At 38.8% G+C, this 214,149-nt stretch overlaps 4 protein-coding genes across 4 annotated transcripts; 1 reads left to right on the top strand and 3 right to left on the bottom strand.

The window, feature by feature from the left end:
- Positions 1-7,089: 7,089 nt before the first annotated feature.
- Positions 7,090-27,135, bottom strand: CHGA (chromogranin A). The gene is made up of 8 exons (XM_070931513.1): positions 27,090-27,135; positions 26,093-26,139; positions 19,239-19,332; positions 18,945-19,013; positions 17,101-17,199; positions 13,687-14,205; positions 10,663-11,102; positions 7,090-7,228 (listed from the first exon to the last, which is right to left on the bottom strand). The coding sequence occupies exons 1-8, from the start codon at positions 27,133-27,135 to the stop codon at positions 7,145-7,147; spliced, it is 1,398 nt and encodes a 465-aa protein (XP_070787614.1). The 3' UTR covers positions 7,090-7,144.
- Positions 27,136-54,149: 27,014 nt separating this feature from the next.
- Positions 54,150-74,922, bottom strand: GOLGA5 (golgin A5). The gene is made up of 12 exons (XM_070941445.1): positions 74,781-74,922; positions 71,544-72,151; positions 69,573-69,791; positions 68,021-68,240; positions 66,935-67,058; positions 64,718-64,921; positions 63,478-63,777; positions 59,662-59,760; positions 58,135-58,360; positions 57,016-57,121; positions 56,683-56,746; positions 54,150-55,005 (listed from the first exon to the last, which is right to left on the bottom strand). Exons 2-12 carry the CDS (start codon positions 72,103-72,105, stop codon positions 54,925-54,927), a joined length of 2,205 nt encoding a protein of 734 aa, XP_070797546.1. The 5' UTR covers positions 72,106-72,151; positions 74,781-74,922; the 3' UTR covers positions 54,150-54,924.
- A 2,650-nt stretch (positions 74,923-77,572) lies between these two features.
- Positions 77,573-106,046, top strand: LGMN (legumain). Its single transcript, XM_070931512.1, has 14 exons — positions 77,573-77,830; positions 83,732-83,899; positions 88,708-88,805; positions 91,132-91,213; positions 91,703-91,788; positions 91,894-91,969; positions 92,560-92,622; positions 93,760-93,826; positions 96,579-96,697; positions 99,039-99,128; positions 100,517-100,717; positions 102,836-103,006; positions 104,561-104,628; positions 105,189-106,046. Exons 2-14 carry the CDS (start codon positions 83,762-83,764, stop codon positions 105,223-105,225), a joined length of 1,296 nt encoding a protein of 431 aa, XP_070787613.1. The 5' UTR covers positions 77,573-77,830; positions 83,732-83,761; the 3' UTR covers positions 105,226-106,046.
- A 9,837-nt stretch (positions 106,047-115,883) lies between these two features.
- On the bottom strand, positions 115,884-166,164 carry RIN3 (Ras and Rab interactor 3). Its single transcript, XM_070936085.1, has 9 exons — positions 166,081-166,164; positions 165,121-165,226; positions 162,321-162,393; positions 155,979-156,070; positions 144,429-145,961; positions 141,148-141,456; positions 126,279-126,410; positions 120,661-120,824; positions 115,884-116,897 (listed from the first exon to the last, which is right to left on the bottom strand). Exons 1-9 carry the CDS (start codon positions 166,162-166,164, stop codon positions 116,589-116,591), a joined length of 2,802 nt encoding a protein of 933 aa, XP_070792186.1. The 3' UTR covers positions 115,884-116,588.
- Positions 166,165-214,149: the final 47,985 nt, after the last annotated feature.

Here is a 214,149-nt window from a genome sequence, read left to right as displayed (position 1 = left end):
CCCCAAATACTATCTCCTTGACTGCTGCTTGCATGGATCAAGAAACTAACAATTTGCAACAGGGTTCAAACCATCTTGTTCTTCAGCTTGTGGGAGAGCCAAGGGAAGAGGCATAATAAGTTAGTTCTTCTTCAGGGAACAAGCAATATTATCTGATTCAGAGGGTTATTATGACAATATTTTTAATTTTAAGAAAAAAAACCTCCCCCACATCATCATCATTTATATAATAAATTTCAGTTCTTAGGTGAGCAAGCTGGAAAAAAGAATGTTCCATCTGGTTTAGTTAGAAGACATTTCAAAATTGTTGATCAGCCTGGACTATTTGATCCAGTTTAAATATATTTCTGCTATTTCCTATTTTTAATAATGAGTAAGAATTTCTTTTAATGGCTGCCTTCTAAATTTTGGTTAGCCTATTTTGCACTGTTTTATTTCTCCAAAATAAACTACTGATACATAATTGTACATTTTATATTTATTTACAAATGATATATTTCATAAATTCTCCAAAGTCTTAATACAAAGTATATCTGATAAAAGTGCAGTTCATATCTTGACTTTAGCTAGAATCTAATTTAATTCTGTAGCCAAATAGGTTGTCGGCTTCGTTCACCCCTTGATGTAACTGCTGCTTATTTAAACAATGATAAAGTTGTTCATACCTTGCATTTAGTTTAATAAGAATGTATTGCAAGAGGGCTGGCCGGCAGACAGTTTGTAATCCTTTCTGTGGTTTTTTCGTATCAGACTATTTTGTGTGGGATAAAATATGAATAATATTGTCAGGTTCCAGAGAGAGCACAGTGTGCTATTACATTACAGAGCGCTGAGCATATGGTACTAAAAAAATGAGTGCAAAATCAATTATTTCATCTCTGTTTGGTTGCAGCAAATTTCTTGAACTCTTTTTCAATCTAAAAACACTGCCATGTGTTCCTCCCCAAGGGCGATTTTATGTGAGAACTGAAATGTGCTTTACAGCCTCCCGTTTGTCATAGAGATTGAAGATAAATGTGTCTTTTTTTTCCCTTCTGGAAAGCCCTGGGAGAGGAGGGTTGTAGTTTGGTTGTATGATTCCAATTTTTTTTCAACCTGAAAGGCCAAGCTCTACTTTTGAGGGTCTGTTGAGTAATAGCAAAAATGTTGCCAATGCATGTAGGTCCCAAAAGAAGCATTACTGGTGTTGTTAAATATTGAAGGACAATTAAAGTAGACAGACTTAAATGTACACAAATAGCATCCATGTTTGATTTGTTTAAGGAAGTGTAACTATCCATAACTGCATCTCTACTCGTGGCAGGAAAATAAGAAGTAACTTTGTAAACATTTTTTTTCACTTTTCAGTATATATACATTACAAATAATCTTTTGTGCCTCTCATTAGAATGTTTCTTTGTATAAAGCTAATTTTCAGTACTATACTTTAAATCTCTACCAGAAAATCAGTCCATGTTCCTTATTAGAGAAATAAGTGTTTGGATGTAAAATTCCAGAAAAATCTTAATGTGATTAAAAACAGCTAAAAATGTAAAACCTCAGTAGACCTGACTTATCACATTCTGTTCAAAATCTGAGGAAGATTACATGTTAGATTTATGTGAGTGAATAATATCTGCTCCATGGCTAGATTACCCAAACTAATAAATGAGAACTAGTTGGTACTAAAAATGGTTAAAACTTAAAATTTTTACTCTACAACAAATATACTTTTTATATCATAAATAAGCTAAAGATCATATTAAGAAAGTTTAAATCTTTTCAGGTTAATTTCAAAATATGGTAATTGATTACATTTTATATAGGCTGTTGTTCCTTTGCTTTATATAATCAGTTATAAATGGTAATTCATTTAATAAATACTGGAAATCTACTTTTTAAAAAAATGAATTTAAGCTAAGAAATGATTAACTAGAATTATTAATTACATAACATCAGAACAAAACATGTGCTCTGTTTGAGTAACATAATTATTTTTTAGACACAGTATAAAATTCTCCACTCTTAGACAAATATATCTTGGGCTTTTTCTTCCATCTGCATTTGGATAAGCAGATCAAGATTTTTTTGAATCAGCAAACCTCTTATCAGCAAGGGCTCTCCTAGTTGGCAGCTTCCTTTCCATGCCTGATAACTCAAAAGTGCAGATAACTGTAGGTTGTTCTGAGCATTTTATAAGATATTTTCCCAGAATGTTTATATCATGCTCAGTTCTACTGCTAGCCTGTTCTTGATTGACACCATTGTGTGAGCTGGCAAGAGCAAACAGGTACGTGACGTGGCAGACACCTGTGGATCGAATTTGGTCTCCCAAACATTATTAAAGAATAAAGTAATGCTGTTTTCAGAAACGCCAGGTTGGTGTTTTGACATCAGTTTTTAAATCCCCTTTTTTTGTAGAAAAGGGTCTTGAGCCATTTTTATTGGGAATGTAATGCAGTAACTATTGGTGTCCCAGTGGTATTCAAAGGGAATAGACATTCCTTACTTTTTATTCTCAAAATATGCTATGGTAGCCTGTCTTAAGAAAATTATTCATGGCACTGAGCTATACATATGAAGAAAGAATGTTGGACATACCTACAATACCAAGATACTGATTTTTTTTTTTTTTTGCTGTCTTCATATAACTGTTTACTCCCTTCTATTCTTAGTTTCTCCCTCCTGTTTCCATCTATATAAATATGAATGAGTTACTTGATTTGTTGTCTGCAGAATGTTTCCTTTTTGAACCCATCATATGTAAAGTTGGTGGTGTTCAAGAAGAAATACACTTCCTTTATAAAAGCACTTCCTCTTTTGAGACAGTGTAATCTTCCATTTTTATAAGTACTTGATACACTTTTTTAAGTGTATCAAAATTAAATTTTTCCTGATGTAATTTGCGAATAATATTTAAGTCTGTCAGAATATGTAATTGACCACTGATTCAGTTCAATCTTAGTAATATAAAAAAATCAAATTTCCTGATAAATGTGGTCCTCATGAGGGCAAGAATTACCTATGATTGTGTCAAAGAAACTGAGTGCTAACTTTTTCAGAGGCTCTTTACATTTCTTTACTAAATATTGTCTTCTTTAATGTTTGAATTGTGTTTCAAAATGGCAAATCAGTACAAACCAATCCAGTTTTCAATAACAGAGCATTCCTTCCTCAGTATCTCAATAAAGTTAGCTAACACATTTTATTTAAGAATGGCTTTATAAAAATATTACTCTGTATGCAGTTGGGACTAAGAATATATAAGAAGAGGAAAAAGTTGTTCCTGGATTATGGAATACTGAATTCAGTTTCCATTCAATTCAAGTTTTCAGAATTAAAATTGCTGTGTGATAGTGAAGAATTCAATTAGTACAACCTCACCTGCAGTCTGAATTAGTATGGTCAAGAAACATATTTATTTGCTAGGTTCAAAGAACCAACAGGTGTTTTGTAACAAGTTTCCTTTAGTCAAACCCACTTTTGTAAATTGCATCTATTTTCCTTGTGATCTATTGTTTTGTTTAATCTTATTTTCACAGGACATAATGCAACAATTTGCTTATAATGAAAAATTGAGACATAAATTCTCAATGCGCTGTTAGATTTTACTTTAGAAGACACTGCCAAAATATTATATGTTGTAATGATAAGGATATTGGGTGGAGAAGGAGACTTGTTTGCAAGTAGTTTATGGCCCATTGGCACTTGTATCTTTCACCATTTACACAGCAACATCTTAGTGTATTGTTTAGTATGTGAAAGGACTCATATTTATAAAATGCAAATATGTAAGTATAAAAATAGTGACATCTATATTTCAGTTTGTGTGCACCCTTAAATAATAGGGATTCTTTCATGAAAAAAAAGTGCAGTAAAAATATGGGATGTATTTTTTTTCCAGTTCTTTAGAATTCTTCCTTGGTGTTTTCGTATAGTTCATATGTCTTCTTCTGTGTTCAATTCCAGTCAATGTCCCAGTGAATTGGACTCATCTCTATGCTAATATGGATTGTACATCTCTTTTTCTTTTTACCCCTTCACCTCTTCCCATCTCCTTTTTATTTTTTGGATGGGACAGAATTTGTGGAAAGTTTTACAAAAACTTAAGGCATGCTTAAGCATTTTATCAGTTCAAAGTTGAAGTTATCTTGGACCATTTCTTTATTATGTCACGTTTGAATTAAGGATATCAATGCTGTCTTCTGCTATTTTAGATAGTGTTAAAGCAAGTGTGAGTGTTGTGATTCGCTTTGGCCCTGTTCACAAAATTACTTTCATAAAATTAAATTTTTTCGTATTTAGAGTGTCTGTGTGTACACAACGATACACACATGCATATAAATATATATGATTTCATTTTTTAAAAAATAGCCCTATATAAAACCAAAAATATTAGTACCTTGGCTGTTTACTTGTAGTGCATGACTGACGTCCTTCTCAATAATCACATGGTGCTTCTCTTGCTTAAATCATTGATTTCCATAATCTTTTTTCTTCATTTCATCCTTATTTGCCAAACACTTGTGACAAATATTTTACTATTTTAACCATAGAGTTAAAATGCACTTAAATCTCCTCTGTTGTTTCAATGTCTGCTTCAGGGAGAAAACTCCATTTTCCAAAAACATGATTAAAATAAATGCCTTATACAAAACCTCATTCTGTGTTCTGGTTAATGACTGAAATATTGTATATCTGAATTTGTTGATACACCTTTGTATACCTAAATTATGTATATTCTGAGAGATTGTAACATGGCATGAATTTGTTCAACTTTGGCACCAAGCACTTATTTCCATTTCAGTGAGATCAGGCTTTCTAACCCTATAGTCTCCACTTTATGCATTTCAGAAATCTTACACCAGAAAAGTTGTCTTCCTCCTCTGCTAGTTTATTTTTACCAGGGATACCAGGAATGCAGTCTCCAACTTCTTTGCATGACAATATAATTTATTAGATTTGTAGGGAGACCCAATTCAAATCAGTTCTGGGCAATGTACCATATTAACAATGAATGAAAATGATCAAAAATGGCTTGGGGTACCTCCACAACTACATGAATACACTTGAAGACCCCACCCATAAAGCTAATTAAAATCCTGGGAGAAAACCCAAGTTTTGAGAGGTTTTTGAGGGTGGCATCAGTGCCAGAGAAAGCAGAGTTCCAGGGTCCCATTGGTTGACATTTTATCAACAGGACTTGGGCATGCCAATTCCATCAAATCAGATGGAAAGGATTAACACTGGGAGATAATCCTTCAAGTAGTTAATAGCTAGGCCTAATGCTGTGGGGGGGGGGGTTAAAAGTAATAACCGGCTCCTTGAATTACACTTGAAAGCCTTTTGTTAGCCCCAGTGCATCTCCTAAATCAAAAGATGTTAGCTGGATATACTGAAGCATACAGGTAACTGCCCAGGTTGCTGCATTCCAGATCAGCTGCAATGTCTGAGGTATTCAAGATCTGAGGTATAAAAATATGTTACAAGTCCATATGTGAAGTGACCAAAGGACTTGTGGCCAAAAAGAGTACAATTAGAATAAAGGTGGATCTATGTAAATACCTTTTTAACCAGAGCTATTGCCTGTTTTTCAAACAGAAGTTGCAGGTTCAAAGAACCCTTAAATTGCTCACTAACCCTAAGTGAGGTAATACAACCCTCCCTAGGTGGTGGTTATGTTTGCAACTGTATTTTGGATGTTATGAGCTGCCTCAGAATCTATCTGAAGGGGAAACTTAAGAAATCTAAATCCCCATTCACCAATTCTAGGAGACCCAAATATCCATAGCCATTTAGTGTTACTACCCCATCCAGACCCTCGGCCTCCAGACACTGGGACAGCTGATTTACAGTACTATCAAAATGACCTATCCAGCTGATGAATACTGTGACCTTATCGGAGTGAAATCCAGCAGGTTCTGGAGAACCAGTAGCAGAAACTTTGAGCAGTTCGAAGAACCAGTAGCGGAAATTTTGAGTAGTTCCAAGAACCAGCAAATACCACCTCTGGCTGGCCCCAGAGTGGGATGGGAATGAGGATTTTGAAGTATCCTTCCCCTGGAGTGGGGTGGGAATGGAGATTTTGCAGTATCCTTCCCCTGCCACGCCCACCAAGCCATGCCCACAGAACCGGTAGTAAAAAATTTTGGATTTCACCACTGGGCCTTATACTCCTTTACTTAGCTGGCATAGTTGATCTGCGGAGGGCAAAAATAGTTCATTAAAAATAGTTACATTTTAGGAATAGGCATGGGATTTTATTTTTGTCTTTCTGTTTCTTCCTCTCAATTCAGGACTGCTAAAAGAAAAGCTTCACTTTGTATAGCATTCAAAGAGGCTATTTGAAAAGTTATTGGTGCTTATTGAAGTTAAGCCAATGGCTGCAAATTGCCCATCCTGCTTTAGAAAGTACAACTTTCCTTTACCCTGTATATAGGCCAGGTTTATTCACTGAGCTACTTTTAAAAAACTTACCTTACAAAAATATTAGATTTATTCAACAAACCAGGGGAATTGTGTGTGAATCTATATCTATACACAGAATCCAGAATCAGCACTTTAATCACTGCACTATCTTGGGCCTTTGCAAAAATGTTACGCAAAAGTATATTAGATTGCAGCTGAAATAGGCAAAGAAGGGAGACAAGATTGTGTCATTATTTTTCTCCTTAGTTTTTATATAGAATATATTGCAGTCAAGAGTGCTATCTTTAAATCAGAAGGTTAACAAGTTATTGCAAGTAATTTTATCCAGGAAATCTAATGGGAGAAATAATTCTAGAAATCTGATAATGAAGGAAAAAGAGGAGGGGAAAAGAAATAACAGGAGAGGAAATTATAAATTAATCCCGCCCCTTTTTTTTGCGCAATAGAGAATACATGAGTTAAGTCATACTGCTTGTTATACAGTAATCCAAACATTTCAAAATAAAATGATTACTAAAGCAAGCAGAAAGCAAATAAGCAAATAATGACAAAAAGCAAGAAAGCATCGCAACTAGAAAAAAAGAGAAATGGTTGATTTTTTGTTGCAATACAGGCTTCTGCAAAAAAAATAAAAAAAATCACCTCCTCCATTATTACTTTATTGTTTTAAAATAAAATGCAGTGTTTAAAACAGGGATTCAACATTTCTGGTGTCTTGCTCCCATGTTGTTGTGCATTAACCTCTTCTCAGGGCGTGGAGCTTGCGAGCAACTTTCTCCAGTTCCGCTTCAATTGCAGCCAAGCTTTCCAGTTCTTGGTCCTAAAAGAGAAAAAAAAAGTTTAATGATGCAAATCATTAAAGCAAAATGATGTATTCACTTTACTGTCCATCTCTATCCATGTACTAACCAATGGATTCAAAAGTGTTTAACTTTTAGGAATTCAGCCAGTGTTGGCTAGGTGCATTTATAAAGTTTGATTTCTATCAAGTTGGACTAAGGATCTATCTTCCTCCAATTTAGTACTCCAGATGTTTTGGAATGTAATTTTCATAACTCAACAGTCAAATTCACTTCCTATATCCATTAGCCTGTATCAAATGCCAGGAGAGGGGTTATATCTGATACAGGTTCTAGTTTATGGAAGAGTGATCTGTACTATTTGGCAATAGTTCTACAAATTCCCATCTATCAGCCTAACCTAAAATAGCTAAAGACCAAACCTCAACTTTCAGTGTCTACTATGATTCTTCTCTGGCTTCATTCTTAGGATATTATACCATTCTGGATATTGGAAAGGCACAGCCTGCAGCACAAAATGATTCCATGGAGCCAAGCACAAGAATATTCACAAGATCCTGTTTGCTGAATTCAGTCCATAAGATAAAACTATAAGAAAAAGCCAATTTAGATTTTCCTGATGCCAAAAAGAATTCATGCTTGTGAAATACAGTAGTTCATGAATAATTACAATTGATGGTTACTATCTTTAGTAGCCCAACTATTGTTCTTGCATGAATGGATGTACATGTCTGAATGGATGCACCCCTGTCATATTTCTTTTTCCTCCCATGGGTATCCAAACAAGTATGGAGCAATGAGACAAAAAGAAAAAAATATTTCCCTCTTCCTTTTTCTCCTTGTACTCAGCTGATGGCAAAGAGTTTTCTTCTCCTACAAGTACCTGAGCAACTGTTGCCAAGGTTCTCTTGTTGATTCCCTGATGCATTGTTATTGCAATTCCATGAAAACCTAGGCTAGAACGGTGAAAACAAGCCAAAATAGTTAGAATAGAAGAAAAGAAATAATCACCTGTTTTTGTGATTCATTCAGTGGGCTTATTTTGTTTTGGATACAAAGCTTTGCAGCTACCGAGCACCAAAGGAGAAAAGAGGCGTGTCTGTGGAGTAGTCCTTTATATATCACCTTGAGTAAAATTAACTCCATTGTGTGGCCAAATGAAATAACTGCCTTGGGCTGTCACCTGTTTCCTTTCCACCTCTAAGTAACAGCATCCTAGTGATGGTGAGGCTACTTTGTTACTGACTAGAGCAAGCTGGATATCTTACTTAATAATTTTCACTAAATTATATAACAGGTGGAATCACTTGAAGATTCTCTTCATCAAGAGATAGGGATCCAAGATGGTGATACATATGAAGCCACTGTTCAGCTCATACAATGCACATCAGCCCTACCACACTGTAGTATTTGTGTGAAGGAGTTGGTATTAAATAGAGAACTGAACAAACTGGAAGATGCTAGAGCATGGGTGTCAAACTCGCTGCATCACATTGCCATCACATGATGTTTCATGACATTTTTCCCATTCGCGGCACTGGGATGGGCATGGCCTGTGCATGACACATCCGACCCACGGGCCGCCAGTTTGATGGGGGGGAAAGAGAGATGTATATTCTGATACAAATCACCTAATTGGCCTACTGCCATTAAGTTGGGCTCCCAACCTCCAATCTGTGGACCAGCGGCATGCCAGCAACTAAGCTGTACAAACAAGCGAAGCCCCATCTGCGGGATGCAGGCAGCATGCAAAATCATGCCCCCTCCGGTCCACAGAAAAACCTGCCTCCACAGAACCAGTCCCTGATGCCCAAAAGGTTGGGGGCCACTGCATTAAGTGACATGATGCTCAGTTTTGCAATAAGAATCAAATGCTAATTTTGTTGACTTCTATGTAATAAAAGGGGAAGAGTGGGGGAGCATCTCCTGCTTTCTTTAAGGCAGCAAGCTACCTTGGGTCAGCCTTATGCAGATTATAGTATTTCAGCAGTTGACCTGTCAACAGGGATGAGTAATTCTAGTTCACTCCCTAAAAACACTTACGAGAACCCGAGGCCATAACAATTTTGCCAAAAGTTTAGGGATATTATTTATTTCAGTCCTTGGGTTGAAGCTGCAATCAAAAGGCAAAGGGCTATCCAGCACTGGGAAAATCAGGAGATTCAGGCAGTTCAAATGAGTATACAGATTTATTTCAAGCTTAACTCTACAAGAATCTGGCCAAGTTAAGCAAGGAATTAAGAATTAAGCAAGGAATTCAAGGTGGGCTGGACTTAGATCTCTTGTGGGTGCACAGGAACTCATGATTTATGACACATTTGACCCCTCCCTCAAGCACAGCCTGGTCACCACCTACAAGGGCTTTGGAAATATATTTGAAGATTATTCAGATTCAGAGCATTTTAATGGAATGATCTCAAAGATTTCTAGCTTTTGAATCTGGAACTTTGACCAGAGCAGCTTTTGTAGTATCCTATGTAATCACTGAAATTTAGGACGTATTCTTGACAGTATAAGGAATACATGCTGGGGTGACTTTTATTACAATTTATCTCCTTTATTACAGGCTTGAACTATTATAAGAAATGTGAACTTGAGTCTGGGGATCATTATGTCACATTACAGTCACTCTCTAGGCATAGTAAAACACTTAAAACATTCAGGATATTTCATATAAAAGAATTATATTAGATAACATGTACCTCTAAGCATACAAGCTTATACCCATCTCAGCTCACATAATGAGCTGAGTAGCAATCACAAGATGACAATTGTATCAGTAATGGGTTCCACTTACCTTCACTACCAGTTCGGAACTGTGTGCATGCACGCGGTACTTCTGCGCATGCGCAGAGCGTCCATTATGACGTCCAGGCAGGTGGGCAGAGCCTGCTGCTGCTGCCACTACCGGTTCACCAGTAGAAACCCACCACTGAATTGTATGCATGTATAAATGGGGTGTCATGAGACAACCTCCATCTTGCCTATTTTGTAACCTCCAATGGACATCACTGTAAAAAGCTTATGAAACACAACCGTACAATTTGGAAAAGACAGAAGAAAAGAGGAAACCCTGATATAACTCGAGATAGTGCAGAAAGGGTGCCTTGCATTTTTCCCTGTCAATTCTCATATGATTTGCTTTATAACTTCTTTCAGAGGAGAAATAAATTTCTGTGAATTCTGTGAATTTCTTATAGAAGAGGTACAATGTTCTTGCCCTGATTTACTTAAGAAGTGGTCAAGTGTGGTATGTGAAGTGGCCGGTCTTTTGCTGCCAGCATTTCTGCAGCAGCCTGCAGCCTCTCTGGTTTTCCCATCTTCTACCGGTATTATCTGCTATCTCTGACTAAAAAATAAGCTGAACATTTCCACCAAGATAAATTCTCAAGCATTCTTCCGGCTTTTGACACTTTATTCAAAACATGGTTTCTACAAGAATTTGTCAACCTACCTCTGTCCTCCTGTTTGCACTTCCTTCTTCATCCTTTTTTTCTTCAGGTATGGGAAGAAGTGGAAAACCTTGTTCACTGTCCTCTTTTGAATGATGCTTCTGCAGCCGCCTTGCTTCATCTTCTGGAGAATTACGGAAGTCACCTGTGTTGCGGGATTTGAAAGCCATTTTCATGGATCTATCTGGATCTTCATCACTTTCATTCTCCTCTGCACGCTTTGTAGTAGTCAGTTGTTTGGCCAGTTCATCCATCTTGTTCCATCTCTTAGCATCTTCTACATCTTGGAAAGAGTTTTGTTCCATCTCTTCACTTTTGGAATTGCTGTCATGGGAGGAGTCATCATCCTGCCTTGTTCCCTCTAGAAAACGATGCCCTCTACTTTTCACACTATGATATTTATCTGTATCTTCTGAGATATTTTTGTCATCATCTTGATTATCTATAAGGAAAATAGAACTAGATGTAAATCATTTTTCTTTTCCTTCAGAAGTTATAGTTTGGTGCTATCAATAGGATGAAGAAAGCTGATTTAAAACCTTGTCAAATGGCCATCTAAAATACAAGATATCTGAGTGTATTAGGATGTGAAATCACCTTTGCAGAGTACATGAAATGGTCCTTTATCATAAAATTGATCAATCATCTGGTGCTGTGTAAGAAGAGAAGCCATTTTCCATAAATATATATTTATTTCTTAACCTGGATAAGGAATGAGATTTACTGCAATGAGCCCAGAGTACCAAATTAATTACTCTTTCAGTGGGGCAGAAAATTATGCTGAATCCTAACCATCTTCTGTGTAACTTACTTTGTTATACATAGTTGTTGTAAAATCAATTAGGATCTCAGAGTATGCACAGGTGGTTATTTCAATTAGCCATCACAATAGCAATAGCATTTAGACTTGTATACCACTTCACAGTGCTTTACAGCCCTCTCTAAGTGGTTTACAGAGTCAGCATATTTTCCCCAACAATCGGGGTCCTTTACCAACCTCAGAAGATTGGAAGGCTGAGTCAAAGTTGAGCCGGTGAAAATCGAACTACTGGCACTTGGCAGAATTAGCCTGCAATACAGCATTCTAACCATTGCGCCATCACAATATTTTCTCTAAGGATTGCATAGTTACCATGTGGCAACTGTCCCCAATCATACATATTTGAGTACCCTGGACTACAACTCTGTGAGCCTTCTATCAGCTTTGAATTGTTTCATTTGTTTGCCCAGGATTGGAGATTTAACCACTGTAATTTAGACTTTAGTATATTACAGAAATGACTACAGTATTATAATATCTACTTGATGCTTGGAATTGTAGTTGATACAACATATTTTAATATACTTTTACTCCACGTGATGTGTTGTAACCACTGGTTACCAGTTAATTACTGATATTAACTTTTAAATTCCTAATGAGACCTATTTAACACAAGAAACTATTTCCATTCCTTTGTCACCAGCTCCTGTCATTTACAATTAAGAGCTTACATATAAGAAACAACATCTTCTCACCCCAGTACTTAGGAAAGCTGTTTCCTGCAGGGCTCAAATGTGCTTCTCAAATAAGAACCTGTGTCTTCTCCAATTTATTTCCTGCAGAAATGCTGGATTGTAATTCTTATAATTTCCCGGTTGTCATATCCATTTGCTGAAAATTGAAATCCTACACAACTGGAGGCACTATATTATGAAAGGCTGAATTATTATTTGGAGAAGATTGGAGAATATCTAAGGTGACAGTCTTACTTGTTGAAGCGAGAAATAAATGTATGTAGGGAGCATGTTTGTTTGTTTGTTTTACAAAATTCACAAAAATTGATGTCCAACATATTCATGCAATCAATCAATATTGATTTATGGCCCAAGGTCAAATGTAAGAAAAAAGACTAACAATCTATAAAAAGGAATAAAAATTGTGAGATAAATGCTGAAATAATTAACAGTTGCTATTCAGTAGCATGAGGGAGGAACCAGATGGTTTGCAATAATCAGGGCTATTTATAAAAAATTTGCAATCTTTTTTGAGGTTTCTCAAGTGTGATCACTCAGAAGAAGGGTAATGGCCTCCAGGTTGCAATGACAATTAGAGTTGTGTACATGTATTAAATTCAATAATCATTGACTGTAAAGTAGACATTTTAATAGCATATGTGAGACAGATTCTAGCTCCAAATTTGACCAAAAACAAGATTGGTTTTCACAAAGGAGACTTTATATTTATTTTTATGTATGTTATTTATCAAATTTATACACCATCCATTTCACCTAAGTGCTCTAGATGGTTTACAAATAAAAGTCATACAGCCATATAAAAATATAGATAAAAACAAAGTTAAAAATGGCGTATAAATACTGTAAGTTAAAAACTTTAAAAGGCAGAGGGAGCACCCTCAAGCCACCAACCAACCCCAGGGATTCATGTGGCAATAACCATAGCATTTAAGCTTATATACTGCCCCATACTACAGCATTCTCTAGGTAGTTTATAATGCAAAAGCATTATTTGCATATTGCCTCCAACAATCTGGGTCCTCATTTTACCGACTTCAAAAAGATAAAAGGTTGAGTCAACCTTAAGCCAGTCAGCATCAAACTTCAGGCTGTGGGCAGAGTTTGCCTGCAATACTACACCAGGGCTCTATCTACCAGATGTTGTCTTAATAGGTAGTGCCTCAATATGGGCCAAAGAAAACAGTTTACTATGAGGAATATATAAAATATACTTAGGAACAGTCCTGGGAGAAGGGGAAATTATGCTGTAAAAGTGATGGGGAACGTTGACTCTCATTTTGGATATCTATATCCAGATCCTCTGCTTTAGTTAATCCCAAAGCTAGTAGCGCTGGCAGCATAAGATTGCAAAATGCCAAGTAATCATTAATCTGTCATTTTAGCAATAAGGAGAAGCTATCTAGCAAGGAAGTTCCCCAATAGACTTGCTTCAATCATAATCTAAAAGATGGGAAATATGGGTCTGCCCCACATATTAAATGTTGAGTTTGAGCCCAAACTAATAGACATACCATCTTCCCTTTGATCATCCACATTATCTGAACTGGTAGGATGTTCCTCTTCAGAAGCATTCCTCTCTTTCTCTTTCTCTTCTTCTTCATCCTTTTCTTCTTCCTCTTCTTCCTCCTCAACTTGCTCTCTGACCTTGCCAACCTCTTCCTCCTTCCTTTCCTCCTGACTCTCTTTGAAAACATGTTCCTTCTCATCTTCAGATCCCTCTGTCCTTGCAACTTCTTCAACTTCCTGGTGTGTCTGCTTAAGTACATCATCTTCCCTGATGTCACTGATGTGATTGTCTATTGTATCACTCCAAGGCAATCCTTCCATTTCATCAACCTCATTGCCCTCAAATCCTGCTATATTCTCCTTTTCATCATCAAGATCAACATCTCGAATCCTTGGCTCTCTCTCTTCCAAGCTATTTCTCTCCTCCTCTTTCAAAACATCCTCTTTATTCTGAAAAGACTTTTCTGATTCCAGCTCAGCCAAAGAGGCCGTTGGCTTCTCATTGTGGGTCCCCTCTGATGGATCTGAAGGTCAAAAATAGGAGAAACAAACAGAAGATGGAAAGAAAGCCATATTAAAACAGAACTGCAAACTCAAAGTAAATCAATTCCACATGTTCTTTTGGACATTATATATTTCTTACTTGCTTTTATTTAACTAGAGATTGGGAAAAAATGCTGCATATTTTTTCCCAATCTACTATTTCAAGATTGTATTTCATGCTTTAAAGGTAAATCAGACTGTTCTATTTCTAATTCTATTCCATTAATATATGAATTTATTATTCTAATATTCTATCTATAAATTGGAGTAAATGAGACTCGGTATCATTGGGTTTTAGCCATAATATAGAAAAGTATAAGATCTAGTTTATTCTTTGTTCTTTGTTTTATCTTGGTTAAGGACTCCCAAGAATATTTTTCAAAGGGTACATTAAAAATTATTCCCTGTTCTGATGCAAAGAAAAGAATGTCTAGGTAGAATTGCTTTTAGAATATGGGATAAGATAAATATGACTGAAATGAAGTCTTAAAGTCTCACTTTTCCAAAACTGTCACTTTCAGTCTGCCAAAAGTATCCTGGAACTCTGGATTTTTTTGCTACCACAAACTAATGTGGCTCTGATCCTATAATTTCTTTAAATAAAGTGATTAGTTTGTTACAAACGTAAAACTAGATTAATTCCCACCAACCCCAGAAATCTTCATGTGCATTAACACATCAGAGAATTTGTTGTTTAGTTGCTAAATCATGTCCGACTCTTTGCAACCCCATGGACACCCAACCCCCCCCCCCCAATCCTCTGCTGACTCCCAGAGTTTGCCCAAATTCATGTTCATTGAATCAATGATGCTATCTAACCAATCAGAGGATTACTGTTTGAAATGTAACTCAGGAAGGTAGAATAGCTCAGGTATTTGCACTTCCTTTTTCTAACAGAACAGAATAACAGAGTTGGAAGGAACTTGGAAGCCTTCTAGTCCAACCCCCTGCTCAGGCAGGAGATCCTATACCATTTCAGACAAGCAGCTGTCCAGTCTGTTCTTAAAAGCCTCCGGTGATGGAGCACCCACAGCTTCTGAAGGCAGCCCGTTCCACTGATTAATTGTTCTCACTGTTAGGAAATTTCTCCTTAATTCTAGGTTGCTTCTCTTCTTGATTAGTTTCCATCCATTGCTTCTTGTCCTGATTTCTGGTGCTTTAGAAAATAGGTTGAGCCTTTCTTTTTGTGACAACTCCTCAAATATTGGAACACTGCTATCATGTCGTCCCTAGTCCTTCTTTTCACTAAATTAGACATGCCCAATTCCTGTAACTGTTCTTCATGTCAAGTTTCAAGGTCGTCTCGAATAAATTGCATTTCAAACAAAGTCTTTGAAGAAAAAACTCCTATTTATTAAGCACGACATTCTAACCTGACTCCAAACGAAGCCAACACTGACTTCCAGCCCCAAAACCCTCCCTTTCCGTTCCCCACTCCCCTGCACTCATTGGCCATCTTCCAAGTCATTCTACCCCTAATCTACTCCAGCTCAAAGGAATTCCCCCCTCCCATCTCATCTCCTAGGGGATATTATCTCCAGGGAAAATAAGTAGGTGAAAAGGCAAACGTCCCTTTCCAGACGCCTTCGCTTCTCCTTCTTATGTCAGCACTAGAGTAAATGCAGGTTGAAGTGCTGACACTTCATATGTTTTAGCCTTCAGCCCCCTAACCATCTTTGTTGCTCTTCTCGGCACTCTTTCCAGAATCTCAACATCTTTTTTATACTTTGGTGATCAAAACTGGATCCAAATTCCAAATTCCAAGTCGTAATAAAAAGGTACTAAGACTTCACATGGTTGTGATTCTATCCTTCTGTTAATGCAGCCTAGGATTGCATTAGCTTGTTTGGCTGCTGCAGCACACTGCTGGCTATATTTTATCATATTTCTTTCTTTTTGTTGACAATATAATAATAATAAATAAATAAACATGAACAGTAATTTTAAAATGACTGCTGTACTCTATGTTAATATTGCATATGTTCTTGGTTATATCCAGTAATGTGGGGAGCTGGCATATACCACCTTGAAAAAGCCAATTGTTAAATTTCTTTTTTTTTTTCTATTTCCCTTTTTTCCTAATTTCCAAAGCATTAGAAGGCAAGACAAAGAAACAATGGATAGAAACTAATCAAGGAGAGAACCAACCTGGAATTAAGGAGAAACTTCCTAACAGTGAAAACAGTTAACTAGTGGAACAGCTTTGCCCTCAGAAGTTGTGGGTGCTTCATCACTGGAGGTGTTAAAGAAGAGACCGGACAGCCACTTGTCTGAAATGGTACAGAATCTCCTGCTTGAGCAGGGGGTTGGACTAGAAGATCTCCAAAGTCCCTTCCAACTCTATTCTATTCTGATTCCTGGAATTTTCTGAGCTGGTTGAGAGCAAAGCAGAGGAGTAAAAGAGCCAGCAGAGCTGAATATTAAACATGTACCAGCACATCAATGGTTATATTCCTACTATTTGGAATCTATAAAGAAGTGTGGCTTTTCTTTAGCTGCCCCAAAAAGAATTGTTGTACAGTGCAATTCAGGAAGGAGAAATTTACACTTGGCTCTTAACATGTGTGTGTTGTCAATATTTGAAGTAATTTTTGCTCAACAAAGAGACAAAGAAGAAGGCGTTTAAGCAATATGGTGTTTGTAGCTGTTTGTAACATAATTTTCCTTATTGGTTTAGATCAGCACTGCAGAAGGTTTTTTAGATATTATCAAAATTTTTCCTTGCTGTGAACCAAGCAGTGCGGAGATGACCTGGTCACAGTTGTCACAGAAACCAGTTTGGCTGTGAAGTAGGTGTGTGTCCCAAGGCCATTTGAAATAACATCCACATTTACATTGCTTGGAAAGGATTATGTAGAGGTTATGCTGACATCAACCTCTTTCCGTGTTCCCATTGCCCTGGCTTTCAAGGACTTCAGAAAGCTCGTCTTCAAATCCACTGTTTTTCTTCTGCTGCTCTGTTCTTTCACTTGCTCCTGTTTCAGAAATGGAAAATAAGAATATAAACATTTTTTCAGCACTTCTTTTGTTGTTGTCGTCATCATCAATATGTGTCCCCTCATCGTTACAAGTGCATAGTATACTAAAAGTCAAATCTAAGGGTTCCAATATCCAATATTTCAATTTCTAAGAGGCAGCCACAAAGAAGAGGGGATCAACCTATTCTCCAAAGCACCTGAAGGCGGAACAAGAAGTAATGGATGGAAACTACGGTAATCAAAGAGAGAAGCAACCTAGAATGAAGGAGAAATTTCCTGACAATTAGAACAGTTAATCAGTGGAACAACTTGCCTCCAGAAGTTGTGGGTGTTTCAACACTGGAAGTTTTTAAGAAGAGATTGGACTACCATTTGTCTGAAATGGTGTAGGGTTTCCTGTTATTCTGTTAAATCTTTCCTATTTAGTGACAGGGGAGCAGGAGAAAGAATAATTGCAACTAGACGATAACTATGATGTATACTATTAAAACATGTGCACAGAATGCCACATGGCCAGCTAACTTAACTATGACTTCAACTACAGTCACCATTAATACTAACTGTGGAGTTAATTCATACTTCTTTCACTAACAATTCTCCTTTAAGCATGATGAAGATAGCACTGCAATTTTTGATCAAGCTTCCTGGGAGTATGTTCCCTTAAAGTCAATAGATATACAGGCAATCCTCACTTAACATCGATAGTTGGGACTGGAGTTTCTGTTGTTAAACAATTTGGTCATAAAATGCACTGTCATGTGATTGCTTAGTGATGGCAATCCAGTTAGTCCCAATTGTTGTTGTCGTTAAGCAAGGATCACAGATGGTTAGGGGAGAAGTTTATGTGAGTGCAGTTTGCCACTTTCTGCCAGATTCCAACGGGAAGTCAATGGGGAAGCCAACAGGAAGTTGCAAGTCCCAGTCACAGCAAGTCTTTTCTTAGATGGCTCGCAAGTAGGCTGGTAGGCAGGTAAATGCTACCAAGTGCAGAAGGGCAAGTGGGCAGTAGGTTCCGTGGCACAGTGCAAGTGTGGGTGGGTTGGAGGTGGATGCTACAGCCTGACTTGAGTGCAACTGGGCAGATGAGTACTACTGATTGCAGATGGAGGAGTGCTGCAGGCAGGTGGATACAATAGAATACAAGATTGCCAGAATCTTGTACTGTTTAGCATGACTTCTTCGTACAAAAAGTGACAGGAATGGGAGAGCCTTACAGAGCAACTTGCAACTTCCCTGCTGACTTCCCCAATGACTGATTTTTGAGGCAGCTATTATCCGTTTTATCATGACATCCAGCTCATAGTTATAAGTATTTACTTAATTATTTATGTCAGACAGCATTTCAAAATGTACTATCAAATATTTTCCTGAAATCAAAGTACATTATGTCTACAGCATTCCCAACATCCATTAAAATAGTTCTCTGAGCATGACCTGAGGTTAGTCTGACAAGATTTGTTCTTAACAAATCCATGCTGATCTGTTAATTACTACATTTTCTCGAAGTGTTTACAATCTCCTTGTGATCTGCCTTACAATTTTATCAGGCATTGATGCCAACTTGATTGGTCTGTCATTTGCTGCATTTTCTATTTCCCCCTTTTGGAAAATAGGGAAAATATTTTGTGGCATTCTCACATTATGTGTAGACATAATCCTATCTGTATTACATTTAAAAAAAATTCCCATAATAGTAGATAGCCCCAACCCACAAAAGGCACAAAATTCCAACAGAATTGTACCTTGAACTGCAATCTCTTGAAGCTCCCTTAGTAAATTTTGATGGCGAAGGATGGAACGAATTCTTTCATCTGAAAGAACAGAAGGTCTTATTATTTTAGTAGTAACAAATTGAGTTGGCACACAATGGTTTTGTTCATCATAGTTTCATTGGCAGACCAGTTACTTGAGTTCAACTTATCTACCCATTTTTTTTAAATTTAAAAGTGACTTTTGACATACATGTTCTTAAAACTTTAATATTCAATCATGTTAACTTCTAAATTGTTTAAAAGAGAATTGGAAAGCAAATGTACCTCCTTGGAGAGTTTCTAGGCATTCTTGGCTGATTGAGAGTGGTTTTGGCTTCGCTACTGTATTAGAAATAACCTCAGCGATGCATGTCATCACCTAGAAAAATACAATATATTTGTATGGATTTTATATTTAAATTTTCCTTCATGGTGTTTTGTTTAATATGTGTAATTCTCCCTTCACCACTCCTGTCCTGTTTTATCCTTGCAACAACCTTGTGAAATAGCATAGACTGGGAGCCACCTGGCTATGGTTAGCCATAAAGCTTCAAAGCTCAGAAGGTTTTGAACCTGGTCTTCCTTTCTGCCATGCTGAATCCTAATCCATCATTAACGTAATATTATCCCATTCGAATAAAAAAATCTGTGTGTGATTTCAATTAAATGCAGTGCAAACTTCTCTGCATCATTTTTGCTATTTTTTCATAGTCGGAATTGGCATTAAAATTATGTTTTGTTTCCTTTTACCTTATGCTGTTCCTTTTCATGTTGCTTTCTGTTTCCTGTATTCTTCCCATATACTTACGTTTGTACTAAATTTGAATTGAGGAGGCTTTTAATAAAGGATATCAACAAACAGAAAGATATGATAGAAATAGAGAACTCTTTAGAAAGAACTAACCTTTATAAAGCACAACTGTGGCTTTTTAAAATAACAAATATATTATTCATATGATCTATTCAGGTCACTGAATAAACAAGTCTGGGTCATCAGTCAGCAAATGGTATCAGTGGGATTAGAAATTAGATAAATGCACACGCAGAGTTGTAAAAAGATATTCATCTGTTTTTTAAAATCCCTTTTATCATGGATTTAAGGCTTTATTTTAAATACATTGAACAAAAAGACCTATGAAATGTATATCTATGTTGTGAGACTTTTTAGTAGAATCTTCCACCTGGTTTTCAATTGGGGAAAAGTATTATTCTTGATTTTCATGTACCACGCATCTGCATCAAGAAAAAGCTTTTTTTCAGCCCTAACTCCCTCCGACTCTCAGCTGTGCTTTAGAAGCTTTTTTAATCCCCAAACAAGGGATAAAAAGCGCTCTTGCTCAAAACCAACAAACTAATGTGCTGAAGCTTACCAGACTAAGGATGCTAGCCAGATGAATACCTGGTAGGCAAATTTTTTCCCCTATTTTCCTCCCCAAAAACTAAGCTGTGTCTTATACTCCAGTGCGTCTTATACTCCAAAAAATACAGGTACTGGGTTTTTTCTATGTACAACATCTCCATCTTGTCTGGAATGATTCAATTTATTTGCTTTCATCCATCAAAAGCTCTTTCTAAAACTGCCAGCCCTTCGTAGCTGTCCAGATCAGGAAACAGATTTCACAAGAAGATTAGAACTGAGTTCTACATTGGAATCTTGCAAGTCTAATTGTTTTTTCTCTTTCTCTTATACCTGAGTGAGTCAAAGAGAAGCCATCCTGAATTTCTTCCTAATAATGTCTCCCTTCCCAGGGTTTAAAGATTCCTACTGCCCTTTTTTATTTTTGTAACAGTTTCTGAATATTTCCCTCAAAGCCATCTCCATGACTCTCTACAAAATCTCATTCAAGAAGAATATAGCCTATCTGGGAGTTATAAACAGATAGATATTTTTATCCTATAACTAACATCACATTCAAACCTCTGAACAATCCACTCAACAATTACAACTACTACATCTCCCTACCTATCAAACTCATTTTAGAAAGGCACTTTTGGATATTATTGGTTGATATCCTTGAATATTACTAATCCCGTATCTGATTTTTTTTGGCAAGTTTCACATTAATATTTTTAAGGTGTCCTAATGTCATCCAACCATATTGTGCAAATAATGAGGGAAACTTTCCTTTCTTTCTCTTGTCAAAGCTATATCTACTTCTGTCTTTCACTATGCTGAAGATTTAGGCCATTTTGTTCTGATTTGGAACTGGCAAGCCTTTCATTGCTAAGCATGTGTTAAAACTTCATCAAAGAACTGCACATGACAACAGAGTGCACAAGTATGTGAGAGAAAATATGTAGGTTTTGATTGTCTTTCGAAGACTGCATCAAATTAAAGGAACAAATGAATATCTGAAGAAGTAGGTGTTTAAACAATTGATTATTCAGATGAATTGTCTTTCATTATTATGCATAGATATTAAGTGCATGTGGAATACACAACAGTAGAACTGACATAAAACATTAAAATAGCAAGCACCAAGAAATGCTAATTCATATTACATAAGCAAAAAAAAATATTTTTAGAAATTAACCCCCATTCCATCAAATAAACATGAATGTCAGGATTTCAAAAGCCTTAATTTCAGGTAAACAGTGTGCAGTCATAAGAAAAGAACAAAAGGAATCAGAAAGCTATCAAGGGGGGAATTTTTCTGTAGCAAACAACATTAGAATTATTGCCCTAAATTTGTCTTGTAGTTTCAACACCAACAAAAAGAAGTGAGAATCTTTCAAATTATTCCACAACAACCAATGTGAAGTAAAACACATTGTAGTGCCAAATTCTGGGGGACCAGCTTTGTACTTTTTCCTACTTACAGAAATGGTTCATTTGTGTCTTTTGCTGAGTTTCTTAACTGATTTGAAGGCAAGGTAAGGGTAATAGAACTTTATTTGAGAATTACTGAGTAAATAACTCCTTATTCTTTCTTTCTTTCTTTCTTTCTTTCTTTCTGTCTGTCTGTCTGTCTGTCTGTCTGTCTGTCTGTCTATCTATCTCTCTCCTATCTATCATCTACCTATCCCTATCTTCACCTATCTATAATCTATATCCCAGTATTCCTCAAAAACTTGCGTGAGAATACCTTTTTCATTTTTTTCCTGCATGACAACTAAGGGAAGTTGGTTGAGCTGAGAGAAAAGTGAAATAAAGTCACCCTGGTGTTTCCATAGTAGAGGATGCAGCTGAACGTGGTCCCCCCAGTTGCATCCCAACACCTCAACTTCCACCCCATTGAACAGGCATGTCCAACCCATGCTCTGTAGCTTGCATGTAGCCCTGAACAGTTAGTAATGCAGCCTCACAAGATATAATAAAATATATTTTAAAAGGACATTTGTTATTTATATACATTGACTATATTATATATTTTATGTGTGGCCCAAGATAATTGATCTTCACTCAGTGAAGCTCAGGCAAGCCAAAAGGTTGGATACTTATGCCATAGAAACTTCATTTGTAGAGCTGCAGTTTGCTGTATTACTTGAGAATTTAGTGAGGATGGTGCTGGTAATTTTTTTGCTGTGGAAGTGGGGTGAATGTATAATCATATATTTGACCTTCTTACATTGTCAGCTATGCTAGATGAATAACAGTTGCTGGAAGGGCTGCTTATAGAAGTCAACCTTGGATTAGAATTTGGCTCAGCAAAGGGCAGCATATGGCTGACCTTGTCTGGATTTAGAACCTAAGCTGGATGGGGCCTGTTTAATACTTGGAAATGTGATCACCAAGGACTTCCAAGCAGAGAACGCAAAACATCCTAGGTGGCAAATAATTTCTCTCTGGGGCCACACACTCACAGAAGTAGAACTCAACTTGAGGGAATCTTTTCCTTTATTTTTTACAAGGAAACGCACTGATCTTCAAGTGCTTTTAAATGAGAAATAGTGTTATTAGAAAGTAACTTGTGGTACAGTATACGAGCAGAGTGTTTTCCAATGGTACTGTCCTATAGCTGTTTATTCCTGTGAGCTTCACTAGGACTTTCCCCCATGTAACAATCTATTGGATTGCATGGTTTCAGATTCCCAGTATTTGCATGTAATAGTCTATTACATTCTCATTTCCATATAATTCATTGGATTTCTTGGATTATAATTGTTTTTAGAAGTCATTTGATTATATTTGGACATTATAGAAAAATATCCAATAGATTGTACAAATATTAATTTTATATAAAATCATGGAATCATAGGGTTGGAAGGGACTTTGGAGGTCTTCTAGTCCATCCCCTTGCCCAAGGCAGGAAACCTTATGCTATTCCAGACAAATTGTTGTCCAAACTTTTATTGAAAACCTCCAGCAATGGATCATCCATAATTCCAGCTGTTCCATTCATTGTTCTCACTGTCAGAAAAAAAAATCCTTACTTCCAAGTTCAATCTCTTTATTTTAATAGGTTTTCTGGCTCGTGTGCTATTTTCTTCTCTGTGCTGTAGATTTGTATCCAAAATATATACAGCAGTAAGAAAATCCATTTTTCTACCAGCAACAAGAGTTTTCTTTTTCTGTGTGTACCTTATGCTATTCTTCTCTCTCAATTTTTTGCTTTTTCAGATAATTTCCATTTGACCGAACCTATACAAGATTGTGCAACTAGCAACAATCTATTTCTAGTGCTTTCCTTGTATGAGGCAAAGGGTCACTTATATTTGGCCCATAATCCAGCAAAAACCTGCTTAAACCCATTCATGGCTAGTCTGCATACAGTATATCTGACATTATATGTCATATCATATAGTGAACTTTTATACAAATATTATTCAGGTGCCATATTCTTTTATCTTTAGCAACAGCACATGCTGTCATGTGCTTTTTCTAGTATTTTTCTATTTTCTATTACTGAATTCTATAGCACAGCATGTCTTTTTATAGTGCAACACTTGAATTCAAGCCATGGACAATAGCTATGCTGCAGATGGCATCATTAAGACAAAAGAAAATGCAGCACAGATTCAATTGGATATTGAAGCATATACTGTATATATATAGAGAGGGGAATTTATGGGCATTTTAGGAAACTCAAAATGGCACAATAACAACAAATTATTATGCAATCTGCATAATACAGTGCCATGGAAAGCACTGATCTACTCTTAATGAAGGAAAATGTAACATTTTGAGCTTCCAAGTAAGACAGTAATCAAGATGTTTGAAATCTTCCAAAAACTGCTGGTTGGACATGCTGACTTCTAAACCAAACAGCCCCTCAGGCTCCCAGCTGGCAGAAACGGGATAGAATTGCAGAGTGCAGAGTTTTAACAGTACTGGAAATTATAGTATGTTTGTAGAGATTAAGGATAATTAATACGGCAAAGAAGCTGGAAAATGTTTCCTGGTTTTATTTCCATCACGGGAAAATTGAGAAATCCCTTGTCATTAATTACATAAAAAATGGGGGAAAGAACTACATTTTCTGTTTAGGAAAATTAGAAGAGGGCAGCAATTTTGAAAATCCAGCATATTAAATAAAATAATTGGCTATTCTGACTGTAAACTCTGGTTTGTTTATGGAAGCCACACACATACACAAGCCAGAAGTAGATATCAGACCCAGCATTGGAAGCTTTGCTAGTCTCTACAGGTCTCAGGATTTTTGGCCAATTTTAGCCCTATCTGGAAGGTGTTAACCTGGGAAGAGCTTTCCCAATACAATATGCATAGAGCCAGCCATGTGCTTATCAACTTGCCCCTGTGTCCATTCAATAAAAATCAGCCAATGCTCAGATCAAGCATTGGCAACCTATATTTAAAAATGTATGGATTCATTTTCATGAGTGGATTTACTTGTCCGTATGCACTCTGATATGCATATGTGAAATATCCTATGTATTTATATCTGAATCTCATATATGATAGAAGAATACTGTTCATCCAATTTGCCACACAATGGAAAAACATATTCCAGATTCTAATTGTATATATGTTATACAGTATGTGTATAGCACTGTGGATGAGTTGACACATTGTGTTAAGATATAAAACATGGCTTACACAAAATACAGTGTCTGGGTTAATCATGGTAAACTGTACCAAACCATCACATTATAGTTTCGTGCTATATCTGAACTCAACCCATCTGTCCAGAAAGTTTAAAAGCATGAAATGGGACATCTAATTCATACTTATTTAAAGATACCAAACCAAAAAACAAAACATTCCACTCAGTCGGCACCATGTCATTCAATGCACACAAGCCTGATATACTGTATGTGTATCACATATAATGCACAGCTTTCTCAATCAAAGGTATATTAATATGTGCCCCTTCTTCAACTGCATGAATAAGAAATGTTATGGATAACTTGACATGAAGAATGAATACATTCCAAAGATGTTAGTACCAACTTGAGTTCAGAGGCAACTCTTTTTCCTTTTATCCAAACATACCATTTATCCAAATAATTCTTTAAATTCAGATTCAGTAATTATGCCTCATCACCATTGTGCATATACTATGTATGCTTTCAGCTATCGGGAGTTTACTGTTCCTTTATGCCACCTGAATAATAGAAATATGTATATTTTTTCTTTGGTTCTTCCTTTTGATTTATATTGCCTCCTCTGTATTTAGTGCCACTTAATGTCTATTTCAATATGCTGTCAGCAACTCTTGAGTTTTTTAAAAGCAACAGGTTAGGTCTAGCTGACAACAAACTTACACAGGATATATATGAAAAGCTAATCCATTAAACTTTCATACTTTTAAGAAAAGCATCTATAACTGTTCCTGAAAACTAAACAAATTTCCCCATTGTATTATTTGGCCATGCACCTTAACAGGACCCAAAAAATATAGCAAATAAAGCATTTATCTGTAGTTTCATTTCAGACACTCTATAGCACAACCCTGATTTTATAACTGTATATTTGCATAGATTCTTTATTTCTTCATGGATGCACTTGCAATTATACATGGAGTTTAAAGTATTTATTGCAGTTACTCTTCATAGATAGATCTACAAAAGTTCTATGTACACTTAAAAAATTAATGTGTGAAAAGACTTAGCAATCCCATTATTTCAAGAAGTTTTAAAAACGATAGATCGTACATTTATAGATTTGTACATACATAGAAATAATATATAACAATATTCGTGCTTCAAATCTTTTTTTTTCTCCTTTTTCAACTCACCTTGGTGTCATCTTGAGTTGTTGGATTTGTTACTGGAAGTGAAATGACTAAGAAAGAGAGAAAAGAAAGAATGACTTTAATATTTCACATTCTCTATGACAGTTCCAATCAGAAGGAGTGTGAAGAAAATCAGTAGAAAGGTACACAGGAGACTGTAAACCAGACCAATAGTATATAAAATGAGCATCAGAAATTTGTTCACCTTTTGCATTTAAAAATAGTTGCTACTAAAAAAAAGAATGGGTGAACTGAGCTGATGATTTTATGGAGGACTCAATCTGCAATCAGTTGAGGATTCTGACTAGTGAATGGAACCATTGTTCGTAACTGCACTACATGGCATTCAAAGACGCAAGTAGAGGAGTAACTGAGAAGAGTGGACATTTCATAAGACTGAAGATTAGAATTGCAATTTCTTCTGGTTTTTAAAATAAAACTCTTTGCTAACAGTGCTTTGCTGTTTTGGAACATTAAAAAGTTTGAATAAAAAGGATGTCTATGGAGATCCTCAGTCATCCAGGTCATGGTTGTCCCAAAGGTGCTTTTTCAAGAGGCAACTTGGACTTTCTGGTTTTTCTTTGTAGACATTTCGCTTCTCATCCAAGAAGGTTCTTCTTCAGAGCTCTGAAGCTTCTTGGATGAGAAGTGAAACGTCTACAAAGAAAAACCAGAAAGTCCAAGTTGCCTCTTGAAAAAGCACCTTTTGGACGAGTAAAAAGGAACTTGACATTCAATGATGATCCTGCCGTCACTGGCAATAGTCGAATGAAGTCGCTAGATTTCCTACCGCTGACTTCATCATCATCATCATCATCCTCATCATCATCAAGCAGGCCTTCTTGTTCGAATAAGCGCCCGAACGGCACCACGTCGCGCCGGCCAGCGCATCGGCTGTTCGGGGCAATGGCCTCAGCGGCTCTGTCCTTGGTGCTGAAAAGGGCAGCCTAAAGAGGACAGCGCCTCCGCGCAACTTCTCCCACCTACCTCGTGAGCTTACCTGGCGATACGAGGAGGAAGGCTGCGAAAAACGCCGCGCGAGTCATTCTGCCGGCCGTAGAGACTGCGGGGTGAAGGGTGGGGCCCGTCCGGCTGCGCTTCTCGGCTTGGTCGGCGGGGCAAAAAGATGGGCGTGGGGCCCTGGCTTGTCAGAAGCGAGAGGCGCTGACCTTGAGCGTGCGCCGAAGTCGCGAAATAGATTATCCACTGTCCTTCTTGCCCGTCCCAAGATCCTCTGCCTTCTCCAAAGCGGTTGCCGACAATCCCCGACCGAACACTGCAGCAGCAACCAGGCTTATATATTCGGCCCCCTCTCCTCCGGAAACGGCGTCAGGAGGAAGCTCACTCCCCCTCCCAGGAAGGCCCCGTCCAATCGCTCCTCTGCGGGGGATTGCAGAGCCAGGGCGAGGTGAAGCTGTCCCTTCGCCTGATCACCTAACTAAGCAAAGGACAAGGCGGGGCCTGGCAGCTAGCAGCGACTCGCATCTGGAAGAAAGAGGCAACCAACAGCAAGTTCGACAACCGCTATTTTTCCGCGCTGTAAAAAGCGCGCAGGTGTTTCTTCCCATGCGGATCATCTCTGGTGCTGGATAAGATCTGAGATGAAAGCTCAGCCCATCACTCTGGGAAACACGTCAGGGAAGACAGGAGGTCTTCTGAAGCATCTTTAGGATCTTGCGCTTGATACTTTTTAGGACGGCATTTTGGCGTGGTGAAGGGTTGACCCAGGGGTGGGAGAGCTGTCTTCCCAAACTGTGAAGGAGGCCCCTTCTCATCTAAATATATGGGAGCTTTTGATCGTTGTGGTAATAATTGTGCCAGTCATTTATAGAAATAATCAGTTCAAATGTAATTACTAATCCAATAGGCATTTTATCTTGACTGGTTCAGGAAGCAGTGGTCTGAAACTAATTTGGGCTCTTGTTTCTTGTATAATTGCTTCTTCTGAACCCCATAAAGTTCCTCCTCAAAGAACATTCAATTGAAGCATCATTATTGCTCAGGTTTAATTTAGTTTATCATTACTTAGATAACGCAATAATATCAGTCACTTAGCAAAGTAGATCCCAAACTTTAATTCTGCACAATTCTGCCATTAGAGCCACAAAATAAGAAAGACAACAGAACATGGAAAATATCTATTGGAGCAGCATCTTGCTGAAGAATAGTTCAGACAAGTATGCTTATTGGGTTATTCTTGATTTCTTTTCAACCATTATGTGCACTGTCTCCCCCCCCCTTAAAAATCAAGCAACAATACAGTACTTACATGGGTTAAAGAATGGATTAATTTGAGGCACAAAAGACCTTAGAAGAACACCGCCTTCAATTAGGTTGGCACACTTTTTTTTATGGTATGGGAAGAATAAGATACATAGCTATTTTTAAAGACACTATATTAGAAACGCATTGTTATCAGTCTGGGTTAAAATTAAAGAACAACATTATTTGAAAGTACCAGTCTGGCTTTCCACAATGAAGCATGGCTACATCCTAATGTTATTAACATAGAAAAATTGTAAGATAAAAGATATTCTGAATGAAAAGGGGGAACTAAAAATTAAGCAAGAACTTAGTAGTCAAGGGATGGACATAGCATGGTGACCACAAATGCAGATACAATCTTGATATGAGAAAGATGCTAAAATGTATGATTTTAATAAAGAATTAACAGGACTGGACCAGATATTAACTGGAAAGGATGAAAAACCAATAAAGAAAATATATAGCTACTTATTAAGTATCAAACTGGAAAGTGAGCAGGTAAAGGAGACAATGATAGTTTGGGCTGAAGATTTTGGATATGCAATAGAACTGGATAAATGGCAGAAATTGTGGGATAGAAATGTCAAATTAGCTATGTCAACTGCATATAAAGAAAATTTGTATAAAGTGTTTTATAGATGGCATTTTGCACCAACAAGACTGGCAAAAATGTTTAAACATAGATCCACTAAATGTTGAAAGTGCAACCAGATACCTGGTTCCTATTATAATTTGTGGTGGACATACCCAAAAGCTAAAAAATGTTAGAATGTGCAGAGATGGATAAATTAACGCTTACAATTAAGGAAAAAGAATATTTCTTGATATGGGACCTATTTTACCAATGGTTAGATAATAAAAACAGAAGTTAGAAGTATGGGGATATAAAAAGGATAAATGTTATAAAGGAGACTTGTTAAAGTAAATAAGTTAAATATTATTGTTATTATAGTATTAATATTATTGTGATGAATATTATTGTAAATATCTTGATTATAATTGCCTAAAAATAATTGTACCCAGACAACACACTATTTGATTGAAATTGAATTTTTACGTTATATAAAAAAACAAATAAAACAATAATGAGAATCCGATTAAAAAAAACCAATCAAGCAATAATAAAAATAATAATCAGTATTCTGATTTTGTCCCAGATCAAATTCATCTTTTATTTTCTACCCAATGTCCAGCTTTTAAGTGCATTTTCAGTCTTGAAATTGTCCTCTTGCTGCTCCCTGTCCTGTCTTGTCCATGAATGTGATAAATCCCTTATTGTATAAAAAATATGTATCAAACATGTATAAAACCTGGGAGTTTTGTTAAATCACCCAACTGAACAATCTTTAACAATGCTTAAATAAACCAATTACAGTATTCTTCCAACTGGCTATGGTGATTTACTACTATTACTATTATATTCATTTTATTAAGTAGGAGTTCATTTTAACTAACCTGAAAAGTAATCTGTTGTTCAAACAATCATGGCTCGGATATCTTGTTCCCACATATACAGTATTTAATGTGCTTATCTTTGCACAGTTCTGTTGGAAATTCAGGTGTGTGAAATCTGATGTTGTTGCAACAGCTGTCATGCTGTATTGTTCTTGATCTGTAAGCAAACAAAACCTGAGATTTTTAATTAAAATAAGTGTTCCTTACAATTCAATCAAGAGCTAGTCAATGGGCTAGTAAATTAAGGTAGCTTACTTATTTAAAATATGAATTTGATTTTAAAAAAATGAAGTATTATATAGGAAAGTCAGGGTGGTTAACATAAATATTATTTTATTATAAAATTGCAGACTTTTGTTCATATTTCAGATGATATTAAAAATCATCAGGGATTGCTGTTGGAAAGGACAATAACTCAGAGGGGTACATATGTTTTATATGAAGAAAGCTACACATTTGGTCTTATTACATATCCAAAACCCAGTTTTTAATTATGTTACATAAAAACTTATGCACACACACACGTACTGAGAGAAAATTTTCAGACTTCATTTATGTGCAAGAACTATCTCCTAGGATTCCATATCTTTTATCTTCATATCTGCTTACTTAAAAATTATGAGAATGAGATCATGTCAATTACTTGAGAGGTCTGTAAGTGAATGAAAATCAGGCTATGGTGCCTCTCATACAATGTTATATTTCTCCAACTAATAATGAAAGAAAATTTTAGTTCTTATAAATCTATCAAAGTGATATCAAGCACTCTAGAGGTTTGAATGTATTTCCATTTGTCAGAATAGAATTATTTACAAACTTTAGGCTTTACTTAATTAACAATTGTTACCAGCATTAGGAGGCTGTCAAAGAAAAATGCAACTAAACCGTAGCTGAATAAAGGGTCAGTTAGTACTATTACTAAGTGAAATGTTACATCTTTACACCTTTAAATCTGAAGCGCTGCACCACTTTAATATGTGGCCCAAACTGAGGTTGAGTTTGATTTTTGTTCTTGTTCCAAACACGAAATGCTAAAAAGACTGATAGAGTTGAACATTAGCAAGCCATGCCTGGTTGCAACTTGCCACACTAACAAGTATTAATGCAAGTACCAGATTTGTGTTTGCCAACTGTTTAGGAAAAAATGGCCTGAAAAAAGCCTTGAAAATGGCCAAAAAAAAAAAAAGCCAAAAAAAAGGCTGAAAAAAACCTTGAAAATGGGCCAAAAAAGCCTCAAAAATGGGCTGAAAAAAGCCTCAAAAATGGGCTGAAAAAAGCCTCAAAAACGGGCCCCCAAAAAGCCTTGAAAATGAGGCAAAAAAAGGCTGGAAAAGGCCCGAAAAAAGCCCAAAAATGAGGCGCGTAGAGGCCAAAAACTTTTTTTTGTTGATTTCCTCTTCTAAATTTAGGTGTGTCTTATAGTCAGGTGCGTCTTATAGTCTGAAGCATACAGTATATGCTATCAAGCTCATGTCAACTCTTAGCAATTACAAAGATTCTCTCTAGGAAAATCTATCCCCAATCTGGTCCTTCAGGTCTTCCAATAGTGCACATATCACCATAATGTAATCCGCTATGAGAAAGTAATTCTGTTGGTTTACTCTATGTCAGCTCTTACAGATATGTGAGAGCTACATATCTTGGCATTCCAATTCTCAGTCTCTCACAGTGTAGCGGCCAGCAGGCCTGGGGCCGTTGATCTTGCTATGGTGATCTTGTGAGACCTGGCCACAAATTGGAATGTATAGGTTTTAATGTTTTTTAAAACTTTTGTATGGGATATTGTTCGCATTGTTTTATTTTTTGTTGTTAGCCGCCCAGAGTCCCTCGGGAGTTGGGCGGCATAAAAATGCAACTAATAAATAGTGGCTATAGCAAAACAACTTCTTCTTCTTCTTCTTCTTCTTCTTCTTCTTCTTCTTCTTCTTCTTCTTCTTCTTCTTCTTCTTCTTCTTCTTCTTCTTCTTCTTCTTCTCCTTCTCCTTCTCCTTCTCCTCCTCCTCCTCCTCCTCCTCCTCCTCCTCCTCCTCCTCCTCCTCCTCCTCCTCCTCCTTCTTCTTCTTCTTCTGGAATTGTAAATTTGGGGAAGACATATGCTCTTACAGCTATAGTCTTTATAAACAGATGTTTTAAGACAGGGGTCAAATGCTCCCAGTTCGGACCGGATCTCCCGATCTGGTAGCGATGGCGGCAGGTGGTTCGGAGAACCGGTAGCAAAAATCCCTGTGCCCCAGCACCCCCACCATGCTCAGCTGAGCCGCATGATCATCAGAGGCTTTTTTTTTTACTTTTAAAAGCATTTTTTCTACAACCTCTTCCGATGAAAAAATGCTTTTAAAAGTAAAAAAAAAAGCCTCTGATGATCACGCGGCTCAGCTGGGATCATCAGAGGCTTTTCAAAGCATTTTTTTCTGCAACCTCTTGGCTGAAGAGGTGGTAAAAAATTTGCTTTGAAAAGTCTCTGACGATCCCAGCTGAGTTCCCTGATCGGCAGAGAGGCTTTTCAAAGCATTAGAAAAAATGCTTTGAAAAGTTTTTTTTTTTAAAAGTTGGCCACGCCCATCCAGTCACATTACCACCACCACCAAGCCACGCCCACAAAACCGGTAGTAACAGATTTTACATTTCATCCCTGTTTTAAGCACATTTAAACTACTTTACTGATTGCTATCATATAAACTTGGAGGGCTTTTTTTCCTTCACATATTGATGATCTCAATCTTGGTCACCACACCTACAAAAGCATTTGCAATAATAATGGAACTAGAGGTCTGTCACCCATGTGATGTACCTCCACTGAAAAACTGTCCTTTTCATATGCAGTACTGTAGAATAAGTTTGTCAAATCACAAGTTGAGCCCACCTCATTGATCTTTTGGCAATGAGTCCTGAAATGTGTGCCTTGTATTCTTGAAGAAAATGGCCTAGGAGAAAACTTGCAGGCAGATTGGAATGAGCAGCTAAATACAGCAGTCCCTGCCATAAATCTTACCATTTGAAATTGTGCCCAAAATAGAGCAATGCTGTTAAATTATGGTGAGCAGTAACCTTGTTTGTCCTTGTAAGAGGGGCCCTCAGTTCACTTTAATTACAGTAAGTGTTGATGTAATGGTTAAGGAAGCTATTGAAGGTACATGATATCCATGCTCAGAAGAAATAACATTCAGCAGTCAATCTAATGAGACTGTTATCTTTAATCCAACCAAGGATGAGGAAGAATATTTATATCCCTTTGTTAAATAAACAAATAAAAAAAGGACCATGAGAGGTTTTATATCTTTGATGCATGATAAAATCGGTATTAAAAATGCCAGATGCTCTACAATTTAATTTATCAAAGTGGTTTAGAGGATATGTTTGGATGAATGAAGGTGTGTTTGTTTGACAGGAAAAGGTTTTGTAGCTTCTGTGATGAAGTTTGCACGCTACTCTCCAACCTGATGGCACAATGTGAGCAAAGGTTTATTCTTAACCATAGCTTAAGGACATGATTTATTATTTGGCCAAAATGAAGCCCAATTCGTGTTGGCCAAATAGAGCAGCATATAGACTATATTCCATAGAGAATATGGAAGAAAATAACATCCCCACCACACTGACAGGGCAAGATACTGTATGTAAAACAGGGCGCAAACCTCACTCCCTTCTAGACTGAAGATATTACTTAACCTGATAACAAAATACCTGCAAGCAAACTATCAAGCTCAAAGAGCATAAAGCCCACTTAGCTAGATTTCATTTTTCTAAGGACCACAATCATGAGCAGAAAGAATGGTGAACAGAAAGTTTTTAGACTGCCATGCCAGATTTTATTAGCCTTTAACTCCATAATCCCCATATACATATTGGCTATTTATTTATTTATAAAATGTATTGGCCGTCCATCTTACCATAGGGTAACTCTGGGCAGCTTACAACCATAATTGCAGATGGAAACTGGGATCCACCAATATCTGGAGAGTCATAATGTTTCCTACCTCGGTTTTAAAGGCAGAAATATTAATACTGCTAAGGGAATTGCCTCACATGTTTCCATCCCTCAGGGCCTAAGGACAAGAGATATTCCATTATTTTTCTCCAGTCCTCTTGTTCCAACCTTACCTGCACTACAGATATCTGGATCTGGAAAGAAACAGGAGAAAGAGTGGTCAATAAACAAACAAGAGACAAATGTTGCTATATATCAGGGTAGGGAAGAGTTGAAAGGTCATGCAGATAGGAATCTGCAAAGGTGTATGGATAAAACGGTCAAGATGGTGGCAATCTTTTTTAGATTGGAATGGGACAACTTTCCACAGCCAGCTCACCATGGCTAATTCATCATGGCCAACTCACCGCAGGGCAACTTGCCATGGCCAACCTGCCACAGGACAACTCACTGCGGGACAATCAACAATTCAATTTAATTATTTAAAATAGTTTAAAGAATATGTCAGAGTTTAGGCAGCGTGACTAGTATTATGAGATAAACCCAGGAGCAAAACACAGCACTCAGCACACAGAGCCTTTAGATAATTAACAGTGATTTTATCTACAGCTAAATATATACAGACTTATACGTGGTAAATACCTTATCATACAGCTACTAACACGACGAGAGAGAACATGAGGAGAAGAAGAGAACACCCTCTAATGGCTTCCCTTATATAGGCAGCTTCTGCCCAGCTTCTTAAAATGGCAGTAACCCTGCTGCCTCATTCCCATTGCATCAACTTTCAGTTGCTTCCGCTTACAACCTTCCATTATCTTACAGCTATTAAATCTACATACCCTGACAGAATATTTTAGTTTTGTCATTCAGATTTCATTTTGTCCCTCCTTTGGCATCCTTTCTTTAATGATTCTATTCTACTATTTCTTCAATATTAGTGTAACTCTTGGTCAGTGGCGAGTTGGCCATGGTGAATTGTCCTGTGGTCAGTTGGCTGTGGCGAGTTGGCCATGGTGAGTTGGCTCTGGCAAGTTGTCATAGACTATTTTTACACATGTTGCATATGAGACATTTAAGAAAAGGGTGGAACTTCCTTGATGGAAAAATTAATTAAAGGATCAAAATGGAGGCTAAGAGACTGTCTCCATCTTCCTTCCTTCCAGATATGACCTATGCAAAATCCATCTTCTCCCTCCCATCAGCCTCAGAAAGGACAAAGCTCCCAAGCCAAAAAAAGAAGATGCCTCCTTCTCCCCCTCATGCTGTAGTGTAACCTGTAAATAAAGAAATTGCAAGATAGCAACCAAGCAAAATCTGCAGGTATCCCACTCCCAGCAAAGAACATGCACTCAAGTATTTCAGCTTCCCACCTCTTTAGCAACTGCTTTCATTTTTTGCTCATTTACATGGAACATTGGGACAAGAACGTGTCTGCTGTTTCCCAACAGCTGCAAGTGAATCAGAGCCCAAGGACTTTCTGGCTCACAATCTATGCTTTCTACAAAAGTCCATACCTTCCTTTGCTCAGGGTTCCTCTTTCTAATGAAGCTGGGACCCAACTATCTTTGAATAAATGTTTGTATGCCACACTCACTGGAGTGGGTAGAAAGTCAGAGGAGACCTTTGCAGTCACAGGCTTGTACTCAATGTATTTTATCCAGCTGGATATAGGAAAGCCAACTCCAGATCAATCCTATTAGCATAAATTTCCCCAGGCTTGTTTGCACTAGCAACGATAGCCTCATCTTGTTGGTAAAAATCCTGCATAATTATCCAACTTCATAAATAAAGCACCAGAAGAAATCCTGAAAATCAGTCTTAATCTGTACTCACTTTATATCTTATTAGGGTATGAATTTGTTATGTAAAGTATTTATATTCCACTTTTCAGTTAGAATTCCCAAGGTATCTAATAATGCAAAAATATGAAATAATTGATATGCATTTGGCAAAACCAAATAAATATGTGCTTTAGCATGCAAGGTGAAGTCATCTCTCGAGGAATGAAAATTTAGCAGCACTTTACTTAACATAGAAAAATTCATTTGAAGTACAGAACAAGGCAATTTGGCAGCATTGAAGACCAAGTTTAGGGAGTTAAGAATGAAGAAATGAAATTGTAGTATTGGACAGGACAGTGATGTAACTTGCTAATCATGCATCCAACTCTCCTTCTGTGTATGATCCTAATTGGGTACCTGACGAAGATTAAGTGAAAGTAGAAAGATTGGAAAATTCAGAAGATTATGCAGAAGAGAAGAACATGACACACTACCTTGGAACTATCTTATTTTTTCTCCCATTGTAGCTAGGCACCTTCTCTGCCTGTGTTATAAAGATGTATTCCAGTGGGAGGATGAAGCAGAATCTAATAATACACTTATCCATTCTGAAACCCTTCCATCCTCCTCTGAGTCTAATTAATTGGATCCATTTTCTTTGGAGGCCTTATAAATGGGATGCTTCTTTCAGCTACCACTATATTAGCACCATTAAACAGCCAATATATAGAAAAACACTTCCACCCTAGGCCTACTTTTAAAAGATTGCTACAGTTTTTGAAATGTTAAAAAGAGGTACCTGCAAGCGCTTACATCCCCTGACCATAAAACAGCCATAGTCACTGTTTTTTGTGGTATAACAAAGTAGCAAAAGGGTATAGCTCAGATTTTTTTTGTTTTGTTTCCAAGGAGGATGGTGATTCTACTATTTATCTAATTTACCAACTGTTTTGATTACTGTGCTAATGGATGAGAAATATTTTAAACAGTCTGTCTAATGATAACTATTGTGATTGCAAACTGTTGACGGTCACATTTCACATAGACTTGACCAAGGGAAGTGGATGTCTCTTTTACAATGCAAATGTGTGCAATTTGTAGCCTCATTTGTAAATATCAGTGGAGGCAAAATGACTGAACATGCAGACATCTTAGCTAAACGTTGCTAAAAGGAGCTATGATGCAAGTCAGTTTTCATGGTTATTCAAAAAAAAAAGGAAAAGAAATATATAAATAAATGACAACTCATATAAACAATTTTAGTAATTTATCGCCTTCTCTTAAAATCAATAAATGATCTCTTCTTCCCATATCTCATCTCTTATCTATAAACAGATCCTTAAAATCTCACCATTTCAGTCCTGATCTGCAAAAGTCCACTAAGGATTATCAGAGAGAACAATAAATCCATTTTAATCTTGATCAAATAAACCAACTTTAAATTTGTACTTTTAATAATCTTGATCTTTAGGCTCTTCAAAGAAGGTAAGTAAAAGAACTTGATTTCTTTTCATTTTTTTCTTTATCCCTTTTCATAAAATTCTTCAATTTTTAACAAACTTGAAGAATTTCTTTTGTAAAGAATTTCTTTACAAACTTCTTTTGTAAATCCAATATAGGGAAATTATCCAGATTATTGTTTTGGTTTGTTGTTTGAATATCCCTTCAAATCAAATATGTTTATTACAATCTTTGACTAGCTTTTACAGTAAAAACAGAAACAGTTTAATGCAATTCATTATTTGGAAATGAAAAGAATAGGACAATAAAATGATATCTAATTCTTCTTCATCAGAATACTGACCCCAAAGGTGAATTGACTGACAATTGTCTGAAGTATTTTTTCATAGATTTTGATATAATAACTAAGTTCCTAAGGAACAACCTGTACAAATTGATTAAACTTGAATTTAATTTTTGCTAAAGATTGAAGGAAGCTCACTTATTGTTGTAAAACCTGTTGATCTAAAGCAGGGGTGTCAAACTGGCAGCCCACAGGTTAGATGCATCATGCGCAGGCCATGCTCACCCCAGCTTCATAGCTCCATGAAGGGAAAAAACATCACGGTATGTCACGTGATGGCAACATGATGCCGCAGGTTTGACACCCGTGATCTAAAGATTTCTAAAAGCTAAAAAGCAATTAACAAACAATTTCCAGAAGTGATCACAAAAGGAAGGATGTAAACCCTTTATACTTTTGAAGGCACCAACTGTGGCTTAGGCAAGAATGACTTTTCTTTATCTGAGGACCCAGGTAAAGGTCCTCAAATATTGTTGGGGGCAATATGTTGACTCTGTAAACCACTTAGAGAGGGCTGTAAAGCACTGTGAAGTGGTATATAAGTCTAAGTGCTATTGGTATCTCCCAGAGCTTTAAACCAGTGGTGAAATCCAATTTTTTTTACTATCGATTCTGTAGGTGTGTCTTGGTGGGCATGGTGTGGCTTGATGGACGTGGCTTGGTGGGCGTGGCAGGGAAGGATACTGCAAAAACCCAATTCCCTCCCCATTCCTGGGGGAAGGATATTGCAAAATCTCCATTCCCACACCACTTTGGGTCCAGCCAGAGGTGGTATTTGCTGGTTCTCTGAACTACTCAAAATTTCCACTACCGGTTCTCCGAACTGCTCAAAATTTCCACTACTGGTTCTCCAGAACCTGTCAGAACCTGCTGGATTTCACCCCTGCTTTAAACCCACCAGAGATTATTGTCTTGTGGTCTTCTTGCGAGAAGCAACTATATGGAGCACTTGTGGGGAATCTCAAGTTCTCTTCTTGTCCAGAGAGGAATTACAAAGAACTATTTGCCAGCTTTTCATTTTGCTAGAGTTGTCAATTTTCCTTTTAGCAGCACCATCTTCAGTTTGCCATTTCTTCCCAAAAAACTGATTTTGGCACTAGCTCTTGTGATCTCTTACCATTGCCTGAAGTGATATGGGGTGCAGTAGATGTTTTGAATAAGGTATTTGTTCTGAGGAGGCACGTAATTTCCTTTAAGTAACATGTCTGATAAATCAGATATGCCTGATGTCATTAGATAAATTGGCTAGCCTTGCCAAAACCAAGCCAAATGAGGGATGTTGGGGGGATCAGTGTTACTGAGAGATGACATTAGCACAAATGAAAATTGACAAACTAATGACAATAGAGAAGCAAAATACATATTTTTAAAAGCATCCTGGCATCGTAACATGAATAAAACACCAGGAATGTGTGCTTGAGAAAGAAAAAGAGCAGGATGAAGGTAACTGTAAAAGCTGCTTCTTTGAGGCTGTCTAGAAAAAACAGTGCAAAGAAGGGACCATAGTTAATGCTCCCCATAAATCCAACAGGGTCATTTCAGTGGAGGATGCTGTGTACATCCCAAATCAACTTCTGAGTGTTAGGTGAGAACCAGACTATGGAACCAATATCATATAGGGCAGGTATATGCAACTCTGAGTGAACTCTGAAGCAAACCTGGCTGAAGCCTACTTGTGCTGCCTCATAGTTGCCATGAAGCCTGAGAGAGGGAAGGGAGGGGAGGAAGTAGATAGCCCAGGTTTAGAGTTGGTTTTCACTGGCTGTGCCAATATGATGTATCCAATAAACATGTTCTTTGAGGAATCTACCTGCCTCGGAGTTCTGCTTTCAATGGGTGTGTTACTTGGAATGCTGACACTGAGTTTCTTCTTAATGTTTTCTTTGTGTCTGTTGTAGCTGATTGGTGATTGTGTAGAGATTGGTGATTGGTGTAGAGAGAAACAGTGTAGTTTCTCTAAAGCCATTTCTGTGACGCTCTACACCCGAAGCAGCTGCATGACTTACCAATTAACTCTTGAATCAACTTCAAGCCATTGCTTTTGTCAAAGACCACCAACGAGAATACTTGATGCTTTGCCTTTGCTGTTACAAACTTGGTAGTATTCTAAGGTAATCAGAAAAAGTATGGTTTCTTTGTGTTGTAAGTAGATGTCATCTTGTGCAGTGGTGAAATCCACATTTTTTTACTACCGGTTCTGTGGGTGTGATTTGGTGGGCATGGTGTGGCTTGGTGGGTGTGGCTTGGTGGGCGTGGCAGGGGAAGGATACTGCAAAATCTCCATTCCCATCCCTCTCCAGGGGAAGCATACTGCAAAATCTCGATTCCTCCCCACTCCTGGGGGAAGGATATTGCAAAATCTCCATTCCCACCCCACTCTGGGGCCAGCCAGAGGTGGTCTTTACCGGTTCTCCGAACTACTCAATATTTCCGTTACCGGTTCTCCAGAACCTGTCAGAACCTGCTGGATTTCACCCCTGATCTTGTGGTTAGGCACAGACAGACCTGTAAACCCTCCTCCTCCCTGAACTTTGTAAAGTGCCCACTGATGCATCTTCTAGGCATCTGTTAGAACCCTACTCTCCTTTCAGATTTTCCACGAATGAAGTCCTGGTTTTCCCTGTCCCATCTTTCCTGGATATTTCATTACAATCTGGAACCTAGGACTGCACCATATTGTTGATTAAATATGTTAATTACAATGTTTTTAAAACATGTCCTGGTTCAATCTTTCATTCAACATTTCCCTGATGGAGCATCAGGCTGTTGAGGAATCTGAATGTGGATGGTTCCTATGACTAACAAACTACTATATTGGTGGTTTTTAAAGTAAATTTAAGATGTGTAGACTTCAATCCTCAGAATTCAGAAATTGAATTTCATGCATGTAATTTTCCCCAGAAGTTGAAATCCACACATCTTAAAGTTGCCAAGGTATACTATACTGGTGTGAGTCCAGTGCTGAAATTCTTAAAATGTGGATCATCCCAATTCAGTGTTCTATAGCAATTTACAATATAGTGTTCACTTCTATGTAAACATACATGGAATCAAACTATGTAATATGGTTTAAATGATAAGCAAATTATCAGACCATGCTTACTAGATTTATGTCTTGTTTTTCGTATCTTCTACCATGCAATTACTCATGGAATATATTGGATTCCCAGGTAGTTTCGCCTCTATGCATCACAAACGTATCTTTAGCAAGGCATTCACATTATATGCCTTAAGGCACAGTTTCCAGTATCTTGCCTTTCAAGCAACTTGAGGACAACTCAAGCATATAATTCTCATTTTAAATAAACATGAATAGGTGTTTTTTTAACTCTGTTCTTTCCATAAGTATGACAGATCTAAAATTCTTTGTGTTCAAATCTATTTTGTTTCTGTTAATCAAAAGTTTTAATTCCTTTCTTATTATATTTTAAAGGAGTTGTGCAACAGTGGATATTCCTTAATGGGTATTTTTTATTATTTCCTGGACCATGAAGTGAGATTCTTGTCAGCAACACATCTGTTTTTAATATCCTGGTACAGCATATAAATGAGATATGATGACTAAACAAAGGGAACATCCAATTAAATTGTCTTTGCTTCTTGCTTTATAAACATGCATAAAATTAATTGATTTATGTGAAAAATAACATGAAGACTATGAGTTTTAATAAGTTGGCAAAGTAACCTTAGCTGTTTGAACTGAGGCTTTAATCAAGAAAGGTTTACTGAGTAAGCCTATCCAGAATAATATGATTTTTATTGTAAGGATTTGCTCTAGTTTGTGGTGAGCAAACAATCCAGGAAAAAATATGGACAGGGACACTACTAACACAATGGGCAGGAGGCATCTCTCAGAGTTAAATCTGATGTATGTAACATTAACCATAATTTCTATGAGGCTTCCTGGGGTCCTTGATCATCTCTGGATCTCTGGATCATAACAAATTATTCCTTCTAAATTATATACTCGGAATCTAACCAAATAAACTAAATCTGTAATGGGAGAGGTTTTGTGCAACAAGATACAGAAGATTAGCTTGTACATCAAGCTTTTGAAATTCACAGCCAATTTCAGTGGACAAAACAAAGATTATCCAGAGGAGATGTCTCTGTGTGTGTATGCAACAATTGCTTGAACATTTCCCCAAGTATACAAGAAAAGTATTTTTTTAGGATGTATTATTATAAAAAGTTACTTGGAGCTATAGGTATCAGGTATTGAGTTTGATTTAAAGGGTTTATTTATTTAATTTTTAACACTAATTTATATTACGTTCTTCCCAAAATTTGTCTGCCTTCATTGATTTTTTTAAGAAGGAGAAGAAGAAGGGGAAGGGGAAGGGGGAGGAAGAGAAGGAGAAACCAAGGAAAGGCCTGAGAAGGGAACAAATTTCTAATGATCAGGAGTGACCAATTGAACTCTGCCTAGAAATGTTTATCATGCATTTTGAATTCCAGGGTCTCAAAGAATATCTATTTGGGCAGTTAAATGAGTCTCTATCCATTTCTATGGCAATGAACATGGAAATGGTCCAGAGGAACATAACGGGCCAGCCACAATCCCACCGGGCCAGCATGCTGGTTATCCTCCTTGAATGGCAACCTAATTGGTTGTAATCTGTAGGGTTGCATGGATGTGGGATTCTTGAAGAAAACATATATATTGAATGAGAACTTGGTGCTGACTCTAATAGATTTTGCTTAGCAAAATGCAGCTTCTGCATTAGAATAACCCAGGGGTGTCAAACTTGCGTTGTCATGGCGTCGTCATGTGTCATATTGGGACTTTTCCCCCCTTCGCTAAACTGGGCATGGGCGTGGCCAATGCGTGGTGCATCCAGCCCACAGGCCGTGATTTTGACAGCCCTGGAATAACCCTTTTCCTATGTTTGACTCAGTGATTTAAATCTGATGATACAATGTAACTCAGACAATTCAGCCTTTTCCAACTGTCTTTATGATTTCTGCCATTTAGGTAGAAGTAGATTTATTAAACGCTTCCCCCCCCCCCCATTTCCTTTGTGCTTCTGGGCGGTTGTGGATTCTGTTTGTCTTTGCAGCTCAGTGTTTGTAGCTTAGTGTTTCTTATTTTATTATTATACACTGTTGGTTCCTCACCAAGCTTCTTGCCAGAGCCTTAAATAATTTTTTAAAATATTATTTTATTACAGGTCTCCCTTGTCAGATGATAGTATTTAATTTGTTTGCACATTGGTCATAATGATCAATAATGCATTTTTCTCTACTAAAAATGTATATCCCCACTTTATTTTTTCAAAGGAACTTAAAGCAATTCAAATTATCTCTTATTATTATTTTCTGTGAAGCCGGTTAGATTGAAACCAGCTTTCCCCAGGCATAGTCTAACATGCCAACAGACAATTGAAAATTATTTGAATAAGCTAAGCAAGATTTTAAGCCCATAATTATCATCATTATACTCTACAACTTAAAAAATAGACTGCCTGTTTTTTCTTGCTAATTAGCCTGCAGAAGAATTGAATGTTCTCAAACCAGTTTGGTTTAATCTCTGTTTCTTTAAATATATTTATATTTTTCTCCTTTAAAAAAAAAAGATTAATTCCCAGCCCCCTGCCAGCTTTTGGATACTCAAAAATTGAACAAATTCTCTCCAGTTACTCAAGAAATCACCCAAACAGGAAAAATTCTACAAACCTGGGAATTATTTTTGAAGAATAAACAATTAAAGTCTTTTAAACTGATCTCAAATCTCAATAATTTACTTAGCAATAATATGGAAGTGGTTTGCCAATGCCTTCTGGGACATTTTTGTTTTTAATTCACCAGTCTAGCCTACAGCTATGGATTAGTCTCTAATCGAGTCAAACTCTCTAATACTAACCAAGTCAAATTCTGCTTAGCCCTTTCAAGATCAACCATGGTTAGTTTACATATTGCCACATGCTGTGAAGGATACAGAATGCCACCACTGAAAACTTACTTTTTTTAATATTTATAAATTTAATTACAAATTCTAATTATACAAATATAATCTAATACAATAAGATTTAAAAAAGAGAACAGAAAAGAGTAAAATGTACAAGAAAAAAAGCAAGAATAAAGAAAAAGAAATATAAAGAAGTAACTTCTAACATTTATCACAGGTATAAAAAATTAGTGACTCTTCACCTCCTGCATGATTACAAACATTTATCTTTTCATTGCATACCCCATCTCTTAACTATAAACAAATCCACAAAGCATTATCTTTTCAGTTCTAGTGCCAGCAGATTACTTTAATGCTTTGCAATATTTTTACAAGCTTGCAAATCTTTCCTCTGTTTAAAATCTTTAGTTCCCTATAGTGTTCAGTTTCTGAAATAATAAAATGTCCCTGTTAATTCATTTCTTTCAGAGATTCTGCATCACTATGTTAACTAACTAATATAGGAAAGTTGCACAGGCAAAATGCAGCCTTCTAGGGTACTAAATTTCTTGGCTCCTCATTTTGGAAATATAGAAATAAAATTAATACTTTGCTATTTCCAAACATTTTGAACTGTTGCTTTTTAAACAATTATTATGCTGCAGGCATCTTTTCACATCTACCATTTTAAACACCCATGTTTTATATTTTCATTTAATCCCATTTTGCATAAGAGTTAAGGCAATCAATGACTAGAAAAATTCAGAATTGTGAGATGTTGCTAGATTGGATCAATGAATCAGTTGTTCCCACTTGGCTGCTTCCACAAAACTTACTGAAGCAGAAAATAATGTCTGAATCAAATTCTCACTCTTCTAACAATATGAAACCTAAAAGCCAGTATTGGTTTGTTGAAAAAAATATCCTTCTGGGTTCAGCTCTAAATGGGGAAAAACACTGGAAACATGGAGACTGCTTGGAAAGATGGTTTAATGGTGGACAGGATCACATGGTTTGAGTTCCTGAGCAGAAAAAGGGCAGAGATGCTGGGAGTCCCTGAGTTTTATGCCCTCTCTGAGCTTTGAACTTCCTTGGGCACAGGAAGGGTATCCTGATTGGTTTAGATTCCCAGGGGGTGGGTGTCTTAGCTAGCCTTGCTGGCTGATGTAATCTTCCCAGGTGCCATGTGGTGAGTTTCTGTTGCTAGATGGGTCCTATTGTGTTGCAGATGATGGTCCATTGACAAAGGTGGGGGGAATGAGTGAGCTTGGCTGAGGCCTTAATGGCCCATTGACAAAGGTGGGGGGAGGCAGGAAGGTGCTTTGTCTTTAAAACATGTTTCTCCATTTCACATCCAGGGAAATATAATATTCTGCCTTTTTAATATTTCCTAAAATATTTCATTCTTCTAGGAGAGGAGTGAGTGCTAACTTCATACAGGTTTGAATAAAATTATTCTCCTCCCCCCACTCCATATTTTGCTAAGTTCGTGGTAGTTCAGATGTATATTTCGGCTTGCAGAAGTGTCAAATGGGAGCAGTTGATAACCTGTAGTAGATTGTTCCATCATGAATAATAAAACCTGACAAATTCTAACTCAGCATTTTGATACAAATTTAGTTATAGACAGACTGGTGGTCCAGGCTTGATATTCTGAAAAGATAAGCGGTTGTGGATTTGGTTCAGGAATGCCCAAAGTTTAGTCTCCTTTTGGCCATGGAGAAAGTAAGGGCTGATTGCAGGCCAGTCCCTTGTTTCAACTGAGCTTCTCTCTTAGGGGTAAGAGGAAGTTTAAAGCAGTATATGAGAATTATCTACACGCCAATATAAAGAACTTATTTTAAAGCAGTAAAATTGCTTTACTGTTTTATTTAAAATAAGAGTTTAATTATACCTAGATCTTACATGCAAATTAATTCCTGTACATTTTACTTTTTTACAGAAATCCCAGAACTTGGTTCTAACCAAATGCCATTCTAGAGAAGTGGCTCTCTTGCAGTCATTTTGCATTTTGTATATCTTTTTGCTCTGGATTCTTTGGAAGCATCAGTTTTTAAAATTTTTTTCCTGTCTACTGCCTTTATCTGCTCAGATCTTTATTTGAAGCCTATGATACCTATGGAAAAAGTCTGTGGCCTTTTCATACATTTGTAAACCATCAAAACATCCCCCCCCCCGATTTTAAAATCAGAAGTTCATCAGCCACTATCCCCCTCTCTGTTTAGTTCTGGAATGCAAATGGCTGCTTGGTCTCTGCTTAGATACATCCAGCAAAGAGGAATCCACCATCGCTCCTAGGAATTGCTCCAAAATCAACCTGCTCTTATTATTTTTTTCAAAAATAATTCTCTAACATTCAGCTGAAATCTGTTTCTTGTGATCTAAACCTTTTATCTAAATCCTTTTCTCTGCCTTATGTCCTGAATGACATAGATGCCTTGTCCTTTTCAGATATTTGAAGATTGTTGTCATATTCTCTGTCTTTTTCTTTCTCAACTAACCATATCCACATCCTTTATTCCCTATGGTTTCCTGTCGTCTAACCATTCACATTGCCATTCTCTGAAACACTTTCAGCTTGTTTGAATGTTGACCACAAGTAATGCATAAACCGCAATCACAAAATCACTTGTCATTCTATCTTTCTGCATTTGCAGATGAGTGAGCCAGCACTGGGATATGCCTAGAGCATTGTGCTATTTTAAATAATGTTTATTTTCTAATATAGCTAATGACAGTAAAAGAGAACGCTTCTGTCTCACTTTGGGGGTGGGGGGGGTGGGGAGGAATCTGAATCCAAAATTTGCCTTAAGCCCTCTATAAAAAAACAATTCCTCAAAAGCTTTAGCTGGAGTCATATTTTAATCCAAGGAAGAAAAAGACAGAAGCTAAGTTAAAAATAAAGAGAAAGGTCTCATTATATTTGCCCGCTCAGTAAAAGAAAAACATGCGTGTCCTTTGAGTTCACAGAATTTTCCAGCTGCCTTTCCTCTTTGTATATTTAACAGGTTTTCTAATGAAAGATAACAGAGAAATGGTTAATAATAGATAATTTCAGCTCTCAGCATATTAACAGCGATAATAATAAAACAAGATATTAGTCTGAAAATACGGTGTCCGTTTCCTTATTATTTTTCCTACCCTGATTGCTAGCAAATAGAACAGTTTCATAAAGACCTGATTGTTTTGCCACATGGCCCTATTGACAGGGTACAAAGGCAAAGAAGACTATGGTAACTACATTAGCTCTATCACCAGAATAAATATAGTTGATACAATGAGCAAAAGAGAAAAACAACACTTACCTGGTGGCCAGTTACATCGCACAGAACAGGCCTAAAAAACCAGGTTCCACCTATGGTACTTCAGCATGACTGACAATAATCCCTCACCTTAAGTGTGCTTTTCCAGTTATTGATCTATGCTGATGTAGTTATTGAGTTTAAAATAGAGAGTTGGGCCCATTCAGACTCTTAAAGAACAATTAGAAACCAGCCAATCTATCCCAACCAACAGGGGTGGGCTTCAAAAATTTTAGCAAGGGGTTCTCTGTCCGGTTGCTGGGTGGGCGTTGCCATGGAGCTATGGCCTAGTTGGCCTCCTGCACCATGGTGTGGGGGGACATTTTGCCCTCCCCAGGTTCCGGAGGCTTTCCTCAAGCCTCCAGGAGGGTGAAAACGGTCTCCCCAGGCTCCGAAGTCCCTCTGTTTCTGGCCTTCCCAAACTTCCAGTAAGCCTGTTTTTCACCCTCACTGAGCCTCCGTGCGCGCCCTACACTTACCTGCATCCAAAACAGGCCATGTGGGGACTCCTGGGAGGGGCGGGGTGGGTGGGGCGGGGCCAGCCAGGAGTGGGATTTGGGAATTCTCCAAACTGCACAGAATCTTAGCTAGAGGTTCTCCCAAACCCTTGCAAATCCCCAGCAGCCCACCCCTGCCAACCAAGGAAAAGGGTTTTTTTTGGGGGGGGGTGAGACAATTATTCTGAGCCCCGAAAGGGAGAATGCTCTATTCAAATTATGGTTCAATATTAGAAATGGTACAAGGAATCTCCTCTATATTTACCAGATAGGAACAAAATTCCTGCTCCTCCATTTGTGAACCGAGGGTTTGTTGAGAAGAAAATAGAACACACAGAAGAGCACATACAAACAAATAAATGGGTGGAGTGCAAATGGCTGCATACATCCTCTGCATGAAAAATGTGGATGCCTTCCAAAATTAGATATCACTTGGGAGAAGCTGTTTGCCTGGTGAACGTAGGCATTCTTGAAATAAAGATCACCTCAAGATCAAGGTATAAAATATTCTCAGAGCCACAGAGAGGAATGACAAAGGTTATGCAGGCATTTTTTTACGTCAGTGTTCCTGAATCCATATAAGAAAACATAGAACAAAACCAATTTATTTGGGAAACTACCAAGGAGGAAATAGTTTCAGAGACTTCCTTCCTTCCTTCCTTCCTTCCTTCCTTCCTTCCTTCCTTCCTTCCTTCCTTCCTTCCTTCCTTCCTTCCTTCCTTCCTTCCCTCCCTCCCTCCCTCCCTCCCTCCCTCCCTTGACTTTCATTGAATGCTTCTTAGTAAGCAAAAGAAACATCAGATTAAATAGCTATGCCACATGAAGACTCCCTACTTATAATAAACACAGCACTTTCTTTTGGCATATTTTGACCAGTATGCCACAAACAGAACCATCCACTGCAAGCATATTCACATTATTCTATGCAAACCAGGCTCTCAGATGTAAAGATGAGCATAAAAGGAAACTGCCATATATGAATGTACTGACACATTAAATGATTAGACTGAATAGGAAAAAAAAATCTATGATGTCATAGAAAACCCTACATTCTAGAACAGTAAACATGTGAAAATACCCTAGGAAGCTCTTTCCAGCATAGTTAGGATTCTGTGTTTTGGTATATATTCCATATTTCTATTTCCCCTCTGGATTAGTCTGTGATTATGCAACATCCATACAAATGGATTTCAGATGGGAAGAAGGGGAGGAAAGAACTTTTACGGGAATAAAATAAAAAGACAAGTATATCTCAAGTATTCTTGACCAATAGTTTTCAGAAGACAACATACAAGGAGAGATAAATTCAGCAAACAAAAAAAGGAAAAGAAAAAAGAATGGAAAATACCGAGGATGCTGCAAGCAATAAAACAAATGAAGAAATTAAGGATATTTCAGAAACCGATGAACAAAATAGCGAAGTAGAAAGTTCAACTATCTTTAAAGGAATAAATGATGAACACCCGGAAGAACAGCATGATCAGCATATTATTTCCAGCAGTGACATGGAAAAAATGTCAGAAGAGTGCCATCACAGCAGTCATAAAACTTCAAGCCAGCCAAAAAGTCATCCTTCTGTTGGTCAGTACTCTCTTCGCAGCAATACAGCGTCAGTAAAACATGGAAAGGAAATAGATAGTGAGTTTAGTCCACCATTGGTAAGCCGAAGAACTGGCAAACCACTGTGCAACAATTTTAACCAGACAAGTCTCATTTGGGAGAAAAAGCCCCTTGCAGAAATTCTACATCCTAAAATACCTCCAATAGGAGGAGATACCGACAAACATACAGATGCTGAAGATCATGTACCACCTTCTGCTGGGGACATAGAAAATAAACAGGCTTCCTTTGAGATCTCCCAATCTGTGGAGGGAGAGGAATCTAAAAATGATGATCAGCTGTCAAAAGAAGAGGAATCGACACTTAGCAATCAGCCTAGAGAAACGAAGCTATCTCAGGACAGTACGAAGAGCATCCCAACACCAGGAGAATACTATTATGGCCCAGAAAGTTCATGCCCAGAAGGACTGCGGATAAAATTTGAGGAGCCGGTGCAGGAGAAAAAACCTCCCCGGTTGCAGCAAATAACTGCTGAGGAAGGTGGTGTTTGGATTAGCCAGAAGACAGGCAAGGAAGTTAGAAGCAATTTCAATCAAACAAGTCTCATTTGGGAAAAAAAGCCACTAGCAGAAATCCTACAGCGTTCTTCAACAAAGAATAAAACATCAAATCCAGATGAGGCTCAGTCACCAGAAGATTAGGAAGATTTTGCTCAGGTTCAAAGTTCTTATGGGGTTCCTACATGAGTAGTTTTTGAGGGGTGTGTTAAATAACGCTTCTCTAGGACTATTGAGTACTAATACTACTAGTACTAATATTAAATGTTATGAAATATCAGTTCATAGATCCTTACTTCGCTGAACATGTATAAATAATTGAAAAGAAACACAGGTTCATTAAAAAGCAACAGAAAAATACGTTCAGTAAAACTCTTTTGACCATGAATTTACTAAAGTTCTTAACATGACTTAGACTCTATTTTAAATATTCCTATTGTTAAATGCTAACTGCAAGAAAAGTCAGTGTAGATTTGTGCTGTAACCTCCTTATTCAATGGTACATCAGTTATGCTAATAGTGCCATATTTATTTTCTGATTCAATTGAAGATAATTTGTTTAGCTCAGCAAATATTCACAAGAATTTCTTTAATCCAAATTAATTAATGGGTATGTAATCTGTAAAGACAGAGTTCTGCTGTGAAAACAGGGCAAATCTCCTTCACATTTAGCAGATTTATGGGCACTTCATAAAAATCTAAAATATAAATATACACACATACATATATACATGTACATATATAAAAATAACAATTGCAGCTTGCCCAACTTGGCTTCTTAATATTTTCAGTCTTTGAGGCATTACGTTAAAAATGATATTTAAGAAGTTATGACATAGAATGGACATTTCTAATCACCCAGTCCAGATTTACTAAAAATAATGAGTTCATTGAAAATGAAATTATGAATAAGGTTGATCTGGAATGAAGGAAATACTCAGAAGTATGAATTTTATCTTTATTCTTGATAAAATAACCAAACAGCTATTCACACATAATACTGAATCATAATATGATTCCATTTTGGTTAGCATTGAATAGGCTAGTTGCATTCTGCCTCCTTGCGTGTCATGAACAGATTGAGCAGATTTAAAGTTGGCAGATAATATATAGATTTTTCGGACCACCATATTTTCAGTTTGCCCAAACAGATTATATGCCCAACAATCCACTTTGGAAATCAAATTGGAATATTCCTTTGTTGTCTTTTTTCAAGTCTATACTAATATTCAGACAGTAGAGTGAATACATTTAATGTGTAGCCCTTGGAGAGAAAACTATGACTGTTTACAAGATGCACTGATAGCTACATACAAGTATCCTGTCCCTTGGGTTTCTATAGATTATGAATTAATAACAATTTCTTCATTCCCCCCTTCCATTTAAAGTAAAATCAAGTATTTTGCTAGCATTTCTCCTCTGCTTTTCTAAACCATATATTTGTCACTGTGTATTTCTAGACATTCGTCACGTTATTCTTAGGGGAAAAAACAGGTGTCTTTGGAAAGGCTGCTGTGAGACATAATGAGGAAGATTTATTGTAATAATGATAAATTATGGATTTAAAAGCCTATGTGGTCACCATGGCAGCAAGTTGAATAATAGGATTATATAGTCAACATCAGAGCAAATTTGCACCTGAAAGTTTCAATTCTGGTTTTTAAAGTGAAATTTATCTCCATTAAAAAGTTTAATCATTATTTTTCATGGTGCTCTGGCTTTTTCTTCAAGAAAGGCAGAATAACATAACAGTTATAGGTTGTGTGGCCTGTAGAGTAGCATTTTTGCATTTAAAAGCCTTGTCTTTCCAAATGGCTGTGGTTGTGGTGCTTGTTACTAAACAAGGTAGACAGACATTTCTTGGAAGAATAGATTTACAATATTGTAAATACTGTATTTACAATGAAATGTACAATATTGTAAATTTTGATGATTTCAGCCGCTGTATCTGCTCTAATTTCATGTTGAAACTGTGCACAGGAAAGGGGAATATGTGACAAGGATGCCCTCCAGTGGAAAAGAGACCACCCTCATTAGGTGCAGAAGCGTTACTGAACTTTCTGCTCTGATAAGAATTGTGCTATTTTCGAGTACGGGCTGCTGGTACATCGAGAATGTTTTGCATATAACAGAAAACATTAATACCACTATTTTCCCACATCTGATCAAAGTTTTTCCCCATTCTCCAGCCTGGTATTTAATGGATACAGAAACAACTTTGAATGAATTATTTATTACTACAGAGAAAAAGAGTGTTACTTATATCCTGCGTTAACTTGATGAATGCCGTAGGAAAAAGACATATATTTTATGTAGCAGTAGCATAACATATGAACCAGGGGTGGGTTCTACTTACCTTTACTACCGGTTTGCAATGGGGCCTCGCGCACGCTCGCTTCGCTTGCATGCGTGCTCTTCTGCACAAGCGCAGAAGCATTTTGATGACGTCAGGTTCAGTGGGCAGAGCCTCCCGCCGATTTTACTACCGGTTCTATAGAACTGGTGCGAACTGGGGGCAACCCACCACTAGTATGAACAATATAGAAGTATGTATTCATAATTAAGACACCTGTATTTAGATCTGTGGGAATCTGTGGGGGAATTGGCAGCTAGGCTGAAGAGAAGGGTCAAGCAAGAGCCGAGCTTGGTGTTATTGCGCAGTTGAAAATGGTTTAAGCATGACCTCCCCCCCAGAATCCATAAAGCTTTATCTGGTCATTCCCAGGGGAAGACAGTTTGGTGAGATTCTTGTAACATAGGTGCTAAACAATAAAGTTCAAAGTGTTATTCATGAGTGATTTTGGTTGCTCGTGCCTGACAGAATCTAACCTACTTAAGATTCTCAGCAAATGAGGGACAGAAATTTTGAAGTTACACCTTTGACACCGATACTTCGTAGGTGTCGTATGGCAATTGTAATATGTAAAAAAATCCTGAAGTACAAAGTAAACTTTTAAACTAAAAACAATATCTAAGGACAACCATAGAACTAGAACGGCCTCTGATTTTATGATTTGTCCTTTGATATAAACTAAGGGCCTGTGGAGTCTGTGCTGTGGAATATTCTCCCCACTTCCTGAGGTGAGGATGGCTTCATTGCTTCTAAGCTTTTGGGGGAACCTAGATATGCTGGCAAGCTTGGGGACTCCAGCGGATGGCTGAAATGGTCAAGTGGCTCCATTACTATTATCCACCTTTTGCCTATTAATTTTATTTAGTTGTTTTTAATAGTTTTTAAAAAAACATTTTAATATTGATTAATGATAATTATTTGAGATACTTAGTTTTAATGGGGGCAATAAGCTGACTTTGTATAAAAAAAGAACACTGCTTGGGGCCCCCCGAAAGCCCTACTAAGCAGGTATATACAAAAGTATGAAGGCTATTGCTTAACGCATTGTAAGCCGCCCTGAGTCTCCAGAGAAGGGCAGCATATAAATCAAACCAATAAATAAATAATAAATAAATATGTGCTTGTTTTAACTGATGAACCGGGTTTTAAACCAGTGGTTTTTTTAAATTAAATACCAAAGTCTGGTGAGTCAGAAATGCTGAGCTGCTGCTTTCTTGTCTTTTTCTGAGAATACCATTCATGTGTCCTCATATGATGAATGGCACAGCTCTGCTCTCAACTTTAGCATTAGTCTGAAAAGCCTCTTTAATTCCCTCCCTTTGGCTAAGATGCTTCAACATGCTTGGCTATTACACAGAATAGGATTTTGAACAGGACTGAAACCACACCTACACGAGATCCTGCTGAAAGTACATTTCAGAGCCACTTTTAAGCCAATTAACTATTAACATCGTGACATCCTTGACATGGGTTGTGCTTTTTGCAGGCGGTCAGATGCCTGCAGGCTCTGAACTTTCCTGATTGCGACGTTCATTTATGAGGCGGTTTGGGTGGATGGAAGAGGCAAGAAGTTCATCTTTCTTTCTGGCGCAAAGCTAGCTCACCCTCCTGAGGCGCACCTTGAGAAGCGTGCAAGCGTGTACCACAACAGAGCTAGTAAATTGGCAGCCAAACTACTGCTCTGCATTAATATTGCAATCTCCTGGCTAATGTAACAATGCCATACAATACTAATACTAATAGTAGTAGTAATAGTAGTAGTAGTAGAAAATAAAATGAAATTTGATTTGCAAATTGAAGTTGTGTAGAAAGAAATCAATGGTTGTACCAATAATAATAGGAGCCCTTGGAGCAATACCAAAAAGGGCTGTCTAGATACATTGAAATGTTGAACTTATTAGACCTGAATATTCTGACTTTGTAAAAACCCACTTTACTCGGAACTGCCTAGCAACTCAGACGTTACCTTAAAGAGCTCTTAGGTCCTTGGTTAGGACTTGAACTGTTAAGTTTTTACCAGTCCCAGACTGTGAATCGAATTGAAGATTAAATCAATAATAATAATAATAATAATAATAATAATAATAATAATAATAATATAAAATAAAAATGAGAAGGTGAAGGTGAAGATCTTGTGGGACTTTCAAATACAGACGGATCATCACTTGGAACGCAACATGCCAGATATCACAGCTGTCGAAAACCAAACCATACAATTTATTGACATTGCGGTACCAGGAGATGCCAGAGTCAAAGAAAAAGAATTGGAAAAAATCATGAGATATCGTGACCTGGCCATTGAAACTACATGGCTATAGATGAAACATATAACAGTGATACCCATTGTCATCAGGGCACTTGGTACTATGTCCAAGAATTTTATAAGATACATCAGCAAATTGTAGCTTCCTGCAATAAATAACACCAGCGCAACTGCAAAAAACTGTGCTACTTGGGTCGTCATACATCTGAAGAAGGTACTTGGTTGATACCTAGGATGCTGGCAGCAACCCGTATCAACCATTAGCACTAGTCAATGATATTTGTGATGCATTTTTGAATGTTCAGTTGATTGAGTTTCATATTTAATGAATAAAGATAATAATAAAATAATAATTCTATTCTGCAGTTAATAAATAAATACGTATTAAGATTAATGCTATGAAAATCTGAAGAAAAAATAAGTTTTAATAAGATAGCTAATAACAATGTGAAAAAAGCAAAGATCAAAAGGCACTAAATTGTACAATTCTTTATGTGCTCTATTGTACATGATAATTAAAATAAGCATTAACAGGTTTTCTGCATTACCATGGAAAATAAATTTCTGATATGCTGAAGGACCATATTTTAAGGACCGCATCATCTCTATTCTCTTCTTTAATGCTTTTTAAAGGAAAGCATTCTGCAAAGCAGCTGTCAAATCCATAATATATGGAAAAATTTACACTAATTTATAATATTTACAAAGTTAAAAGGTACACTAAAGGCAAAAAAAAAAAAGAATAAAAAGCTTCTTCTCAGCTTTTAAGTTCATTTATTTTTTGGACGATAGCCCCATTTCCTGTAGAATCAAAAATACATTATGTTACATATACATCTATAGTCTTAAAACCAGGCTTCTATGCATATATATATATGCATAGAATATATGCATATATATATATGTTTTGACATGAATGTACCACAAAAAGAGGGATGAAGAAAGGTGGCAGCAGCAGTTCACTTAGTTGCTTTTCCTGAAGAAGTTGCGTGTTTTTACAGTTACTAAGCTTAGATCCCCTCATGTTATTTAATTTTTCTCAAGCAGCTAAAGAAAAGATGTAATGGTTGGTTCATATATTGTTCAAATATTGACAAAAGCTTTTCTCTTCAAAGAGTCTTTATTGGATTCTTTTTCAAATTCAGTATATATTGCATGAAGGAGTTTCTTCCAGACTGGTCTAATTCCCACTTGGATGATCATGATGCATTTCTGGTGTGTATGTGAGTAGAACAATCATGACCCAAAGATGAAGCAGGACCTGACAAAAGAAAAATAGGAATAATGCATGGCACTTTAAATCAAAATAAACCAAACAGTCTGATGTGCACATTAGTTGCAAGCAATATGACTGATCTAAAAAGCTAAGCACCTTGACTGAGTTAGAGAATTAAGAGGGTCAACCCCTGGCTACTACTTGAATGGAGAACCATCTGAGAAATCCATAGCTAAACTTTGGCAGATTAGATTGGGAAGCCAAATAAATGCTATTTTAAAAAGGCAGTGGCAAACAAATTTTCCATTTCATGTCTAGAAATCTGCATAGAAGTGTCCATGTATCAGGAATTGTATTGGATTTGATAGTAACTTTAACTTTTTTATACAAGAACCAAATGCATCAGCTGGGATTAGTGGAATTCAAGAGAGTCAGAATGGTGGAAGTGGCATCATGATGTAACCTCTACCCCTTTTGTGTGTTGACATATACTTGGAAACAGGCTCTGTTAAGTATAAAGCAAAAAAAGCTTTACATTTAACAAGGACCTAAATATGGATCATTATCCAAAAGGCTGCCTGCTGCCTTCATTGTTGTGCCCTATTTCTTGCTGTGCTGCCCTGTAGAAAAGCACTCACACCGAGAGCCAGATGACCCACACATGCTGTGTGCTGAAACTACCCTGAATAAAAGTCATCTACTTCTGAATTTTCGTGTTACAAACATTCACTCATATAAACAAACCTGTCTGAAACTCCAACCTAGAATGTTCCGGAAGGCAGAAGAAAGCGGAAGAGTGAATTTACAGTGTGCCGCATATGTACACTTGGCAGCACTATCATGCATTGAGAGGCCCCCGGGACACTGTCCTCTCCTGTCTGCTCGCTGATTTTGTAGGGTTTAGTTTACAGTATTCTTCCTTTGTGTAAGGTAAAAATTGTATTGTGCATATTTTTCATAATTGAATGAAACAGCCTCGTGGAATTTAATGTGTTTGTAAGGAGAAGGCTGTCTGTATTGCTCTTTCACAAGTAAGACTAAATATCTACAGTAACCATGACTGCCATCGGTTACACTTTGAAAGTAATGAGCTATGGTGTCTATGGAGATTCTCTGTCATCCAGGTCCTGGTTGTCCCGAAGGTGCTTTTTCAAAAAACAACTGGACTTTCTGCTTTTTTGTTGAAGATATTTCGCTTATCCAAGAAGCTTCTTCAGTTCAGAACTGAAGAAGCTTCTTGGATGAGAAGCAAAACGTCTTCTTGAAAAAGCACCTTTGGGATAATGAGCTACAGAATTTTAAAGACTTTATTGCTTGAAATGATAGTAAAAGACAAAAAGACAAAATCTTTTAAAAAAGATTTCAAATTTGCATTAGTTTGCATCCTGCTGCACAGTTACAAGAAGTAAATTGTGTAAGTTCTTATTTATTTTTATCTCATCCTTATTTGTAAAAATAACTCAAGGTGGCAAACATATCCAACACAGCTTCCTCCTCCTCTTTCCCCCACATCAACCCTGTGAGGTGGGTGGGATTGTGAGAGGATGGCATGCCCAAAGTCGCCCAGCTGGCTTTCATGTTACTTAGATTTATAGCAAATGATTACAATTAACTATATTTGACCTGTTTTGTACATTTCATTCATTGCATATCAGATCAAGATGAAATAATATATAATGAAAACTGCATATTTTGCATTATGACTACATTAAGCAGACTCACCATGTAAATGATTACAAATACCCTTGCAATAGGATATCGACGCAGAAAGATTCCAAGTCGAATGCTGTAACCAATTACAATAAAAATATTAGAAGATACCCTAGCATATATGTAGCACCAGAGATTTGCATAAAGACATTATTACATTGCAAGTTTTATTGACCATTCATTTTCCAAACATCTCAATAATTCAGATTTTTCACAGGACCCAGATATTGGTTCAACATTTTAATTAGGATATCCACTGCAATATCAAGATTTCTTTCAAAGATCTTCTCCGTGGACATAATTCCTTCTTCCAAGCAATCTTTCTATTCTCTGCCTTCTCCTCACCTGAACTGGTCTATAGTACTTGCAGCTTTGCGAACCTTGCCATACATTCCTGCAGCATTCACATCGAGATCACCAAAAAGGACAGGAACATTTCTCATGCGAGTGCCTAGAGGAAGAATAATAATTTCAAAAGCAATTAGCAGCAGTAAAAATGATTCATAAGCTACAATAAATATTCATTACAATAAGGTATGACGATATTATGAGAAAGCAAAGTAGAAGCAGTACCAAATTAGATGTGTGATTTTATAATGTTTTGCATTTTATCCCGACCCCTTTGACAGAATAGAAATTTCAAACATATTTAAAAGGACTTTGTATGAGTCTCTGAGGATTTTGCATTCATTTCTATTTTATTTTATTGAAATACTCCACAAGTCAGGCAATCTACGTCTGTAAACATCCTCACTGCAGAACACAGGTTGCAAAGCTATTATCAGAATTACAGCGGCCTATTAAGAATCATGTCATAGCAAAAATCGTTTGGGAAAACTCTCTCTGTGCTATAAAATGAAGCTATTTGAGGTAAAACTTTTTCATTGTAACATGGAGCCCCTTACTGTCTCTATTTCGCAGGTTTTCAGATGTGAAATCCACTGCTTATGTTGTTTCATTTTATTTGTTACATTTTTATGCTGCCTATCTCCCCTATAAAGTGATTCTGGGCGGCTTTTCTTATGTAACGAAATGGCTCATCTATATGCATGAGAGGAAGACATTAGATGAAAAAAAATCAGAAAATATTGGGAAGGCAGAAGGGAAAAGGGAAAAGGGAAGGGAAACCACGCAAAGACTGAGAAGCTCAGAGGCTGTTGAAAGAAAAAAATAATGGAAACTATGAATAAAGGAATGGAATGGAGGAAGGTCGATTGGAAGGACTGATTGGTGTCATGGCAGGAACATCAACATTAATGTGTTAAACCAGCGTTTCTCCACCTTGGCAAGTTTAAGATGGGTGGACTTCAGCTCCCAGAATTCCCCAGAGCAGTTGGCTGGGGAATTCTGGGAGTTGAAGTCCATCCATCTTAAACTTGTCAAGGTTGAGAAACACTGTTTTAAGCTTTCCAATCTATCAAGATATACATTCACTCACAGTAAACAGTTCATTCCTCATTTTACCTTCGCTGTTGTCAATTCCTGCCATATTAATGGAGGAGCCATTTGCTGAAGCTCCCTGGACAGTCTTCAGCTGCTGCTCCAGTCGTTCCAGCTGATAGACTAAAGCATTTTTTTCTGTGCTGAGATTCTCCAGCATGGTTTGTTTCTGAATTAGTGTCTCTGTCAATTGATGCAGCCGATTTTCTAACTCTGTTTGGCTACTGCTGCTCAGTGTTTTGTTCGTTAGCTGTGGAGTGAACAAAGTACCATTGGAAGAGGAAACGAGTAAGCACCTTCACTGGAACAAGTGTGGACTGAACTAAATCCCTTTACTTGTATTTTGTTCTACGCTCTTGCTTTATAGCAGGGGTCCTCAAACTGCAGCTCGCGGGCTGGATATGGCCTGCCGAAGCCATTAATCTGGCCCACACAGGAACACTAGGCTTCCCCGTCCCCATTGTCCCCCCGCCGTTCCCCCTTTGGCTGAACGCAGGATTTACCTTCGCGAGCCCTGCAGGCTGGAACTAAGGCCGTGTAAGGCCAACATTTTTTGCTGGCAGAGTACTACTAGAGGCCAAAAACGGGCCCATTTTTGGACTGCAGAGTGCTACTGGAGGTGGGGGAGGTAAAAAAGGGGTGCGCAGACGCCCTGGGAGGCCAAAAATGAGTTTGTTTTTGGACCGCAGCGTGCTACTGGGGGCCAGGAGGCCAAAAATTGGCTGCACGGAGGCCCCAGGAGGGGAAAATGGCGCTCTCTGCCTCCGGCAGCACCTCAACAAGCGATGTCAAGTGGGCCACACCCCTGGCCACACCCAGTCAGTCATGACCAGCCTGGTCACACCCCTTCCCCTGCCATACCCCTCCCCCCCACCTCCCAACAGTCTGAGGGACCGTGAATTGGCTCCCTGTTAAAAAGTTTGAGGACCCCTCCTTTATAGTAAAGCACAAAGCCCAGCATTCTTTCCCTTGGAAAACCTGGGAGCGGGGGAAGGATAGGACTTGCTACCAAATAAGCACAAATTGCTATTAGGCAGCAGAATTTGACAGGTCTCATTCCCCCACCCTTCCATTTTTGGAAAAAACTTGGCAGAGAAGTGGCACGGGACTGCATAAAGGTGAATAGATTCCACACAGGAGGCTCTACCCAGCATTTCCACCACCAACCTAAATATGAGAGGTCAGGCTTAGCAGAAGAAAGAGAAGTGAACACATTCATTTTTTTCTTAAAACTTTGTCAATCCAGAAGCATAAATCCAAATGTTGGACATAGATTCCATTTAGCTTTGCTTCCAAAGAATGATCTCCCTGAGACAGCATAACTTTGAAAGGAAGTGATTGCCCTTTGACTGTCTTGGTACCCTTATTTTAAGATTTTTCTTTTTAATTATTTTTATTAAGAAAAGATAAATATAATGATTTAAAAGAAATCCAATAGTCGAGCCAATTTCACTTCAAGGTTAGCTGGTGCGATGTAGCAGGGGCATGGTTAAAAATTTTGGTTGTTCAGAAATGTATGTTGACTGCAAAATTGTTAAGCTAATCCATTACCTGATTTCTTAGTTTCTGAATCTCCTCCTCTCTATCTGTTATTCGGCTTTGCAGAGAATTTTTTGTCCTGTACAATTCTTCCTCAGTGTAGCGTAATTCCTGGAAAATAAGCATGTCCAGCAGCAATTAATATATTAAACGTCACAATAAAAGCAAAACATGATGGTACTACTGTGACCTATTTGTGGTTACAACTAGAAACTTGCTTTCTTTTCTGCAATTGAAAAGGCATTGCCGAAGCAGTGAAACACTATATTAAGACCATAATGAATATTTAGAAATTCCTAGATACAGGCAAGTAATTGCAAAAAGCGGTATTACTAGTGGGGACCAGTTTGAACATTTATTTGAAATGTAAAAAGCTGACAGTGTATAGATATTCCTTGGCTTTGTTTCTATAGGTAGTCCTCAATTTAGGACTACAATGGAATCCACAATTTCAGTTGCTAAGCAAGACAGTTCTTAAGTGAATTTTGCTCCATTTTGTGACCTTTCTTGCAACAATTGTTAAGTGAATCACTGCAGTTAAGTTGTTAAGTTAGTAACACGGTTGTTATGTGAATCTGACTTCCCCATCGACTTTGCTTGGAAGAAGGTCACAAAAGATGATCCCATGACCCAGGGACACTGCAGCCATCATGAGTCAGTTGCCAAGCATCTGAATTCTGATCATGTGACCACGGGGATGATGCAACGGTCCTGTGAAAATCGGTCACAAGTCCTTTTTTTTCAGTATTGTTGTAACTCTGAATGATCACTCAATGAACTGTTGTAAATTGAGGATTACCGTACCTGTATTTCTTTCATAAAGGTGTTATATGACTAGTGATCTCTATGACAACAAGAAAACATTCAGAATTGTATAGGTAGTCCTCAACTTACAATTGGTTAATTAATGGTCTTTTGAATTTATGACAGATCTCCCTAGGACTACTTACGACCCGGATTTGGAGTTCTGATGGTGTCCCCCTGCAGTCATGTGGCTGCCTTTTGGATACTCAACAACCAGCCTGCATTTATTGCTACCGGTCTTTGCAGCGTCCCACGGTCACATAATTGCGACTTACAATGTTTTTTTGCTGCAAATCAGCATTTATTTCTGCTTTCCGCGAAAAGGCGCCCATTAGATACAATGGGATCATTTAACAACTATGCTGATTCATTTAACAACCGCCACAAAAAGGTCATTAAATGGGGAATGATCATGTGGTGACCTACGTAACAACGAGCACAAAACACGGACATAATTCTGGTATTTCAGAGATGAGACCGTATTTATAATGGCTTTGACTTTAGCAAAGGGATAAGAAAAGTGTGGATACTGAACTGCAACTTCCTTCATCCCAGCCAGAGTGACTAATGGTGATGGATGCTGTGAGTTCACCAAATGTAAAACCACATTCTCAAATGACTTAACAGACAGCACTTCTATTTAGATAGGCCAGAAACATTTTTTTTTGCTTTTCCAGAATAGAATGGAGGACACAAAGTAATTACATATGTAAAATGAACAAAAACCTAGTGCACCTGAGTGAGCACAACCCCTATCTACTTACTGCAAAGCGGTTTCTACATAACCATGGGAGGAGAAAAAAAGCTACTCTTTTAGTATATCATTCTTTCAAAAACTAGAAATACAACCTGAATAATTGCAAAAAAACTAAGATTTAAGGAAGAGTGATGGCAGAGCTACAGTAAACAAAGGACAATCCCACATGACATTAATGCTTAGGACTGGGCAAAAATATTGCAACCGTGATGATTTTTATAGACCAGGTGCTACAGTTCAGCTTCTTCTACAAATCTGTAGAACAGTGTTTCTCAACCTTGGTAGCTTGAAGATGGGTGGACTTCAACTCCCAGAATCCCCCAGCCAGCGCTGCTGGCTGGGGGATTCTGGGAGATTAAGTCCACCCATCTTCAAGCTTCCAAGGTTGAGAAACACTGCTGTAGAAGAATAAGCAAGGGGTTTCCTCAGAGACAGAATATTGTTTTTGTCTCAAACCTCTCTTGATCTTAATTTTAGCACTGTTTCAGCATGAATATATTCGTTCTTGTATCATTTATCCGAAGTGTTACTTAGCTCCAGAAGATGAATAAAACAAGAATACTTGAGGGAATTAGATCTGGTGCTTATATGCCAATACAAACAAAACAGATGAGATTCAGTTCATTTCAAAGTATTTTTATCCCGGAACAAAATGAGTTAAACATGAAGAGCTATAATAAAACACCACCATATGGCTTCAAGATACAGAATTAATATTATCTTTTGAAAGCAAGCACGGATCTTTTGCTTTTTCATTAGTTCAGTTCAACCCTGTCCAATTAATATGGAGTGAAACAGGTAATCCTCTAAGATAAATAATCAGGAAAAGCAAATTAAGCACCTTGCCTTTGATGGTTTCATCTACGGCAACTGTTCACAGTAACAATAAAACCACTGTGAAAAGAGACCTATTTTCAGTCAAATAGAATTTACAGACATTTGTGTGAAAATCCAATTGTTACAATTTCTAGAGACCAGTTTTGTCAGCTAATTTTTCATTAGCTGCACCCAAGTGAAAAAACTGGGATTTAATTTGCCCAAATAAGCAGTTATGTGTATTAGGAGCTCCATAACACAATCCTTAACAAAACAATGATAATTCATTTCTAATCTGCACATTATCCTGAGCTGACTGGATACAAGGATGCCTAGGGGCAACTTTTAACTAGGCATTTGCAAAATTCTTTTGGTGAACAGAAGAAATACTTGAGTAAGAATTGCTCTTAAATCCAGTCATCTATTGAGTTAGATACAAGTTTATTTCAAAAAGATGTAGATAAAATTGTGTTCAGAATCACGCAATACTGCTAAACACAAAATATCAAAATAGCTGCATAAACAATTTTGCTTGCTCACAAGTAAGTTTCTAACTATATAGATGTTTTCATTTATTTAGCATATGGCTACAGATGTTTTGAAATTTCAACTTTAGAAGAGGATTTCGAACATTTGTAGACTATTATACTGTCATAGGGGGTGACAAATTTCGCTGGACTTTACTGATCTCAAAAGGGAATTGTGGTTGGACTAGCAGAGAAGCCAAGAGCTACCATCTATAGCTATGTTTTTTTTTCAAACTTGGTGACTTTTAACATGTCTGGATTTCAAATCACCGAATTGGGAGTTGAATGAATGCTGGCTGGAGAATGACGGGAGTTAAAATCTGTGCATCATAAACTTGTCATGTGTGAAAAACACTAGCCGAGACTGGAAAGTTTTTTTACAAAGGCAAACAATTTCTATACTGGTATAAAAAAACCTGCACTGATGAATCTAAGTCACCAACACTGAAGCTGACTTGACAGAACTTTTACCTTTATTGTTAACTTTCTAAATTGTACTGATGCTAAGAAAATTTGTCACTTAAAACGGAATCCTATATCTGTCTCCCCCTTAAGCCAAGAGCTCATTTATACTTTCCTTTTTTTTAAAAAAAATAAAGCCCTGCTTTAGGAGTAATTCCTTTTGGTCTAAGAGATGTATTTATCCTTTGTGTAGCACACTGCATTAGAAAAAATACATTTGGGGGTCAAAGGATGCACAGAAGCACTGATTAAGGAAGGGTACATATGTCCATCATCCGGTATTTGGTCAATAAGAATACTAACAATGTTGATACCCATCATTACACACATATGGCTTTTCTTTTAATTATGTAATTCCAATATTTATCTTCCCCATATATGAGCCCCCCAAATATATCAGTACATACTGAGAGCTCCTGAAATACCACTCAGCAAGCCATTTCAACCCTTCCCAATATTTACCTGTTTCTGCCTCTCTAGTTCAGCCTCTACTTCTTGTTTGGTTGTTTTGTGTGCTGCAATTTGATCCTGTAAATCTTGAATTTGCTCTCTTGTGGACTCAGCTTCACTTATCTGCTGTGCTTCCATATCCTGCAGTTCAATTCTCAATTGTTGCATTTGGCCCCACAGCTTCTGTACTTCTTCCTTTTGCGTATCCCGTTCATGCCTCAGTTCCTCTAACTCCATAATGCTTGCTGTTTGACTATCCAGACCTTCAATACCGGAGCCTTCTTTCAGACTGTTTATCAACTTCTCCTTAGACTGAGATGCAAAGACAAAATTAAGGATAAGTGAAATTGCATTACAATCCTTAGTTTGTTAACTGTAACCAAAAGGCAGAATGTAAATACAGTAATGGAACCCTATTTGTGCTCAGCGTCAATACTTTGCTTTGGAACACAAAGTTTCCATATCTAACATTAGTAATCACCTAAATGTCAAGGTGAGGAATTTATGGACCTCTAGCAGTAATTGGAATTTTAATCTCACACCACTCACTACTACTGCTTGTGGAGAATAAAATTGATGGGAATTGGAGTTGAACCCCCATTTGAGTGGGACATAGGATCCCTATCTCAAATCAAATATATGGCAAATGTGAGCAAAAATATATGACATCAGGTTGCCGGAAAACATTATGTAATAAAAGTTTAATGAAACTTTCCAAATTGAATATGAAATTTTATCAAATGCAAAACTTCCTTAACAAGGATTTTTTTTGGTGATGAGTGGTTTCTATTAATATTTTTTAGTCCTTTCAAAACATGCTAAAACACAAACCTAACTAACAACGATTTTATATTTTATTAACAAATTGCATCTGTTTCAGAGGTGGTATTCAGCAGGTTCTGACCAGTTCTGGAGAACCAGTAACGGAAATTTTAAGTAGTTCAGAGAACCGGTAAATGCCATCTGACTGGCCCTGCCTCCATCTATTCTTTGCCTCCTGAGTCCCAGCTGATTGGGAGGAAATGTGGATTTTGCAGTAACCTTCCCCTGAAGTGGGGTTGGAATGGAGATTTTACAGTATCCTTCCCCTGCCATGCCCACCAAGCCACACCCACAGAACCGGTAGTAAAAAAAATTTGAATCCCACCACTGATTTGTTTGTTACTTCAGGTTGTAGGACAGCCTGCCCCATTTGCTTGTTTAGCGATGTCAGGAGGACATTGCTGAACTGGATTACTATGGTGAGTGTTACCTGGAGTATGCGGGTGGCTTTCTGCTTGTAGTCCACCAACTCTTGCTTAGCAGATTCCAAGCTAGCTTTGGCTACTTTAATTTGCTGTTGAAATTCCTCTGATTTCCGCTTCTCTTCCACATATTTCCTCTCAGATGCAGTTATGGCTTCAGCCAAGTTCTGACGTTCAGCTTCCATTTTACTCAGGCGAGTTGCAAATTCATTCTGATGGAGGAAGTTTGGTTTGGTTTTAGTACAAAAGAAATAAATAATAAAATTGAACATGGAAATAGTATGCCTACAAGAAGTGCACATTCCAAAAGGGAAAAGTGGTTTTTTGGAAACCCCCAAACTAGGGAAATTATTTGTAGCATTGGCAGAAACAAACAAACAAACAAACAAAAAAAAGGGATAGCAGTTTATATAAAGGAAAGGTTAAATTCCAAACATATGCAGATAATGATTAAAATCTCAATAAAACAAAACAAATAAAGAAATAAATAAACTGAGAGAGATGTCTCAGTTGCTTTTGATACCATCAATCATGGCTTCCTTCTGGACCATCTCTGAGGACTGAAGGAAGTACATTTGGGAGTGATTCTTTTCCTTCTTTTAGGGAGTGGATAGATAGGTTAATCCCTAAGGCTTTCTACTCTGGAATGCCACAGGACTCTGATTTTATTATCAGTTATTATTAGTTTATTAGTCATTATTAGCTATTCACTGTGTTTTTAATGTTTGTTGTGTTTATAAGAGCCGTGGTGGCAGCAGTGGTTAGAATGCAGTACTGCAGGCTACTTCTGCCAGCTGTCAGCAGTTCGAGTCTCACTGGTTCAAGATTGATTCAGCCTTCCATCCTTTCAAGGTGGGTAAAATGAGGAGTCAGATGGTTGGGGCCAATATGCTGACTTTGTAAATGCTTTTGAGAGGGCTGTAAAGCAATGTGAAGTGGTATATAAGTCTAAGTGCTATTGTTATTTATTGCTTTAATTTTTCTTGCTTACTGTCCTTGCAAGTAACACTTAAGGGTTATCTTTAGTTGAAATGGCTTATAAGCCTAAATGGATGTGAATGGATGCACAGGGAAAGGGAGGAAAACAGATTGCCCAGACTGACCCTTACTTAATACTGATGTTCAACATTTCATATTGATGCGGCAGATTAAGACATACTGTTTGAAGTCTGCTAGCTTGCTGGACTACCATCCACCCACATGGAGCAGCCTTTTCCAATCTAAATGAGTGGATGTCGACTTCCAGACTTCTATAGCAATGACCGGCTGGAAATTTTGGGAATTAAAATCTAGGTATCTGAATTGAAGGCATTCTTTTGTTTGTGTTTGTTTGTGTGTGTGTCTGTGTGTGTACGACGACCCTGATATGAAGGATGGGATAAGTAGGCTCAATTCTGATTTTCCACATCAGATACATCCTGAATATAAGGGTACAAATGAATTTTGTTTCTTTTCCAGGATAACCTTTATTACACCTCTAAAACCATATTTTTAATAGTTCCAATAATTTGAAAATAAATATTCAATATTTATTAATATTTATAAATATTAAATATGAGATTTTGCTTTGGGTCTGCATACATTTGGTCTGTCCTGGTTTACAAGCATGTTCCTAATCAGCAAAAAAGCCCATTTGGAGCTGCAACAGGAATTGATCTTTGGCCCAATTATATAGAAAAGCATAGGGCGGAGATGAGAAGTGAGAGCCCCCTTTCCCCCCCACCCTCCAGGCACCAAATGCATGGATTGGAAGAAGAGAGGGTTTTGTTATCTCCCTTTATGTGAGAAAAGAGAAGGCCCTAAAAACTCTCAGTCCAAACCTCACTTAAATTCAGCAAAATTTCTGCATTGCACAAAGTTAGTTGAGCCGTTGATAGAAAGGCAGCCTTCTGGATGATATGACTAGCCAAGTGTCTCAACAGTAACAAAGCACTGCATGTTAAGTCTAATACTAGGTGTTACTGAAGCTTAGTAAATTTGCACAGGAGTGGATACCTTTGAAGTAGATCGTGACTCAGGCACTGAATGCATTGAAAGATATTTGAGCTTTCATTCTAAGCACATAAAATACGAACTTGGCTCCGGATGGTGGGCCTTGGGAATCTGGTCAGAAACAATGTTGATCTAATAAATCTGAAGTGTCTCTGTCTCTATAACTGAGATATAGTTCTTCAATCGGTGAAAAAAAAATAAATAAACAGCATTCCTCAGGTCTGCTATCTAACCTGCATCTGCTTGTAGTTGTCTTGTTCCCGCCTAAGAGTGGACTCCGCTTCATGCAACCGTTCCTGAAGAGTCTGAAGGGCTTGATTGTGCAGGCTGTTGCCTTCGCTATTATCCTTTATTATTCTGTATAGGTAGAGGACAAAGATTTAAGGAAACATCTTTTAACATACATATCCATGTTCGGTGGCCTCCTGTATATATTACTTCTTTGTATTCTGCAATGCTCACTCTCCATCACTTCACAGCTTCTTGCCATTCCCAACATCTGTGTTGGCATTGGCTTATAGCTTTTGTTTTATATATTGTTTTTATCCTTGGGTTATAAGGATACGATTATAAGGGTGTCCAGAGTTTGGTTTAAGTTGGCTGGCCATTTAAAAAAAACCCTTGCAAACTCCTTTTCAATTATTTGTAAGGATGTGAAACAAAATAAGGGACCAGTCTTGCTTACCATCTCGTCAGAATACAGACATCACCTCAATCTCTAAAATGCTTTCTTTCCCTTCTATTGTCATGGCATGATATGTTAACATAATTTTTCCTATTTAAAGTCAGTGGTGCAGTAAACAAGAATATAGGAAGAAATGAAAATACTTAAATCATGCCTGGGATTATATTTAAACTGAGTAGTTTTGCTGCTTTGATATATATTTATCGTATATTTATCTGAACAAAGCCTACACTCTTTTTCAGAACGTAAGCAAAGTATCCACAACCCCCCCCCAAAGCAATAACTTCCACCAAATGAAAAAAATAATAAACAATTAACTCCTTCCCCTTTTGCTTTCGCCTAAAGAGGAATCTTCTAGTGGATCCAGTTTTCCAGATGTCAACACATACCTTTGCTATTAACATATTATTTAAAGCAAATGTTCCTTAATATAAAGAATTAAGATCAGCATACAGACACACACCTCTATTTGGGCACTGAGTTTAAATAAATAAATAAATAAATAAATAAATAAATAAATAAATAAATCAATAGAGAGATGCAAAAATAATTTTAACAAACAAGAAGCCAATACACTTAAACCTAAACAGCCTGATCTCTCCAATAATACAGTGACATGATGGATGCTGAATACCTGGATTTTTCATTCTGTAATGTTTCCAGGGCTTTATTACGTGAACTCAGAAGTTGATCAGCCTCCTGTAATCTGACTTTGAGGACAGCCAATTGGGAATCCTTGGCAGCAGCAGCTTCAGTCAGATCATCAGCTCGAGCTTGAAGTTCCCGAACAAGTCTGTCATTACTTGAATTGTCAGCATTCCATTTTTCAACTCTTGCCCGGGCATTGGTTAATTCTATAAAGTTGAAGTCAGTAAATATCAGTAAGTTTATAGTTCATATTATTATGTATGCAATGTGATTCTGTCAGTGATCAGAAAAAGTTATTTGGTTCATACATTGACCCACTACGCCAGGATTTTTTAAAATCATATTTTGTTACTTAGACTATATGTCCTGGTTCAACCATAATGCTTAAACCATGTCTGGATTTACATATCCAACAAATCCAGAAAGAAATTTTAATTATGGCTTAGCATAATATATAAACTCAGTCATGTTTCCAGTTATGTAACTATGGTACGAAAACCAGTTTGGTGTATGGTTAAAGGAATTAGCCCATGAATGGAAGAATGTGAGTTCTAATCCTGCTTTAGGCATGAAAATGTCTGGATTACTTTGGGCCAATCACTCTCTCTTAATTCTAGGAAGAAGGCAAACCACTTTCAAAAAAGGTTGCTATGGAAATCGCATGGAATTGGAGTCAAGATGGACTTGAATGCACAAAATATACAATATAAAACAACTACATTTGGGATATTAAATCATATTGGAAGCAATCATTACTCCTTTTATTCTTCCACAAACCTGGAAGAAAAATGGAGTTCTTCCATTTTTCTCCTGAATTTGATCACTCGGTTTTCAATGACAGTAATCTTTGATCAGCTTCAGATCCTGCTTATACAGACAATCCTGTTTGTATTGAAGCAAAGCAAGCAATGGAAACAAAGGAAGAATTCACACAGAAGTAGATGAAACATGGTGCACTTTCTATCTCAAATCCTAATTAGAAGGAATATTACATTTTAAGTCTAACATGGAATGCTGATTGCTCATGCTTTATGTGCTTGAAACACTTGGCTCTCTCCTTTTGCATTTCCAGTTAAGGATGGAGAAAAAGACTAATCTCCCTAAGAGGGGCAGAAGGAAGCAATAGCATTATCAGGGATGGGCAGAAGGTTTACCAGGTACATATAAAACAGTAAACCACTAGACAGGTGGAAGTAAATTATTAAATGAGACATATACATTTGGCTATACAGGAGAAAATAAAAATGAAAAAAGCTCATCCAAAGGAAAAAAAAATACTTTTATAAATCTCTGATTTAACACATTTCTATATGTTCATCCCAACATCATCCCAACAAGGAAATATATGTAATTTGGTGTACTTCAAAGCCATTATTTAGCATTTAACGTTGCTACAGAACACAAAACACATTGTTTTGTTGAACATTACTTTTTTTTTTTTTAAAGATAGCTCCCACTTGGATTGAACAGATTGAAAAGATTTCTTTAACTAGCAGCCCACCAAAGGATCTTTTAAAATGTGCAAACCCGCACTCTACCTGTTTGGGTTTCTTTGGCTCGCTGAATTAATGATGCCATTTCTTGATTTAAAGATTGCACTTCGTTACGCAGTAGTTGATTTTCAAGGCGAAGATTGGACAGTTCATGTGATTTACCGTCATTAAGAGTAAGGTTGGGATTAATTTCTGGGGTTTGCAATGAATCCTTTTTAATATCCACGTCAGTCTCCAATCCAGAACTGGAACTATCAGATGTCTCTATACAAAGAGATTCGTATTTAACCTTTCTTTCTCTGTTCAAATTATATAGCTATTGAAAGTCTTATTGAGTTTAACGGGATTGCTACAATAAATAATTGTACATTAGCTTATAACCAGGAACATAAAAAAAAGTATTATCAAAATAATTATAGGACTACTATAAACATGATACACCCTTACTTCACATGTGCTATAAACAAACCAAACATCTGACATTTTAAAAATAGGAGATAATACATTAAGACTTGTTCGTTTATGACCCACAAAATTAAAGATGTTCAAATGCTGGATAGGTCTCCCATCTTGCAAATGCAGGCAAAAACTGCAGGTTACATACAAGTGCCTATATATGCACTTGCGTGCAAAATGGTAAACCTCAAAACACAACTGAATGAACTGTGTTCATTTCAGCATGCTGAAAGCCAAGAACCCCTGCTGTTGGCTGGGTCTTACTCTGCCTAACAAAACCAACCTTGCAATAATAAAGGTAATAAACAAAGTATATCTTACAACTAGAAATGGGGAAAAAAAAAAGATACCTTCCGGATATTTTGGATTATAATTCTCACAATTCAGGGCCAATTTCCATGCTGGCTAAGGCCGATGGGGGCTGAAATCCAAAACCCTCTCAAGAGTACCCATCTGCCTATTGCTGTCACATCATTTTTATCAGTACACCAATAAAAAAAAAAAACTATGTAGTTTCATAGGTAATTAAAAGAGTTACTAAAATAAGCAACCCTGATTGTTTGCTTCACTAGTTCAGTTCCCACGGTATTATTTATTTCATCTAGCAAAGAGTGACTTTGGAGGGATAAACAAAAGTTCAGCAAGGTTGAAAACTACTTAGAAATATCATGCATTCTTATCATAAGGGAAGATGGCCACCTACAGGAAATAATGAAATGTAGTAAAATGAGAACCTATTCTCAGGGAAGATTTAAAAAGCTGTTATATGTTTTGTAGTATTGCGGGCCATCCATATTAATAAACAGATACATTTGGATTGCTATTTTAAGTACCCATACCTCTGTTTGCAAGAGGCAAGTAAGGCCTCAAATTTAAACGAGTTTCAGAAGTGCATTGTGCAATTTACAATTTGTAGCAATAATTTTAGAGGGAAAAAAAAAACAAAACAAAGCCTTTAGAATTAATAATGCAACACTGACTTGTCTATACATACTCATTATGGACTTGAATGATTAAATATTTAATTTATTTAAATATTTAAACTTGCATCATCATCCTCTCAAGGAGCAGGGATTGCTGGAAAATTATAGAAATAGTACATTCAGTGAACCTGTACCAAGGAAATAGAAAACTGATATTTCTACATTTGCTCCCAATGGACTAACCTCATTATTATATTTACTAAGATTACATCACTTGCTTTGATCCTTGAAAATCATTTACATGGAGGGCAATCTCCACCCCTTTGCAATTTATGTGAATGCTGCTTATGAAACAAGGATTAGGAAATCAGACAACGATTTCTAATTTACAAAAGAAGTTTGGTATGAATGAGCTTGGTATGAATCTATACCAATGTTTTCAACAAACTATCCAGATGCTTTGATTAGAATTTAGGAGACATCCTTATCTGTGACCCATATGCTTATATAATCTTACTTTAGCCAACAGAATCAGAATGTTCTGATCATCAATATCAGAGCAGGATCCTGTCACCATTAATACCCTTCAAAAGAATCCTTAAAACATTCCTTAACATCTGTAGTTATGCTTAACTACCATTGCCTTGACTTCGAATGGAAGGATCTTCCCCTGTTTTGATGCTGTGTGAACTTGCTGACACAGAGCTAATACTTGAAGTCCGAGAATGGTTTTGAACAGTGGCTGCTTTGCTCTTCTCCCTTTTCAGGTCCTTTTTCCCATTAGGTTCTTTTTCAGAACTATTCAGGAAGTCAAACAGGAGTTCATCGTTTGGTTCAGATTTTTTCCTTTTCACATATTGGAAAGAGGGTCTGGACACAGAAGCTGTTTCTGTGGATGGAGATCCTTCCATAGAGGCCCTGGACGCTACCTTAATATTGGCAGTTCCTGCTAAAATTGTTGCCTTCTGATGTTTAATGTTCTCCGCTGCTGATGAAATAAAGCTTGATGTAGATGACACATGAGCCTGCTGCTCTCTGGTTTTATATGGATTGGGATACACATCGACATCATCCACCTGGCTACCAACATAGTTTATACCGCTTGCATTTTCTTTCTTGCTTAAAGCAGATGCAGCTCCTTGGTCTACTCTATTGAGAAGGTCCTCTGCCTTGCCAGCCAGGTCGGCAAACCAAGACATAATGCAAATCAAAGAGTCTATGGAATTTTATCATCCAACATTCAACCTGGGGGGAAAAAATGCAAAGAACAGAAAAGTTACATCCACACAGTCACAGACTAAATGTCAAAAAACATTAGCACAATATATCTTCTGTTCTTTGAAATGTAATGATGCAATTAATATAGTTTGCCTTTCCCATTCTGCATTATATGTGTTTCCTCATTTTTACAGGCAACTCAAAATGAGGTAAGATGTATTAGTACACCATCCCTGGAAACAAAAGTAGGATGTCAAAAGGAAGATGAAAAACATAAGTTCAAGCTGATAAGAAATGCATTTTTTTCTTTATATTTCAGAAGAATAGTCTGTTACAATAGACTGTGGAATAGGCAGCTGTCAGATGGAAAGGTTCAATTCACATTACATTTATTTTTTGCTCATAAATTAGAACTCTTTCCCTCGGATTTCTAAGAGATTGTGGCATCTCTATAAGGTATAACTTGCCTTAAACAGGAATAAGTTGTTTTGGTAGTACAAATGACTTGCTGGAGGTTGACTTGGGGTACAGTAGTAGGCAATTGGCTAGTAGCAGGCAACTACTATGAGACATGCAGAACACAATCCACTTGGAAAATTTTCTCTGCAATTTCCCCAAGCTACACAAGAAACAAAAGTGGATGTTTCTAATTTGTTAAATATAGGGAGAAAGCTGGATTCAGATGGTTCATTTCCAAACAGTTACATCAAGAAAATATGTATAAAATAATACTGGTGACATATATGTACCTGACAAATTTATATATCTTACCACTGGAATAAATGGCCAGAAATATGAATAGAAATCTGTCAAAAATATTAAAAAGTTCATTTGCTTTAGCTTCAAACATAATGCAGGAAATTATGTAACATCCATACATTTGTTGTTAGTTGTAAAGTTGTGTCCGACTCATCGCGACCCCATGGACAACTTTCCTCCAGGCCTTCCTATCCTCTATCATCCCCGGGAGACCATTTAAACTATTAAAACAATTGTGATTTTCCTTTCTGATTCTTATCTGCATTATTACTATATGGGTAATCTACCCATGTTACATTGTTATAGTTATTAATTCTCATCAGCAAGCCCAAAATGCATAATATTTCCTAAGCATAAAATCAATCAGGTGTAAAAGATCATGTCCAGGCTGAAGATTCAATTAAAACTGATTTACTGTATTCATGTTGATGCAGAAGAATAGTCTCACCTAATGGTTAGCACCTGCTAGGAGTTAGATAAGGATCAAAGGAATGGGGGGGGGTTGGACTTATGGCTATGTAGAGATTCTAAGTTGATCCCTCTTTCAACTCCATCCCCTCAGGTTCTGCCACTCCTTCCTCTACAAAATCAGAACACAGTGATCTTTCTGCCAAAAACAAGTAAGTTCCTTGCAGCTGCTACATTTTTCTGATTAATGTATTAGGTCAAACTAGACTACTCCTTGTTATGTTATTCCTGGGAGCCAGAGGTACATCATCTCTGAAAGGTTTATTTCTAGTCAATGTCCGAGTTCAAAATACAGTATGTTTCCTTCTGTTCTACAGTCCCAGGTTCTTTGGAACTCAATATGTAGAGAATGGGAGTGTAGTGATCTTCCTTTTTTTTTTATCATCCTCTTGGAAGAAATTATAAATACGTGCAGCACAGAAATCCTCAGATTAAGGCTTTATCGACTTCTGCCATCAAATAAATTACATTTTACAATTGATCACATACAGTAAACGCATACGTGAAAACACTTGTATTTTGCATACAAAAGAAAAACTTTAGGGTACTCTAGCCTCAATATTCTTTTGTATGCTAGTACACTACTGATGATGTCACCTACTTTGGGTAATGAAACATCTGCAAGATAACAAGCAAGCTCAGAGAGAACCAAGGAACCCTCATTTCAACCCTGAGTCACAAATATTCTCCTTTAAAGAAAAAAAATATGTGAAAACAGACTTTTTGGTAACCATGTAAATGGCTATATGGCCATATAATATTTACAAATACTGTATATTGTTTGATGCCACCCCTTACTAAGCTAGGCCAAATTGCTAAGAAAATGGAACAATAGTGCAGCACTCCAGAGTCATGCATTTGGTATCTTTGCCATTAGTCTACTGTACTCAAATTTGCCAATTCTTTCTATTTACTCAAAAAAAAAAAAAAATCCAATCCATGAATTCAATCTTATTCTGCTAAAGGTTTTCTCCTTCTTACTATCTAATATCCTCACTTTGGGCCAGATGCTCTCCCTTGCCCTCTTAACTGCCGTTAACTTTGATTTTTCTTTCTTTTTTCTCCATGAGAAGGACACTACATTTTTTCACACCATCAGTAAGCACCTTTTATTCGGCTGGGTCTCTCTTGTCTTTCCCAGATTCACGGCAGCCTTTCAACAGGTAAAGAAAGATCTCTCTGCTACTTCTGACCGATGACGCTAGCAAAACCTGCATTGGCTCAACCTACCCTGCAATTGGCGGGGATTCCTGCCACAACAAGAGCAGGAAGGGGGAAAGGGGCGAAAGACACGACCAGCCTGGAGTCCAAGGCGCTCTAAAGAACTCTCGGGGTCTTGATTCCTCTTCCCGCCCCTCCGATCTCCACCTATTCAGACGACCCCCACGTATATACACACACACCTCCGGTCTCTTAGGCCTCTGCTTACCCCGGGTTTCTTTCGCCACCGATTCCGCCACGGTCCCTTCAATCAGGAGCCCAAAGCGGACCCGGAATCCCGAGACAGGATGAAAAGGAGGCAAACGGGTTGCCGTCAGCCCGCAGAGGCATCCGGATAAACCTTCCGGGAGACGTGGCCACCGGCAGGCGAGCACAAGGACCCAACGGAACTTCTCTCCTACGAGGTTTGCAAGGCGCCGGCGCGGACAATACCTGCCGGGAAGTGACGCAAACACGCATGCCCGATTCCGCGCGCTTCTCGTGAACGACTGGGGCGCTGCAAGGGGAGGGGGAGGGGGAGGGAGGGAGGAAAGGGGTAGTAGGAATAAGAGGGTTTTTGTTTTTGTTTTTTGCTTTGCGTTGAAAGGAAGAAAGGGAAAAGGATTACGTTTTTGACTGGAAACGCCGAGGTGATACTGACTACACATTCGTGACGAAGATGTGCGCTGCAATCCAGGTTCCTACGTAGAACGGTGTTTTTCCGTTCTTGACAACTTTGAGGTGTGTGTGGACTTCAATTCCCAGAATTCTGCTGCCGGCATTGGTGGCGTAGGAATTCTGGGAGTTGAAGTCCATACACTTTTAAATGTCCCAAGGTGGGAATCACCGATCTAAAATGTTGCACTATATACCAATTTACGTTTAACAAAATCTTTACATTACTTTTCGGTGATTTCATGGACACGTCCGATTTTTTTTCCCGCGTCAATGCAAAGGATTTGCTGCTGCAGTTTCCAGAATGTTTACATATTATCTATTTCACCATTCAGACTAGTTTTATAATTTCCTGGTGCTCTCCCATCCAAGAACTATCCCGTTCCAACCTTGCTTGCCTTTCTGAGCTCAGCCAAAATTGGATGACAATAGTAGTAGCTTTAGGAGAGTTAGTTTCAACCATTATGCAGTTTCAGATAGTATTTCCAAGGCATCCTTTTCTTTCAAGAGGTATTTTGCTTTTATTAGTAACAAATGTGATTAATACAAATAACAGAAGTGTGCTTTGAATATATGCAACATGCTGCTTATTATACAATCACATCTCTATAGAGAATTCAGTGTAATTGTTAGGCTTGATTTATGTTTAGATATTATACACATAGTAATATAAACATCTATGTAATATATTTTACAGCTATCACTGCAATTGCCTGATTATGGAAAACCTTTAAATTAGAACACAGGACTTTTATTGTGTTAAAATATCTTGGGAGGTATATACCTTAACATAATTTACCTTACTAGGAAGAATACTTATTTATGTTTATTCTCCATATAATCTCCATAAAATAATAAAATGACTAAGATAATGGAGTCATCTTTGAAATAGGAAAATATGGGGAGTTGTGAGTTTAATTAGACAACTTAATTTTTAGATTTGAATGTTGGCCTAATGATGGAAGCTAATGATGGAATTTTAGTTTTCATCCAGCAGAGGACACTGTCTGAAAACTTTTAGTCTCTCTTAAAAATGGGTTTTGGTTTGAATTTTGGTGTTTTACTACATAAAATTGAGTTTCCTGATTTTTAAAGCATTTCTTCTTTCAAGAAGCTAATATTTTTCCCCTAAAAAGAAGAAACAGACAGCAGAAATGGGAACATTTATGTTTTAATAATAATAACAAACTTGTCATTGTATGCGTATACACAGTATACCCCTACAACGAAATTCACTTAACACCCAAAGACCAGGTCCAACACACATAACAATCCCCAAACACACTCCCACCCACCACAGTTCTCCACCCCTAAATCACCCAAACATCCAAACAACAGACCAAGTAATACTGTCCAGCAGGTCACTGATGGTGGCCCTTTAGTTAATTAGGAAAGGATTGTGAGAGATAAATAGTGACACACACGCACACATTTAAGGAGTGAAAGAAAGGAAAAGGCTAAAAAACCCCCCTCAAAAATGGATTATTGAACAAATCAATTCAGCATTCTCACTGGAAGCATAAATGATCAGGCACACATTATCTTACTTAGGACAAATTATGTAAAGACCCAAGAGAAGGCTCTAATGCTGGGAAAGATGGAAGGAAAGAAAAAGAGGAAACCAAACAGCAAGGCAAATGGACTTGATCACTGTGGCAATGTATGCACCATTGGAAAACCTGCAAGAAAAGGTTAGAGACAGATCATTACAGAGAAAGAAATCTATTTGGCTGCTAAGAATAGGCACTGACTCGATGGCACATAATCAGTGATTTTCAGAAATGACTGTTAGGGTAGATATTCCATAGGTAAAATCTGTTTAGGGCATATTCAGCTATTCATCTCGAGAATAAGGTAGGACGAAAGGGCTAAAATATGGTTCACCTTGAAATGCAGTCATTTATCACTGCTATTTTTCTAGTTAAAGAGGTTTCTTTTTCTTTTACCAATTTCTTTGTAGGATGTCACAATGTGTGCAATTTGATTCTATTTTTTTAAAATGAGAAAGTGCGAGTCATCGTTGCGGAAGGACAAACGTTAGCCAGGAGAAATACGAGCACATTCAGAAGTGTTTTTTCTGCTGCGGTCAATGAGGTTAAATCTCATATACGAGTTGTATAAAAAAGGGAAACTCGCTAATCCGGAGAAACCGACGGAACCCTTGAGCAAACACGCATCAGGCTGCACAAGCGGGAATCCTGTTTGCGAGAAGCTTCCTTCCCTCCCAGCACTAATCGCAGCCTCGACTACCCACATCCACGGGAGCTTATCCTCGGATTCCTATCTCCGTTCCCATCATGCAACGCTCTCTCACGCGACAGCCTCCATCCCGAAGGATTGCCATCCTACGCACTCGGGCCTGGCCTCTGGATGCGTTTTGCTGGGAGGCCAATGGTCGCAAAGTCCGCCAATCACGCGCCTGCCCCACCTCTTGTTTTGTTTTTCTCCCCCCCCCTTTCCCTCTCATAAAGAGTCTCCAGCACCCGCACGAACCTCCGGCGCCACCGTTGGTTCTCTGTTTCCCGACGGAACGGAGTTGGAGAGGACGGATCGGGCGGGAGCAGCCCCATTTACACCACCACCTCGTTTCTTCTTCCAGCGTAGGTAAGTGCCCACTTGCTGAAGGTTAAATGTTGCTTGGCGGGAAGAGCACGTGGAATTGCTAGGAGGTGGGCATTAGCTTGCAGAAAGACCCCACTCGGGCAGCTTGCAACGAAATTTCATTGTAATGTATGCCGATTAGTGTACATTCAAAGTGATAATGAAGTTATTCTATTCTATTCTTGCTGGCGGGGATGGGACGGAATTGGGATTACATTTCCCGGACTTCATCCGCCCCCAATTTGAAGGGGCGAATGATTCGATTAAGGTCCCAAGAATTGCTGAGCTGGAAAGGATCCAGCACTTCGCCCTGCCCGAGGGTCGCCAGAACAACAACAGCCATTTCCTGTTGTTGGTTTCGGGATGGACAGGTTCGCAACCAATAGTTGTGGCTGGGAATGCCCGGCTCCTGCTACGTCAGGTGTGGAGAATCGATGGACTGATTGTTTTCGGGCTTTGATGTATAATCTGATTTCATAAATAGAAGTGACCCCCAAATTTGCAGCTTGGGCTATGAGAGTCTCACTAGCCACCTTTGCTATGGCTTCCTTTCTCCTTTTGTCAGGGAAGGGTATACCTGGCTTTCTCGGTGTTGGGTTGTGGATGAAGCAGCGATGAAGCGGATGGTCTCTGCCTTTCCAGAACTTTAAAGAAAATCTGATTTCCCGGAATTCAGTATTTCACCAGAGTTATTTATCTTGTTTTGCTCTGGGTATAAGGATTTCTTCAGGTTGCAGTTTCTCAATCCATATTCTTGGTAAATCCAGTAAATGGAGTTACTGGAAGAAATCTTATTAGAATTGGGGGTATTTAGCAGTATTTATTTATAACTGTTAGTATACTCAAGACTTAAAATGTTAGCTTGCGAAAATGTGGAGCAATACTGAATTATGTATTCAGAACTCAGTGTAGTTGGATCCCCTGTGGTTAAAGATGCAGGAAGCAGATGGGTGCATTTCTTTTAGAACAGTAATTCTTAAATTGGAATGTGAAACTTAAAACAGGTCAAGATAGTGGATATGTATGGCTTCATACAGTTGCCAGGAATCAAGCCTGAATCTATGACCCTTACCTAAATTATAGTATTAGAAGATTAGTATCTTGCCTACACATGTCTTAGAATCCTTTGGTGAAATCGAATGACAAAAATACAATTATCAGAAAAAATAACACAACAAGTTAAGTATTCCCTTTTTTTGGCTATTTGTTTAAAGTGCATTGAAACTGAAGGGAAAAATGTTACAAACATTTTAAAACTATCTTAAAAACCTGGCTGAAATACAAGGCTTCTCAGCAAATAAAAATTAATATTTCTTTATGAACAGTAAGTTTTACAAATCACTTTTCTAAAAGCACTTAAGGGCAGCCTTAAATTTTAAGAGCCCTGAGTAGCTGTGTTCACACAAACTGCAGATTGTTGACACAGTGAACCACTCATAAACTACTTTAGTGTTCAGTGTTTTGTGGAAACCCAGATGTTGGTTTAATGAGTTACTTATTTTGTACAGTCTAACTACTATAATAATTTTAGTGCTCCAGTTTCAAAGCGTTCCCTTTGACAGTTACATGACTGGTGAAAATCCGTGCATGGTTTCAAGTGATATATAGGAAGAAAGTTATACCTACTTAGTTGTTTCCCATACCAGCGGTTAATAAAGAAAAAAATGAGAAAAAAATTAATATCTAGAGAGTTTACTTACCGTGTTTCCCCGAAAATAAGACCCTGTCTTATATTTTTCTGAACCCTGAAATAAACACTTGGCCTTATTGCCATGTGCTCAAAAATCCAATTGGGCTTATTATCAGGGGATGTCTTATTTTGGGGGAAACAAGGTATATAATACAGGCAAATGAATTTATCAGTCATAGTTTCATAACAACATGAGAAGTGTCCCCTATCAGCAGCAGGCATTAAGTAAACTCTGTGTGTGTGTGTGTGTGTGTGTGTTCATGTGAGGGTATAGAAAGTGTCCCAGTGGCAGTAGGAACATTTGGAGCTGAGCCTCCTAAGCTGGGAGAGTGGCTCCAACAGACCCCAGGAACAAAATCAGAGCTCTCTGTCCAGAAGAATGTAATGATAAGAACAGCTAAGATATGGTACAGAACCTTAAAATTCTCCTAGGCCTCTGATGAAGGACCCAAAATTAATGTCTATGGAGATTCTGTTATCCAGGTCACGGTGATCATGGTTGTCCCAAACGTACTTTTTCAAGAGGCAACTGGACTTTCTGGTTTTTCTTTGAAGATGCTTCGCTTCTCATCCGCCTTCGGAAAGTAAATAGGGATGGAGCTGACCTCACTTTGGGGGGGGGGAGTTCCATAAGAGGGGCACCACTGTAGAGAAGATGTATCTCCTCAAATCCACCAAACGTTATTCCCTAACAAGTAGGACCGGCAGCATGCATCTTCTGCCAGATCTGATAGGATGGGCAGATGTAATTGGGGCGAGATGGTCCCTCTGATAACCTTGTCCCATGCTATGGAAAGCTTTAAAGGTTAAAACCAACACCTTGAATTGGACCTGGAAGCAAACTGACAACCAATACAGCATGATAAGCAAAGCAGAAATATACATAACTGCCTGCACTGCTGCATTTTGCACAAGTGAAGGTTCTGGATACTTCAAGGTTCTTCAAGGGCAGCCCCATGTAGAGCATATTACTGTAATCCAATTGAGAGGTGACAAGGGCCTAACTGAACATATATATGTATTTGAAGTAATGTAAAATTGGGGCATTAAAACTTAGACATATTGACATAAGTTTAATGATTCATGGGACTGGACTATCTTTGGGATTACTGTTTTTGTATTGGCTTTTATATTTTTGTAAGCCAACAGGAGTCACTGAGAGTGAGTTGGGAGGCCATATAAATTTTCATAAATAAATTGGTGTTTTGCATTTGAAGTATTCAGTGGCTGGGTATTATATTCTGTTCTAATCAAGTCTAGATAATGTCACTGTTACCACTAGTTAATGAAAGAAAATGAATGTAACTTTTTCAAGTAGAAGTAGATAAATTTCCATTGTAACACGATTACATTGCTCTCAGCTGACTTGCAGAAACTTTGTTTTTGTGAGATTTTTCTGATTATTGGGAGGTATATAATGGTTTCTCTTCCTATTAAGTTTGCTTCAAATCAGGAGAACTATGGATCCATGGTAAAACATGAGATTTGGACCCTGGCATTTTAGGCAATGTGTCACAAGTTAATGAAGTGCTGCTGTTGATAGTAGAATCAGGACAAGAACATGAAACATTTACAAAATCCTGAAAGCTATATGTAGGTTATGAGATACTTGGTTAAGCTGGCTCCACTTGTAATCACTCAGCCATGGGTGTAATAGTGATGTAAGAAAAACTACCTTGAGTTTACCAGTTAAGAATTTCAACATACTTAAGAGATAATATTTTCAATACAGCATAAAGTCAGGGTATGAGGAGCACTAATGGTCTGGAAGAAGGATGAAGAGTGGTAGATAAGCTTTCCCAAGTGACAATTTTTTCTCCATTGCTTATCTTTCCCTGCCAAGCATGACAACAGGACTGTAAGGGAGTTGGGTGTGTTTGGGGTCCACCTTTAATATGTGACTTAACTGGCTTAGCCAGAATCCTAAGTGGGTTGAATGCATGTACCTAAAACTCTGATGCTTTCAGAGATTGTTGGATATTCAACACAAGGATATTAAAATCAAGCCCTTTCCTTCTCTTAGAAATGTTAATAGATCATTGCTAGCCAGCTTGGATTGTCTTTATCTAAAAATGATGAGGCTATTTAATAAAATAGTTCCTTAATCCATCATTTTAATAGGATGGCTGTAATGCTGTTTTTATTTATCAGGAAGTCTCACAAAAGCCTGCAGATTCATTTTTTTAAAAAAACCCAGATGTAATTAAGTTAAAAGTACAGCACACTGGGTATGATTATATACTCAGAGAGTTCAAATGCATATACTGGCATTTTTCATGTGATTGAAAAGTTCCTATGATTTCCCAACTTTTCCTGCATAAGGAGAGTCAACACCATAATGCCTTGTGATTCTGTGTTGAAAGAAGCCAACTCCCTGATGTACTCATTTTAAGTCAATGTCAGCCCAATAAGCTAGGCCAAACAAAACAAAAACAATGCCAGAACTGCTTCCCATAAAGTGAGAAATTTAAAAGCAAATTGCTGCGAAGTTGATGATAAAAGGGCTGAATTAACACAAGAAGCTTTGGAGGAGAAAACATGCCCCTTCTTATATGGTGACTTTCATAGTAACAGATAGAATTACACCATCTAGACCAGGGGTGTCAAACTCACCTCTTCATGGCGGCGTCACATGACATATTAGGACTTTTTCCCCTTTCACTAAACCGGGCATGGGTGCGGCCAGCGCATGAATCATCCGGCCCGCGGGCTGGGAGTTGGCAACCCTGATCAAGACACATAGCAGTATCTGCACTCCAGCTTTTTTTGTTCTCCCTAGAGAAGGTATCAAACTCGTGTCGTCACATGACATATCGTGACTTTTTCCCCCTTTGCTAAAATGGGACTGGGCGTGGCCAACATGTGAGGCATCTGGCCCGTGGTGAATTTGATATCCCTGCTCTAGAGCCTCCAAAACGTATTCTACTGATATTGTGCCAAATCACCAAATAATAGTGGCATATAATTCTACTTAAACAGGCACAAATACCTTCTATTAAGCCTCCATTAAATTAAGTGTGCCTAATTTACTAAAAAAAAGAAAGAAAGAAATGCTAATAATTAGGAGATTTTAGTTTTGCTTCCTTGGGTGATGTCAGCACCATGCTTTCTATAGCCAAAATTGTTGAAGCAAAAAGATTTCCCTGCTCCTGACTATATTTAGATCTCCTCGTCCTGATGTTTCATGTTCTAGGATGCATCTGCTTTTTCCCACTTTAATTATTAAAAGGTAGAGAAGCACTAAAACAATCTCTATATATTTAACACTAGCTGGATCATTGGGTGATTTGTGCAACTGCTAAACAATTTTTAATGACTTGCAGTGCCCTTTCGCCTTTTTATTGTTTTGTATAAACCAAAAGAAAGAAAAAAATGTGAAGTAGTCTACAATTAGACTGTGGTGAACAGCGGATTTATGTAACAATAAATAGATCAAATTTTGGTTTTTTGTTTTTTTTAATTTGATTTATATGCCGCCCTTCTCCGAAGACTCAGGGCGGCTTACAATGTGCTCAGCAATAGCCTTCATCCTTTTTGTATATTTATACAAAGTCAGCTTATTGCCCCCACAAACTGGGTCCTCATTTCACCTACCTTAGAAAGGATGGAAGGCTGAGTCAACCTTGAGCCTTGGCGAGATTCGAACCCTGCAGTAATTGCAGGCAGCTGGTCTTAAGCAGCTTAATAACAGGGTGCTTTAAACCCTTGTACTACCAAGGCTCTTTTTAAATTTTGGGCCAAATTTATATAGATTTTAATTGTTTTTAATATTTGTATTTCATGTTTTTAATTCTGGCTGTGCACCGCCCTGAGTCCTCAGGGAGAAGGGCGGTATATAAATTGAAAAAATAAATAAATAAATAAATAAATAAATAAATAAATAAAAAGTTTTTGCTGTAGCTAAATTGGGGCCAAATTAAGTTGTCAGTTTGGTATAGTATGGTAGAGAATACTATACCAATATAGTAATGGTGGCTAAAGCATCAGCCATGGATCCAACTCCAAGCAGTCAAGTATAAATGCAATACAATAACAAATCAATCTATCAGTTAATTTCAGGCACATATGCCTAGTTTAACCAAGTTGAAAATAGGTCATATTATCCCTTACTGCACACATACTGTGAGTATGTGAATCATACTTTGTAAAATTCTTTTTTACAGGCATTTTGCTACGGCTTTGTTTCAAAGGTTGTTTGCTATCTTGTCTCTCAGTTCTGGTAGGTCTTGAATAAAAAAGAAGAAATGGCCTTGAAGGTAGCTGTACTTCTGAGCTGTGTGCTGGCAATTAGTACCCTGACCCTGGAGGACCCTGAGGATGGAGGCAAGCATTGGGTTGTCATCGTGGCTGGTTCCAATGGCTGGTATAACTATAGGCACCAGGTGAGAAGGCTTTGAGTCCAGTTGAACAATACTGAGTAAACAGAAGACTTTGTGCTGAATTGAAGAGAATTTTGTAGGACTCCCTTTACCTAGCTAAAAATGTCAGTAGACTGCACTGAGAATGAATGTCTTGTTTGTTGAAGTTTAGCCTACTCAATGTGGTTTTTTTTATTAATACTATCCTGATGTATAATAATAATGAAATAACCCAGAGCTAAGATGTTTAAGCCTGAGCTGCCCATCAAAGTAACTGAGAGCCATCACTGTAACCAATCTTCCCTACTTCACTTTCAAATATTTATTCTTACAGCTTGAAGAAACTCTGCATGGGTGTAATATGGCAGAGGAAATTGTTCTTGTTAATTGTCTTAAGTAATTGTCCTCTTGAGTAGGAAGGCAGGATACACATTGCATAAGTAGAGTCAAAATATTACTACCATTCTGCTTCTAGCACAGGTTTTGGTATGATACAGCTTTATTTAGACTTCCCATCCAGAAGTCACCAGCCCATCCAGAAGTCACCAACTTGGCACCAAATCTTAACATTTTTAGCAAAGTTTGAGACACTTATGAGGTTTGGCGTTCTTTGCTGTAGTGCACAGACAGAACAGACTATGCTTTCTCCTCATTTAGTGGCTGCATTCTGCTCCATTGACTTGGTCATTAAGTGCTATTGTCACTAAGTGAATACGTGAATAAGAGAGAGATGCTGCAAAAATCACTACCATCTCATTCAGATAAACTTCTCTGGCACAATGTCCAACCTGATTTTCTTCCCTTTTTTGCCCCCTTTCAGGGTGGAGAGATTACTTAAACAAGTTGTCTCTTCCTGAGCTGCTTCACCCCCCCACCCCTCCCAGAGCTTCCCTAAAAAGTGCTAATGCAAGTTAACAGGCTCAGCGTCCTGATCTTAATAAGTTGATTAGAACCCTGCTGCCTGAAACTGACCAAACTATAATCAGTTTCACTGTCAGGAAATTTTGTAAATGCTACATAGTTCTGAAATGATTTTTTAATTACAGTTTATGATCTTTGTATTTGTGCATGGTCACAAATATAGTCACCAAGCAAGAAGTGCTGTAAATAAGGCAATCTGATAGGTTTTGCAGTTCCAGTTCAGTTTTGTAAACAGGTCAAAGAGAAACAGACAGAATAAGGTATGCATGGAGGAGGAAGCTTGAGGTAAGGAAAATTTCATAGATAGTCACATGAAGAGAAGTTGCAACAGAATATGTAGAAACAGCAGCGTCAGATTCTGCAGAAGGACATGTTTACCTTTTTAAAAAAACGCTAAGTAAAAGCGACAGTGATTTTTATTGTGAAACCTTCCTCTCTTTTGCCCCAAACTTGTTTGTCCTTGTTGCAACTAGAAACTTGTTGACAGAAGATGGAAACTGTACTAGACTGCAATTGGCAAAATAACCAGACATTACAGAAATGTGCAGTCCTCTTAAAGAAGAGTCAGTCTGAACTTTTCACTGAAGGAAACAAAATGAACATGGTAGAAACTTTCAGCCCATCTTTCATCTCTAAGATTCTATCCCTTTTCATGATCTAAAAACCAATATTTCTCAACCTTGACAATTTTAAATTATTTGGACTTCAACTCCCAGATTTCTCCAGCTGGCATGAGAATTCTGGGAGAATACTGAGACTTGAAGTTCACACATATTAAATTTGCCAAGGTTGAGAAACAATGCCTAAAAATTACTATGTCTTTAGATGTTTCTTTTATTCCCTACTTACTTTTTATTATAAATCTCCATTTATTCTCTGACTTTTCAGTATGTAACCTGGCTAAAATGTCTCTGTAGATCTTTATTCCACTATGCTTGCAATAGAGAAGAAAATGGAAAGGCTAACATAACATTGACCTATGCATTTTGTGTGACAAAGTTATCCCACTATTGGAACATATATACATATACATTTTCAGAATTGTTGGAGTAAGAAATGCTGTTCATTCTATGTGTTTACGAGAAAACAAATATTAAGGAAAATACTGATATCCACTATAGTGCAGTGTGAGTTTTGTTTTTGTTTTTTTGCAATAAATCTTTTCTATTATTGAATTTTTAAGCACTTTTGAAAGTCATTCATTACAGTGTCCTGTGAAAGTTAAATGTTGAGTAATATCCGTTTCTTTCTAAACAAGGAAATTAGAGGACTTCAGATATTGAACAACTAGGAACTGGAACAATTGTTCCTTTGACTTAGCTATAGGTTTAATTTCTGGTTTAAAGGAATTTTTCCAGGATTTTTCAAACCGTATAGAAGCATTTACAAAATAAATTATAAAATCTCACCATTTTTCCTGCTCTTTATTTGGAATAAGTTAGATTTACTACAATAGAGTGGCTAGAATGAAAAAGTATTGTTGTGAGCATATAGAGTTTATTTGGAGAATGACTCATAATTTTGCAGGTGTTGGCTTCTCCTTCCCAAGCAGTGACCCACACAGCAAACCACAGAAATTTAGTGAAGTGTGAATGCTTTAAATATGGTCTCAATTTTGGCCTCTTCAAAACTGTGTTGCTAGATATGCAAACATTATAAGCTGTTGCAATTGGAAAATTCCAGAATTACACCTGCAGTTTACCACATCATCAAATCTTTATTATGATCAAAGATCATCATAAGGAGGGCGACATACAGTCAATTAAAAAGCATAGAAAATACCTCAGAGTCTAAACAATAGTAATTATAAAAAGCTAAGGGATATAAAAGAGAAGTATATATAAAGCAAAAGTCTAAAAAGACTCTAAAAGGGGAGGTAGAAGCATTAGATGGATGTAGGGGGCATAAAAGTTAGTGGTAGACTAAATTATCACAGTACAAAGCACTTTAGGATGAGGAAGTAATGCCCATTGAGACTAGTTTATGACCCAGATCATCTGATGAATTTTAAGCACTGATGCATACAACAGGGCAATATATGTTGTATCAGGGTCGGTATCCACAAACAACAGGGAGATGTAGACTTCTCCTATGCATCCTGGGTGTACACCATTGTACAGTAATGGTGAGATGAAGCTAGTGCAAATGTCTCTAGTACAGGCACTAGAGAAATATGTTCTGTTATTTCTGTGTGTTCAGAGTCACAAAGATATTGTGTATGTTGGTAGAGAATTTTCCGGTATCAGCCTTCAAGGCCAGCTGAGGAGAGGACATGATATCTCGCCAGAGTAAACCTCTGGTGGTTAGGTACTTCAAGATTAGTTATGTATCCAATAGGGAAGGCAGAGTACCTGTTGGATTCACCAGCAGTAAAGGTGGAGACCTGATTAGATCCAAATATGTGTTTGCTACACTCATTGTCCTCACCATATCCCATGCTGAGTAGAGGATATGGAGCAAAGCCCAAGGATGAGATTTTAATTGTCATTGTCTTTTCTCATGTGGATTGAAAATCATCCTTCATAGATAGTGAGCAAGGCAAGTGGTGTGAAAATGATAGTTGAACCAATAGTTGAGTATGGTCACCCACACTATAGTCTCCACTATGGTGTCCCTAGTCTCAGGGTAGCATTAGAGACTCATTTTGGGAGGGCCTATCTTAGAAATTTGGATTGAACATGTTCTACTGACACAAAATCAGGGAAGGGGCCCAGCTGAATACCATAAAGAAGATTTGCTATTGGCTTTTGCAGGTTTATAGTAAGCACCTCTTATTTTGAGGAGTTTAAGATGGCAGATGAGCTCCTCTGTGCATTTTAAGCAATGCAGTCCTTCTGGGTTTTTCCATTGTTGGCAGAATAAAGGACTACTCCTAGATACTTGAAAAAAGAGACATGCTCAGTCTTCTGGCCATCTATTGTCCAGGAGTGGTTTGTGAGCCTTTTGGCAAATGCCATCATTTTGGGTTTCTGATCATTGAGTTCTAGCTAGACTTCCTTGCAATACTGTGTTAGAACCTGCAGCTTAAAGTGTAATATACAGGAGCACAGACAATGCTACTGGAATTATGCATAACTTATATTTGGTTCTGAGTTTAACATTAATTCAACTCGGAGAATCTATGATAGAGGCTATATTTGCTTCTGGAATTCTGGAAAAGGTGTGCTGAGGACCAACAAAGTAACTGTTGGGATGAGTGACCTCTTCCAAAATGATGTGAATACCATTTTCCTCCCTATTTTGTGTTGTCTGTGTACACTTGCTGATGCCACTCACTTGTTTTCCTACCTGTTTCCTTAGTTATTTCCTTTAGATGGTGCTATCTTTCTCTCTCCCCAGTGTGTCACCCAGTCTGCTATTTTCTCCATTAACTCATTGCCAGACTTTTTCACCCCAGCACTGTGCCCAATATTTTTCCGCTATGGATTCTTGCATTTCTCATCAGTTTTCCATCCGTATCATGCAACAGTGATCCTTCCTTCCTTCTTCCCTCTCTTCTTCTCATAGATGGACTTGCCATGAGCCACCCATCATCTTTTCTCTGGAATCTGCCCAGATCCACATTCATTCCATCTTTTCTATTCCTCCTCTGCTTTCTAAGGTTTCACTTTTAGGTGATGCTGCTACTTCTACTTGGGATGTGTTTTGTCAGGTGAGGACATTCTAGTCTCCTTGGCATTTCTCCTACAGCATGTTTCATCTTCTCTGTATTTAGGGGTTTCTCCAAATACACCTCTAATTTCGCAATAACCCCATTTTGGTTACTGTACAGTGAGTAATCATTATGTTGACAATCATGTTCCAACACTATATTGTGAGAAACAAGATATTAACTTAAGCAAAATCCGTATAATGTCATACCGTCTTTGTTGAAAAACAGTTGGTAAAGAAAACTATCTTACATCTTTCAGGCTGATGCATGCCATGCTTATCAAATTGTGCATCGGAATGGTATACCAGATGAACAAATCGTTGTTATGATGTATGATGACATTGCTTATAATGATGAGTAAGTAATAAACATTTAACCACAACAATGCTACAATAAAGTCACAAGGTTTTTTTTTCTTATAAAGTCTCAATTTCACAACTTCACCTTTGCTTACTGTTTGAATGAGTTTCATGTAATGCTTTCAGGCACATCCACAATCAACTTATTTGGGCTTGTCCAACTGCCTTAACATTCTATTTTTTCTTAGGAAACAATAACACATATTGCGTTCCACTGGAATGATCGATACAGATAGTTCTCGACTTACAACCAATCATTTAATGACTGTTTGCGGTCATGACAGGTTCACTACGGATACTTTACGGCCCTAAAGCACTTTCAGCCATCTTTAAGTCTTGCACCGGGTCCCCTAGTCCCATAAGTGCATTTTGAGTGCTTGACAACCTGTTCTCATTCACGACTAGTGTCCTGCAATCAAGTGATTGCCATTTGCAATTGTCTCTGCCAGCTTCCCCAAAAAGTCAGTGGGGAAGCCATCAGGGAATGTTGCAAGTGGAAGGGATAATGGATTTGAGATCTGTTTCCCCAGTGCACCAAGGAATTTGCCCTCTGCGGAGAAGGGAAATCTTCCACCATGCTGAAAGAATGGACCTCAAATCTGGCAAACGTCCTGGAAGACTCAGAATACTGGCATTTACTAGTGTTTTCTCTCTGGAGAGGCAGAAACTGGTGAATGCCAGTGTTCAGAGTCTTCCAGAATGATGGTGTTTGCAGTCATTTTCTCTGGTGGAAAAGGGAGACGGCCTGGGACTCCCGGGTGTGTTGGGACACTCAGGCCCTCTCCTTGTCCCACCAGCCTAGTAGGCTCAAGCCCACTCCCTAGCAGTTCACTTAATAACCCTGTGCAGTCACTGCAACAGAGAGAGGGGAATGTAGTCATTGAGCAAAACAATCAGTTGGCATCTCACTTAATGACCACATCACTCAACAACTAAGTGGTTATAAGAGGGGTAGTATCTGTAAATTTGAAAGAAGACATAAAGGGGACAGAAAATATAAATATATATATTTTCTTAGAATGTGATCACAAGCTAGCTCATAGCTCATTTTGGGAATCACAAAACTATGGCTTAAGATTGGCCATTTTTGTTTCAAAGGCAGATTAGGGCAATTTATAGGTACAGATACACTTGAGTATCATATTTGAATTGACACTCACAGGCTGCATAGGACATATAAAGCTATCCAGCAACAAAAGAAGTAAAATAACTATGTAAAGCATTTTGCAGCTGGTCCAAGCTGCCATATACTATTTTATGTGTTATTTAGCATCTAATATTCCATTTCTTTACAGCAATGCTTGGCAACAGGCCGCATGGCCAGGATATCACTTCCATTCTAAAGCAGCTTCCACAGCCCATAAACTGAATAAAACAAAGACAGATTGCATAATTTCAGCTCTTTTACTTAAGATCCTGCTTATTTTTTTTAAAAAAGAACCCCTTGTATCTACTCCATGATACTACCTAAAACTGGGGCCAATCCATGATCTATAGATAAGGAAAGGATAATGTTTTTCATAGGGATTGAGTAAGTGGTAAGATAATGAAGTAATGTTAAGAATTCCAAAAATTTTGGGTGTTTTATTATCTCAGCATAAAAGATATGTATATCTAAAAGTTTGGAAAAGCTGTGTGTATATATTCTTTCTTTCCTTCCTTCCTTCCTTCCTTCCTTCCTTCCTTCCTTCCTTCCTTCCTTCCTTCCTTCTTTCTTTCTTTCTTTCTTTCTTTCTTTCTTTCTTTCTTTGCTAGCTGTAGACTAATATAATAATAATAATAATAATAATAATAATAATAATAATAATAATAATAATAATTATTATTATTATTATTATTATTATTATTATTTTATTTCTAAACCGCCCTTCTCCCGAAGGACTCAGGGCGGTGTACAGCCAATTTAAAAACACAAGACACAACAATTAAAAATTAAAATAATTAAGTAGATTTGGCCGATTTAAAACCCCAAAAATTAAAATACCCCAATTTAAAATTATTATATTGACAGCCCTACCTGGCGGAACAACAGGGTCTTCAGTGCGCAGCGGAACACCCGGAGGTCGGAGATCTTACGTATTTAATAAAATGAAATTGGAAGAAAAAGGAAATCAAAGGGAGAAAGTTTAATGGATCAGGATGGGGAAATTGGCTTCCCTGAAGGAAAAATTAGATTTCCCCCTAATGATTAGAATTCTTATTTAGCATTAGACCTGCTTTATAGAAGGTTCTCCTTTCTATAGCAGTTGATGCTCATGTTGTGAAATCTCTGGAGACATATTTTATGTATGTCTGTAATTTTCACACTCTTTTTCCATTTCCAGAAATCCAACCAAAGGCACTATTATTAATCGACCAAATGGCACAGATGTATACAAAGGAGTATTAAAGGACTACACAAACGATGTAAGTGTCTGATTTCCTTGCATGATGATATTGGAACAGAAGAGCTAATTCGTGATGAAACAGTGCTTGTTGCTATAAAAGCAGTAATTAAACCCAAATTAAAAAATACTGTATATCCAAATAACAAGAGTGCAAACTATAGAAAATGCTATTTCAGTTTGGCTTTTACGCTGCTGGAGGCCATTTTAATTCTAGACTCCATACCTAGTTTTGTTAATCTCAGACCAGTCAGTTTGCATGTATTTTCTCTGCTCTTATCATTCTCTCCAACAGGCTTTTTCTTTAAGATGGGAGTCGCATCCTATACTGTACTTACCCCTCTGCTTGAGAAACATTGCTGTTGCTTGCGTATAATGAAGGCGATATTATATTACATATAACAATAAAGGCAGGATATAAATACATTAATAGATATGCTGGTTATGGGTTGCTTGCTACAGATACAGAACGCAGAGCTCATTTTGGTTTTCAATTTGTACCAATCTGTAGGATGTAACACCGGAGACCTTCCTTGCTGTGCTGAGGGGTGATGCTGAAGCAGTAAAGAATAAAGGATCAGGAAAAGTATTACAAAGGTAATGGGAAAAAGAACGGATTAGGTTCCCAAAAGATGACTTCATAGCTAATGTAATTTTACAGACTGAACATAAATAAGTGATGAGTTCTTTTTTATTTTACAGTGGCCCCAAGGATCACGTATTTGTTTACTTCACGGATCATGGCGGCCCTGGAATTCTGGCTTTTCCAGATGATGATGTATGTTTTTCCACACAAAATGCCTGTTTTATGTGTCTGCAAGAAAATCAAAAAGGAGAGGAAGGGAGAGGGGAGAGAAAGCTCCTGGGTGTTTATTTCTTTGGTGCTTTATGAAAAAGAAACCAGACTCAGTTCCTGAATTTGACATGGGATCCTTGAAAAAATCATTTCTGAATGTTGGGGGGGAGGTCCATGTGTACGTATGAATAATAGTATGAAAAAATGCATGCATATTGGTTGAGAATTGTAATAAATTTTCCAACTAATATATATATTTTAGATTGACTATAAAAATAGAATGTAAATAATCATTGCTTTAATTTCTGAATTTATATCTTCTTTCTCTAACATGAGGATATATTGAAGTTAGATAAATTATGAGATTTTTTTTTACTTCCAACAACTTGATTTTACCGAAACAGGGACTAAACTCAAAAATCAGCCTTCTCTTCAATTTCATATTCATGTATAATTATGCTAGCATATATCTCAAATTGTAAGGGTTTCATATAATTTTGGGAGAGGAATATGCACTGTATGTTTCTAATTTCATTTGCCCGAGAGCTAATTGTGAACAATTTGTTTTCCAGCTCAAGGTGCAACACCTGAACAAGACAATTAGGTATATGTACCATCATAAAAAATATCAAAAGGTAAAATTCTTATGTTCAAGGTGTAAAAATAGTGTAGATTTCTTTATAGTTTTATTTGTAATTTTTACACGAGTTTAATGGAATGGATGACATTATAGAAAGTTAGAAGTTTGTGTTTCCAAGTATGAGGAATTATACTATAGCAGCAAACCTACAAGCCTTGTTATAAATCTTGGTTTTGAAGTGCCTGGGAATCATACAGTATTCAGTTCTATGCTGTGATACAATAAATTTTACACTAATAAACTACTTGGAATGTGGCCTTGTTCACAAGATTATGAGGAAAATGCATGGGGAAATTGATGTTAAATCTGGGCTCAGTTATATGAAGGCTTCTTTTTGTCAGTACTCTTGCTGCTATAACTCTGGTATGATTAATGACAAGTAAGAGTTAATTTGGGATATAAGATGTAAATAAAATAACAGCAAACTTCACTCCTTTTTAGCACTGATGATGTTACCTATAAAACATCTGTAAGAAAACCACCAAGCTCAGAGAGCATGAAGGACCCCATAGGTCAACCCTGAGCTATGAATATTTTACCACTACATTCACTTTAAAAAAAAAAAGTACAAAGAAAAATACAGCACTACATAGCTAAGCTGTCATCTGTTTTGAACGTCTGAATTGAAACGCAGGTGCTTATATTATTCTCTGCTTGATGTGAATGCTCATTTCCAGAGAAAAGGATAAAATAGAACCTTTTTTCTTCAATTCTATTAATCCAGAGACCCCCTAAGTAGGACTTTGTTGATGTGTCCAATTTATATTCCCTTTGCAGTGTCCTAGAAACTTGTATAATAAATCATCAAATTTGAAATAGGTTTTAAAAATAATTGTGTTTAAATGTACAGTGTTTTCATGTAAATATATTGGAAAGAGTTTCAACTGCCTTTCTATCAACTTTTTACAAAATTTTTCTTTGCCAACCTATGTGAGAACTATAATTCCCACAGTCCCTAGCCAGGTTTCGCAATCACTGGGAGTGCTGACTAAGAATTATAATCTCAATGTATCTTGAGGATTCTAGATCAGAGAGGGCTGGTTTAAAAGGCAATATACTAGAGAGAAAACATGAATATAATGAACCAACTACTGCTAAAATATTTCTAAATAGAGTCTTCTGTAAATTACAGATGGTTTTTTACATTGAAGCATGTGAGTCTGGATCAATGATGGAAAATTTACCTAATGATATTAATGGTAAGTGATTAGTCAATATTTTGATCTGGAAATCAGTAGGAAACACTAGTGAAAACTCAGCTTAAAGGAACATTTGAAGGAAAAATTCTCAATCCTTATAAATCCAAATTTATATCATAGACATTAATTTATGAAATTATAGTAATTTGCAAAGTCACATAATTGACACTCTCATATAATTTGTGCCCATTTATTTGATGATGCCACCTCGCTGCAGTTGACTTTGGGAGGCTCACAAAAATCAATAGCATTAAAACCACAGAATACAAAAATAAGTACAGAATAATGACAAGAAGGCAATCCAACAACAAAGGAAACACTTAAAAAATCACAAAGAGGGAAGTGTCATCCACCTTACCGCAAAGTCTGGGAGATCAACCAGATGTTGAAGTCCTTCTGGAATGCTATATGGATCTCAGGAGGGACCTTGTTCCAAAGAGGAGATACCACTTCAGAGAAGGCATATGCTTCCTGGGTCCCAAAAGATGACACTCTTTAATTGAGGGGCCATGTCCACTAGGCTGGATTGTACTGGATAGGCAGAAACCATGGGAGATGGGCAGCCCCACAGATATCCAGGCCCTATGCCATGTAGACTTTATAGATGATAACACCACCTTGAATTGCACATAGATGCACTCTGTCAATTAATACAACCATGGAGCAGAGGGGCATGGACATTTTGGACTAATTGAAGCTTCTGAATGGTCTTCAAGGGCATATCCATGTACAGCACTTTACAGTAGTTGAGACATGAAATGACATTTATCTCGACAGACTAAAAACAATGAATTTGACTGTTCTTAAAGAGTGAAGATTTGGTTGGCTATATCCAGTAAAATGATTATTAATCCAAGTTTCCATTGTAGTTCATTTCAGCAGATAGGATATATGTTGACAGTATAATTGAACTACTAGTTAATTATGGTTTAACAATAGAGAACCTTGACTAACTTGCCACTGGCTGATGTTTTACTTATTTTGTATTTATTTATTTCAATCTGTGGGTTTTCTTCTAGCACTTAAAACTTTACATTTTGGGGGGCATCTAATAGTATTTTGTGAATAGAACTAAAAAAATCTTGTGAAAAAGTAACTTTGTGACCAATCCTCACATTACCCTCTTTGCAGGCCAATAAAGCCAACAAAAGATGAAACAAGATCATAAACACAATTGTGGTTTCACTTAGTGACCACTTTGCTTAACCACTGAGTTGTCAATCTCAACTGTGGTTGATAAACAATATATGTAGTTCTTTTCAAGTGTTCAGAATCAGTGACTTTGAAATTGTTGAAGAACCATTAAGAATGTGCAAGCAAACACAAATTGTGGTCTGAAAGAACTATTTGCATTATTTATGTGTATGAAAAGAGACTGTAATCTAGACTTCTTCCATGTCTAGATTAAAAACTTTAAACTGAGTCCTTCGGGAGTAGGGCGGTATTCAAATATGAAAAATATATGAAAAATAAACTGCCAGAATGAAGACCAAAGTAGGTTATTATTGGTACATTCTTCAAAGATTTAAAATGTAAAGATGTATTTAGTCAAAGTTCTCTTCAAATTAATGCCAGCACATTCATTGGCATTTAGGAGGTTAGACCATCTAGTCCTGTGATGGTGAATTTATGGTACGTGTGTCAGAAGTGGCATGCAGAGCCATCTCCCCGGGCACACCAGCCGTCGCCCGTTGCTTTTCTGGGTTGTGTGCCAGCCAACTGGTCTTCACACATACATGCACCCACAAAGCAGAAGACCAGGTGATTGGCACGCATGTGCACGCCGGAAACAGAAGCTCAGCTTCCTGGTGCGCACATGCGCGCCGGGGAACTGCTCTTTCAGTTTCTGGTGCTCCTGTTTCGGCACTCGGTGCTGAAAAGGCTCGCCAGCACTGACCTAGTCCCTTTTGTAGATTCTAAATATATATAATATATACACCAATAGCCTCCCACCGGCCGGTACACTCCCATAGAGAGGGGCTCCTCCGGGTGCCGTCGGCGAAACAATGCCGACTGGCGGCCCCCAGGGGGAGAGCCTTCTCTGTGGGGGCACCTACTATCTGGAACGAGCTTCCCCCAGAGATATGGAGATCCCGGATCTGCGCACCTTCCGCCGCGCCTTAAAGACCTTACTATTTCACCAGGCCGGCCTGGCCTAATCTTCCCCCTCTTTTATAAAAGATTTTTAAAATTTTAAATATCTTTTAGTATTTTATATATTCAATTTTAAATTGGTTTTAAAAGTTTGGGGTTTTAAATTTGTCGGGGCCAAAATTATTTAATTTGATTTTATTCTATTTTTTAAATTTTGAATTGTATGTGTTTTTATTGTTTGGCTGTGCACCGCCCTGAGTCCTTCGGGAGTAGGGCGGTATAGAAATCTAATAAAATGAAAATGAAATGAAATATAAATACAATTTACAGTATGTTCAATTGAGAGCTCTAATTAAAATTAAAAATGCAAATTAAAATCTCAGATACTATTCAAGCTGGAACCATTTATCCTGTGCCAGGCTGAAATTGCTAACATATCTTAGAAGTTTCATTACTGATTGATTACCTTGTTCAGTCTGTCCTTTTAGTTTATTTCATTTGATTTAAAGTGAAAAGATTTTTTAAAGATTATTCATTGTTATTGGAGCAAATTACCTAAAAATCCAAGTGCTTCAAATGGCACCATTGGTCAGGTTGTACAAGTATAACTGACTTCTGTCCTGAGCAAGTCAATAGGCCTTATCCATTTTCTTCACAGTTTATGCCACAACAGCATCTAACCCTGATGAATCTTCCTATGCGTGTTACTACGATGAAAAGAGACAAACATACCTGGGGGATTTGTACAGTGTAAAATGGATGGAAGATTCTGATGTGGTAAGTTGCCAAGATCTGGTATTTGCTTGTGCAAGGACCCATATTAGGGATTACATTGTGGCAAGATGAAACAGAGATATTCCTTTGCTTTTATTGCATCTGCAAATAGCCAGCTAGTGGCCCCATTCCAAATGATTTATTCCTATCTGGAGAGAATCAATTGGGATGCCCTTGTGAAAAGTATTGGCATCTGGGGGATTATGTCACTCGGATTCACTCACAGATGGACCCTGACTAGGCTGGTCCCATTAAGATGATAAAGGCATGGTCGATTATCTGGGAATAATTGGATTCTCAGAAACGTTTCCTGTGGAAGTGGACAGGATCCTTTGGGCTGTTAGGCCAGTCACCTGACATGAGGTTGAGTCTGTGCAGTGGTGTCAGCCTTCTTGAGGCAGGGAGAGGCTTATTCTATTAGCCTTGAAAGAGACATCAGTATGCCCCATCTTCAAAAGGCCATTTATCCAGATAACTATCCTAGACAATTTTTGTTTGGTCTTCTTGTTGAGAAGATGGTTGGGTTACACCTGCAGAGAGCCCTGGAAGAAGTGGATTATTCATATCCTGAATCAGTTGGATCTAGATTGTATAGCACCAAGATGGCATGATGGTTGCACTGGTTAGTGACCTATGTTGCAAAAAATAAGGATGGTGCAACCTTAATGATATAGGAGGAGCTTGGATTTAAGAAGCAGGTGGCCAAATTCACAATTAAATGACCCTGTCCATTTAATAAGGAATCACGAGTCAAATTCAGTCCACCTAGCATCACAAGACTGTATCCCAGGCAGTTCATTGGACCTGACCAGTCAGAGTCCAACTCTTGAGTGAATCCAAATTACTTGATCCCATCCTCTCAGTTTTTAATTGAATTCGGTTTTAATTGGGTTGTTTTAAATCCGGGCCAAAATTATTTAATTGTTTTTTAAAATGTTTTTAAATTTTATATGCTATGTTTTATCCTGGCTGTACACCGCCCTGAGTCCCGCAGGAGAAGGGCGGTATAGAAATAAAATAAAATAAATAAATAAATAAAATACTTTATCCACCAAATAACAAGAAAGGCTCTGTGACCCTGTAGGGGACTCCTGGATTCTGACTTTCCTCACTAACTGGGTCATGCAGATGTAACAAATCTGGAGAAATAATGGTGTTATTGCCATGATGTATGCCTGAATATGGGCTGTTACTCATGTTTAGTCTGATTAGTCTTTGTCTTTCCCTTCTGGTGCTTCATTTCCCAGAGTTTCTGGGAGAGGTGATAGAGAGAAGCCACATAAGAGCAGTCTGGTCCATGTCCTCAGCCACCCACCTATTTGAGGCTGAAGCTAAGACCAATAAGGTCATCCAGGGCCAGCTCTAGACATTTTGGTGCCTTAGGTAAAGTCATATTCTGGTACTCCCTATGGTTTGGTTCATCTTCCAATTTTGTTAGCAATTTCAAAACGACACCTATTTTTTTCCCTTGTGAGCGTTATACTTATGATTTTCATCCATGGACAAATTTTTTTGGGGAGATTAACCTATTTACACACTAAATAATGTTAATTATATAGGCACCCATTGTTGGCCTGTGGCAAGAATTCTGAAAAATGTGCACTGGTTATTGAGTACACTATTATTGCTTTTAGCTTTTTTATTTTGGTTTATGGAAATCAGAGAGAGAGAGGGAGGGAGAGAAGGAGAGAGAGGGAGAGAAGTAACCTCAAAACACTTCTGAATACCATTAGTAAAGTGTATTGCAAAAATGTCTAAATGACGCATATTCTTTCATTTCTCTGAATATTAATCACTAGTCCTTGCATGTTCCTCATAATTTTTTTCAGTGTAAGACAAATGATCTGTGATGAGTTTTGTGGAAATTCCTTTTTTTTTTTTAAAAAAAAAATGATTTATATGCCGCCCTTCTCCGGAGACTCAGGGCGGCTTACAATGCATTAAGCAATAGCCTTCATACTTTTGTATATTTATACAAAGTCAGCTTATTGCCCCCACAAACTGGGTCCTCAATTTACCCACCTTAGAAAGGATGGAAGGCTGAGTCGACCTTGAGCCTGATGAGAATTGAACTTGCAGTAATTGCAGGCATCTGGATGTTAAATGCTGCCTTAGGAGGCATTAGCCTCCTACGCCACTCAGGCTCCATTTATGCAATAGAGTTTTAAGCTCTTTTGAGCTTAAAACTCTATTGCATAAATTGCCACTTGGGATGTTTTTCAGCATTTTTAAAAAAGATTATATTATAAAGATGCTAACCGGGAACCAAAACTTTGGAGAGAAACTGTGTTTGAATATTTGTTCATAAAAGTCTTAATCACATTGTTTCTTTTTCATTTTGCAGGAAGATTTGAAAAAAGAAACCCTCCACAGGCAGTTTGTGTTAGTAAGGAACTACACCAACACTAGTCATGTGATGCAATATGGAAACATTGTGAGTAATTAATAGTAGGGAAGTGTCGCGACAGGTTTCTGTGATAGTAGCCTTCTACCCAGAACTGAAGAAGCTTCTTGAATGAGAAGTGAAACATTTTCAAAGGAAAAAACCAAGAAAGTCCCTTGAAAAAGCACCTTTGGGACAACCATGACCTGGATGGTTGAGACTCCCCATAGACATCCACTTCTGTAAAATTCTTTCTAAAAGCTACATTAGAAAAGTGGAGGGGGGGGGACCATGGATGTTGCATTGTTGAGTATTCTTATTTACAGCTCCATACAAGGAATGCAACTTTTAAACTGCCAGGCCTTTGAGTTTGAAAGATGGAAAGAAAAAAGAAAAAAGAAAAAAAGAGGGAGGGGGGTGGAGAATCCTTTACCTTCCTTGTTTTATAGTTTCTAATTAAGATCTAACTTTCAATAGATTAGTTTACCACGGTAGGCATGGCCCTGGCTTCTAGGAGGATAAAGAATGGGCAACTGTCTTCTCTAACATAAGTTTTCTAAATTAAGTTCACATAAGGGGCAGACTCCTTCCCAGTTCTAGGATTGAGATGATGCTGGAAGTTGTTTAGCATAGGGAACAGGGAATAATGGAGCTCACAATTTTGCTGAACTACAACTCTCAGTAAACCCATCTGTAGCAGCATCCAACTTTCCCTTTGCTTATCATTTCTGTGCCAGGTAGACCAATAGGTGTTAAGGATATTCTTGGCTCATAATCGATGTTGTAGGTTATTGAGCAGAATACTCTTTGAGTAAACGCATGAAAAGCGAGTGGTTGTGAACAATCACAGTCAACATACAAACACACTGAGTTGTTGTAGTCTTTTACTTTTAGAAAAAGTAAAGCAAAGTCCAAAAACAATCTAAGTCATACACAGATAAGACGAGAGTTAAAAGATCAATCCAGGGATATTTCAAGTACAAAGTCTTCTTACTAGTTGTAGTCATACACAATAAAACAGTTCTTCTTGAGTTTCAAAACAGGAACAAGTTCAATATCAAAACATTCAATAAATAGTAGAAAACAACATGTAGCTATGATCAAACAGTGATCATGCAGAGAGATCAGGTAGAGAGTTACAGCAAATAAGCAGGTAAAATGGTGTAGTATCCACACAAGCCAGGATCCTGACTTCCCTTAAGTTCATTGGCTACAGAGTTTAGCCAATCAGGATTCAGGATGATGCAATACAGTCTTAAAGCAATATAATATCTTTCTGACTGCAAACATACATTGTTGGTTTATATATTGCCTGACCAACTAGTTAGACAAATAACTATTTGTCCAAATAACAATAGGAACCATGTTTTACAATGTGATCCTTATGACCAAGTGGTTTTTTTTTTCAAGTGGTGGTCTTTTTATTTTTCCACTTGCAGTCTATCTCTCATATGAAAGTAATGCAGTTCCAGGGCTCAAAAAGGAATTCCAGCATCCCCATTTCATTGCCGCCGGTCGATCACTATGACCTCACACCTAGCCCTGATGTGCCCCTTGCAATTATGAAGCGAAAACTGATGGCCACCAATGACATCTATGAAGCAAAGGCAATTGTAAAAGAGATGAAGTCACATCTGGAGGTAAGAGTGAGGAGGAAATGTAACATATGGAAAGGGACTGTCTTGTGTCTCTGTGAAAAGCATCTCTGTTAGAACAGAAATGCCCCGTTCACATATTGGGTTAAGCTAAGACTGAGCAAGCTGAAGCCACAGGGGTTCATACCATGCCTCTGAAAATGGAAACCCTTTCACTGACAGTGGTAAAAATTTTTTAGCAGCATGGCTTTCTCACCAGTGGTTTATAATGCAAGCTTTACAGAAAGGGACCTTACCTCAAGCAAGCAAAAGAATATCCTGCTTAGGGCTGTGATACACTTTGCATCTTGACTCTATCTACTCTGCCCCCCCCCATATGTAAAATGTAGCTCCTAGCAAAAAATTGCCACCTTTATATTAAACCATGCTTAATCCTAATTTATTAGTAAATCTCAATCTGTGTGGTAAATTCACACAATGCATTAACTAAATTATATCATGATTTAACATGATGTTTAATTCATGCTACTAGCTGCCCAAGGGGATTAAAAAAAATGTGCTATTAAATGTATTTCAGTATTTAGAAAATGCTGCTTCATTGTCTTATTCGAGGGGGAAATAATGCCTTTGAATTGTGGTGCTAGGAAAAAAACCAGTTGATAATACAGTACCATATTTATTTGACTAGTATAACCCGCCTATCTCAAAAAGGTGTAACATAAAACAATTAAAGGTTATAAAACAATTAAACCTGTGTAAAATAAAATACATATGACACCATGTAAAACTGTAGCTATGGATATATCCAGAATACAGGACCCTTAACACACTTGAGGGAGTCCAGGAACACAGCCACTGCAGAAAAAAAAAATCATTGGAAAAAACCCCGAGAAAAAATCAAAAGCAATAAAAAATATGCTGTCAGCAAACAAGTTGGCTAGATACTACCACTGATGACCCAAACATGAGTTTACAAGAATTCAAAGTAGTAGTAGTAGTTGAGGCAGGAACCATCTATTTTGGAGAACTGTGCTCTCTCTCTACTCTGAATTAGGCGAGTGAGAACTGTTGATTTAAAGTTCATCATACTAAGCAGGGATAGTGGAAGATCAACTAGCCAGTTTTGCCATAGTCCTCCCTCTATAATAAGTTGCTAAACTCCACACGGTCTTGTTTTAGTGTGATATCATTATACTTTTTTGTTATTTAGAGCTTTAAAGTCTGGGACCAGAAGCATTAAACTTGGATGTTTTAATGTATGGAGTTTGGCAAGGATGTTCTTAAGAATAGGGACAGTAAACAACCAGTGAGCTAAAAATAGATAAAGTGCAAATAGTCTGGTTTATTTCAGCTGAGTTGACAATGCAGACTTTATTTCAGCTGCCGATGCAGACTTGAAATATCCTTTTTAAAAATATATATTGGGTTCAGATTTAATCCGGTTTAAAGGAAAACATTGAAAATGTTGAGACCTAAATCTTAGTATATTTTGAGTATATTAAATTCCATTAACTTAATGGTTTTACTCAAAGAATGAGTTACTTCTTCCAGGAGTGACTGGATTGTATATTGTTGCATCATAAGTATGGAATTATGACCAAATATTTGCAACCATCTGCATAATTGTAACCTCTATTTTGCAAGGTTTGTAGAATTGGAAAATTCCAAAAAGTTTAAAAAAAATGCATGAAACATCAGTCTGAATGAGGAGGAAGATAATACTAAGAATTTAAGTGTTATGGCATGGAACCAGATATTTCCCTAAAATTTGACCTTGAAAAGCTTTTATGATGATTGTAGGCAGATTGTAGGAGGGAAAACATTCATGTGCAAGTGAATACAGACAATTCTCATTTAATATCTGTCTTGTACAGCAATTCTTCACAGTTACACAGTGATGAAAAAAATAATTTTGCAACCAGTCCTTGCAATTATGAAATGAAATTTTGAAGTAAAATCAGAAAATTGTGATGTTTCACTTAGCGGTCGCTGAGTTTCTAGTCCCACTGGTGGTTGCTAAAAGCCTGTTCTTGTTTTACTTTATCCTGAAAGAAAATGAAAATTGTTCCAGCATTCATTCATTCTTCTGGTGTTTTTGAGGAATTCTTGTTACATTTCTAAGATCCTAAAAATATCAATTTTTCTTGTTTTTTTCTCTTTTAGGCCAGGCAGCTGATTCAGGAATCAATGCAAAATATCATGTTTTTAATAACGGGTTCTAAAGAGCATGCAAGTAAAATCTTGTCATCTAGACTGAACCTCAGAAATTATGACTGCTACGAGTCAGCAATGGATCACTTTAAAAAGCATTGCTTTAACTGGCACAATCCTTTGGTAAGTTAACTCCAGGTGTTGGGGTAGGTAACAGGGATTGGAACTGGTTTTACTTGGAGTGTGTAAAATTGAAAAACTGGTCTGTTCTATTTGTATAAGAAGGAAAAGTTCAGTTTGGTTATTTGGTTGACCGGGATTGTGAATATTTGCATTTTTGTTTTTTCCACTTGAGAAGAAGTAGATCTTGCAATCTTAATAGAATTGTCTGGAATTGTCAAGGGCTTGTGTCAAGGTACTTTGATTTTGAATAAGATAGCATTGCAGCAGCCTTGGGAAAGCAGTGTATTTTATATCCTGTTCTAAGATATGTTGGGCATAGTGTTTCTGAGCCTCCGTTTTTTGCACCCTTGGCTATTGGCCAAGTTGGTTGGGGCTGCTGGAAGTTATAGCTTCTTCAAGTGTGAAAAATCAAGATTCCTCATTCCTGGTTTGATAAAACTTCTTACCATACATTTTTTATTTGCTGTGAAGTACAACTTTGTTCAACAGAAGAAAAAGTTACTGAAATAATCCATTATGGGGAAAAAATGTTTGGTATGGTGTGTGCCTATGTCATGGTAGAAAATTGGGTCCTCCCCTGGATCCAACTATGCCTGTAAAAAGGTGGCCTTGTCACTTCACTTCTGAACTGTTGTAATTTGGTCTATAAGAGCTGGCCTTCAAGATCATTCAAAAGTGTTGGATGATCCAGCAGGAGAAGGCTCATTTGTTACAGGTGTACCAAATCAAATAAAAAATCTGTCAGAACTGGAAGCCATCTTTTCCATTTGGGCCTTCAGGCCTGCCGCATATTCGTCTGTGGGAAAATAGGAGGGGGATTGTAGTATGTAGTCAAAATAACATTCCTTTCTCAGAGAGTCAATTGCCCTGGCACCTGGAGTCGGATGACTGGGAGGTGTTTCCAGTTTGGATGGTGGATGATTGGACCATGTGATGGACATGAGAGTGCTGGGCAGGGACTTGAACTTGTTTGTACAAAACACCAGTAAGGGAGCTGTATTGGCTGCCATCTAGCTTCTGGTTACTATTGAAGGTGCTAGTTGTCACTTTGAAAGCTTCACGTGGCTCAGGGATATATCAGTGGGACCATGTTCTTAGGTTGCATCTGCCCACCTGAAGTGATCAGAGAAAGAAGGCTTGTTAGGGGTTATGACTTATGTACTTATGAGGAAATGCCATCTGCAGAGACCCCCTGCTGAGTTTTTTCAGTGAGGAAAAAGTGAATCCCATTATTTGGACGTCCATTCCTTATTATGCTTCTAAAGAGCTATAACAACATAGTTCTTGAGAAGAGCATTTGAAGATGAGTATTACTCTTTCTTTAAGGGATGGTACATCACATTGGCTTCAGCTAATTAGTAACAGTTTTGCTTTTGGTTTTACTGCCGTTCTATTGATTTGCTGTGAGTTGCTCAGAATTTTCAGAAACTGAGCAACTTAAGAAAACAGATAAATCCATTGAAAATGAATAGGATTAATAAAATCTAGGAAAATCTCTTAAACCTGCAGATTGAGTGATGAAAAGTAATTTCTCTTGTTTGTGTTCATTTTCAGTATGAATATGCTCTGAGACAGTTGTACGCCTTGGTCAATGTTTGTGAAACGGGGTATCCCGTTGTCAGGTAAAAAAAGCACATGTGTATTTTATCTATTGATCTGCTGAAAGGCAATATTATATAATATTTTATAATCAAAGGCCACTTTAAAAAAAGCCTGAAAGCCGTAAAGGGTATAGCAGTGACATTCCTGGATGGAATTTTCCTCATCTTCATGTGATTTTAATTTTTTTTAAAAAAATAATGTGTTTTCAAATTTCTATAATGTAATCTCAGTGGGATTTCAAGAAAGGGAGGCACATATGGTCCATTGCAGGGTGGGTTCTACTTACCTTTACTATCAGTTTGCAGCATGCGCAGAAGCGTTTTGATGATGTCGGGGTCGGTAGGCAGAGTCTCCCGCTGGTTTTACTAGGACCAGTGGGAACCTGGGGCAACCCATCACTGGTCCACTGTTGTCAGCCCTTGCCTACTGCTAGCTCTGGTAACCTCCACATGTAGACATTTTTATTGGAGCTCTGTGAAAATGTGCTTTAGTGGTTGGTACTTTATAAAATTTTGATGTCTAAATATAAAACATTAATGCTATGAAGGTTTTAATAATTTACCATTGTTTCCTCTTGCAGAATACAGTTAGCCATGGATCAAGTGTGCCTTGGATAACTATCCGTTCCAGGAAAATCTACCTCCTTTCAATAAATTAATCAATAACCATGACATTAATCTGGAATAATCAACAAGGAATTAACGCAAAGCAAGGCAAAGCAAAATCATTTACAGGCATACGTTACAAAGCAACAAGCTCATGTTATTTTTAAAACAAGTGACTGGGTCCTACACTTTAAAGTTTTCACAGAATGCGGTGTTGTGATCCACCCAGGTCTGTGTTTTACTCCAGGAGCTACTTCTGGGTTTTGGGTTCCTGGTTCTTCAGAGCCCTCCCAGTTGCTACCTGGATTCCTCTGTGTCAGCCTGGGATAGTTTTATTTGTAATATTTTACAAATGGGCTAACTTGCGGAAGCTCTTCTTTTGAATTGAAATACGTTGAATTATAATCCTTTTACAGAAGCTTTGGGTGTCTCAACCATTTACAGGTGACCCAATAGATTTCCCAAAATTCCCTTTTGTGAATGTAATATTCTTGGTTTTTATAATTGTAGGTCAGTGCTTTCATAATTTGAAGGATACATTATTAATTAAAAGGTTTACATTGCATGGCTCAAGAATAAAAAGCCATCAATCTCTCCCTCCCCATTAAAGCAGTGGAGAAATGTGCTATAATGCTTTAACATGATTCAGCTTCATTAAAGAACGAATCACGGTCTCTAAACTCAGGAGTGATGGAAGAATTATTCCGCAGCTTCTTCTGAAAGAGAATATATATTGTGTTTGTTTTCAAGTCTGATGTATGTTTACAAAAGTTGATAGGTGACATTGCCTTATTTAGGGCAATCTTTGAATTAAAAAGAAATTAATAAACCATATGTGTGCTTCTGTAGTTTTTGTGTTTAAATGGGTGATATGTTATTGCAAAAGAATTTCTGCCTGTACTGCCTGTATTTTAGCTTTTACATGAGGAACCTGAAGTGTTTTCTGGAATCTTTGGGGTTCCCCAGGAGTTTAGGAAATGTTCCTTGAAGAGAAAATTAATAGTAGCAGGGAAGTTAGCACAAAATGAAGTTTTTCCAGTAAAACTAATCTTTCTGCTGGTTTCCTGAAGCAAATAACAAAGTTATTGTTTGTCCTTATCTTTGTCCTTGAAGATAAGAGTACCACAGCAGCCAAGAGTTTCATGTTGAAAAGTAAGGGTTCTTCATTAGCTAGCTTAGTAAGAAGGAGGATTCTGAAAGTGTGACTTATTTGATATCTGCTGTCATAAAAATATATACTTCATTTATGCCAATCTTGTGAATCTTAGTAAATGGCATTTACCCAAAAACCTAATATTCATTCTATTTGTTTCCTTGATCCAAGTTGCTTTCATCCTGCTACTGAAAGCATGGATCAGTCAATATGGTGGCCATGACTGATTAGGGCCCTGCCCTTGTTACAACTATTTCACATATCGATGTAAAAAGAATTCCAACTATACAGTTGTGGTTGCCATTTTGGCTTTTTTTTTTTTTACACACACGAACACACTGATTCACCTGAATGGATAAAATCTTAGCCTGGAGGTGAGAGGGTACTTCTTGACTTGTCTTGGAGACTATAAAAAAATGGGATGTTAATCTTATGATTTAGGAGAAGTGGTTGGTCCAAGATTTGGGGACTTTTAGTGCTTTAGTAAGTGAAACAAGTGGTTTCACAGGAACAAGGTACCTATTTTGTCACTTAAAATCTCCTTCCCAGGAGTCCCAATTATGGGAAAAATCTGAGGGTTGCAAATGAAATGTTGGGGTTTGCCCACTAAATTTTCTTTATAAAAAGTTGTATCTAATCATACATGTACTATACAGTTCCTAAACCTTTCCCATACTTATCTCAGTGTTTCTCAACTTCAGCAAGTTTAAGACATGTAGACATCTTAATTCTGGGAGTTGAAGTTCACACACAAACTTGCTGAAGTCGAGTCACTGCATAAGTTGTGTGTTCAACATACAGTACCTTTGATGCTTCGTTTCTAATGTCCTGTGAAAACATTATTTTGCAGTAGTTCAAACATTTCCAGAGAATATTTTTCAGAGAATATTAAAAGCCCAAAATGTTTTAGACGCTAAACTGTGAAAAAGCTGTGTTACAGAGATATCACGCTGACTAGCAAAAAAAAAAGGCATCAAGTCAAACTGTTCTGAAGCAAGATTTCAGCTGATCCATCTGTGAGGTGTGTTAAAAATAACAAGTACCCAAAAGAGGCTTTCTGTCAAGAAGACTGGTTGTGAAAGAATACCCACAGTATGTTTTCACAATTCAAAGAAAAGTTGTGCCTTATTCCTTTTCACCACTTTTCTCCCATCCCACCCATCCCAACCTTTTCCTCTTAAACGTTTACTGGCCTGCTTGTTTGCTTTTCCTATTTCCTATTGCTTCTAGCAAATCATTACACAAGAAAGAACTGCTGAACTAAGTAACATGGTTTGATCCTATGACCTCTGTTCCCTAAAGACCTTAGTAAGCTAATAGGCTTTCCTGCAGCTGTTAGCTTTGTCTGAGTTTTAAATTACTTCTTCCTTAAAAAACAAGACATTGTACTTTTTCCTTCCTCTTATTATGTCTCCCATCCCTCATCTCTCACGGGTGGTTGGAAATTCATTGCTTAGAATCTGAATGAATTAAATTGAAATTTAACTACTAGAGTAGCACTGGTTTCCAATGGTGGTTGGTACGTTTCTTGTTTTTATTAAGATTTCCAGTCCTCATGAAATACTCATGAAATTTCTACTGAAATATACTGAATCAAGATCACGTAAAGTGTTAATACCACTTTATAATGCCTTGGTAAGGCCACACTTGGAATACTGCATTCAGTTTTGGTCGCCACAATGTAAAAAAAGATGTGGAGACTCTAAAAAGAGTGCAGAGAAGAGCAACAAAGATGATTAGGGAACTGGAGGCTAAAACAAAAATAGTTGCAGGAACTGGGTATGTCTAGTTTAATGAAAAGAAGGACTAGGGGAGACATGATAGCAGTGTTCCAATATCTCTGGCTGCCCCAAAGAAGAGGGAGTCAAGCTATTCTCCAAAGCACCTGAGAGCAAGACAAGAAGCAATGGATGGAAACTAATCAAGGAGAGAAGCAGCTTAGAACTAAGGAGAAATTTCCTGACAGAACAATCAGTGGAACAACTTGCCTCCAGAAGTTGTGAATGCTCCAACACTGGAACTTTTTAAGAAGATGTTGGATAAACATTTGTCTGAAGTGGTGTAGGGTTTCCTGCCTAAGCAGGGGATTGGACTAGAACGGGTCACCAACCTTTCAGGCCTCAGGGACCAATAAATTCATAATTTTAAATCCCGTGGACCACTAATATGATCTGCCTAATAACTGGATGGGCGTGGCTAGGTGGTCTTGTGACTGGGTGGGCGTGGCCAACTCGATGTCACTCATGTCAAGGGGTGCCTCGCAGGCCTCTACTCGCCACTCCCCTCCCAGCCACTCCTTGCCTGCCCGTGCCCGGGCTCCTTAAGGCCCCAACAGGAAGCAGTTTTTGGAGCTAAGCAGCCACCACGGGAAAGAATTGGCAAAACAGCTCAGTTCAAATTGGATCTGACCGAGAAGGAGGCTCAGCAGAAGCACCTCACTGAGGACTAGAAGCATAGGCTTTCCAAGCAGAGGGAAGACCTGCGGGAGTGGAAGGCCAAGTACCGGCGCCTGGAGGCTCAGCGGGCTGAGATGGTCAACCAGTTCCAGGCCATGATGCAGTCCCACTGGAATGAGGCCCTCCAGCTCCTTGCCACCAGTGGCGTTTCCGTCCAGCCTTCGCCCAAAGCCCCACACCAGGAGGCTGAAGCAGACCCCAAGTCAGAATTTCTGCCCCCCCTCCGACCTGCACAAAAAGACCCCAAAGGTGGGGGAGGAGACTCTGCAGCAACACAAACGTTCATTGCATTTATCTGCCCCAGGGGCCGTAGTTTGAGGACCCCTGATTTAGTGCAATATAAAAAATGCAAATAATTTTTCTGCTGACCACCAAAATTTTTTCACGGACCACCAGTTGGTGACCACTGGACTAGAAGACTTCCAAGGTCCCTTCCATCTGTTATTCTAAATTCTACATTGATCCAAGTGAACTTGATACCCTAACTTACAACTCTATAATAGATTAATGAAAACCAAACTACTCAGGATTAGAAGGGCTAACTTTATGTTTGTCGTTGTGGAGATCTCCAACATTTAATATGGGTAGAGGGGATCCCAGTGGTGCAAAATTGAGCTAGGAGTAGCACTGAGTTAGGAGTTTGTCTTTGGTCTTTGCTAGAAAAGTGCACTTGGAAGTTTTCAGCTGAGTTTAGAAACCACAATGATTTCTCATTGAAGAAATGCCTTCCTGGCTTCTGAGTTCTGTAACTTTATGGGAATGGACACCTACATTGTTGTCTACTCCCAGAGAATGAATAAATTCACTACACAAATCAGATACAACAACTTCTATCTACTCTCTAGCCCCAGAAATTCACTCTGCTGGCATAAAAGCATAAAAGCTATTTATGAAAGCACATTTTTCTGTAGAATGGATAAATTGCTATTTGTGGAATCTTGTATGTGCCTCAAATATGAATCCGGTTGAGTTAAAGGACCCTTATTCCCAGGTAAATGATAGAATTCCAATTTCTTAGCACAGGTAAATCATACCCGTTAAGTCAGACAGTCTTTGCAACTTTGGAACCACATGAATACAAGACAGATGATCCTTCACTTACACTTCCTTCCCCCTCCCACTTCTGCTATTTGGCTTCTACAGGGGAAAGTTTTCCTTCAAATAGTGCTTGACTCCTGGTGACGTCACAGACACCTTCATTTAGTTGTCATGGCAACAATACAAGGGTGATATTGCCACAGGTTTATGATATATAGTTCAGACTCAGTAAGATAAAAGAGGAAAAATATTTATTGTGGACATATACTTTCTGTCCAGGGCCCCTGTATCCTAAAGAGTCTGGAATTATCAGTTCAACTTTTCCATGTTTGCTTGGTGACACGCAGTTGAAACTCTTATTTGGGTAGACAATTTGCCCTTTCCAAATGCCATATTTTTTAAAAATAAAATTAGGATATAAATGGAATGCAAGATTACTTTGCCACCTAGTAGTTGACTGGTTCCAGTTCAGTGTATATGAGAGCTATTCAAGCCTTCTTTATTCATGTATGAATTACCTCAGCTAATACTGTACACAAGGATGTTGCATAATGTTTGCATAACAAATCAATCCCCAATTGTTTATGTCTTTGAGTGCTTTCACAATCATTTAAGTGTGCATTAGAAATGAATAAAATATTTTAAAAAGTAAACATATTTTCAAAATTAAACAATTTCATTGTTTCCATGCACCATCCCTCCCCCCCCAGTTAATTTTAGTAATATATAACCATGTGAAAAAATAAAATTCCATCAGCAGAGTTTTTGAAACAGGATCCATCAAACAGCAACAGGTGCATTCCTCTAAGTCAGGGGTGTCAAACTCACATGATCACAGCGGCATCACGTGATGTATTGGGACTTTCTCCCCCTTTGCTAAACCGGGCATGGGCGTGGCCAGCACATGATGCATCCGGCCTGTGGGCCGGGAGTTTGACAGCCCTGCTCTAAGTTAAAAAACAGTGTGCTAGGAGCCTGTGTTTCTTCATCCTCTTTTCCTTTGAACTAGCTAGACTTGTCACTCTTTCCTTGCATGAATCTAAGATTAAATTCATATCTTAAAAATCAAGCTGTTTTTAAAAGTACAAGTTCCGATTCATTAAACAAAATCTTGTGACGCATCAGCAAAGGGACCTGAACAGGAAGAGCAATGGGTCTCCCCATTCAGGGCATGGCTGATTTATGTGTCTGAGATGAAAAGGCCTCTGCTTTACTCAGTGTTGAATAGTGAAGTCTTGGTAGAACTTTTATAATGAATTATGAATCTTTCCTGTGAGATTCCCCCACTTCATATGTGAAAAAATAAAGAAGAGACAGATGTTTATCCAAATTACAGAAGGTGACTAACAGAGGGGCAGAGTTCCCAGAAGCTGAGTGAATTTTGCACTATCAGCTGATAAGTCATGTGAATAATCTAAGTCACTAGAGGAATGTTCCACTTACTTTTTCACATGACAATGGTTCATGTCAACAAAACTGCTGTTGCTGTTGCTTTAGTTCCCGAAACCTGGCTAGAAGTGTGCAACTTTTTCTGGGCCAAAGGCCATACTTGTCCTTTGGATAATTTCCTGAGACCTGCTTCCAGACAGCCACAATTTAAGGCCAAGACAAAAATGGAATCTGACATGATTTTTTTATATATATTTATATATAGTTATAGTCAGTAAGTTAAATATAGTTTATATGATAGTCTTCTTTTTGTCTTATAACAATGGTATTTTCTAAAAATGTTGAAATCTCTTAGAACCTCACTTAAAGCTTTTGGGGCTGCCTGAGATTGGACCTGAATTCTGGATTATGGCAGCAATCAGAATATTCATAGCCTTCTTCATTTCATAGACGTCTTGAAACACCTTAATCTTGTGTCAGAAATTTTCCCCTTATGACAACTTGTAAAAGACACAGATTTGCAAACAATTTGCACATGCTGATGTGTATGTGTACGTATAACTCTTTAAAGTATAATAAAACTAAATAGAAAGCTATTTTTGTTGGGATGTTGGGGAAGGTTGAAGGCAAAAAGAGAAGGGGACAATATGATGAGATGGCTAGAGAGTTTCATTGACACATGAACATGAATTCGGGCAAACTCAGGAGACAGTGGAGAACAATAGGGTCCATCGGGCATGCTATGGTCCTTGGAGTCACAAAGAGTTGGACACAATTTAGTGATTGAACAACAACAACAGCAGCAGCTAACAGTTCTCAGCATAACAAGATACTGTATGCATTCTCAGTCTACTTTCTAAATCAAGGATAAATAACCTGAAATCTCTTTGTGAGGCCACTGGAACCCATCTCACCATGAGTCTTGGAAACTGAAGGCACATTTTCTCACAATTTTAAATTAGGAAACACTGAAAAATTATACTTAAAAGTCTTAACATAGGTTAACAGTTAGCAAAATAAAGGAGATAAGCTTCTCTTCAATTTTTTGATCCTGGTCCTGACCTTTAAATTGCACTTAGACTAAATAGACATTCAAACAGATCATTACTGACACCTCTTCAAATTAATTGTCCTCTATTAGGTAAAACAAATTATCACAGCCTTATCCTCTTGATTAGTTTATATTTTTCCTGTTCTACGAGAATCTGTCTTGTTTTTTTTTTCTAAGCAAAAACAAAGAGAATTGCTATATTGTCTGAAAGCACAGAGTTGAATCTAGAAGCATTAGGTCAGTCAAAGTGATTCCCCATGACCAGAAAATATTATCTTGGCATGAGTTCACCACATGAGAAAAAGGAGAAAGACTTGGTATTCAGTTTTCACTTCCACTTCACTTTCTTGCTATGACTCATATAGAAAATGGACCAGGTGTAAAGATTATTTAGTCCAAACACAATTTGGGCCAGTCTAAGACTGATCCCCAGCAAGCAAATGGGCATGAAGCTGTAGTACATGGTACATGGTATAGTACAGGGGTCAGCAACCTGTGGCTCTGGAGCCACAGGTTGCTCTTTCACCTCTCTGCTGTGGCTCCTTGTCACTCAATGTACGACACCTGCTGGCATGCGATTTATTGAGCTTTTCAACCCCGGGTAGGCCGACCATGGATAAATCCAAGAAAAGAAAAGTTTCAGAAGAAAACAGAATGTTTAATTCAACTACATATGCTAGTTTTGTGGCCTCTCAAGAAATAGTCAGGCACAGGAAGGGTTTTGTGGCTCCCAGTGTTTTCTTTTCTGTGGAAAACGGGTCCAAATGGCTCTTTGGATGTTTAAGGTTGCTGATCCCTGGTATAATACATGGTATAGTACATGGTGTCCAAGCAGCTGAATACAGTGCTTTGGACTGGCTCTTCTTCTTGGTTCCTCCTCTCCTCTCTTTAGGACTCATACCTGTCTATTCTGTTTGAAGTCCATTTTCTTTCTTCTTTTCTTAAATCACATTTCAAATCTATGGCCCAGGGATTCATAGCTTGGTAGCTCTTGGTACCAGTCACCCTAAGAATATTTCCCTTAGTATCCCACTATGCTTCCTGTCCCTAACTTGCTAAAAAAGATTACATAAATAATCTTTGCCATGTCATCTAGTTTGAAAATGTGCCTACATGTCCAGAAAAATAAAAAAGAGAAAGAGAATTGAGGGATCAGAACATCCTATGGGATTATAAGAATCAACCTCATTAATTTTGTTTTCTGGAAAATGAGCATTTTGTGAGTTACCTTGGCATGCCGGTTTCCACTGCAATCATTATGTAAGGTGCTCTCAAAGTTTTAAACATTTATAGTCAACCCCAATATTATTTTTTTAGTACTAAGGAATAGTTAAAGCAAATTTAAATCTTTTGAATGGGAATTTAATGGCAAAGTTGACAATAATAGAAAACAAGCATATCTGGGAGGAGGAATGTCCTCAGACAACACATGATTTATATTATAAACTCACAAAATAATGCAAAATTATTTGAAGAGATGATGACAGTCCATACAAGTAGCCACATTACTTCTAGACCCTGAGTACAAAAGGTTATCTTGTGACCTTCTAAACTGCTTTATCAGACTGATATAAGAGGACTGGCTATCTGGGTGACTAAAGCTTTTCCACTCCAAAGTCTTTGTTAACACGGTTTCCATTAAAATACACATAAATCAAGAAAATAATATATTTCTGAACGTCTTCTTAGAGCACAGATCTTATGAAATGCCATGATAAAGATGACACACTTCTCAATATCAGATTTAAAAGAAATAATACATAACTGGAAGGTACACTTTTTGTGTGGCAGAAAAGGCCTCTTACGCTGAGACGTCAATATATTAGTCCAGCAGAGCTACCTAACAAAACTATTGATTTCAGGCTCTGCCAGAGCAGTTTAGCATCTTAACTGATCAATGGTAAGCCAAACAGCTGCCAAAATTAGATGCCAAGCAAGATAGGCAGACGGGCAGACAGATATAGGTATTCCTTGAATAACAACAGTAAATGGGACCAGAATTTCTATCGCTAAGCGTGATGGCATGTGACGGCAATTTTGGCACTTCCCCATAGTTACTGTTCAGTGAGGATTGCAGCTTGCTAAGCGAGTCCCAGGAGGTTCACAAGCAGACCAGCAGGCAGGTAAGTAGCTGCTGCCCAGAAGGGGAGGGCATGTAAGTAGCCCAGAAGGCCCAGTGCAAGTGCAGGAAGGCTGCTGGACGGGGAATGGTGAGTGGGAAGCAGGTGGGAGAAGAGTGCAAATGATCGACCACACTGACTTGCAACCTTCCCTGCTAGCTTCCCCATTGATTTTGCTTGTGGGAAGCCAATAAGGAAGATTCCAAATGGTGACCACATGACTATGAGACGCCTCATAAGTGCAAACAAGTTGCCAAATGCCCAGATCACTATCAAAACTTCAAGGACCAGTTGCAAGTACAATTCATTCAGTACCATTGCAACTTGGAATTATTGCTGAACGAGTAGTCCAGATAATAGATAGATAGATGAGAGATAGATGAGAGAGAAAGGGGGGGGGGGAGGGAGGGAGGGAGAGAAAGAGGGAGATATGATAGATGATAGAGAGAGAGAGAGATGATATAGATGATAGATAGATAGGTAGGTAGGTAGGTAGGTAGATACAGACAGATAGACAGACAGATGACAGACTGTATAAAACAGCATTATTGGATGCCATTGCAGACTCATATACGAAAACCATCATCCACATTAAGCTAATACACAAGGTTCAGCTTCTCATGGCCAGGTTGTGTGTCTGGCTTTGTATTGCTGTGGAGAGCTCTGAAGAGCCACATTCTGTACCCAGAGTGAAATGTTCAGAGGACCAACAACAGAAGACAACAACGATTCCTCAAATCAACAGTTTTTTCATAGCCCCTATTATAATGACAATGAGGAATCATATGACAGCTTAAAGACACAGATAAATGAAGTGGTCTGTGATTCATGAAAACTTTTGCTATAATAATGTTCTTTTACTTTGCCCTCTCCACCCTTGTCATCTCTTCTTATGTTGCTGCTTTCCTTCTTCATCCAGGTATAAAGGTGGTTACCTTATGAAAGGTTAGAATCTGGCACACAAACCAGTGGTGGGTTGCTACCGGTTCGGTCCGTATCTTGCAAACCGGTAGTAATGGCGGCAGGAGGGTCTGCCCACCCGCCCAGACGTCATCATGGATACTCTGCGCTTGCGCAGAAGTGCCACGTGCAAGCAAAGCAAGTGTGCACACACACATGCTCCCATTACAAACCGGTAGCAAAGGTAAGTGGAACCCACCCCTGACACACACCTAATCTGACTGCCAACGGTTCTCCCTGGTTTTTAACACGTATCATTGTCAGTCCTATATAGAGGGTTTGGCATGCAAAAGTAAAGCTTCTACTTTGGGCATATAGTTCTTCTCCTTTGAGAAGTAAATTACTGATGCAAAACTGCTTTGTGATACACTCCTAAGAATGAATTTATGAACGATAATTGATAGAGGAGACATGGAATGAAAATATTTCTACATTAATTTATGGCCAGACTCTTGATTGTCAATTGTATCTTCATGGCAAATTATTTTGTACAGTACCTGGAAATATAAAGATGGCTGTGAATTGGCTGTGATACAATGTGTGCAACTAGAGAATATAACAAAGGCATAGAAAGAGTATGAGAGACGGCCACTCAGATTTCTTTTGTTAATATCAGTAGATGCTATATTGCTACACTGAGATTTTATGTAAGTGCACAGACCTCTATAGCCCCCCACGTCAGTTACCATTAGTTGGGCATTGTAGGCCATCTTAGGCCAGATATGTGAGAACCTAATCACTCTGAGCTACTTAATTCATTATTAATTTTTGTTCTACTAAAGGGAAATCCAATCCATTTGGATTTTCTGTGATGACCATCAAAAACAACTTGCACCCTTTCTGTTATACATTGAGGAGATGATGCTACAATGTCTAACAATTTGCCAGGAAGTCCATAACTTCAAGACCATTTACTTTGTGCCAAGGAATCTGGCATGAACACTATATCAGACATTCATGGTTTGAATCTCCAAACTACTATTCAAATGCTTTTTTTCCCCCTTTCCAAGAATGAACTTTCCTTGGCTATTCCATTTATGACTGCAAACGAATTCTGTAAAGTAAATGCCCCAGAGGAGGATTGCATATCTTATCCATGTCACCACCCAGAGAAGAAACTGTATTTTGGAAAGTTTCTGCTGCTGGAGGAGATGATTTGGAAGAAAAAACATCTAAACCAAGTTTGCTTCAAGAGAGTAGCCTTGCTGCTACAAGGCATCTGTGTCCTTGATAACGGGAACTGGTGACTCTTCTCCACCAAGTTGTTTATAAATAAAGCAGAAAGTCAGCCTGGGCTCTTTATTCAGGAGATGGGATTTGATCTGGTGAGGGAGGGCATCGTCATCCATCTGCATAGTTTTGTTATCCACTTGGACAAACAGTCCGTAGTCCTGGGGCTCTGAAACTTCAAATTTCTCAGCGCACTGCTGAATTAGCTGATGAGTTGTGGAGTCGGTCCGATATGCCAGTGTCCTTGTTTTGGCCTCAGCCTCCATAAAAGAAATGGCAATGAAATCCTGGAAAAAAAGGAAGATAACTTTTGAAATAACATCAATACTCATTCCGACTCTATTAAAATGCAACTCTATTTATGCATAAAATTCCTGTCCGGCCTTTTCACCACCAAAAATCGGGATACAATTCATTAAAAACTAATCAACTGCTTTTAATAAATTTCTAAAAGTTAACACAGAAATGATACTATGGTAAAAATGTGATTTTAAAGGTTTAAAAATGTGGAAGAAAACATTAAAAAATGGGACAAGTATATAAGAGTAGACTGCAGAGGTTCAGCAGTATTAGCTTTAGTATAAGCTTGGATTAAGATAGTTAAGTAGTAATTGAAAGTCAAGTCCTGTATGGAAATGTGGAAGGAGTTAATGATTTTTAGTTATATGATCTGAGGAAGCAGAGTGTGTTGGATTTCTTCAAAAGATTAAAGATTCACGTGTTCTAAGCTTTAGTGAAACTAAGTAATGAATGCTTTCCATGCAGAAAGCCCCAGATTTAACTCCACCTCTGACAGGGCTGGGAAAACCTCTTGCCTGAAACTATGAAGTTGAGGAATTCTTTTGCAAGAAAGCAGCCAAAAAGTCTACAAGTAATCCTCAATGTACAATAGTTCATTTAGTGACTGTTCAAAGTTACAACGGCACTGAAAAGGGAATTATAACCATTTTTCACACTTATGACTGTTGCAATATCCCCATGGTCACATGATCAAAATTCAGACATGGTTCATATTTATGACAGTTGCTGTGTCCCGATGTCTGACAAGCAAAGTCAATGAGGAAGCCAGACTTACTTAACAACCGTGTTACTAACTTAACAACTCCAGTGATTCACTTAACAAATGTGGCAAGAAAGGTCAAAAAATGAGACAAAACTCACTTCACAATTGTCTTGCTTAGCAACAGAAATTTTGGGCTCAACTCTGGTCGTAAGTCGACCACTTACTGTGTGGTCTTATTGTAGCTTTTAAAATATAAATTTTATATATTTAATATTTTATTTTATTTAATATTTAATAATTTAAATTTAATATTTGTTCAAGTTAGAAGAATATTTTAAGAACATTGGCATTTTAGAGTGTTAATTATCAGGACTTTATTAATATTATCTGTTTAAATTTAGAGAGAGGTTGCTATATGGTTATTTTCTCTGAACTAAAAGAAAGTTGAAGGTCATATTTGTTAGAAATTTGGTTGCTGTATTTTTTTTTCTGTCACTTTTACTTTGTATTGTTATTCCATTCTCCCTCCTCCCTTTTATGTTAGATTGTATTTTAATGTTTGATCTTGAAATTTAATATTTAACATGGGGAAATAAAAGGAACTGATAATCAGGATAGCAAGATAGGCCAACGGTCTCCAGCCAGATAAAATCATTTGTTTTGATCAAATTCCTCATAGCTTGAAAAGATTTGAGATTCAGAAGGCAACTTTTGATTGTAATACCTGAAGAACTATTTACAATGTGTACAAATAGCACAAAAGCAAGACACTCCCTGGATATAGACATGCAAAGCTTGTTATTTGAAAAAAAAAAAAAAGTCTTTGCTGCCACCTTGAGGTTGAAAGGCAGGAAATCTTAAATATTAAACTGCATTAGGGCAGCTCAAAAGTTACAAATACTGTAGGTGTCACTGAGTCAGGTTTTGTAATGCTTGCACCATCAGATTCTCACTATCATTGTCTGTTGTTTAACAACACCACCTAACTACTCGAAGGACTTTTGATCAATCGCCTTGATACTATTCATCAGCCTTAGCCATTGTTTTTCCAGGCTGTGCAGTGCCTTGGTTTCAAAGGCAAAAAGGCATTTCAGACCATACAGTTGATGCTCATATAAGACTGTCCTAAACTCCTTCAAAGCAGTGCCATCTTTACCCAGAATTGGGTACAGCTACTTTTCCACCTGCAGCATCGCCCCAGGAAAAGATGCTTTTGATTTAAAGGGTTGATGACAGATGCTATATGTATCCACACAGACTTTAATAGAATAACAGAATGACAGAAAAAAGAAGGGACCCTGGAATTCTTCTAGTTCAACCCCTTGCTTGAGCAGGAGACTAGCGGTGAAATCCCCCCCCGGGTTCTATCCGGCTCGCCGAACCAGTAGCATAGGCGACGGGAGGCTCCACCCACCCCCCGGGACGTCATTATGTCCCTTTTTTTACAATCTGCGCATGCACAGAAGGTTCTGTGCATGCGCAGAAGAGGCACTCCCCCACATTCCCATTCCTGAACTGGTAGCGAAGGTAAGTGGATTTCACCGCTGCAGGAGACCCTATACTATTCCATCCAAGCGGCCATCTAAACTCTTTTAAAAAATTTCCAATGTTGGAGTAACCATAGTCTCTGGAGATAAACTGTCCCAATAATTAATTGTTCTTACTGTTAGGAAATTTCTCCTTAATTCTCGGTTGGATTTTTTTTTTTTTCATAATGTTTCATTCATTACTTCTTGTCTTGCCTTCAGATGCTTTGGATAACAGATTGACTCCCTCTTCTCTGTGACAGCCCCTTAAATATTGGAAGACTGCTATCATGACACCCCTAATCTTTCTCTTTGTTAGACTAAACATACCTAGTTTCCGCAATCATTCACCATACAGTTTCTCCTTGAGACCTCCAATCATCTTTGCTCCTTGTCTCTTCTACAATCTTATTTGCCTTCAGATCAAAAGAACATTGGGGCTCTATTGTTCCCCTTTTATTCCTTTGATGTAGTTAAGTATGATCATTTTTTCTAATCTATCAACTTGCCCATTGTATACCTAAAGTGGATCAATTTCTTTCTGTTGATCATTGCCTCGAGGACAGCAGCTTTTATTTGATCCATGACTCATTGATTGGCTGCTTGCAGTCCATATTTTCTTAGGAACATTCTTCACCTCCATTATTCAAAAGCATTCATCCTTTTATCTATTTTTTCAATGCCAGCCTTCATTTTATTTTATTTATTAAATTTACATGCTGTCCATCTCATTATCCAAAGCAACTCTGGGTGACTACATATTACCACAGAATTGTTCTAATTATTCTAACTTTCATTGTCACTGAAGTATCCTTATGTTTCACAGTGCAATCTAAGTTTTCATTGTCTTCCTCCAGTTTTGAAACCATACTTATCTTTTTCTAATATATGTTCCTTAATATATGTTAAGTGTATAGGCTGAATAAATCAGGGGAGAGTATACTGTACAGTCATGTCACATTCCTTGGCCAATCTTTCAACGTTCTGTCCATACTGTGGCTTCCTGGCCTGAATACTGTTCCAGGTTGCTTATCTCCTTGATTAGTTTCCACCCGTTATTTCTTTTCCTGTCCTCTGGTACTTTGGAAAATATGTTGACCCTCTCTTCTTTGTGGCAGCCCCCCAAATATTGGAATACTGCTATCATATCACCCCAGTCCTTTTTCTAGAATGGTTACAGGGTGGCGATCAGAAAAAGAACCCTCTTAGTGATGGCGCCCTACTCATAACTCATTCTTATCCATCCAGTGCAAAGTAGAAATGCTTTTATTCTCCCAAGCTTTAAAAATAGTTATGATAAAAATCCTATTATTCATTAGATGTTATCTAGGTACTTAATTTGAGTCTTATTTATTTTCCAAAGCTCTGCTTATTAGGTCTTATGCATTACAAAATTGTTAAGGAGAGTTCTACCAACTCTTTCTGCTTTTAAACTCTACTGGAAACTTTGCTCAAAAAAGATATGCAATTCTTTTAAAGCTGACTAAGATGATCAATGCATAAAATCCACACTTTCCTAACCTGAACAGACGATCGAGATGCCCGGGCTTTGTTAAGTGTTCTCCGTCTCTCCCAGCGGTGGATCGAATCTTGAACTTCAGTGCTTAGTTGTCGAGTGACCGCGATCTTATCATAGCTTTTGATAAGCTCTACTGCCCCATAAGTAGTGATTAAATAATAAGAACCTAGGAAAAATGAAGAAGCATAAACATACACTGAGCAATTTTTATTCCCTTGCACTTCATGGCTTATTTTAATACTATCAAAAAGCTACCAGTTATAGAATGGCTATATAAATGTTTTAAATTAAACCAACCAACAAACAAAATTTAAATATGGAGGGGAGCATTTGTGAAAACATAGCATGGACATCTGGGGGATCATTCTGGTTGGGATAGAGAGATACTCAGGTTTGGTTTCAAATCAATTCACTGGGTTTAAGACAATGAAAATGTAGTGGAACTGAACAACAGATGGCACTCTTACAACAGGCAAGAAAGAAAAATAAGAATTGATGGACACTGAAATATTGTTCTACCAATATTGGGGAAGTAACCTTATATTGTGCTTATTACAGAGATTTTTCAGTTTGTTAATTCTGATATGTTGCATATTTGTAACCTTTTGTCTTGATTGTCCTTACAAACATGTTATAAGGACAAGTTAAGACACACTGAAGGAGACATTAAATCCTTGTTGCATTTGTCATTTCAAATAGCCCAAAGAGCTGCATTCCTTCCTGTTTGTCTTCCCTAAACCAGCACTCTATTTTCTCCTTCCGAATGATTTCATTTACTTCCAGAGATGCAAATATTTCCATAATATTGGGCACACAGTTTTGAAAAGTCTCCATCCCAACTATTTCTTCATTCTTTGAACGTTTCCCTCTTCTTTTTATAAATTGAGTTTGTGCACCTCCATCTGTTCACTGGAAGCGCTGCCTAGCATTTTTGCAATATGGCTGAAGGGGAAGTAAAGGAGTATTTTCAGCCTTGTCCAACTTAGTATTGCACCATCTACATATTAAATTAAGTGTCCTCTTGCATGTGAAAACAACTCCCAAGTATGCAGATATATCTGATATACTGTATGTTTATGCAACATATCTTTGTCCATTGATGCAATATGCTTATATGCCCACCATCAACAAATACTCTACAGCTAGGAGCTGTAGGAACTCTGGTGGCTCAGCAGACTAATTAACATCCACTTACATCTGCTGCCTGCAATTACTGCAAGTTCAAATCTCACCAGGCTCAAGGTTGACTCAGCCTTCCATCCTTTCTAAGGTAGGTAAAATGAGGACCCAGATTATGGGGGCAATAAACTGACTTTGTATAAATATACAAAAGTATGAAGGTTATTGCTTAACGCATTGTAAGCCACCCTGAGTCTCCGGAGAAGGGTGGCATATAAATCAAATTAAAAAAAAAAAAGCTGACTAACAAGAGTTGGGGACTTTCTGGAATGCTGACAGACAAAACAAAATATTATAAATATGGAAAATATCATAGCTGAAAGCCAAAAAAAAATATCCTTCCAGCTAATAACTACAGGTAGTCCTTCGTTTCGTGACCATTCAAAGTTACAATGGCATTGAAAAAAGTGACTTATGACCATTTTTCAGACTTACAACCGTTACAGCATCGCCATGGTCATGTGATCAAAATTTGGATGCTTGGCAACTGGGTCATATTTATGATGGTGTCAGTGTCCTGGGGTCATGGGAACCGCTTTTTCAACCTGCTGACTAGCAAAGTCCACAGGGAAGCCAGATTCATTTAACAACTGTGTTACTAACTTAACAACTGCAATTATTCACTTAACAACTGAAGCTAGAAAAGTCGTAAAATGGGGCACTTAACAAATGTTTCACTTAACAACATAAATTCTGGACTCAATTGTGGTCATAAATCGAGGACTGCCTGTATAGCGTAAGACTAATCCACAAAAAGAGGTCCAGAAAAGAATCTGTACAAGAATATTTAATGTCTCTTAATTCTTATTCATCTTTTTTGCTTTTTCTCCTCTTTTATTTTTTTTAATGTATTAATATCATTATTTTTGTGTGAGAATGTAAGGTATCCTCCATGTGGCTCTCTCTTAATTTTATTCATAGAAACAACCCTGTGAGGCATCTTCTGCGCATGCGCAGAAGTGTTTTGATGATGTCGGAGCCGGTGGACAGAGCCTCCCGCCGGTTTTACTACTGATTCTATAGAACCGAACCGGGGGCAACCCACCACTGGAAGATGGGCTTTTGTAATCCCAGGCTAATCTCTTAACCTTTCTTACCACTGAACTATTCCTCCTAAATCCAGGCCTTGTGTTTATCTGTAACTGTAGCTCTTAGCTGCCCAGGTATAGTAGCCATAACAGAACTACTGCAAAAAGAAAATATCAGACAAGTGTCTGAATTTCTGGCAGTCTGGCAAGTTTTTGTTGTTGTTGTGATCATTATTTTCAGAAGAAAGATCTGTTTTCAGAATACTGCAGCCAAGCTGTTGGAAGAGCCACTTACAATTTCCCGAAAGGAAGTTGTATTTGTACTTTTACAGTGAAAACAACATCCTGAATAGAATATTAGAGACTAACCAGGAATCCTGTACAAGGAAGTACAGGGAAATAAACTTTTCTAAAGTCAATGAGATTTTTTTCCCTAAATAGAAAAGAACAGGATTGTTTGCTAGGAGTCCTCTTTAATATGAAGGGCTCTGGTCTGATAAATCCACATTACTTTCATTCTTAAAGTGCCATGGTTTCTTTTTTGTTTTTTCTATTTCTCTTTCATTCCCTTTTCAAGTGCACGAACTCCCTTTGGGCCATGATTAAATATTACCTAGGCAAAAGCACGTGCCTAGTGCCTCTACAGGGATTTCTGGGGCCCATGAGTAGGGGCCAAAATCATTTGTCAGTGTCATCATAAAAACATTCAGTAACAAATATGAGCTGCAAAAATCCAAATTACAAACAACAAAGACATAGGAAAAAAAATTCTCTCTCTTTGCTGCTTTCTAGTGATCATTCAAGAGGGATGTGAAAATATTTACAGACCCCTCACATCCTGGACATAAACTGTTTCAACTCCTACCTCAAAATGACGCTATAGAGCACTGCACACCAGAACAACTAGACACAAGAACAGTTTTTTCCCGAACACCATCACTCTGCTAAACAAATAATTCCCTCAACACTGTCAAACTAGTTACTAAGTCTGCACTACTATTAATCTTCTCATCGTTCCCACCACCCATCTCCTTCCACTTATGACTGTATGACTGTAACTTTGTTGCTTGTATCCTTATGATTTATATTGATATTGTTCCTGACTGCTTATTTGTACCCTATGACTATCATTAAGTGTTGTACCTTATGATCTTTTCTTTTATGTACACTGAGAGCATATGCACCAAGATAAATTCCTTGTATGTCCAATCACACTTGGCCAATAAAAAATTCTATTCTGTTCTGTCTGTTCTGTTCTGTTCTGTTCTGTTCTGTTCTGTTCTGTTCTGTTCTGTTCTGTTCTGTTCTATTCTATTTATATTACAGTAGACCAGATTAGGGAGGCCCAATAAAACACATTTAATTTTCAAAGACATACTGAATGAGGAAGATGAATATTCTTGAAATAAAACAGATTTTATTTCAACTGATCAAGAATTACGTGTTATTTTTATGTTGCTATTTATTATTTTCATTTTTATTCCACTTCCTTCATTCTCGAGTGGCAAGTATAACAGAGAAACAGACAATTCTAGTTACCTTCCAGTCACAATGCTATACAGGAGTCCTTGACTTCATTTAATGACTGTTTGAAGTTACAAGGGCACTGAAAAAAGTGACTTATGACCATTTTCCATACTTATAACTGTTGCAGCATCCCCATAGCCACCTGATCAAAATTCAGATGCTTGGCAACTGGTTCAAAATTATGACGGTTGTAGTGTCCCAGGTTCATGTGATCACCTTTTATAACCTTCTGACCAGCAAAATCAATGAGGAAGCTATGAGGAAGTTGATGTTGAATTAACAACTTATCAACTGTGGCAAGAAAGGTAATTAAATGGGGCAAAACTCACTTAACAAATGTCTCGCTTAGTAACAGAAAATTGGGGCTCAATTCGATCATAAATCAAGGACTACCTGTATAATACTCTAAAAACAGTTATAAAAATCCAAATAATCACAGATGGAAGTAAAAATCTACAGAGAATTCAAACACTTGTGCTTTCCAGATCAAATCTGAAATATGGCTCTAATATAATACATACATAAAAATAAAACACACACACACACACACACACACACACACACACACAAATATTTGTGAGCATTTTATTATTTTTAAAATTATCTTTTAAATCCACCTATGCTGTATTTTATTCTATACAAATTCTTTCACCATTCTTCTGTGGTGGAATGATTGAATAATAACAATAATCACAATTTACCAGTATATAAGATGTTTAGGCGTGTTTCATTACCTAATTGACAGAAGGAGTCTCCTCATATAGGTCATGCAATACGTTTATGGCAGAAATGAGATCTGAATTTGATACTTCTTGATTGTGGTCTAGTTTTTCAACCACTCAGCTCACTTCCTTATATGAAGTGCTGTTTGTTTCATAGCTCCCAGCTAAGATTCCCCAATTAAATTGTTGCACAGCCCAAGTCCATTCCTCCTCTTGGTATCTAGAGGTATTTTTTTCATTCTGCAAACTTAACTAACTTTATTGATTATGTCAATTTCTCGTGGCTAATGTCATTTTCCTGTTGTCACTCTGTATATGGCTTCAGTCCTGCTAGACTAGAGCATGTGATGGTTGATATTATATAAAAATATATCTATAAAAAATATGCAGAGATATGCAGCCTTGAGAGTGAATGTTCAATGAGAATAAAATAGCTTTTTTAAAGTTGTGCCTAATTTTCTGTAACATCATGGGTGCATTCATGTTATTGTCTTGGCAATGGTATGGAAGTTATTTGCCCTTCTCTTCTTTCTAGTCTTGCCTAGATTGCTCATTTCCCTAGTGGTCTCCCTATGTAAAACTGAACAGGATTGATCCTACTTAGCTTGTGACTATTAGCCAAGATAAAAATAGTTTATTAGGCATGTTCCATTTTACTCTCATTGATATGTTCTCCCACTACCATAGGTAGGAGCCCATATGTTTTTCATTCTACCCCAAAAGGATGTAAGGTAGGTCTGTCCAAACCTTGGCAACTTCAAGACTTGTGGACTTCAATTTCCAGAATTCCCCAGCCAGCATGGAAGTTGCAGTCCACAAGTCTTAAAATTGTCAAGGTTGGACACCCCCTACTGTAAGGCTTAATGCTGCTTTAGTGACATCACCAAGAAATATGTGCTTGTAAATTTTGGTTGGTTTTTATTTTTCCTTTTGGGGTTAGGTTAGGGAGGTTAATGTGGATTAGGTTTATCTGAAATTTTGTGCATGGATCTTATTATTATTATTTTTAATCCTGGAAATCTACCAAATGTTTTTATTTTCCATTAAACATGCAATGTTGATGAGATTTGGGGTGTGTGGGCAAGAAAGGATCTGGATAAGCCTCATGTGGCCTGCAAACTGGCCACTCCTGCATTGCATCAATACACTGGAGTTCTTTCATACCTTCACCCAGCTGCAGAGCAGGGTCCATAAGTTCCATCATATACTCTACATTGAGAATCATCTCTGTCAGATCACTGCGGGCCAGAACATACATGAGCACTGGGAGGAAGTCATCTGCTCCATGAGGCTTCCCTAAAAGGAGAACAGAGTTGATTCATTCAAAAGTATGTGGGAGACAACACTTGCTTGAATTTAAGGAAGTGTAACTTAGTTGTGCAATCCAAATAACCCGTTCATGAATTAAGCAGGCCTTATCCAAATCATTGTAGAGCATTTTGTTCTTACAATTGCCAAAACGTGAATTAGAATAAATGCTACAGATGATATAAACATACAAACTGATTTGGCTGCAATCCAGATTTCCAGATTTCACTAACTTCATTGTCTTCATCAGATTTGGATAAATTGTCTGAGGTATGAACCCAAGGACAGCCCAGTTTGATGACTCCGAAAACTGTTTCTATAAATGCCATCCAGACACTGAGGATTTCATAAACAGGACATGACAAGATTCATCCTCTCCTTCTCCCTAATGACTAGTATGCCATTAAACATAACATTTTGACTCTATTTCCATGAATTTACTTCTTTTCTTTTAAAGCTACTGGTAAACTGGTAGCCACTACCTCATTTCATGGCAGCAAATGAGGTATGCTTTATGAAGAAATAGTACTCAGTGTTTTGTGTTATAAAAAATACATTTTTGTAGAGTAAGTCAGCTGTAACAGTGCTCCATTACAGACAAACATAGCATGGGGAAAGGAATAGGATTCTGACCAGCTAGTATACCATGAAATTATGGAAAGAGTTATTTTATAATATAAGAAAAAAATGAACATCTAATTATGGAAGAGATCTGACTGTTGTAAATGCTTACTATGCAAAAGTTTACACAAAATATGATAGTCAAACTGAGTTCAAAAGTATACCAATATTGAAGTGACATGCTATGAGATAATCTTCTGTTTCCAGATGTTCTCACCATTCACAGTCCAAAACAGATTAAATCATGCTTTAAGCCCACCATAATCAATAGGCTTAAGCATGCTTAAGTGGATTTTAGAACAGAGCCATTGGATTTTTAAAATATTTCCCTATATGTCAGAAAACCTCAGAATAAATTACTTTTCAAGATGAGATTTATACTCAGATGCAACCTTAAATACTCTTTTTATGCAAAACTCAAAAAATCATGAGAATATATGATAAAAAGGAAAATATCTAGGTTAGGTAGCAGAGCTTAAAAGCATTAAGGCTTTCTTTATAAATTGTACCTTATGGTATCAATAGAATGTCATAATATTCAATCACCTTGTTTTGCAAAAGCATAAAATATGATTACTAAAGAGAAGAAAGACTTCATTATTCCAATAATTTTTGGTGAAATTTTTTTCTTTGTACTATATTTCCACATTCTGTGATTACAGAGGAAGCTTTCTTGAGTGTGGAGAGAGAGCCAACAGAATGAAACGGCAATACTTGATATAAGGTACTTGATTATAATGATAGGAGACATAATAGAGTCATCGATTCTCCCCTCACTCCAATATTCCTGAATATTAGTACCTGGGTTCATCCATCATATATTTGAACAGAGAACTAAAGCAGAACCGTAATGTGCAATTTGTTCTCTTATGCAATAATTGTACTGATTTTGATCATTTGGGAAGAACTAGATAAATTCACTGGGAAAAGAACTATTAATGGTTGCTAGTTTCTTTAATGGAAGTCTTGCTTTCAGAATCTCAGCCGTAACTTAAATACTAGCTGCCAAAAACAATAATGAAAGCCAGCTGCCTGACCTTGGGCCAGTCACTCTTTCACAGCCCAACTCACCTCAGAGGATAAGGATAAGGATAATTTTATTTCTATACCGCCCCTCTCCCGAAGGACTCGGGGCGGTGTACAGCCAGGTAAAAACACAATACAAATATCACAATTTAAATTTAAAAAAATATTAAAAGTATTACATTTAAGGCCAATTAACTAAAAAAACCCCAAAATTTAAGAATTCCAAATTTAAAACTCAATTTATGAAGCTAGCCCTGCCTGTCGGAAGAGCAGGGTCCTAAGAGCACAGTGGAAAACTCGGAGGTCAGAGATCTTGCATATGTCCGGGGGCAGTTCATTCCAAAGGGCAGGGGCTCCCACAGAGAAGGCTCTCCCCCTGGGTGTTGCCAGCTGACATAATTTGGCCGACGGCACCCTGAGGAGTCCTTCTCTGTGGGAGCGAACTGGACGGTGGGAGGCTATCGGTGGCAGAAGGCGGTCTCGTAGGTACCCAGGTCCTGAGCCATGGAGCGCTTTAAAGGTGGTAACCAACACCTTGAATCGCACCCGGAAGACCACTGGAAGCCAGTGCAGCTCGCGCAAGAAAGGGTAGTTGTTGTGTGGGGAAAATAGGAGGAAGAAGGTGTGCTAGATATGTTCATTGTCTTGAGTTATTTGAAAAAAAATAATATACAAGATAGATAGATAGATAGATAGATAGATAGATAGATCGAGATAGATAGATAAATAGATAGATAGATAGATAGATAGATAGATCTATCTAGTGCGCATGCTCGAAGATGGCGGTGCTGGGTGAGCTCCCGATCTGATGATGGGGGCTATTTGGCCTTTTCGAGGGGTGTAGGGGCGCTAAATCCACCTGCAACCCCGAGCCCCAGTGAGGAGAGCCCCTGCCCAACCTGGGGAGGATTTTTGCTCCCCTTGTGACATCATGGTTGGAGCGAGGGGCTAGCGGTTTGGGAGAGGCCCTGAAGGGTGCTGGGGACGCCGAGGACGCCGCGGAGCGCCGCAGGGTTGGTAGCGGCGGCGGAGGCGGCGGCGACGCTGTGAGACCTTCCTGGGCGCTGTGGGACTGCCTGGAGCCCCGCGAGGTTGTGGCGGCGGTGAGGGCGCCGTAAAACAACTGAGGGCGCCGAAGAACAGCTGAGGGCGCCGAGAAAGCAACGGCGGTGATGGCGGCGGCAGCAGCAGTGGGAATGGCGGTAGCAGCGATGGTGGGAGCAGCTTGGCGTGGCCGCAAAGAGTCATCTAGCTGCGGTCCTTGTTTTTTTTTTTTTTCCCATCGGAGAAGAGGGGCTGGAGGGGGATGGTGGCTCCGGCGGTGGTACGAACGGCCGTGGGGCGATGCCCCCCCTCCCCTCCTCCCCCCCCACTCAAAGCAGCAGAGCCAAGGCGGTGCTGGCGGTGGAGGCCAGTTGGCGGCGCTGGTTGCCCCCCCCCATGCATCTGTTATGGTGCTGGGGTGGGGGGTGACACTGGCTCCGGTGCGACGTCTGCCACAGAATGCTGCAGTGGTAGTTTGCTGAGAGTGGAGAGGAGAAGCCGAAGTGAGGAGGCCTGGACTTATAGATCGGCAGAGGAAGAGATGTTACCCTCCTCTGGGGATATTGTTTCCCCCCCTCCTTCCCCCTGCCTCCCCCCCCTTTTTCATGGGGGGAGGGGCTTACGAACTACTATGCTCTGGACATTCTGGACCCCCCCACTATGTTCCACTCATGCCCTCGCTGGTAGGAGAGACTGAACACCATTTGAAAGAACTGAGAGATTTTTGTATCCCAACGGGGAGGATAGAACATTGTTCCCGTTAACCCTTGTAACGGGACCAGCCGTCGTGAGAGGATGGTTGGCTATTAGCCTCTGTTGGAGAAAAAGAACATCGGACCTTCTCCCTGTTGTGAGAGGACAGTGGAGTCCAGCTCTACAAATGGACATTTTGTGATCTGTATGTTCAGTTATCCCTTTGGACTATGATAGACCCCCGGACTGGCCTTTTTCCCATCTCTGGTTCGGTTGATGCTCCAAAAAGCCGACCTTCTTGCGCTGCGAGACTCCCCCCTCTCGCAGGCCTGGCCCTCCACATTATCGAGGGCCTATCTTGATGACGGGCTTTGGAACCCCGAGAGATGGCATGTAGCAAAGAGGGGGTTGAGGGGTTTTTTAGGAAAATTTTTTAAAAAAATTTTAAGGGGACCCGGGAGGGAGGGGGGGTTGTAAAAGCGGACCTGGGGGGGTCCAGATAGCAACCGAGCGGGATGATGGGTCGATTAGTTGCAGCAGGAGGGTCGCGAAAGGAAATTTAACCGGGAAGCAGGGGGATGACAGGAAGGGCTGTGAAATTGAAATAATGAGTGGGAGGGGCAGGTATGACGGACGCAGGGGGCCATATCAAGTGTCGGGGGTGCGCATACGCTGTTTACGAGCGATTGCGCACTCCGGCCCCCGATGCGTGACTCGTGTCCTGGGTTGTGTAGAGTCTCAGGCCCTGGGTCCGCGGCTGATGTTGTGTAATGCCAGGTCGGTGGTTAATAAAGCCCCCTCATTTGTGACCTTATTTCGGAGGGGGGTGCGGACCTGGCAGGTATTACGGAGACCTGGTTGGGCCAGGAGGGGGGGGTCCCCCTCGTTGAGATGTGCCCACCAGGTTTCCGTGCATTTCATCAGCCAAGGGCCCAGGGGAGGGGTGGGGGAGTGGCGGTGATTGTTAGGGAAAGTCTTTGTCCGAGGGAGACCACTGTTCCTCAGATAGCCGGATGTGAGTCCCTCTGTGTAAAGTGGGGCCGTGGGGTGCAGATGGGTTTGCTGACTACGTACCTGGCTCCCTGCCACGTGGCAGCGACCCTGCCCGAGCTACTCAACGTCATTGCCGGGGTGGCGGTTGATACCCCCAGACTTATCGTCATGGGGGATTTCAACCTTCCATCCGCGGGTGAGGCGTCAGAGGCGGCTCAGGAGTTCATGGCTTCCATGACGGCCATGGACCTGACCCAGTTAGTTCAAGGCCCCACTCACATAGGGGGACACACTCTGGACCTGATTTTTGTCTCTGGTCAGTGGTTGAATGATCTTGGTAGAGGGGACCTAGATATTAAACCCTTGTCATGGACAGATCATTCGCTCCTCCAACTAGACTTTCCTACCGCCGCCCCCCGCCGCAGGGAGACGGAGCCAATTAGATGGTTCCGTCCCAGGCGCCTGATGGAACCCGAAAGGTTCCTGACAGAGCTTGGGCCGTGCCCTGAGACCCTAACACACGACTCGACTGAAGAGCTGGTGGCCGCCTGGGAAAGGGCGGCCGCTGGAGCTTTGCGGCCGTGCCTTTGCGGCCTCTGACCCGATGCCGATCTCAACTGGCTCCTTGGTTTTCTGAGGAGCTGAGAGAGATGAAGCGTCGGAAAAGACGCCTAGAGAGCATTTGGAGGACTAGCCAATCCGATTCCGACCGGACACAGGTGAGGTCTTATATCAAGACCTACCTAGTGGCGATAAAAGCGGCAAAGTCTAACCACTTTTCCGCTCTTATCGCATCTGCAGAGAACCGCCCAGCCGCCTTGTTTAGGGTGACCCACTCCCTCCTCCGGGGGGGAGTGCGGGAAGATCCCTTGCAGGGTCGCGCTGAGGATTTTGTGCAATTCCTGCACGATAAAGTCGCTCGGATTCGGGATGGCTTGGACTCCGACTGGATGAGTCCACGGGAGGAGACGAGGGCAGGTCTTGAGAATGTTACCTGGGAGGAGTTTGATCCTGTGACTCCCGAGGATGTGGACAGGGTTCTGGGTAAGATTAGTGCCGCCACGTGTTTATTGGACCCGTGTCCCTCCTGGTTGGTGCTGGCCTCCCGGGAGGTTACACGAGGCTGGCTCCAGGGGATTATAAGTGCTTCTCTGAGTGAGGGTGCCTTTCCTGCCGCCTTGAAAGAGGCGGTAGTGAGGCCCCTCCTCAAGAAGCCTTCCCTGGACCCGGCTGAATTAGCCAACTATCGTCCAGTCTCCAACCTTCGTTTTGTGGCGAAGGTTGTTGAGAGCGTGGTGGCACGACAACTTCCCCGGCACCTGGATGAAGCTATCTATCTAGACCCGTACCAGTCGGGCTTCAGGCAGGGGTACAGCACTGAAACGGCATTGGTCGCGTTGGTGGATGATCTCTGGAGGGCTCGGGACAGGGGCTGCTCCTCTGTCCTAGTCCTATTAGACCTCTCGGCGGCTTTTGATACCATCGACTATGGTATCATGCTGCAGCGGTTGAGGGGGTTAGGAATAGGGGGCACCGTTTTGCAGTGGTTCTCCTCCTTCCTCTCCGACCGCTCGCAGTTTGTGTTGGCAGGGGGACAGAGGTCGACCTCGAGGCATCTCGCATGGGGAGTGCCGCAAGGGTCGGTCCTCTCGCCTCTCCTGTTCAACATTTATGTGAAGCCGCTGGGTGAGATCATCCGTGGTTTCGGGGTGAAGTGTCATCTGTACGCTGATGATACTCAGCTGTACATCTCCACCCCAGACCACCCCAACGATGCCCTTGATGTGATGTCCCGCTGCCTGGAGGCCGTGCGGGCCTGGATGGGGAGGAACAGGCTCAGACTCAACCCCTCCAAGACCGAGTGGCTGTGGCTTCCGGCGCCCCGATATAGTCAGCAGGTGCCATCACTGACTATTGGGGGTGAATCTTTGCCCCCCACAGAGAGGGCTCGCAATCTGGGTGTCCTCCTGGACGCACGGCTGTCTTTAGAAGAGCACATGACGGCCGTGGCCAGGGGGGCCTTTTATCAGGTTCGCCTGATTCGCCAGTTGCAGCCCTTTCTGGATCGGGACGCCTTGCGCACGGTCACTCACGCCCTTGTCACCTCCCGGTTGGACTATTGTAATGCTCTCTACATGGGGCTCCCCTTGAAGAGCACTCGGAGGCTCCAACTGGTCCAGAATGCGGCCGCGCGGGTGGTTATGGGTGCAACCCGTTGCGCCCACGTGACACCCCTCCTGCGCGAGCTGCACTGGCTCCCAGTGGTCTTCCGGGTGCGATTCAAGGTGTTGGTCACCACCTTTAAAGCGCTCCATGGCATAGGACCCGGGTACCTTCGGGACCGACTTCTGCCACCAATAGCCTCCCACCGACCAGTCCGCTCCCACAGAGAGGGTCTCCTCCGGGTGCCATCAGCCAAGTTATGTCGGCTGGCGACACCCAGGGGGAGGGCCTTCTCTGTGGGAGCTCCAGCCCTGTGGAATGAACTGCCCCCCGAAATACGAAAGATTTCCGACCTCCGGGTGTTTCGCTGCGCTCTGAAGACCCTGTTGTTCCGCCAGGCAGGGTTATTAACATAACGTTTTAAATTGGGGTATTTTAAATTTCTGGGATTTTAATTGGAGCCTAATTATTTAATGATTTTAAATTTTAAATTGTTGTCGTGTTTTTTGTGTTTTTAAATAGGCTGTACACCGCCCTGAGTCCTTCGGGAGAAGGGCGGTATAGAAATAAAATTATTATTATTATTATTATTATTAGATAGATAGATAGATAGATAGATAGATAGATAGATGGGGGGAACGACTGCTTTTAAACTTGTTATTTCTTTTCCTTTTCTGAGTATTTTTTAGTGAACTTAGATCACTATTAGAGTTAACAATAGTTTGAAACCTTGTTGATTTTTTTGGTAAGTCTTCTTTAAGACTTCCCTTCTTTTGTAAATCATTTTGAACTCCACCCAGAGAAAGTTGCAATTAGTCACTGGGCATTTCCTCACAGCTATGCTGGCATAATTCTTCCCATCCCTGATTCAATAGTTCTGTATACTGACATAAATTACATTGCATAGATGGCTGAACTTATATTCTGTTTCATTGATAAGGCTTGAAAGAGGGCAAAGGTTTGTTTTCCAAGCGGTTTCCGAACATTTGATTACCAAACTAGGTAACATCTTCAATGGAATTTAGGGGATGTCAGTGTCAGTGTTCCTGTTTATAAGAGCTTCAAGTGTGGGTGTGTCAAGGGAGGGTCTTGTGATGGGTCAGCCCTCACAAGACCCTCTCTTGACGCACACACACCTGAAGCCTTATAAACAGAGGAACACTGACATCCCCTAAACTCCACTGAAGATGTTACCTAGCTTGGTAACAAAACGTTCAGAAACCAACCCACAAGCTCAGAGAACAAACCTTCATCCTCATCCTACACATGAGCTATATATATTCACCACTATTGCACAAGACTTGAAAATAGGTTGGTCCTTATAGTTTTAATATGGAATAATTTAAGGACAATAATTGGTGCACTTTCCTGGCTGCATCTTCTCTTCACAGTAGACAGGAAAAGCCACTTCCAGTTGCTGCTCTTAACATATAGCGGGACAGACTTAGACAATTGTGGGCAGTTTCCTGGGATGGAGACTTTTCAAGATGCCCTGCTGGTAGATCATCAGTGTTGGAAAATCCACATTGCTGACCTGCTGCTCAGACTGCTGTGAACATTGGATTATTCTAGTGGTGGCATTCAATTTTTTTTTACTACCGGTTCTGTGGGTGTTGCTTGGTGGGCGTGGCCAGGGGGTGTGACAGGCAGCATTTGGCCTCCTGCACCTCCTTGGGAGCAAAAACGGGGCACAGGGGGATTCGCCGCCCCCGTGTCCCATTTTGGGCCTAGGAGGCCTCCCTGCACTTACCTGGGAGCCAAAATGGGGTGATTGGGGACTCCTGGAAGGGGTGGGGCAGGAAGAGGTGGGGCCAGCCAGCAATTTAACTACTGGTTCGCCTAAACCGGTCCGAACCAGCTGAATTCAATCACTGGTCTATTCTTCCAGTAGAACATTACAACTTTGTCTCAAAACAGCTTAGTTGACAGATCAGTGGATCAGAGAAAGGGGTTGGGAGACATGGGATGGAGCAACACCTTCTGTTATAATACACACAACTCTTCTCCACTTCAGTGACTTATCAATCAGGATGGAGTAGTAGCAAAGAGCATCGGCTGCTCACCCTCCATGTCCCTCTGCCATCCCTTTGAAGTGTTGTCTTGGGACAAAATTCAAATTGCCATATTACTATGGGTTGTTATATATGTTAAGCACAAAGCATACATGGGACCTTTCCCCAATGCAGAGCTGAAGTGCACCCATCCTTGAGTCTTCAAAAAACCAATTATCAATACAAAATTAATGTCTCTGTTGACAGTCCTTCTGAGGAATACTAGATTTCACATCACTAGAATTACCTGACATCCCTCCAAAATAATGTGTTACAAAACCTAAAACATTTTACACACTCTGAGGCTGTGGTCAGATGTGTTAATGTAAAGGAGGAAATGCTGCTTCACCACAAGTGCAGCAAAGAATCACTTAAAGCTGCCTCAGTCATGGACTGTGGATAAGATAAAGTCAATGGCATGGAAAGACATTTGAAAAAAAAATTAGTGCTGCTAAATATGATGCGGTTAGAAGGAAGGAAGGGACCACAAGTTATCTAGAAAAAAATAGAGGTTTTATACTATCTTTCCCAGACTTGGGTGCCCAGATAAGGGGGACTCTCAAACTAGTTCAGGCCAGTTCATGGTTGTTAAATTATCTGCACATAGCAACAGCAATAGCACTTGGACTTATATACTACTTTACAGTGCTTTACAGGCCTCTTTAAGCAATTTACAGTCAGCATATTGCCGCCAACAATTTGGGTCCTCATTTTATCCACCTTGGAAGGCTGAGTCAACCTTGAGCCTGGTGAGATTTCAGCTGCCAAATTGCAGTCAGCCGGCAATCAGCAGAAGTAGCCTGCAGTACTGCACTCTAACCACTGTGCCACATATTAGAACCTCAGATGTGTCCTGCTTGCATATGGATCAAACCAGAGGGTCGAAGCAGAGTGGGGGGAAAAACCTGAAATGTGTCTGACAGGAATTATGCTTTGCACAAACCAGTAGGACTGTACTCTGGGCCACTTAGTTCAAACAAAGGGGAAATGACTGAAGCTTCTACTATAGTTTAATTGTTTGCAAGCACATCTTGTTGGCACATCTTGTGAAGTGCAAATAGTGGTCCACAGCTGGTGAGTGCTAGACTGAACGATGCTAGCTTATGTAATGTGCTGGAGAGACAGGTTGTACTCTCTAGTATTTGTCATTCTGGGAAGCCAGAAAGGAAAGAGAAGAATCTGTGGAAATCTGCCTGAATTCTCGGTCTCCTGTGACCTCTGACCAAATTAGCAGCTGTAAATCTTTCAGGGATTCCTTCAGTGACATTGGAAACAGCCACACTTGCTCAAGGTGAAACTGCCTTATTTCAAATCCAGCTTGTCTTCTTTTTGGTTTTTGTTCAAATAAATGAATCATTGTTTCATAAATATCTATAAGAGGCTTAAAATAAACACTCCTCCAATGCTATAAAGCCCCATGCTATTACTGTCTCCTAGTTAAACTCTGCTGGGTCAACATTAATTGTGATTGCCGGACTCGAAAAAAGAGGTTTTTAATAATTGAATACAGAATTTAGAGGAATTGGAATCCTTCCCAGATGTCCATAAAGGAATGAAGAACCTTTCCTCACTTATGGGTAAACGTGCTTCTCCCTTGGTTTTGTGGTGGAACTGGACAAATAATTAATGGAGTAGATAGCTATGCATTGATTTCTAAATATTTTACAAACACAGTTAATCAAACTATTCAAATATTATGCTTTTCAGGAGCAACACAACTTTTCTAAAAAGAAAGGCTCTTGTCTTTCATAGAACAGCAAAATCAGCAACATCTTACTAATGAATTTCAGATACTGATTACAGATTCAGGTTGCAACACAGGTAGTCCTCAACTTACAACAGTTCATTTAGAAACCATTCGAAGTTACGACAGCACTGGAAAAAGTGACTTACGACTGTTATTCACACGACGGTTGCAGCATCCCCATGGTCACGTAGTCAAAATTCAGACACTTAGCAACTGACTCATATTTATGATGGTTGCAGTGTCCCTGGGTCATGTGTATCACCTTTTGTGACCTTCTGACAAGCAAAGACAATGGAGAAGCCAGATTCACTTAACAACCCTGTTACTAACTTAACAATTATACTAATTCACTTAACAATTGTGGCAAGAAAAGTTGTAAAATGGGACAAAATTCACAACAACTGTCTCACTTAGCAACAGAAATGTTGGGGGTCAATTCTAGTCGTAAATTGAGGACTATTGTACTACTGTACCAGGGGTGAAATGCTCTCAGTTGAGACCGGATCGCTTGACCCGGTAGCGATGGCGGCGGGTGGTTTGGAGAACCAACAGCAAAAATCCCTACGCCCCCCCCCCCACCATGCCCAGCTGAGCCGCAGGATCATCAGAGGCTGTTTTTTTTTTACTTTTAAAAGCATATTTTCTACAACCTCTTCCGACGAAAAAATGCTTTTAAAAGTAAAAAAAAAAGCCTTTGATGATCGTGCAGCTCAGCTGGGATAGTCAGAGGCTTTTCAAAGCATTTTTTTCTGCAACCTCTTGGCCGAAGAGTCATTGGTAAAAAAATGCTTTGAAAAGTCTCTGATGATCCCAGCTGAGTTTCCTGATCGTCAGAGGCTTTTCAAAGCATTAGAAAAAATGCTTTGAAAAGTTAAAAAAAAAAAAAAAAAGTTGGCCACGCACACCCAGTCACATTACCCCACCACCACCAAGCTACGCCCACAGAACCGGTAGTAACAAATTTTACATTTCACCCCTGTACTGTACCTATACGATGGTATTATATAAGCCTTCCAAAGTTATAGCAGGCTGGAGCAAGCTATACATTTTATTAAAATAAACAAATGGTCCTGCTGAACTGGTGGAACTAGTGTGCCTATTTCCAATCTGTTATCCAACAAATGTACCCGAGTCCTTGCTGTGCATGAACTTCTCCAGGAAGATCTTCTCCACACAGGAGAACCTGCCCAATATATATGACATGGAAAGAGCTGCTAGTAGTTCTCCAGTACCCTAAGGTAAAAGCGAATGGAGATTTGCAACTTTGTTTTTCTAATGCTGTATCTTAATATGTGTCGCATATTAAGGCCTACCTAGTGGCGATAAAGACAGCAAAGTTTAATTACTTTTCCGCCTCTATTGCGTCATCAGGGAATCATCTGGCCGCCCTGTTCAGGGTAACCCGCTCCCTGCTCCATCCGGGAGTGCGGGAGGATCCCTTGGAAGGCAGGGCGGAGGATTTCGGACAATACCTGTATGACAAAATCACTCAGATCCGGGGGGATTTGGACTCTGACTGGGTAGATCAGGGCAGGGTGACGAGGAATAGTCTTGAGAATGTTATCTGGGAAAAGTTTGATGCTGTGACTCCTGATGATGTGGACAGGATTTTGGGGAGACTTAGTGCGGCCACATGTTTACTGGACCGGTGTCCCTCCTGGTTGGTACTGGCTTCCCGGGAGGTTACACAAGGCTGGCTCCAGGGTGTTGTCAACGCTTCGTTGAGTGAGGGTTACTACCCCACCGCCTTGAAAGAGGCGGTGGTGAGGCCTCTCCTCAAGAAGCCGTCCCTGGATCCGGCAATATTGGCCAACTATCGTCCTGTCTCCAACCTTCGCTTTATGGCAAAGGTTGTTGAGAGTGTGGTCGCGCGACAGTTTCCGCAATTCCTGGAGGAAACATCTTATCTAGATCCGTTCCAGTCGGGTTTCAGGTCTGGGCACAGCACGGAAACGGCATTGGTCGCGTAGGTTGATGATCTCTGGAGGGCTCGGGACAGGGGCTGCTCCTCTGTTCTGGTCCTGTTAGACCTCTCAGCGGCTTTTGATACCATCGACCATGATATCATGCTGCACCGGCTGGAAGAGTTGGGGGTGGGAGGCACTGTGTTACGGTGGTTCTCCTCCTTTCTCTCCAACCGGTCACAGTTTGTGTTGGCAGGGGGGCAGAGGTCGACCTCGAGGCCTCTCATTTGTGGAGTGCCGCAGGGATCGGTCCTCTCGCCCCTTCTGTTCAACATTTATGTGAAGCCGCTGGGTGAGATCATCCGTGGCTTTGGGGTGAGATACCACCAGTATGCTGATGACACCCAGCTGTACATCTCCACCCCAGGCCACCCCAACGATGCCCTTGAAGTGATGTCCCAGTGCCTGGAGGTTGTGCGGGTCTGGATGGGGAGGAACAGGCTCAAGCTCAACCCTTCCAAGACTGAGTGGCTGTGGCTCCCGGCATCCCAATATAGTCAGTTGACTCCATCACTGACTATTGGGGGTGAGTCGTTGGCCCCCACAGAGAGGGCTCACAATCTGGGAGTCCTCCTGGATATGCAGCTGTCTTTGGAGGAACATCTGACGGCTGTAACCAGGGGGACCTTTTGTCAGGTTCGCCTGATTCGCCAGTTGCGGCCCTTTCTTGATCGGGATTCCCTGTGCACAGTCACTCATGCCCTCGTCACCTCTCGCCTTGACTACTGCAACGGTCTCTACATGGGGCTCCCCTTGAGGAGCACCTGGAGGCTCCAGCTGGTCCAGAACGCAGAAGCGCGGGTAGTGAAGGGAGCAGCATGGCGCTCCCATGTAACACCGCTCCTGTGCGAGCTGCACTGGCTCCCGGTGGTCTTCCGGGTGTGCTTCAAGGTGCTGGTTATCACCTTCAAAGCGCTCCATGGCATAGGGCCTAGCTATCTTCGAGACCGCCTGCTGCTACCGACGACCTCCCATCAACCCGTGTGCTCCCACAGAGAGGGCCTCCTCGGGGTGCCATCAGCCAAACAGTGTAGGCTGTTGACCCCCAGGGGGAGGGCCTTCTCTGTGGGGGCACCTACCCTCTGGAATCAGCTGCCCCCAGAGATAAGAAGAATCCAAGACCTCAGTGCCTTCCGTCGTGCCCTTAAAAGCCATTTTTTCAACCAAGCCGGGCTGGCTTAAGAAGAAATTTTTAAATGTTTTTTAAATGTTTTAAATGTTTTAATTGGTAATGAGTTTTAATTGGGCCAAATTTATATATCTTTTAATTGTTTTTTTAATATTTGTATTGCATGTTTTTTAATTCTGGCTGTAAACCGCCCTGAGTCCTCAGGGAGAAGGGCGGTATAGAAATTCAATAATAAATAAATAAATAAATAAATCTGCCTCTGGTACCTCCTTCTTCTTCAAACATGACCAGCCCTCCTCTATCTTAGTTTTTCAGGAACAATTGAAAGCCAAATTATTTTAGGAAATATATGTCACAATATATTTATTGATTATGTTTTTGGACTTATTTGGGGTGATTTTCCAAGATATCATGTGTCAGTCTGCAGTGCTATCTCAAAATTAAATGAGTGGAACATAATAATTTTAACTATTACTTTCTGTTTTTTAATTCAAGAATTTTTGGATTATGGGGCCTAGGAATAATAAAATAATAAAAACCCAACAAATAAATAAATTTAGGAGTCGCAGTTCCAACACATCTGGAAGGTATTCAAGAAGGATTGATCCAATTCTGAATCAATCTTAAAGTTGCCAAGTTTAAGTTAAGTTGCCAAGAGCCACAAAGGTCCTAACCAGAAGCCCCTATTCAATTCTGGAGCCAACCAGAAGTCCAGTTCCCCCATCATAGTCTCCTCCTAGTGCAGCGTCCTTTTTCCTCTGCTGACCGGAAGTCTGGTTCTCCCACCCTAGAGTCTCCTCCTAGGACCAAAAGCCCTATCTATTGTGGAGCAGACCAGCAACAGGGAGCCGCAATAGAGGGATGAAAGAGCCACATGTTGCTCCAGAGCCGCGGGTTGCTGACCTCTGGAATAGAATAACAGAGTTGGAAGGGACTTTGAAGGCCTACTAGTCCAACTCCATGCTCAGGCAGGAAACCCATTTCAGACAAATGATTGTCCAATCTCTTCTTAAAAACTTCCAGTGCTGGAGAGTTCACAACTTACGGAGGCAAGTTGTTCCACTGGTTAAGTACAACTGTTACAACCTAACAACTGTTTGATAAAGTCTAGTCTAGTGTGTTTAATTCAGTTGTTTCTGTATCTGCTCAGATACTGCTGTCGTCCATAAACAAAAATTCTGAAGGTTCTGTTTATCTAGCAAAATCTACACTAATCATCATTGTTACTTTATCAGAATAGCTATTAATATTAAAAGGTATGGCCACTTTTTTAAAGTTTTTTTTAAAATAGTACCTGGATTCCCTTGAGTCATAGAATCATAAATGAGTTTGCAAGACTTCAGTAGAATGCTGATTTTCTTTTCTGGAGAATAAGCCTTGGTCATGGTTGTGAATTTATGGAATATTCTTTCCAGCAATGCAGATTCAGGCACACTAGTGGTGACTCCCAATTCGGTTGTGGTTGTATTTTGTATGACTTGCTGGTTTTCCTTTAGGAGTTTGAAAGATCCATCTTTGTTATGGATTTCCCGTAGGTAAGTATCAATGGGCACTTTTAAAGGCTTCAAGACACATTTGTGCAAAGCGGATTCTATTATCACCTCTGAAAAGAGGGAAAATAAAACATGTCAAAGGAATATACAAGAAAGCAACAACATAATAAGACTGGCATATTCAGACTTTGGAACCCATAGAGATTTACATCAACACAGCTAATAATGACTTTGTTGTTTTATCTACTTTAATCCTGACCTCAATTAACTTTCACAGTAAGATGTAATTTTTGGTTTTCTCTGCCATCATTCTGGACACCTGTGCATATTTGTACAAATTCCATTAGCCACTTTATAATCAAATTTGAGGGACTAGGCTTTGGTGAAGTCAAAGATAGGTATTCTCTTACTAAAGGCTATTTGTAAATAAAATAAACATCATATTTCATCACCACTTGAGCTAAGACAGAGCTTTTGTCAAGCACCATGGAAATCAGGAGATCTAGGCAGTTCAAATAGGTAGAAAGATTTATTACAAACTCTCTATAAGAATCTGAACTACTAACGGTTAAAGCAATTTGGCTGTAAATAAGGAATTCACAGTGAGTTGAATTTAGATCTCTTATGGGTGCGAAGGAACTCATGACTGATGACACATTTGACCCCTCCCTCAGGCTCAGCCTGGTCATCTCCTACAGCTTTAGTGAACAGATGCAATATGTCTGTCTGTCTGTCTGTCTGCCTGCCTGCCTGCCTGCCTGCCTGTCTGTCTGTCTGTCTGTTTCCTCATTTAAGAAAAATGTTTTTCTGCTGGGAATGCTGCAATTCTGGACTTTCTCCTGCAAGTTCACATATACTTTTTAATTCTTACCAAGGTCTTTTTACAGAGATGGAGAAAAGGAAAGAATTGCCTCAAGCCATTCTCCTGGAAGGGGCTCTATACAAAGTAGTGTTCAATGTTTGAGATAACCAGATAGATAATTCACTTAAGAAAGTATAGATAATAAATTAAAACAGAATATCAAAGAAGGTGCTTTTTTTAAAAAATATTTTTAGTTTTTACATATGTGCCTGGTTTCTGGGAACTGAATGAAGTAGTCAAAACATCAGTTCCTGATTAGGAGGAAATATCAACAGCATGTCTGTGTAAATAGATGATTCCTTCAAGTGGATATGTGATGGAGCAATTCTTAAAACTTTCATTTCCACATCAGACTCATAGTTGTTTTAATATCTGCAAAACAAGTATTTTGCTCATGGAGTGCAATCCTAGTATTAAATTCTGTAGCGTCATAGTTCATCATTCTATAGCTCATATTCTACTAAAATCATTGCCTAAGGTTTCCAATAAATGAGCAAAGTCCCAAGTTTATTTTTGCAAAAGTTCAGCAAGTTGATTCACACTGTCCTGTCTCAGCTCTAGAGTGTTAACAATCCAAATCAGTCCCTGAGATTACAGCCAAAGTACTTGATCTTCGTTGTAGCAGCTGGAGAAGTAATGACATACACATACAAGATGCATCTTTTTAAAAAGGCACTTTCATACAAATGCAGTGATGGCTCCCAAGACAAACTCCCTTGCTTCTCTCAGAACTAATCAGACCAATCTATAATTTAATTCACAACACAAACATTTCAGTAATACTAATTTACTAATTTACAAACTAACATTTCAGTAATACTAATTTACATGCAATCATAGCATTTATGAGCTCCCAAGATTTAATCAGAGATAATTTCAATGACTCCAGTAGTGTTAGTACCAAATTAATGGGCATGGCAAAATAGGCATTCCTGGTGCTTTCAAAATGCTTTGGAATGCACTCCCACAATTCCTTGCCCCTGGGGTTGATGGAAATTGAAATCTGTAATATTATTAATGTAACACATGCAAAGGATACAATTATATCCTTAAACTAAATAACTCAAAAATTACAATCTGTACAATAATAAGGAGTTGGATAGTGAAAGGGGGATAGTTAATGACCATGGAAATTTCAATTTCATCGAACTGACATTTCTACACATTTTAAAAGCAGTCTGAAATGAGAAAATTAGTAGAATAAGCTTTCTCCATGTGTTTATATCAAAAACAGTCTCATAGACTAGATGCCTGGATACCAAAGTGCATGATAATACCGTGTTTCCCCCAAAATAAGACCTTGTCTTATATTTTTTTGAATCCTGAAATAAGCGCTTGGCGTTATTGTCATGTGCTCAAAAGCCCGATTGGACTTATTATCAGGGGATGTCTTATTTTGGAGGAAACAGGATATTATAAAAGAAATGGACACATTTACTTCCAAGTCACCCACAATCAGCTGTTGTTTTGAAACATGTTTTTTTAAAAAATCTGTGGATAACTGTGTGTGTGAAATCTACCACTGAATAGCGGCCATTTATCAGACTTAACAAAAGATGCTTTGCATCTTCTTTTCTGTCCTAATCCTGGGAATATTTACCCAAAACTAAGCCGAGGATCAAAAAGTTAAAAAAAATAACCAATTTTTCAGAAACCTACTTTCTCCTTACATATTCTGCCCACCATGCATGTCCTTGTTTGCATTTATATTGTTAATTTACCACATGTACCCTAGTTTATCCCCATGTGAAATAAAAAGAAGAAAAAGGACTATGGGAAAAAGTGTAGTTGGAAAAAGGTATCAACTTTGATCGATACTTGTCTCTACATTATCTCCATGTTCATCCTGTTAAATTGATGATTATTTTTGTTGAGTGCATATGATTCAAAGCGTTTTAAAATTAAGGATAACTATCAGCTGTAGATGTATGCTGAGATGCAGGGAATGGGGTTCAGAAATAAAAACATATTCTTTAACTCAGGGCAAGTGATTTTTTTCTCCATCCCATTTTCTAAAATACCATTCTGAAAAGGGAAGGAACAACAGAAGCATATTCTTAATGCTCTGTTGGGGGCAAGACTCCATCACAGGTTGGGTTGGATCTAGAGAACCACTAGATGATAATGACTATATCTCCTATTACCCTAGTCCATATGCAATGAAACCGTATGCCATTCTTGCTTATAGATCAAAACTGCCATAAAAATGTGAACACTCACCTAGCTTCTCATCTGTGTGAACTGTCTGGTCCATTAAAGATTTCAGCTCGGTACTTTGAATTAAGTAACTTTTCAATTGTGTCATCATTAAGCGAATCTCTTGTAGCATTTCTGTGCTGGAGATCTGCTTTGCCATCATCTCCAGACTGTAGACTTTATAGTCCTGCACCAAGTTGCCAAAGTAAGAGTCTTTATCCTGGGCCAGTTCCACAATCTTCTTCTGGAGCTTTCGGTCAGAAGAGAGAAATGCTGTGAAGACATTGCTTAGGCTGACCATGGACAGACGACGCTTGGCCCTGCCTAAAATCATAGAATGGGTCTTCTTCACTGTAGGACTGGTCCTCAATTCAAATTCATCTTCAGTGCTGCTTGTAGAATAAGAATCTGGCTCAGAGGCAGACATTTGAGCCCTTGCATTGCCTACAGGAGAATGCAATGAATCACTTGACCGTTCACAATCTGATAGGCTGACAAGCTTAAGATGAGATTTTGATTCCTTTTTGGAAACAGAGGAAGTTTTTTCTACTCTTTGTTTATTTTCTTCTTGAACTTCTGACTCTTCAATGTTCTTGTGCTCCAAAGAGAAAGAGCTGGTAGATGATGATTGTTTAAAGAACCTCTTCTTTCTCAGTGGTGGGATGGGAGGCTGGGAGGGTTTTCCAGATGATAAATTCTGCTGCTGCTCCGTAAGTTCCTTCTTGTCCTCTCCATCAGGTGTCACATTCTGAGCATTTGAGGCAGATTTCTCTGTCACTTCCACCAATACATCTGGAGCTTTATCACCCTGGTGATCGTTAGTCAAAGTTTCATTCCTCCTATTCTGTTTTTCTACTTGTTGTTCTTCTGACGGCGAACATTTCTGACTTTTATCAAAGCAAGAGTTTCCTGAAGTTCTCTCAGATGAACATCGCCTTGGTGGAATGGATGGAGGAATCTTCTTTGAATTTGTAGATGGAAGGCTATGAGGCAAAAAGAGCTCTTGTCTGCTATCTTCCTTGTCTTTGCTAATTTCAGTTTTCATCTCCTTTTTGGTTTTCTCCAAATTATGGAATTGATCGTCTTTGGAAGGGGTCATAGAAGATGTTTTGGCTTGTTTCCCAGCATGAAAGGACAATAGAGGTGGTGGTGGTGGTGGAGGAGGAGGAGGAGGAGGAGGAAGAGGAGGAGGAGGAAGAGAAGGAGGAGGAAGAGAAGGAGGGGGAGGAGGAGGGGGAGGACGTCGAGTAGGAGATTTCTTTGGAGGTTTTGTCACAAGGTTTCTACCACCAGAAGGACTCTCCTTGAAGATCTCTGAAGGAGAAACATGTGGGGGAAATTGATAGCTGCTCTCCTCTATAAAAATAGGATTTACAAACCACAGCTTGTCACTTCCTATTGCCAGCTCAGTTTCACATGAACAATTGTTCGTGCCGCTTGCAAAAGGCTGGCTGGGGTTCTTTCCTTTTTTTGCCTGAGCTGTGATGTAAGCAGGGTCTTTCACAGAATGGAGAAGCCTTTTTCCTTGTCTTTGATGTAAAGAAGAGTTCCAGAAACCTGTGAATAAATAAGCATATCCACAATAATAGCCAACCAAAAGCAATGATGTTTTTACACTACTTGTACAATGTTGCTTAAAAAGTAGAATTATTCTGTCTCCACCTGTACATTAATATATCACAGTGTTTCAAACTAATCCAATTAATGTAAATTAAGATAAATAGTGTAATGATATTGTAGGAGGAAAGGAAGTGAATAGCCTTCATGAATATTTAGGGATAGCCAGCATTTTTCTCAATGTAAATTTCCTGGATAGGATGAGACCCATTACTTCCAAAGTCATTTGTCACCTTAATTTTAGTGAGCATGTTGGTAGCTGTGCTTTCAAAGCCATTTGGAACCTTATTACTCAATTCTATTTCAAATGGTGCCATCAGGCCAACTCATAGCATAAATTGCTTCCTTTTTAATGGTAGAGTGTTAATCTACAAATGAATATGGAAATATTATGCAAGAAATATTATTTGAAGATTTATGAGACAGGTCAAACATAGATTCATTTCTACCTGGAAGATTGTGTTTTATATATGATTAATAAGTGGTTGGGTGTCCATTTATCAGGGAAGATTTAAGAGACTTTTGCTTTTACCAACAAAGACCAGATTATTTGAATTTCCTTTCAACTATGTGATTCTAAAAAAAAATTCCTTGGACCCCAGGAAATGCACTTCGGACTACTTTCTGAATGCTTTTACCTATGTGTTTGAGAATATAATTAAGGAAATGCAGTGCCCAAAGCATATTTGATACAGAAGGATATGGAACAATGTTGCAGAATATACTTCTAACAACTTTTTATTCATCAGCTATGATAGAATACAAATATGAAATTAGCTCTTTCAACAATTTGTATATGGCAAAATCTGATGACGGTATTGCAAAGCTGTGCATCCTTGGGCTCTTGAAGACATCTCTGTTTGGTTTTAGATGATTATACTTCCCTTTTAGCAATAGTTTAGCTGATTCTGGAGTGGAGAGTTTATTAACAGTTTAATAAATGTACACACAACTGGTTGTAAATTCAACATTTGAAAGGAGGATGGTCTATAAGAAGAGGCAAAGAAGATGAGTTAATGGGGCTAAGAATAGCCATTTACCACTGTATGAAACTAGGAAAGCTTTGTTGCATGGAGTCCTAGGCTTCCAAAATGTTTGCATGACTTTGCACCTGGAAGGGTTCTATGCTCTCTCAAACAATATGAAACAAGCAAAAGAAATAAAAAGTGTAAAGGTTTCTGCATGAAGAACTCATGAAAGCAAGATTCAAAGTTCTCCTCATAGTAGTTTATTGTAATGGTAAGACTATGATTCTATTTGCAGGGATTACCTAATTGATGCAGGGAGAGGTTTCCTGAGTGACCAGCTCTTATCAGCCTCTTCAGCCTTGCATTATCAGTAAGTTGTACAAAGATGCCCTAAAATGACATGTAAAAAGGAAAGCATTCCACCCTCGCTAAAAACCAAATCACTCTATTGTGGTGGGCAAAATAAGTAGTTAAGATAGTTAATAAACTACGTCAACATCAAATTATGAAGAAAAACCACATGAGAGACAACTCTGCCCATGTCTACTTCCCAATACATTGTTGGGGTCTCCTCCATGTTTACAATAAGCAAGCCTACACAACTCGTAGAGTGAAAGGGCTACGTTGATCACTTAAAAATAATTTTAAGTCATAATGGATTAGCTGTTCAGTGGTTAGCGATGTGGCAGCAGCATTGGAGCTAGTGGTGTCAGGAGGCCGGAAGGCACTTGCCAGCATATCTTTTGGGACAGTATTGGCAGATTCTCATTGGTGGTGACAACATTTGATTTACCAATAATGGATGTATTGTTTCAAAAAATGCCAGTGAGCCATATGTTGTGTATGTATGCCAATGCTACCACCCAGGGGTGGGTTCTACTTACCTTTACTACCAGTTTGCAGCGGGGCTGCGCGCGCTCTTCTGCGCATACGCAGAAGCATTTTCATGACGTCGGGGTCGGTGGGCGGAGCCTCCCACCGGTTTTACTACTGGTTCTATAGAACCGGTGCGAACTGGGGACAATCCACCACTGCTACCACCCTAATCTAACCCTTGAATAGGGGGCTGAGAGGGCAGCACGATGAAGAGAGATTGCAGCTTGCTATAACGTCTTGGTTTGGTCTGAAAAACCATATTACCACTCTTTAGAAATCAAAAGTTTCTCCTAACAGAGATCATTTTGTATAAATTACATATACTAACATGTTTTACATGTATGGACCAGTGGTGGGTTGTTACCAGTTCACCCCGGATCAGGCGAACTGATAGCGGCGGTGGCAGGAGCCTCCGCCCACCCACCCAGATGCTTCTGCACAGAAGCATCGCACATGTGCATGAGCGCACGCGCATGAGCAAACCGGTAGCAAACTAAATTGAAACCCACTACTGGTATGGACAATTGTATAGAATTGTGTTACAAGTACAGAATAGTCTATTTCAATTTACAAGAATTTACGATGTCTATGAAGCAAACTGGTGATGTGCTCAGAAAAATTGCCCGAGCTGTCTAACTGAATATAGCAAAACAGAATTCCCTGTATCCAAAATGCTTCCTGCATTAGAATGGTTCTTGTAATGCTACCCATGATAGATTTCATGCCCCAGAGTCTATTTTATTTTATACCAGAATCTGAAAATCCACTAATACAATTTTACCACCAAACAGAGGTATAGAACAACCTATGCTCAATGCAGGGGGTTGTTTAGAGAACTGAAAGTGAGTTTACAATTCTTTAATGGAAGAATTCACTCCCCCAGTTTTCCTGTGTACCTTCATTTAGAAAAAATACTAAAATACCGTTAATAGTAATAAGTCACTTCACTAAACAACTGAGAATTAGAAAAAAATATCATGCAGACAGCTGCTAAGATTCTGACCTAGATTGTAGTCCTCTCTGTAGATGATGAGAGATCATGCTCACGCTCTCATAGATGAGAGATCACGCTCACAGATACACAGACAATGCTGAACATTTTCAGAAGGTAAAGCCAGCACATTTGATGTTGTTTCAATTTCTACATTATAATCCAACTTTACATCTATCTGTTAACTGGTATAATGTCTTCCAAGCTGAACGTGGACATGGGTGGCAATATTTTGCAGTAGATATAGTTCACAACACTGTATACAATTACAACCATAATTTATATAAAACTATGGGCCTAAGTATCACATATAGTCCATATGGGTTTCTATTCCTAAATGAAACAGAGATTACTTACTCTTACTTTGTAGAGTAATCTATACAGAAATCCATAAGAAAGGCTAAGCGCCAAAGAATTGAGGCCTTTGAACTATGGTGCTGGAGAAGACTCCTGCGAGTCCCTTGGACTGCAAGGTGATCAAATTGGTCAGTCCTAGAGATCAACCCTGAGGTCAGGTCCTGAAGATGAAACTGAAATACTTTGGCCATCTAATGAGAAGGAAGGACTCACTGGAGAAGAGCCTAATGCTGGGAAAGATTGAGGGCAAAAGAAGAAGGGGATGGCAGAGAACGAGGTGGGTGGATGGAGTCACTGAAGCAGTCGGCGTGAGCTTAAATGGACTCCAGAGGATGGTAGAGGACAGGAAGGCCTGGAGAAATGTTGTCCATGGGGTCGCGATTGGTTGGACATGACTTCGCAACTAACAACAACAACTTTGTAGAGGGGCTATTATTTTGGGGAATATAGTAAGGTGACCAGATTTTAACATTGGTAAAGAGGGACATTGTGGGCGTGGCTTATTTTGTGGGCGTGGCTAGCTGGTCATGTGACTGGGTGGGCGTGGCTAGCTGGTCATGTGACTGGGTGGCCATGGCTATGTGTATAGGGTAAGGTGAACAGATTTTAACATTGGTAAGAGGGACATCATTGTGTGCGTGGCTTATTGTGTGGGCGTGGCTTGGAGGCCATGTGACTGGGTGGGCGTGGCTAGCTGGTCATGTGACCGGGTGGCCATGGCTATGTGTATAAGGACTACTCAGAGGGCTGGAAAGTCATTTCTGACAGGTCCTCACACTTTTGACTGGTCCTCACACTTATGACCATCCTCACATTTATGCCCGTGCAGCATTCTTAACAACCATGTCACTCATTTCACAACTGCTTCTCTTCACCATGATGACAAGATAGGGCAAAAATGTAAAATGTGAGGACAGTCGTAAGTTCGAGGACTGGTCAAAAGTGCGAGGACCAGTCAAAAATAACTTTTTCAGCCCTCTGAGTAGTCCATATGCATAAAAGGATACAGTAATAGAGAGGGATGAAGGAAGGGAAGGGAAATTAGAGTAGGAGTGATGGTAAGAGAGGGAGGAAGAGAGGAGGAGAAGGAGAAAGGAAGAGGAAATAGGGAGGAGAAGAAGAGGGTGAGGGGAAGAGAAAGTAAGAAGGAAAGAAAAGAGAGGTGGTAGGTTTGAGGAGAAAGATTGCTGTACAATAAAAAAGATGAAAGGGAAGAAAGCCAACCCCAAACAAATATAAAGATATTAAGATAAAGAATGAATTGTTAAACTTTAAAGAATAAAAGAGAACAAATATGAATAAATAGCAATAATTAGAAACACACATACAAACATACAATGTATTTTCTTTGAACAGAATATTTGGCTGGTTCACAAATTTAAACAGTGTTTAGTCATTTCAATTAAATTTACAATTTCTATATTTCCTTTTTGCCATATTTATTCCTCATCTATTTTTTTAAAAAAACAATATTACCCTTCATCCTCATCTCTAATTTTTTTTTTTTAATTTGATTTATATGCTGCCCTTCTCCGAAGACTCAGGGCGGCTTACAATGTGCTCAGCAATAGCCTTCATCCTTTTGTATATTTATACAAAGTCAGCTTATTGCCCCCACAAACTGGGTCCTCATTTCACCTACCTTAGAAAGGATGGAAGGCTGAGTCAACCTTGAGCCTTGGCGAGATTCGAACCCTGCAGTAATTGCAGGCAGCTGGTCTTAATAATCAGCTTAATAACAGGGTGCCTTAAACCCCTGTACTACCAAGGCTCATAATCTTAATCAAATTCAATTTTTCCCTTCTATTCTATATTATACCCCTTCCCATTGTCATCTATTTTTATATCCATCCTCACATTGGTTAATTATGTAATTATGTAATACAGTTGTTTAATACAAATTCAACATTTTAATATAAATCAATTAGTTATATAACTATCTTTTTTGTATATTAATCAATATGAACATGAATATTCCAATTATTTCCATGCAATCCAATTTCTTACAAATCAATTAATTATACTTACCAATAATAATAAACCAAATAATTTCCCCCATATATTCCTCCAAACCACAACTTAACCATTTCTGCTTTCAACACAGTATACAATTAATAGTATCTCAATTATTACAATTCCCTAGTTAAAAAGAGCTTTTTTTTCTTTTGTGTTTTAAAATCTTGAACTCTCCTCTTTTGCCCTAAATAATTTCCCATTGTTTGCACCTACCTTTTTTGTGAGGAAAAGGAAAATAAATCTGCTGCCTAATTTTCCAACATTGCAAGCAAACAGCAAAGCCAACAGCCTGTTTTACTTTCAGTTTCGTTTTGAGCTTGGTTTGCACAAAGAGAAAAAAAAAACTGCTGAGCAATTTAGCAAGAGCAGAGCCCTGCGCAAATCATCTGAGAGGGGGAAGCCGAGCTAATCAACGTAGGGCGGCCCTTTGAAGCCCCGCGGCAAGAGTTTTTTCCCTCTAGCCATCAGCTGGGACTCAGGAGGCAGCCGGGACTCAGGAGGCAGAATGAAAAATCGGGACTTTTTTAAAACGCCGCGGGACGTGGGACAAATTGCTCAAAAGCGGGACTGTCCCACCAAAAGCGGGACGTCTGGTCACCTTAGAATATAGGAAAATTGCCTATTACCTGCATACATGACAATGAATCCTGCAAAGGAGAAGAATTCCTAACTGTGAATAGGGCTTGCTTCAGACCTTTTGCTTAGAATAAAAGTGGTGAAAGTACAGTATTTTTTAAGTTCGTTTCCCAAGTTTAGGCAGAGTATTCAACAGACTCTAAATTGAATGAGAACAATTACACCACGTCCTGTTGATAGCTTATCTTTATTTATTGGTTCGATTTACATGCTGCCCTTTTCCGGAGACTCAGGGCGGCTTACAATTCATTAAGCAATAGCCTTCATACTTTTGTGTATACCTGCTTAGTAGGGCTTCAACCTCTTCATAATATTCAGCAGGAACTGAACAAATTAGAGTTATAGATGACATCTTTGGTGAAATTCAGAAATGTTTGCTGCACGTAAGGTTGATTTACTAAGGTTCAAGGGCCAACAAAACCTAGAGTTATGATATTGGACTAGGACTGGGGAGACTTATGTTCACATCCATTACAATCATGGTATCATATAGACCAATTTTCACCTAATCACTATTGCATAGACAAAACTACTTTTTGTAGGGAAAAAAATGGGGGATGGAATTTTATATTCAACCTTGATCTGAGGAAAAGTGGAATATAACTCTAAAATTTAAAAATCTAGTATTTGGTACTGTGAATGTTTTATCAATTCTTTTCAGAAATGTACTAAGCAAAATTTTGTTACATTTCATATTCTTCCTAGGCACATTTTTGACTGTATTTGTTTATTTCTTGTGTTTGCTATTTTTTTTTTAAACCAGGTCCTACAAACACAAATTCTGTTAAAATCTAGACCGAAACTGAAAAACAAAAGCACTGTCAGTCTCATCCCAATGAGAGCAATCTAAAAACCAACAATTTAGCAATGACGTTTTGATAGAAACCACATTCACTGTGGAAGGAACTGGTAATACAAGTTGTCTGTAGAACAATGTATATATCAGTTTGGAAGATCAGTGCAAAATGGGGAATTCCACCTCCTATGATTCCAGAGGAAGTGGAAATTGGCAATAAGTGAGTGTTTTAGATTATAAAATCTTTCCTTTTTAGGAAAGAAACTATGGCCACACTACCTATTGTTACCTCCTCTTTATGTTGGTTAGATTTCCTAAAAAATATGATGGACTACAGTCTAGTTATGCCCTTATTTATTACGACTTTTTTAAAAGGAAGGTTTAGTATTATAGCTTAATAAGACAGCACATACTTTGCAAACAGAAAGTTCAAGGTTTAGTCCTGGGTATTTCCAGGTTCCTTCCTAAAATATTAGAAAGCAACTGCTGGTCAGTCTAAACAATATTAAGTTTACCTGGCTAATATATTTGGTATAAGACAAATTTACTCTGTAATTGAAAAAGTATTTCCAAGGGCTCATAGACTAGTGTGCATATTATTTTAATAATCTAAACTAGTGGCCCCCAACCTTTTGAGCGCCAGGGACCAGGTCCATGGAGGGCGGTTTTTCCATGGCCTGGGGGGCATGGTTTCGTGCATTGCCTGGATCCCGTGTGTATGCAGATGGGGCTTCGTTTGCTTGCGCGGTCCAGTACCTGGCAGACCATGGACCGATGATGATCTGTGGCCTGGGGATTCGGGAGTTCTGATCTAAATCACTTTGGCATATTCTTTACTGTGAGAAAAATTATATGTGGCAGAACATATTAATCTCATATTATAGATGAGTTGATGAATCCCAAGGAATTAGACACCCGCAATTCCAGTGAAATTGCAGCGCAGGTGAAATCTGAACCCGTTTATTCATCCCTTTTCTCAAATACACTGCACTTATTTTATTTAAAATAAGTAAGAATAGACCTAGAAACACAAAGATAAGTATATATTCTCAGAAATGAATAATGCTTCCATATGAAAGCAGTATTAAAACAGTGGGATTGAGCTGGATGTATTGAATTCCTTCTAGAATTCCTTCTGATCTTGTATTTCAAATTTTTGATAGAAATTTGCATGTTTTCTACCATTTTCCCTGGCCCTCTTAGATAGGTGATGATGTCACTGAGTTCTGTATGTATCTTTGTGAAGAAGAGCAAATTGTCTGTACCCAGAGCTGAGGTGACCCTGGGACAATCTTAGAATGTTGGGTGCTCTTCTACTTCAGAGGTAAGGAATGTGAATCCATCCAGATGTTTGCTAAACCAGAGATCTCCAACCAAAGCAAAGCTGGCTGAGGAATTCTAGGAGTTGAAGTCTATAAGTCTTAAAATTGCCAAGGTTGGAGACCCCTGTGCTAAACTACTATTCTCAGCATCTTTCACCATACCTCATGCTGGCTAGTGTTAACAGAAATTGTAGAATAGCAACAGCTGGACAACCACGTGTTTCTCCATCCCTTAGGTAGAATTCTAATTTGGATGTAATCAAGTCAGACAGATCTAAGTGAGCTCTTCTTAGGCCCCAGTAGCAATATTTATACTCCAAATTTTTTAAAAAATCCTTCCTATCCATTTCTTCCCTTCAATTACATGAGTTTAAATCTGTCAAAATGTAATTAGCCAATTGACATATCCTCTGTGTGAAGCTGTGTTTGAAGACAACTTGGTAACTGCCCCCAATTAGTGACAGTGAAAAGTCAGTCTAGTCATATTATTTCCATGCTGGAGGCGATTGTCATTGGTTGCCTTATGTCTCTGAGCCCAATTCAATATATGAAAACACCAAATTAGATTTTCCTACCCATAATTTTGGGACAACAGCTTCTAGTACTTCTAGACAGCATGGCATGAGAACATTACAATCCCATCAAATGTTCAAGGCATCTTGTTGAGGGTTGGGTGCATTGAATAGTGTGGATCAGAATAAATCTAACCCATGCTATTCTTCCTGTACAAAAAGTATTCTGCTTCATCTATTTTAATGATTTTTTTTTTAAAAAGAAATGTCTAAAATTAGTTTCATTCCCTCACATAAGGAGCATTTAAATACAGCTTCTCCTAATGTACAGTATATAATTGTAAAAAGAAACCTCTGTTGTTTCTTTTTATGTAACTAACAATGTTGTAAGCATCAGCCAGAAAAATCCTGGTTTTTTTTTCAGATTTGTGTCTTCCCATAAATGTGTGGGGGAAGTTGGTACAGATTTCTGATTGCAGAAAGTTGCCCAATGCCTTTTGATTCTGCCATTTATCCACCAATAAACGATGAACAAAGTGAAGCAACAAAAATGACTAATGTCCACAATTTAGAATTTCTTTACATGAGCCATAAGCAGAATGTTGTGCTAATGCAGTGTTTCCCAGCTTTGGCTCTTTTAAGATGTGTGGACTTCAGTTCCCAGAATTCCTTAGCCAGTATGCTACCTAAACAATTCTGGGAGCTGAGTTCAGCCATTTTAAAGTTGCCAAGGTTGAGAAACACCATGCTAAAATGTAAACCAACCCACAAGCTTGGAGAACAAATCATCACCCTCACCATGCTAAAATGTTCCTTAAACATTATCAGAAAAGAAAATAGAACTCAGATTTGCAATAAAGTACACTAACGCTGCTGAGAATAATAGCAGAAATAAAATGTTCTGATTTTCTTTTTTCATCTCCTGTCCCATTACTTACAGTTGATTGAAACATACAAGGCTCCTGTTATCCCCTTTAATGGCTGTTTAAATCAGAGCTGAATTGGACAATGTATCAAAGGAGAGGATCCCTTCAATAGCAATAGAATTGCAATAACACTTAGACTTATATACCGCTTCGCAGTGCTTTACATCACTCTCTAAGTGGTTTACAGAGTCAGCGTATTGCCCCCAACAATCTGGGTCCTCATTTTACTGACCTCAGAAGGATGGAAGGCTGAGTCAACCTTGAGCCTGGTGAGATTTGAACTGTCAAACTGCTGGCAGCCATCAGTCAGCAGAAGTAGCCTGCAGTACTGCATTCTAACTACTGCGCCACCAAGGCTCTTCAAATAGAAGATATTTCTCAACAGCCTTTCACACATTTCTATAAAGCACTTCCACAATGGGGAGAAGGAACAGACCACAGCAATCTGGAATGTATTTTTCTTGCAGAAATCTGTAGCATCAGATAACAAAATCAAACTAACAAAATAAGAGGTACGTATTTGTAGGTATATTGTATCAGTTTTCAACACATCTTACCTGTCCCCAAATCAGAGATGGTTTCTAATTCCGTGGCACTATTGGCTTCCAATATTGCTTGTGGCAATCTTAGTGTGTACGGAAGCAGATCTCTAGAGAATAAAAAAAGAAGGAAACATTTCTGGGTTGTTGGGTTGTGAGCAATAATACATTAATTTGCAAGGTGGTCTCTAGATATGAGGTCCTACTTGGAACAGAATAGCGGAGGCATCCTTGACATAGAATCAGGCTGTAATTTACTTGTGTTTTTTTAGAGATTTCTATGAATGATAACAATATATTATCAGCATTGATGATGTTACCAAGAAAACAAGCAAGCTCAGAGAACACCAATGTCCCCCGCATTTCAACCCTGAGCTACAACTGTTCTGTTATTAATACCATATATTATCATTAGAACAGAATTGAGACAAATGTTATTAGAGTTAGTAAGGAAAAAGAAATGATGAAAAGAAAGTTGGAGCATTGAAAAAGAATAAGCTTCAGATATAGAAAATGTACCCAGAGATATGTGAAAATCTGAGAGTCCTTTCTTGATGCAGTGGCTGTCTGACCTGTTTAACATGCACCAAGTTTGCATCAGAGTCTAATGATGGGAAGAAAGCTATTTTTTTCTCTCCTGTTCAAAGGGAAAGGCGACAAAATTGAATAGAAGAACTACATGGGGATTAGTTTCTCAAATGTGTTTATCAAGGCGTTTTGCAGGTTTCTGAGTGAAAGGGTATAAAAGGCAGATGAGGAGACAATTGCCAAATTTTGGACGTATATTTCAACTTTAATGGATAGGCAGACCAGATTTTGGTTCTTTAGCAGTCATTTAGAATGTATGAATTTGGGAAAGAAAATGTGCTGTACTTCTGTTGATTTAGAGGATGCATACGATGCAATGAACAGACTTGAATTTTGGGGGAAAATGTTTTGCATGAATATGGTGTTGTTGTTGGTTGTTGAATTTGGTAAAGTCATGATGGAAATAAAACCTGCATGAAAATCAGTGGAATGCTTAGGGAATTGTTTCAGTGAGTAACATTTAGGAGGGAGTAAAAAAAAAGAATGTGTTAATTTGCCTTGTATGTTCAATGTATTTGTGGATAAATGTGCAGGAAGTGCTTATGGATGATGATTTAAGAGGATGAGGATGTATATTCAGAACATGCCTTTTATAATAACTTTTGCCAAAAGAAGTGAAAAAAGATGTAATGGGCATGTTTCTGCTCATTTCCTTTTCTTATAAGGAAGTGAGAGTTCAGTGTTTCGGAAGAAATATAAAAATTAGCTGAGTGCAGTAGGAATAATGAAGTGTAGGTGGCTGTAGGGCTTGGATCACAAATGACTGAGTGTTAAATCAAAGTGGATGGAAAACAAAACTGAGAGACCAGTACAAAAAAAGCACAGTGATTTGCACAGCAGAATAACAGAGTTGGAAGTGTCCTTGGAGGTCTTCTAATCCAACCCCCTGCTCAAGCAGGAATTCCAAACAAATGGTTGTCCAATCTCTTCCTAAAAATTTCCAGTGATGGAGCATCCAGAACTTCTGGAGGCAAGTCCTTCCATTGATTAACTGTTCTAATTGTCACACAGTTATTTGTTTATACAGAGACAATACATGAGGAACAAACCATAATCTGCATAAATGAAGGAAGAGTAAAAGGGTCAATAGGAAGGGGACATATGATAAAACCATGATAAAAAGAGAAAGAAGAAAGAAGAAAAGAGGAAAAGGCAGCAAATAAATTTGTAGGAAATAGCGGGAACAAGCATATTTTGTCCGGACAAGAAGAGTGTGAAGAGGTGTAGTGGATACTCTTGGAATAAAGGAATTTTACCTCTTTCCTTATCTTTGTCCTTCCTACTGCCCTTAACTTCTCTCTGCATTACTATTTCCTATTTCTTTTCTATGCACCACATGGTATTGTTTATACCAAAAAAGGAAGAGTGTGACAGCTGTGTGTATATATGAGTGTAGAAATAAGACCATGGGTGGTCCTGTAAAAAACTTTTTTTATTAATTTTTTTTTTGTCATAAACATAGCACTTAGAGGTGGCCAACTATGGCATCTTTACAATCTTCAGACTTCAATTCCCAGAATTCCTGAGCCAAAATGGCTGGCTTGGGAATTCAGGGAGTTGAAGTTGTCAAGTTGCCATAATTGTTCACCCCTGTCTCAGAGTCTTTCTATACTGCTCTGTTGCAGCCCCGAGATGGCACAAAAATTGCTAGTCCCATTTGCTGTTGTTATTGCCCCTCTTCTCAGTCACTACCAGTCTTTGATTCACTTCAAGGTTATGCATGGCAAAGTTTGCACATTTGTATATCCAGAGCCTGTCCTTAGACAGAATCAGAATAATAGGAAAACATAACTTTAATGCAGACAGAATTAAGAACAACTTAAACCTTTCTCATAGCTTTCTCGGGCTGTCAATGATTTGAAGGCAACATAATGGAAACTGAGCAGAAAAACAGATGTTGCCAAGGTATATTCCTGCCATAATTAGTTACCGCTTTGGAAGGGTCCTTATTCAAGATCCCCACTTGGGATAATTGACATTTCCTTATTAGGAATTTATAACAGTGTATAGCATCATTCTACAACTGCTGGGCCAATCAAGCATGAAGAAGGTGTAATATAAACACAAGAATGATTGGTGATACTGAAAGAACATAAATCAGGAATGATGAAATGGTCATAATGTCTTCTAGAGTTATCCACCCATTATTGTGCTGATATAATAGTAACGAGAACAGGCTCTGGATGGTTGGGGAGCACTATAAAGGCATTAATGGGGAAGACTTCTGAAGTACATGCTCTTCATAGGACGTCACTGACTGTAGTTAATCAGGCCAACCAGTTGCAATCCAGATGTAACGGGGCTGCAATTGCCAAAGTTCTCATTCAGTATAGCTAAAGACTACAGATTGACTGATGCTATTTTAAAACAATAAATAAATTGTTTAACTGACTGGTGCTATCATTGATCACCTATCTATATCCACAAAGAGGGTGTTCAGCTTATTCGGCAACCTGCTATTCACGCTAGAAAGTTATCTCACTTAAAATGTCACAATATGCAGCCATAGAGGTTTTAGCCACCAGATGAATGGTAGTACAACATGCACATGATTAATATGCTTCTTGGGATATATCATATTCCCAAATTGTGTGGAATTCTGTACTTGTTCTCTCTGTTCCTACCTATTAGTGCCTATATATACATGTCCTTTCAGGAGATTAGGGACACAAGTTAGATTTAGCTATTATAAAGGGCCATGCAGCAAAATATTCTGAAACCACTGATGAAGATTCTTTGTTCTTATTCCCAGACTGAGGTCATTCTTTTTTTTAAAAAAAAAAACAGCTTGGAACAGCAAGTTTCATTTAATATATGCTAATAGAGCTTGGCTATAGCTTCTCTATATTAAAGGAAGTCGTTTTTGTCACACAATTGGACAAGGGTTAAACAAACTGCTTGCCTTGGCAAATCCTAAAGTTAAGAGATGAACTCACCACTGCCATCCGCCTACCCATTCCATTTTGCTGATACTTGTTATACATTAGTCCAAATCCTCTACATTAAATTTTATTTAGCAAGTGATCCTATCCAAGGCAATCTCACTTACCACAAACTTTCACAGGACTATTTAGGAGAATTGGACTACTTACATCCAGCAGTCACTTAATTATATGCAGCATTTTACTTATTTTTTTAAAAAAAATTATAAAAGGTTTATAATTTAATTATTATAATTTTTATATATCCCTCCTACTTAGAGGATATATAAAATAAAATTGTCAGGTAATAACCATTTTGGGGTTCCTGAAATAAAAGAGATCCTTTTCATATTCATATTCATATTCATATTCATATTCATATTCATATTCATATTCATATACACATTTAATCATGTTTAATGAAAAGAAGGATTAGGGATGATATGACAGCAGTGTTCCAATACCCTAGGGATTGCCACAAAGAAGGGGAAGACAACCAAGCTATTATCCAAAGCACCTGAAGGCAGGACAAGAAGCAATGAATGGAAACTAATCAAGGACAGAACCAACCTACAACTAAGGAGAAATTTCTTGACAGTGAGAACAATTAATCAGTGTAATGACTTGCCTCCAGAAGTTGTAAGTGCTCCAACACTGGAGGTTTTAAGAAGAAATTGGACAAACATTTGTTTAAATGGTGTATGGTTTCTTACTTGAGTAGAGGGTTGGACTAGAAGATTTCCAAGATCCCTTCCAACTCTGTTATTCTTCCAACTCTGTTATTCTGTTATTCTGTTTTATACGAATATCTCCATGAACAAATCAAACGAGTTCCATCAAAATGACCTATAGTATTATGAGGAACTTGTTCATGTTCCCTCCAATTTGATTTACAAAAGTGAAGTTGATGTTCAAATAATTAGTTCTTCAGTAAACATGTGAATTGCCAGATCACCACCAGAACATCTGCAAGAGGCAACTCTTTTCTCCTACTACTTTAATGCTGCCTCTCAGAGTCTTTTGCTTGAGGTGACCATCTTGTTTCTTTTGCTCACACAATAATAGGTTTGGCTTTGGGGCCTCAAAATATCTCTTCCTTAGGTTTTCCTAATAATGATGAGTGGAAAAAAAGAGACATAATAATTTCATAACAAGATTGTCTCAAATCAGTAACTTTGGATATTGATTGTACCAAACTATTTTTCCCCTCTGGTTTTTTTTGGTAGCACTTCATATATTCAAGATTTATGTAATTATAATGCAAAGCAGGTGATGGGGAAAAACAAAGAAGGTATAAGGGAACTTTTTATAAAGAAAGATATGTTCTGCATACAGAATTGCTCTCAGTGGATGAAATATAATGGGCTGGATTCACATTATTGATTGCAGATAGAGGGTGCCCATTCTGAATGCTCCTTCAAATAAAATACTTCCTATGAATAGAAAAATATCATCCCAAATTTGTCTGATCTGCTTGGCTAGGCTTTTAAAAAATTAACCAAGAAAGCATTGCTAAATGTAATTTCTACACTGCACTGTCCATAGCTTGAAATAACATTCTACAAATTGAATTTTCTTCTTCTGTTTTCCTGTGCAAATTATGCCAGCTGCAATGTTATAGACTGCTCAACAAGTCATGTCCCATTGGGTCATTGTTTCAGAGACATTTCCTTATCTAAAGAGAGAAAAAGAATGACCAAAGATAAGCAAAGAAGAAGAAGAATAGAATAACAAAGAATTGGAAAGGACCTTGTGGGTCATCTAGTCCAACCCCCTGCACAAACAGGAGTCTCTATACCGTTCTGGACAAATGGTTGTCCAATCTCTTCTTAAAAAGTTCCAGTGATGGAGCACCCACAACTTCTGAAGGCAAATCACTGACTAATTGTTCTCACTGTCTGGAAATTTTTCCTATGATGGCTCTCTCCTTGATTAGTTTCCATCCATTGCTTCTTGTCCTGTCTTCAGGTGCTTTGGAGAATAAATTGAGGTCCCACTTTTTTGTGGCAGCCACTCAAATATTGGGATAAGCAGTGGGAGCGAGAGTGAATTCTGACTCCTTACTTGGCTTCCCTGTTGAGCTTTTTTGTGGGAATCTGGCAAGGAACACTGGAAATCCATCCTTCCTTCCTTCCTTCCTTCCTTCCTTCCTTCCTTCCTTCCTTCCTTCCTTCTTTCCTCCCTCCCTCCCTCCCTCCCTCCCTCCCTCCCCCCCCACTTTCTAGCAGGTAGATAAGTTGCTTTTGGATGGGGCAGTGAGAGATTGTGAGTCTGGCTGGGAAACTGTCATAGAATATTGGAAAGGAAGATCATGTAACCACAGCACCTAGTAGCACAGAAACAATCACAACTTCCCCAAATGTCATTCTCTTGGGAGTCATGAGTCCTGGATTTTGGATAAATTCTGTAAGTTAACCCATTTGAAATATCTTGGTTCAAAAGTTGTTGCCATATAATGCACTGTTTTACCCAGTTAAAAGTCAAAACAACAAGGATTTTAGTAGATAGATGATAGATAGATAGATAGATAGATAGATAGATAGATAGACAGACAGACAGACAGACAGACAGACAGACAGACATTATCTTTATGCTCTGAGATCAGGATTCCTTTTACTTAGGCATTATGTTGGCAGCCCCAGGAAACAAGGAATTCTATGCAGGTGGACAAGCAGGTTTTTTCCATCACTCTTCCCTCCTTTGTGGGTTGAGGGAGCATGCTCTCCGTTCCACCTCAACCATCCTCTTGAAGCCTTTTTTTTTTTTTTTTTTTTGCAGGCTACTCATTTTTTACAAGCAGATTTGCAAGATCACATGGCACCCATGACTGGAAAATATTTATCCAACTTACCTACTGACACAGTAGAATGCCACCAGTTTGAAGATGTCTTCAAACACAAGAAGAGATCCTTCCAGGTGCAATACTGATGAGAAATAAGAAAAGTATTCAGGGATTGGTCTCACTATATCAGAGAGATTGATGCATGATGGTCTCGTTCTGAAATGGTCACTTCACAGCAGGAGAAATGGCAAAAATTGGTGATGTGTCTCATTTCATTGGTGCTGTTTAAAAAATAAAATTTATAGTGACAGATAACAATTTGACATTTGCCACAAATAATTTGCTGTGAAGTTCAAATGAAACTTATGAGCTAGAATCAAAATTATTTTGATCAGTGTTACTAGAATCAACACTGTTCTATTCCACTTCCTATCAATTTGTTTAAAACCTCCTTCTCAGAACAAAGATTTTATCCCATTGCTCAAATCTCACTTCACTCAGGAATGGAGCTACAAATCCTGAACAATGATGATGCCTCAGCAACCTTTGATACGATTAAACAGAACAAAGCATTCTGCAATGAAAAGAAAGAGAATGGCTTAGCAAAAATAGTCCAGTAATTGGCAGAAAGCACAAAATTATTTGGTCTGGAAAACAAGTATTGTGACTTCTCCTATGCCTATTTGAAAAGAAAAACTAGGAACTTCTCTAGAGAGAAGAGATAATGTAGTTATGGAATGACTGGGAATGACAAGTTGAAAATTAGAAGACACCTAAATGGGGAGAATACTTAAAGCTAAGTATCCCTTGAATAAAGACTTACTATATATGTGGACAGTCTATATTGGTGGTATTATTTTTTTTTTTGCAACAGTATAGCAATGGTTTGCTGTTACCTTTTTTATTTTAATTGCCCAGTCCAGTCTAAAACCTGGGATTTTTTGGAGGTTTCCTGAGCCTAACTGCTGAAGTTGTGCAGTGACTCCAATTTGATGGGAGAAATATGATCCAGGTACTTGTGGGTATACATACAGCAATTGTCAGCACCTCCTTATGTTAATCTTGTTCTTGGAATCCTGTACAAGACCAGAAAGGATGCCACTGTTTACGGAGTTGCTAACAGGTACTATGGGTATGCCCACACATACTGTAAATTACTTTTTCCTTAGCCATTCCAAAGAGGGTTGATTCAGCTTTTGGCCAAGTACAGTTATAACAGGAAGGAGGAAGGAAGGAAGGAAGGAAGGAAGGAAGGAAGGAAGGAAGGAAGGAAGGAAGGAAGGAAGGAGGGATTTAACAAGGAAGGATTTCCTTGTTAAACTTGATTTAAAATTTTAACTTGGGTGTCTGCAGGAGGGAAGAGGGGCAGGTCAAAAATTCAAGATGGTGCCACAACTATGCAAGTCACAGATCTGCCCTATTTCTATTTTTTTTTTTATGAGATGACAAATCATCTCATCATATTTAACTCACTCTCCCATATTGGTTGGGTTTTGTTTGTGGATGGTCCTTAAATTCCATCCTGAATATGTGTTTTTGTAAAATCTATAAGCTTGCTCACTGTTATGTGACAATTAAGACCCAGTTTCACTAAAGCTACTGCATGACCTTTGTTTTCACATTTAGCCTGACAAATACATTTTCTAAAACACCCACACACTCTGGAGACAAGACGAATAAAGTGCCTTATTCCAAAAAAAATACAGAAGAAAAAAGAGGAAATGGTGACCCTTTCCTAGAAGCCGGCTTTTTCAAGAAGCTCAGTTTAACTGGAAGGGGATTTAGCTTCATAATGGAATTTTTTAATGCATGCTAGCTGTCTCGTGCTGTGCCTCAAATCGCCAGGGTGGAGCTAACATCAATTCTATCATACCTTTAATCAGTAACCAACTTTGACCAGGGCATGGAAATGACCTTGACTCAGGAAGTCCGGTCACCCTGTCAATAGCAAATTAATAGTTGGAGAACCCTGGCTCAAGGCTGTTTCCTCCCCTACTCTCTACTCTATGCCATTTTGTATTCTCCTTTGTATTTTCACTGTCCTTAACAAAGTGAAAAACATAAATAGATTGCAATCTGAATAGTTAAACTCTAAAATAGTTGGTAGTGGCCAGCACCATCTGCTTAAGAGTTTATCTAGCACAGAAGACAGGCTCTCCCTAATCAGTGCTGGCCAAAAAACTCTTTTCTGACACCAGCTACTCCTAAAAGGCATTCCCCCTACTTCTATGAATTCCAGCTCTTTTTAAAAAAATCTCACTGTACCACTAAGTCTTATTATTTCCATCATTCCTCCCTCTGAAATAACACAATGCATAGTGTTACTAGACGTGCATCTGCTCACTGGGCTGCTTAGGGCTATTCCTACCATATAGAACAAAACTAGGTGGTTAACTAAATCACATGGTAACCTTCATGGTGGAGAAGGGATTTAAGTCCAAAGGCTCCAAATCAACATTCATTTCCTGAGCTAGAATTTTGGCTCCAACAGCACGATGTGAGTCCAAGTTGTGACAAATATTCTCAGGAATGCTTCTCTGGTATTGTGCTTCATTCTTGGTTGCATAATTCTGTAATCTGCTTTTTATATTAGCCTAACTTTAATACTTCTATTTGTAAAAGTCAACCAATCTAAACTGAATCACAGTTCACCTCAATAATATCCCTTTGCCTTTCACATTTAATCTACTTATTGTGCTTTCTGAAAACTGCTAAAGCAATAAAACTATTAAAGCCATGCTAGTCTTTCACAAAATGACTTAAGGAATCTATTAGACTGCCAGAGGGGTCTTTGCTTCCATCAGAAAATATAAATAAGAGAATATTTATTTTTTAATTACTAGAACTCACTAATAGGTGGGTAACTTACCCGAAATATGGAAAGACACCAGAGGCACGACCCTGAGCTTACTCCAATGTGCTGTGGTCACGGTTACTAAATATGGAGAACTGACACAGCTATCTTTGGCACGTTGCTAGAGCTAAAAATAAAACCAGTGACCATGATTGGAAAGCAACATCTCCAAGGCTCCACTCTGTTTATCTGTGAGACAATGTCTTGGCATTGTAAAGGATCAAATTTGAAACCCTGCAGTTGTTCTTATGCTACTTCTGGAGCTGTTTGATTCTCTGCTGTTATTGGAAAAAAAGTTCTGCCCTTCGGTCATACCTGTGTTTCTCCAAAAATAAGACCCTGCCTTATATTTTTTTGAACCCCGAAATAAGTGCTTGGCCTTATTTTTGGGGATGTCTTATTATTTTTGGGTGCATGGAGCAAGACGGGGCTCCTCTTGCCATCTTACCTGATTTCCAGCTCTGTCTCCCTAACCCTAACCACAGGAAATGGTGGGGACCGGCTGCACATGTATTTAAATATTTTCCGGGAGGGCTTATTTTCAGAGAGGGCTTATTTTCGGGTGTGTGTGTTATTTTAATGCATGTATTCAAAAGCCCGTTTGGGCTTATTATCAAGGGATGTTTTATTTTAGGGGAAACAGGGTACCAACTTCAGAGAGAGTAGTGATTGAAAGCCAGAAGCTTGGTTCGTTTGTCCTCAAGCTTCTATCACCTAAAAAGGTATCCTGACACTCATTCTGAGAACAGATTAGGAAGAAATCTCATGTCCCGTAGGCCAGTACTTGTACTACCCATGTTATAAAAAAGTAAATATAAAATCAACATTAATATATTTTTTAAAATCGGAAAACAGAATTAAAACATTCTTAGGGAACAGGAGAACAGAGCTATAGTAATTGCTAAAAAGTATAAAATCATAGTGAAGAATCATGAAAACAGTTAACTTCTAACACCAAAATGGTTTCTAAAATACCTGAGAAATAAAGACAAAAATTTGATTTGTTGCTCCAAGGTTCATAATGTTAGCATCAAATGAGCTTTGTGGGGGAGGTTGCATTGCCTCAAACAAGGCCCTTTTTCTGATAGACGCCAGCATTTCCTCATTATTTAGGGACAGCTGGGGAAGAAGCTCAAATGAAGTTTTTATATACCTAGAAGTTAAATATAGCAGCAGTCGTACCAGTTGTGAGACTTTTTGAGAGAAATCTTGCAGTAAACCTCATTACTGTTCCAGAGTCCTTTATGCTATAATATAAATGCTTAAGCATTTCAACACCAATGAACACCTTAGGAATGAGGTCCAGTGCTGCTTAGGAATTTATCGTTTCCAGATTATGTGCCTACTAATCCCTACTCATATATTGGTGATTAGTAGTTTAACTCAGAGCAAATGATGTGTGGATCTGAAAATGGGGGACATTACCTTTAGTTTTTGGCCATGATCAGATTGATCACTTTCTAATTTAACTGCACATTACTGTTGCCTAGAACTGTTGTCTCACCACTGGTAGGTGGAAATGTATCTCAGTAGCTTCCTGTAAGCACTTGGGAATTTTTCTAAACCATTGGAAAGCATCACCACCCTGTACCTAGTTACCAGAGGGTTCAATGTCTTCTCGTTGCAGAGAGGGGGGGAGGGAGGGAGGGAGAGAGGGGAAGAGAGAGAGAGGGCGGGGGAAGAGAGAGAGAGATTAAATTCTACATTGCCATCCCAAACCAGAAATGTAAGTCCTAGTTCTTGAAACTGTGAGAATCTGAATGAGTAGAAATAACCTAAGCCTCAGTCCTAGCAAGCGGGAGTGACTGTCTTATCTGGAATTATTCTAGTTCCATGACTGTTCCAACATTGGTTCTGGACAGATTTGTTCTCCCCATAAGAAAGATAGAAGTTGTGGCCAGGAACTCTTTGCTCAGCTGAGGCTAGTGCATCGGTTTTAAACTACTTGGACTAGATATACTGGCAACTGGGACTCATGACTTTATATTCATCTTTAACATGCTTTACATGAGGCAAAAATTATTCAGAGGCTACCATTATACCATTCAGTTGGCACAAAACTCAATGCAATGGTTAAGTTATTAGCAGATGACCTCTATATTGCAGTCACTGCCTTAGTTGCTAATAAGCTTCTGAGTCCCATGCAAAGGGCTGTTTTGATCTTTAAAGGCATGGGTGTCAAACTTGTCATGGGTGTCAAACATGTCACAGGCCAGATTGTGACTTTTTTTGCCTTTGCGGAGCCAGGGTGGACGTGGCCTGCAGTTGACGTATCCAGTCTGCGGACCGCCAGTTTGACAGGCCTGCTTAAAGGCCTACTTGATTAGGCTCCAGGTTACCTCATGTATCATCTTTACCAGGGGGAATCTGCCCAGTTCTGTCCTGTGAACATGCAGAGAGGGATGCTCAGGGTCCTATGTGAATACAAGGGTCAATGGATCCATTGGTGTAGTCCATGCATCCTTCCCTATTGTGGTCCCATTGCTATGAAATACCTGGCTTGCAGAGATGTGACTGTTACTCTTCTTATTAGCCTTCTGCAAGCTAGTTATGATGGTCTTGTCTGAGTGGATATTGGAGTTTAGATGTCTATACTGGTTGTGTGGACATCTATCTGTATTTAGATGTGTCATTTTGTTTGTTTTTAATATTTTACATTCTGTATAAACTATCAAAACAGGCACTCAAAATGGGTAGATTGCAATGAGGCTTGGAAAACTATTTTCCCCAGATTGTGAGCTTCTGTATACTGTATAGTGCAATAGTAATGCAATATCAGTTTTCAATTCAATTGTATAGAATGTGAAGGATGTGTGTATTTTTTTTTATAATTATAATGTACACTGAAGATGGCATTTAATTACGTTGTACGAGGTGCAATGACAATAAAATAAGCTAACAAACTGTGCTTTTTTCTTGCAAGGATAAGTACAATGGGAGGAGGGTCCAGTTGATGGGCAGTATACTGCATATCCTATTGTCACCATTCACATGCTTGAGACTTGTTTTATTTTAGTCAGAGGAAAGGGTGGGAATAGAGATTTTGCAGTATCCTTCCCTTGCCACGCCCACCAAGCCATATCATGCCCACCAAGCCATGCCCACAGAACCGGTAGTAAAAAATTTTGAATTTCACCACTGGCAGGAATGTGCCTTGACTTCAGATGTTTTTACCACCTACAACAGTAGATGGCTTGGCTCCACCAGATCAAAATCTTGGGTGTACATGATCTTATTTAATGTCTGGACCAGCCTTCCAACCAGGGGTGGTTTCTAAAATTTTTTACTACCGGTTCTGTGGGTGTGGCTTATTTTGTGGGCGTAGTTTGATGGTCATGTGACAAACAATTCTTTAGGATTTAGCAGAGATACTGGTCTATCAGGCTTTTAACTGCTTGCAGAACCGTACCAGTCTACCCATTTGTTCTTGGAGCATACCGGTCTACCCATTTGTTCTTGGAGCATACCGGTCTACCCATTTGTTTTTGGAGCACACTGGTCTACCACCACACTGCCTTTTACTGCTGAACAGCTGTAGGGCGGCCCTTTGAAGCACCGTGGCAAGAGTTCAAACAGTTTTTTGCCACTCTGCCACCACCGAGAACATCAGAAACCGCTTTCAGGCAGTTTAGCCTCAATTACCAATCTACCACCACCGAGCGGTTTACAAGGAGCAGATCGATTCTAGCCAATCAGTTGGGAGGTTTCTTGGCTTCTCAATTTAAAGCTAAGGTGTCTTGTTTTTTTTTCCTCTTCTTTGTCAAGGGAGCCCTGATTTTTTTCCTTCTAGCCGATCAGCTGGGACTCAGGAGGCAGCGAATAGATTGGGGGTGGGGCTAGGCAGAGGTGGTATTTACCGGTTCTCCGAACTACTCAAAATTTCCACTACCGGTTCACAAGAACCGGGGAGAACTGGTAGCAACCTATTCCCAGTATCCAGATCCTGCAAGTTCTCCTGCTCCAATCAGTCCTCTTTCTAAGAATCTATCAATCATTCTGAACTGTGTCTGATGATTGGTATTCTTCACTCCACTCTCAGGCCTTCAGAGAATGTTCTGAAGTCATATTGGAAGATAACTGGAATGCTTCCATCAGTCATTAGTTTTCTTCTTTATGTAATATGCAAAACTGCAATCGAGAAGCTACACTCCAGGAGCTTACAACTTGTAGGAAGTACACTGCAGAAGTAATTAAAGGGAGGACAATAGGATCTGGAACAAACTAGAGAGAACAGATCTCAAGAAGTGCCTGGGATCTGTTAAAGTGATGGACACTCTCATTAGATAAAATTATAGCATGTGCCCAATATTTGTTGGGAGACTACCTCGAACACAGCCATTAGTTAGCTTGTTTCACTCCACCTCTTCTCATTCAATTTGGCCTCATAGCGATGAGATTTGATTGGAACCAACAAATATTTGATTTCTTTGGACCCAGAGCTGCATTTGGCTACATCTATTTTCCAGCTGGAGCAAAAGGAGGTGTTCAGTCATCCTGGCTGAGATCACTACCATTTGGTTCCAGCCTCCTAGAATGATTTCATACGCAGGCTGCATAATGACTGATCCTAAATAGAAAGATTCAACAATAGGATACAAAGGTAACCTCAAGGGCCATTGCAATTAGTTTAGACATTTTTCATGAATTATGTTAAAATGTGCTCCACTGTATTTGGAGGATTGATGATGTTTTGCAAGGGATACTGAATTACAATACATTTCCAGATAAATACAGAAACAAGCTGAAGCTAAACGGTCTGCTCAATTGAAAGAATAAAGCTGTCTTTTCTAAGCCTCTATCTTGTTTTTCTCTTTCCATTTACTCATTAGTTTCCATATGAATAGTGCAGAAATGCAACAGTGATGTCATACCTCTGTGATTGTTCAAGCTAATTTAACCCTCTCTGATTCTTTGTGTGCCATAGAACTCATGAATATTCCCCAAGTATTTCCATAATTCTAGGCACATGTCAGTGCAAACTATTTGGAGAAATGTTTGCACTTTTTTTTTTTAACTTCTTTCCAAAAGTAGCAGCTCGGCAAACGTGAGGGTGTGCAATGCCATTTATCAGAAAATGAGATTACATGTGCTGAGGAATCAGTCTTTTACACAGTTTTTTTCCCCCCCAGGAACAGGACATTGTGAAGTTCAAATTGCTGAATGCTTTGGAAGCACACCTTCACACACACACACACACTTTAAAAATATTTGGCTTCTTTGACACAAGTCATTACACTTGAGAATGTGGCTTCTGAGAATAGCTAGGGCAAAAGAATTAATCTGCAAGAGGCCACTGTGGGCCAAGCCACAGAGAGCAGCATCCTAAATGTTTTAGTACTCTGGAATGGTCATTAGCATTTGCATTCACTTAATAACCTTATTACCAGGAATTGGGAACAACAATGAAATGAAAAGTAGCCTGGAAAATTGCCAGAGAGATGTGGTGATTAAGGAGGGACACACAACCCATTTCAAAACTCAAGGAAGGAAAATGTCATCTCCCTTTATGAGCAAGCAGGTAAAACTAATGTAGCTGTCAGGTCCCAGATATTTCTACAGGGACACTGGCATTTTGGTGGGAGGAAAGTTGGGAGGAATGGAGTGGTCGGAACCAGTGTGTGTGTGTGTGTGTGTGTTTCAAAACCCATCGCTACTGGTTCACTCGTGGGCACTCGCGTGCTTGCGCATGCATGTGATGCTTCTACTGCAGGTGGGTGGAGCCTCCCGCCTCCACTATCAGTTCACCCGATCCGGGGCAAACCAGTAGCAACCCACCACTGGTCTATATATGAAGTTTCTGTTTCCTGTTTCTGTTTCCCTGCAATGATGTCATGTGGGAGGGGTTTGGTTAGCATTGCTTTAAATAACTGGTTTTACGTGAGAAGCTTCAGTTCTTGCCTAGATCTCTTGTTATCACAAACCTTCCAATAAAAGCTCTTTTAGGAACAACTGCAGTTTGAAGAGTCCTGCTTTCTGGGGAAGACTGGAGAGGCAAGACATTTACAGTAGCATAGTGTATAACACAGCATTCCTGATAGAGGTTCAGCCTTTTTCATGAATTTTTATATTCTGAACATCAGTCTTACTCGGAAAGACAATGCTTTTGTGGAATTCCCTACCAAGAGATTCCAATAGCCATTCACCAGTGTAGATAACATTGCAAAAGGAAAAGAAAAAAATCATAGATTTTCTAAGATCCATGATAGGAAAATTGTAAACTTCATGAACTTCATGTAATATATAGCATAATACTGGTATTAACTGTTGGTCCAAGCTAAAGTGGCCTTATGTCCAAATTTGTCTGCATTTTATTTTAAGGGCCATGCAGTCTTAATTGGTTGAAGATTAAAAACTGGGAGCTCCCTAGAGTTCAATATACGATGGGCAGCTATGAAAGAAAAGAGAACAATATTCTTGAAAACTACCTCTTAGTGTTAACTGCCAGACAAGAAATTGAGTAGGTACAACTGTCTATCTAGCCACAATCTTGTGCACTATAACAAAAGGATCACAGCCCATGTGATCACAATCTCTCTCATATGGTAAAATGCATTGTTTTTCCATTTCAATCATAATAACTCTGCAGTTCCATTTTTATTCACCTTTTTTTTTTTTTTGGCTGATGGATAAACTCCCATCCAGAGGTGAAATGCTCCCGGCTCGGACTGGATCACTTGATCCGGTAGTAATGGTGGTGGGTGGTTCAGAGAACCAGTAGCAAAAATCCCTGCCCCCCCCCATGTCCAGCTGAGCCGCGCGATCATCAGAGGCTTTTTTTTAACTTTTAAAAGCATTTTTTCTTCGGCTGAAAAAATGCTTTTAAAAGTAAAAAAAAAAGCCTCTGATGATCGCGCGGCTCAGCTGGGATCGTCAAAGTCTTTTAAAAGCATTTTTTCTACAACCTCTTCAGCCGAAGGTTGAGAACCACTGTCCTATACCATCCCAGAAAAAATGCTTTTAAAAGTAAAAAAAAAAAAAGTTAGCCATACCCACCTTGTCAAATTACCCCCACCCCCACCAAGCCACGCCCACAGAACCAGTAATAACAAATTTTACATTTCACCACTGCTCCCACCCAATGGAAATAGTGAGCTGGACAGATGCACCAAGACAAACAACCTAACACAATCCGGTAACAGTTCCTATTATTACTACCAGATTCCATTTTATCTAATACTCTAGTCCAGACTTGGTTTTTAGTATTGATCAATCAATTAACTGGTCCATAAACAGAGCATGAAAGCAACTCCTTTACTTTAGTGCTGGTCTCCAGCATTTGAGATGAAGCAATATACTACTCCTGAACCTACAATATCCATGTAGCTATCGTGGTTAAATAATTTCTGATAGTACTGTCTTCTCTGAATTTGTCTAGTATAATTTTAAAATCATCTTGCTAAAAATACACCGAGGAAGAATCTCTTCCTCTCTCAAAGGACAGCACTTTGAGAAGATCTGCCTCAGTCCTACATTTCAGAGACAGAAGAATAACAGAGTTGGAAGGAAACTTGGTGGTCTTCTAGTTCAATCCCCCTGCTCAAGCAGAAGATACTATACCAGTGGTTCTCAACCTGTGGGTCACGACCCCTTTGGGGGTCAAACAACCTTTTCACAGGGGTCGCCTAAGACCATCGGAAAACACATATTTTCAATGGTCTTAGAAATAATTAGGAACTGTATTAAAGGGTCACGGCATTAGGAAGGTTGAGAACCACTGTCCTATACCATTCCAGACAAATGACTGTCCAGTCTCTTCTTAAAACTCCAGTGAAGGAGTGTTCACAGCAACTTCTGAAGGCAACGAGTTCTATTGGTAAATTGTTCTTACTGTTAGGAAATTTCTCCTTAGTTCTAGGTTGCTTCTCTCCTTGATTAATTTCCAACCATTGCTTCTTGTCCTACCCTCAGGGGCTTTGGAGAATTGAAGAAGACTCCCTCTTCTTTGTGGCAGCCCCTGAGATATTGGAACACTGCTATCATGCCACCCCTAGTTCTTCTTTTCACTAGACTAGATAAACCCAATTCCTACAACTTTCAAGCCCCAGAATCTGAAGTTCATAGCAAATGTATATGCAGGCAAATATAGTGTAAATATATGTACTGAAACAGATCATAGTGTGGGTATAGTGTGCATAAATATTGAAATGTGTTTCAAGAAGGGAGATGAACTTACAAGATTTTTCTTCTTTTATCTTGTATTCTAGAATGTCACACCCCTCTTTCTGGGCTGGAAAATGAACTAACAGGAATAGATTTTTCAGGGTCTCATCTTTCTGAACCATAAATACCTGAACAGAGGAAAAGGGGTAAATGAGATTATATGAGAATATAAAATATTATTCTGTCATTTAAAAAATATCATATCTGAATTGTAAAATGAACTCATAATTTTATTACATTCTTACCAAAATTACAGTTTCACATATTCTTCTTATGATCAGTTTAATACTGAAAGAGGTTTTTGGATTGTTTTTAAATCACATTTGGTGTATCGTTTTAACACTTAAAGCATAACTTGTACCCCTACAAATTCCTTACTTTCTTCCTCCTTGAAGAAGGTTGAAGAAGAAAAGCTGATGTGCTTCTACAGGGAACATATATAATTATTACAGGTTCTTATCATTTTGAATCAGATAAACTGAATGCATAAATGTGCAGGTATGCATGGTAAGGAGATGGAAGTGAATTTCTGTATTCTTGGTATTGTATCCTGAGTATGTCAATCACTGCTCAGAGTCACTATAGATTTGGGTGCCTTGTAAAAGAAACACTCCTAGTTGATGGGATATAGACAGCAGGGTCTTATAGGCATATAACTAAAGTTCCTTGTTTGCATATCATAACATAAGAATGCTTGGGATAGAATTCAGTTTTGGTTGCGTTTATGGGCTTTGTGCTCTGGCCAAATGTGCCCAAGCTCACCAGTTCTGTCATCTTGATGAACGTATCTTTTCTTTTATGTACACTGAGAGCATATGCACCAAGACAAATTCCTTGTGTGTCCAATCACACTTGGCCAATAAAAAATTCTATTCTATTCTATTCTATCAGGTGTAGCACAGAATGTTGCATGTGGGACCACTATAACTAATAAGTTAGTCTATTTCTTCTCCAACTTATAAAAATCTTTATGTGAAAGCTTCAGTTGAAGAAATCCATCATGTCAACATACATGGGCTAATCTGGTGATGATGTCCAAGATTGCAACTTGGTACTTAAGAAGTGTAAAAGGTAAATAATATGACTTAATAAATGAAGTGAAAGAAAGGCACTAAAGCCAAGAAGGCAGGAGTCAGTGATTCTCAGGCCAGACAAAGCCATTGTGAAAATATGAAGCAGATATTTCTGATTCTGAAGGATAGGGGAAAAAATGACCAAAAGTCAATTGACTCAAAAAGTCTAGGAGTTAAACCCTTGAAATAAAATTTGCATGAGTATAAATGAAATAGTTAGCAAAAGGCCCAGCATTGTAGAATGAAGCAAGACAAGAGTTTCTTTATGGTTGTAGTTAAGGAATGCTTGAGTTGATATAAAAAGTGTCCTGGTTGGATATATGAATTACATGTACTTTTCTTTGTAGATGAGGTCATGTGGTTTGCAAGAATCCAAATTATTTACTGTTGATGCTAGGTAGATTGATGAAATAAGAAATATGGAGCTGAAAATTAACAAAGATCAAGGTAGCTCTATTTGACATCTCTTAAATGGAGAGAATGATAGAAAGTTACACCGAAGTAATGAATAACAAGAACAAGTAGATGAATTTATGTAACTTGAAAAAATGTATTCTAAAAATGAGAAATTAGATGCAGAAATTTTAAGATGCGCAAATACTTTTGGAAAAGCAAAGCATAGCATATATTTTTGTTATGAGGAATGAAATGTTGAAAAACAGAAAATGGATACACACACTCTCTCTCTCTGTGTGCGCAGGATATATCCACATGAAGTCTGAGTATATCAAAAGAAATAGTTGAATGAAAGTTGGAACACAAACATAAGTTGAATCAGTGTGTGTTGATATAATAAGAGATTGGGTGAATGGGTTCTGAATGGATGGATTCTGAATGAACATGGATTGAACACTAATGTGAGGTGTCAGCCGTGGAAGCCATATTAAGCTGGAAGCTTCAATGCTGCCATCTCCTCATGTGTGGGAAAATAGGAGGGGGGATTTAGGAGAGGGGAGTTAATAGATATAATAACAGTTTTTCATATCGGTCAAGGTCAGGGCGGTCCAGCATCTGGAGGAGGAGTGGTCAAGGGCTGGGCGGAGGTGAAACCAACGGTGATTGGAGCATATGACCGAAAGGGGAGGAGGGGTTGGTTTTGGGAGCTTTGTATTAGTGAAGGAAAGCCTGGGTTTTTCAGATTCAGGATTTCCCAGATGTGCCAGTTTACCTATTGCAGTAAAGCGAACTTTGGAAAATGCCTGCTTCCGCGTCTTTACTGGGAGTTGGGGGTCTTCTGGAACGCTGACATGAGGGACAAATGGGAAAGAAGGATGTTCTGGTGGCTTTCACACATAGAGTGAATAAGGATAGAATTGCCAAAACAGGGAATAGAGTGAATGGGCTGAGAAGAACAGGGAAGTCAAGGGAATTGTGGTTGGATAAAAATGAAATGAAAAAGATGAGAATGTTGAAGAACAAAAGGCAATGTATATAAACCTATTGAATGTGGGAGAAGCAAAGTGCTTTGCCAGGATTGCTCTGTTTCTTCATTTTGCAAAACTTTCCCTAAAAAGAGGCAGTATAATGAGCATGCATTTGACTGATGACTTGATTGTTGCATTTACAGCTACACATTCGTTATATACCGTGTTTTCCCCAAAATAAGACCCTGTCTTATATTTTTTGAACCCTGAAATAAGTGTTTGGTCTTATTGCCATGTGCTCAAAAGCCTGATTGGGGCTTATTATCAGGGGATGTCTTAATTTGGGGAAAACAGGGTACCGGTATATGTATTCCTTAAACACCAGGGGACGTTGGTCATGGTATAGCTAACTCTACTACACTGATTCAGTAAAATCAGTATGGATTCCCAGCTTTTCTGCCATAGACTAAGTTTAACTGGAAATTCATTTATCTGCAATCCATTCTGGATTCTAACATGGTAGGGGAATCCAGCAGAGAGGAAAATGTGGGGAAGTATTTGTAGGGGAAAATATTAATTTCAGGAAAGGTGGGAAGAACAAATGTCAAGGACCTACAAAAATGCCTGCTTGTCATTGTTTCTGCACGCCAAATGGATCAGAAACAATCCCTCTCTGGGAGCCTGGTTTTTCTCTAAGGTCCTCTCTCTTAATGAATGTCAGAACTGTTACATAGATGAATGATCTCACTTTGTTGTCACAGTTCTGTATTAATCTGATTGGGGGAAGCTTGTAAATGGATTGGAGATCTTCTTAATGGAGATGGAAAAGAGGATCTACTCCTTTCTTCATTTCCTGAATCATAGATTGAAGAGTCTATTGCTTCTCAAGTCATTGATTAACTTGCTTTGACCTGGAAATAATATTGTCCAAAATGTGATCACAAATAGGAAACAGGAAGTGTTGAAGTATTGAAAGCTGCTTTGTTTTCCACATATTAAATTTCAAGTTTATTTATTTATTGCAAATTTTGCTCAGGACTCCTGGAAAATTGAGTTATGAATTAACATAAACAAACAAATACATAAATAAATATTTTTTTAGAAATTAATATGCCTTTTTATTCTTGGAAATTTTATTTCCCTAACAAGAGATTAAATGCTTCTTTTACTGCTCCTATATTCCCTACAAATGATCCTCTGGTCACTAATGTTTTTGATAAGATTTGCTTAAGTAATAGATAATAACTACTTTGACCCTTTCTGTAGGCATCTAATTAGAGCTTGAGCTCTAATTATGACAAATTATATTAGCTTGTCCTTAAAATAGAAAATGAAGTCCTTATTTATTTATTGTTTCCCACATTTATTATTTACTTGTTACCCACATTTATTATTTTTATAAATGACTCAAGGTGGCAAGCATACCTATTACCCCTTCCTCTTCCTATTTGACCCACAACAATAACCCTCTGATTGTGGATTGGACTGAGAAAGAGTAACTGGCCCATAGTCACCCAGACGGCTTTCATGCTTAAGGTGGGATGAGAAGACTTATAGCTGACATTTTGCCTTGGGCCAAATAGAATGTCAAGAGCTTTAAAAATGGACTAATTATAGACTAATTATAGACTGCTGCTCTTATTACAAAAAGTGGGAAGGGTAAAGCTAGCAATGCTAGCAATGCTAATGATGCCGTAATATGCAATAGCATTTAATAAATAATAGCAAAAAAGTAATTTACTGATAAAAGGAAATGAAAGAAACTTATCTAATAGGTGGCAAGGCAGAATTATCACATACTGAGGTATTTTCATGGAAGTAAACTTTCATACATTTCTGAATCTATTAAAATCAAATCCACAAGTTTCCTGAGAACAATGTTCCCACAGTATCCACTCATTATAACGATAAGGAAAACTTCCATATAATTATAACTATGGGTTTATTCACAGCTAAAGTAAGATTCTTTGTCGTGCTAAGGAACGGACGTATCAGTGCTTTCCTGATTTTATTGTTCTTAAAACATGCTTCATTACTATTGTCATGCTGTTGTCAAGAGATGTTGTCTTCAGTCCTGCACCAAATTTAATTTCTGAAGCATAGTACAACACTATCAGATAAAGCAAGGGACAAAACCTAAGTGTCTGTGGATACACATGTTTGCTCCAATGCCAAGATCATGAAGCAGCCTTAGAAAGCTCTCTATCTTGCTTTCTTAAAAGGCAACTGTGCTTCACAGGGTTGTGAAACCTCAGCCACATCATATTTTCAGGCAGAGGCACCTGTAGGATTTATCACTTCATCAAAATGACTAAGGCAGCACAAACCCTGCCCCTTTTTACATGGAAGTGACATGGTACACTTACAAAAGAAGATGCACTTACAAAAGAAGAGCTGCAATCAGTTTTCATCAGTTGCCCTCCATCAACCCCTTCTGTGAATGTCACTGCCTTCAACGCGATTCTGAAGAAGAGCAGTGGGTTCTTAAGGCATATCATTTAAGACCTAGGTGCTGTGGGAAATACAGAAGGCTCCAGCACCTGGGAACTATATCTTACATAGCAAAGAAAGCCATGCCATGGATTTGTATCTTTTTTCCACATCAACCCCTAGTCTCCAGTTTAATTTTTGTTTTGCCCTACTGCAGAATATATCAATGGTTTCAATCAGGTGTCCATCAAGATCCCAACATTTATTTCAGGGGCACTGAAAGCCCATTCAAAATACATTATTTAATATATGGAATCTTCCTCGTGTAACTCATTTACCTACAGTTCCTTCTAGAATTTTGTAAAAAAAAAAAAAAAACATGCTTTGCATTTTATTACTAGCATCTGAAAATTAGACTACTTTCCTATTCTCTGTGATCCAGTTCATTTGAGACTAGCATAAATAACTTGGTTGAGATATAAAGCTGCCTGCATTGTGATTATCCATTCTGCTTTTAGCCCTTTCATATTCTCTACCAAGGCCTGTCTTTTGTAAAGAGCTGTCTCTAGAGTGGGGAAAAGATTTTTTGGAAGTTAGAATGACACAAGAAAGAAAGCAGAAGTATGCTGGAGGGAATGGCTGCTAAGGACAGAGCCACTGGGACTGAGCAGCAAAACAAATGCAAATGGAGCTGGGTTTGGAACAAAGTAGAGATGAGATATTTAAGGGAATAAGAAAATGAAAGGCTCTTCATGGAAAGGATTGGTGTAAAAATAAATACGTCCACCAGCTTTCCCCAATCTGTTGGCCTCCAGATAGCAAAGTTGGTAATTCTGGGACAATTGAATTGGGAATGTTGATAAGCACCAAATAAGAGTATATGTGTTAGCAATCTGCTGTGGTATGTATGTGTCTCCTTTATTCAAAGATAGCAGCTGGTACTACAAAGGAATAATAAAAGATGAGCGATTTGGTAAATGGGAGTTGAAGTGTAATTTTGTATTGCAGATTTGAGTTATTTACAAGCAACACATGTCGAATATCAATGAGTAACAGCCTTTGTGTTTTTTCAATCATGTAACAATTATAAAGCATTTTATGGTCAACGCAATTGCTACAAAAAGTTACTGGGGAAATAAATCCAAGGTGTATTTCTCTTTTCATCCCTGCAAGCTGAAGCAGAGCAAAAGATAGAACAAAATCTCCCAATAGATCTCAGTAAAATTTCACTAGATTTCCATACATGCATATGCATCACGCAATACTTTTTTGCATAAGCTACATTATATAAAGCAAAGGAAAAGTAAGAAATAGTAAGCCAGAGAAATTAAAGTTAGGAGAGAAGAGAAAGAATTGGTCCTCAGTCATTGTCATGCTCATTCATGACCAAAGCACCCAAACATACTTTTGTACTCAACTTTTGTATTCAATCCATATTCATTCATCAAATTGCAATCCTTTATTATCAATAATTAAAAGTTCCCCCTCCCTGGACAAAATACGATTGTTATAATAAGAAAAATTCAATCCTTTTGCATCAAATAGAAGAAATTCTTGGGCTAAGCATGTATTCAGAAGCGGATACTAGTTTCTGAAATGTTTTGCACACTGTCCTGGGGAAAAAAAGTGTGTTTGGAAAAAGCTGCGTATGAATTTTTAAATAAATCGAATGAATAAATCATATGCTGTATTTGGCTCTGAATAGCCCACCTGGAGAGGCTAGTAAACAACAACAACCTGTCATTCCTGATGCCTGCCACTTTCATGCTATCCTGCATTCCCCAACTTGATGCTTCTAGATGAGACAGTCCATGTTGGTTGGGAATTCTGATGTGGGACAAGCTGATTAAGGCTGGTCTGTACTATTTATGCCTTCAATGCTACCTTACAATCAGTCCTATGAACATTTGAGGAAGTGACAGCTCTATAGCAGGGAAACAAAACCATTGGTCAAATGCAGATTAAGATCTGATTCAGGATCAGATCGAGGTTTGAGAAAGAATATCTGGTCCCTGAAGAACTGGATTATTTGAAGAAGCATAACTGTACCCCTGATGGTTCCTTGCAGAGTATGTCAGAAGCCTTTTCCAGACTGATGCCAAACTGGAGCCAAACTGGGCAGGTTTTGATGAGCTTCTCAAGAATACTGTTCCTCTGCAGGTGGAAACAATTCCTCAGAGCAATAGGCTGACTTGATGAACCTTTATCTTCCTCATCCTCTCCAGTCTCTGTAGCAAGCCTGGAGAAATAAAACAAATCCCAATCAGATTAATAATGGCAGTTTGTCTTTAATAAAAATGTTATATAGTTCTCTGTATGAGTGTTTCTAGGACTTTGCAAAATGTATATATCTTCTATGTTGGTGGTCCCCAACCTTTCCGGCTTTGTGGACTGGCAACGGTGGCAGTGGTGGTGGGGAGAGGGGATGGTTCCATGTAAGCAGCGGGCGAGCACACTTGTGTGCACAGCTCCATTTGCACAAGCAGCGGAGGGAGTGCGAGCACCCGCCACTCATGCAAGTGGAATTTCAGTCACTCCCACGCTGCTTGTGTAGCGTGGTTCTGAACAGGCCACAACGTGGAATTTGGAGATGCCTGTTCTATGTTACCTCAAGATCAATTAAAATAGTTAATAACAACGTATCTAAAAATAACCGACTACTTCCAAATCAGAAGTTTAGAGCCCATTCCCATCAGAACACTCCAAATCTTGTTGTATTACAAGTTTGTCAGGTATCTGTTTTGTGTACTCAAACACCCATTGGTTGGCTGCAATAGTTTCTCTGCTGCAAACAAAGCAGTTTGCTGCTTCCACGTTCAGGTCAAATTGCATTTTGAGATGATTATCACAGAGGGCAGGTTACAGCAGGCCAGAACTTAAGCAAACGAAAGTGTTAGTGAGTCCCCATAGTGACTCTGCAAGAGGATCATTAACAAGTTAAAAATATTTAAGATTGTTTTCTATCTAAAGTTAGATTTGTTCACAGATGCAGAGCAGGTGGAATGGCATTTGCAGAGAGTGATATTTTAAACTCCCCCTATTATTGCAAGAAAAACTACATTGTGGTACCAGTAAACCATGATGCCAAACCTATTGGAGGAAAGAAGAGATTTGGAGCTGAAAGATAATGAGGGAGGATCTCAAAGGATGGTCAGCATTCTGCTTTATAATGGTCAGTCCAATATTTCAAGAACCAAAATAGATGACAGAATTTAACACTGGCTGATCTCAACATAGCTAAGAACATTTGGAGTTGGTTAGTACCTGCACAGGAAGCCATTCTATTTGTGGCCAAGGAACCTACACTGATATGGCCATATGGTCAACAGAAATCAAGCTTGATTCAAATAAGCTATTTTTACAAATTGTAAGGAGACCATCTACTCTTTGATGGCATCAGAGTTGCCCAGTCACCTAATCGAGGAACTGGAACAGCATGTAAATTTAATGAATAAATCAAATAAATAAATCTTCATCTAAAGGACTATTCAGTCTATGACTGGCTCAGATAGGTTTTCTGAACATCTTCACTGGTCTGCCAGAAACTTACTGATTCTCACCCAGTGCTTGTGTCTACTTCCCCCATCAATTTCCAACATGAAGGCCATAATTTTTCTACAAATCCACATTATCATATTTTTATTCTCTTTTAGTGGTGCTTCTGTAACCAGCAGAGATGGTCAGTTTTAAATAGGAGGGGTTTCCTATTTTTCTGTCAGTCAAAACACCCCATTTCAATATGCAATGAAATGACTTCCACTTTCTCTCAACACATAATCCCTTCCTCATGAAGCTTTTAATAGTGTTGTTTACAGCATCCTTAAACTGCCCCCCCTCCAATTTCACAACTTGCTACTATACAAAGTTAGCACCCACCCCTCTCCTAGAAGAATGAAATATTTTGGAAAATATTTAAAAAGCCAGAATATTATATTTCCCTAAAGGAGAAACATGTTTTTAAAAGAGAGAAAGCAGCCCCCAAGTCTTTCTTAATAGCCCCAGCAGGAGTGGGCCAGCCTATCTACAAGACTTAAGACCTTCAGCTCCAGGGTGATGGGATTAAGACATAATCCTCCAGGACATAATAGGATTATCTAGCAGCAGAGCTCACTACATTGCACAATCTCCTAAGGACATTGCATCACCCAGCAAACATCAACCAAACTTGACTCGGACAAACATGACCCCACATGGCACCATGGGAGTCTGACAACAGCCAAAAGAATGTATGTTTTTGTACAGGAACAGGAAGCTCAAGTTCAAAGCCCAAGAGAAGGTATACAAGCCACCCACTCTCAACTCCATGTGGTCAGTTACCCAGAACCATGTGCTTGGTGGTTCTGCTTCATCAATAAACCATCTTTCCAATCAGCCTCCATGTTTCCAGTGCTTTTCTCCCTGTTTGGAACTGAACCAGATAGATATTTCTTCCAACACTACCATGATGACTGACAGCCACTAGAAAAGGCTCTTGAATGTTCCCAGTGTTAAATGGGGAGAAGCTTTGATTGCATGATTGAGGTTGCCATCTTGACTTTTTGACTCCCCATCCTCCATAAGTACCCTTGCAATAAGAAACTCAGATTTTTGATATGATGGCTGTTCTGTTGTAAATGGATTGTCATTGAGCTAAGTTAAACAAATCATATGCCTTCTCCTTCTTAGCAAGATTGGAAGTGGGTGGATGGAGATAGAAAGCTATCCCTGCTTAGCATCTAAGCCAGAACAAATGAGACTAATATATACTATCAATTTGCTCCTGAGCTGGAACAGTTTGTGTTTGTGACATAAAGCAAAAACTGGAGCCAAACTTGTAATAAATTTGGAAGTGACTTTTAAAATTTAAATACAGTAATTAGGTTTGGAGCATATTAAGTAGTAATTAAATTTGCATGCTGAATTTAATTCAGAATATATATGGAAGAATAATTTAGGTAATGATATGGTCCTATTTCAAGGTAAGAGGATTGCAGACTGGATTAGGCATTTATTTAATCAGGCTTTGGGAACTGCCTGGGTTCAAAATGTTGGTGTATTTGCTTGATCATTTCACTTCCCATTTGCTGCCGTGGGCACTGTCAGGAAGGTGATGGGTCTCTCCCCACTTGAATGAATGAAGTGAATGACGTGAATGAATGAAGGTTTTTAGCAGGAGTGTTGAGGTATTAAAAAAGTCAAGCTGGTAGCTTGATGGCAGATTTTACATAATAGGAAATACATTCAAATATATATACATATAGTAAATAAGAAAAAGAAAAAGACAGAGAAAAGAAGACAATTCTGCTTTTTAATTTCCTTTTTCTATATATCTATCATCTATCATTTATCTATCATCTATTATCTATCTACCTATCTACCTAACTATCTATCTCATCTTCCTATCTTCCTCTTGGCAGTTATATATACAATTCTAACAGGGGTGAAATCCAGCAGGTTCTGACAGGTTCTGGAGAACCGGTAGCGGAAATTTTGAGTAGTTCAGAGAACCGGCAAATACCACTTCTGGCTGGCCCCAGAGTGGGGTGGGAATGGAGATTTTGCAATATCCTTCCCCCAGGAGTGGGGAGGGAATGGAGATTTTGCAGTATCCTTCCCCTAGAGTGTGGTGGGAATGGAGATGTGGCAGTATCCTTCTCCTGCCACGCCCACCAAGCCACGCCACACCACACCCACAGAACTAGTAGTAAAAAAATTTCACCATTGAATTCTAATCAAACCTTTCTCACCAAGATTTTATCGTAATTCCCTTCTTTGTATAACTTATTCTTTTCCTTATTTGCCTTCTTTACGCATTGTAAGTGCAACACATATGAAAAAGGAGCAGAGTTTCAATCATGCAAGTGTGGCCACCATCTTGACTATAACAGTATATAGCCTCTCTCAAGAACAATGGACATTTAAAAAGTGTCACATTCCCCCCCACCCCTGGCTCATGTGTCTGTCTTCTGCATCTGATGCATAGTCTCCAGAAAAGACAAAGTGGGCGTAATGTGTTCATGAGAACTCCTAACATTCATATTCATGAACATCCAAATCACATTTTGTTCTTTGAATCTTGATCTATGTACTGTACAGCCCTAATATATATCGTACAGTCTTCTCCCTGGTTCACCCCAAATGATGAAGTTAATTTAAAAAAAAATCTTTGTTATTACAGTGATCCCCATAACTTAAACAGTAAAGTATTAACGACAAACTGAGCTGTAGAATCTCTTGATTCACGTTAAAGTGGCTAAAAGTGAAATCCCTTCAGTTTTAAAAAAGATTGTTGCACTTCTGTTGGATTATGTTCTGCTTATTCTTAAACCGTTTTACTTTGAGGTGGGTTTCTGGCCTTTTAAAACTATGCTCTAGTCTAGACTTTGAAAGATGCTTTGCACATTTGCAAAATAATTGTGGCTACCAGGTAATATTAAAAATTAATAAGGAAGCGAATAAACAAATAAACACTAGTAGTTCACTATACTTTTTTCCTGTATGTATGTCCACTGTAGCATAAATCTAATTTTTTCAAGTAAATAAAACACAAGATTACTTCCAACATCAGTTAAACAGATTTTAGCTCAAGGAATAAGATACCTTACTATTCTCCTGCTTGGCACCTCCCTGTGTGCATACCTAGTCTGCTCTGGAATATCTCCAATCTTTTGAACAAATTTGGGAATTTATGGGCATGAGATTCAGATTTTATTTACTGGCAGAACAGTTGCTAGACTTGAAGTAGCATTATGAGTTACAAACTTGGGTCTCTTTTCAAAGTTTATTAAATCTTTTGAGCCACTTGCTTGAAGAAGCTAATTCTATAGTTGTTGCAAACAACACGATTCTAAATTTGTTTGTTTGTTATTTGGCCAACCTCCCCCCACAGCCCAACACCAGTGATTCTGGGAGTTATGCAAAATTAAAACAACGCTTCCACAGTCCAAACTGCAATGTCTGAGGTTAAAACAATAAACTCCATTGATCAAAAAACGATTTCAACTAAAGTAGAATTGGAATCCCCACCGGATCTTTTTCCCTTTGCTGAGTGGCTGAGTTTTAAATCATATTGGTTAATCCAGCCTGTGGAAGTAGCATTGGGCCTCTGCTTTGCTCTCAGTAGGTGAAGTGTACAGAGGCCAAGCTGTGAAAAAGCTTAATCAGCTGTTTGATCTGGCTATACTGCAAGCATCACAGGTAACCACAGAACAAAAAGAAAAGTAGAAAATGGGTTCGAGTTCTGATGTCTTTGCCAAGTTTCAAGATGAGGGTCAAGAAGCAGATCATTTCTATTTTGCTTTGCATGCATTCTATTTTGCACATTGCTTTGATAGCACTGCAGGTTGACAGCAGGCAGTGTTTCCCTCCCTTATCAAAGAGGGAAACAAAGGTTTTTTTAAAACCTTTTTTTAAAAGACAGATTTCTAGTGATCACAGAAGTAGAGCTAAATCTATATGTAGGGGGCAGAAGTGACAGGAAGGAGAACTACAACTGTGCAAACCTGGTCTTCTAATTTCCCCCCCCCATCTCTTTTCCTGGATGTTCGGTTTTTTTCTGAATTATAGAGTCAAATTACAAAACAGGAGACAGTAACAGAATTGGAAGGGACTTTGGAGGTCAACTAGTCCAATCTCTTGCTTAGTAGACTTCAGCCGATCTGCTGAGTAACCTAAATAGTGATGAAATTCAACCAGTTCTATCCGGCTTGGGAAAACTGGTAGCGCCGGTGGCGGGAGGCTCCGCCCACCCGCCCAGATGTCATCATGTCCCGCTTTTGACCCTCTGCACATGCTCAGAAGGCTCTGCGCATGCGTGGAAGAGGCGTGCGCGCTCACATTTGCGAAGCGGTAGCGAAGATAAGTGAATTTCATCCCTGAACACAAGCCCTATATAAATGGATCTAAACTTTCAGAAATTCCTTCACATCAATGTTGAATATTTACTACTGAGCATAACCAGTACTCCTATTCAAGCATCCCCAAATAGTACACAGTGTAGAACAAATTTAGTAGAATGCAACAGCAAATTTAGAAACACATTAAGAGCAATAACTAGACCACGTAAAAGACTTTCACTCACTCATCACATTGGTATACTCTTTGAACTACAGCTGTAGCATATAGACGTATAAGAGGTTTATGGTGAATTTTAATGAATTTATAGCAGTTTAGCAGGAGGTAGATTCTTTGCTACCAGCAGATACATAATCTGGCTAGCTATCATTGATTTTCAATCATCTTTTATCATTTTTTTCCAAAATTCCTACTCTGTTGTGCAAATATTTGCAAGGCCCAGTGGTTTGGTTTTTTTCTCTCTTCTTGTAGCAAAAAACCCTACATCTGCTCACAGCAGGATGAGGCTTTTGGGAGAGGCCGTCTCTCTTCTGTGGCACTTCATGAAAAGGCCATATGACTTTGCACACAACCTCTGCTGAGAAAATTGCACTGCTCTGAACACAGAGATCATTTTTTCCTGAGGGGGGGGATCAGTTTCCACAACTAAGTAACTAATTGTCACTCTGTAAACAAGGCAGTGAATTTATATCCGGGTTTCCTATTAAAATTCTGGATATATTAAAGTGCTAGAGCACAAATCTGTCCTGCCAAGACAGTAATAAAACAGTTCAGACTTACCAATTCTATTTCACAGCAGTTTATATGAAGACCCTTACATATCTGCCCGCTAAAAACAACTTTTTATATTCAGTAATCCATCTGCTGGACATTTGGCTTGTAGAAAGAAGAACTCAAAGAGTTGTATAAAAGTGTCATTGCTGCCATCTAGCTGACATCCAGATTTTTGCAGACCAGATCTGATAGCCCAGATAAGGTTGTGTTTCTGGAATGGAAGAAAACAGTTTCCAAATGTGGCTGACTAAAGGGCACCATCCTATCCATGAAACAAGTAATCTGCCCTTCCAATCACTCATAGCAAAAAATACCTTGCTAGAAATCTACAGATCAGAGAGCTCTGGGCCCCATTCACAAAGAGCCTTTTCCCAGGCATCTCATTTTGCAGAGATGGCTGATATTAGCAGGATAATTGGCAATATGGCACAATTAATTGCATAGTAAATCGCATGGAAAGTGCTGTAATTTATATGACATGAGTTAGAAAGTGGCTCAGCTGGAAGCAAACAGATCTGTCATAATCATTTACCTTTGGGATCTTGTAGTATCAATGCAATTAGTCAAATCAATGTACCTTAACTTACTTCTTTAGGAATAAGCAGCTAAATTGCATGTTGATTTGCATCCTTTAGAGCCCTTTTAGTCCCCTAGGGTCACTCAGTGTTGTATACTAGGAAGTAGGAAAACCTTTTCCCTGAATTGTGCTACGATAGTAATTGTTATTCACGGGTAAGTTAACAACCTGTAGTAACATGCTTCAGAAGGAAAAAATTCACAACCTACATATAGGACAGAAACCTAAAATGTTTAAAACTGCCCACAAACTATGATGTAAAGCAGGGGTGTCAAACTCGCAGCACGTTGGCCGGAAGCATCATGCGCTGGCCACACCCACCCCGGTTTAGCAAAGGGGGGGGAGTTGTGATACATCACGTGATGACAACGTGTCATCGCGAGTTTGACACCCCTGGTGTAAAACAACTATAGTCCTTTCACTTTTCTTTCTCTTTGTCCTTAAATATCAGAAGACACACCTGTTAACTTTTGAAAACAAATGAGAAAGTTGATAACCTCTTTGCTTTTATGACCCTTAATTTCTCCATCCATAGAGAAAAATAAATCAAAAGCATATATGAACAGCACTTGATTTTAATTTATTTTTTACTTATGAAACTTAATAGATTGCCACCTACCAAAAATTGGCAGCTTCCAATAATTAGAAGGTGTTTGGGTACAAAAAATCTAAAATAATATGGCAAGCAACAAAAGAAGAATCAGTAAAGGTTCTAACCAAACTATGTTAACAAATCTGGAGAATTACACAATAATTCACAACAGATCAGAAGAGGTTAATCTATATACCAATACCAAAGAAAGGAGATTGAACAGAGTACAGATAGTTCTTCAGAATAAAAGCTTCTGAAAGAAGCCTTTTTTTCTGAAGCTTCTTTCAGAGGCTTTCAGAGGCAGAAAAAAAAGCAAGGCACAGAGCTCACAACCAAGGAACCTGTTGCTAAAATTCACCTCTGAGAACAGCTGATTGGGGGTATTCTGGGAGGGTGATCCACCCACCAATCAGCTTTTTTCTTATTTTCCTCCCCAAAAGCTAAGGTGTGTCTTATACTCCGAAAAATACGGTAATTCCTAATCTTACTCCATGTCAATAGTGGCAAATGTGTGTATTTAAAAAAAAACCCATATGGTAGTCTTCATGTTATCAATATTAAAACAGACAATATTGTCATCTTTTCTTAGATCTTAAGCTTAAGAATGTATCCTTTTCTTTGCAGGGTAAAATTATTAATTGAAATTATTGTATATTTTTTTAAAACTAAAAATAGTTAAAAATAAAGCTTGAGCTGAGTATGTTTATGTATGCATATACAGTAAATGACATATCATATGTCATCTAAACAATAAAAAAACATTTTAGACATCCATATTCAATCTTTTTTAAGCTAGAATGGTATTTGTGCAAATTAAAACAATAATTAGAGAAAATATTGTTACTGTAGCCAATGCATGGTAATCAGATCTAAATTAATCTTTCTTTTGTGATAATTTTTTTTAGCTGTTTATTGCTGGATCAATTTTTCTGGCAAAACAATATCCCACACTTAAATACTATGAATTCAATAAAAATATATATTTAATTTTTAAAAAATTTTTGCAGTAACTAACTTGGCAAATTACAAAAGTAATTACTTCGGAGCTGTGGTGGCACAGTGGTTAGAAAATGCAGAATTGCAGGCTAATTCTGCTGTTCTTACCAGCTCAAGGTTGATTCAGCCTTCCTTCCAAGGTCGGTAAACAAGGACCCAGATTGTTGGGGACGATATTCTGACTCTGTAAACGGCTTAGAGAGGGCTGTAAAGCACTGTGAAGCAGTATATAAGTCTCAGTGCTATTGCTATTGCTATCAATTTCTTACATTGCTTCCATTTAGGAAAAATATTTGACAAATCAATAGCAGGAATCATTCTGACCATCTGATCTAATAATTTTACCAGTTATGAGAGAACCACAAGTTGGTACACACAAAATATGTGCTAATCTGTTTGTAATTTCATCAAGCTGGTCTACAAAACATATAATTAATATGGTATATTTTTAGCCAATTTGGTATAGTGGATAAAGGCACCAATTTAGAAACTGGGAGGCTACATGCCAGTCACACCTTAGGCACAATGCCAACTGGGTGATTTTGGGCCAGTCACTTTCTCTCAGCCCTAGGAAGCAGGCAATGGCAAATCATTTCTGAAAAACTTTGCCAAAAAAACTACAGGGACTTGTCCAGGTTGTCACCAGAAGCCTATATTGACTCAAAAGTAAATACCCCCCCCAATGCATTTGCACAGAATTATTTGTGCATTATTTTGATGTTCAATTTTTCTGATGACATTCTGAAATAAATATAAAAGAAACTCTGTGTCTACAATTACATTCGTTTCCTATTATGTTTTTTAAAAAATGAAGTTTGCTATGAAAAATTCTGAATGATTCTTATATATTACATATTTATTTATTTATTTATTTACTTACTTACTTACTTACTTACTTATTTATTTATTTATTGGTTCGATTTATATGCCGCCCTTTTCCAGAGACTCAGGGCGGCTTACAATGCATTAAACAATAGCCTTCATACTTTTGTATATACCTGCTTAGTAGTGCTTTTGCCCCCCCCCCCCAGCAGTGTTCTTTTTTATACAAAGTCAGCTTATTGCCCCCACAAACCGGGTCCTCATTTTACCTACCTCGAAAGGATGGAAGGCTGAGTCAACCTTGAACCTGGTGAGATTTGAACTTGCAATAATTGCAGGCAGCTGATGTTACTTAACAGTGCTTTAGTCTGCTGCGCCACCAAGGCTCAATATATTGTATGTGGTTTAAACAGGTCATTCCAAAAATAGATTAGATTGGCATTAAATTCAAATATATGCTTTCTAGAGGTGTGACATCAGCAAGTTATGATAATGAAGAAAAATTATGCGACAACTCAGTACGAAAAATAATGTCAAATCTTCACCCTGACCTTTGGAATAAATACAATTACACTTTTCAGTTCCTAAATATTTTAGCACTTTACATTTGTATGAGTTTTAGGCAGAATGTAATTTGGTCTATTTTTAAATCAAGACCAGTACGAGACATTTCTGGATATATTAAACTTTTACCTCACAGTTTAAAATCTGAAAATTATAGTGGAAACAGGCAGGTTTTTAACTATAGCTATAAAACTAAGCTCTTAGCTAATAAAGTTTATATATACATACATACACATTTATAATATTCAGGTTCATAGAAGGATGTCCATAGAAATAGAGAGATGTCAAAAACTCAGCAGCTGTCATTATGTAATTGAAGCTCTCACTCTCCACCTTAACATTTTGGAGACAGAAAGACACCCACCCCCACACACCCAGAAAAAAACCCTTGGACACATACCTGTTGCCCATGCATCCATACATGAAGTTCTACTATAGTTAAATTGGTTGTCTTACAACACTACTTGTTCATATTCTGCTATTATTTATTTACGATAAACTTTAAAACTAGTAATTAATTTAGCGACTTTCGAATTTACTGGTTTGCTTATTATGTCATTATTCTCAAGATAATGTCTAATCATTTCTTGATTTGAAATGCAGTTAACTTTTAATAGAGTCAACATACCCAGAGAAAAACATTTTGTTGAGGTTTAAGTGCTGCAGCACCTATCAAAAGCCCGGCCATAACCTGTGGTGCTGCCGTTGTCAATCTGTATTTCATCAGAGACAGGAAACAGCAAGTGCCAGCAGCAACTCAGAAGAGAATGATAAGCTTCAGCTTCAGACTTAAAGCACCAAGCAAATATTTTCTAAAGTGCCAAAAGTGTCTTTTTCTTAAAGATCCTTAGATCTAAGCTAGAGATCAGGCCTTGTGGGATCAAAACTATACCTCCAGTAAAATAACAGGGAATTTGAGTGGACAGAGGTAAGAGTTCAGGTTTGACCTTACACCATTGAGATAAGAGCATCAATATTTCTTCACTTTTATGATATCCACAGAGGGTTGCTCAATGGTGCCAATTAAAGTTAACTCTATTAGGGAAGGCTAGTTGGAAGTTTTAGTTTTCAAGGTATCTAGAAAATATTTTTTGCACAGATCTGCTTGGAGTTGAATATATGTTTCTTGGATCAACCAGGGCTTCTATGGTATTATGAGCAGGCAAGACAGGATATTCCTCAAGTGTACCCAGAAAACAACCTGGATTCATTAGCTGTCTGGATTAGACCTCTTTAATTTATCCTGTATCCTTGCAGAGCCTTATAGCTGCTACCAGTCTAAAACTGACCGCATATTGATCTGTAATGAAAGCAAAGTTACAAAAAGCTTTTTTATTTTTAGGGAACCCATTGTTGTGACCTAGGCTTCCTGAGTCATTAAAACACACGAGTAGTCCCAAAAACCTCTTTTATTGCAACAGCTGTGAATTACATTCATTCACAACTGTGAGTCCCAATTAGTTGCATAAAGTCCATCGGGAGAAGTCCTTTGGGATAATCACCAACCTTTATCTCCCTTGACACTCTGCCAAAGACCTACTTGGCAAAGCCACACGGATTCCAGAATCAAACAGAGATGCCGACTGGGAACAGAATTAAAAACATTGCTTTCCTGCAAAGTGCCCACATGCCTTTGCTCCTCTTTTAAGCCTTATGGGAGGGGACAATCATCTCCAGGCCTTACTCCTGAGTCGTCTCTTTTGTTTTAACTGTTCATGCCTTCTGGCAGCTCTGCTTATGAGTGCAATAGGAACAGGCTCCTCCTGTTCCTCTGTCTCTCTGCTGTCAAACTCTGGAGGCTCCGGAATCCGTGCATCACTCCCAGATGGCCCTGGCCCCATCTCTGCCTCCGATGCACAGCCCTCGTCTGGGCCTTCCCTAGACTCTAGGACTGGCCCATGTTCCTCCCCAGCCTCCTCACCGTCTGACTCTGCTGCCAGCTCCGCAGGCTGCTGGCGGACCACAACACCCACCCAGGCTGAACAAAATACCAAAACTAGCACAGAGTCTGCTTGCAAGCACAGTGCTGGATACAACTGGGACAAATCCATGATCCTGATTGTGGACTTTAGATCCTGAGCCATTCCTGACTGGCTGACCTCAGCTTGCTTGCTCAAGGCAGCAATACATTCATCACTGTATAGAAGCTGTGGGGCATTTCTTCCCTCAACTCTATTTTGTGTACTTTTATGCCACTTTTGGAGCGATTTATAAAGCTTAATAATAAGAAACTGTTTGTGCACAGGCTGACCATCTTAAAGCAAACCAGAGAGAAAGAAAAGGAATTGGGAGGAAGAAGAAAGCAGGTGAGATTTTTAAAAACTATATCCTGGCAAGTTTTCAGTTATAAACTGGGTTAATAGATTTTGCTGCACTGTAGTGTGATTTATTTTCTGTTTTTACATATCTTATAGCAATATAGTTTATAAAATGGCCTGCGACCTTTGCTTAATAATAGAGACAGCATATTTATTGTAATTAAAAACATAAACTGCCACCTAGGACTGGGCAGCAATTCATATTTGAAGTAAAAAAGGTGATTTGTTCTGCATTTGGGTGCATGCATCACACCTACTGGCATCTTCTTAAATCAAAGTATCTTTTGCTAAAATCATGGCACACCCATGAAAACGTTCAGCTTCTTTCCATGAAGTGTGATATGTATGCCCACACAAGCTCTGAATCACCTGTTTTCCATTCAAATTTGAATTGTTGTGCAGCTTTACTGCTACAATTGTTTGTTTGTAGTAGCGAGCTTCATACTTTAAATAACTGTTGCTTCTGTTCCTTCTGTGTTCTTCTTTGCTTTATAAGATACTGGGCAGCTCATCTTTCTTCAATTCACTGGAAGGATCCTATTTCACTACAGGGTATAGGAATGTGCAAAAATGGAAAAAGGAATTTTGCTCCAAGTATAGAACAAAAGCATTGTGCCTTTGAACTTCACCCAAACTATTCAAGCCACATAATGATCCTGCCAAAAGCAAAACTCAGATAATTTAGATTGATTTGGGGCTTTGGTTGAGCCAAAATCTTAAGGAGCAAGTAGAGTAAGTCTGGTGCACGCTACCACTCTCTGTTTTCCTCCACTTGGTCTGTGCATCAGCCTGCCCAACAATCATCCCAGCTCCTTTCTCCCCCGTTCTTCTATTAATGGCCATTACACTTCCTTCCAAGTGTGGCTGCCCAACTCATTTGGTCCTTCCCCACTCTTTCTTTTGCCTTTCTTCCCTGCTGTTGTTGCCCAGCACCTACTTGATGGACTTGCCTATCTTTCTATTGCCATGGACTTTGCACCCACTCAGCACATCTGCTCTATTTCTTCACTGACCTTCTTTTTCTCATCCATCTGCCCATTCTGTTGGATCAGGTGGAACAGACAGAAATCTTTGGAGATAGATGAACCCTACAAGTAGCCTGACCTCCAGCCATGTAGGACTTTAAAGATGATAACCAACCCTTTGAATTCCACGTGAAAGCATACAGGCTGCCAATACAGCTTGTGTAGCACAGTGTTCTGTCCCCATCCCACACATGCACACAAACAGACAGCCGGGGGTTAAATAAACTGGCAGACAACCAATTCTTCCGATAAGACGCTTGGCAGCAACCCAGTAGCTGCTTGCCAAGAACTTTACTCAATAAACAAAATACCCACAGTCAAGAATTGTCCAGTTTGTAAAATAAATCCAAGGCCGATAATGTTGTTTCCAAAGATGCAATGTGACTCGATAGTAGTTAGTTTTGTCCGTCACAGAGTCTGAATGGCCACCTCACCCCCTTTTATACCCTGTGGGGTGTGGTCCAGTGACTCAGCCTAATCTCTGGCACGCCTTTTCTTCTCTGCAACGCTGCCGAGGATCCAGCCAAGACTCATTACCCTCATCACTGTCCACCTGTGGCTGCCTGGATGTGCTTGGCCCCGGCCGTATCTCTTGCCCTTCGGCGGACACCAAAGGCATTGCCAGAGAGGAGGGTCCTGGAGAGGGAGGCCTTGCCAACTCCTCTCCTTCACTCTTGGAGTCCTCTCCTGCCGATGACACAGGCTCAGGTAACGGAGCCACAACACAGTGTCTTACATGGATGAACTTTAAAGCATCCAAGACTGTACATAATCCTGCATTCATAGATGAAACTTCCAAATAGTCATCAAGGACTATTGTGCACATTGTACTAATCCATCCAGGAAGTTAATAACTGAACAAAGCTACCTGGTCCAGGAACATAAACAACTTACATATAAGATGAACCCATACAAAGCTCCCCACCCCTGGCCATGGCTGCCACCAGCCCTTTGGGGATTTCCACTTCACACTGGAGAGTTGGTTTATGGCAGGGGTGTCAAACTCAAGGCCTGTGAGGCCGGCCTGGAAATATCAAAGGACTAGCCCATGGTGCCTCTGCTGGCCCAAATGGGCAGCCTGTTTTTGACCTCCCTGGTCTCCAGCAGCACTCTGCCGGCCAAAAAACTGGCCACGTGGAGCCTCCGAATGACCCATTTTTGGCCAGCAGAGTGCTGCTGGAGCTGGGGAGGCCATAAACACAATCTGATTTAATAGAAATCAAAATTCTTCTTCAATTAAATAAGAGAAACACATACCATTCTCCCATTGATAGCAAGGATGCTTAAACTTCCATAGACAATTCTCTGCCCTTGAGGATATGTAAATAGATTGCGTCACATCTTTTTTTTCCCCCTCCCTCTGTTTTCCTTCTTTTCTCTCTTCATTTTCTGTAATTGCTTATACAGGTAGTCCTTAACTTATGACCCCAATTGAGCCCAAAATTTCTGTTGTTAACTGAAACATTTGTTAAGTGGATTTTGTCCCATTTTATGGCCTTTCTTACCACTGTTGTTAAGTGAATCACTGCCATTGTTAAGTTAGTAACATGGTTGTAAAGTGAATCTGGCTTTCCCATTGCTTGTCAGAAAGTCATAAAAAGTGACCACATGACCCCGGGACACTGCAACTGTTATAAATATAGGTCAGTTGCTAGGTGTCTGAATTTTGATCACATGACCATGGGGATTCCACAAAGGCGGTAAGTATGAAGAATGTTCGTAAGTCCATTTTTTTCAGTGCCATTGTAACTTTGAAGAGTCACTATATGAATTGTTGTAAGGCGAGGACTACCTGTACTCTTAGCAAAATTTCCTAATTATAGAATACATGGTAGAAAAACAAAATTTTAACTATTTCTAAGTACTGGGCAAAACTTTAGTCACTGAAGGTATTTCCTTGGAGAGTAGTTTGAGTGTTATTCCTTATGACAATGAACAGCCCACCATTTGTCAAATGGCAATGCAAATTGTTTGTCACCCTAAGGGCTGGCAGCATGAGGCAATTAATAAAACAAGCAGCTGGGGTATAAAGGCGAGGGGAGAAATGCATAGGTATTGCAGCTATCCAAATTGCAGAGATATACTTCCTAATGTCTTTTTGGAGGGAAGTTTCAAGGTGACTCTTGTTCACTTGCAGATTTCTTCTAAAGGGCATTTCCCACAAGACAGTTGCTAGGCAAAATTTTAAGAGCAGCTCAAGCCCAACCAACTTTCCATCTGTGAAATAAATACAACGCGGAGAGTTATTTCTGTTTCCCTTTAACAAGGACTTTGAGTGGAATCATCCCAAAAGAATGTGTCCCTCACACTCAAGGAAAACAGAAACTGTTCACCACATTAGATTTTGCTTGAACAGATGGTAAATTGTTTGGATTTATTATTGCCAACTAATGGAGTGGGGGGCGGGGAGGCTGGGTTCCCAAGTTAACCCCACAGTTGCAATATGATGAAGTGAGATGGTGAAGGCAGCATGATGCTTTAATGAAGATTAGTGGAGATTTCTGAGCTGGGACAGTGATAGTTTGGTTCCTCACTCCAGATTCAAGGTTTTTGTTTTTTTTTAACTTTTGCTACAGTTGTCCAATTTATAAGAGACAGTCTTGACTGTCTGTCTCCAAGAGTCTGTAATTATTATTATTTTTTTTTACAAATTGTGCCTTTGGGGAAAATTGCCAGGATGCCTTTTCAACACTTGGTTAAGCTGATATTTTAGCTCCTCCTTTAAATTTCTACTGCCTAACTAAGAACGCTTAGATCCGTAGACCTGACCTAGCTGGAGAGAACCAAATTAGAAAATGCAGACTAAGAGATAAATTGTTCAGTGAAGAGCAGATGCATCTTCTCTTTAGTGCACAGGCATCCAGATAAGTTAATGGCTACTAAAGCATGACTGAAATGAAGGAATCCCAGAAGAAATATTTTGGAGATTTCTATGGGAAATACTATGAGAGCGTCAGAATGATGTAGTGCAGGGGTGTCAAACTCGATTTCATTGAGGGCTGCATCAGGGTTGTGTTTGACCTCAGGGAGTTGGGGTGGCCAATGTGGGGGTGTCCAGTGTGGGTGCCAGCTCAACATCACTTGTGTTGGGGTACCTGTGGTGGCCTGGGTGGGGCTGGGGAGATCTACCTGCAGTCCTCTGCCAGTGAAAACAGAGCTCGGGAGGGCCACATGCGGCCCTCCTGAGCTCCGTTTTCAGTGGCAGAGGGCTGCAGGAGGCCATCGCGGCTGAAAATGGAGCCTGGGGGAGTCGCAGGCGTCCCTCCTGAGCTCCGTTTTCACTGGCAGAGGGCTGCAGAAGGCCATCACAGCAGAAAATGGAGCCCAGGGGAGCTGCATGCGGCTCTCCTGAGCTCCATTTTTGCTGGCAGAATGCTGTAGGAGGCCATCGCAGCTGAAAATGGAGCCCAGGGGAGCCACATGAGACCCTCCCAAACTCCATTTTTACTGACAGAAGCACTGCAAGCCAGTCCTTTGCTGTTTCCAGGGAGGCCCCGCGGGCCAGATCTAAGTACCCTGCCAGCCTTGAGTTTGACACCCCTGATGTAGAGGTTAAGTCATCAGCTAGAGATCTGGAGACTGTGAATTATAGTTTTGCCTTAGGCACAAAGCCACCTGGGTAACCTTGGGCCAGTCACTATCTCTCAGCCCTAGGAAGAAGGTAATGGTAAACCACATCTGGAACATCTTGCTTAAAAACTGCAGGGTCTTGTCATACACCTGCCAGGAGTCAAGACTGCTCAAAGGAACACAAAAGGAAATTCAGCAATATGATGAAGAGTAGAATTGAACCAAATGCTACAAACACTCATACTCAAGGGATAAAAAACATGAAAAGAAAACAATGCTGTTAGAATATGGAAAAAGGGTAAGATACAGGTATAGATGATGGAAATGGGAAATCTTAAAATATGCATGTGGATTGCTTGTGGAATGGCTAAACATCTTCTTTAATATGTGGGTGAGGGTGACATCTGTGTCTAGCAATTGGAAAAATGCTGTTATTGTTCTCATATGAAAACAATTGAAAGGTAGCAAGAGGGAATGAAAATCTACAGGGAAATTAAATTGCCCAGAAAGGTCTTTGACAGAATTCTGATTAAAAGGTTATGAGAAGTGACAATGAGCACCACTTGGGAAGTGAAGTCATTTTTATGCTTAGCTGGGGCTGTGCAGATCGAATATTTGTTCTTTAGAAAATCTTTGAGCAGTACATGAGTGTGAGAAATAAAGTTTACAGTATTTTGTAGATTTAAAGAAAGCATAAATAAAGTGAATAGGATTGAATTACTGCGTGTTTTGAACAAAGATGAAGTTGAAAGTTACTTGCTGAATGCAGTAAGAGTGGTATGTGTTGGAAGTAAAATATGTGAGAATAATTAGAATGCTTAGTGAATGATTTAACGCTGATCAGAGAATAAGACAAAAAAGCATGATGTACCTACCACTGGTTGTTTAAGGCATTTATAATTGAGTGTAAAGATACACATATAAGGGATATTTACGTTTCAGATCTGGTGGTGGGGAATGTCAACATATGTGTAATTTTATGTACAGTTGATCTTGTTTTGGAGCTGCGAATCCAAATGATTTGCAGTGAATGTGCATTTGCAAGTTACATATACATCATAAAAATGATAGCAAGAAGATCATGGTGACCAGAATTGGATACCAAAAAGATGTTGAGACTCTAGAAAGAGTGCAGAAAAGAGCAACAAAGATGATAAAGGTCTGGAAGGTAAACCATATGATGAACAATTGAGGGAACTAGGTACGTCTAGTTTAATGAAGAGAAGGACTGCGGCTAACCTGCTAGCAGTCTTCCAGTACTTGAGGACCTGTCATAGAGAAGAAGCAACTTATTTTCCAAAGCACCCGAGGACAAGAAGTAATGGGTGGAAGGTCATTTAAAGAGACATCCAATGTAGAACTAAGGAGAAGTTTCCTGACAGTGAGAACAATTAATCAGTTTGTTCTGAAAGTGGGGGGGGGGCCCTCCATCAGTAGTGGGTTCCTCTTACCTTCGCTACCGGTTCGGAACTATGCAGAGTGTCCGTGATAACATCCGGGCGGGTGGGCGGAGCCGCCCGGCACCACCAATACCGGTTAGCCCGGTAGAAACCTACCACTGTGCTCCATCACTGGAGGTTTTCAAGAAGAGACTGGAAAGCCATTTGTCCAGAATGGTATAATAGGTTGGAGTACAAGACTTCCATTCATCCAGAATGGACAGGAGGTTGGACCACAAGACTTCCAAGGTGCCTTCCAACCCTGTTATTCTATGTTCTATGTTCTAAGATGAATGTATGTACTTTGGTGTAATGTTTATTACAGATAAAATGAATGGAGAATTTTTAAGATGTGAAAATGCTGGTGGAATGATATGTTACAAGGAATGAATGTTGAGATGGAGGAATGGATTGTGAAAATGTCAAAATTTGTAGAAATGGCAAGACATTTCAGAGAAAAAACCCAAAACTTTTCTGAAAGACTGGAAACTTTACATGGACTTTTTGCTGAAAGTATAAAGAAATTAAATGATGATTTATGGATTTGAAGATTAAGACAGACTTGGATCACATGAGGGGCTGAAGGGATTTAGCATCTAAGAGGGAGGAGGAACAATAAGATTGTAATTATCTCTTGAAAAGGTTAAAAGTCACTTATATATTTAATATCTCTCTCTCTCTCTCTCTCTCTGTCTTGTCTCTTCTATGCAAAAATCCTTAATCAATATTTTTAAAAACGGAATGAATATTGAGATGCGCAATATTGTCTATACACAAGAATACACCTCTATACACCTCTGCCCATTTTGTTATATGAAAGTGAGAGTTGTATATGTATTATGAGAAAAATCAAGTGAGCAAAATGTAGTAGGAATGGGTCCCAAAGGTGCTCAAAAGGCAACTGGATTTTTGCAGCATTTGCAATTCTTCTGAGGTGACCAGAAGTAAAAGAAAGCAGGGTAGTGTCTTCTTACAAGCTCAGTTTGTACCATGCAGTCCATGGTGCTCTCTAAGCTTGGTTGTTTTTTTGCAGGTAACAAGGTAACACCATTATCATCACCATTCTAGCACTGATGATGTTACCTAGTTGGGTAATGAAATGTCTGCAAGAAAACAATCAAGCTCAGACAGCACCAAAGACTCCACAGTTCAATCCTGAGCTACAGATATTCTCTTCTATTGGTATCAGTTTGTACCTTTGAGAGATTCAAAGATTAAGTGCGACGAGTTGGAACTGATGAATTAAAATGTAATTACTCTGGTTGCTCCTCAGATAGCATAATGGTGTTGCATTTAAATTTCTCTTCCTGTGTCTTAACCCAGCCTGCAGTCCTGACCAAAGGAAGACAAAACAACTGTGCGATCACTGTAAAAGCAGCAGTGATGCAGAGAAGCAGGGAAAGAAAGCTTGCGGCAAACATTTAAAACTCAGGTCATCCGTTTTGTCTGACCACAGCAGTTTCCATGTTGCCTGGCAAGATACTTACATGATACATTTTATTTTTAAAAAATGGCTATTTGTGATAGGTTGGGTTCTCATCCTCTCTGCAGCACAGTCCCCAGGGAGGATTTCTCTTACATAACATTGGCCCTGTAGACTATTATAAGCATAATAGATTAAGATGGCTAATTATTGCTGATTCTTAATAAACAATAGACATCGCAGAGCATTTGCTTTGGCTCAATTCAACATACTTCCTTCAGCAGTTATTGATGGTAAATTCCAAAAAATTGTCTTTCACAAATATCTTTGTCTCCCATACCACAGATCAGCAGTTCCCAACCTTTCTGGTACCAGGGACCGATTTCAAGGGGGAAAAATGGTCCATTCCAAGGACAGGGGGGATGGTTTTGTGTGCAAACTAGATCCCGCGCGTGCACAGATGAAGCTTCACCATGGACCAGCACCAGTCTGCGGCCTAGGGGTTGGGGATCCCTGCCATAGAGGGTGTTCAACATGTCCAGTCCATTTCTAATTGAATCTGCCTGAAGTATTAATTCAGCCTCTCTCATAAAGGAATTCCCAGGGAGAGCAAGAACCAAGAACCAATGGTATGTCTCCTATCTTTTAGCAGACTGTAAAACCACTACCACTCATAAAGTACAGAAATTCTGCTACAAGAGTGAGGCAATAAATATTGTCCATAAAAAGGCATTTCTTTGATCCCTTTACTTTTGTCTCCTCTCCTCTTTCCTTTCCTTCCTTTCTTCCTCAAAAACTTATTTAACCTTTTTAATTAGTTTTTTTAAATGTATATTTTACAAATTTTGTTTATGTATATGTATATATATGTTGGTCAAAGATTACAATAAAAGTTATTATAGCATACCATTCAGAGAAATCAAGGCTTTTTGCTAACATTTGAGGGTTGTAGTGGTCTTTCAATACAAGCCAAAGGCATCTAACCAATTTTGGATGGAAATGTGACAAAAAATGCAGGATGTTTGTGGGGGGGTCCCTTCTTTTTTTTTCTTTTTTACTGTTGTGTCATTAACAGTTTGCCACTGTCAAAATGATTCCCCTAATACAGGGGTGTCAAATTCAAGGCCCATGGGCCGGATCCGATCCATGGGGTGCTTAGATCTGGCCCACGGGGCTACCCTGGAAATAGTGAAGGACTGACCCACTGTGCCTTTGCCAGTGAAAAAGGAGCTCGGGAGAGAGGTGGGCGGCCCTCCCAAACTCCATTTTCACTGGCAGAGGGTTGCAGGAGGCTGTTGCAGCCAAAAACAGAGTTCGGGAGATTGTTTTCGTTGGCAGAGCACTCAGGCTACCACAGGTGCCAACACGAGTGATGGTGAACTGGCAACGCCCACCCTGGCCATGCATCCCTCCCCGAGGTCAAATACAACCCTGATGCAACCCTCAATGAAATCAAGCTTGACAACCCTGCCTTTATTTATTTATTTATTTATTTATTTATTTATTTATTTATTTATTTATTGGTTAGATTTATATGCCGCCCTTTTCCAGAGACTCAGGGTGGCTTACAATGCATTAAGCAATAGCCTTCATACTTTTGTATATACCTGCTTAGTAGGGCTTTCAGTCCCCCCCCCCCAAGCAATGTTCTTTTTTATACAAAGTCAGTTTATTGCCCCCACAAACCGGGTCCTCATTTTACCTACCTCAAAAGGATGGAAGGCTGAGTCAACCTTGAGCCTGGTGAGATTTGAATTTGCAGTAATTAGGCAATTGGTGCTGTAGGCAGCTGGTGTTACTTAATAGTGCTTTAGTCTGCTGGTGTTACTTAATAGTGCTTTAGTCTGCTGCGCCACCAAGGCTCTTGGTGAGCCTTGGTGGCGCAGATTGAAACACAATTTGGAACATACAATTTTCAACTGAAAAACTAAAATTGAAATGGATACAGAAATGTACATGTAAGGGTAACACATGCATCAAAGATAATGCAGATGTTCATGTATTTTTTAAAAATCAGGGATTGATGCTGACCCTGTGAAGAGGACACAGTTGAGAATGCATGCATATGATGCTCAAATGGATAGGGGGTAGATTGATCCATCCACTGGAAGATACTGTGTTATTGCTAACTCACAGGTTCCATTCAGTGCCTCAATCTAGAATTAAGAAGCCCAGAAAGCTACTCTACACTTTTCACCCAAGTGTGCAAAACACAGATCAAGAATTCTTGAATCTTGTCTTGTTTCCGAATCAACTGAACTTGGAAAATTGGCTGGAAACTGAGAACAAAAACCTATTGATTTGCAAACATATAGCTCCTTTCCACTTGCTATCATACAGCAACCCAAAGAACAAATCATAACTTGTACCTCTGCCATATATTAATGTTAATGACTACATTAATGCTTGGTCTGGTACATTTCCTAAAATATGGAATGTGAAATTAAACAATTATCCAATTATATATGCCTATTCATAAGTATCTGTACTTATATCAGAAATACATTCTTCTAGCTAAATGTGTACAAGATTTGCAGATTTTATGTAAAATAATGGAAGACTTTAAAAATTAGAAGTCCTTAAAAGCTGGAAAACTAGGCTATAAGCCATGAACCAATGATCTAAATCAGAACACCACATAAAATAAGTATTTTAGGCATGTCTGGCCAAAATATTTAGCATAATTTTCTTCCCTTTTCACTTAGATTGCAAAGCAATTTTTCCACTTTCATGCAACTATTGGGGTGGGAGCAGTGGTGAAATGTAAAATTTGTTACTACCGGTTCTGTGGGTGTGGCTTGGTAGTGGTGGGGTAATGTGACTGGGTGGGCGTGGCCAACTTTTTTTTTTTACTTTTAAAAGCATTTTTTCTACAACCTTAAGAGGTTGCAGAAAAAAATGCTTTTAGAAGCCTCTGACGATCAGGCAACTCAGCTGGGATTGTCAGAGGCTTTTAAAAGCATTTTTTTTTCCTACAACCTCTTCGGCTGAAGAGGTTGCAGAAACAAAATGCTTTTAAAAGCCTCTGATGATCCCAGCTGAGCCGCGCGAATCACGCGGCTCAGCTGGGATCATCAGAGGCTTTTTTTTTTTTTTTTTACTTTTAAAAGCATTTTTTTGGCCAAAGAGGTTGCAGGAAAAAATGCTTTTAGAAGTTAAAAAAAACAGCCTCTGATCATCGTGCGGCTCAGCTGTGCATTGGGGGGGGCAGGGATTTTTGCTACCGGTTCTCCGAACCACCCACCGCCATGGCTACTGGATCAGGCAATCTGGTCCGAACCGGGAGCATTTCACTCCTGGGTGGGTGGGTGGGGTAGGTGGGTTCGAGTGAGCTATATGCCTCTCTCCCAAATATTTCTGAAATATTTTTGATGGTCACATCTAATCAAAGGGGAGGACATTGTGGTATTTTGGATGTTGCTGATATACAGCTGCAAGCAATCTATGTCTGCTCTAGAAAATGTACATTGTTGGTGTGACTACAACATCAAATCAAATACAGAAGCACCTAAGTTGACAATTCCTACTGCTGGTAATCAAGGAAGGAACTGAGAATGCCTGCAGTAGCTGTCACTGTTTGCCACTGCTGTTAATGAAAAATAGCTTTTCTGTCTGTAAAACATAAAGCCAACAGAGATGAAAATTAGTAGAACATTCAAAGAGTTTCCTACAGATTTCACATTTTGTCATTTATGGCTTCCTGAGCATTTGACTAATTGGAGTTTATTTATGAAAGTCACAGTGGAGAAGAGTTGCAGCTAGAGGATCTAACAAAATAGTGTTCAGCTGCTCCAATGATAACAGTGATAGTGATATAAATTCTGACGATTTAAGTTGTACTTCCTAAACTTAGAAAACTGCCTATGTTTGTATTTGCCTTGATTAGGATGGGATCCATAAATCATCATACTTGAAAAATTGACACACCCTATAATACTTTACATGCATTAGTGGAAAAATAAACTCTGGCCAGGTAATTTTAAATAAAAGGAGTCATATTTCAACTCTGCTTGGACAGAGGTCATGGAACAGAAAGAAATGCATGTGAATAGTTTATGGTTCCAAAATATTGTCTCGGAGTTCTTGAACAAAATAACTTCTGGAGACATTTGTGGTTTAGAGAAGTCCATGCATTTCTATAGATGCAATTCTCTCTGCAAAATTGCATTCATTTTTCTATTCTTGCACTGCCTTGATTTAAATTTATTTGCTGTTTTTTGTAGTCTGTAGTGGGTAATATTAAAGCATAAAACAAAAATATATTGAAGTGATCCTTAGACAAATATGTTTGTTTCTCTAGCCACTTAATAGTGCTCACATAAGAAGTATTAGGGGGAATAACTACTGATCAGAAGGGAAAGATTTCCTAACAAATTATTCCCTCACACTGCCACATTTGTGTATCCCACAAGGTTTTGTATTCCCATCTTTTGCTCTCTTAAAGGAGAGAGGTGAAAAATAACTTTGCTCAGCAAAGTCAAATGTCATTTATCCCAATATATAAAATTATCTCATTATCACTTATGGTCAGACTTGGAAAACTAATATGAATGGGCAAAAAGAAACCAGTGGGATGGGCATACCAACTCTGGCAAAATATATTCCTGTGTTTGCTGCCAAAGTAATTCTTTGTGACCAGCAGTCATTGCAAAATTGTTCATAGATTTTCAACAGATATTCATCATACTGCATACTTGACATATTCCCCAACCTGAAGCCTTCCAGAGGTGCCAATCTCCTCAGCCAATAGAGAATTGCCACCTACACATCTGGAGTGCAACTGCAGAGTTGTAGAAGTCTACTGTGCCTTAAGGCTACTCTGAAATTGGCACACAATACGATTACCTAATCTTTTTCTCAATCATTGGTCAAATCGTGGCAGGATCGATGCTTAACTAATAATTTCCTAAAAATATTCAAATTTGTTCAGAAGCAAAAATTAAAATTAAAACATAATTATGCATAGTTTGCAGCAACTCTCCTGGCTCTAATTATGCTGTGCAGTCTTGTTTGCTTTTTATTTCCTTCTCTTTATTTCCTTCCATCATCCTGTTACTGTCCTCAGAGGAGATAAAACTGCAGAGCCCAGAGGCACGGGGCAGGGGGAGGGCCAAAAAAGTCAAAGCAGCACTATTGTAAATAAGGGGTAGGATTGCTCAGTGCCATGGGTGCCATCTTTTTTTTTTTTCTTCCCTTGTGGAAACCCTTATTTGAGTACAGCTGGATTTCCAAACACATCAAAACAGCTATAACTTCATGATGGATTACAATCTCACAATGGAACATAGACACCAGCCTTCAGAAAGGCAGTCTGGAGAAAAAATGAATACTGAGTTAAAATCTCTTCAGAAAGACTGGCTGGGGAATAGGTGGTGTGCTTCTGAGTCAGATGTCATGATGCTAGGAGAAAAGGTTCATATAGACTTGCCACCAGATTACAATTTATATTGCAGTTTGATAAAACATACTTATTAAAAAGCAATTCCCAGTGAGATCCTACTTTGGGCAGGGGGGGGGAGCGGGGGAGAGATCTGCTTAGATCTGCATATGTAGAAAAGGCTACATATGGCCTAAATATTATTCTTTTGTTGTACCAAAAAGGGCAGTATGATTTGAGTCATTTACATTTTTTTTTCATTTTATTTGATTTATATACCGCCCTACTCCCGAAGGATTCAGGATAGTGAACAGGCACAAGATAAAACACATAGAATACAAAAATTTAAGAGCAGAAGTAAAATCGAATTAAATCAATTTAGCCCAAGACAAATTTAAAACCCCAGGTTAAGAACAAATTAAAATTTACATTAAAATTTACATTAAAAAGAGAATGGGAGAGGTTAGGCCAGACTAGCCTGGTGAAATAAAAAGGTCTTGAGAGCGCGGCGGAAGGTGCGTCGATCTGGGATCCTCCGTATCTCCGGGGGGAGCTCGTTCTAGATAGTAGGTGCCCCCACAGAGAAGGCTCTCCCCGTGGGGGCCACCAGCCAACATTGTTTGGCCAACGGCACCCGGAGGAGTCCCTCTCTGTAAGAGCGTACCAGCCGGTGGGAGGCCGTTTGCGGCAGCAGGCGGTCCCATAAATAACCAGGCCCTAAGCCATGGAGTGCTCTAAAGGTGGTAACCAAAACCTTGAAGCGCACCCGGAAGACCACCGGAAGCCAGTGCAGCTCGCGCAGGAGAGGTGTTACATTGCTAGGGTAATTGCTAGGGTAATTCTATACAAAGTAGAAAAACAATTATATACACAATATATATCATAATATAATATATATAATTAATTTATAAATACATTATATGATGATAGGCAGGCAGGCAGGCAGGCATATATGTGTTGCAATTTCATTTTGACAATTCCCGGTATGTCATTTTGCTCACTCCCTGTAAAATTTTCCCCCCTAACTCTGCTTTATGATAAAGATTGAATTGCTAGATGTAACAGAGCAGTCATTGAAATATTTCAAATATGCATGTGCTTCCAATCTTTCTCTGTCAGTTCAGATCTATCTCTCATGTACTTTCTTATGCTCTCTGGAAATATTTGCATAGGAAATAGCATTCAAGGGTGTGTAAAACGTATATTTGTAGTGGCTGGTACACTATACTGTTCTAAAAAGTGCACTTATAAATAGTGATGTCATCTTCTTGGGACTGTTTTTACTGTACTATATTAGAAAATAAGATTACATTTGAGTTTCACTCTCAGATGCATCGACTACATTAAGCATAGAAATTGAAAGTTCTCCATTTCCATATGTAGTTCTCCCATATAAAGAACCCTAAAATTGCTGGGTATCCTGTCCTTCCTTGCAAATTATTTATATAAATACTCTCCCAGTTATACTTTACTTCACTGAAGTCATTCTACAGTCTAATCTAAATTCATGAGCTTAAAATCACATAACTTGCATACAATATTATGGCTTTAACTACCAAGGAATTTTGAGATGATGACTCTGCCGGAACATTTGGGATTTATTTTGCTCTTCTATTTTTTCCCCTCTTTATCAGTCCAGCTTTGCTCACCAAAGCTATAGTTTCTTGAACTGTTTGTGGACTTAATTACTTCATAGAATCCAGTTGCCATGTGGATTTTACATTTCAATTTACTGTAAACACATCTCTCTGAAGTTGGAAAATCTGCCTTCTAAATTAAAGAGAGATTGTGGTCTGCTCACCTGCAGTCCAGTTCTTCCACCAAGTCCTCCCTTTTTTTCCAAAGCTGCTATACAATATATGCGCAGAGCAATAAGAAACATTGCATTTGCTAGTAATTAACAACTAACTAGATTGTGCATAAAGCAATGCAGAGAGAAATATATGTAATGCAATTTTGCCTGCATATAATCTAATTTTGTTAGGCTGTTTTTCTAAGGTATTGTTATTCTAAGATGTTGGAGCCTTAGAATTGCTGTCTTTGAATCGACAGGCAGAGAAGGAGCAGGCAATATAGTGCTCATAAGCAGCAATACATCCACTAACTTTTCACTTGGCATCTATTAAACTTTCTGATGCCAATGATCTTCATCTTTTAAAACAATCTTTTAACTAAAAAAATAAATGGCAAGCGGAAAGACATTTCAGGAGTAATAGGAAATGAAGATGTGTTTTGTTCCAAATGAACCCACCTGCCAAGAAAAAGAAGGTATGCATTCAATGCTAAGGGGCATCCTTGGAGTTTGGCATCCGTTTTGTGACTGGCCATGCCCAGCATTGATAAAACTTTGTGAAGCCTACCTAGTCATGACTGCCAACAATATGCTTTCCATGTACTAAACGTATCCAAGCATGAAGTATCTCAGATGCAGACAGTAGCTTCTAGTACGGTTGGCTTGCCAAAACTAGAATTTCATAGACTCACAGAAAGTTATGAATCAAAAGAAATCTGCAACTAAGTCCAATTCATTGCTGGAATCACTATCTAGTTTCTGTTCAAAAACCTACAGAGAAGAAATCCATAACTGTTTGATCCTAATAACTTTTACTATCACAAGTTCTTTTTAATATTTAGACTAAATGTCCTTTGTTTTATGGTTAATATTATAGGAAAGGCTTTTACGCTGGGGAATATCCTTCTAATAAGCACATAAAACAAGTTGTATTACAAGGAACGTATATACCAGTTCAAAAACATTTGTAAAAAACATGCTAGTGATTAGTGACTTTATTAGGGTTAGCTGATAACCTTGTGATTATGAGCATCACTTCCCCATTCAACCTGAATCTCTCCCAACACTTAACATCCCTGGTTTCTCCAAAGCTTACCACATTAAGTGGAACCATGTATTTATTTATATATGTTCAAATTTAGAATTTCCCATTTCCTTCACAGAGCAATTCTGGGTGGGGTACAAATAAAATCAAAAGCATCTGTTTGCAAAGTCAAAAATTTGCCATAGCTTTGTCTTCACCCTGGACCACAGCAATGGGACATGTGTGGTGTTTGTCCACAGTCTTAAAGTCTGCATATTCAGTAAGCTATGTAGAACATACTTTAGGAATGGTTCTTTATTTTGGTCCAAGTAATAGCAGCTTGGGATGCAGAAAAGTTTTTCTGACAGCATAGGGCCAAAATAATCGGAACATTTCATTTGGATCCCAAGCAGAGGTTGGCTACAGATGGGCACCAAGTTACAGACAAAAGTGTCATTCCTAACTTTTGCAAGTTTTGTCATTCTTCAGCCGCTTCTGGTGAAATGATGGGAAAAAATAAAGCCTGTTTTTTTCCCTCTGGATTCACGAGTATGTTTTGCTTTCATTCCAGACATCAACCATGAGGGTATAAAAATAACTCCTTCACCTCCCTTCGCCTTCATTTCCTCTCCATTGTAATTCTTCCCCCTTCCCCCCCCTCTTGCAGTTGTGTTAAATCAGCACTCCGCTGAAGAAAGGGCTGTGAATGTTATCTTGTAAGTTGCACTTCTGGCGCCTTTACATAAAGCCAGCCAGCAACCATTCAAGAGAGACAAATTCTCAAACAAGCAGCCTGAAGCTGAAGGCTGGTGGGGGGGTGGGGGGAAGAGACGAGACGACACAGAAACTCCTTTCCTTTGGGAATTGGAAAAAAAAAAGTATCGCTATTAAAGTTTCAGGACTCACCCGCTTCCCTGGTTTCCCATCGATGTTTTCATCATCCCAGCCAGAATCGGAAACTTCTCCTTTCAGAATCCTTGTAAGTTTTCCTTGTGGAGAAAGTTATACCTTGGCATTTCCGTCAAAACTTTCACGCCTCTTGACCGTGTCCCCCACCCCAGATTTAAAAAAGAAGAAGAATTGCAGATGATGGATTCGGCACAATGGCAAGGGAAGCTTTTCCTCACCGCTGTTTCAATTGACTCCCAAACGCTCTGAAAAGAGCATGATCTTTCTTTTCTACTTCCTGTATTTATGTGAACAGGGGCCGTCAGGAAGAGGCAGTCCTTGGTGGTCAAGGGTGATTTGTTTTCTTTCCTCTACTTTTTTTTTTTAAACAGGCCCATTTTTAGTCATAAACTTTAACTCTGATGGCTAAAGGCAAAAGGCCTGTGATGATTAGTCACCAGCTCTGTACCTGCTTTTTCTTTTAAAGTCAGAGGAATCCATGAGTTCATCTGGCTTGCAGGTACATTATGGAGGAGAGGCTACACTGACTAGGTACAGTAAGTCCTGCAAAGGGTTTTGTACGGCAGAGCAATATCCATCTGCAAATTCCTGAGTCGTGTATGCAAGGGTGTAACTGGAACCAGATGGAGTCTGGAAGCCTTCATGTTGTTAACATAGGACCTGTGAGAATGGAATTCTTAATGCTGGGATGCCACTTTTCCAATGACGTTGCATCAAAATATCTGGGCTTGCTATTACATGATGAATTAGTATCTCATTAGCAAAAGTCCTGATCTGCAGCCAACTAACATTTGTCTTTGAAATGTATGATCATTGTTCTGAAAGTGTTACACAACCTGGATGACAGAGAAAGATGACCCATTCTCATGTGCCAAAGGCACTTGCCCCTCCCCATCCCTATAAAGCTTTTTGAAGTCAAGTGTGATCATCTTCATGACCCCTAACTTTGAAACATTATTCAATGGAGCAGTAGAGAAGAGCAGCATTCACCTATTCCCATCCTGAACCACAGCCAGTCTCAATATTTCATTCCCCAACTCACACAAAAGGGAAAGCAATATAATCTTATGAGTTAATACTATCAGATTCTCACTGTGGGCCTGGTGCTCTTCTTTAGTTGTAATTTAGCCTGAGCCTTGCTTCCATAAAGGCTTGTATGCGATCCTGCCAATTAAAGTACTGGCTAAAATTGGCCTCTTGAGATGGTTCCTAGTAATCTAAGTCGATAATTCCAAGAATTATTCTCAGACTTGAATTATTATGGCTTGCCAGTCCAATATTTGATGATGTCAAGGGCTAAGAAAGTCTTCCTAGAGATTAAGCAGTAGGTCCTTGGCCTGAAACTACAGAACAATAGGAGCAAAGTTCCTTATTAGAAATACAGGCTATATGATGAATCTTATTAATTACTTTTGTACTTTTGTCATTTAAATTCTACTTAAATGAGATTTTTTCATTAGCCAAAGTCAACATTGATGGCAGTAAGAACCCTTTTTGGAAGATGGGATGAAACAAGAATTCACATCAATAGATCAACATCCTATCCCACCCCTAAGCTCTCTGGAGTTTTAGAATTTCAAACATAAAGATACCCTTTAGTGCAATTTAAAATATCCTGCAACTGTATCAGAAAGAAATTGAATTAGAAAAGGGTGGAGAATCACACAAATATAATAATAAGGCTGTGACAATGAAAAAACTGTGAAGAGGTAACTCTAGACTTCCTTTCACGTAATAATTTGATTTCCATCACCATCACCTTGCTATACCGTCTCTCCCACAAACAAATGTAAAATGAAATATCTTTTCTCTCTCTTGTTCCCCATGAGTATCTCCATCTACTACCCCCATCTTGATTAGATTCATAGAGCACACTAAGGCTAAAATGTGGTTTGCTAGTTTGTGTTTCACTGGATCCTTGAACCCAATCAACTAGTTGATGGCTGGCTGCACTTAAGTGTGTGCTTTGTGACTTCAGTAAAACAGTATAACCAAGATTAAGACGCTGAGCTTGTTGATCGAAAGGTCAGCAGTTCAGCAGATCAAATCCCTAAGTGCAGCATAACGGGGTGAGCTCCTGTTACTTGTCCCAGCTTCTGCCAAGCTAGCAGTTCGAAAGCACGTAAAAAATGCAAGTAGAAAAATAGGGACCACCTTTGGTGGGAAGGTAACAGTGTTCCGTGCACCTCTGGTGTTTAGTCATGTTGGCCACATGATCACGGAAATGTCTTCGGACAGCACTGGCTCTTTGGCTTTGAAACGGAGATGAGCACCGCCTCCTAGAGTTGGGAACGACTAGCACATATGTGCAAGGGGAAGCTTTACCTTTACTAACAGGATCACAATCTGATATGAATATTCCAGAGGGGAAAAAATACTTCATGATCCCAACAGGACTTTACAAACAACAATTAAACCAGTCAAATGGGTTATTTTGGGGAGAATTGCCTGAGACAGGAGGACCCACCTGCAGTTGAGAAAATTATGCAGATTGTGGATGACTATCAGTTCAGGAGGATCAACACAATAAATGCCCTAAATCCATCTCTCCATTCTTTGTTGTACAAATACATCTGCATCTAACACCTTCCACATTAGCTAAGAACAGGCCATCCAAAAAAACAGATTGTGGTCAAGGACAACCTGGAAACATGCAAATGAATAAAATAAACCACAGATCATGCCACATCTTTCCCTGTGGTCCCCTTATTGTATCCTGTAACAACATCCTCATTCTGGAAGGCTCACAAGGGCATAGTTTAACCTCCTGCTAAATGATTCAGAGCACAGTTGAACCAAATGTAGAGAGCCATATCTCCATGAAATCTATCACTTTTCACTGTTAACACTTGCAGGACAAATTTCGTCATATACTTGACCAAGCCAGTTTTTCCAGTTTTTTCAATACACTTTGTGCAGCGAGACAAGTTCGGTGATTCTTCATCTCCTCCACAGCTGAGGAAATTACTCATCTCTAGCTGTTCCTGTTTTTAGTTATCGAGAAAAATGTTCCCCTCTTCTTGTGATACAATTTTGGCCTCGGATTCAATGTACCACTCTTCATCATTGTGGTTACCATTGCAATTAAGGGCAGGATCTGTTGCCCGTTTTAGGCTGGCAGTTTCTTACTTGGGCTTATCTTTCTAGAGTGGTGACCCTGTTTAAAAACAAGATTAATGCTTTTTGAGAGTGCACTAGTGCTGTGCTGTACAGAACCCAATTTAAACCAGGAGAGAGAACCAGGTTTTGAAATCTATTTATTGATGCATCCATCACTATTGGGGTGGGTGGGGGTATTATAGGTTTTCAAATGCTTCTACCATTGTGTGTGTGTGTGTGTGTGTTTCACATACCCATCTGCTTTTTTTTTTTGTTATTACATTTGTATTTTTTCTACCCACCGTTAGGGCAGCAAATTTATGCCAGGATAACTATTCTGCCAGTTTAAAGATTGAAGGGATGCACTTTAATGAAGCTACCTGGTTCTGTACTGCAGAAGTCCCCAACCCCTGGTCCCTGGACCAACACAGGGCTCTGGCATGCCAGCAATCGGCCTGCATAAATAAGTGAAGCCCCATGCACGGGATGCAGGCAGCACGCGAAACTACGCCTCTGGAACTACATCCACGGAAAAACCTTTCTCCATGGAACCAGTCCCTGATGCCCAAAGGGTTGGGGGCTGCTGCTGTACAGTATCCATACAGAACATCTCAGATTTTAATTCAAAGTATCAAGCAATATTCAGAAAAACAATTTGATGGCCTATTCTGCAAATGTTAAACTATACAGTATATTTGTTTTTTTTTGGGGGGGGGGGGCTTAATATGATGGCCACTTTTTCTTTAATTTTTTCTTTAAATGTTATTGGTGATCTACTCTAGAGCCTCTTGTTCAGCATAAACAGGGTTCCGCAGAGCATCATGGAATTCCTTCTAATATTCACCTGATTTTCCTTTCTTTTATTTTCAGCTTCCTTTGGTTTTGACAAAGAGCAGGTTCTCCCATTTCACTTCTCCTCAGAGAAGCTTTATCTGACTCTTGGAAGGTAAAGAGAAGCAACTAGCAGTTAAGGATGGACAGAGGCATGCAGCCATGACCAAACTGTCTTCATGCTGCTGCCCTCCCAATTCTGTGCCAGGCTCAGTTGCCTATCAAGAATCCATTAGTTCAGAATGGTGAGTGGAAGATGCTTTGTGTTTCAAGCGGTGTGCGTGTGTGTGTAGCCCTCTCTGATATACTTGCACTGTAATGGGTCATGAGTGAGGATTCATTCTTATCTGCCATAAAAATTCTAATCCAGCTGGGCCATAAATCTTTGCCAAGTCCAGCCAAGAAGCTGAACTAAGACTTCTGTGTCTGGAGATCAGTGATTTTCTGCCAAGCCCTGAGGCAAAACTGACAAAGGTGGGGTTTTTTAACTGGCAGGGCTACCCTTTATTTAATGCAGCTCTGTGCTAGCCAGTGAGTTGACACAATTGAGGGGATATATCAGAAAGGGGATATATCAGGAAGGGAATATATCAGTAAAGCATTTGATAAAGTAGACCATAACCTACTACTAGATGTAGAAAAATGTGGGTTAGACAGCATCACCACCAGATGGATTCATAACTGGCTGACCAACTGCACTCAACATGTAGTCCTCAATGGAACTGCATCTACATGGAGGGAAGTATGCAGTGGAGTACCCCAGGGCTCTGTTTTAGGCCCAGTGCTCTTCAACATCTTCACCAATGGCTTGGACGAGGGGATAGATGGGAACTCATCAAATTTGCAGATTGATTGATTGATTGATTGATTGATTGATTGATTTATAAAATTTGTATGCCGCCCTATCTCCAAGGACTCAGGGCTGCTCACAACAACAATCAACCAAGCAACTGTTAAAATCAACAAATATACACAAAATATGAAAAGTTTTAAAAATTTTAAAATATACTACCCCATCAGTCCAGGCCAGATGACACCAAGCTGGCAGGAAT

Source organism: Pituophis catenifer, unplaced genomic scaffold (genome assembly GCF_029215685.1).
Source record: "Pituophis catenifer annectens isolate HBS135680 unplaced genomic scaffold, rPitCat1.0.hap2 SCAF_1, whole genome shotgun sequence".
Taxonomy (NCBI): Eukaryota; Metazoa; Chordata; class Lepidosauria; order Squamata; family Colubridae; genus Pituophis; species Pituophis catenifer.
The sequence above is the reverse complement of the archived record's forward strand: the minus strand, read 5'-3'. Positions and strand labels throughout refer to the sequence as shown.

What these genes read in the sequence shown, in the direction of transcription:
- CHGA (XM_070931513.1), bottom strand. Translation starts at nt 27,135, where the DNA reads ATGACTCGCGCGGCGTTTTTCGCAGCCTTCCTCCTCGTATCGCCAG. An exon ending in TCAAGAGATTGCAGTTCAAG is followed by an intron (nt 17,200 to 18,944) that starts GTACAATTCTGT and finishes TTTCTGAAACAG; the next exon opens with GAGCAAGTGAAAGAACAGAG. An exon ending in CAATGGGAACACGGAAAGAG is followed by an intron (nt 14,206 to 17,100) that starts GTTGATGTCAGC and finishes TTTGACCTTCAG; the next exon opens with ATCCATCAGAGGGGACCCAC.
- GOLGA5 (XM_070941445.1), bottom strand. Translation starts at nt 72,105, where the DNA reads ATGTCTTGGTTTGCCGACCTGGCTGGCAAGGCAGAGGACCTTCTCAAT. An exon ending in AGCCAAAGAAACCCAAACAG is followed by an intron (nt 68,241 to 69,572) that starts GTAGAGTGCGGG and finishes TCAACTTTATAG; the next exon opens with AATTAACCAATGCCCGGGCA. An exon ending in AGGAATTGACAACAGCGAAG is followed by an intron (nt 57,122 to 58,134) that starts GTAAAATGAGGA and finishes TTCTTCCTCTAG; the next exon opens with GCACTCGCATGAGAAATGTT.
- LGMN (XM_070931512.1), top strand. Translation starts at nt 83,762, where the DNA reads ATGGCCTTGAAGGTAGCTGTACTTCTGAGCTGTGTGCTGGCAATTAGT. An exon ending in TAAAGGACTACACAAACGAT is followed by an intron (nt 91,214 to 91,702) that starts GTAAGTGTCTGA and finishes ACCAATCTGTAG; the next exon opens with GATGTAACACCGGAGACCTT. An exon ending in TGGCTTTTCCAGATGATGAT is followed by an intron (nt 91,970 to 92,559) that starts GTATGTTTTTCC and finishes TTTGTTTTCCAG; the next exon opens with CTCAAGGTGCAACACCTGAA.
- RIN3 (XM_070936085.1), bottom strand. Translation starts at nt 166,164, where the DNA reads ATGCAACCTCCCCCACAAAGCTCATTTGATGCTAACATTATGAACCTT. An exon ending in GGTGTCTTTCCATATTTCGG is followed by an intron (nt 162,394 to 165,120) that starts GTAAGTTACCCA and finishes ATTTCTCATCAG; the next exon opens with TATTGCACCTGGAAGGATCT. An exon ending in TGCTCTGCAGCTGGGTGAAG is followed by an intron (nt 120,825 to 126,278) that starts GTATGAAAGAAC and finishes CATTTTTCCTAG; the next exon opens with GTTCTTATTATTTAATCACT.